Below are 288,358 nucleotides of genomic sequence, written 5' to 3'. Positions count from 1 at the left end.
CTTTAGCTCGGTAACGTTTAATCATTGGTTTTTGAACCGTGAACGCGAATCTTAGATATGGATCCATAGGGTTTGACATCCCCACTCGGGCTAGTAGCGCTAGCATTTAACGAGTGTTTAATACTTCGAGGTTATACGCACTTGCCAAGTGCACTTTAAGGGGGTACATTAAACGTTAAGTTAGTTACCGGGTGCCCACGGTTAAGCATATACTTTTACATACTTTTGAAACGCTCGTTGTAGCACTGAAATATCGTGGCCTACTTGCATTACTGTTATACTTAAACTATAGCTCACCAACCTTTGTGTTGACCTTTTTAAGCATGTATTTTCTCAGGTGCTTGAAGTCGCTTCCGCTATCTTACTAGTCGTGCTGTAGAACCCGCTGCCTAGAGTTGTTATCGCATGACTACTTATGTTGCATTCAAACTTTTTACTTATGAACTTATGTTATGTAACGACCATTATGGTCACGTACACTTATTTAATGCTTCTACTTAGCGAAGCATACTTTTGATTTGTAAAACAATTGACGTATGTTATGACGTCACTTTTATTTATAAATGTAAACTCTGTTTTGAAAACGCATATAGTACTTAACCTTGTAATGATCCTGTTGTTGATGGTCCGTACATGATGATTTAGTACGGGGCGTCACATACATACCAGATTATACATACTTACATCCATAAACAGCCATAATGCGAACATATATGCACATATACACACTAACATAAACATACTTATCCACAAACAACATTACATACATAAACATGCGTACCTACACACACATACATCCATACATACACCAAACATACCTACACACACCTACATACACATACTTAGAAGGGGTCCTGATAAAAAGCAAAGCGCGAACATACAAAATCACTCTACATGAAGATACATACATACATAAACATACATACATATAATACTATAAAAGAAGACACATATGTTGGTACGAGTTTTCGTATAGCGGCTGTAAGGTACTAGTACAAGACAATAACTGCTCAGCGTGTGGCGTATAATGTTGATTGTTGTTTGCCCTCGAGAAATAATCTCTGCAGACCCGGAACACGGATGGATGATCCGTGGGGTGGTCTCAATCAATCTGAGGATCAATCTGAAATTGATCCGTATAGCGTAATGCTGCTAAGCAGCTAATGTGCATTTAGAGTGAGAAAGAACTGTGTGAGAGAGAAAGTGTACTTCTCTCTGACTGAAGTTCAGATCAGAATGATTTGAAATGTGGTGACCCAGGGGGTCTATTTATAGGCATAGAATGTCCAAAATTCTCGGGATACACGTGTCAATTACTGACTGGTTCTGTTACACGAAATATCTGGAAGGTCGGTGGCGTGTGCTGAAGTGGCTGTGTGCCGTTCACGCACTGAGCTAAAGGGCTTATGCATAGAAGCTGCATGCAGGGCTTACGCTTGACGCTGGGCGGCCTGCTGAACACTGGGCGGAAAATAACGAAAATCGCCAAATTTTGTTATCTTTTGTGTTGTTTGATCCATTTTTCTGTATAAAAATGGTGTTTTTATGTGTGTATCCCCTAGGATACACCATTAAGTCCCCCCAGTTAATGTCTTTATTTTTGTAAAAAAAATAAATTCATTAAACTAAAAATAAAAGATGCCCTTTTCCTCGAAGACACAAAACTGCTGTAGCCGTCTGATTTTCTGTTCTGACGCACATTATCAATTATGAAGTTACCCCCAAAATATTTTTGATTTATTTTCAAAATTTAAATTGTTGTCCAATGAATCTGGTCCATACACGCGTCTTAATCTCATCCATTGACTATCCATTTGTTTGACTATAAATAATCCGTCCCCCTTTCCTTTTTTCCTTTCCGAAAACTGATTATTTGCTGTGAAGATAACTGCAATTATTCATTTTAACAATCTGTTAAGTGCAAGGTCAGTGATTGTTCATCTTTCTTTGCTGCTTGAATTGTTATTTTTCATACTACCATGGCCGAATCCAGCAGCACTTCTTCCCAAAGATATAATCGTGATGTTAACACCATCCCTTCCACTATTACTGAAGCTGATATAGAACAATTATGTAGAAAGCACAGAAGTCTTAGATTGTTAAATCCTATTGTTCCTTCGCCTAGCGATAGAGCTAATAAACCTCTTAAGAAGATGATTACTCTCTATAAGCTTCAATTAACTGTAGGAAACCTCCGTATTCCTCTCTCTGCTTTTCTTTAACAGATTCTTGCCCATTATGGAATAGGTCTTAGTCAAATTTATCCATTAGGGTTACAAAAAATTATTCTTTTTGAAATGTACTGTAATGTTGTAGGTGAAGTCCCAAATGTAAATATTTTTCATGAATTGTTTAGGACTAGATTAGTTAGCAGATTCTGGTATACATTTGACTTTAAGCCAAATAAGGCTTTTACTGGAGTGAAGGAAACGTCCTTAAAAAATTAGAAAGATCCCTATTTCTTTATCAATGAAAGGGTTGTTCAGGATGCCTGGGCGTGTGTTCGTGGATGGAGAAAAACTACCATAGGAGTTAGCAAGTTCATCACTTTATCTGATGATGAAAATTTTATTCTTGACACTTTGAAGACATTCCAATTTCCACAAAAGGTCATATAATGATTATGAAGCCATATTAGTTCTCTGTAAATGAGTAATAATTGGCGTGCTGAATATATGCCGGTGCTGCACCGGGAAGGCCGTGGTAGGCACCTTTATTGATATATGTTGCCCATTGTTATGTTATCATGAGTTGTACATGCTCTTATATATGTTTCTGTTTGTTTGCATGTTATCTAATTACAGAAGAAGAGATGCAGGTTTACAGAACTTTTAAGAAAACCAATCTAGATCCCTTGATTGTTTCTGAACGGCCCAAAACCCCTGATGAAATTGAGGCCGATAAAGCCAAAGATGTTGAATTTGAACAACAACTGAAGAGCCCAGAGCGGACGGTTGATGGTGGAGATGGTGGTATTGTTCAGCCATCTCCTGATGTTGAAATTATCGAAACTACCCCTCAACCGTCTAGCGCCAAGAAGTCTGCAAGGCGCTCTAAATGTGAGGGGAAGCGGTCAGCTAGTGAAGCTGCTGAAAAACCGAAAAAGAGAAGTATGTATCTTATCAGTATCTCTGTAAGTAAATTGTCCATTTGTGTTGGTGTTCTGATGCATATTTATCTGTTTCTTCATTTTATAGGATTGCTTCTTCAAGATGATGTTGTTGACACTACTACTTGGAAAGATCCTGAGAGCAATAAGGCCGTTGATGTTGAAGATGACAGTGACGATGATGATGAAGAAACTCAAGATGATGAATCTTTTTAGACTCATCCATTCAATGCTCTGCGTTCTCCCAGAGGAACTGACACAACACAATCCTCTGCATCTACTAAACCACCACCCGTACCGTTAGGTGGTCTACAGGCTTTTCTTGATGATCCCAACAATAAATCTGATAGTTTTGCTAAATTTCTGAAGGTAATCCTTATAAGTTTTATGATCTAATAACACCATTTCACTGGTAATTGTTTTCTTATTATAACTAGTGTATTCAATGAAGGCAAATACACTTGTTAATCTGTCTTCTTCCCTATCTACTATGACACACAAACAAAGTTGCCAATCCACTGTTGCAGCTTTGGTACTTCTAAATCAGCATGTGATCCACGATCTTAAGATGCAAGAGGCTCAAAAGGCCATTATTTCAAATGCTGCACATAATGTCACCAAAATAAAGAAATTGGAAGGTGATTTAGAAGATGTGAGTTCAAAACTGAGAACTGCAGTGGATGCAGCAAAGAAGAAGGTTGAGCTGTTGCAGGTAGTAGAAACAAAATGTGTTTCAGAGAGAGTAGAGAAAGAAAAATTTATGGAGGAGAATGATAAACTCCTAAAGGAAAATGAGGGATTAAAGAAGATGTTAGAGGACAAGAATCAGATGATTGAAGAAAACATTGCTGCTGCTGCTGATGCTAAGAAGAATTTTCTAGATTTAAAGGCTGGTCTCACTCTTGTGGAAAGGGTATTAAGCTCTCCTCTTGTTGGTCAAACATTTCATAGATATCTGGTGGCATCTACAGAGAGTGACCTTGCAGACGCTATGAAGGAAATTTTGGATGCTCTTCCTGTAAAACCTGACCCCCTACCAGCTGCAATTTCGAAACATATGAAACCAGATGCAGATACCAAGTTGCAGGTGGCCATAAAGGAGGTGTCTTCTCTAAAGATTGCCACACTGGAAGACATTTGTGGCAGGGAGAATGTGTCTGTGAAGGATATTTTAGATGTACCTATTTCCAATGAATCTGTAATCAACATGTAACTTCTATAATCAACATGTAACTTCTGTTTCTGTATACTGTTCATGTGTATCTATATTTTGCTGTTATAGTTGATTTTGCCATGATTGTTGCTTTTCATGACAAACATACATCTGTCATATGTGTTTAAGCATTGCCAGCTATAGAAAGCTTGGATTTCATATTATCATATGAAATGATTTTTGCCTTAAACTAATTTTTGACATGATACATGTATTGATCTTTATCCGTCATCCGTTTTTCGTAATGCATCATTACATGATATCTCTTTAGGAATCAGAGTTGCACTGCTACTTAAATGGTGTGATGTATACAGGTTAAAATTGTATATCTGTTTTTTATCTTCGTTCATCAAAACGCATATAATTTTGTTATTGTATAGAATATAGCAAACAATTTATCCGTTCTCTGTTCTCATTAGAGCATTTGTTTTGTAAAGAAAAATTGAGAATTCTCAAATAATTGCTGAAGTACAATATGAATCAATGATAATTTTTTAAGCTTTTTATATGTCATAAAAAAGTTATAAATCTGTTGGAAAAAATTCTGTTTATAGAATGAGTCATGTTCCGTTTAGCGTGTTGCGCTCAGGTATTTTGCGGCTTATAAAATATACTTGTATTTAATTTTTCTGCTTTCAAAAATATAAATGGATCTATGCCGTTGTGATAAACCATTCTGTATGTCATGACATTATGAGATCTTTATTTTTGCCTCAGTGCCCTCTAGCGAAGTAAACACTTTACGCTACCCGATCCCTTGTGTCTATAATGTTGACACAGGAGCTTCTACCATCGGGGGCATAAAAATGCCTTGCCTTATGTGGGTAGGTATGAATGATATGCTTTACATTCGTAATGCGTAACGCTTTGCGTGAGAAAAATTAAAATTTTGTTGATATTCTATTGCCGCACATACAACATTTTGTGCAACATCTTCATATGGGGTGATCAATCCCAATTAGAAAACTACAAAAAGTGTACTGTGCTTTGTCTGAACTGATGGAAAATAAAAAACATGTTATACAAACTGCTCTGCACAGTTAATGCTAGCATGCTATTTTTCGTGCAACGTGTTGCGTCTTGCTTTTAAAGTTCCCACTTTTTGGGCGGTTTGAAATACCCATTCACATCATTTCTGTTAAACAACTGTCTCGATGGTCCTCCTTGAACAAAATTCCCTTGATCTTCATAAACAACAGATCTTTCTCTTGCTGGTCCAACGTATTCAGAGTGTACTACTGCCACACCATTTGGTGTTGGGAACCGCAATTCTGCATGCGGTGTAGAAGTAATTGCTCCAAATTTGCGAAGAGTTCGCCTACCAAACAATGCATTAAATCTTGATCTGCCATCAAGAACTGTAAAGTCCACAATTTATGTTCAGACTAAAGGGAGTGTTCCCAATGTGACATCCAGTTTCACTTTACCAACTACTCTCATTGATTCGCCCGTGATGCCAGCAATCTTCAAGTTCTTGTTGCGAAGCCTATCCTTCACGCTGAACGGATAATCTTTAAAACAATAAAAATATAAAATATCTGCTTCACTACCCGTGTCAGTATAGATTTGAGTGATATTTTTGTTTGCAATTACAGCTGAGATGACCACAGGCTCCTCTGACAGACGCCAATTTGGAATGGTGTGAAATATGATTGGAGCATACATCCAGTTCTCCGTCCTTCGTTCTCCATCGGTTTCATTTTCCTCCACCTCATTCCATATAACCTTGATGTGCATTTCAGTGGTTGGATCCCTTTCATCATTTCTTTCTTCTCTCCTGTTCCAATCATGCCGTCCGCTGTGACTCACTTTTCCTTGCCAAGCAAAACGTTTGTTTGGATCATTTCTCCGATACTTTTTTCCTGGTAAAAGATGATTTAACTCTCCAGCTTTAAACTTTGCGATGATTTCCCTCATCAACCACTTAAAGTTATCAGTATTGTGTCCATATGCTTCATGGAAATCACGCCACTTGTCACTCTGTGGTCCCTGACGTTCTTCCATTGGTGGTGGAGGGTGAAAGGTTTCCTTAACAGGTTCTGTGAACAAGATTTCTTTTGGAGTTTTGGTTAAAGCCATGATGAGTGGGTGTCTGTCTAATGGTTTTTGCTGGTGATAATTATCATTTGGATGATTATTTCCCTTCCAACCGTGTTGCTGCTTCTGATAATTGTTTTCATACCCATGCTGTCTCTGATAATTGTCATTCCTGTTCCATTCTCTGCCTTGCTGCCTGAAGTTTCTTTGATAATTATCCATTCTTGGATATCCCATTTCTCCTGCTCGCAAGTGCTTCTGAGCAATGACCAATGCCTAATGCAATGTTTTTGGTACATCATAACGTAACGCGCGAACTAATATGGTAAAACATCGCTGATCAAGACAAAATATAAACCCTGAAACAAGCTGAGATTCTAGTATGTCTGGTATCTTTTGACATTCAATGGTATAACGCTTCATGAAATCACTCAGTGATTCATTCTGGTGCATTGTTATCTCATGTACATCAAGGTGTGACAACGTACAGCTTCGTAGGCTTTGATATTGCATCACAAATTTTGCCCTTAAATCAAGAAAACTGGTAATACTCCTTGGTGGCAAACTAGCAAACCACTCTCTCGCCATTTTCTATAGTACCATTGGAAACATATGGCATGCAGTTTCGTCTTCCCAATGCTGTAATCTCATAACACCTTCAAACATGGTGAGAAAATCCTCTGGATCTGTTGTGCCATCATAAACACCGATAGATGGAATTTCCAAATTTCTTGGTAATGGATATACTGCAATTCGAGGGATAAAACACTGTGTTGACTCTGCCATTGCTGGCGGTTTGATAGCTTCATCTCCAGCAATCAAAGAAAAAAATTATCCACAGCCGTTGCACGGATGGTGGGCTGTGCTAATTTCTGCTTATATTCTGATGGTGCCGTCTTGGTCAAAATTCCGTCTAGTAACTTTCCTGCCATCTCCTCAGTCATAAAGAACTGCTCATCTTCTTCTCCAAAATTTCAATCATCTTTCACAAAACCTTCATCATTGTGTTGATTCTCAGTATCATCAACCAAAGTATTCAACTAATTGAATAACTTGAATAATTGTGATTTTGAAATTGACTTTCCTTTGCTGTTGTGCTTAACATTCATATCAGATGTTTTCTTAAAAGAAACATTGTGTGTTCCTCGCCTGGCTTTCCACATTCCTCCACTAGAACTTCCCATCAATGGTTTTCTCAATCGTGGTATGGTTTCGCGCACTTGGTTATCTGTGGTACCAGTGTTCAATTGGTCCTCTTCCTCCATTGAAGTTTCTTCCAGAGTTAGCTGATCCACTGGTATATTCTCAATGATGTTTTCATCGACTGGTTCGAGTGCTGTTTTTGTTGAGGTTGTTTCAGTTGCCTTCATGCTCTTGGTATTTTTGCTGGTCTTTGAGACGGATGGTGCCATTTGTTGGTACGATTTTTCGTATAGCGGCTGTAAGGTACCAGTACAAGACAATAGCTGCTCAGCGTGTGGCGTATAATGTTGATTGTTGTTTGCCCTCGAGAAATAATCTCTGTAGACCCGAAACACGGATGGATGATCCATGGGGTGGCCTCAATCAATCTGAGGATCAATCTGAAATTGATCCGTATAGCGTAATGCTGCTAAGCAGCTAATGTGCATTTAGAGTGAGAAAGAACTGTGTGAGAGAGAAAGTGTACTTCTCTCTGACTGAAGTTCAGATCAGAATGATGTGAAATGTGGTGACCCAGGGGGTCTATTTATAGGTGTAGAATGTTTAAAATTCTCGAGATACACGTTTCAATTACTGAGTGGTTCTATCACACGAAATATCTGGAAGGTCGGTGGTGTGTGCTGACGTGGTTGCGTTCCGTTCACGCGCTGAGCTAAAGGGCTTATGCATAGAAGCTGCCTGTAGGGCTTACGCTTGACGCTGGGCGGCCTGCTGAACACTGGGCAGAAAATAACGAAAATCGCTAAATTTTGTTACCTTTTGTGTTGTTTGATCCATTTTTCTGTATAAAAATGGTGTTTTTATGCGTGTATCCCCTAGGATACACCATTAACATACATACACACATAACCACATACCAACATACACACAAACACACTTACATACCCATACCTACTCTTCTATTCTAATTCTTATCCTTCACGCATTCCTATCAGAAGTTATGTCCTCGGTCAATAAAAGCTCCTTCAAGTCGAGCTTTAACCTATCCTCCCACTTACGAGTAGGTCTACCCCTTCTCCTTACACTGTCAACCGTAAGTGCCTCGACCCTCCTAATAGGGGCATTAAGAGGTCGCCTCCTCACGTGCCCAAACCATCAAAGCTGTTCTTCTTTTAGCTTTTTGATGATGCTTCTAACTTTCAGGTTCTCCATGAAAACCCTATTTGTAACGACCCATCAAAATCGCTATTGACGCCGTACGTTATTCATTAATTCCATAGTGAGGTTTTGACCTCTACATGATACGTTTTAATAAAAAATATTGCATTCATTAAAATAAGTGACTTTTTAAACATAGAAAGTTATAAACATGTGGGCGATTACTTAAGTATAAGTAAATCCCCGGAAATACATAAGTCTTTATCTTACAGGTTGACATCACAGTCAAATTATTTATTACACAACGTAGTTTTGTTTCGAATGCAATAAACTTTATACAAAGCATGAGAGACTCCATGCAGGCAACAAGCACAACACAGCGGAAGCAGTCTAAGGACCTGAGAATAAAATATGCTAAAAAGTTCAACACGAATGTTAGTGAGTTATAGGTTTAATTGCTCGAGTCATAAGTATATAAAGATGGACCACAAGATTTCATCAAAAGTTTATCAATAGATTCTACATAACAGAGCATCCTGGTAACTAAACTTAACGCTATAATAATAATTACCCCTGTTATTTTAATACACGCTGATAAGTCAGATCATGTTGAGATTAGAAGAAAAGACAAGTTAAAATGAGATTCGGTAAATGTGAAGGAGACTCGGTATGAGAGAGAATCAATAAGATTTATATTCCACAGCTTCTAAAACTCAATTACAATGCAATGGCTATCTAATTAGGACTACTTAGGTTCCTTATATAGCCCTCTTCTAAGGAACCATCATTTAAGCTTATTTCACATTAACACTATACAACTTCGGGGTCCTAACAATCTCCCCCTTAGTGTTAAATGTGAACTTTACAATATAATCCTATTTAAAACATCTAAAGGAACTTTGTTCCTCTGAAGTGAACTTTGGATTTGAATCCCTTGAGATTCTCATATCTTCGTATGTTCACTCTTCTCTTTAGATGACTTTTCAATCTCGTGAGTATGTATTTGACAATCTCATTATCTTTAGTTGAATAGCAGTTATTGATCAATCTCCATCTCAAGTATTTGAAAGCATACATCAACGTTCCGTCTGAGTATCTTCTGAAATCTGAGACTCTGATGAAGATATTTGTATAGTGAGAATTGATAAACGTAAACCCATATGGACAATCACTCACTTCAGATAAGGACATATATCTTAGCTCTTCGATTACTTGATTTGGCAGTTTGATTCCGAGCTTTTTGTGTCCAGATTCTAACCCCATCTGAAAATCGTGAACAGACAACCATCTCATCGAGTCAAGAATAAATCTGTAGACTGCCTTCATCGTAGTAGCATGATAAATTGTTGCAGATTCATTCAAGTTAATCAAGTAGTTGTAAATGAAAATAATGTCGTCCATCTTCAGTTTATCAAAATCTGCTTCAGAGAACTGATAATCCTCATCATCCATTCTTGTTACCAAAAACACTGACATCTTTACTCCATCCTTATTAATCATCAAAACCTTATTTATGCTTTTGATCTCTGAATTCCGCTGCTCTTGAAGTTTCTCTTCATTCTTCAATTTAAATTTGTCGCGAACACTCAGATAAGCTTTGAGATATTTCGGATTCTTATGATATTTCCATGTACCCAGAACACTCATTGATGCAGAAAGGACGAGATCAGAATCACCATAGATTCTATACGCTTGTTGTTCAATGAATGGTGAACGAAGAATCATCTTCTCTTCTTCCTCACTCAGTTGGAAATCAGCATCACGCTCAAGAACAATCTCTGCAATTTGAAATGGAACATTCAGATCAGGAGGAGTCATAGTATCTTCCTTGCCGTTAGAGAAAATCTCATTTTCAAAGTGTATCCCAAATTCATCAGTTGGAGATGACAAGTTAATAAATTGATGATCATTGAATTCATTGGCGACACTCGACGACCCCTTCAAAATATCTTTAATATTATCAAAGTTTTGATTGTCCTCTTGAGCTGACTTATTCTCTAATTGATCAGCTGAATCCATAATCATAAGCATCCCTGAGTCACCCTCTCTCTGACCTTCCAATTCATCTAGAAAACTTTCACACTGGATTTCCTCAATTTCATCGCTTTCAGAATCAGATATATCAACAACATCTTGATCCTTATGTTGACTAGATGCACCAGCTTCATAAGTTGATCTTTGGAAACCACTGGACCGATAACCACCTTGTCTATTCTCCCCCTCATGAAGATTTTCGGGATCAAAATCATCATGATCAGGCATGTGAATTGGTCCAGGTGACTTGCATGGAGATAAAGGATATACTATCCTTGCTTGTTCAAGATAAATCATCATAGTCTCACGAACTTAATCAAGATCAATTCGTTTAGCAAACTCATCAAGATATAGTTCCTCCACCTCATTGTCAGAGAGATATCTTAATCCATATCTATTCGAAATCCGAGAAGGTGACCCAGTTGGTGAAACAACGGTGTAACCACGAACAACATCAGCATCAGCAGCAACTGTTGAAGGCGATGTCGGTGGAAGTGTTTGATTTTCCGTGAGGGCAGGTAAGGATATACGTGCAGTATTATTCTTATATGTAGGGCTGTACATACTACTAGTCAGATTTGTGATATCCCCTTCTGATGGAGGTTGGGCAACAATCGGAGTTGTCGTCGGCGAAGTTTCTTTCAAAGCATCAGCCTCCATGACTTTAGTCTCATGGGACTCTGAAAAAGTAGTAGAACTACCCGTCGGTTTAGATCTCGCAGAGATATTGCTATCTCTGACTCCTGAAATCATTGATATACCATGAGGTGGCACATCTCTTTCAGTTAATGACTCTTCCTCCAGACCCTGAGATTCAGAATCCGGAAGAGAAGTGGTTTGAACCAATGGATCACTTTCATGAACCAAGGGATCAGTCTTCTGAAAGTCTGATAAATATCCCAAAGGATTGTCATGTTGACTCATTTCCATGGGACGTGACAGATCTCCCTCATCAAGATAAGCCGGACCTCGAGACCCTGTTATACGTTGAGGAACAGGAGGATTTTCCAGCCAATACGCAGGGTGCCTTTTCAAGACTTTTCGGCTCCCCTTCGGCCGTTCTGGACTTCAATGATTGAGTTTCCTCAATCGATTGAGTCAACACAGACTTTATTGCATAGGAAGACTTTACTTCCTTAGATGCCAAAGCATCTTGCTGAGTAGGATTTATTATTAAGTCCTGTTTAGATTGGATGGTCTTATTGGTCTTTTTACCATCCGTGCATTTAGCTCTCTTGCCTACCGAAGCTTGCGCTTCATTTAGTGTAGGGCTTACTGTTATTATTGGATGTGATACGAAGATGGGTGAGGGTGACTTAATCGGCTCTAGGTCTTGGTCTGTATCACTAACGGTTGTAGTAACTGTTTGGTGGACAATAGGTATCGAAGTCCTAGATCTAGTTACTCGTTGGGTTGGCGGAGTCTGAATCATCTCATCAGGCATAAATCGAGTTCTCTTAGGAGAATCTTCAGGAGATGATTCAGTTACTGAAGAATCAGTGTCACTGCTCACTTCGAGTGTTGTTGAAAGGGTTGGTTCAATCCTAGGTGAACTAGGTTCCCTGATCCTCACGGGTTGAGCTTGGTGTGCTACCCTAGAATGTTTGAGGTTCACCCTAAGTGGAGGATTAGCTGGCCCGGGTGGTTGTACCAAAGGTTCCTCTACAACCTCTGGGGCTGAAACCGCGGCGGGTTCAACTTGTTCTTGTTGTACCGGGTTCGGAAGAGGTATTCCTACAGCCTCAAAATATGAACGTATTCGAGCGTCTTGGGGTGCAGCTAGCCCCACAAGACAATTTGGAATCGGCGCAGTGAATTAGTTGTCAGATACCATTGGGGTATTCATCTTCAGCTCCCCAAATCTTTTCATTTGTAATCCATGTGTACCTGGTACAAATAAATTTGCATTTCTGCAAGCATTTATAGCATCATGGATAAAGATACAGAAAACCCTTTCACAAGGGATGTATGAACCCCTTGGCTTATCAACTTGGGCCTGAACCAAATCCCATAGAAGCTCTGCATAGTCAGGAGTCTCTACTCTTGTGAATGAGTAGAACAGCCTCAACATTGGCACAGTCAAGCTGTCTGATCCACTCCTTGTCATCAGTAAGCATATGTTGATGATTGAGAAGATCACATACCACCTTGAGTGCAGGTATTTCTTCTGAAACTTAGCCAGTGGAACATTGATAGCTCCAACATAACCAAGATCAAAAATTGAAGACATGATCTGCTGAGTAGCAGGGAGAGCAGGAGCATTCTCTACAAGAGGATGTCTAAAGATCCTCCTGAAATCAGCCTTTGTGATACTCCTCATCCCTTGAACTCCTCTTAGCTCAAATTCAAAACGAGCTTGTGTTCCCTCTGGATTTACAGCAGTAGGTTATGTAGCTTCCACAAACCTAATAGTTCTGTTTAGTAGCTCCAGATCAGTCACAGCCACACTGGCAGTAGAGTTTAGAGCATGCCATAATGTATGCCTCTCCAGTATTGCAGTCCAGTAGTTGCAAGGAATGTTGGTTTCAGAGTTGATGAAGTGATTGTTCGCCATTTAGCTGTATAAATAAGAAATAGAAGACCACAAGATGTTTATAATAAAGCACATATCTCTATCCTTATTTGCCTTTGAAATCCTTTGTATTTTTCAAGCTTTATAATTTTTATGGTTTTTCTAAGTTATAAAAATCATTTATTCCAAATATGAACAAGTAATTGACAAATATGACATTCATATGATATTCATTATAGTACAAAATCATTATGTAAAGTCAATTATGAAACACAAAGTATATGAACAACACTTAGTCATTTTAAGCACAAATCAAGCAGATTCGGTAGTCATGAAAACTTGAGATTCTGTTAACCAAATAAGCTTGAGTTTTCATACCAAAGACTTAAATAAAGCATGTAAGATTTATCAAGTTGAAAATCACATTATTTTTTAAAGTACCAAATTACAGACTCGGCAAAATGCCAAGAACACATTCGGTATCTTCAAAAATCACACATAATCACCCAAACATGCATATTCAGTCTTATATCATGCAAAAACATAGTCATAATCAATTCACAACTCAAACAAATCAGGAAAACATGTTAATGACTTGAACAGACTCGATACTATAGCAAGAACACATTCGGTATGTACAGAATCTATCAAATACTCAATTAAACATGTAATCAGACTCGGTCAATTGATAGATCAACTATTCTAACATAGATTTGACAAGATTTCATGTTAATTAACCAAATCAGATGAGTTTAATATAAGATTTAAGAGACTCGACTCAGATTCGGTATAATCAACACTTTTTCAAAATTAAGCATCACAATCATGTTATTTGCATTATTTTCTGGTTTACAATTGTTCAATTATCTCAGATCTACAGTATGTGCATCTTAGATTTAATTAAAACAAAGAATTACCAAGAAATTGAAGTTACAGAAGACGGGATTCGGTAGTGATGTGTACAGAGGTGTATACGAAATAGTTATATTTTTATTGCGAAATACTATTAAATACGATACAATTTTACATAAGTTATTTATTTATTTATTTATTTATTTATAGAGTGGATACCTAAACCTTGCTACAACACTTATAGGCAGTGTACCTAATCGTACAGTAGTGAAGTTTTTAGTAAGTCTGGTTCGTGCATAGGGAACTAGCCAAGTTTAATGCTATATTTTTAAAACTATATTTGTATAAAAATATAAAAATATATAAGTAGTATTATTATTATTATTATAAAAGGGGGTTTTTATCATTTAATGACTGGTTTGTCGATTTTAAAACTTTAGTCGCAGTTAAAACCTAATGTAAAATATTAAAAATAAATATAACTTTAATTTAAAGCGTAAAGTAAATGACAATAATTAAAGTGCGATAAATTAAAGTGCGATAAATAAAATGACAGTAAATAAAATTACGATAATTAAAAAGTACGATAATTAAAAATGCGATAAATAAAAGTGAGATGAGATATAAAATAAAGGAATTATGCTTATTTAAACTTCCGTAATCATGATGTTCGACGTGTTGATTTTAATTTATTACCATGGGTTAATTGTCCTTTGTCCTGGATTATTAGATATGTCCATCTGGTTTTTGTCCATAACAGTCCATCAGTCATAAATATAAAGTGCGAGTGTCCTCGTCAAATTATCCTTATATCCGAAGTCAAATATTCCAACTAATTGGGGACTTAAACTGTAACAAGGTCTTAATACTTTGTTTAATAATTACACCAGGATATCAACTGCGTGTAACCCAAGGTTTAATACTTTGTTAACAATTACGCCAAGTGTCCTTGTACATAATCCACCCCTGTTTTAATGAGTCTATTGACTATTAATCCATTCCCGTGTCCGGTCAAATGAACGATTATTAGTACTTATAAATATTCCGCCCATCGTGTCCGATCGAGTGTATATAGTTATTTATAGGTACGTCCAATTGTAAATATTTATATTAAATTAACGAACTATCATTCAATTAAACAAATATAAAGCCCATTAATAGCCCATTGTCGAATTTTCACAAGTGTCGTTCTTTTGTCCAAACCCCAATTATGGTACAAAGCCCAATTACCCTGTCTTAATATTTTAGCCCAACATCATGATTACTTCGGCTTAAATAAGCATAATAATAACTTAGCTACGAGACATTAATTTAAAAAGGCTGAACATAACTTATAATGATTAATAATAGCGTAGCTTTACAAGGACAGAATTTCGACTTACATACTTACAGCATTCGCTAACATAACCTTATTATTATTAATCTTTAATTAAAATTAAAATTATATATTATATATATATATATATATATATATATATATATATATATATATATATATATATATATATATATATATCGTGTGAGAGAGTGGATAGAAAAAGGTGTGTTATTTTCGGCCAAAACACGCAAAATTTATAGGACCTGACCCAACTTTTTGGCTCATGCAATTGCATGAGATTTCTTCTTCTAGGCCATGCGATCACATGGCCAGCTGGATCAGGCCACATTCTCTTGTTTTCTAGTTTGCCGACGGTTTTAATATATAATATAATATATATATAATTTTAAGAATTAATTATATATTATATTATATTCATGTGCATAGTTGACTTGTAATTTTTGCTCCGTTGCGTCGCTCGTTAAGAGTTGACTCTGGTCCCGGTTTCGGATTTTCGAACGTCCTTTCGTACTATTTAATATCTTGTACTTTGCGTTTTGCGGCTCGTACTCTTGTAACTTTTAGACGTTTCTCATCAATAATTTGAACCACTTTGATTGTACTTTGTACTTTTTAGCTTTTTAGTCGTTTGCGTCTTCAAATCGTCGAATCTGTCTTTTGTCTTCACCTTTTATTATTTAAACGAATATCACTTGTAAATAGAACAATTGTAATTAAAAGTTTGTCTTTCTTGAGGGATAATGCTATGACATATATGTTTGTTTTTAGCATTATCAAATATTCCCACACTTGAGCGTTGCTTGTCCTCAAGCAATATAGTCTTGAAATAAAAATACTAGAATCACTTCTTTATTCTTCACACTTTGTACATTAGTGATTTCGATTTGGCGGTATGAACAATGATAGTAACGTTGTGGTTTACAGTCCCACATGACTATGAAAATTTAGATCCTTTAGGAAATTGGATCTTTATGAAAACATTTGATCTTTTGAAAATTCAATCTAGCTTTTACCCTAGATAAGTTTTCCGGAATAACCCTTCACCGGTGTTTGCAAAATGTTTGTAGGTTTTGTGGGTTTCAGATTTGAAAATTTTAGCTTAAAACTTGCGGTTTTGTGTCACCCACTTGCTAACCTTGTATTAGGAAAGCAACACGTCCAGTATACTTGCTCCGTATATTACCTTTCGGTAAACTACCGTCCGGTTGTAAAGGAAAGCGATGAACAAGCAACTGTTGAGGCAATGTCCCGTGACATGCTGATAATTATGGTCTATAAAGTGTCGGATGCAATTACTATCCTTTGTAGGAGCAATAGTAAAGATCACCCTATAGTTTTTTCGGTCTGGCACAAGGTCCTGTCTTTGACCATGCTATGCAACCACCGTTCTTACGGTTGACACCCGATTTAGTTCAGGTGACCTAATGAATTCCAGGTGAATTCCTAGGATTTTACATTAAATGGTAATGAACGCATTGAAAATGGGTCTTCAGAAAACAAATCGGTTTGTAATTTGATCAAAATATTTTCTCGTTCAAGCTCGAGTTTAGATATCATCGAATTCCATGAGTTTGTAATTCTCAATTTTTAAGGTCAATCTCAAGGATTGAGTAATATCAGGCTTAAAAGCTGATTTTGATCTTTAAGGAGATTATCCTTTCTGGGGATCTGATTCATTAGTCTTATAAGCTAATTTGCATGGTGTCCCCTATTGTACGAGACAGATCCTCTCATGGTTAGGATAAGTTTGACCACTTGGCGAGCCTGTTTGATGCTGAGGTCCATGGATTTCCAGCTGATTTTCGAGAAAACTTTTCAAGGTTTTTCGTAGACTCTACAACTGGTCTGGACGACAACTTCCTGACCTAAATCAAGAAGTGCGTGTCTTTTATCTCGGAAAAATTTTGAAAATTTTTACTAGAATTTGTAGTCAGTATATAAGACTAGGGCTGTTCTTTATTATCAGAGAGCACTAGATTCTAATACAACTACTGCGTTACTAGTATTTTTAATGGTAACCAAGTGTATAAGTCAAAAATTTTAAAAATCTGAAAGAATTTAACCCCTTCCCACACTTAAGATCTTGCAATGCCCTCATTTGTAAGAAATCAGTACAATTTAAATTATTGAGGGTGATTAGCGTAGAAAAATGATTAAATGTTACCAAAGTTTCCAAACATATTGGCGTTTGTTTGTTGAATGATAAATGGTGCACATCATTTGTTCATTCCTGCAGTTGTTATTTCACATATATTTTGCATCTTGTCGTCAAAATTAGTTGCTTTTGCTGAACTTAATGCCAGTCTTTGAAAATGCGCTGTTTTACCCTGTTGTGTACAATTGACAATATACATACATACAAATAATAACATGCATGGTAATTTGAAATGGGACTTAACATCCCACTTTCAAATCAAATATGAAATATTAGTACAACATAATAAAAATGTTAAAACTTACATTAAAGTATCATAATATTATATGTTTTAAACATAAGTAAATAAAAATAATAAAAGATAAAAATCACCAACGGGAACTGTATCAATCTGGATAGGGGTTCCAGTTCATGTCGTCGGTCGGGTTCCACGGTTAGTTATAGGTGTACTGATAGGCCTGGTTGGGGTCGTAGAGAGTAAATGGTGGTCGCATATCGGGCTGGTGTGGCGGATAGTAAGCAGGTCGGGTTGGTACGTAGTTATTTGGTACCTGAAGTGATAGCTGGCTAATGATCTGATGCTGATGATAGTGTCATCTATCATACTGTCATTGCCTGAAATGCTCGTACACATTCTCGACTTGCCACTGCTCGTACCGACTATGTCTAGCCTCGTTTGTCATTTCTACCTCATCTATACGCTGGTAAACGTCAGTAATAGCCTCCCTAATGACATGACATCCCTAATGTCATCCGCTTCCTCCATTTCCTCATCTGAACCTCTCTCTACCTGTGGATGATGACCATCATATGGTACTGCCTGATTGCGTCTGCTCTTTAATACCTTTGCACCCTGATAGACCCGCAATCCTAAAGTCTCAACCTGTTCCCTACACACCATCAGTGGACCCCCTTGATCCCTATCTACACCCAAATACTCTCCAATGAGAGTAACCAAAATACCTCCTCCTATTATTCCCCCGTCCTGTATTCCTGTCACCATTTTGGACAGATAAAAACCAACACAGTAGGGGATATTAACAAAGCTTCTAGTGTTTCGAATACACTTAAGGTAAAATAAATCGTGTAAGGTCATCTTCTCCTTGTTTTTACCTCTTTGTGTAATCGAATTAGCTAAATATCTATGTATAATACGAAGCTCAGCTTTGTTAATATCTAAATAGGAGTGTCTTCCTCCTAGTGTAAAAACATTATAATTTGACATACGCCTCCAGACGGCATCCGCGTCAAAATTCCTATCTACCATTTCACCATGATAAATCAAATTTGTAAAATCAGGTAGTAGTAATTCACCAGGAGTGTAAATCTGTAAAGCCCTGGCCATGTCCAGCATGGACATCCTATACATCCTACGGCCAAGTAAAAATCTAAGAAAATTCCTATCATCTAACCTAACTACATCTGTATTAAGTGAAATAGTACTCATAAGCTCAACACACCATTCCTTATATACAGGCCTACGAATGGTGAATAAACGTTCCCAATCGGGAAAAGAAGAGTTCCCATACCTTTGGATCAGATGCTGCCTAACTGAGTTAGCTAGTTGGACCCTTTCCAAAGTCTCCCAATCGATTACCTTCGGTACTTCTACATTTTTTGTTACCAGTTTAAATTTGTTACTTTGATACGTCGGGTAATCTCTCCAACTTCGATCAAATCTCAAATTGGGATGCAACTGTTCTTCATGAATCGTTGGGTGTTCTATTATCGGATGAATCAGAAATTGTACGTAGGCATTAACATATTCTTGTCGCGGATCATAGTATGGTATGTGTTGATAATTATGATATTGTTGTTCTTGTTGTTGTTCCTGTTCAGGTTCTGGTTCATATTGCATTTCTGGTTCAGGTTCATTTTTAGGTTGTCTGGATGATGATCCACCGCCAGAATCGGTATATTTCTGCAAAATACATTAAACACAAAATTTGTGCATCCAAATATGCATTAGTGTTAGGAAAATAACAAATTGAAACAATTACAATAACATGTTTAATCTATATTAAACTCATGCTCATTTTCACATTTTTATTAATTCTACACTTTTTCAAATAAGCATATATGAAAATGTTTGCAAAGTTCATAAGCATTCTATTCAAATAACATGTCAAAATAATCATTACTAGCAATTGAACATGTTTCAAATGGCATTTACATCAATTTAATCAAGTTCATGAATTTTAGACTTAAAAAGTCCACTTTAATTCTCAAAAATCATGTTTAGGATCAATGTTTGGATCATTTAGTGACCTAAACATGTTATACTACTTAATTTAGCAATAATTCATGACAAAAATCGGCCATAACCTGTTTATATCAAAAAGCCCCAAATTGCTCAAGAACACAAACCCTAGATTTCTAAAATTTTTGAAGTTTAAGGCTTCAAATCATGACAAATAGCATCAATCTAGGTTATACATGCATAATATACTAACAATTTAACTCTAATTATACTAGAAATTAACAAAATCAAATTAGGTAAAATTTAACTCAAGAACACTAAAATTCAATTTTAAGAGTTTTAGGGGTGAAATCTTTACCTTTTTGCCTCCCCATCTGAAGAAAGACATGATTAGAGCAAGAAATTTGATGAATTATGGTGAAAAATGGCGAAATTTTGAGAGTGTTTGAGAGTATTTTCGGGTATGTGTGTGTTTTTGTGAGGATACAGAGAAGCAGTTCGACTGACTTATGCTTCTGTCCAGGATTTTGCCTCCATGCGATCACATGGAGGTGTAGACTAAATCCCATGCGATCGCATAGAACCCAGGTTTTTTTTTAAAGGTTTACTAATAAAACATAATTTAATAAATTTTAAAAATTTGTTTCTTTTAAGAATGAGGGCGTTTCGGATCGTTGTCCTAGTCCGTCTCTCGACAAAATTTTAAAATTTGTCACTTTTTAAGCGTTGTTTTAAAAGCAAAGATTTTTGATTTTTTTGTTTTGTTTTTGACATACTTTATTTCAATAAGATTAAAAATAATGATAATAAAATTTCTCGTCCCTCCTTTGGGTAAAGCAATTTCGGTTCAACGACCTAGTTTTCAACTCACGACGAATTTTAAATATCAAATTTTTAACTTAATGAAATAAAGTAAATTTTTTATTTTTAAATTCACACCAAACTTAAATTTAAAATGCATAAAATTAAAAATTTATATAAATATCATTAATATTTTTATATATTAATTTTACAAACTTATATTAAAAATATTAAAAATATTTAAAAACTTAAACATTTTGATTTAAAAAGATTTACAATATTAATTTAATATTTATATATTAATTTTAAAAACAAGGTAAAAATTAAAATCAAAAATCTTTTTGGTCTTTTTTTCCCACTTTAATCAATCAAATATTGTCAAAAATATACGCCCCTCTTTTGGGTAAAGTAATTTCGGTTCCATAACCTAGTTTTACTCATGATGAATTTTTGAAATATTTTAGGTTGATTGATTAAAGATATTTATACCTTAAGAATAAACGGAAAATTTCGCAGTGATGTAATAAATTTTTGTATGATATCAATAATTTTGGTTTCGCATACCTAATTTTATTGAATATCAATTTAATACTTTATAGCGAACGATTCAGCGTTTATTATCAAAAGGTTAAAATCAATAAATAAAAACAAATAAAAACTGTACATACTTACCCGTGAGATAGAATTCTCAGAGACCTGCTTTAGCCGACTCATAGGAGAGTCATGTGATTTGGTTCTCCATAGCTACGTAAGCGTAACCTCGATTCTTCAATATCTTTTCTTCTAAATATATGAACGGTCCTTCTCTGCATAGAGTAACAAATTCGGTATTTGAATATGTTTGATTGTTTGAACATTTACCTTCGTGTGACCATTTTCCGCATTTATAACATCTTTCAAGGTGTCGTGATCTTCTTTTTGTTGCGGATTTTGATTTTCCTTTACCAAAATGTATTTTATGATGATCTTTCCTGAGTTCTCTCCTTACTTCGTCCATTTTGCCTCTTATGAATGATACCACTTCACTCGGGAGTGTGTCATTATTACGTTTAGTAATCAAAGCGTGTAGTAGTAGACCATGGTTCAGATAAAAGGAATTCTTCATCTCGTAAAACCTAAAAAAATAAAAATTCAGAATGGAGGGAGAAGACTAGTTCTTTGGGGTCTGCTAGGGAAAGACCATTCGGATTCCATTCTCGGAAACTACACGAAAACAGAATATCTAGCTCTAACAGAAATGTATATTACCCTTAAAAATTTGAAACATCCCACACTTAGTTAGCTGTGGTATCGAAATTGTGATTAACTTCATCTTCAACTTCCATTGGATTATCTATGTAATATTTAACTCTGTGACCATTAACCTTAAATTCAATCCCATTTGAATTTATTAACTCTACTGTTCCGTATGGGAAAACTCTTTTGACTATGAATGGTCCAGACCATCTTGATTTCAAATTTCCAGGAAATAGCTTGAATCGTGAATTGAAAAGAAGGACTCTGTCTCATTCTTTAAATTCTTTTGAACTTCTAATTCTTTTATCATGTCATTTCTTCGTTCTTTCTTTATAGATTAACGAATTTTCGTATGCTTCATGTCTTAATTCTTCTAATTCGTTTAATTGACTTAACCGTAGACGTCCGACTTCATGTAAATCAAGATTACATGTCTTCAAAGCCCAAAATACTTTGTGATCAATTTCTACTAGAAGGTGACATGCTTTTTCGTAAACAAGTTTAAAAGGTGTAGTTCCAATTGGAGTTTTGTAGGCGGTTCTAAAAGCCCAGAGTGCATCCTCCAATTTCATGGACCATTCCTTCAGATTTGATCCTACGGTTTTCTCTAGAATACGTTTTAATGCTCAGTTGGTATTTTCAACTTGTCCACTTATTTGTGGATGATAAGCAGTTGAGATTTTATGAGTTACTCCATATCTTTTAAGAACTTTCTCAAGTTGATTATTACAAAAATGAGTACCCCGATCACTTATTAAAGCTTTCGGTGTTCAAACCTAGCAAAAAGACGTTTTAAAAAAGTTGACTACAACTCGTGCATCGTTAGTCGGGAGAGCTTGTGCTTCTGCCCATTTAGATACATAATCAATGGCAACGAGAATGTAGAGATTATTATGAGATTTTGGAAATGGACCCATAAAGTCAATACCCCAAACGTCAAATACTTCACATACTTGAATGACATTTTGTGGCATTTCATCACGTTGACTTATTTTTCCAGCCCTTTGACAAGCATCGCAGGATTTACAAAGAAGGTGTGCGTCTTTGAAAATTGTAGGCCAATAGAATCCAGCATCGTAGACTTTTCTTGCTGTGAGTTGAGGCCCATAATGCCCTCCTGTTGGTCCTGTGTGACAATGATTTAAGATTTAAATGGCTTCATCCCCGAATACACATTGGCGTATTATTCCATCGGGACAACTTTTAAACAAATGTGGATCTTCCCAAAAATAGTGTTTTATATCACTAAAGAATTTCTTTCGTTTTTGGTACGACAACCCTTTTTCAAGGAATCCACATACTAAGTAGTTTGCATAGTCTGCAAACCATGGAATTTCATTATAATCTATCTTCAATAGATATTCATCAGGAAAGTTATCTTGTATGGCCGATTCATTTAGAACTTCTAATTCGGGATTTTCAAGACGAGAAAGATGATCAGCTGCGAGATTTTCTGCTCCCTTTTTGTCTCGGATTTCAATATCGAACTCTTGTAAGAGTAAAATCCAACGTATTAATCGTGGTTTAGCATCTTGTTTTGAAAATAGATATCTAAGAGCAGAATGGTCGGTATAGACCACCGTTTTAGCTAGAACGAGATATGAACAAAATTTATCAAAAGCAAAGACAATAGCAAGGAGTTCTTTTTCAGTAGTTTTGTAATTCGTTTGTGCTACTTGTAACGTCTTACTAGCGTAATAAATAGGTTAAAATCGTTTTTCAATCCTTTGTCCTAAAACGGATCCCATTGCAAAATCACTTGCATCACACATAAGTTCAAATGGTAGATTCCAATTTGGAGTTATCATGATCGGCGCATTAGTGAGTTTTTCTTTAAGAATATTAAAAGATTTGATGCATTCATCTAAAAAGATGAATGGAGAATCCTTTTCTAGGAGTTTATTCATAGGAGTGGCAATTTTGGAAAAATCTTTTATGAAACGTCGGTAAAAACCGGCATGCCCTAGAAAACTCCTAACTCCTCTAACATTGGTAGGATGTGGAAGTTTAGCAATTACATCTACTTTAGCTCTATCTACTTCAATTCCTTCCTTTGAAATTTTATGTCCAAGAACGATGCCTTCTTTAACCATGAAATGACATTTCTCCCAATTAAGTACTAGATTTGATTGTTCGCATCTAATAAGCATTCGTTTAAGATTAACTATACATGATTCAAAAGTATCACCGAAGACTGAAAAGTCATCCATGAAAACTTCCATGCATTCTTCTATCATGTCGTGAAAAATCGCCATCATGCACCTTTGAAAGGTTGCAGGGGCGTTGCAAAGTCCAAATGGCATGCATTTGTAAGCAAAAGTACCATAAGGGCACGTGAACGTGGTTTTCTCTTGGTCCTCGGGTGCGATTGGAATTTGAAAGTATCCAGAAAAACCATCAAGAAAATAATAGTAACTATTTCCGGCTAATCTTTCCAACATTTGATCAATGAAAGGTAAGGGAAAGTGATCTTTTCTGGTGGCGTAATTTAATTTTCTATAATCAACACAAACACGCCATCCTGTTACAGTCCTAGTAGGAATAAGCTCATTTTTTTCATTTATGATGACAGTCATGCCACCCTTCTTAGGTACGCATTGAACTGGGCTTACCCATGGACTATCAGAGATTGGATAAATTAAACCAGCATCTAGCAGTTTAATAATTTCTTTCTTAATAACATCTTGCATATTAGGATTTAGTCTTCGTTGGCGTTGCACATAGGTTTTATGACCTTCTTCCATAAGGATTTTATGTGTGCAATATGAAGGACTTATGCCTTTAATTTCATGAATCTTCCATGCAATAGCTGGTTTATGAGCTTTTAGCACAGAAATGAGTTGAGATTTTTCATTTTTCGTAAAAAAAGACGATATTATTACAGGTAATTCAGATTCACCATGTAAATAAGCATATTCCAAATGGTTTGGAAGTGGCTTTAACTCTAATGTCGGTGGTTCTTCTATCGATGATTTGTATCGATATCTGTCTTCCTCTTTTAGCATTTGAATTACTTCTATTGTTGGTTCGTATTCATTAGCCATGAGTGCAGCTAACATTTCAGCTTCATCAATTGGTTCAGTTCTTTCTCCTAAAGAACATTCTCATGTTCCTTGTAATTCTGGAAATTCTTCTAATAATTCTGCATGTGAATCTATAGTTTGAATATAATAACATGTATCATCTGCAGATTGCGGTTGTTGCATGGCTCTATCAACAGAAAAGGTAACAATCTCATCCTCTATACTTAGGGTCAGTTTCTTACCGAACACGTCTATTATTTCTTTAGCCGTGTTTAAGAATGGTCTTCCTAATATGAGAGGAACTCGAGAATCTTCTTCCATGTCCAGAATAACAAAATCTACTGGAAATACTAAAGTACCAACTTTAACTAGCATGTTCTCCAGTATCCCTCTAGGATATTTTACTGATCGATCGGCTAGTTGTATGCTTATTCGTGTTGGTTTCAATTCTCCAAGGTCTAGTTTAGCGTATAGTGAATACGACATTAAATTTATACTAGCACCTAAATCTGCCAATGCTTCTATTGAACTAAGACTACCCAGAAAATATGGAATTGTGAAACTTCCTGGATCTGATAATTTTTCTGGTATCTTATTCAACAGCACTACAGAAAAATTAGCATTCATTGTAACAGCCGAAAGTTCTTCCATTTTCTTTCTATTTGTGATTAGATCTTTCAAGAATTTAGCATATCTAGGCATTCCTGAAATCACATCAATGAAAGGAAGATTTACATTTATTTTTTTTACACATATCCAAGAATTTGGTTTGCTCGGCTTCAAGTTTTTCTTTTCTCATTTTACTCGGGTAAGGAAGTGGTGGTCGATATGGTTTAACATAAGGTTTAGCCTTAACTGTGTTATCTTCATTAACCTTTTCAACTACCGATTCTGTTTCCTTATCTTGTTCAGGTTGTGGTTCTTGTGTAGTAGGAATAGAGTCATCAGAAATTTCAGGTATTTCAGGTGGTTTAAGTGTAATACCACTTCTTGTGGTAATGGCTTTAGCTGTTTCATTCCGGGGGTTAGCATTTGTATCGCTAGGTAGACTTCCCGGTTTTCTTTCACCTATCAACCTTGCTAGGTTGCTCACTTCTTGTTCCAGATTTTGAATAGAAGCTTGTTGATTTCTAAATGCTTGAGCATTTTGTTCATTGGTTTGTTTATGAGATGTGAAAAATTGAGTTTGAGATTCAACTAGCTTCGACATTATATCTTCTAAATTTGAATTTTTATCATCGTTTTGTGGTGGTTTAATTGGAAAAATAGGTCTTTGCTGATTGTAAGTATTATTAGATACTTGTTGATTGCTAGAACCTTGTTGGTTGTTGTATGGAACATTTTGGTTATAATTATGGTTTTGATTGTAGATTGGTCTTGGCGGTTGATAATTATTATGACAATTATTTCCAGGCCTTTAGTTCATATATGAAACATTCTCTCTTTGTTCCATTGTTTGTCCAATACATAGACAATCTTTTGTCAAATGTGGTCCTCCACACTGCTCACAACTAATTTGTATTGAGTGAATATCCTTAGTCATCTTTTCCATTCGTCTCTCGACAGTATCTATCTTTGCGGAAATGGAATCAAAGTCATGGCTAGAATCGGCTCTAGCCGCTTTAGATGTAGTGACCCGAACTTTTCCATGTTTATATATATTATTGAGATTGATATTTACATGATTAAATGTTTCCAACATGTTAAGCAATCAAACTTGTTAAGACTTGATTAATTGAAATATGTTTCCTATAGACAATTGACCACCCAAGTTGACCGGTGATTCACGAACGTTAAAACTTGTAAAAACTATACAATGACATATATATGGTTATATATATAGTTAACATGTTTTTATTATAAGTATGTATCTTATTAGGTATTTTAACAATGAGTTATATACATAAAAATGAGACTATTAATTTAAGAAACTCGAAAACGATATATATAACGATTATCGTTATAACAACGTCTTACTAGGTAAATATGAATCATATTAAGATATTGATACACTTGGTTAATTATATTAAATGATAAGTAAATATATTATTAAGTGTATTAACAATGAAATACATATGTAAAAATAAGACTACTAACTTAATGATTTCGAAACGAGACATATATGTAACGATTATCGTTGTAACGACATTTAACTGTATATACATCATACTAAGATATATTATATATCATAATATCATGATAATATAATAATTTAGCATCTCATTTGTTATAATAAACAATGGGTTAACAACATTCAACAAGATCGTTAACCTAAAGGTTTCAAAACAACATTTACATCTAACGACTAACGATGACTTAACGACTCAGTTAAAATGTATATACATGTAGTGTTTTAATATGTATTCATACACTTTTGAAAGACTTCAAGACACTTATCAAAGTACTTCTACTTAACAAAAATGCTTACAATTACATCCTCGTTCAGTTTCATCAACAATTTTACTCGTATGCACCCGTATTCGTACTCGTACAATACACAGCTTTTAGATGTATGTACTATTGGTATATACACTCCAATGATCAGCTCTTAGCAGCCCATGTGAGTCACCTAACACATGTGGGAACCATCATTTGGCAACTAGCATGAAATATCTCATAAAATTACAAAAATATGAGTAATCATTCATGACTTATTTACATGAAAACAAAATTACATATCCTTTATATCTAATCCATACACCAACGACCAAAAACACCTACAAACACTTTCATTCTTCAATTTTCTTCATCTAATTGATCTCTCTCAAGTTCTATCTTCAAGTTCTAAGTGTTCTTCATATATTTTACAAGTTCTAGTTACATAAAATCAAGAATACTTTCAAGTTTGCTAGCTCACTTCCAATCTTGTAAGGTGATCATCCAACCTCAAGAAATCTTTATTTCTTACAGTAGGTTATCATTCTAATACAAGGTAATAATCATATTCAAACTTTGGTTCAATTCCTATAACTATAACAATCTTATTTCAAGTGATGATCTTACTTGAACTTGTTTTCGTGTCATGATTCTGCTTCAAGAACTTCGAGCCATCCAAGGATCCGTTGAAGCTAGATCTATTTTTTTCTTTTCCAGTAGGTTTATCCAAGGAACTTAAGGTAGTAATGATGTTCATAACATCATTCGATTCATACATATAAAGCTATCTTATTCGAAGGTTTAAACTTGTAATCACTAGAACATAGTTTAGTTAATTCTAAACTTGTTCGCAAACAAAAGTTAATCCTTCTAACTTGAATTTTAAAATCAACTAAACACATGTTCTATATCTATATGATATGCTAACTTAATGATTTAAAACCTGGAAACACGAAAAACACCGTAAAACCGGATTTACGCCGTCGTAGTAACACCGCGGGCTGTTTTGGGTTAGTTAATTAAAAACTATGATAAACTTTGAGTTAAAAGTTGTTATTCTGAGAAAATGATTTTTATTATGAACATGAAACTATATCCAAAAATTATGGTTAAACTCAAAGTGGAAGTATGTTTTCTAAAATGGTCATCTAGACGTCGTTCTTTCGACTGAAATGACTACCTTTACAAAAACGACTTGTAACTTATTTTTCCGACTATAAACCTATACTTTTTCTGTTTAGATTCATAAAATAGAGTTCAATATGAAACCATAGCAATTTGATTCACTCAAAACGGATTTAAAATGAAGAAGTTATGGGTAAAACAAGATTGGATAATTTTTCTCATTTTAGCTACGTGAAAATTGGTAACAAATCTATTCCAACCATAACTTAATCAACTTGTATTGTATATTATGTAATCTTGAGATACCATAGACACGTATACAATGTTTCGACCTATCATGTCGACACATCTATATATATTTCGGAACAACCATAGACACTCTATATGTGAATGTTGGAGTTAGCTATACAGGGTTGAGGTTGATTCCAAAATATATATAGTTTGAGTTGTGATCAATACTGAGATACGTATACACTGGGTCGTGGATTGATTCAAGATAATATTTATCGATTTATTTCTGTACATCTAATTGTGGATAACTAGTTGTAGGTTACTAACGAGGACAGCTGACTTAATAAACTTAAAACATCAAAATATATTAAAAGTGTTGTAAATATATTTTGAATATACTTTGATATATATGTATATATTGTTATAGGTTCGTGAATCAACCAGTGGCCAAGTCTTACTTCCCGACGAAGTAAAAATCTGTGAAAGTGAGTTATAGTCCCACTTTTAAAATCTAATATTTTTGGGATGAGAATACATGCAGGTTTTATAAATGATTTACAAAATAGACACAAGTACGTGAAACTACATTCTATGGTTGAATTATCGAAATCAAATATGCCCCTTTTTATTAAGTCTGGTAATCTAAGAATTAGGGAACAGACACCCTAATTGATGCGAATCCTAAAGATAGATCTATCGGGCCCAACAAGCCCCATCCAAAGTACCGGATGCTTTAGTACTTCGAAATTTATATCATATCCGAAGGGTGTCCCGGAATGATGGGGATATTCTTATATATGCATCTTGTTAATGTCGGTTACCAGGTGTTCACCATATGAATGACTTTTATCTCTATGTATGGGATGTGTATTGAAATATGAAATCTTGTGGTCTATTATTATGATTTGATATATATAGGTTAAACCTATAACTCACCAACATTTTTGTTGACGTTTTAAGCATGTTTATTCTCAGGTGATTATTAAGAGCTTCCGCTGTCGCATACTTAAATAAGGACGAGATTTGGAGTCCATGTTTGTATGATATTGTGTAAAAACTGCATTCAAGAAACTTATTTTGTTGTAACATATTTGTATTGTAAACCATTATGTAATGGTCGTGTGTAAACAGGATATTTTAGATTATCATTATTTGATAATCTACGTAAAGCTTTTTAAACCTTTATTGATGAAATAAAGGTTATGGTTTGTTTTAAAATAAATGCAGTCTTTGAAAAACGTCTCATATAGAGGTCAAAACCTCGCAACGAAATCAATTAATATGGAACGTTTTTAATCAATAAGAACGGGACATTTCAGTTGGTATCCGAGCGTTGGTCTTAGAGAACCAGAATTTTGCATTAGTGTGTATTATCGAGTTTGTTAGGATGCATTAGTGAGTCTGGACTTCGACCGTGTTTACTTGAAAAATGATTGCTTAACAAATTTTGTTGGAAACTATATATTTTTAACATGTGAATATTATGTGATATATTAATCTCTTAACGCGTTTGATATTATGTGATAGATGTCTACCTCTAGAACAAGTCCCATTGACTCACTTAATAATAATGAAGAGTCAAATGTAAATTGGAATGATTCATGGACTGATTCACAAGTTCCCGAAGAGGAACCGGAAGAAGAGTCGGAACCGGAAGAAGAATCGGAACCGGAAGAAGAATCGGAACCGGATGAAGAAGTAGAACCGGTGGGGGAAATAATAAAACGGTTAAGTAAAAGAAAATCCTCAACCAACCGACCAAGGTTAATTATGGTCAATGGTGTTTCCGCCAAGGAAGCAAAATATTGGGAGGATTACCAATTCTCCGATGAATCGGATTCCGACGAGAATTCCGATGATGTTATAGAAATTACCCCAACTGAATTTAAAAAGGCAAAAGAAAATAATAAGGGAAAGGGCATAAAAATAGAGAAATCTAATTCCAACCCCGATGAACTTTATATGTATCGTCAACCCCCGAAGTCCTTAAGTTGTAACAATGACCCGGGAACCTCTAAACCACCAGGTTTTTCTAAACCGTTGTGGAAAACGACAGTTAGTATTAGGGGAACATCATATATCCCTAAAAATTTGTCAAAACGAACCAAAACCGAAGAAGAAGAAACGAGCGAGTCGGAATAAGATAGTTGTATTCGTGTGGTGTAATATATGTAATATAGTGTTCTTATGCTTTATGATATATGTAAAAATTGCTTGTATTAATAAGTATTTTTTTTATGAATCTAACTCTTGTCTATTTTACAGTTTAAAAACACAAAATAGATAGACAACCCAATATTTTAAGAGACCTACCCGGAGACATGATTGATGAAATCTTGTCTAGAGTCGGCCAGAATTCCTCGGCACAACTATTTAAGGCGAGATCAGTTTGTAAGACATTCGAAGAACGTTCCAAGAATGTCTTGGTTTATAAGAGACTTTCGTTTGATAGATGGGGATATCACATTGGGAAATCCATAAGTTACGATGTGTTTACTTTGACGCATATATTGCGGGGAACCCAAATGCTATTTTACGCAACGGGTTAAGAAATTATTTTGACTCAATATATCCGAATATTGAACTTCGTGATTTAGAAAAAGCAGCTAACATGCAACATAAAGAAGCATGTTATGCTTACGGATTAGTAATGTTCGCTTCTCACCAAAGTGAGAACAAGAACATCGGGCTACAACTATTAAACAAAACGTTTCCACAAGTGACGGAGTCGGTAATTGGGGTAAGAAATGAGGTTTTTAGATTATTACGGGACTGTTGGACATTACGTAACCCTCGTCCCTTTGACGACGTTACAACACGCTGTCTTATCTACGGCCATTATGGTTATGTTCCACAAGACCAAGGATGGGAAGTAATCCTAGTAAAACCAGAATGCATGACTTGTTTCTGGACGTATGAATTACGTGTCTTTATTGCCTTTGCTGAACGACTTGTGTACTAGCTAGAATTATCTTCACAACTATCTTGTATCAAAGTTATTGTGTGCTATATTTCATGCTTTATGTAAAATAAGCGGTATTGTAAGTTTGTAAAATATTGTATAAAAGATTGAACGCGAAATATTATTATAATCAGTTTTTCATATAGAATTGTAGTAGTTGAATTGTATATTAGCTACTAAGTATGAACTTAACGGGTAGGTACTACCCGAATTTAAACTTATAAAACGCTAATATGAAGAAAAAGCTTTTATAAATGAGTTCATATTATGCTACGAAATACTATTAACTACTCTTAATATTCTGTATGATTAACTTGTTCCATTTGACTATTTTGAAGGAAATGGCACCGACTACTCGACACACCGTGAATATGAATGAAGAGGAATTCCGTACTTTTCTAGCTTCAAACATAGCCACAGTACAGGCTGCGCTACATACCAACAATAACCTTGGATCTAGCAGTACAGGAAATCGTGTAGGATGCACCTACAAAGAATTCACTGCCTGCAAACCTTTGGAATTTGATGGAACCGAAGGACCGATCGGATTGAAACGGTGGACCGAGAAGGTCGAATCGGTGTTTGCCATAAGTAAGTGTACTGAAGAGGACAAAGTGAAGTACGCTACGCATACCTTCACAGGTTCTGCGTTAACATGGTGGAATACCTATCTAGAGCAAGTGGGACAAGACGATGCGTACGCACTACCATGGTCAGCATTCAAGCACTTGATGAACGAGAAGTACCGTCCCAGAACTGAGGTCAATAAGCTCAAGACAGAACTTAGAGGGTTACGAACCCAAGGATTTGATATTACCACGTACGAAAGACGATTCACAGAATTGTGCCTATTGTGTCCTGGAGCATTCGAAGATGAGGAAGAGAAGATCGACGCGTTTGTGAAAGGATTACCGGAAAGAATCCAAGAAGATATAAGTTCACACGAGCCCGCCTCTATACAACAGGCATGTAGAATGGCTCACAAACTAGTGAACCAGATTGAAGAAAGAATTACAGAACAGACTGCTGAAGAGGCCAATGTGAAGCAAGTCAAAAGAAAGTGGGAGGAAAACGGTGATAAGAATCACCAATACAACAACAACAACAACAACAACAACAACAACAACAACAGCAACAACAGCAACTACAACAATCATCCCAACAACAATAATAACCGCAACAACAACAACAACAATCAGAAGCAGCTATGCCAAAGGTGTGAAAAGTATCACTCGGGGTTCTGAACCAAATTTTGCAACAAGTGTAAAAGAAATGGTCATAGCGCGGCGAAGTGTGAGGTCTATGGACCAGGGGTTAATAGAACAAAAGGAACAAATGGTGTCGGAACGAGTAATGGCGGAGCAAGTAGTGTCGGAGCAAGTTATGCCAATGTAGTTTGTTATAAATGTGGAAAACCGGGCCACATTATTAGAAATTTCCCGAACCAGGAGAACACGAATGGACAAGGCCGCGGAAGAGTTTTCAATATTAATGCGGCAGAGGCACAGGAAGACCCGGAGCTTGTTACGGGTACGTTTCTTATTGACAATAAATCTGCTTACGTTTTATTTGATTCGGGTGCGGATAGAAGCTATATGAGTAGAGATTTTTGTGCTAAATTAAGTTTTCCATTGACGCCTTTGGATAGTAAATTTTTACTCGAGTTAGCAAATGGTAAATTAATTTTAGCAGATAATATATGTCGGAATCGAGAAATTAAACTGGTTAGCGAAACGTTTAAGATTGATTTGATACCAGTAGAGTTAGGGAGTTTTGATGTGATAATCGGTATGGACTGGTTGAAAGAAGTGAAAGCAGAGATCGTCTGTTACAAAAATGCAATTCGCATTATACGAGAAAAAGGAAAACCCTTAATGGTGTACGGAGAAAAGGGCAACACGAAGCTACATCTTATTAGTAATTTGAAGGCACAAAAACTAATAAGAAAAGGTTGCTATGCTGTTCTAGCACACGTCGAGAAAGTACAAACTGAAGAAAAGAGCATCAATGATGTTCCCATTGCAAAAGAATTTCCTGATGTATTTCCGAAAGAATTACCGGGATTACCCCCACATCGATCCGTTGAATTTGAAATAGATCTTGTACCAGGAGCTGCACCAATAGCTCGTGCTCCTTACAGACTCGCACCCAGCGAGATGAAAGAACTGCAAAGCCAATTACAAGAACTTTTAGAGCGTGGTTTCATTCGACCAAGCACATCACCGTGGGGAGCTCCTGTTTTGTTTGTCAAGAAGAAAGATGGTACATTCAGGTTGTGTATCGACTACCGAGAGTTGAACAAACTTACCATCAAGAACCGCTACCCACTACCGAGAATTGACGACTTATTTGATCAACTACAAGGCTCGTCTGTTTATTCAAAGATTGACTTACGTTCCGGGTATCATCAAATGCGGGTGAAAGAAGATGATATTCCAAAGACTGCTTTCAGAACACGTTACGGTCATTACGAGTTTATGGTCATGCCGTTTGGTTTAACTAATGCACCAGCTGTGTTCATGGACCTTATGAACCGAGTGTGTGGACCATACCTTGACAAGTTTGTCATTGTTTTCATTGATGACATACTTATTTACTCAAAGAATGACCAAGAACACGGTGAACATTTGAGAAAGGTGTTAGAAGTATTGAGGAAGGAAGAATTGTACGCTAAGTTTTCAAAGTGTGCATTTTGGTTGGAAGAAGTTCAATTCCTCGGTCACATAGTGAACAAAGAAGGTATTAAGGTGGATCCAGCAAAGATAGAAACTGTTGAAAAGTGGGAAACCCCGAAAACTCCGAAACACATACGCCAGTTTTTAGGACTAGCTGGTTACTACAGAAGGTTCATCCAAGACTTTTCCAGAATAGCAAAACCCTTGACTGCATTAACGCATAAAGGGAAGAAATTTGAATGGAATGATGAACAAGAGAAAGCGTTTCAGTTATTGAAGAAAAAGCTAACTACGGCACCTATATTGTCATTGCCTGAAGGGAATGATGATTTTGTGATTTATTGTGATGCATCAAAGCAAGGTCTCGGTTGTGTATTAATGCAACGAACGAAGGTGATTGCTTATGCCTCTAGACAATTGAAGATTCACGAGCAAAATTATACGACGCATGATTTGGAATTAGGCGCGGTTGTTTTTGCATTAAAGACTTGGAGGCACTACTTATATGGGGTCAAAAGTATTATATATACCGACCACAAAAGTCTTCAACACATATTTAATCAGAAACAACTGAATATGAGGCAGCGTAGGTGGATTGAATTGTTGAATGATTATGACTTTGAGATTCGTTACCACCCGGGGAAGGCAAATGTGGTAGCCGATGCCTTGAGCAGGAAGGACAGAGAACCCATTCGAGTAAAATCTATGAATATAATGATTCATAATAACCTTACTACTCAAATAAAGGAGGCGCAACAAGGAGTTTTAAAAGAGGGAAATTTAAAGGATGAAATACCTAAAGGATCGGAGAAGCATCTTAATATTCGGGAAGACGGAACCCGGTATAGGGCTGAAAGGATTTGGGTACCAAAATTTGGAGATATGAGAGAAATGGTACTTAGAGAAGCTCATAAAACCAGATACTCAATACATCCTGGAACGGGGAAGATGTACAAGGATCTCAAGAAACATTTTTGGTGGCCAGGTATGAAAGCCGATGTTGCTAAATACGTAGGAGAATGTTTGACGTGTTCTAAGGTCAAAGCTGAGTATCAGAAACCATCAGGTCTACTTCAACAACCCGAAATCCCAGAATGGAAATGGGAAAACATTACCATGGATTTCATCACTAAATTGCCAAGGACTGTAAGTGGTTTTGATACTATTTGGGTAATAGTTGATCGTCTCACCAAATCAGCACACTTCCTGCCAATAAGAGAAGATGACAAGATGGAGAAGTTAGCACGACTGTATTTGAAGGAAGTCATCTCCAGACATGGAATACCAATCTCTATTATCTCTGATAGGGATGGCAGATTTATTTCAAGATTCTGGCAGACATTACAGCAAGCATTAGGAACTCGTCTAGACATGAGTACTGCCTATCATCCACAAACTGATGGGTAGAGCGAAAGGACGATACAAACGCTTGAAGACATGCTACGAGCATGTGTTATTGATTTCGGAAACAGTTGGGATCGGCATCTACCGTTAGCAGAATTTTCCTACAACAACAGCTACCATTCAAGCATTAAGATGGCGCCGTTTGAAGCACTTTATGGTAGAAAGTGCAGGTCTCCGATTTGTTGGAGTGAAGTGGGGGATAGACAGATTACGGGTCCGGAGATTATACAAGAAACTACCGAGAAGATCATCCAAATTCAACAACGGTTGAAAACCGCCCAAAGTCGACAAAAGAGCTACGCTGACATTAAAAGAAAAGATATAGAATTTGAAATTGGAGAGATGGTCATGCTTAAAGTTGCACCTTGGAAAGGCGTTGTTCGATTTGGTAAACGAGGGAAATTAAATCCAAGGTATATTGGACCATTCAAGATTATTGATCGTGTCGGACCAGTAGCTTACCGACTTGAGTTACCTCAACAACTCGCGGATGTACATAACACTTTCCACGTCTCGAATTTGAAGAAATGTTTTGCTAAAGAAGATCTCACTATTCCGTTAGATGAAATCCAAATCAACGAAAAACTTCAATTCATCGAAGAACCCGTCGAAATAATGGATCGTGAGGTTAAAAGACTTAAGAAAAACAAGATACCAATTGTTAAGGTTCAATGGAATGCTCGTAGAGGACCCGAGTTCACCTGGGAGCGGGAAGATCAGATGAAGAAGAAATACCCGCATCTATTTCCAGAAGATTCGTCAACACCTTCAACAGCTTAAAATTTCGGGACGAAATTCATTTAACGGGTAGGTACTGTAGTGACCCGAACTTTTCCATGTTTATATATATTATTGAGATTGATATTTACATGATTAAATGTTTCCAACATGTTAAGCAATCAAACTTGTTAAGACTTGATTAATTGAAATATGTTTCATATAGACAATTGACCACCCAAGTTGACCGGTGATTCACGAACGTTAAAACTTGTAAAAACTATACAATGACATATATATGGTTATATATATAGTTAACATGTTTTTATTATAAGTATGTATCTCATTAGGTATTTTAACAATGAGTTATATACATAAAAATGAGACTATTAATTTAAGAAACTCGAAAACGATATATATAACGATTATCGTTATAACAACGTCTTACTAGGTACATATGAATCATATTAAGATATTGATACACTTGGTTAATTATATTAAATGATAAGTAAATATATTATTAAGTGTATTAACAATGAAATACATATGTAAAAATAAGACTACTAACTTAATGATTTCGAAACGAGACATATATGTAACGATTATCGTTGTAACGACATTTAACTATATATACATCATACTAAGATATATTATATATCATAATATCATGATAATATAATAATTTAACATCTCATTTGTTATAATAAACAATGGGTTAACAACATTCAACAAGATCGTTAACCTAAAGGTTTCAAAACAACATTTACATGTAACGACTAACGATGACTTAACGACTCAGTTAAAATGTATATACATGTAGTGTTTTAAAATGTATTCATACACTTTTGAAAGACTTCAAGACACTTATCAAAATACTTCTACTTAACAAAAATGCTTACAATTACATCCTCGTTCAGTTTCATCAACAATTCTACTCGTATGCACCCGTATTCGTACTCGTACAATACACAGCTTTTAGATGTATGTACTATTGGTATATACACTCCAATGATCAGCTCTTAGCAGCCCATGTGAGTCACCTAACACATGTGAGAACCATCATTTGGCAACTAGCATGAAATATCTCATAAAATTACAAAAATATGAGTAATCATTCATGACTTATTTACATGAAAACAAAATTACATATCCTTTATATCTAATCCATACACCAACGACCAAAAACACCTACAAACACTTTCATTCTTCAATTTTCTTCATCTAATTGATCTCTCTCAAGTTCTATCTTCAAGTTCTAAGTGTTCTTCATATATTTTACAAGTTCTAGTTACATAAAATCAAGAATACTTTCAAGTTTGCTAGCTCACTTCCAATCTTGTAAGGTGATCATCCAACCTCAAGAAATCTTTGTTTCTTACAGTAGGTTATCATTCTAATACAAGGTAATAATCATATTCAAACTTTGTTTCAATTTCTATAACTATAACAATCTTATTTCAAGTGATGATCTTACTTGAACTTGTTTTCGTGTCATGATTCTGCTTCAAGAACTTCGAGCCATCCAAGGATTCGTTGAAGCTAGATCCATTTTTCTCTTTTCCAGTAGGTTTATCCAAGGAACTTAAGGTAGTAATTATGTTCATAACATCATTCGATTCATACATATAAAGCTATCTTATTCGAAGGTTTAAACTTGTAATCACTAGAACATAGTTTAGTTAATTCTAAACTTGTTCGCAAACAAAAGTTAATCCTTCTAACTTGAATTTTAAAATCAACTAAACACATGTTCTATATCTATATGATATGCTAACTTAATGATTTAAAACCTGGAAACACGAAAAACACCGTAAAACCGGATTTACGCCGTCGTAGTAACACCGCGGGCTGTTTTGGGTTAGTTAATTAAAAACTATGATAAACTTTGAGTTAAAAGTTGTTATTCTGAGAAAATGATTTTTATTATGAACATGAAACTATATCCAAAAATTATGGTTAAACTCAAAGTGGAAGTATGTTTTCTAAAATGGTCATCTAGACGTCGTTCTTTCGACTGAAATGACTACCTTTACAAAAACGACTTGTAACTTATTTTTCCGACTATAAACCTATACTTTTTCTGTTTAGATTCATAAAATAGAGTTCAATATGAAACCATAGCAATTTGATTCACTCAAAACGGATTTAAAATGAAGAAGTTATGGGTAAAACAAGATTGGATAATTTTTCTCATTTTAGCTACGTGAAAATTGGTAACAAATCTATTCCAACCATAACTTAATCAACTTGTATTGTATATTATGTAATCTTGAGATACCATAGACACGTATACAATGTTTCGACCTATCATGTCGACACATCTATATATATTTCGGAACAACCATAGACACTCTATATGTGAATGTTGGAGTTAGCTATACAGGATTGAGGTTGATTCCAAAATATATATAGTTTGAGTTATGATCAATACTGAGATACGTATACACTGGGTCGTGGATTGATTCAAGATAATATTTATCGATTTATTTCTGTACATCTAATTGTGGACAACTAGTTGTAGGTTACTAACGAGGACAGCTGACTTAATAAACTTAAAACATCAAAATATATTAAAAGTGTTGTAAATATATTTTGAACATACTTTGATATATATGTATATATTGTTATAGGTTCGTGAATCAACCAGTGGCCAAGTCTTACTTCCCGACGAAGTAAAAATCTGTGAAAGTGAGTTATAGTCCCACTTTTAAAATCTAATATTTTTGGGATGAGAATACATGCAGGTTTTATAAATGCTTTACAAAATAGACACAAGTACGTGAAACTACATTCTATGGTTGAATTATCGAAATCAAATATGCCCCTTTTTATTAAGTCTGGTAATCTAAGAATTAGGGAACAGACACCCTAATTGACGCGAATCCTAAAGATAGATCTATCGGGCCCAACAAGCCCCATCCAAAGTACCGGATGCTTTAGTACTTCGAAATTTATATCATATCCGAAGGGTGTCCCGGAATGATGGGGATATTCTTATATATGCATCTTGTTAATGTCGGTTACCAGGTGTTCACCATATGAATGACTTTTATCTCTATGTATGGGATGTGTATTGAAATATGAAATCTTGTGGTCTATTATTATGATTTGATATATATAGGTTAAACCTATAACTCACCAACATTTTTGTTGACGTTTTAAGCATGTTTATTCTCAGGTGATTATTAAGAGCTTCCGCTGTCGCATACTTAAATAAGGACGAGATTTGGAGTCCATGTTTGTATGATATTGTGTAAAAACTGCATTCAAGAAACTTATTTTGTTGTAACATATTTGTATTGTAAACCATTATGTAATGGTCGTGTGTAAACAGGATATTTTAGATTATCATTATTTGATAATCTACGTAAAGCTTTTTAAAACTTTATTGATGAAATAAAGGTTATGGTTTGTTTTAAAATAAATGCAGTCTTTGAAAAACGTCTCATATAGAGGTCAAAACCTCGCAACGAAATCAATTAATATGGAACGTTTTTAATCAATAAGAACGGGACATTTCATTAGATGATCTAACGATATCCTTTTCTTGATGCCACTCATGTGAGTGGGAAGCAGTGTTATCAATAATTTTGTAAGCTTCAGTTGCGGTTTTCTTCATAATAGAACCCCCAGCTGCTATATCTATGTCTTTTATTGTAGTGATGTCGCATTCTTGGTAGAATATTTGTACTATTTGATAAGTGTCTTATAAAGACCCTCATTTTTCATTTCTATTTTTACTATTTTACTCTTTGGACTTTTTGTGCTCGTAAATTTTGTTTAACAACACGTTGATTAAATAGTAACTTTTGATCAACATACTCCGTCAATTAAAGTTTATGCATTTTGTGATATTAAATATATATATAATCTATAAGTATAATTTAAAAGGTGACAATCATATAAATTAAATCTAATGGGAAGTAAGTAAAAATTTTTTTAACAAAAGTCATGGACTAAAATTTAAAAAAAAATAAATAAATAAAACTTATCTTAAATAAAAGGGACATTTAATAAAAAAAAATAATAATAATAACTTACTATGAAAAAAAAATAATACAAAATATACATATGTAGTATACTCAGCTGAAAAAAAAAATAATAATATAAAACAAATGCCATTAAGGGATAAATACTAAGTTGCACTCCTAATCCTAAACTAATCACAAATTCAAGTTCTAATCCTAATCCTAATCCTAATCCTAATCCTTTCATCATTCATGAGCAAGTTAAATTGGATCCCAACTCTAACAAAGTTCCTATAAAAATACCCACCTAGCTCATTATAATTTGCATCATACAAAAATCCCTCATCTCCCTATTGTAATTGTCGACACCCATCGGCTTTGTGGCCAATCACCACAAATAATTTAATTAAGTTGCTTTTGCTTCTTGCTCCTGGTGACTAGTTGTACCAAACACAATCAAATAAATTATTTTGTTGTTTTTTTCTTCTTCTTGGTACACGTGACAAACCCAACACAAATATGTACTTGTGAAGACCACTTTTGCCTCCCTCTTCTTGTTTGCTAGCGGACTAAAAAAAAAGTTTTTTTTTAATAAGTAAATAAATCCAAAAATTTAATTAAATTAAATAAATAAAGTTTTAACTTTGATCCTAAACTTATTTGATCCCTATCCTAACTTTATTTCAACTTCTAATTTCTATCCTAATCACTTCCATCCTAATCATTTAAGGAGTCCTAGTTGTATCCTAACTCCAACTCATGGCCTATAAAAAAAAAAGACTTCAAATCATGACTTTTCTCATTCACAAATCACCAAAAATCACAAACACCCTCACGACTACAATAACTTCCATTCATGTTCTATGGAGGTAAACACAAGTCCAAAAGCGATTAGATGAAATCGAGCACGAGAAGCTTTACATATTTTCGGTGATAACTTGGTCTTTTTCAAAGGTATTTTTTTCTTCCTAACTTTAATATTAATACGTTATTAAACTTTACTAATAATCTAGTGTTCATATATTTACTCGGGAACAATCGAAACCAACCGTTAAATCTATTGCTTGAATTATGACATTGTAAGGTGTTGGGTTTTCATATATACATGGTTACTAATGCAAAATTTAAAAAATTGAAATCAGATATATATGCCAAATATTAACTGGTATATTAATTAAATTTAAAATACAACTATAGATTAAATTAATTAAATAGAAAAAGAAAATTTGTTGGTCAGTAACCCGAACTCTCGTCCAAGAAGAAGCAATTTATGAAATTGTAATATTTTTCTATTAATCCCTGAATAATATTTATATGTTCATAATTAAACTATCTTTTATTATTACGAAAAAAATGAAAATAAATACGTACATGTCATTGAAGATGAATTGCAAGATTTTTGAAAGATTTCATTTTAAGTCCCTAAAGAATCAACATATTTACAATATTAAATATATAGAATCACCTATTTACGTGTCAAACCCTAAACTATACGTAGTTTTTCTACTAAGTAATTTGGTTTGCTGTAATTACTGATTAACCCCTAAAATTAATTTAAGTAATCATCCTATGTTTTTATAAGAAGTAACTGTACTAGTTAATTAAATGATAATGTATGAATGTGTATTATGTAAGTTATATAAGAATAGTAAACATAATAAGAAAAGTAAAGTGCATATATATATGTATCATTTTACACTTATATATATGTAACACATACACCTAATATGTATATACTATATAGTTATGAACATGTATGATCATTAATAAAGATTTATATATATGTATCATGTAGGTAACTATATTTATGTAACACATACAAAGATTATATTATGTATGTATATAAAACATGATAAGTCTTATAAGGATTGTGACAACCCGGAAATTTTTGACCAAATTTAAACTTAATCTTTGTAAGATTAACATTTCCGACACGATAAGCAAAGTCTGTAAAACTGAATCTCAAAATTTTTGAACTACTTTTATATATTTAAATACCCTTCGGTTGTTTTCGAAGATTCGCGAACAATTATATGTAAATAGATACATATATACTATAACTTGAAAATGTAACGATGTATTAATTGTTTGATACCGTACATTAAACTTATTGGTTTAAATATCTATTTGAATATATATGATAAGTTGAAATATTTATTATTAAAATTAATTATAAATAACTTCCAATGTGTATTTAAAAACTGATTTATGTATATTAAAAAGATATATACATATATATAATTTCAAGTTATTTAGTAAATGATAGTAACATTCATTTATTGATTCGATTGATATTTAGATAAGTTAACTAAAGCGTTTAAGATGAACCAGTAAAACACTAATTTGCTACAGTATTTTCAAATTGCTACAGTACCCAAAATGCTACATTGTCTTCGAAAATCACTATTTGCTACAGTGAAATTGACTTTGCTATAGTAACTGTGCTACAGTAAAATACTATTTCAAAATAAATAAAAATATATATATATGTATATGTATATACTACAAGACGATGATTTATAGAAGCAAATAACCAAAACACTTAATTGATTAAAGCTACACTTAGAGTGACATAGTTGCCAATGATTAAGTTTATATTTTGACAAAGGTACGAGTCATGAAATGAAAAGTACTAGTTTTCTCAGCGTACGAAAGGGCGTTCGAAAAATCGGAACCGAGACATAAGTCGAGTGACAACGTACGACTTATCGGAACAAAAATTACAAGTCAACTATGCATGTGAATTTAATATAATATATAATTAATTATATAAATTAAATATATTATATATAATTAAATAATATGTCGACAAGCAAGAAAACAAACGAAAGTGAGCAGTCCAGACGGGCCATCCGATCCCATGGCATTTGCACTGAAAGCCCATGTGATCGCATGGGCATCAGATTCAGCAAACATGTATAATTAGCTCGATCTATTCTGTTTCTTTCCTCATTCTTTTTACTCCGTATTATTTAAATTATTATTATTATTATTATTATTATTATTATTATTATTATTATTATTATTATTATTATTATTATTATTATTATTATTATTATTATTATTATTATTATTATTATTATTATTAATCCTAATATTATTATTTGTAATATTAGTGTTATTATTAGTATTATACATAAAATATTACGACGAGGTCATGAGCGTGTAACTTTCAAAATGAGTTCTCAAACGGGTTAAAGCTAAGGAAATTATGGGTTATTGCCAAGGAGGTTATGGGTAATGTTCGGGGGTATATTTTGAATCAAATCTAGTGTTTATCATCTCCGTTACGCCTACGTACTTTCCTACAATATTGAATCAGAATATTGATACGTAAGCATTTATATCTTATCTATTATATATTAATAGTGTATCCATGTCTAGTGCTCGAATATATATTTATACATGCTTGTATACTAAATTTCGTCGTTAAACAGTTTATAATGAATCACAAATTAAATACATATATTACTGGTAAAAGGTATATGATATACATGTTTTCGGAAAGCTGGCGAAAAATCAATAACTTTTCATTTAGATATCGAATAAATTCGATGAATGGATTAAAAGATATGATCAACTGAATTATGATTGACGTTAATTGAAATTGCTTTTGAATCTGCAATTAAGATTTAAACAACTTGTTTACGAGATTGATAAATTGGATTTTTGAATATTACCAACCGAGTAAATGAATCCTTATATAAGGTACGTCTCGTTTTGTTAAACAACTGTCAAAATTGACTTTTTGAAACGACTTTGGATAACTTTTGTATGTCGATCTCGAGCATTAGGATTGTGATACACTATGACCTGACCTAGCTTGATAGACATTTATTGACCAACATATGTTCTCTAGGTTGAGATCTACGGTTATTTGGTAATCCGTGTTTCGATCACATTTTGGTGAACGACTTTATATGCTGCTAAGATGAGTTTCATAAGATCCCTTTTACTCTCTACATTTTTAGGCTGAGAATACATGCAAATGCTTTATTAACCGATATACAATATTTATATGCGTGAGTTTCATATGATCCCTTTTACTCAATATATTTTTGGGCTGAGAATACATGCGACTGTTTATAAATACTGAAAATACTAGATTTATATGTGTGAGTTTCATTGCTCCCTTTTTAATTGCTTTTGCAATATATATTTTTGGGCTGAGAATACATGCACTTTATTTTAAAAACAATGGATACAAGTACATACTAAATTCTACACTGAGTTTGAACCGAAAATCTCTTAGCTTTGGTAACTAGTAACTGCCGGTTATAAGAACTGGTGGGCGCGAGTAGTAGTATATGGATCCATAGGGCTTGATATCCCCGTCCGAGCTAGAGCACTAGCCTTTTAACGGACGTATGCTATTTGAGAAGCGTACACGTTGGTTTGCGTGTATTATTAAGATGATTATACAAAGGGTACAAATTATATATACGTTAAGTTTAGTTACCAGGGTGCTCAATTTCGTAGAATATTTTGATAAACGTTTCTGGATTGAACAACTGAAATCTTGTGATCCACCTTTATATACAGATTATGCGCAACATTAAAACTATGAACTCGCCAACCTTTGTGTTGACACTTTTAAGCATGTTTATTCTCAGGTTTCTAGAAGTCTTCCGCTGTTTGCTTATATGTGATACAAGCTATGTGCATGGAGTCATACATGCTTTATTCAAGAAAACTTTGCATTCACAAAATCATCACCGTGTATCTTATTTTGACTTCATTGTCAACGGATGTATTATGGTAAACTATTATTTATGGTGATTGTCTATATGTAGAAATCATCAAACGTTGAAAACCTTATAAATTGATATTCATTTATTGTGTACCTTTTGAAAAGAATGCAATGTTTACAAAACGTATCATATAGAGGTCAAATACCTCGCAATGAAATCAATGAATGACGTGTTCGTCCATATGGATTTGGAGTGATCGTCACAGTTGGTATCAGAGCGTTGGTCCTAGTGAACCAGGTCTTGCATGAGTGTGTTTAACTGATAGTTGTTAGGATGCATCAGTAAGTCTGGACTTCGACCGTGTCTGCATGTCAAAAGTTTTACTTATCATTTCTTGTCGAAAATTACCTGCTTATCATTCCTAGTCTAGACACATTTTACTGCATTGATTGCATGAATAGTGTATAGACAAAATTCATATCTTAGCGTATCTGTTACTATAAACTTTTCCTGACATCTTCCAAAAATTTCTCCGTGATTTATGGAATTTGGTATTATATATACATATGTAAATTATGTATTGAAGAGTACCAAACTAAATTCTATAATCTAATTCATATCAAAAATCATCTCTCTAATTATACAAGATGGATCCCGTATCTAGTTCAAATTCCTTAAACTCTGACAACTATTCCGATATGGATATTCACCTGAATTCCGAAGACAGTGTAACCGGAATGGATCAACCAATTAGCCATCATCTATTCTGGATGAATTGGGGATGGGTTTGTAGTCTACTTAATTATTGGAGACAAGAAGAAGGCTATCCCTTCCATCCACCACATTGCCCTCTTGACGAAGAACCTGAAGCACTTACCGGCGAACCTGTTCGTAATACCATTTTCTCTCTCATCTCCAAAATATCTCGTCATGATCATATACTCTCTCAAATCCTGGATCTTATTCGTCCGCTCGTCCGAACCGCCAATCATCCCGGTGTAGTAGAAGAAGTCAACGAACTTCGCGCTCGGGTAGTGGCTTTGGAGAATATGGTGCAAAGGTTACAAGCACCAGCAGCATCACCGACATCAACAGTACCACCGAAAACAACACCAACAGTACCATTACCACCACCAACAACATCCGCATCGTAAACCTCAACTTCACAATCTGTTCCACGAACATCAACGTCATACGCACCGTAGTTACCAAGAAATACCAGCACAATAACCGATGAAGTAATAACTCATTTCCCCTGAAGAAATTTTATGTATATTTAATATATATGAATTTTGAAATCAAAATAAATCTTTTCGTACCAAGTTATTACGTGTGAATCTTAACTGGTAGGTACTACTCGGTTAATTCATATTACTAATATGCTATACATCCTTCGTTAATGATTTAACAATCGTTAACTACAATCTCTGTTTCAACTCAATGAATTCCATTTCGTAATAAACCAAGTGTATTATTCAATTACATAATTGATTTTACATTTTCATTTTCGATGTACTCGAAACTTTCCAGAAAACGTCATCTGTGCCTTGTAAGGTTCACAAAAATTCCACGAGCATCAACATCCTTCACCAAGGAATATCAATAAGAATAAATAATGAAGTATTGATTTCATTAGTGAAATACTCCGCGAAGATTAGGTAATCTCTAATATATTGGAGATTATTCATTTCTAATTCAAGCCAAAAATCAAATAAGCTTAATATGTTATTAACTCATTAAATCTGTATTACATCTGAAGAAAATATACATACAGATATTTTCATAAAGACTGTAACAAAAATTCTTTGTACAAAGTATTAATTGTGAATTTTTTTTTACGGGTAGGTAGTACCCGGGAAATATTTAAGTTTGCAATTAATATGTTACACTGTACATTCTTCAACTTTGATTCAAAAATTATTAACAATACTCACAACGATATACAATCATTTTTATACAAATTCAATTACATATTCTGATATTGATGGATCAGAATCCAAGTCAAGATTTAACAAGTGACATCATTCTTAGATCTCTACATCTTTCAAAGCTATACTTTGACTTCAAAACTATGCAAGATCCTTTAGCATTATTTTTAACGAAAATAACCTTGCAATTCCTTTTCAAAGTATCCAGTATTATCAACCATTCAACCAGTCAACGACGACCTTTCAGACTTGTAATTTTGGCTTATACGTTTTTGTTACCGGGGAACCTTTCATGTTGCACCACATTAATAGTAAAGGTACCAGCAAATTCATTAATCTGTGACGTAAAGTCTCTCCGAAAAACCATTATAATTGTTCATTGAAACCCTATCATGTACTCATCCACATCTTGTAACGGTAATTGCCATTACAACTTCCGGGAATTAACAATCAGTATTTTGAATCTCGCAGCATTTTCTACGACAACAGTTATATATAGATAACATCGATCTTCTAGACTAACAGATTTCGAATGTGAAGTTTCTGAAAAACACCTTAAACTACGAACTAGTTCTCGAAATCTTGAAAAAATGCTGATGAAGCAGTAAAAACTGTAAACGACCTTAACAGTAAAAAGTTTGATGATAAAGGATAGTGTGCTGGCAAAGCTCAGAAAAAGAGAAAGTTTGGAACTGGAAAACGGATTGAGCAAAGTATGAAAGAGGCTGTGGATAAATCACAAGGACGAAATCTGCCTTCAAAGAATCCAAATGATTCAGTATCTGCTGAAGCCATTAACGAATGCCTTGCTTCCGAATCTAAACTCTTGCGGACAATATTCTTCATCATCCTCTGATATTAGAAATTCTAAGATATCATCGTATCTTTCATTATAAATATCCTCCATATTTTTGGAGATAATTTCATAATCATTCGTATCGGAAATCAATTTTCTCCTTGTGATATCTGTGTTACATCATAAAAGAAACTATTTTAGTTTCTAAATTCTGAAACTTTCAAGTTTAAAATATGAATATTTTGGAAGTGGTGTTGGGAGCTGAAGCATGAGTTAGTATAATATAATGATACTTGATCAACGTGATTATATTACAGTAAGTCATGCTGAGTTTCTAATGGAACGTGATAAAGGTTCTCAGATCATACCCTCATCATGAACCATGTTACATAACTCTTTCATTCTATTTAACCTCTAAACATATCAAGAAAATATTTTTCTTGATGATTCGGTCTTTTCCAGATATTCTGGTAATTTGACAAATCAATATCGTGCCATTACAATTTCTTTCTTAGAACATTAACTATGTTCATTCCGAAATGAATAGCTACGAATTCTAGACCATTATTCGTTTGACTTAAAGTCGGGAAGAGAAAATGAAAGCATGAAGCTCCAAAATATAATGGAAAATATGAAGCCCGAAAACAACCCCGAAATTTACAAACCGTGTATATCAATGCGTATAGCAATATAAAGACACGGGAGAATGAAAAAAAATATAACCCCAAGGTAATAGTAGAAGAAGATAACCTCCTCTGGTGGTAGATGAAAAAGAAGAATGAAAGATATGAAAGTTAGGAGTATATCAAGAATCAGAACTGGATGAATCATTTCACAATCTTTTGAAAGTATGAAATGAGGAAGAAGATTTAGGAGTAGTGAAAATAATGAAACGGAAGAGGTCAATTTATAGCAAAATATCGGACGCAGCAATAGAGGCAGATTACGCATTTAAAAAAAAAAAAATCATAATTTCCGCAAATTTCAAAAAATCAAATCTTATTTAAATTATGAAGATTTTCTATTCCTTAAATTCTGGAAATCAATCGTCACTACATCAAGAGATAAGACGAATCTCTATTCTCCATTTCACTCTATTACGATAACTTCTCACATACGATTCGAGTAATCGGATTGTTTTATCCGTATTATTCAATGGTGATAAAATTCTATTTACCAACTCATATTCATCATGAAAACAATTTTATTGTCAGCCATGACGACCTCACTCAAATTTCGGGACGAAATTTCTTTAACGGGTAGGTACTGTGACAACCCTGAAATTTTTGACCAAATTTAAACTTAATCTTTGTATGATTAACATTTCCGACACGATAAGCAAAGTCTGTAAAACTGAATCTCAAAATTTTTGAACTACTTTTATATATTTAAATACCCTTCGGTTGTTTTCGACGATTCGCGAACAATTATATGTAAATAGATACATATATACTATAACTTGAAAATGTAACGATGTATTAATTGTTTGATACCGTACATTAAACTTATTGGTTTAAATATCTATTTGAATATATATGATAAGTTGAAATATTTATTATTAAAATTAATTATAAATAACTTCCAATGTGTATTCAAAAACTGATTTATGTATATTAAAAAGATATATACATATATATAATTTCAAGTTATTTAGTAAATGATAGTAACATTCATTTATTGATTCGATTGATATTTAGATAAGTTAACTAAAGCGTTTAAGATGAACCAGTAAAACACTAATTTGCTACAGTATTTTCAAATTGCTACAGTACCCAAAATGCTACATTGTCTTCGAAAATCACTATTTGCTACAGTGAAATTGACTTTGCTACAGTACTGTGCTACAGTAAAATACTATTTCAAAATAAATAAAAATATATATATATGTATATGTATATACTACGAGACGATGATTTATAGAAGCAAATAACCAAAACACTTAATTGATTAAAGCTACACTTAGAGTGACATAGTTATCAATGATTAAGTTTATATTTTGACAAAGGTACGAGTCACAAAATGAAAAGTACTAGTTTTCTCAGCGTACGAAAGGGCGTTCGAAAAATCGAAACCGAGACATAAGTTGAGTGACAACGTACGACTTATCGGAACAAAAATTACAAGTCAACTATGCATGTGAATTTAATATAATATATAATTAATTATATAAATTAAATATATTATATATATAATTAAATAATATGTTGACAAGCAAGAAAACAAACGAAAGTGAGCTGTTCAGACGGGCCATGTGATCGCATGGCATTTGCACTGAAAGCCCATGCGATCGCATGGGCATCAGATTCAGCAAACATGTATAAATAGCTCGATCTATTCTGTTTCTTTCCTCATTCTTTTTACTCCGTATTATTTAAATTATTATTATTATTATTATTATTATTATTATTATTATTATTATTATTATTATTATTATTATTATTATTATTATTATTTTTATTATTATTATTATTATTATTATTATTATTATTATTATTATTATTAATCCTAATATTATTATTTGTAATATTAGTGTTATTATTAGTATTATACATAAAATATTACGACGAGGTCATGAGCGTGTAACTTTCAAAACGAGTTCTCAAACGGGTTAAAGCTAAGGAAATTATGGGTTATTGCCAAGGAGGTTATGGGTAATGTTAGGGGGTATATTTTTGAATCAAATCTAGTGTTTATCATCTCCGTTACGTCTACGTACTTTCCAACAATATTGAATCACAATATTGATACGTAAGCATTTATATCTTATCTAGTATATATTAATAGTGTATCCATGTCTAGTGCTCGAATATATATTTATACATGCTTGTATACTAAATTTCGTCGTTAAACAGTTTATAATGAATCACGAATTAAATACATATATTACTGGTAAAAGGTATATGATATACATGTTTTCGGAAAGCTGGCAAAAAATCAATAACTTTTCATTTAGATATCGAATAAATTCGATGAATGGATTAAAAGATATGATCAACTGAATTATGATTGACGTTAATTGAAATTGCTTTTGAATCTGCAATTAAGATTTAAACAACTTGTTTACGAGATTGATAAATTGGATTTTTGAATATTACCAACCGGGCAAATGAATCCTTATATAAGGTACGTCTCGTTTTGTTAAACAACTGTCAAAATTGACTTTTTGAAACGACTTTGGATAACTTTTGTATGTCGATCTCGAGCATTAGGATTGTGATACACTATGACCTGATCTATCTTGATAGACATTTATTGACCAACATATGTTCTCTAGGTTGAGATCTACGGTTATTTGGTAATCCGAGTTTCGATCACATTTTGGTGAACGACTTTATATGCTGCTAAGGTGAGTTTCATAAGATCCCTTTTACTCTCTACATTTTTGGGCTGAGAATACATGAAAATGCTTTATTAACCGATATACAATATTTATATGCGTGAGTTTCATATGATCCCTTTTACTCAATATATTTTTGGGCTGAGAATACATGCGACTGTTTATAAATACTGAAAATACTAGATTTATATGCGTGAGTTTCATTGTTCCCTTTTTAATTGCTTTTGCAATATATATTTTTGGGCTGAGAATACATGCACTTTATTTTAAACACAATGGATACAAGTACATACTAAATTCTACACTGAGTTTGAACCGAAAATCCCTTAGCTTTGGTAACTAGTAACTGCCGGTTATAAGAACTGGTGGGCGCAAGTAGTAGTATATGGATCCATAGGGCTTGATATCCCCGTCCGAGCTAGAGCACTAGCCTTTTAACGGACGTATGCTATTTGAGAAGCGTACACATTGGTTTGCGTGTATTGTTAAGATGATTATACAAAGGGTACAAATTATATATACGTTAAGTTTAGTTACCAGGGTGCTCAATTTCGTAGAATATTTTGATAAACATTTATGGATTGAACAACTGAAATCTTGTGATCCACCTTTATATACAGATTATGCGCAACATTAAAACTATGAACTCGCCAACTTTTGTGTTGACACTTTTAAGCATGTTTATTCTTAGGTTTCTAGAAGTCTTCCGCTGTTTGCTTACATGTGATACAAGCTATGTGCATGGAGTCATACATGCTTTATTCAAGAAAACTTTGCATTCACAAAATCATCACCGTGTATCTTATTTTGACTTCATTGTCAACTGATGTATTATGGTAAACTATTATTTATGGTGATTGTCTATATGTAGAAATCATCAAACGTTGAAAACCTTAGAAATTGATATTCATTTATTGTGTACCTTTTGAAAAGAATGCAATTGTAAGATCCTGTTTTCTTTTGGGTTTGGACGCCGTCCAAACATTTGGCACGCCGTCCCAGTTTGAAGACCTGGACGCCGTCCAACAACTTGGGACGCCGTCCCAGATCGAAGACCTGGACGCCGTCCAACATTTTGGGACGCCGTCCAGAATGGCTGGCAGGCATGTCTTTTTGCTTTTAAATATCCTAGATGGGTAAATTGGTAATTTCACTTGGTGGACGAATTAAAGGCCCTAGATCAGTTTGGTTGAGCCTCATTACTCCATTCCTAACCACCAAACTTCATCCACTTAAATCCTAGTGAGAGAGTGTGATTCAAGTGTGAGAAAGCTCAAATCGGAGAAGAAGAAGCTTGTTTCAGGTTTTAGCTCGAGCATTAAAGTTGTTAATCTCCTTGTTGGCTTCGTTTTGATTGTTGTGGTAAGCCCTAAACTTGATTACCTTAGTTTAATGTGTTTAAGGGTTAGGGTTTGGGTTAGTATTGCACATAAAACCCATTTGTGAGTAATTTGGGGTTTTGGGTAAGTTTGGGTCATGAAGACCCAAATGGTGACTAACCTAGGGTTTTGAAAGGGTAAATGGTGTAAATGGGTCTTAAAGACCTAAGTAAATACTAATACACTTATAGTTAATGTTAGTGGGTGTGATTTGGGTTGTGGGTGACCCAAATGGGTGTGTTGACCTAGAAATGGGTCAAATGGGTCTTTGATGACCTAGGTTGTCTTGCATGTATGAAAACAAGTTAACTTTGTGGTTAAAAGTGTGTTAAGACCTTAATTGGCTAAAGTTAGGGTTTTTGGTAAAGTTAACCCATTATTAGGGTTAAAGGTGCAAAATGGGTCGGGATTGCACTTAGGGTTAAAAGACTCTAGATTGTTAAGTGAGTTGCTTGACCGACTTGAGTTGTGAATTGATTATGTGCTAAAATGTAATAGGTACGTTACATTGACGTTGCAAGTTCGGTTATCTTACACGAAGACTTTGAGGTGAGTGGAATAATTATATGCGTATGTATATAATGTATCTATTTGTTGTAGCGTGAAAGGTGTAGTGTCGAGGTGTTAAGACACCACGTTTCACGTGAAGAGTGTAGCATCGAGGTGTTAAGGTGCCACTCGGGTGTAGCATCGAGGTGTTAAGATGCCACCTAGGAGTGTAGTGTCGAGGTGTTAAGATACCACTCAGTAAAATAATGAGTGTTGCATCGAGGTGTTAAGATGCCACTCGGGGTGATGTGCCGAGGTGTTAAGGTGCCACCCTAGGGGTTAGTGGTGCGAGGTGTTAAGTGCCCTAACGGATGTTACGAACACCGATGGCGTTTTCGCGAGCGCCGTTCCCTTGTACTATTGGTTAACCATGGTTATTTGTGTTGTAAGCATATTATATTATTCGAGTTACATTTATATGCGGATGTTATGCTAGCTTGGGGGTATTGGTGAATTATAGCTTGTTATTGCGACGATAAGCTAATGTTTTTTGCTAGCATGTTTGCTGTTGTGTAAGTGTATGCAAGTAGGTATAATTATATATGTATTCGTATAATTATTGCATTCACTAAGCTTTGCTTACCCTCTCGTTGTTTACTTTTTTATAGGCTCGGGCGTTGACAAGGGTAAGAGCGTTCAATTGGATTAGTGATCTCCCGCTTGTTTTGTTAGGGGATGCTTTTGGGTGTTAGCTTTTGGAGTTCGACCGAGATTGGGTAGTTTAACCCCAAACACCATGCTCTAGTGTTGTTTGGAACTTAAACTTATATTGGGTCGAAACTTTTATTTTTGAACGAAACTCGTAAAATGGGCGATGTGGGCCCGTTGATGTAAAACTTGATTTGATGATGAAAATCTCTTAGTTTCACTTATTTTGACTTGTGGTAAAAAGGTTTCCGTTTGAAAGTGTCGGGAAGCGGGTTTTCCGCTCGTGTGAGTTGGACCCGTGATCAGTGGCTGGAAGGCCATTGGGACGCCGTCCCAATTGCTTGGACGACGTCCCAGTTGTTTGAGCTGGACGCCGTCCCAAAACTCTGGACGCCGTCCCACCTTTCTGAGCTGGACGCCGTCCAGGATTCTGGACGCCGTCCAGATGCACTGACATACGAAATTTTTTTTTTGGTACGCGTTTTGAGTTTATGAAGTCGGGTTGTTACAAGTGGTATCAGAGCATGGTCTAAGGGATTTAGGTGATTTGAGATAGGCGCCTAGACTTAGACTTTTTGTGTGCACGTTTATGCGGGACTTGTAGGAATTTGGGTCGGATCGGGATGGTTAGTGCATAGGTTTATGTGAACTAATCATGCGCTAATTGTTGTGTTGTGTTTAGCAATCATCAAGCGAGATGGACGTTGTACTAGCGAGTTAACGCGACGTGCTCGCGTAGTAATGACTAGCTACCATCACTACGAGTGCAAATCGTGTCAAACAAGTAATGTACGACGATTGTTGAGCGAGATGGAGTAGTGTGGCGTATATGTATGTATATATGTAATCTGTCCTTCCGTTTTGTGGTTTAACCTAATTCGTTTTATAGAATGAAGACGAGAAACGGTCCCGATCATGATAACGGAAGTACAAGCGAGGACGCCGAATTCTCAACCAAGGTCGAGGCCGTCTTTAAGAAGTTAAAAGCGGATTTTCTTGCGGACGTTCGAAAGGTTTTTCAAGATTCGGTTGATGAGCAAATAACCGATCTAATTAATGAACGAATGAAGGCCACTATCGAAGAGGCCCTTGACGCTAGGAATATCTACCCTCGCGGTGAAGGAGGTGAAGGAAGGCGGGACTTCCACTACAAGAACTTCAAGGATGCTCAACCCCCGATGTTTAATGGGGTGCGGGATCCTTTAAAAAGTACATGTTGGATCTCTGATATTGAGGGAGCTTTCCGTACCGCGGAATGCCCTCCCGAAAAGAAGACGAGGTATGGTTCTAGCATGTTACGCGAAGAAGCTAAGTTGTGGTGGGACGATAAAATCAACTTGTTTGGTGAAGAACAATGTATGGGTTTGACATGGGAGGAGTTCAAGAAAGAATTTTTCAGAGAATACCGAACTTCATCCGATCTCGATAGAATCCGGGACGAGTTGCACCATTTGCAACAAGGTTCCATGGATTTGGTTACCCTCAAGTCTACATTCTTGGACAAGACTCGTTTTTGCCCGGAATATGTTGGTGATGATCATAAGATCATGAAGGATTTCTACCGTACTTTGAATGATGAGTACAAGGGGAAGATTAGTCGGGGTATGGCTAAGACTTTTGATGAATTGTTTGAATTGGCTCGGGGTTTTGAGCCAGAGGTTCCAAGAAAGAGTGATTTCATGTTTTCCAAAAGAAAGTTTGAAGGTTTTAGTTACTCTAACGCCTCAAGCAAGAAGAGCAAGAGCAAGAGGGGGGCCGAAAGTGTCAATAGTGCAAAGAAGGGCACTACCGGCGGGTTTTCTTATACGTGCCACAATTGTGGGCAACCGGGTCATATGGCTCGTGAGTGTCCGAAACCACGTTCCGGAAACAAAATCACTTGTTTTAATTGCGGCAAAGAGGGGTATAAGAAGCCGGAGTGTCCCGATTTACGAAATGACAATGTGAAACGGTTAGAGAAGGCGGCGGGTACGGCTAGGGGTCGCAACTATTTGATGACCAATGATGAAGCCAAACAATCGCACGAAGTTGTCTCAGGTACTTACATGGTTAATTCTAATCCGGCAAGGATTCTTTTCGATAGCGGTGCAAATTTGTCGTTTGTGTCTCCTAAATTTGTGCCTAAACTTAATAGACCATTAGCTAAGTTAAGTCGTCCGATAGAAGTCAAAATAGTGGACGGCAAGACGGTGCTAGTGGTTGATGTGTGTGAAAATTGTGATGTTGTTTTTGGTGCCGAAACCTTTAAAATTGATCTTATTCCAATGACCTTGGGCGACTTTGATATTGTCGTTGGTATGGATTGGCTCGATCGTTATAGAGCCGATATTGCATGCCATGATAAGTTTATTCGTGTGAAGACCCTAAGTGGGGGAGAGTTAATTATTCATGGTGATAAGCGAAGGAGACCGATGCCGATATGCACTTTTGCACGGGAACGTCGTTTTGTTGTTACCGGTGGCATGGCTTTCCTTGCTCATGTTGTTGATACTCGCAATGAGCCACCACCTATTCGTGAAATTCCGGTTGTTAGTGAATTCGAAGACGTTTTTCCGGACGAATTACCGGGTGTTCCGGCGGAAAGACAAGTTGAATTTCGCATTGAGTTGGTTGCGGGGGCTACCCCCATTGCTAAAACTCCTTACCGTTTAGCACCAACGAAAATGCAAGAGTTGTTAAATCAAATTCAAGAATTGCTCGAGAAGGGTTTTATTCGACCGAGTGCTTCACCGTGGGGCGCTCCGGTGTTATTTGTGAAGAAGAAAGATGGTAGTATGCGTATGTGCATTGATTACCTTGAGTCGAATAAAGTGACGAGCAAGAATCGTTATCCATTACCTAGGATTGACGATTTATTTGATCAACTTCAAGGTGCAACATATTTCTCTAAGATCGACCTACGGTCCGGCTATCACCAAATGCGGGTCTGTGAGGAAGACATAGAGAAAACGGCTTTTCGAACGCGTTACGGGCATTATGAGTTTGTAGTTATGCCCTTTGGTCTTACGAATGCACCGGCGGCATTCATGGATCTTATGAACCGGGTGTGCCAACCTATGTTGGACAAGTCGGTAATAGTGTTCATTGATGACATACTAGTCTACTCGAAAAGTATGAACGAACATGAACATCATTTGCGTGAAGTATTGAAGACGCTACGAAAGGAGAAGTTGTATGCAAAGTTCTCTAAATGTGAATTTTGGCTAAGGGAAGTTCAATTCCTTGGTCATATTGTGAACGAAAACGGTATTCAAGTAGATCCGGGAAAGATCGAGACGGTGAAGAGTTGGGGACGACCGACTACGCCTACGGAAATCCGAATTTTTCTCGGATTGGCCGGTTATTATCGTCGGTTTATCCAAGATTTTTCTAAGATCGCTTCTTCGTTGACGAAATTGACAAGGAAGAATGCGAGATTTGTTTGGGAGAACGAGCAAGAAATTGCTTTTCAATTGTTAAAAGAAAAGTTGTGTCAAGCTCCGGTGTTAGTGTTACCGGAAGGTGTTGAAGACATGGTGGTTTATTGTGATGCTTCCTTAAATGGTCTCGGGTGTGTTCTAATGCAAAGAGGTAAAGTCATCGCTTATGCCTCTCGACAATTAAAGGAACATGAAACGAGGTATCCGACTCATGATCTTGAGTTGGCGGCGGTTGTGCATGCGTTGAAAATTTGGCGCCATTACTTGTATGGTGTCAAGTGTACGATTTATTCGGATCATAAGAGTTTGAAACATCTCTTTAATCAACGAGATTTGAATTATCGCCAACGTAGGTGGATGGATGTGGTGAAAGACTACGATTGTGAAATACTTTATCATCCGGGTAAGGCGAATGTGGTCGCGGATGCGTTGAGTCGAAAGAGTCAACATCCGGCGATAAAAGTGGGGTCGTTACGTTTGATTATTACCAACGATTTTCTTGAAAAGCTTGGTGAGATTCAAATAGAGGCTTATGTTCACAACAAGCATACGGAGCGAATCGTGGGCCAATCGGAGTTTATTACTATGGGTCCGCGTGGTTTGTTGTCTTTTCAAGGAAGGGTGTGGGTGCCTAAGATGGGTGATTACCGACGAGTGCTACTTGATGAAGCACATAAGTCAAAATACTCCATTCATCCGGGCGCGACGAAAATGTATCTTGACTTGAAGAAAGATTATTGGTGGCCGGGCATGAAGCGTGATGTTGTGAAGTATGTTGAGCAATGCGTCACGTGTTTGCAAGTAAAAGCCGAACACCAAAAGCCGTATGGTAAATTGCAACCGTTAGAAATTCCGAAATGGAAATGGGAGCACATTACCATGGATTTCATTACAAAGTTACCTAAAACGGCGAGAACCCAATTCGATTCGATTTGGGTTATAGTTGACCGATTGACAAAAAGCGCTTTGTTTCTTCCCATTAGAGAAGCAATATCGTCGGAGACTTTGGCTAAGTTGTTTATCAAGGAAGTGGTCTCGCGACATGGGGTTCCTATATCTATTATTTCGGATCGAGATACCCGTTTTACATCTCGGTTTTGGGAAAAGTTTCATGAAGATATGGGCACGCAATTGAAGTTGAGCACGGCGTATCATCCTCAAACGGACGGTCAAACCGAACGTACGAATCAAACTTTGGAAGATATGTTACGGGCGTGCATCATTGACTTTGGTGGTAGTTGGGATGAGCATTTGCCTTTGGTAGAATTCTCGTACAATAATAGTTATCATACTAGTATCGGGATGCCACCTTACGAAATACTTTATGGGCGTAGGTGTCGAACTCCCGTTTGTTGGGGAGAAGTGGATCAAAGAGAGATCGGGAGTACCGATTTGGTTTTAGAGACAAATAGCAAGATCGATTTGATTCGGGAACATTTGAAGAAGGCTCAAGATAGGTAAAAGTCGTATGCCGATAAACGTAGACGAACGATCGAATTTCAAGAAGGCGATATGGTGATGCTTAAGGTTTCGCCATGGAAGGGTATTATTCGATTTCGAAAACGGGGAAAGTTAGCTCCTCGGTTTATTGGGCCATTCAAAGTTTTAGCTCGTGTTGGTGAAGTTGCATATCGATTGGAATTACCCGAAGAGCTTGCGGGGATCCATAATACATTTCATGTTTCCCACCTCCGTAAGTGTCTTGCGGATGATTCCTCATGGATGCCTTTAGACGAGATCGAGCTAAACAACAAGTTAGAATATGTCGAGAAACCGATTGCTATCCTTGACGAGAAGGTGAAAATGTTGAGGAATAAAGAGGTGAGAACTTTCAAGGTTCAATGGCGGCGAAGTAAAGGTTCCGAGTTCACTTGGGAGCCCGAAGAGTTCGTGTTAGTTTATCTTCCCTCGTGTTATGCGGCTTGGATTGCGAGGTCGCAATCCGGTTCAAGTGGGGGAGAGTTGTAAGATCCTGTTTTCTTTTGGGTTTGGACGCCGTCCAAACATTTGGGACGCCGTCCCAGTTTGAAGACCTGGACGCCGTCCAACAATTTGGGACGCCGTCCCAGATTGAAGACCTGGACGCCGTCCAACATTTTGGGACGCCGTCCAGAATGGCTGGCAGGCATGTCTTTTTGCTTTTAAATATCCTAGATGGGTAAATTGGTAATTTCACTTGGTGGACGAATTAAAGGCCCTAGATCAGTTTGGTTGAGCCTCATTACTCCATTCCTAACCACCAAACTTCATCCACTTAAATCCTAGTGAGAGAGTGTGATTCAAGTGTGAGAAAGCTCAAATCGGAGAAGAAGAAGCTTGTTTCGGGTTTTAGCTAGAGCATTAAAGTTGTTCATCTCCTTGTTGGCTTCGTTTTGATTGTTGTGGTAAGCCCTAAACTTGATTACCTTAGTTTAATGTGTTTAAGGGTTAGGGTTTGGGTTAGTATTGCACATAAAACCCATTTGTGAGTAATTTGGGGTTTTGGGTAAGTTTGGGTCATGAAGACCCAAATGGTGACTAACCTAGGGTTTTGAAAGGGTAAATGGTGTAAATGGGTCTTAAAGACCTAAGTAAATACTAATACACTTATAGTTAATGTTAGTGGGTGTGATTTGGGTTGTGGGTGACCCAAATGGGTGTGTTGACCTAGAAATGGGTCAAATGGGTCTTTGATGACCTAGGTTGTCTTGCATGTATGAAAACAAGTTAACTTTGTGGTTAAAAGTGTGTTAAGACCTTAATTGGCTAAAGTTAGGGTTTTTGGTGAAGTTAACCCATTATTAGGGTTAAAGGTGCAAAATGGGTCGGGATTGCACTTAGGGTTAAAAGACTCTAGATTGTTAAGTGAGTTGCTTGACCGACTTGAGTTGTGAATTGATTATGTGCTAAAATGTAATAGGTACGTTACATTGACGTTGCAAGTTCGGTTATCTTACACGAAGACTTTGAGGTGAGTGGAATAATTATATGCGTATGTATATAATGTATCTATTTGTTGTAGCATGAAAGGTGTAGTGTCGAGGTGTTAAGACACCACGTTTCACGTGAAGAGTGTAGCATCGAGGTGTTAAGGTGCCACTCGGGTGTAGCATCGAGGTGTTAAGATGCCACCTAGGAGTGTAGTGTCGAGGTGTTAAGACACCACTCCGTAAAATAATGAGTGTTGCATCGAGGTGTTAAGATGCCACTCGGGGTGATGTGCCGAGGTGTTAAGGTGCCACCCTAGGGGTTAGTGGTGCGAGGTGTTAAGTGCCCTAACGGATGTTACGAACACCGATCGCGTTTTCGCGAGCGCCGTTCCCTTGTACTATTGGTTAACCATGGTTATTTGTGTTGTAAGCATATTATATTATTCGAGTTACATTTATATGCGGATGTTATGCTAGCTTGGGGGTATTGGTGAATTATAGCATGTTATTGCGACGATAAGCTAATGTTGTTTGCTAGCATGTTTGCGGTTGTGTAAGTGTATGCAAGTAGGTATAATTATATATGTATTCGTATAATTATTGCATTCACTAAGCTTTGCTTACCCTCTCGTTGTTTACTTTTTTTATAGGCTCGGGCGTTGACAAGGGTAAGAGCGTTCAATTGGATTAGTGATCTCCCGCTTGTTTTGTTAGGGGATGCTTTTGGGTGTTAGCTTTTGGAGTTCGACCGAGATTGGGTAGTTTAACCCCAAACACCATGCTCTAGTGTCGTTTGGAACTTAAACTTATATTGGGTCGAAACTTTTATTTTTGAACGAAACTCGTAAAATGGGCGATGTGGGCCCATTGATGTAAAACTTGATTTGATGATGAAAATCTCTTAGTTTCACTTATTTTGACTTGTGGTAAAAAGGTTTCCGTTTGAAAGTGTCGGGAAGCAGGTTTTCCGCTCGTGTGAGTTGGACCCGTGATCAGTGGCTGGAAGGCCATTGGGACGCCGTCCCAATTGCTTGGACGACGTCCCAGTTGTTTGAGCTGGACGCCGTCCCAAAACTCTGGACGCCGTCCCACCTTTCTGAGCTGGACGCCGTCCAGATGCACTGACATACAATTTTTTTTTTTGGTACGCGTTTTGAGTTTATGAAGTCGGGTTGTTACAGCAATGTTTACAAAACGTATCATATAGAGGTCAAATACCTCGCAATGAAATCAATGAATGACGTGTTCGTCCATATGAATTTGGAGCGATCGTCACAAGGATGGTTAATTAATAAAGGGATTATTATAGTAATTAATGAATAATACTATTATTATTATGACTTATACACTTAACTATATAGTAACACTTAATTACACTAAGTATATTATCACCTATATAAATCATTAATAAATACATTAATAACTTTTTATGTGTATACACTATTAACGTGAAGATTATAATTAAAGATAGCATACAAAGACTACAAACATCACCGCTACTTGTGGCCTAGGGTGATCCTTGTTGCCATTATGGGAATCGCTTGTGGATTTCGAATGCCATGACTTAGATTCTGGTCAAGAATCCTGGGCCGCTCGGTAACAATAGATCATTCGAGTGACTTGCATGTTAGCAACGAAGTTTGGGCGAGATTGTACAATATCTTTGTTAAGAATTGTAACCCGAACATTCTTAAACTTGGAGCTTACTATAAGTGGAAGCTTTCCATAAATAGTAGGTTTTCAAATATAGAAGCTTTTGAGAAATAGGAACTTTTCTCGAAAATGGTCACTGTTAATATAGTTTGCTATATTAATAAACAAACTTTATGTCTGTTAGACATTAACTAATTAAAGGTTATATCTCTAGGTTGAGATCTCCGATTACATACTCCGTTCATGCTACTTGCGTGGAATTTCTTACTTGCTACTAAGGTGAACTTCATAGCCCCTCTTTTTATTATTATTTAACTGTTTTATAACATTGGGGTGAGAAACATGCTTGCTTTAAACTGTTTTACGCTTAGACACGAGTACATGAAAACTTTACTTTGATTAGTTCAAACTGTGCTAACATGCTTTGATTCATGCTAAATCCCTACCATGATATCGTTAATTGCTACGTATAAAGGCAAGCTTAGTTATTGTGAATAGCGATATTGAGAGTGATGAAATGTCCCGTTCTTATTGATTAAAAACGTTCCATATTAATTGATTTCGTTGCGAGGTTTTGACCTCTATATGAGACGTTTTTCAAAGACTGCATTCATTTTAAAACAAACCATAACCTTTATTTCATCAATAAAGGTTTAAAAAGCTTTACGTAGATTATCAAATAATGATAATCTAAAATATCCTGTTTACACACGACCATTACATAATGGTTTACAATACAAATATGTTACAACAAAATAAGTTTCTTGAATGCAGTTTTTACACAATATCATACAAGCATGGACTCCAAATCTCGTCCTTATTTAAGTATGCGACAGCGGAAGCTCTTAATAATCACCTGAGAATAAACATGCTTAAAACGTCAACAAAAATGTTGGTGAGTTATAGGTTTAACCTATATATATCAAATCATAATAATAGACCACAAGATTTCATATTTCAATACACATCCCATACATAGAGATAAAAATCATTCATATGGTGAACACCTGGTAACCGACATTAACAAGATGCATATATAAGAATATCCCCATCATTCCGGGACACCCTTCGGATATGATATAAATTTCGAAGTACTAAAGCATCCGGTACTTTGGATGGGGTTTGTTAGGCCCAATAGATCTATCTTTAGGATTCGCGTCAATTAGGGTGTCTGTTCCCTAATTCTTAGATTACCAGACTTAATAAAAAGGGGCATATTCGATTTCGATAATTCAACCATAGAATGTAGTTTCACGTACTTGTGTCTATTTTGTAAATCATTTATAAAACCTGCATGTATTCTCATCCTAAAAATATTAGATTTTAAAAGTGGGACTATAACTCACTTTCACAGATTTTTACTTCGTCGGGAAGTAAGACTTGGCCACTGGTTGATTCACGAACCTATAACAATATATACATATATATCAAAGTATGTTCAAAATATATTTACAACACTTTTAATATATTTTGATGTTTTAAGTTTATTAAGTCAGCTGTCCTCGTTAGTAACCTACAACTAGTTGTCCACAGTTAGATGTACAGAAATAAATCGATAAATATTATCTTGAATCAATCCACGATCTAGTGTATACGTATCTCAGTATTGATCATAACTCAAACTATATATATTTTGGAATCAACCTCAACCCTGTATAGCTAACTCCAACATTCACATATAGAGTGTCTATGGTTGTTCCGAAATATATATAGATGTGTCGACATGATAGGTCGAAACATTGTATACGTGTCTATAGTATCTTAAGATTACATAATATACAATACAAGTTGATTAAGTTATGGTTGGAATAGATTTGTTACCAATTTTCACGTAGCTAAAATGAGAAAAATTATCCAATCTTGTTTTACCCATAACTTCTTCATTTTAAATCCGTTTTGAGTGAATCAAATTGCTATGGTTTCATATTGAACTCTATTTTATGAATCTAAACAGAAAAAGTATAGGTTTATAGTCAGATGAATAAGTTACACGTCATTTTTGTAAAGGTAGTCATTTTAGTCGAAAGAACGACGTCTAGATGAACATTTTAGAAAACATACTTCCACTTTGAGTTTAACCATAATTTTTGGATATAGTTTCATGTTCATAATAAAAATAATTTTCTCAGAATAACAACTTTTAAATCAAAGTTTATCATAGTTTTTAATTAACTAACCCAAAACAGCCCGCGGTGTTACTACGACGGCGTAAATCCGGTTTTACGGTGTTTTTCGTGTTTCCAGGGTTTAAATCATTAAGTTATCATATCATATAGATATAGAACATGTGTTTAGTTGATTTTAAAAGTCAAGTTAGAAGGATTAACTTTTGTTTGCGAACAAGTTTAGAATTAACTAAACTATGTTCTAGTGATTACAAGTTTAAACCTTCGAATAAGATAGCTTTATATGTATGAATTGAATGATGTTATGAACATCATTACTACCTTAAGTTGCTTGGAATAACCTACTAGAAAAGAGAAAAATGGATCTAGCTTCAATGGATCCTTGGATGGCTCGAAGTTCTTGAAGCAGAATCATGACACGAAAACAAGTTCAAGTAAGATCATCACTTGAAATAAGATTGTTATAGTTATAGAAATTGAACCAAAGTTTGAATATGATTATTACCTTGTATTAGAATGATAACCTACTGTAAGAAACAAAGATTTCTTAAGGTTGGATGATCACCTTACAAGATTGGAAGTGAGCAAGCAAATTTGAAAGTATTCTTGATTTTATGTAACTAGAACTTGTAGAATATATGAAGAACACTTAGAACTTGAAAATAGAACTTGAGAGAGATCAATTAGATGAAGAAAATTGAAGAATGAAAGTGTTTGTAGGTGTTTTTGGTCGTTGGTGTATGGATTAGATATAAAGGATATGTAATTTTGTTTTCATGTAAATAAGTCATGAATGATTACTCATATTTTTGTAATTTTATGAGATATTTCATGCTAGTTGCCAAATGATGGTTCCCACATGTGTTAGGTGACTCACATGGGCTGCTAAGAGCTGATCATTGGAGTGTATATACCAATAGTATATACATCTAAAAGCTGTGTATTGTACGAGTACGAATACGGGTGCATACGAGTAGAATTGTTGATGAAACTGAACGAGGATGTAATTGTAAGCATTTTTGTTAAGTAGAAGTATTTTGATAAGTGTATTGAAGTCTTTCAAAAGTGTATAAATACATATTAAAACACTACATGTATATACATTTTAACTGAGTCGTTAAGTCATCGTTAGTCGTTACATGTAAGTGTTGTTTTGAAACCTTTAGGTTAACGATCTTGTTAAATGTTGTTAACCTAATGTTTATAATATCAAATTAGATTTTAAATTATTATATTATTATGATATTATCATGTATGAATATCTCTTAATATGATATATATACATTAAATGTCTTTACAACGATAATAGTTACATATATGTCTCGTTTAAAAATCATTAAGTTAGTAGTCTTGTTTTTACATATGTAGTTCATTGTTAATATACTTAATGATATGTTTACTTATCATAGTATCATGTTAACTATATATATATATATATATATATATATATATATATATATATATATATATATATATATATATATATATATATATATCCATATATATGTCATCATATAGTTTTTACAAGTTTTAACGTTCGTGAATCACCGGTCAACTTGGGTGGTCAATTGTCTATATGAAACATATTTCAATTAATCAAGTCTTAACAAGTTTGATTGCTTAACATGTTGGAAACATTTAATCATGTAAATATCAATCTCAATTAATATATATAAACATGGAAAAGTTCGGGTCACTACAGTACCTACCCGTTAAATAAATTTCGTCCCGAAATTTTAAGCTGTTGAAGGTGTGGACGAATCTTCTGGAAATAGATGCGAGTATTTCTTCTTCATCTGATCTTCACGCTCCCAGGTGAACTCGGGTCCTCTATGAGCATTCCATCGAACCTTAACAATTGGTATCTTGTTTTGCTTAAGTCTTTTAACCTCACGATCCATTATTTCGACGAGTTCTTCGATGAATTGAAGTTTTTCGTTGATTTGGATTTCATCTAACGGAATAGTGAGATCTTCTTTAGCAAAACATTTCTTCAAATTTGAGACGTGGAAAGTGTTATGTACAGCCGCGAGTTGTTGAGGTAACTCAAGTCGGTAAGCTACTGGTCCGACACGATCAATAATATTGAATGGTCCAATATACCTTGGATTTAATTTCCCTCGTTTACCAAATCGAACAACGCCTTTCCAAGGTGCAACTTTAAGCATGACCATCTCTCCAATTTCAAATTCTATATCTTTTCTTTTAATGTCAGCGTAGCTCTTTTGTCGACTTTGGGCGGTTTTCAACCGTTGTTGAATTTGGATGATCTTTTCGGTAGTTTCTTGTATAATCTCTGGATCCATAATCTGTCTATCCCCCACTTCACTCCAAAAAATTGGAGACTTGCACTTTCTACCATAAAGTGCTTCAAACGGTGCCATCTCAATGCTTGAATGGTAGCTGTTGTTGTAGGAAAATTCTGCTAACGGTAGATGTCGATCCCAACTGTTTCCGAAATCAATAAAACATGCTCGTAGCATGTATTCAAGCGTTCGTATCATCCTTTCGCTCTGCCCATCAGTTTGTGGATGATAGGCAGTACTCATGTCTAGGCGAGTTCCTAATGCTTGCTGTAATGTCTGCCAGAATCTTGAAATAAATCTGCCATCCCTATCAGAGATAATAGAGATTGGTATTCCATGTCTGGAGACGACTTTCTTCAAATACAGTCGTGCTAACTTCTCCATCTTGTCATCTTCTCTTATTGGCAGGAAGTGTGCTGATTTGGTGAGACGATCAACTATTACCCAAATAGTATCAAAACCACTTGCAGTCCTTGGCAATTTAGTGATGAAATCCATGGTAATGTTTTCCCATTTCCATTCCGGGATTTTGGGTTGTTGAAGTAGACCTGATGGTTTCTGATGCTCAGCTTTGACCTTAGAACACGTCAAAAATTCTCCTACGTATTTAGCAACATCGGCTTTCATACCCGGTCACCAAAAATGTTTCTTGAGATCCTTGTACATCTTCCCCGTTCCAGGATGTATTGAGTATCTGGTTTTATAAGCTTCTCTAAGTACCATTTCTCTCATATCTCCAAATTTTGGTACCCAAATCCTTTCAGCCCTATACCGGGTTCCGTCTTCCCGAATATTAAGATGCTTCTCCGATCCTTTGGGTATTTCATCCTTTAAATTTCCCTCTTTTAAAACTCCTTGTTGGGCCTCCTTTATTTGAGTAGTAAGGTTATTATGAATCATTATATTCATAGATTTTACTCGAATGAGTTCTTTGTCCTTCTTGCTCAAGGCATCGGCTACCACATTTGCCTTCCCTGGGTGGTAACGAATCTCAAAGTCGTAATCATTCAATAATTCAATCCACCTACGCTGCCTCATATTCAGTTGTTTCTGATTAAATATGTGTTGAATACTTTTGTGGTTGGTATATATAATACTTTTGACCCCATATAAGTAGTGCCTCCAAGTCTTTAATGCAAAAACAACCGCGCCTAATTCCAAATCATGCGTCGTATAATTTTGTTCGTGAATCTTCAATTGTCTAGACGCATAAGCAATCATCTTCGTTCGTTGCATTAATACACAACCGAGACCTTGCTTTGATGCGTCACAATAAATCACAAAATCATCATTCCCTTCAGGCAATGACAATATAGGTGCCGTAGTTAGCTTTTTCTTCAATAACTGAAACGCTTTCTCTTGTTCATCATTCCATTCAAATTTCTTCCCTTTATGCGTTAATGCAGTCAAGGGTTTTGCTATTCTGGAAAAGTCTTGGATGAACCTTCTGTAGTAACCAGCTAGTCCTAAAAACTGGTGTATGTGTTTCGGAGTTTTCGGGGTTTCCCACTTTTCAACAGTTTCTATCTTTGCCGGATCCACCTTAATACCTTCTTTGTTCACTATGTGACCGAGGAATTGAAATTCTTCCAACCAAAATGCACACTTTGAAAACTTAGCGTACAATTCTTCCTTCCTCAATACTTCTAACACCTTTCTCAAATGTTCACCGTGTTCTTGGTCATTCTTTGAGTAAATAAGTATGTCATATATGAAAACAATGACAAACTTGTCAAGGTATGGTCCACACACTCGGTTCATAAGGTCCATGAACACAGCTGGTGCATTAGTTAAACCAAACGGCATGACCATAAACTCGTAATGACCGTAACGTGTTCTGAAAGCAGTCTTTGGAATATCATCTTCTTTCACCCGCATTTGATGATACCCGGAACGTAAGTCAATCTTTGAATAAACAGACGAGCCTTGTAGTTGATCAAATAAGCCATCGATTCTCGGTAGCGGGTAGCGGTTCTTGATGGTAAGTTTGTTCAACTCTCGGTAGTCGATACACAACCTGAATGTACCATCTTTCTTCTTGACAAACAAAACAGGAGCTCCCCACGGTGATGTGCTTGGTCGAATGAAACCACGCTCTAAAAGTTCTTGTAATTGGCTTTGCAATTCTTTCATCTCGCTGGGTGCGAGTCTGTAAGGAGCACGAGCTATTGGTGCAGCTCCTGATACAAGATCTATTTGAAATTCAACGGATCGATGTGGGGGTAATCCCGGTAATTCTTTCGGAAATACATCGGGAAATTCTTTTGCAATGGGAACATCATTGATGCTCTTTTCTTCAGTTTGTACTTTCTCGACGTGTGCTAGAACAGCATAGCAACCTTTTCTTATTAGTTTTTGTGCCTTCAAATTACTAATAAGATGTAGCTTCGTGTTACCCTTTTCTCCGTACACCATTAAGGGTTTTCCTTTTTCTCGTATAATGCGAATTGCATTTTTGTAACAAACGATCTCTGCTTTCACTTCTTTCAACCAGTCCATACCGATTATCACATCAAAACTCCCTAACTCTACTGGTATCAAATCAATCCTAAATGTTTCGCTAACCAGTTTAATTTCTCGATTCCGACATATATTATCTGCTGAAATTAATTTACCATTTGCTAATTCGAGTAAAAATTTACTATCCAAAGGCGTCAATGGACAACTTAATTTAGCACAAAAATCTCTACTCATATAGCTTCTATCCACACCCGAATCAAATAAAACGTAATAAGATTTATTGTCAATAAGAAACGTACCCGTAACAAGCTCCGGGTCTTCCTGTGCCTCTGCCGTATTAATATTGAAAACTCTTCCGCGGCCTTGTCCATTCGTGTTCTCCTGGTTCGGGAAATTTCTAATAATGTGGCCCGGTTTTCCACATTTATAACAAACTACATTGGCATAACTTGCTCCGACACTACTTGCTCCGCCATTACTCGTTCCGACACCATTTGTTCCTTTCGTTCTATTAACCCCTGGTCCGTAGACCTCACACTTCGCCGCGCTATGACCATTTCTTTTACACTTGTTGCAAAATTTGGTGCAGAACCCCGAGTGATACTTTTCACACCTTTGGCATAGCTGCTTCTGATTGTTGTTGTTGTTGCAGTTATTATTGTTGTTGGGATGATTGTTGTAGTTGCTGCTGTTGTTGTTGTTGTTGTTGTTGTTGTTGTTGTTGTTGTTGTTGTTGTTGTTGTTGTTGTTGTTGTTGTTGTTGTTGTTGTTGTTGTTGTTGTTGTTGGGCCGTTTGTTGTAGTTGCGATTGATGTTGCGATTGTTGGGATAATTGTTGCGATTATTGTTGTAATTGCTGTTGTTGTTGTATTGGTGATTCTTATCACCATTTTCCTCCCACTTTCTTTTGACTTGCTTCACATTGGCCTCTTCAGCAGTCTGTTCTTTAATTCTTTCTTCAATCTGGTTCACTAGTTTATGAGCCATTCTACATGCCTGTTGTATGGAGGCGGGCTCGTGTGAACTTATATCTTCTTGGATTCTTTCCAGTAATCCTTTCACAAATGCGTCGATCTTCTCTTCCTCATCTTCGAATGCTCCCGGACACAATAGGCACAATTCTGTGAATCGTCTTTCGTACGTGGTAATATCAAATCCTTGGGTTCGTAACCCTCTAAGTTCTGTCTTGAGCTTATCGACCTCGGTTCTGGGACGGTACTTCTCGTTCATCAAGTGCTTGAATGCTGACCACGGTAGTGCATAAGCATCGTCTTGTCCTACTTGCTCTAGATAGGTATTCCACCATGTTAACGCAGAACCTGTGAAGGTATGCGTAGAATACTTCACTTTGTCCTCTTCAGTACACTTACTTATGGCAAACACCGATTCTACCTTCTCGGTCCACCGTTTCAATCCGATCGGTCCTTCGGTTCCATCAAATTCCAAAGGTTTGCAGGCAGTGAATTCTTTGTAGGTGCATCCTACACGATTTCCTGTAATGCTAGATCTAAGGTTATTGTTGGTATGTAGCGCAGCCTGTACTGCGGCTATGTTTGAAGCTAGAAAAGTACGGAATTCCTCTTCATTCATATTCACGGTGTGTCGAGTAGTCGGTGCCATTTTCCTTCAAAATAGTCAAATGGAACAAGTTAATCATACAGAATATTAAGAGTAGTTAATAGTATTTCGTAGCTTAATATGAACTCATTTATAAAAGCTTTTTCTTCATATTAGCGTTTATAAGTTTAAATTCGGGTAGTACCTACCCGTTAAGTTCATACTTAGTAGCTAATATACAATTCAACTACTACAATTCTATATGAAAAACTGATTATAATAATATTTCGCGTTCAAACTTTTACACAATATTTTACAAACTTACAATACCGCTTATTTTACATATAGCATGAAATATAGCACACAATAAATTTGATACAAGATGGTTGTGAAGATAATTCTAGCTAGTACACAAGTCGTTCAGCAAAGGCAATAAAGACACGTAATTCATACATCCAGAAACAAGTCATGCATTCTAGTTTTACTAGGATTACTTCCCATCCTTGGTCTTGTGGAACATAACCGTTATGGTCGTTGATAAGACAGCGTGTTGTAACGTCGTCAAAGGGACGAGGGTTACGTAATGTCCAACAGTCCCGTAACAATCTAAAAACCTCATTTCTTACCCCAATTACCGACTCCGTCACTTGTGGGAACGTTTTGTTTAATAGTTGTAGCCCGATGTTCTTGTTCTCACTTTGGTGAGAAGCGAACATTACTAATCCGTAAGCATAACATGCTTCTTTATGTTGCATGTTAGCCACTTTTTCTAAATCACGAAGTCCAATATTCGGATATATTGAGTCAAAATAATTTCTTAACTCATTGCGTAAAATAGCATTTGGGTTCCCCGCAATATATGCGTCAAAGTAAACACATCGTAACTTATGGATTTCCCAATGTGATATCCCTCATCTTTCGAACGAAAGCCTTTTATAAACCAAGGAATTCTTGGAACATTCTTCGAATGTCTTACAAACTGATCTCGCCTTAAATAGTTGTGCCGAAGAATTCTGACCGACTCTAGACAAGATTTCATCAATCATGTCTCCGGGTAGGTCTCTTAAAATATTGGGTTGTCTATCCATTTTGTATTTTTATACTGTAAAATAGACAAGAGTTAGATTCATAAAAAAAAATACTTATTAATACAAGCAATTTTTACATATATCATAAAGTATAAGCACACTATATTACATATATTACACCACACGAATACAACTATCTTATTCCGACTCGCTTGTTTCTTCTTCTTTGGTTTTGGTTCGTTTTGCCAAGTTTCTAGGGATATATGATGTTCCCCTAATACGAGCCGTCGTTTTCCACATTGGTTTAGAAAAACCTGGTGGTTTAGAGGTTCCCGGGTCATTGTTACAACTTAAGGACTTCGGGGGTTGACGATACATATAAAGTTCATCGGGGTTGGAATTAGATTTCTCTATTTTTATGCCCTTTCCCTTATTATTTTCTTTTGCCTTTTTAAATTCAGTTGGGGTAATTTCTATAACATCATCGGAATTCTCGTCGGAATCCGATTCATCGGAGAATTGGTAATCCTCCCAATATTTTGCTTCCTTGGCGGAAACACCATTGACCATAATTAACCTTGGTCGGTTGGTTGAGGATTTTCTTTTACTTAACCGTTTTATTATTTCCCCCACCGGTTCTATTTCTTCATCCGGTTCCGATTCTTCTTCCGGTTCCGATTCTTCTTCCGGTTCCGACTCTTCTTCCGGTTCCTCTTCGGGAACTTGTGAATCAGTCCACGAATCATTCCAATTTACATTTGACTCTTCATTATTATTAGGTGAGTCAATGGGACTTGTTCTAGAGGTAGACATCTATCACATAATATCAAACGCGTTAAGAGATTAATATATCACATAATATTCACATGTTAAAAATATATAGTTTCCAACAAAATTTGTTAAGCAATCATTTTTCAAGTAAACACGGTCGAAGTCCAGACTCACTAATGCATCCTAACAAACTCGATAAGACACACTAATGCAAAATTCTAGTTCTCTAAGACCAACGCTCGGATACCAACTGAAATGTCCCGTTCTTATTGATTAAAAACGTTCCATATTAATTGATTTCGTTGCGAGGTTTTGACCTCTATATGAGACGTTTTTCAAAGACTGCATTCATTTTAAAACAAACCATAACCTTTATTTCATCAATAAAGGTTTAAAAAGCTTTACGTAGATTATCAAATAATGATAATCTAAAATATCCTATTTACACACGACCATTACATAATGGTTTACAATACAAATATGTTACAACAAAATAAGTTTATTGAATGCAGTTTTTACACAATATCATACAAGCATGGACTCCAAATCTCGTCCTTATTTAAGTATGCGACAGCGGAAGCTCTTAATAATCACCTGAGAATAAACATGCTTAAAACGTCAACAAAAATGTTGGTGAGTTATAGGTTTAACCTATATATATCAAATCATAATAATAGACCACAAGATTTCATATTTCAATACACATCCCATACATAGAGATAAAAATCATTCATATGGTGAACACCTGGTAAGCGACATTAACAAGATGGATATATAAGAATATCTCCATCATTCCGGGACACCCTTCGGATATGATATAAATTTCGAAGTACTAAAGCATCCGGTACTTTGGATGGGGTTTGTTAGGCCCAATAGATCTATCTTTAGGATTCGCGTCAATTAGGGTGTCTGTTCCCTAATTCTTAGATTACCAGACTTAATAAAAAGGGGCATATTCGATTTCGATAATTTAACCATAGAATGTAGTTTCACGTACGTGTGTCTATTTTGTAAATCATTTATAAAACCTGCATGTATTCTCATCCCAAAAATATTAGATTTTAAAAGTGGGACTATAACTCACTTTCACAGATTTTTACTTCGTCGGGAAGTAAGACTTGGCCACTGGTTGATTCACGAACCTATAACAATATATACATATATATCAAAGTATGTTCAAAATATATTTACAACACTTTTAATATATTTTGATGTTTTAAGTTTATTAAGTCAGCTGTCCTCGTTAGTAACCTATAACTAGTTGTCCACAGTTAGATTTATAGAAATAAATCGATAAATATTATCTTGAATCAATCCATGACCCAGTGTATACGTATCTCAGTATTGATCACAACTCAAACTATATATATTTTGGAATCAACCTCAACCCTGTATAGCTAACTCCAACATTCACATATAGAGTGTCTATGGTTGTTCTGAAATATACATAGATGTGTCGACATGATAGGTCGAAACATTGTATACGTGTCTATGGTATCTCAAGATTACATAATATACAATACAAGTTGATTAAGTTATGGTTGGAATAGATTTGTTACCAATTTTCACGTAGCTAAAATGAGAAAAATTATCCAATCTTGTTTTACCCATAACTTCTTCATTTTAAATCCGTTTTGAGTGAATCAAATTGCTATGGTTTCATATTGAACTATATTTTATGAATCTAAACAGAAAAAGTATAGGTTTATTGTCGGAAAAATAAGTTACAAGTCGTTTTTGTAAAGGTAGTCATTTCAGTCGAAAGAACGACGTCTAGATGACCATTTTAGAAAACATACTTCCACTTTGAGTTTAACCATAATTTTTGGATATAGTTTCATGTTCATAATAAAAATTATTTTCTCAGAATAACAACTTTTAAATCAAAGTTTATAATAGTTTTTAATTAACTAACCCAAAATAGCCCGCGGTGTTACTACGACGGCGTAAATCCGGTTTTACGGTGTTTTTCGTGTTTCCAGGTTTTAAATCATTAAGTTAGCATATCATATAGATATAGAACATGTGTTTAGTTGATTTTAAAAGTCAAGTTAGAAGGATTAACTTTTGTTTGCGAACAAGTTAAGAATTAACTAAACTATGTTCTAGTGATTACAAGTTTAAACCTTCGAATAAGATAGCTTTATATGTATGAATCGAATGATGTTATGAACATCATTACTACCTTAAGTTCCTTGGATAAACCTACTGGAAAAGTGAAAAATGGATCTAGCTTCAACGGATCCTTGGATGGCTCGAAGTTCTTGAAGCAGAATCATGACACGAAAACAAGTTCAAGTAAGATCATCACTTGAAATAAGATTGTTATAGTTATAGAAATTGAACCAAAGTTTGAATATGATTATTACCTTGTATTAGAATGATAACCTACTGTAAGAAACAAAGATTTCTTGAGGTTGGATGACCACCTTACAAGATTGGAAGTGAGCTAGAAAACTTGAAAGTATTCTTGATTTTATGTAACTAGAACTTGTAGAATATATGAAGAACACTTAGAAATTGAAGATAGAACTTGAGAGAGATCAATTAGATGAAAAAAATTGAAGAATGAAAGTGTTTGTAGGTGTTTTTGGTCGTTGGTGTATGGATTAGATATAAAGGATATGTAATTTTGTTTTCATGTAAATAAGTCATGAATGATTACTCATATTTTTGTAATTTTATGAGATATTTCATGCTAGTTGCCAAATGATGGTTCCCACATGTGTTAGGTGACTCACATGGGCTGCTAAGAGCTGATCATTGGAGTGTATATACCAATAGTACATACATCTAAAAGCTATGTATTGTACGAGTACGAATACGGGTGCATACGAGTAGAATTGTTGATGAAACTGAACGAGGATGTAATTGTAAGCATTTTTGTTAAGTAGAAGTATTTTGATAAGTGTATTGAAGTCTTTCAAAAGTGTATAAATACATATTAAAACACTACATGTATATGCAGTTTAACTGAGTCGTTAAGTCATCGTTAGTCGTTACATGTAAGTGTTGTTTTGAAACCTTTAGATTAACGATCTTGTTAAATATTGTTAAACCAATATTTATAATATCAAATGAGATTTTAAATTATTATATTATCATGATATTATCATATATGAATATCTCTTAATATGATATATATACATTAAATGTCTTTACAACGATAATCGTTACATATATGTCTCGTTTAAAAATCATTAAGTTAGTAGTCTTGTTTTTACATATGTAGTTCATTGTTAATATACTTAATGATATTGTTTAATTATCATAGTATCATGTTAACTATATATATATATATATATATATATATATATATATATATATATATATATATATATATATATATATATATCCATATATATGTCATCATATAGTTTTTACAAGTTTTAACGTTCGTGAATCACCGGTCAACTTGGGTGGTCAATTCTCTATATGAAACATATTTCAATTAATCAAGTCTTAACAAGTTTGATTGCTTAACATGTTGGAAACATTTAATCATGTAAATATCAATCTCAATTAATATATATAAACATGGAAAAGTTCGGGTCACTACAAGTGACGTCTCTATCCGGATGACCGTTGGTCAATGGATACATAATAATGATTCACGACACGAACGAGATGTGTTCGGGGTAACTTATTGTTAGTATCGATATCATATACACCAGCACTACTATCGAACTGATTAAACTTTATAATTAAATCTTGTGGTCTAAAAACTTGGTTATTATTGATAAACCTATGTTGTTCACTCAACCATTTTTGGTTGACACTTTAAGCATGTTTTGTCTCAGGTGAAGATTGCTAAAGATTATTTGCTATTTAGACTTTGCTGCTTTTGGAGTCCGCATTTTATACATTCATCATTGCATTAAAACAAATTAGTTTACATTTACTTTTGTTAAGGATTCAATTGTAATGACTTATACTTTCCGCTGCGTTAATACATTAGTTTTTAATTAAAACGTCTCATATAGAGTCGTTCTCGTTTATACATACTTGTGTTGTGATATTGCGAAGTCATATTTCCTAGGCCCTATTTGGGGGTATGACAGAGTGGTATCAGAGCCAGGTTGTTATAGAGAACCAGGATTGCATTTTATGTGTGCCTTATGTGTTCGTTAGGTGCCTTAGCAATCTTTAGGACTATAACCTTTCCTGCTTTAGTTTCAAGAGCTTTCTCTATACTGCTATTTCATCTTACTTCCTACTTTTACCTCTGTTGATATTATGTATCCTTTCCTAAGGATATCAAGCCAAAACCCTATCATCTTGCCTGATCCCGATTCTAAAGGATCGGTTAGTATGTGATTTTTATAATATCCATACATATCTTATGACCTGACTTCGCCATTGTAATTCAAAGTATTCTTTGACTCACGCGAAGGGATGTCACTCATGACTCAACATTCCCACGTCAACTATCTAAGTTTGATCACATATCCTGACCTTATGGAGTGACCTTGGAATGGAAATATGAATTAGTGAAATATAATGACGCACAGCCAACGTGATTATATTATGGTAATTCATATAGAAATTCCAATATCATGACATATGGAATAGAAAGTGAATCAAAGAAAAATTCCCAAGCCATTCATTCGAAAATCTCACTGTTATTACATGAAGGGTAATCATCATCTGATTTGTAGATACGAAGAGATCGTCTCAACCAAACTATCTACCTGATACCCATTAGTAGATTAACAATCCCTCCTATACCATAAAGGTTGTAAAACCTTACATTCTTTCTTTCTTACTCAACCTATCTCTATATCCTTGACGCTTAATCATCACCTGTTGTGTCCGACTTCACTCTATTGCACTATGACAAATAGAATATTAGTAGTCACCACCATATCCTCGCTAGAAGGCAGGATACATATTCTTAAGTGACCTGTAGTGACACCCCCGAAATTTCCTTGAAGTATGCCTCCCGTTATCCGTAATTACTGATAATGCTAAAAACGAACATATATTTCATCGCATTATCTCTCAAGAAAGACAAGATTTTAGTTGCAGTTGTCCTATTTACAAGTAATATTCGTTTAAATAATAAAAGGTGAAGACAAAAGACAGATTCGACGAATTGAAGACGCAAACGACCAAAAAGCTCAAAAGTACAAAGTACAATCAAAATGGTTCTAATTATTGATGAGAAACGTCTCAAAATTACAAGAGTACAAGCCGCAAAATGTAAAGTACAAGATATTAAATTATACGAAAGGACGTTCGAAAATCGAAACCGAGACATGAACCAGCTTTCAACGTACGACGCAACGGACCGAAAGTTACAAATTAATCATGTATATAAATATAATATAATATATAATTAATTATATAAATTATATATTTATATTATATTTATATAATAAAATCCGTCGGCAAGCTAGGAGCCAAACTTATGTTAGCTGGAATCAGGGGCTCTGCACTCGCGGAGCTTTGAAGACAAAAACCTCCGCACTCGCGGAGGTCAAACAGTATTACGTGGGCCTATAAAAGGCCGAGCATTCGGCCGATTTTTACATCATCTTTTTCTAATCTATCTCTTACGTATATATATATATATATATATATATATATATATATATATATATATATATATATATATATATATATATATATTTATAATTTTAATTTTAATTTTAATTTTAATTCTAATAGTAAGGGTATGTTAGCGAATGTTGTAAGGGTGTAAGTCGAAATTCTGTCCGTGTAACGCTACGCTAATTTTAATCATTGTAAGTTATGTTCATCCTTTTTAATTTAATGTCTCGTAGCTAAGTTATTATTATGTTTATTTAAGCCAAAGTAATCATGATGTTGGGCTAAAAATATTAAAATTGGGTAATTGGGCTTTGTACCATAATTGGGGTTTGGACAAAAGAATGACACTTGTGGAAATTAGACTATAGGCTATTAATGGGCTTTATATTTGTTTAACTAAATGATAGTTTGTTAATTTTAATATAATGATTTACAATTGGACATACCTATAAATAACCATATACACTCAATCGGACACGATGGGCGGGATATTTATATGTACGAATAATCGTTCATTTAACCGGACACGGGAATGGATTAATAGTCTATGGAATTATTAAAACAGGGGTGAAATTATGTACAAGGACACTTGGCATAATTGATAACAAAGTATTAAAACCTTGAATTACACGCAGTTGATATCCTGGTGTAATTATTAAACAAAGTATTAAAACCTTATTACAGTTTAAGTCCCCAATTAGTTGGAATATTTGACCTCGGGTATAAGGATAATTTGACGAGGATACTCGCACTTTATATTTATGACTGATTTACTGTTATGGACAAAAACTAGACGGACATATTAAATAATCCAGGACAAAGGACAATTAACCCATGGGAATAAACTAAAATCAACACGTCAAACATCATGATTACGGAAGTTTAAATAAACATAATTCTTTTATTTCATATTTAATTTCCTTTATTTCGTATTTAATTGCACTTTTAATTATCGCACTTTTATTTATTGTCATTGTATTTAATTGCACTTTTAATTTTCGTAATCTTTAATTATCGTAATTTTATTTTATCGCACTTTTATTTAATTGCACTTTTATTTACTTTACGCTTTAAATTAAGTCTTTTATTTATTTAATATTTTACATTAGGTTTTAACTGCGACTAAAGTTTTAAAAATCGACAAACCGGTCATTAAACGGTAAAAACCCCCCTTTATAATAATAATATTACTTATATATATTTGTATTTTTATAAATTAAAACTAATATAGCGTTAAGCTTTGTTTAAAAGATTCTCTGTGGAACGAACCGGACTTACTAAAAACTACACTACTGTACGATTAGGTACACTGCCTATAAGTGTTGTAGCAAGGTTTAGGTATATCCATTCTATAAATAAATAAATATCTTGTGTAAAATTGTATCGTATTTAATAGTATTTCCTAGTAAAAATAAAACTATTTCATATACACCTCGCATAACATCAAGTATTTTTGGCGCCGCTGCCGGGGAACTTAAACGCCGAAAGTGCAACGCTAATGATATAAAAAAATAATAATATAATTTTGTAAAAGTTTTTATTAAGTCCTTCGTATAAAAATATAAGTTTTTTTTAAATATAAAAGTATAAAAATACAAAAAGAGTTTGTTAAAAAATATATAAAGTAAAAAAAAAATATTTTTACTTTTGAGTTTAAAAATAAGTATTTTATTGTTTTATAAAAATATTTAGTTATATTTATATTTTATATATATTTGATAAAACAGAAAAACATAAAAAAAATAAAAAGAAAAAAACTGAACCTGTGCAAAAACGAACCCCTTTTCAGCCTAAATTTGACCCTCCGCGACTCGCGGAGCTTTTGAACTGGACCTAACCGCACTCGCGGAGGTCAATCTGACAGGTCAACCTAGGACTGCAATTAATACGAAATTAGGGTTTAATTAATTTAATTATTTAGTTTTTAGGGTTTTATTTAATTAATTAGTTTAGTTATTTATTTAATTTGTATTATTAAGTTATAATTAGTTTAATTAATTTATATAATTAATAGTTTTATTAAATAAATAATATAAAAATAATATTTTTATAAAAATTGTACTTTTTACAACTTTAAGTATATTTTTATATTTTTCTTTTTTATTCGTTTTAGCGTAATATTTGTATTTTTCGCTCGTATTTAGTTTTAAATCATAGTATTTGCCATAATTATTTTTATTTCTAGATTTTTAGACTTTGCAGTAAAATCCCTTAAGTGCTTTTTCTTAAGACTAAGATTTAGGTGCTTTAGAATTTTGCGACGCTGTTCTAAGTTTTTAGTACCTTTTTAAGATATTGCCATTTGGGATATAGAATTCGTTGTAAGCTTTAATATTTTTAGACGCAACTTTTAATTCTTAGTTTTTAGTTCCTTTTTAAGTTTCGACGCGCTACTTTCTTATTTTTATTTTTCGACACCTATTATTTTTCAATTTTTTTTATTTTTCGACCTTTTTCGACGCGCTCTTTTTCTTTCTTATTTCTCGCCATTCTAGTTTTTAGGACTTAGAATTTTCTCTATTTCTTATCTAAATTTCTTAAATTTCAACGAAAAATTATTTTAAGCGGTTAAATTGATAGACATCAAAATTTTCTGGTTCGTAGTAATAGTTGGATTTGTACGTAGACCGGGTTATTGGAGCCAAACAGTACTCAATTATATTGAGACTAAACGAATCCTGCCCCTCTGTTTCATCTTTTGGCTATTCGAAACGTGGGCAAAATCAAAAAAGTCTATTAATTGGATAACTTATATAATTTTTCTTTCTTTTTAAAAACTAATAGGATATTCAGTGAATGCACCGAGCAAAACGTTCACCACCTTTTGTACGTTCACCACCTTTAACTCGATCAATACATCTAGCTAATATTGTCACCTTTGATTTTTCTTTAGAATCGTCATCCAGTCGACCAAGTACTCCAATTCAAATTTTCGATAATCCATTTTTTAAACCCGACCTCACAATTGAGAATCCGGAGAATATTCAGGGACGATTTCAAAATCCTGAACCATTAATTTTTCCTCCGGAACCACCAATCATTCAAACAGAGATTGTTGAAGAATGAACCATTAAATCAGAATCCTCTAGTGATTCAGATTCAACAAATTCAATCAATGAAAATCTGGAACCTTTAAGTATGGAAGACAGAATGAGAGCTAAAGGCACTGGCCAAGGTCACGCAATTACTCATCCAGATATTAATGCGCCAGATTATGAAATCAAAGGACAAATTCTACACATGGTAACTAATCAATTCCAATTTAGTGGTGCACCGAAGGAAGATCCAAATGAACATCTTCGTACCTTTAATAGGATCTGCACTCTATTTAAAATAAGAGAAGTGGATGATGAACAGATATATCTCATGTTATTTCCCTGGACTTTAAAGGGAGAAGCCAAAGATTGATTAGAATCGTTACCTAAAGGGGCGATTGATACATGGGACGTTTTAGTTGAAAATTTTCTTAAACAATTCTTTCCGGCATCTAAAGCCGTAAGACTTCAAGGAGAAATTGTTACGTTCACACAAAAGCCAAATGAAACTCTATATGAGGCATGGACAAGATTTGGAAAGTTATTGAGAGGATGTCCGCAACATGGTTTAGACACTTGTCAAATAGTACAAATATTCTACCAAGGATGCGACATCACTACAAGGAAAGACATTGATATAGCAGCTGGTGGTTCCAATATGAAGAAAATAGAAACTGATGCTTACAAAATTATTGATAACACTGCTTCCCACTCATATGAGTGGCACCAAGAAAAAGATATCGTTAGATCATCTAAAGCAGCTAGAGTTGATTCTAGCCATGACTTAGATTCCATTTCCGCAAAGATAGATGCTGTCGAGAGACGAATGGAAAAGATGACTAAGGATATACACTCAATACGAATTAGTTGTGAGCAGTGTGGAGGACCACATTTGACAAAAGATTATCTCAGTATTGAACTAACAATGGAACAAAGAGAGAATGTTTCATACATGAACCAAAGGCCTGAAAATAATTATCAGAATAATTATCAACCGCCAAGACCGATTTACAATCAAAACCAGAATTATAACCGAAATGTTCCATACAACAACCAACAAGGTCCTAGCAATCAACAAGTATCCAATAATACTTACAATCAGCAAAGACCTAATTTTCAAAACAAACCACCACAAACCGATGATAAAAAGCCGAATTTAGAAGATATGATGACAAAGCTAGTTGAATCTCAAACACAGTTTTTCACATCTCAGAAACAAACCAATGAACAAAATGCTCAAGCATTTAGAAATCAACAAGCTTCTATTCAAAATCTGGAACAAGAAGTAAGTAACCTAGCAAGGTTAATAGGTGAAAGAAAACCGGGAAGTTTACCTAGTGATACAAATGCTAACCCCCGGAATGAAACAGCTAAAGCCATTACCACAAGAAGTGGTATTACACTTAAACCACCTGAAATACCTGTAATTTCTGATGAAGCTATTCCTACTCCACAAGAACCACAACCTGATCAAGATAAGGAAAAAGAACCGGTAGTTGAAAAGGTTAATGAAGATAACACAGTTAAGGAAAAACCTTATGTTAAACCATACCAACCACCACTTCCTTACCCGAGTAAAATGAAAAAAAGAGACTTGAAGCCGAGCAATCTAAATTCTTGGATATGTTTAAACAGATAAATGTAAATCTTCCTTTCATCGATGTGATTTCAGGAATGCCTAGATATGCTAAATTTCTGAAAGATCTAATCTCAAATAGAAAGAAAATGGAAGAACTCTCGGCTGTTACTATGAATGCTAATTGTTCAGCAGTGCTGTTGAATAAGATACCAGAAAAACTATCTGATCCAGGAAGTTTCACAATTCCATGTTTTCTGGGTAGTCTTAGTTCAATAGAAGCATTGGCAGACTTAGGTGCTAGTATAAATTTAATGCCGTATTCACTATACACTAAACTAGACCTTGGAGAATTGAAACCAAAAAGAATAAGCATACAACTAGCCGATAGATCAGTAAAATATCCTAGAGGGATAATGGAGAACATGCTAGTTAAAGTTGGTACTTTAGTATTTCCAGTAGATTTTGTTGTTCTGGATATGGAAGAAGATTCTCAAGTTCCTCTCATATTAGGAAGACCATTCTTAAAAACGGCTAAAGCAATGATAGACGTGTTTGGTAAGAAACTGACCCTAAGTATAGAGGATGAGAGTGTTACCTTTTCTGTTGATAGAGCAATGCAACAACCGCAATCTGCAGATGACACATGTTATTATATTCAAACTATAGAATCACATGCAGAATTGTTAGAAGAATTTCCAGAATTACAAGGAATAGGAGAATGTTCTTTAGGAGAAGGAACTGAACTAATTGATGAAACTGAAATGTTAGCTACACTTATGGCTAATGGATATGAACCAACAACAGAAGAAATTCAAATGCTAAAAGAAGAAGACAGATATCGATATAAATCATCGATAGAAGAACCACCAAAATTAGAGTTAAAGCCACTTCCTAACCATTTGGAATATGCTTATTTACATGGTGAATCTGAATTACCTGTAATAATATCGTCTTCTCTTACTGAAAATGAAAAATCTCAACTCATTTCTGTGCTAAAAGCTCATAAACCATCTATTGCATGGAAGATTCATGATATTAAAGGAATAAGTCCTTCGTATTGCACACATAAAATCCTTATGGAAGATGGTCATAAAACGTATGTGCAACGCCAACGAAGACTAAATCCTAATATGCAAGATGTTGTTAAGAAAGAAATTATTAAACTGCTAGATGCAGGTTTAATTTATCCAATTTCTGATAGTCCATGGGTAAGCCCAGTTCAATGCGTGCCTAAGAAGGGTGGCATGACTGTCATCACAAATGAGAAAAATGAGCTTATTCCAACTAGGACTGTAACAGGATGGCGTGTATGTATTGATTATAGAAAATTAAATGACGCCACCAGAAAAGATCACTTTCCCTTACCTTTCATTGATCAAATGTTGAAAAGATTAGCCGGAAATAGTTACTATTGTTTTCTTGATGGTTTTTCCGAATATTTTCAAATTCCAATAGCACCCGAGGATCAAGAGAAAACCACATTCACGTGCCCTTATGGTACTTTTGCTTATAAACGCATGCCATTTGGACTTTGCAACGCCCCTGCAACCTTTCAAAGGTGCATGATGGCGATTTTTCACGACATGATAGAAGAATGCATGGAAGTTTTCATGGATGACTTTTCAGTCTTCGGTGATACATTTGAATCATGTCTAGTTAATCTTGAACGAATGCTTATTAGATGCGAACAATCAAATCTAGTACTTAATTGAGAGAAATGCCATTTCATGGTTAAAGAAGGCATCGTTCTTGGACATAAAATTTCAAAGGAAGGAATTGAAGTGGATAGACTTAAAGTAGATGTAATTGCAAAACTTCCACATCCCACCAATGTTAGAGGAGTTAGGAGTTTTCTAGGGCATGCCGGTTTTTACCGACATTTCATAAAAGATTTTTCTAAAATTGCCACTCCTATGAATAAACTCCTAGAAAAGGATGCTCCATTCATCTTTTCAGATGAATGTATCAAATCTTTTAATATTCTTAAAGAAAAACTCACTAATGCGCCGATTATGATAACTCCAAATTGGAATCTACCATTTGAACTAATGTGCGATGCAAGTGATTTTGCAATGGGAGCCGTTTTAGGACAAAGGATTGAAAAACGATTTCAACCTACATATTATGCTAGTAAGATGTTACAAGGAGCACAAACAAATTACACAACTACTGAAAAAGAACTCCTTGCTATTGTCTTTGCTTTTGACAAATTTCGTTCATATCTCGTTCTAGCTAAAACGGTGGTCTATACTGTAGTGACCCGAACTTTTTCATGTTTATATATATTAATTGAGATTGATATTTACATCATTAAATGTTTCCAACATGTTAAGCAATCAAACTTGTTAAGACTTGATTAATTGAAATATGTTTCATATAGACAATTGACCACCCAAGTTGACCGGTGATTCACGAACGTTAAAACTTATAAAAATTATATGATGACATATATATGGATATATATATATATATATATATATATATATATATATATATATATATATATATATATATATATATATATATATATATATATATATATATATATATATAGTTAACATGATACTATGATAAGTAAACATATCATTAAGTATATTAACAATGAACTACATATGTAAAAACAAGACTACTAACTTAATGATTTTTAAACGAGACATATATGTAACGATTATCGTTGTAAAGACATTTAATGTATATATATCATATTAAGAGATATTCATACATGATAATATCATGATAATATAATAATTTAAAATCTCATCTGATATTATAAACATTGGGTTAACAACATTTAACAAGATCGTTAACCTAAAGGTTTCAAAACAACACTTACATGTAACGACTAACGATGACTTAACGACTCAGTTAAAATGTATATACATGTAGTGTTTTAATATATATTTATACACTTTTGAAAGACTTCAATACACTTATCAAAATACTTCTACTTAACAAAAATGCTTACAATTACATCCTCGTTCAGTTTCATCAACAATTCTACTCGTATGCACCCGTATTCGTACTCGTACAATACACAGCTTTTAGATGTATGTACTATTGGTATATACACTCCAATGATCAGCTCTTAGCAGCCCATGTGAGTCACCTAACACATGTGGGAACCATCATTTGGCAACTAGCATAAAATATCTCATAAAATTACAAAAATATGAGTAATCATTCATGACTTATTTACATGAAAAAAAAATTACATATCCTTTATATCTAATCCATACACCAACGACCAAAAACACCTACAAACACTTTCATTCTTCAATTTTCTTCATCTAATTGATCTCTCTCAAGTTCTATCTTCAAGTTCTAAGTGTTCTTCATAAATTCCAAAAGTTCTAGTTTCATAAAATCAAGAATACTTTCAAGTTTGCTAGCTCACTTCCAATCTTGTAAGGTGATCATCCAACCTCAAGAAATCTTTGTTTCTTACAGTAGGTTATCATTCTAATACAAGGTAATAATCATATTCAAACTTTGGTTCAATTTCTATAACTATAACAATCTTATTTCAAGTGATGATCTTACTTGAACTTGTTTTCGTGTCATGATTCTGCTCAAGAACTTCGAGCCATCCAAGGATCCATTGAAGCTAGATCCATTTTTATCTTTTCCAGTAGGTTTATCCAAGGAACTTAAGGTAGTAATGATGTTCATAACATCATTCGATTCATACATATAAAGCTATCTTATTCGAAGGTTTAAACTTGTAATCACTAGAACATAGTTTAGTTAATTCTAAACTTGTTCGCAAACAAAAGTTAATCCTTCTAACTTGACTTTTAAAATCAACTAAACACATGTTCTATATCTATATGATATGCTAACTTAATGATTTAAAACCTGGAAACACGAAAAACACCGTAAAACCGGATTTACGCCGTCGTAGTAACACCGCGGGCTGTTTTGGGTTAGTTAATTAAAAACTATGATAAACTTTGATTTAAAAGTTTTTATTCTGAGAAAATGATTTTTATTATGAACATGAAACTATATCCAAAAATTATGGTTAAACTCAAAGTGGAAGTATGTTTTCTAAAATGGTCATCTAGACGTCGTTTTTTCGACTGAAATGACTACCTTTACAAAAATGACTTCTAACTTATTTTTCCGACTAGAAACCTATACTTTTTTTGTTTAGATTCATAAAATAGAGTTCAATATGAAACCATAGCAATTTGATTCACTCAAAACGGATTTAAAATGAAGAAGTTATGGGTAAAACAAGATTGGATAATTTTTCTCATTTTAGCTACGTGAAAATTGGTAACAAATCTATTCCAACCATAACTTAATCAACTTGTATTATATATTATGTAATCTTGAGATACCATAGACACGTATACAATGTTTCGACCTATCATGTCGACACATCTATATATATTTCGGAACAACCATAGACACTCTATATGTGAATGTTGGAGTTAGCTATACAGGGTTGAGGTTGATTCCAAAATATATATAGTTTGAGTTGTGATCAATACTGAGATACGTATACACTGGGTCGTGGATTGATTCAAGATAATATTTATCGATTTATTTCTGTACATCTAACTGTGGACAACTAGTTGTAGGTTACTAACGAGGACAGCTGACTTAATAAACTTAAAACATCAAAATATATTAAAAGTGTTGTAAATATATTTTGAACATACTTTGATATATATGTATATATTGTTATAGGTTCGTGAATCAACCAGTGGCCAAGTCTTACTTCCCGAAGAAGTAAAAAAATCTGTGAAAGTGAGTTATAGTCCCACTTTTAAAATCTAATATTTTTGGGATGAGAATTCATGCAGGTTTTATAAATGATTTACAAAATAGACACAAGTACGTGAAACTACATTCTATGGTTGAATTATCGAAATCGAATATGCCCCTTTATATTAAGTCTGGTAATCTAAGAATTAGGGAACAGACACCCTAATTGACGCGAATCCTAAAGATAGATCTATCGGGCCCAACAAGCCCCATCCAAAGTACCGGATGCTTTAGTACTTCGAAATTTATATCATATCCGAAGGGTGTCCTAGAATGATGGGGATATTCTTATATATGCATCTTGTTAATGTCGGTTACCAGGTGTTCACCATATGAATGATTTTTATCTCTATGTATGGGATGTGTATTGAAATATGAAATCTTGTGGTCTATTGTTACGATTTGATATATATAGGTTAAACCTATAACTCACCAACATTTTTGTTGACGTTTTAAGCATGTTTATTCTCAGGTGATTATTAAGAGCTTCCGCTGTCGCATACTTAAATAAGGACGAGATTTGGAGTCCATGCTTGTATGATATTGTGTAAAAACTGCATTCAAGAAACTTATTTTATTGTAACATATTTGTATTGTAAACCATTATGTAATGGTCGTGTGTAAACAGGATATTTTAGATTATCATTATTTGATAATCTACGTAAAGCTTTTTAAACCTTTATTGATGAAATAAAGGTTATGGTTTGTTTTAAAATGAATGCAGTCTTTGAAAAACGTCTCATATAGAGGTCAAAACCTCGCAACGAAATCAATTAATATGGAACGTTTTTAATCAATAAGAACGGGACATTTCAGTTGGTATCCGAGCGTTGGTCTTAGAGAACCAGAAAATTTGCATTAGTGTGTCTTATCGAGTTTGTTAGGATGCATTAGTGAGTCTGGACTTCGACCGTGTTTTCTTTAAAAATGATTGCTTAACATTTTTGTTGGAAACTATATATTTTTAACATATGAATATTATGTGATATATTAATCACTTAACGTGTTTGACATTATGTGATAGATGTCTACCTCTAGAACAAGCCCCATTGACTCACCTAATAATAATGAAGAGTCAAATGTAAATTGGAATGATTCGTGGACTGATTCACAAGTTCCCGAAGAGGAACCGGAAGAAGAGTCGGAACCGGAAGAAGAATCGGAACCGGAAGAAGAATCGGAACCGGATGAAGAAATAGAACCGGTGGGGGAAATAATAAAACGGTTAAGTAAAAGAAAATCCTCAACCAACCGACCAAGGTTAATTATGGTCAATGGTGTTTCCGCCAAGGAAGCAAAATATTGGGAGGATTACCAATTCTCTGATAAATCGGATTCCGACGAGAATTCCGATGATGTTATAGAAATTACCCCAACTGAATTTAAAAAGGCAAAAGAAAATAATAAGGGAAAGGGCATAAAAATAGAGAAATCTAATTCCAACCCCGATGAACTTTATATGTATCGTCAACCCCCGAAGTCCTTAAGTTGTAACAATGACCCGGGAACCTCTAAACCACCAGGTTTTTCTAAACCAATGTGGATCACGACGGCTCGTATTAGGGGAACATCATATATCCCTAGAAACTTGGCAAAACGAACCAAAACTGAAGAAGAAGAAACAAGCGAGTCGGAATAAGATAGTTGTATTCGTGTGGTGTAATATATGTAATATAGTGTGCTTATGCTTTATGATATATGTAAAAATTGCTTGTATTAATAAGTATATTTTTTTTTATGAATCTAACTCTTGTCTATTTTACAGTATAGAAACACAAAATGGATAGACAACCCAATATTTTAAGAGACCTACCCGGAGACATGATTGATGAAATCTTGTCTAGAGTCGGCCAGAATTCCTCGGCACAACTATTTAAGGCGAGATCAGTTTTAAGACATTCGAAGAACGTTCCAAGAATGTCTTGGTTTATAAGAGACTTTCGTTTGAAAGATGGGGGATATCACATTGGGAAACCCATAAGTTACGATGTGTTTACTTTGACGCATATATTGCGGGGAACCCAAATGCTATTTTACGCAACGGGTTAAGAAATTATTTTGACTCAATATATCCGAATATTGGACTTCGTGATTTAGAAAAAGCGGCTAACATGCAACATAAAGAAGCATGTTATGCTTACGGATTAGTAATGTTCGCTTCTCACCAAAGTGAGAACAAGAACATCGGGCTACAACTATTAAACAAAACGTTTCCACAAGTGACGGAGTCGGTAATTGGGGTAAGAAATGAGGTTTTTAGATTGTTACGGGACTGTTGGACATTACGTAACCCTCGTCCTTTTGACGACGTTACAACACGCTGTCTTATCAACGGCCATAACGGTTATGTTGCATAAGACCAAGGATGGGAAGTGGTCCTAGTAAAACCAGAATGCATGACTTGTTTCTGGACGTATGAATTACGTGTCTTTATTGCCTTTGCTGAACGACTTGTGTACTAGCTAGAATTATCTTCACAACTATCTTGTATCAAAGTTATTGTGTGCTATATTTCATGCTTTATGTAAAATAAGCGGTATTGTAAGTTTGTAAAATATTGTGTAAAAGTTTGAACGCGAAATATTATTATAATCAGTTTTTCATATAGAATTGAAGTAGTTGAATTGTATATTAGCTACTAAGTATGAACTTAACGGGTAGGTACTACCCGAATTTAAACTTATAAAACGCTAATATGAAGAAAAAGCTTTTATAAATGAGTTCATATTATGCTACGAAATACTATTAACTACTCTTAATATTCTGTATGATTAACTTGTTCCATTTGAATATTTTGAAGGAAATGGCACCGACTACTCGACACACCGTGAATATGAATGAAGAGGAATTCCGTACTTTTCTAGCTTCAAACATAGCCGCAGTACAGGCTGCGCTACATACCAACAATAACCTTGGATCTGGCAGTACAGGAAATCGTGTAGGATGCACCTACAAAGAATTCACTGCCTGCAAACCTTTGGAATTTGATGGAACCGAAGGATCGATCGGATTGAAACGGTGGACCGAGAAGGTCGAATCGGTGTTTGCCATAAGTAAGTGTACTGAAGAGGACAAAGTGAAGTACGCTACGCATACCTTCACAGGTTCTGCGTTAACATGGTGGAATACCTATCTAGAGCAAGTGGGACAAGATGATGCGTACGCACTACCGTGGTCAGCATTCAAGCACTTGATGAACGAGAAGTACCGTCCCAGAACCGAGGTCAATAAGCTCAAGACAGAACTTAGAGGGTTACGAACCCAAGGATTTGATATTACCACGTACGAAAGACGATTCACAGAATTGTGCCTATTGTGTCCGGGAGCATTCGAAGATGAGGAAGAGAAGATTGACGCGTTTGTGAAAGGATTACCGGAAAGAATCCAAGAAGATATAAGTTCACACGAGCCCGCCTCTATACAACAGGCATGTAGAATGGCTCACAAACTCGTGAACCAGATTGAAGAAAGAATTAAAGAACAGACTGCTGAAGAGGCCAATGTGAAGCAAGTCAAAAGAAAGTGGGAGGAAAACGGTGATAAGAATCACCAATACAACAACAACAACAATTACAACAATAATCGCAACAATTATCCCAACAATCGCAACATCAATCGCAACTACAACAAACGGCCCAACAACAACAACAATAATAACAACAGCAACTATAACAATCATCCCAACAACAATAATAACCGCAACAACAACAACAATCAGAAGCAGCTATGCCAAAGGTGTGAAAAGAATCACTCGGGGTTCTGCACCAAATTTTGCAACAAGTGTAAAAGAAATGGTCATAGCGCGGCGAAGTGTGAGGTCTACGGACCAGGGGTTAATAGAACGAAAGGAACAAATGGTGTCGGAACGAGTAATGGCGGAGCAAGTAGTGTCGGAGCAAGTTATGCCAATGTAGTTTGTTATAAATGTGGAAAACCGGGCCACATTATTAGAAATTGCCCGAACCAGGAGAACACGAATGGACAAGGCCGTGGAAGAGTTTTCAATATTAATGCGGCAGAGGCACAGGAAGACCCGGAGCTTGTTACGGGTACGTTTCTTATTGACAATAAATCTGCTTACGTTTTATTTGATTCGGGTGCGGATAGAAGCTATATGAGTAGAGATTTTTGTGCTAAATTAAGTTGTCCATTGACGCCTTTGGATAGTAAATTTTTACTCGAATTAGCAAATGGTAAATTAATTTCAGCAGATAATATATGTCGGAATCGAGAAATTAAACTGGTTAGCGAAACATTTAAGATTGATTTGATACCAGTAGAGTTAGGGAGTTTTGATGTGATAATCGGTATGGACTGGTTGAAAGAAGTGAAAGCGGAGATCGTTTGTTACAAAAATGCAATTCGCATTATACGAGAAAAAGGAAAACCCTTAATGGTGTACGGAGAAAAGGGCAACACGAAGCTACATCTTATTAGTAATTTGAAGGCACAAAAACTAATAAGAAAAGGTTGCTATGCTGTTCTAGCACACGTCGAGAAAGTACAAACTGAAGAAAAGAGCATCAATGATGTTCCCGTCGCAAAAGAATTTCCTGATGTATTTCCGAAAGAATTACCGGGATTACCCCCACATCGATCCGTTGAATTTCAAATAGATCTTGTACCAGGAGCTGCACCAATAGCTCGTGCTCCTTACAGACTCGCACCCAGCGAGATGAAAGAACTACAAAGCCAATTACAAGAACTTTTAGAGCGTGGTTTCATTCGACCAAGCATATCACCGTGGGGAGCTCCTATTTTGTTTGTCAAGAAGAAAGATGGTACATTCAGGTTGTCTATCGACTACCGAGAGTTGAACAAACTTACCATCAAGAACCGCTACCCACTACCGAGAATCGATGACTTATTTGATCAACTACAAGGATCGTCTGTTTATTCAAAGATTGACTTACGTTCCGGGTATCATCAAATGCGGGTGAAAGAAGATGATATTCCAAAGACTGCTTTCAGAACACGTTACGGTCATTACGAGTTTATGGTCATGCCGTTTGGTTTAACTAATGCACCAGCTGTGTTCATGGACCTTATGAACCGAGTGTGTGGACCATACCTTGACAAGTTTGTCATTGTTTTCATTGATGACATACTTATTTACTCAAAGAATGACCAAGAACACGGTGAACATTTGAGAAAGGTGTTAGAAGTATTGAGGAAGGAAGAATTGTACGCTAAGTTTTCAAAGTGTGCATTTTGGTTGGAAGAAGTTCAATTCCTCGGTCACATAGTGAACAAAGAAGGTATTAAGGTGGATCCAGCAAAGATAGAAACTGTTGAAAAGTGGGAAACCCCGAAAACTCCGAAACACATACGCCAGTTTTTAGGACTAGCTGGTTACTACAGAAGGTTCATCCAAGACTTTTCCAGAATAGCAAAACCCTTGACTGCATTAATGCATAAAGGGAAGAAATTTGAATGGAATGATGAACAAGAGAAAGCGTTTCAGTTATTGAAGAAAAAGCTAACTCTGGCACCTATATTGTCATTGCCTGAAGGGAATGATGATTTTGTGATTTATTGTGATGCATCAAAGCAAGGTCTCGGTTGTGTATTAATGCAACGAACGAAGGTGATTGCTTATGTGTCTAGACAATTGAAGATTCACGAACAAAATTATACGACGCATGATTTGGAATTAGGCGCGGTTGTTTTTGCATTAAAGACTTGGAGGCACTACTTATATGGGGTCAAAAGTATTATATATACCGACCACAAAAGTCTTCAACACATATTTAATCAGAAACAACTGAATATGAGGCAGCGTAGGTGGATTGAATTATTGAATGATTACGACTTTGAGATTCGTTACCACCCGGGGAAGGCAAATGTGGTAGCCGATGCCTTGAGCAGGAAGGACAGAGAACCCATTCGAGTAAAATCTATGAATATAATGATTCATAATAACATTACTACTCAAATAAAGGAGGCGCAACAAGGAGTTTTAAAAGAGGGAAATTTAAAGGATGAAATACCCAAAGGATCGGAGAAGCATCTTAATATTCGGGAAGACGGAACCCGGTATAGGGCTGAAAGGATTTGGGTACCAAAATTTGGAGATATGAGAGAAATGGTACTTAGAGAAGCTCATAAAACCAGATACTCAATACATCCTGGAACGGGGAAGATGTACAAGGATCTCAAGAAACATTTTTGGTGGCCGGGTATGAAAGCCGATGTTGCTAAATACGTAGGAGAATGTTTGACGTGTTCTAAGGTCAAAGCTGAGCATCAGAAACCATCAGGTCTACTTCAACAACCCGAAATCCCGGAATGGAAATGGGAAAACATTACCATGGATTTCATCACTAAATTGCCAAGGACTGCAAGTGGTTTTGATACTATTTGGGTAATAGTTGATCGTCTCACCAAATCAGCACACTTCCTGCCAATAAGAGAAGATGACAAGATGGAGAAGTTAGCACGACTGTATTTGAAGGAAGTCGTCTCCAGACATGGAATACCAATCTCTATTATCTCTGATAGGGATGGTAGATTTATTTCAAGATTCTGGCAGACATTACAGCAAGCATTAGGAACTCGTCTAGACATGAGTACTGCCTATCATCCACAAACTGATGGGCAGAGCGAAAGGACGATACAAACGCTTGAAGACATGCTACGAGCATGTGTTATTGATTTCGGAAACAGTTGGGATCGACATCTACCGTTAGCAGAATTTTCCTACAACAACAGCTACCATTCAAGCATTGAGATAGTGCTGTTTGAAGCACTTTATGGTAGAAAGTGCAGGTCTCCGATTTGTTGGAGTGAAGTGGGGGATAGACAGATTACGGGTCCGGAGATTATACAAGAAACTACCGAGAAGATCATCCAAATTCAACAACGGTTGAAAACCGCCCAAAGTCGACAAAAGAGCTACGCTGACATTAAAAGAAAAGATATAGAATTTGAAATTGGAGAGACGGTCATGCTTAAAGTTGCACCATGGAAAGGCGTTGTTCGATTTGGTAAACGAGGAAAATTAAATCCAAGGTATATTGGACCATTCAAGATTATTGATCGTGTCGGACCAGTAGCTTACCGACTAGAGTTACCTCAACAACTCGCGGCTGTACATAACACTTTCCACGTCTCGAATTTGAAGAAATGTTTAGCTAAAGAAGATCTCACTATTCCGTTAGATGAAATCCAAATCAATGAAAAACTTCAATTCATCGAAGAACCCGTCGAAATAATGGATCGTGAGGTTAAAAGACTTAAGCAAAACAAGATACCAATTGTTAAGGTTCGATGGAATGCTCGTAGAGGACCCGAGTTCACCTGGGAGCGTGAAGATCAGATGAAGAAGAAATACCCGCATCTATTTCCAGAAGATTCGTCAACACCTTCAACAACTTAAAATTTCGGGACGAAATTTATTTAACGGGTAGGTACTGTAGTGACCCGAACTTTTCCATGTTTATATATATTAATTGAGATTGATATTTACATCATTAAATGTTTCCAACATGTTAAGCAATCAAACTTGTTAAGACTTGATTAATTGAAATATGTTTCATATAGACAATTGACCACCCAAGTTGACCGGTGATTCACGAACGTTAAAACTTGTAAAAACTATATGATGACATATATATGGATATATATATATATATATATATATATATATATATATATATATATATATATATATATATATATATATATATATATATATATATATATATAGTTAACATGATACTATGATAAGTAAACATATCATTAAGTATATTAACAATGAACTACATATGTAAAAACAAGACTACTAACTTAATGATTTTTAAACGAGACATATATGTAACGATTATCGTTGTAAAGACATTTAATGTATATATATCATATTAAGAGATATTCATACATGATAATATCATGATAATATAATAATTTAAAATCTCATTTGACATTATAAACATTGGGTTAACAACATTTAACAAGATCGTTAACCTAAAGGTTTCAAAACAACACTTACATGTAACGACTAACGATGACTTAACGACTCAGTTAAAATGTATATACATGTAGTGTTTTAATATATATTTATACACTTTTGAAAGACTTCAATACACTTATCAAAATACTTCTACTTAACAAAAATGCTTACAATTACATCCTCGTTCAGTTTCATCAACAATTCTACTCGTATGCACCCGTATTCGTACTCGTACAATACACAGCTTTTAGATGTATGTACTATTGGTATATACACTCCAATGATCAGCTCTTAGCAGCCCATGTGAGTCACCTAACACATGTGGGAACCATCATTTGGCAACTAGCATAAAATATCTCATAAAATTACAAAAATATGAGTAATCATTCATGACTTATTTACATGAAAACAAAATTACATATCCTTTATATCTAATCCATACACCAACGACCAAAAACACCTACAAACACTTTCATTCTTCAATTTTCTTCATCTAATTGATCTCTCTCAAGTTCTATCTTCAAGTTCTAAGTGTTCTTCATAAATTCCAAAAGTTCTAGTTTCATAAAATCAAGAATACTTTCAAGTTTGCTAGCTCACTTCCAATCTTGTAAGGTGATCATCCAACCTCAAGAAATCTTTGTTTCTTACAGTAGGTTATCATTCTAATACAAGGTAATAATCATATTCAAACTTTGGTTCAATTTCTATAACTATAACAATCTTATTTCAAGTGATGATCTTACTTGAACTTGTTTTCGTGTCATGATTCTGCTCAAGAACTTCGAGCCATCCAAGGATCCATTGAAGCTAGATCCATTTTTATCTTTTCCAGTAGGTTTATCCAAGGAACTTAAGGTAGTAATTATGTTCATAACATCATTCAATTCATACATATAAAGCTATCTTATTCGAAGGTTTAAACTTGTAATCACTAGAACATAGTTTAGTTAATTCTAAACTTGTTCGCAAACAAAAGTTAATCCTTCTAACTTGACTTTTAAAATCAACTAAACACATGTTCTATATCTATATGATATGCTAACTTAATGATTTAAAACCTGGAAACACGAAAAACACCGTAAAACCGGATTTACGCCGTCGTAGTAACACCGCGGGCTGTTTTGGGTTAGTTAATTAAAAACTATGATAAACTTTGATTTAAAAGTTGTTATTATGAGAAAATGATTTTTATTATGAACATGAAACTATATCCAAAAATTATGGTTAAACTCAAAGTGGAAGTATTTTTCTAAAATGGTCATCTAGACGTCGTTCTTTCGACTGAAATGACTACCTTTACAAAAACAACTTGTAACTTATTTTTCCGACTAGAAACCTATACTTTTTTTGTTTAGATTCATAAAATAGAGTTCAATATGAAACCATAGCAATTTGATTCACTCAAAACGGATTTAAAATGAAGAAGTTATGGGTAAAACAAGATTGGATAATTTTTCTCATTTTAGCTACGTGAAAATTGGTAACAAATCTATTCCAACCATAACTTAATCAACTTGTATTATATATTATGTAATCTTGAGATACCATAGACACGTATACAATGTTTCGACCTATCATGTCGACACATCTATATATATTTCGGAACAACCATAGACACTCTATATGTGAATGTTGGAGTTAGCTATACAGGGTTGAGGTTGATTCCAAAATATATATAGTTTGAGTTGTGATCAATACTGAGATACGTATACACTGGGTCGTGGATTGATTCAAGATAATATTTATCGATTTATTTCTGTACATCTAACTGTGGACAACTAGTTGTAGGTTACTAACGAGGACAGCTGACTTAATAAACTTAAAACATCAAAATATATTAAAAGTGTTGTAAATATATTTTGAACATACTTTGATATATATGTATATATTGTTATAGGTTCGTGAATCAACCAGTGGCCAAGTCTTACTTCCCGAAGAAGTAAAAAAATCTGTGAAAGTGAGTTATAGTCCCACTTTTAAAATCTAATATTTTTGGGATGAGAATTCATGCAGGTTTTATAAATGATTTACAAAATAGACACAAGTACGTGAAACTACATTCTATGGTTGAATTATCGAAATCGAATATGCCCCTTTATATTAAGTCTGGTAATCTAAGAATTAGGGAACAGACACCCTAATTGACGCGAATCCTAAAGATAGATCTATCGGGCCCAACAAGCCCCATCCAAAGTACCGGATGCTTTAGTACTTCGAAATTTATATCATATCCGAAGGGTGTCCCGGAATGATGGGGATATTCTTATATATGCATCTTGTTAATGTCGGTTACCAGGTGTTCACCATATGAATGATTTTTATCTCTATGTATGGGATGTGTATTGAAATATGAAATCTTGTGGTCTATTGTTACGATTTGATATATATAGGTTAAACCTATAACTCACCAACATTTTTGTTGACGTTTTAAGCATGTTTATTCTCAGGTGATTATTAAGAGCTTCCGCTGTCGCATACTTAAATAAGGACGAGATTTGGAGTCCATGCTTGTATGATATTGTGTAAAAACTGCATTCAAGAAACTTATTTTATTGTAACATATTTGTATTGTAAACCATTATGTAATGGTCGTGTGTAAACAGGATATTTTAGATTATCATTATTTGATAATCTACGTAAAGCTTTTTAAACCTTTATTGATGAAATAAAGGTTATGGTTTGTTTTAAAATGAATGCAGTCTTTGAAAAACGTCTCATATAGAGGTCAAAACCTCGCAACGAAATCAATTAATATGGAACGTTTTTAATCAATAAGAACGGGACATTTCATATACCGACCATTCTGCTCTTAGATACCTATTTTCGAAACAAGATGCTAAACCACGATTAATCCGTTGGATCTTACTCTTACAAGAGTTTGATATTGAAATCCGAGATAAATAGGGAGCAGAAAATCTCGCCGCTGATCATCTTTCTCGTCTAGAAAATCCCGAATTAGAAGTTCTAAATGAATCAGCCATACAAGACAACTTTCTTGATGAATATCTATTGAAGATAGATTATAATAAAATTCCATGGTTTGCAGACTATGCAAACTACTTAGTATGTGGATTCCTTGAAAAAGGATTGTCGTACCAAAAACGAAAGAAATTCTTTAGTGATATAAAACACTATTTCTGGGAAGATTCACATTTGTTTAAAAGTTGTCCAGATGGAATAATACGCCGATTTGTATTTGGAGATGAAGCTAGTAAAATCTTAAACCATTGTCACACAGGACCAACAGGAGGGCATTATGGGCCTCAACTAATAGCAAGAAAAGTTTACGATGCTGGATTCTATTGGCCTACAATTTACAAAGACGCACACCTTCTTTGCAAATCCTGTGATGCATGTCAAAGGACCGGAAAAACAAGTCAACATGATGAAATGCCACAAAATGTTATTCAAGTACGTGAAGTATTTGACATTTGGGGTATTGACTTTATGGGTCCATTTCCAAAATCTCATAATAATCTCTATATTCTCGTAGCCATTGATTATGTATCTAAATGGGCGGAAACACAAGCTCTCCCAACTAACGATGCACGAGTTATAGTCAACTTTTTAAAACGTCTTTTTGCAAGGTTTGAAATACCGAAAGCTTTAATAAGTGATCGGGGTACTCATTTCTGTAATAATCAACTTGAGAAAGTTCTCAAAAGATATGGAGTAACTCATAAAATCTCCACTGCTTATCATCCACAGACAAGTGGACAAGTTGAAAATACCAACTGAGCTTTAAAACGTATTCTAGAGAAAACCGTAGGATCAAATTCGAAGGAATAGTCCATTAAATTGGAGGATGCACTCTGGGCTTTTAGAACAGCCTACAAAACTCCAATTGGAACCACACCTTTTAAACTCGTTTACGAAAAAGCATGCCATCTTCCAGTAGAAATTGAACACTAAGCATTTTGGGCTTTGAAGACATGTAATCTTGATTTACATGAAGCTGGACGTCTACGATTAAGTCAACTAAACGAATTAGAAGAATTAAGACAAGAAGCATACGAAAGTTCGCTAATCTATAAGGAAAGAACGAAGAAATGGCATGATAAAAGAATCAGAAGTTCAAAAGAATTTAAGGAAGGAGACAAAGTTCTTCTTTTCAATTCACGATTCAAGCTATTTCCTGGAAAATTGAAATCAAGATGGTCTGGACCATTCATAGTCAAAAGAGTTTTCCCATTCGGAACAGTAGAATTAATAAATTCAAATGGGATTGAATTTAATGTTAATGGTCACAGAGTTAAACATTACATAGATAGTCCGATGGAAGTTGACAACGAAGTTAATCACAATTTCGACACCACAGCTAACTAAGTGTGGGGAGAATCAAGTCTTTTAAGGATAATATGTATTTCTGTTAGAGTTAGATTTTCTGTTTTCGTGTAGTTCTCAAAAATGGAACCCGAATGGTCTTTCCCTAGCAGACCCTAAAGAACTAGTCTTCTCCCCCCATTCTAAATTTTTAATTTTTTTAGTTTTACGAAATGAAGACTTCCTGTGAATTAAACCATGGTCTAATGCTACACGCTTTGATTACTAAACGTAATAATGACACCCTTCCAAGTGAAATAGTATCATTAATCAGAGGCAAATTGGATGAAGTAAGAAAAGAATCCAGATGCGAAAATAATAAGTTAAAATTTGGTAAAGGAAAATCAAAATCTGCAGCGAAAAGAAGAGCACGACACCTTGAAATATGTCACAAATGCGGAAAATGGTCACATGAAGGTAAATGTTCAAATAATCAAGCCTATTCAAACACCGAATTTGTTACACTATGCAGAGACGGACCGTTCATATGTTTAGAAGAAAAATCGATAAATGCTCGAGGTTACGCCTATGTAGCTATGAAAAACCAATTAGTCCGACTATCTTATGAGTGGGCTAGAGCATATCACTAAGAAATCTCTTTCACAGGTAAGTTTGTACAGTTTTTATTTTTATTTTTATTTTTATTTTTAACCTTTTGATAATAAACGCTAATTTGTTCGCTATAAAGTATTAAATTGTTATTCGATAAAATTAGGTCTTGCGACCGAAATTATTGATATCATACAAAAATTTATTACATCACTGCGAAATTTACCGTTTATTCTTAAGGTATAAATATCTTTAATCAATCAACAAAAAATATTTCAAAAATTCGTCATGAGTTAAATTAGGTCATGGAACCAAAATTACTTTAGCGAAAAGAGGGGCGTATATTTTTGATAATATTTGATTGATTAAAGTGGGATAAAAGCCAAAAAGTTTTTTAATTTTATTTTTACCAAGTTTTTAAAATTAATATATAAATATTAAATTAATATTGTGAATCTTTTTTTAAAATTAATATATATATTTAAAATTGTAAATATTTGAAAAATTAATATTATTAATATAAATTTGTATGAAAACAAAAATATAATTTAAGTTTGGTGTGAATTTTTAAATTTTAATAATATGAATTTTTAATTTTATGAATCTTAAATTTAAGTTTGGTGTAAATATAAAAACAAAAATTTACTTTATTTCGTTAAGTTAAAAATATGATTTTTAAAATTCGTTCGTGAGTTGAAGACTAGATCGTTGAACCGAAATTGCTTTACCCGAGAGAGGGACGAGAACTTTTATTATCATTATTTTTAATCGTATTAAATTAAAGTATGCCAAAAACATTTAAAAAACCCAAAAATCTTTGCTTTTAAAACCGCGCTTAAAAATGACAAATTTTAAAATTTTTGTCGAGGGACAGACTAGGACATAGTTCCGAAACGCCCTCATCCTAAAAAGAAACAAATTTTTTAAAATTTAATTTAATTTATGTTTTATTAGTATAAGGTTTTAATTTAAAAAAAAAAAAACCACCGCGACTCGCGGAGGTTTAAATGGCCCTACCACCGTACTCGCGGAGGTCTAAAAACCCAGAAACATATCTGGTCGAACAGACCAGTCCCCTTCACCACCACACCCATTTTTCACGAAAAACACACACAAAAACCTCTCAAAATCGAAATTTTTCACCATAAATCGTCAAATTTGTTGCTAAAATCACAATGAGGAGACTATTATCAAGGAATTACTCAAGGAAATAGGTAAATTTCTACACCTAAATACCATTTAATCCGAATTTTTAGTGTTCTTGAACAATTTTATGCCTAATTCAATTTTGATGTTTTCTAGTGTAATAATGCTTCAATTTTTTGTGTATTATGCTTGTATAACCTAGATTGATGCTATTTACCATGATTAGAAGCTTTGAACTTCAATTTTTGAATAATCTAGGGTTTGTGTTCTTGAGCAAAATTAGGGCTTTTTGATATAAACAGGTTATGGCTGAATTTTGTTGTTAGTTTATGCTAAATTGAGTAGTGTAACATGTTTAGGTTGCTAAATGATCAAAACTTTGATCCTAAACATGATTTATGAAGATTAAAGTGGACTTTTTGAACCAAAATTGCATGAACTTGATTTAATTGATATGAATGCCATGAGGAACTTATTTAATTGTTATAATGATTGTTTTTGACATGTTTTAAAAGATAAATGCGAAGGAATTTTGTATACATTTTTGTAAAAGAATATTTGTAAAAGTGTAGAATTGTTAATATTTTGAAAATGTGTATAGAGTTTAATATGGATTAAACATGTCATTGTAATTGTTTAGATTTATGATTTTGCTAAAATTAATGCATATTTGGATGCACACAAAAATTGTGTTTGATATATTTTGCAGACTGAAAGGGGTGAATCTTCATCCCAGGCTCGCAATGCTCCTCCGAAAGATTCAGATCAACAGAAAATTAATAACCAATACCGACAAGATATGCCTCACCCAATTGTTTCATATTCAAACATTCATGAGGCAGATTTACATCCGAATTTGAGATTTGATAGATATTGGATAGACTATCCAAAATATCAAAAGAACCTGCACAACCTTGTGTCTAATAATGTTGAGGTACCCAGAGTTATAGATTGGGAGCCATTAGAGGTAGTGGAATTGGCCGAGCCAATCAGGGAATTACTTACTCAAAGGTATGGTAATTCTACTTTTAGTGATTGGGTACATTTATTCAACATGCGTAGACCTGTATATAGAGAATGGTGTATAGAGTTATTGTGTACTATTGAAATAAATGATCGGGTAGATACTTTAACTGATCGTAGTTTTATTAGATTTTTATTAGGAGGGGAGATGCGCAATATGTCCTTACTAGACATGGCTTGAGCTTTAGGTATATATACGCCCGAGGAGCTAGCATCTTATGATTGCCAGAGGTTAATAGTTTATGGTAGGAGGGTGGATGAGAATTTTGATACAAATGACGTATGGAGTAGGATGACTAGCCATCGCCGATTCCAGGGGGGATTATACTCTTATCTTGATATTGATAGAGCTGAATTAAGAGTAATCCATAGGTTTTTAGCCAATTCGATTACACAACGAGGTAAGAATAAGGAAAAGGTAAATGAACAGGATTTGTTTTACCACATGTGTATTCGAGACCCACAAAGCACCGTAAGTATACCTTTTTGTGTGGGTTATTATTTATTGACTATGGTTAGGGGTATGAGGTGTGGTAGCATAATAGGAGGTGGCATATTTATTACTTTAATTGGTGAATATCTCGGTGTGGATAGAAGTCGGGGGGATTATTAATGGCAGAACCAGAACCCCGCGATAGAATAGATTTGCGTGTTTATCATGGTGCTAAGGTCTTAAAGAAACGAAACAACGCGACAGCACGTTATGATGGCAGGCATCCACAGGTTGAGAGAGATCAACAGCAAGGTCAACCGGGAGGGGGTAATCCAATGACGGAAATGCAAATTTTTATGGCTCGACACGAGTATGAAATGGCTAGACAAAAAGCATTTCAAGATTGGCAGTATCATCAAAGCCAAATCATAAGTCATTGTACACACGTAGGTAGAGACTACATTCCTACCGTTATGCCCGAATTTGCTCCTTGGACTTTAGAGAGCCGACCACCATATCCTACATATGACCCGGCCCAAGCATTTTACAACATCTATGGATACGCTTGGGACCCATATTGGAACCATCCTCCTCATCCGTAATTTTCTATTTTTGTTTATTTTATTGTAATGTTACTAATTCTTAATTTTCTTATTTCTTATTTCTTATTTTATTATTATAATAGCTTTTATAATTTTCTAATTTTATTAGATTTTAATAATTTTTGAATGTGGTGTGAAAACCCAACTTCAAAAATATGTATATATGTGTTTGTATTTTATCTCATGTACAAAACAGGGAAAAACAGCGCATTTTTAAAGACTGGCATTAAGTTCAGCAAAAGCTAGTACTTTTGACGAAAAAAATGAAAAACAAATGTGATGTAACAACAAGACAGAATGAACAAATGATGTGCACCATTTATCATTCAGCAAACAAACGCCAATATGTTTGAAAACTTTGGTAAAATTTAATTATTTTTCTACGCTAATCACCCTCAATAATTTAAATTGTTACTGATTTCTTGCAAATGAGGGCATTGCAAGATCTTTAGTGCGGGAAGGGGTTAAATTCTTTCGGATTTTTAAAAATTTTTAACTTAAACACTTGGTTACCATTAAAAATACTAGTAACGTAGTAGTTGTATTAGAATCTAGTGCTCTCTGATAACAAAGAACAGCCCTAGTCTTATATACTGACTACCCACTTCTAGTAAAATTTTTCAAAATTTTCAATTAAATGAATTCAAAATCATGTTTATACATATTTATGAACGATAAAACTAGGTGTTAACACCGAAATTATTGTTACCTCGGAAAGGACATAAATTGAGAAACAAACCAAAATGTTAGAATTCATTTAAAATGGAATAGAGGACAATAAAAAGGCAAATAAAATAAAATAAAAGCCAAGTGTGGGAAAATTTACCAAGTTATTTAAAACATAAGTCACATATTTTTGTAACAAATAATTGAAGATACTTTTGCTTTGGACTAAACTAAACAGTTTTACCCGATTTACTGTAAGAAAGATGGATCTACACGATGAATCAATTCCATCATTTAAAGGAAGTAAAGTCTTCCGAAAAAGAAACGCGCTTCTTGATTTAGGTCATGAAGTTGTCGTCCAGACCAGCTGTAGGTTGACGAAAAATCTAGAAAAGTCATCTCTAAAATCAGCAGGAAATTCACGGACCTCAGCATCAAACAGGTTCGCCAAGTGGTCAGACTTATCCTAACCATGAGAGGATATGTCTTGTAAAATAGGGAGGACGCCGTGCAAATTAGCTGGATAAGACTAATAAATCAGATCCCCAGAAAGGATAATCTCCTTAAAGATCAAAAATCAGCTTTTAAGACTGATATTACTCAATCCTAGAGATTGACCTTAAAGATTGAGAATTCAAACTCATGGAATTCAATGATATCTAAACTCGAGCTGAACGAGAAAATATTTTGATCAAAATTACAAACCGATTTGTTTTCTGAAAACCCATTTTCAATGCGTTCATTACCATTGAACGTAAAATCCTGAGAATTCACCTGAAATTCATTAGGTCACCTGAACCAAATCGGGTGTCAACCATAAGAACGGTGGTTGCATAGCATGGTCAAAGACAGGACCTTGTGCCAGACCGAAAAATTATAAGGGTGAGCTTTACTATTGCTCCTACAAAGGATAGTAATTGCATCCGATACGTTATAGACCATAATTAAAAGCATGTCAGGGGACATTGCCTTAACAGTTGCTTGTTCAACGCTTTCCTTTACAACCGGATGGTAGTTTATCGAAAGGTAATATACGGAACAAGTATACTGGATGTGTTGCTTTCCCAATACAAGGTTAGCAAGTGGGTGACACAAAACCGCAAGTGTTGAGCTAAAATTTTCAAATCTGAAACCCACCAAACCCACAAAAACAATTTGCAAACACCGGTGAAGGGTTATTCCGGAAAACTTATCTAGGGTAAAAACTAGATTGAATTTTCAAAAAGATCAAATGTTTTCATAAAGATCCAATTTTCTTAAAGGATCTAAATTTTTATAGTCATGTGGGACTGTAAACCATAACGTTACTATCATTGTTCATACCGCCGTAATGAAATCACTGATGTACAAAGTGTGAAGAATAAAGAAGTGATTCTTGTATGTTTTTATTCAAGACTATATTGCTTGAGGACAAGCAAAGCTCAAGTGTGTGAATATTTGATAATGCTAAAAACGAACATATATTTCATCGCATTATCCCTCAAGAAAGACAAGCTTTTAGTTGCAGTTGTCCAATTTACAAGTAATATTCGTTTAAATAATAAAAGGTGAAGACAAAAGACAGATTCGACGAATTGAATACGCAAACAAACAAAAAGCTCAAAAGTACAAAGTACAATCAAAGTGGTTCTAATTATTGATGAGAAACGTCTCAAAATTACAAGAGTACAAGCCGCAAAACGCAAAGTACAAGATATTAAATTATACGAAAGGACGTTCGAAAATCCGAAACCGAGACATGAACCAGCTTTCAACGTACGACGCAACGGACCGAAAGTTACAAATTAATTATGTATATAAATATAATATAATATATAATTAATTATATAAATTATATATTTATATTATATTTATATAATAAAATCCGTCGGCAAGCTAGGAGCCAAACTTATGTTAGCTGGAATCAGGGGCTCCGCACTCGCAGAGCATTGAAGACAAAAACCTTCACACTCGCGGAGGTTAAACAGTATTACGTGGGCCTATAAAAGGCCAAGCATTCGGCCGATTTTTACATCATCTTTTTCTAATCTATCTCTTACGTATATATATATATATATATATATTTATAATTTTAATTTTAATTTTAATTCTAATAATAAGGGTATGTTAGCGAATGTTGTAAGGGTGTAAGTCGAAATTCTGTCCGTGTAACGCTACGCTATTTTTAATCATTGTAAGTTATGTTCAACCTTTTTAATTTAATGTCTCGTAGCTAAGTTATTATTATGCTTATTTAAGCCGAAGTAATCATGATGTTGGGCTAAAAATATTAAAATTGGGTAATTGGGCTCTGTACCATAATTGGGGTTTGGACAAAAGAATGACACTTGTGGAAATTAGACTATGGGCTATTAATGGGCTTTATATTTGTTTAACTAAATGATAGTTTGTTAATTTTAATATAAAGATTTACAATTGGACATACCTATAAATAACCATATACACTCAATCGGACACGATGGGCTGGATATTTATATGTACGAATAATCGTTCATTTAACCGGACACGGGAATGGATTAATAGTCTATGGAATTATTAAAACAGGGGTGAAATTATGTACAAGGACACTTGGCATAATTGATAACAAAGTATTAAAACCTTGGATTACACGCAGTTGATATCCTGGTGTAATTATTAAACAAAGTATTAAAACCTTGTTACAGTTTAAGTCCCCAATTAGTTGGAATATTTAACTTCGGGTATAAGGATAATTTGACGAGGATACTTGCACTTTATATTTATGACTGATGGACTGTTATGGATAAAAATCAGACGGACATATTAAATAATCCAGGACAAAGGACAATTAACCCATGGGAATAAACTAAAATCAACACGTCAAACATCATGATTACGGAAGTTTAAATAAGCATAATTCTTTTATTTCATATTTAATTTCCTTTATTTCGTATTTAATTGCACTTTTAATTATCGCACTTTTATTTATTGTCATTGTATTTAATTGCACTTTTAATTTTCGTACTCTTTAATTATCGTAATTTTATTTTATCGCACTTTTATTTATTCACAATTTCATTATCGTTATTTACTTTACGCTTTAAATTAAGTCTTTTATTTATTTAATATTTTACATTAGGTTTTAACTGCGACTAAAGTTTTAAAAATTGACAAACCGGTCATTAAACGGTAAAAATCCCCCTTTATAATAATAATATTACTTATATATATTTGTATTTTTATAAATTAAAACTAATATAGCGTTAAGCTTTGTTTAAAAGATTCCCTGTGAAACGAACCGGACTTACTAAAAACTACACTTCTGTACGATTAGGTACACTGCTTATAAGTGTTGTAGCAAGGTTTAGGTATATCCATTCTATAAATAAATAAATATCTTGTGTAAAATTGTACCGTATTTAATAGTATTTTCTAGTAAAAATAAAGCTATTTCATATACACCTCGCATAACATCAATTACGCTCATGGTGTAGATTTTCATAAACCTATTAGGAAACTCGACGAAGATAAGCAACAACCACTCGCAAGATTTTCATTTGAATATTCAAACGAAGATATTATAAACACCACATTCACTATCACGTTCTCATACCCTACCATTCATATCTCACTTGTCAGCAACAGCTTCACACATGAACACTTTGAATTCCAAGAACATATGTCATAATAATAGTCAACAACCGTATTTAAATACAATAGATTTCATTATATCGCAACATTTTTGCTTAAAAATAACTCGAAATTTTCAAAATTCCTTCACCCGATCTTTTTCTAACTCGTAACCTCCGAAATATGAAAATTCTGTTACCAAAATTTTACACACACTATTTTATTGTGCGATCCTCTCGAAATTTTATAAAATAAATTTATTTACTACCATTCGTGCAAATTTTATAAATCGTATATGTTTATATAATAAAGTAAATAAAATTTACCTTTACTAGTAATATAAGATTATACTTTGACTTTTATAAATCAATTCTTTTATTCAAAAGATATTTTACTTAAAATAGTACATGTTGTACATAACTCTAGTTTTACTAAGAACTCCGTTCCTTTTTAAATTGTCACCTTAAACGACTCAAACTTCTATAAAATTTTCATTGCTTGTTTATATAAAAATTTTCGTGTTATTCTACACCACATATTAATCACAATTCCTCTCGTCCTCTGAAACTTACCATTGAGTTCATCATTCAAAACTCTATGTTGTCAGTAACTTTTCCCTTGTAAGGTTGACCATTGAGAAGATTTTACTTCTGATATCTCACGGCTAAACCACAGCAACCTCGTAAAAAGTCAATTCTATGATTTAATATCTTTTTGGTACAAGAAAGCATTTCTCAGATATTTCCTCACCCGGTGTAAACTATTCTTTGTATCCAATGATTCATATTTCTTTTCATACGCACTTAAACTCATAAGTGAATGATAGATCGACTCGCCATAGGTGCGAGGACGTCTTTCTCATCAAGAGATCACACCTTTCGTGTGGTTTTCTGTCAAAAATATAATTTATGATCCTCGCTATCCTCTCTAAAGGAGTTACCTTAAACGATTATGGTGTTTATGTGTTTACACTAAACATTTTTTTCTTACTAGTTACAACTAGATGTTATCCTAGTCAAGTTTTGACATCTGTTTCAACATATAGCTATAGATACATTCTGCAGATGTGCTTTCAAAAACTCTTTCCAAGGATAAGTTCGCATGTATTATAATCTTTCATTAATCTTTCATACCATTCTAAGGGCATCTTAGTAATTATGGCTTGCTTTGCATATAAGCCTGATTAGTGACTTCTCAGCTGGAATCTTGTTTCTTTTATTCACATTAGACATTTCTTGAAACCCAAAGGTATCATGTCTATGGTTACCTTCCGGAATTTGAAGTTGGTACCATCTCCAACAAACATAAGTCATGCATCAAACTACGTGGTTGTGATCTCCAAGTACTTCTCTTTGATTGTCGTCTGCCCTAATGGTGACATAAACGCTCAAGGTTTCAAATAAACTTAGTAATGTTCATTGCACATCTCAGGTGTCCAACTTACTGAAATGCTTGTAAGACTAAAATATCACAATCCCTTCCAAGGAAACCTAGTCAGATGACACTCATGTTATCCCTTTGAATTACCTCCGCATTGATAATAAAATGCACTTCATAGAAGAACCTGTAGAAGTATGGATCGTGAGATCAAACGTTTGAAACAGGACAACAGTTCCTATTGTCAAAATCCGTTGGAATTCACGTAGAGGCCCCGAGTATACCTGGGAACGTGAAGACCAAATGAAACGAAAATATCCTCGTCTCTTCTCAACCGCAGATGCACCCGAGAAGTCTACCTAAAACTTCGGGATGAAGTTTTCATTAACGGGGAGGTAGTATAACGACCCTCATTTTCCATTTCTATTTTTACTATTTTACTCTTAGGACTTTTTGTGCTCGTAAATTTTGTTTAACAACACATTGATTAGATAGTAACTTTTGATCAACACTCTCCGTCAATTAAAGTTTATGCATTTTGTGATATTAAATATATATATATATATATATATATATATATATATATATATATATATATATATATATATATATATATATATATATATATATATATATATAAAATCTATAAGTATAATTTAAAAGGTGATAATCATATAAATTAAATCTAATGGGAAGTAAATAAAAAAAAGTTTAACAAAAGTCATGGACTAAAATTTTAAAAAAATAAATAAATAAAACTTATCTTAAATAAAAGGGACATTTAATAAAAATAATAATAATAATAATAACTTACAATGAAAAAAAAATACAAAATATACATATGTAGTATACACAGCTGGGAAAAAATAATAATAATATAAAACAAATGCCATTAAGGGATAAATACTAAGTTGCACTCCTAATCCTAAACTAATCACAAATTCAAGTTCTAATCCTAATCCTTTCATCATTCATGAGCAAGTTAAATTTGATCCCAACTCTAACAAAGTGCCTATAAAAATACCCACCTAGCTCATTATAATTTGCATCACACAAAAATCCCTCATCTCCCTATTGTAATTGTCGACACCCATCGCCTTTGTGGCCAATCACCACAAATAATTTAATTAAGTTGCTTTTGCTTCTTGCTCCTGGTGACTAGTTGTACCAAACACAATCAAATAAATTGTTTTGTTGTTTTTTCTTCTTCTTGGTACACGTGACAAACCCAACACAAATATGTACTTGTGAGGACCACTTTTGCCTCCCTCTTCTTGTTTGCTAGCGGACTAAAAAAAAAAAGTTTTTTTTTTAATAAGTAAATAAATCCGAAAATTTAATTAAATTAAATAAATAAAGTTTTAACTTTGATCCTAAACTTATTTGATCCCTATCCTAACTTTATTTCAACTTCTAATTTCTATCCTAATCACTTCCATCCTAATCATTTAAGGAGTCCTAGTTGTATCCTAACTCCAACTCATGGCCTATAAAAAAAAGACTTCAACTCATGACTTTTTTCATTCACAAATCACCAAAAATCACAAACACCCTCACGACTACAATAACTTCCATTCATGTTCTATGGAGGTAAACACAAGTCCAAAAGCGATTAGATGAAATCGAGCACGAGAAGCTTTACACATTTTCGGTGATAACTTGGTCTTTTTCAAAGGTATTTTTTTCCTAACTTTAATATTAATATGTTATTAAAATTTACTAATAATCTAGTGTTCATTTATTTACTCGGGAACAATCGAAACCAACCGTTAAATCTATTGCTTGAATTATGACATTGTAAGGTGTTGGGTTTTCATATATACATGGTTACTAATGCAAAATTAAAAAAATTGAAATCAGATATATATGCCAAATATTAAGTGGTATATTAATTAAATTTAAAATACAACTATAGATTAAATTAATTAAATAGAAAAAGAAAAGTTGTTGGTCAGTAACCCGAACTCTCATCCAAGAAGAAGCAATTTATGAAATTGTAATATTTTTCTATTAATCCCTGAATAATATTTATATGTTCATAATTAAACTATCTTTTATTATTACGAAAAAAATGAAAATAAATACGTACATGTCATTGAAGATGAATTGCAAGATTTTTGAAAGATTTCGTTTTAATTCCCTAAAGAATCAACATATTTACAATATTAAATATATCGAATCACCTATTTACGTGTCAAACCCTAAACTATACATAGTTTTTCTACTAAGTAATTTGGTTTGCTGTAATTACTGATTAACCCCTAAAATTAATTTAAGTAATCATCTTATGTTTTTATAAGAAGTAACTGTACTAGTTAATTAAATGATAATGTATGAATGTGTATTATGTAAGTTATATAAGGATAGTGAACATAATAAGAAAAGTAAAGTGCATATATATATATATATATATATATATATATATATATATATATATATATATATATATATATATATATATATATATATATATATATATATATATATATATATATATATATATATATGTATGTATTATCTTACATTTATATATATGTAACACATACACCTAATATGTATATACTATATAGTTATGAACATGTATGATCATTAATAAAGATTTATATATATGTATCATGTAGATAACTATATTTATGTAACACATACAAAGATTATATTATGTATGTATATAAAACATGATAAGTCTTATAAGGATGGTTAATTAATAAAGGGATTATTAAAGTAATTAATGAATAATACTATTATTATGACTTATACACTTAACTATATAGTAACACTTAATTACACTAAGTATATTATCACCTATATAAATCATTAATAAATACATTAATAACTTTTTATGTGTATACACTATTAACGTGAAGATTATAATTAAAGATAGCGTACAAACACTACAAACATCACCACTACTTGTGGCCTAGGGTGATCCTTGTTGCCATTATGGGAATCGCTTGTGGATTTCGAATACCATGACTTAGATTCTGGTCAAGAATCCTGGGCCGCTCGGTAACAATAGATCATTCGAGTGACTTACATGTTAGCAACGAAGTTTGGGCGAGATTGTACAACATCTTGGTTAAGAATTGTAACCCGAACATTCTTAAACTAGGAGCTTACTATAAGTGGAAGCTTTCCATAAATAGTAGGTTTTCAAATATAGAAGCTTTTGAGAAATAGGAACTTTTCTCGAAAATGGTCACTGTTAATATAGTTTGCTATATTAATAAACAAACTTTATGTCTGTTAGACATTAACTAATTAAAGGTTATATCTCTAGGTTGAGATCTCCGATTACATACTCCGTTCATACTACTTGCGTGAAATTTCTTACTTGCTACTAAGGTGAACTTCATAGCCCCTCGTTTTACTATTTCTTAACTATTTTATAACTTTGGGGTGAGAAACATGCTTGCTTTTAAACTGTTTTACGCTTAGACACGAGTATATGAAAACTTTACTTTGATTAGTTCAAACTGTGCTAACATGCTTTGATTCATGCTAAATTCCTACCATGATATCTGTAATTGCTACGTATAAAGGCAAGCTTAGTTATTGTGAATAGCGCTATTGAGAGTGACGTCTCTATCCGGATGACCGTTGGTCAATGGATACATAATAATGATTCACGACATGAACGAGATGTGTTTGGGGTAACTTATGGTTAGTATCGATATCATATACACCAGCACTACTACCGAACTGATTAAACTTTATAATTAAATCTTGTGGTCTAAAAACTTGGTTATTATTGATAAACCTATGTTGTTCACTCAACCATTTTTGGTTAACACTTTAAGCATGTTTTGTCTCAGGTGAAGATTGCTAAATATTATTTGCTATTTATACTTTGCTGCTTTTGGAGTCCGCATTTTATACATTCATCATTGCATTAAAACAAATTAGTTTACATTTACTTTTGTTAAGGATTCAATTGTAATGACTTATACTTTCCGCTGCGTTAATACATTAGTTTTTAATTAAAACGTCTCATATAGAGTCGTTCTCGTTTATACATACTTGTGTTGTGATATTGTGAAGTCATATTTCCCAGGCCCTATTTGGGGGTATGACATGTCTAAACCATGTTGCAGACATCCTCTCAATAACTTTCCAAATATTGTCCACGCTTCATATAGAGTTTCATTTGGCTTTTGTGTGAACGTAACGATTTCTCTTTGAAGTCTCACGACTTTAGATGCCGGAAAGAATTATTTAAGAAAATTTTCAACTAAAACGTTCCATGTATCAATCGCCCATTCAGGTAACGATTCGAGCCAATATTTGGTTTCTCCCTTTAAATTCCAGGGAAATAACATGAGATATATCTGTTCATCCTCCACTTCTCGGATTTTAAATAGAGTACATATCCTATTAAAGGTACGAAGATGTTCGTTTGGATCTTCCTTCGGCGCACCACTAAATTGGCACTGATTAGTTACCATGTGTAGGATTTGTCCTTTGATTTCATAATCTCGCGCATTAATGTCTGGTTGAGTAATTGCGTGACCTTGGCCAGTGCGTTTAGCTCTCATTCGGTCTTCTATACTTAGAGGTTCCAGATTTTTCATGATTGAGTTTGTTGAATCTGAATCACTAAGGGATTCTGATTTAATGGTTTCTTCCTCAAAAATCTCTGGATGAGTGATTTGTGGTTCAGGATCTCTGAATTATCCCTAAATATCCTCCGGATTCTCAATTGTGAGGTCGGGTTCAAAAAATGGATTATCGGAAATTTGAATTGGAGTACTTGGTCGACTGGATGACGATTCTAAAGAAAAATCAACGGCGACAATATTGGCTAGATGTCTTGATCGAGTTACAGGTGGTGAACATATGAAAGGTAGTGAACGTTTTGCTCGGTGCATTCACTGAATATCCTATTAGTTATAAAAATAAAAATTATATAAGTTATCAAATTAATAGACTTTTCTGATTTTGCCCACGTTTTGAATAGCCAATAGATGCAGCAGGTAGCCAGGACCCTTTAAATCGGAAGCCCACAACTCGCCAGTAACAAATCCAACTATTACTACGAACCGGAAAATTTTAGATGTCTATCAATTTAACCGCTTAAAATAATTTTTCGTTTTGAAATTGTAGAGAAGAAATAGAAAATTCTATGTCCTAAAAACTAGAGCGTCGAGAAATAAGAAAGAAAAAGAGCGCGTCGGAAAACATCAAAAAATAAAAGGTCGAAAAATAATAAAAAGAACGTAGCGTGTCGAAACTTAAAAGTCTAAAAACTAAGAATTAAAAGTTGCGTCTAAAAGTATTAAAGCTTAAAAGGAATACTATATTCAAAACGGCAATTACTTAAAAAGTACTAAAATCTTAAAACGGCGTCGCAAAATTCTAAAGCACCTAAATCTTAGTCTAAAGAAAAAGCACTTTAAGGGATTTTACGGCAAAGCCTAAAAATCTAGAAATATAAAATAACTACGGCAAAATACTAAGTTTAAAATTAAATACGAACGAAAAATTACAAATTACGAATAAACGATTAAAATATACAAAATATAAAAATACAATTTTTTTATAAAAATAGTACTTTAATATTATTATTTTATAAAAGTATTAATTTATTATATTAATAAAACTAAATATAACTTAAAAATACAAAATAAATAAAACTAAAATTAATTAATATAATAAATAACCCTAATTAGGGTTTAATAATAATAATAATTAATAATACTCCGTAATTAATGCAGTACCAGGTCAAACCTAGCGTGTCAGAATGAACCATGCGGTCGCATGGATTTTAGCCTACGGGTTCATGTGATCGCATGGGCCTGAATTTCAGATCACAAATTGGGCTGCTACAGTACCATGCCCGATTCAGTTTTAATTTTTTTTTCTGTTTTTAATTTATTTATATAAAATGAATAAAAACTTAATTTTTAAAAACTAAAATAGACATAGAAAAACTTTATATTTTAAACAAACTCTTAAAAATATATATATTTCGTTTTTCTTTTTATATTTTTGTATTTTTAATATTTAAAATGTATTTTTACAAAAAGAAATTAAAACTTAATAAATTTTTTTTTTTTTGAAAAATAGCGTTTCACTTCGGCGTTAAGTGATTCCCCGGCAGCGGCTCCAAAAATACTTGATGTGTGCAGAGGTGTATACGAAATAGTTATATTTTTATTGTGAAATACTATTAAATAGGATACAATTTTACACAAGTTATTTATTTATTTATAGAGTGAATATACCTAAACCTTTCTACAACACTTATAGGCAGTGTACCTAATCGTACAGTAGTGTAGTTTTTAGTAAGTCCGGTTCGTCCACAGGGAACTAGCCAAGTTTAACACTATATTTTTAAAACTATATTTGTATAAAAATATAAAAATATATAAGTAGTAGTATTATTATAAAAGGGGGTTTTTATCGTTTAATGAACGGTTTGTCGTTTTTAAAACTTTAGTTACAGTTAAAACATAATGTAAAATATTAAAAATAAATATAACTTTAATTTAAAGCGTAAAGTAAATGACAATAATTAAAGTGCGATACATAAAATGACAGTAAATAAAATTGCGATAATTAAAAAGTACGATAATTAAAAATGCTATAAATAAAAGTGCGATGAGATATAAAATAAAGGAATTATGCTTATTTAAACTTTCGTAATCATGATGTTCGACGTGTTGATTTTAATTTATTACCATGTGTTAATTGTCCTTTGTCCTGGATTATTCGATATGTCCATCTGGTTTTTGTCCATAACAGTCCATCAGTCATAAATATAAAGTGCGAGTGTCCTCGTCAAATTATCCTTATATCCGAAGTCAAATATTCTAACTAATTGGGGACTTAAACTGTAACAAGGTCTTAATACTTTGTTTAATAATTACACCAGGATATCAACTGCGTGTAACCCAAGGTTTTAATACTTTGTTAACAATTACGTCAAGTGTCCTTGTACATAATCCACCCCTGTTTTAATGAGTCTATTGACTATTAATCCATTCCCGTGTCCGGTCAAATATGAAATGTCCCGTTCATATTGATTATAAACGTTCCATATTAATTGATTTCGTTGCGAGGTTTTGACCTCTATATGAGACGTTTTTCAAAGACTGCATTCATTTTTAAAACAACCATAACCTTTATTTTATCAATAAAGGTTTTAAAAGCATTACGTAGATTATCAAATAATGATAATCTAAAATATACTGTTTACACATGACCATTACATAATGGTTTACAATAGAAATATATTACATCGACATATGTTTCTTGAATGCATTTTTTACACAATATCATACAAACATGGACTCCAAATCTTGTCCTTATTTTAGTATGCAATAGCGGAAGCTCTTAGTATTCACCTGAGAATAAACATGCTTTAAACGTCAACAAAAATGTTGGTGAGTTATAGGTTAAACCTATATATATCAAATCGTAACAATAGACCACAAGATTTCATATTTCAATACACATCCCATACATAGAGATAAAAATCATTCATATGGTGAACACCTGGTAACCGACATTAACAAGATGCATATATAAGAATATCCCCATCATTCCGGGACACCCTTCGAATATGATATAAATTTCGAAGTACTAAAGCATCTAGTACTTTGGATGGGGTTTATTAGGCCCAATAGATCTATCTTTAGGATTCGCGTCAATTAGGGTGTCTGTTCCTTAATTCTTAGATTACCAGACTTAATAAAAAGGGGCATATTCGATTTCGATAATTCAACCATAGAATGTAGTTTCACGTACTTGTGTCTATTTTGTAAATCATTTATAAAACCTGCATGTATTCTCATCCCAAAAATATTAGATTTTAAAAGTGGGACTATAACTCACTTTTACAGATATTTCCTTCCTCGGAAATAAGACTTGACCACGGATCGATTCACGAACCTATACAAATATGTACATATATATCAAAGTATGATCAAAATATAATTACAACCATTTTTATTATTTTTTAAAGATTTGAGTGTATTAAGTCAGCTGTCCTCGTTAATAACCTACAACTAGTTGTCCACAGTTAGATGTACATAAATAAATCGATATATATTATCTTGAATCAATCCACGACCCAGTGTATACACGTCTCAAGCTAGATCACAACTCAAAGTATATATATTTTTGGAATCAACCTCAACCCTGTATAGCTAACTCCAACATTACTGCATATAGAGTGTCTATGGTTGTTCCAAATAATATATATACATGGGTCGATATGATAGGTCAAAACATTTGCATACGTGTCTATGGTATCCCAAGATTACATAATATATTAGAATACATGTATAATACAATATAAGTTAGCTAGGATATGATTTATATAGATTTGTTAAACATTTCCCGTAGCTAAAAAGATCAAAAATATCCAATCTTGTTTTACTCATAACTTCTTCATTTTAAATCCGTTTTGAGTGAATCAAATTGCTATGGTTTCATATTGAACTCTAATTTAAGAATCCAAACAGCAAAAGTATAGGTTTATAGTCAGAAATTTAAGTTACATGTCAATTACTAAAGAGGTAGTCATTTTCGTCGAAAGAACGACATCCTGATGACCATTTTGAAAAACATACTTTCACTTTGAGTTTAACCAAGATTGTTGGATATAGATTCATGTTCATATGAAAAATTATTTTCCCAGAAGAACAACTTTTAAATCAAAGTTTATCATAGTTTTTAATTATCCAAACCAAAACAGCCCCCGGTTTCACTACGACGGCGTATATCCGATTTTATGGTGTTCATCGTGTTTCCAGGTTTTAAATCATTAAGTTAGCATATCATATAGATATAGAACATGTATTTACTTGATTTTAAAAGTCAAGTTAGAAGGATTAATTTTTGTTTGCGAATAAGTTTAGAATTAACTAAACTATGTTCTAGTGATTACAAGTTTAAACCTTCGAATAAGATAGCTTTATATGTATGAATCGAATGACGTTATGAACATCATTACTACCTCAAGTTTTCTGGAAAAAACTACTGGAAATGAGAAAAATGGATCTAGCTTCAAAGGATCCTTGGATGGCTTGAGAGTTCTTGAAGCAGAATCATGACACGAAAACAGTTCAAGTAAGATTTTCACTCGAAATAAGATTGTTATAGTTGTAGAAATTGAATCAAAGTTTGAATATGAATATTAACTTAAAATAGAAAGATAACCTACTGTAAATAACAAAGGTTCATTGATCTTAGATGATTACTTGGAATGGATTAGAAAACTTGGAAGTAGACTTGCAAACTTTTAAGTATTCTTGATTTTTATGAAACTATACTTATGGAATTTATGAAGAACACTTAGAACTTGAAGATGGAACTTGAGAGAGATCAATTAGATGAAGAAAACTAAAGAATGAAAGTGTTTGTATGTATTTTTGGTCGTTGGTATATGGATTAGATATAAAGGATATGAAATTTTGTTTTCATGTAAATAAGTCATGAATGATTACTAATATTTTTGTAATTTTATGAGATATTTCATTCTAGTTGCCAAATGATGGTTTCCACATGTGTTAGGTGACTCACATGGGCTACTAAGAGCTGATCATTGGAGTGTATATACCAATAGTACATACATCTAAAAGCTGTGTATTGTACGAGTACGAATACGGGTGCATACGAGTAGAATTGTTGATGAAACTGAACGAGGATGTAATTGTAAGTATTTTTGTTAAGTAGAAGTACTTTGATATGTGTCTTGAAGTCTTTCAAAAGTGTAAGAATACATATCAAAACACAAAATGTATATACATTCTAATGGAGTCGTTAAGTCTTCGTTAGTCGTTACATGCAAGTGTTGTTTTGAAACCTTTAAGTTAACGATCTCAATTAATGTTGTTAACCCAATGTTTATTATATCAAATGAGATGTTAAATTATTATGTTATCATGATATTAATATGTATGAATATCTCTTAATATGATATATACATTAAAATATCGTTACAACGATAATCGTTACATATAAGTCTCGTTTCGTAATTCTTGAGTTAGTAGTCTTGTTTTTACATATATAGTTCATTATTAACACACTTAATGATATATTTAAATATCATTTTATCATGTTAAATATAGTGTATCAATATCTTAATATGATACATATGTATTTAGTAGACGTTATCATAACGATAATCGTTATATATATCATTTCAAGTTTCTTAACTTAGTAATCTCATTTCTTATGTATATCACACATTGTTAATATACTTTGTGAGATACTTACTCATCATAATCTAATGTCAACCATATATATGTGTCTATATATACCACAACATGTAGTTTTTACAAATTTGTAACGTTCGTGAATCGCCGGTCAACTTGGGTGATCAATTGTCTATATGAAACTTATTTCATTTAATCAAGTCTTAACAAGTTTGATTGCTTAACACATTGGAAAAATTTAGTCATGTAAATATCAATATCAATTATTATAAATAAACATGGAAAATTTCGGGTCACTACAGTGCCTACCCGTTAAATAAATTTCGTCCCGAAATTTTAAGCTGTTGAAGGTGTTGACGAATCTTCTGGAAATAGATGCGGGTATTTCTTCTTAATCTGATCTTCATGCTCCCAGGTGAACTCGGGTCCTCTACGAGCATTCCATTGAACCTTAACAATCGGTATCTTGTTTTGCTTATGTCTGTTAACCTCACGATCCATTATTTCGACGGGTTCTTCAATGAATTGAAGTTTTTTATTGATTTGGATTTCGTTCAACGGAATAGTGAGATCTTCTTTAGCAAAATATTTCTTCAAATTTGAGACGTGAAAAGTGTTATGTACAGCCGCGATCTATAATTTCGGTAAGCTACTGGTCCGACACGATCTATAATCTTGAATGGTCCAATGTACCTTGGATTTAATTTCCCCCGTTTACCAAATCGAACAACGCCTTTCCAAGGTGAAACCTTAAGCATGACCATTTCTCTAATTTCAAACTCTATATCTTTTCTTTTACTGTCCGCGTAGCTCTTTTGTCGACTCTCGGCGGTTTTCAATCGTTGTTGAATTTGGATGATTTTCTCGGTATTTTCTTGTATTATCTCCGGACCCGTAATCTGTCTATCCCCCACTTCATTCCAACAAATCGGAGACCTGCACTTTCTACCATAAAGTGCCTCAAACGGCGCCATATCAATACTAGAATGATAACTATTGTTGTAGAAAAATTCTGCTAACGGTAGGTGTCGATCCCAACTGTTTCCAAAATTAATAACACATGCTCGTAGCATGTCTTCAAGCATTTGTATCGTCCTTTCGCTCTGCCCATCAGTTTGTGGATGATAGGCAGTACTCATATCTAGACGAGTCCCCAAAGCTTGTTGCAACGTCTGCCAGAACCTTGAAACAAATCTACCATCCCTATCAGAGATAATAGAGACGGGTATTCCATGTCTGGAGACAACCTCCTTCAAATACAATCGCGCTAACTTCTCCATTTTGTCATCTTCTCTCATTGGCAGGAAGTGTGTGACTTGGTGAGACGATCAACTATTACCCAAATAGTATCATAACCACTTGCAGTCCTTGGCAATTTAGTAATGAAATCCATGGTAATGTTTTCCCATTTCCATTCCAGGATTTCAGGTTGTTGTAGTAGACCTGATGGTTTCTGATGTTCAGCTTTGACCTTAGAACACGTCAAACATTCTCTTACATATTTAGCAATATCGGCTTTTATACCTGGCCACCAAAAGTGTTTCTTGAGATCTTTATACATCTTCCCCACTCCGGGATGTATTGAATATCTGGTTTTATGTGCTTCCTTAAGTACCATTTCTCTCACATCTCCAAACCTTGGTACCCAAATTCTATCAGCCCTATATTGTAGTGACCCGAACTTTTCCATGTTTATATATATTAATTGAGATTGATATTTACATGATTAAATGTTTCCAACATGTTAAGCAATCAAACTTGTTAAGACTTGATTAATTGAAATATGTTTCATATAGACAATTGACCACCCAAGTTGACCGGTGATTCACGAACGTTAAAACTTGTAAAAACTATATGATGACATATATATGGATATATATATAGTTAACATGATACTATGATAAGTAAACATATCATTAAGTATATTAACAATGAGCTACATATGTAAAAACAAGACTACTAACTTAATGATATTTAAACGAGACATATATGTAACGATTATCGTTGTAAAGACATTTAATGTATATATATCATATTAAGAGATATTCATACATGATAATATCATGATAATATAATAATTTAAAATCTCATTTGATATTATAAACATTGGGTTAACAACATTTAACAAGATCGTTAACCTAAAGGTTTCAAAACAACACTTACATGTAACAACTAACGATGACTTAACGACTCAGTTAAAATGTATATACATGTAGTGTTTTAATATGTATTTATACACTTTTGAAAGACTTCAATACACTTATAAAAATACTTCTACTTAACAAAGATGCTTACAATTACATCCTCGTTCAGTTTCATCAACAATTCTACTCGTATGCACCCGTATTCGTACTCGTACAATACACAGCTTTTAGATGTATGTACTATTGGTATATACACTCCAATGATCAGCTCTTAGCAGCCCTTGTGAGTCACCTAACACATGTGGGAACCATCATTTGGCAACTAGCATGAAATATCTCATAAAATTACAAAAATATGAGTAATCATTCATGACTTATTTACATGAAAACAAAATTACATATCCTTTATATCTAATCCATACACCAACGACCAAAAACACCTACAAACACTTTCATTCTTTAATTTTCTTCATCTAATTGATCTCTCTCAAGTTCTATCTTCAAGTTCTAAGTGTTCTTCATATATTCTACAAGTTCTAGTTACATAAAATCAAGAATACTTTCAAGTTTGCTAGCTCACTTCCAATCTTGTAAAGTGATCATCCAACCTCAAGAAATCTTTGTTTCTTACAGTAGGTTATTATTCTAATACAAGGTAATAATCATATTCAAACTTTGGTTCAATTTCTATAACTATAACAATCTTATTTCAAGTGATGATCTTACTTGAACTTGTTTTCGTGTCATGATTCTGCTTCAAGAACTTCGAGCCATCCAAGGATCCGTTGAAGCTAGATCCATTTTTCTCTTTTCCAGTAGGTTTATCCAAGGAACTTAAGGTAGTAATGATGTTCATAACATCATTCGATTCATATATATAAAGCTATCTTATTCGAAGGTTTAAACTTGTAATCACTAGAACATAGTTTAGTTAATTCTAAACTTGTTCGCAAACAAAAGTTTATCCTTCTAACTTGACTTTTAAAATCAACTAAACACATGTTCTATATCTATACGATATGCTAACTTAATGATTTAAAACCTGGAAACACGAAAAACACCGTAAAACCGGATTTACGCCGTCGTAGTAAAACCGCGGGCTGTTTTGGGTTAGTTAATTAAAAACTATGATAAACTTTGATTTAAAAGTTGTTATTCTGAGAAAATGATTTTTATTATGAACATGAAACTATATCCAAAAATTATGGTTAAACTCAAAGTGGAAGTATGTTTTCTAAAATGGTCATCTAGACGTCGTTCTTTCGATTGAAATGACTACCTTTACAAAAACGACTTGTAACTTATTTTTCCGACTATAAACCTATACTTTTTCTGTTTAGATTCATAAAATAGAGTTCAATATGAAACCATAGCAATGTGATTCACTCAAAACGGATTTAAAATGAAGAAGTTTTGGGTAAAACAAGATTGGATAATTTTTCTCATTTTAGCTGCGTGAAAATTAGTAACAAATCTATTCCAACCATAACTTAATCAACTTGTATTGTATATTATGTAATCTTGAGATACCATAGACACGTATACAATGTTTCGACCTATCATGTTGACACATCTATATATATTTCGGAACAACCATAGACACTCTATATCTGAATGTTGGAGTTAACTATACAGGGTTGAGGTTGATTCCAAAATATATATAGTTTGAGTTGTGATCAATACTGAGATACGTATACACTGGGTCGTGGATTGATTCAAGATAATATTTATCGATTTATTTCTGTACATCTAACTGTGGACAACTAGTTGTAAGTTACTAACGAGGACAGCTGACTTAATAAACTTAAAACATCAAAATATATTAAAAGTGTTGTAAATATATTTTGAACATACTTTGATATATATGTATATATTGTTATAGGTTCGTGAATCAACCATTGGCCAAGTCTTACTTCCCGACGAAGTAAAAATCTGTGAAAGTGAGTTATAGTCCCACTTTTAAAATCTAATATTTTTGGGATGAGAATACATGTAGGTTTTATAAATGATTTACAAAATAGACACAAGTACGTGAAACTACATTCTATGGTTGAATTATCGAAATCGAATATGCCCCTTTTTATTAAGTCTGGTAATCTAAGAATTAGGGAACATACACTCTAATTGACGCGAATCCTAAAGATAGATCTATTGGGCCTAACAAACCCCATCCAAAGTACCGGATGCTTTAGTACTTCGAAATTTATATCATATCCGAAGGGTGTCCCGGAATGATAGGGATATTCTTATATATGCATCTTGTTAATGTCGGTTACCAGGTGTTCACCATATGAATGATTTTTATCTCTATGTATGGGATGTGTATTGAAATATGAAATCTTGTGGTCTATTATTATGATTTGATATATATAGGTTAAACCTATAACTCACCAACATTTTTGTTGACGTTTTAAGCATGTTTATTCTCAGGTGATTATTAAGAGCTTCCGCTGTCGCATACTTAAATAAGGACGAGATTTGGAGTCCATGCTTGTATGATATTGTGTAAAAACTGCATTCAAGAAACTTATTTTGTTGTAACATATTTGTATTGTAAACCATTATGTAATGGTCGTGTGTAAACAGGATATTTTAGATTATCATTATTTGATAATCTACGTAAAGCTTTTTAAACCTTTTTTGATGAAATAAAGGTTATGGTTTGTTTTAAAATGAATGCAGTCTTTGATAAACGTCTCATATAGAGGTCAAAACCTCGCAATGAAATCAATTAATATGGAACGTTTTTAATCAATAAGAACGGGACATTTCAGTTGGTATCCGAGCGTTGGTCTTAGAGAACCAGAATTTTGCATTAGTGTGTCTTATCGAGTTTGTTAGGATGCATTAGTGAGTCTGGACTTCGACCGTGTTTACTTGAAAAATGATTGCTTAACAAATTTTGTTGGAAACTATATATTTTTAACATGTGAATATTATGTGATATATTAATCTCTTAACGCGTTTGATATTATGTGATAGATGTCTACCTCTAGAACAAGTCCCATTGACTCACCTAATAATAATGAAGAGTCAAATGTAAATTGGAATGATTCGTGGACTGATTCACAAGTTCCCGAAGAGGAACCGGAAGAAGAGTCGGAACCGGAAGAAGAATCGGAACCGGAAGAAGAATCGGAACCGGATGAAGAAATAGAACCGGTGGGGGAAATAATAAAACGGTTAAGTAAAAGAAAATCCTCAACCAACCGACCAAGGTTAATTATGGTCAATGGTGTTTCCGCCAAGGAAGCAAAATATTGGGAGGATTACCAATTCTCCGATGAATCGGATTCCGACGAGAATTCCGATGATGTTATAGAAATTACCCCAACTGAATTTAAAAAGGCAAAAGAAAATAATAAGGGAAAGGGCATAAAAATAGAGAAATCTAATTCCAACCCCGATGAACTTTATATGTATCGTCAACCCCCGAAACCCTTAAGTTGTAACAATGACCCGGGAACCTCTAAACCACCAGGTTTTTCTAAACCAATGTGGATAACGACGGCTCGTATTAGGGGAACATCATATATCCCTAGAAACTTGGAAAAACGAACCAAAACTGAAGAAGAAGAAACAAGCGAGTCGGAATAAGATAGTTGTATTCGTGTGGTGTAATATATGTAATATAGTGTGCTTATGCTTTATGATATATGTAAAAATTGCTTGTATTAATAAGTATTTTTTTTATGAATCTAACTCTTGTCTATTTTACAGTATAAAAACACAAAATGGATAGACAACCCAATATTTTAAGAGACCTACCCGGAGACATGATTGATGAAATCTTGTCTAGAGTCGGTCAGAATTCTTCGGCACAACTATTTAAGGCGAGATCAGTTTGTAAGACATTCGAAGAACGTTCCAAGAATGCCTTGGTTTATAAAAGGCTTTCGTTCGAAAGATGGGGGATATCACATTGGGAAATCCATAAGTTACGATGTGTTTACTTTGACGCATATATTGCGGGGAACCCAAATGCTATTTTACGCAATGGGTTAAGAAATTATTTTGACTCAATATATCCGAATATTGGACTTCGTGATTTAGAAAAAGCGGCTAACATGCAACATAAAGAAGCATGTTATGCTTACGTAACCCTCGTCCCTTTGACGATGTTACAACACGCTGTCTTATCAACGGCTATAACGGTTATGTTTCACAAGACCAAGGATGGGAAGTAGTCCTAGTAAAACCAGAATGCATGACTTGTTTCTGGACGTATGAATTACGTGTCTTTATTGCCTTTGCTGAACGACTTGTGTACTAGCTAGAATTATCTTCACAACTATCTTGTATCAAAGTTATTGTGTGCTATATTTCATGCTTTATGTAAAATAAGCGGTATTGTAAGTTTGTAAAATATTGTATAAAAGTTTGAACGTGAAATATTATTATAATCAGTTTTTCATATAGAATTGTAGTAGTTGAATTGTATATTAGCTACTAAGTATGAACTTAACGGGTAGGTACTACCCGAATTTAAACTTATAAAACGCTAATATGAAGAAAAAGCTTTTATAAATGAGTTCATAATATGCTACGAAATACTATTAACTACTCTTGATATTCTGTATGATTAACTTGTTCCATTTGACTATTTTGAAGGAAATGGCACCGACTACTCGACACACCGTGAATATGAATGAAGAGGAATTCTGTACTTTTCTAGCTTCAAACAAAGCTGCAGTACAGGCTGCGCTACATACCAACAATAACCTTGGATCTAGCAATACAGGAAATCGTGTAGGATGCACCTACAAAGAATTCACTGCCTGCAAACCTTTGGAATTTGATGGAACAGAAGGACCGATCGGATTGAAACGGTGGACCGAGAAGGTCGAATCGGTGTTTCCCATAAGTAAGTGTACTGAAGAGGACAAAGTAAAGTACGCTACGCATACCTTCACAGGTTCTGCGTTAACATGGTGGAATACCTATCTAGAGCAAGTGGGACAAGACGATGCATACGCACTACCGTGGTCAGCATTCAAGCACTTGATGAACGAGAAGTACCGTCCCAGAACCGAGATCAATAAGCTCAAGACAGAACTTAGAGGGTTACGAACCCAAGGATTTGATATTACCACGTACGAAAGACGATTCACAGAATTGTGCCTATTGTGTCCGGGAGCATTCGGAGATGAGGAAGAGAAGATCGACGCGTTTGTGAAAGGATTACCGGAAAGAATCCAAGAAGATATAAGTTCACACGAGCCCGCCTCCATACAACAGGCATGTAGAATGGCTCACAAACTAGTGAACCAGATTGAAGAAAGAATTAACGAACAGACTGCTGAAGAGGCCAATGTGAAGCAAGTCAAAAGAAAGTGGGAGGAAAACGGTGATAAGAATCACCAATACAACAACAACAGCAATTACAACAATAATCGCAACAATTATCCCAACAATCGCAACATCAATCGCAACTACAACAAACGACCCAACAACAACAACAACAACAGCAAAAACAACAACAGCAACTACAACAATCATCCCAACAACAATAATAACCGCAACAACAACAACAACAATCAGAAGCAGCTATGCCAAAGGTGTGAAAAGTATCACTCGGGGTTCTGCACCAAATTTTGCAACAAGTGTAAAAGAAATGGTCATAGCGCGGCGAAGTGTGAGGTCTACGGACCAGGGGTTAATAGAACGAAAGGAACAAATGGTGTCGGAACGAGTAATGGCGGAGCAAGTAGTGTCGGAGCAAGTTATGCCAATGTAGTTTGTTATAAATGTGGAAAACCGGGCCACATTATTAGAAATTGCCCGAACCAGGAGAACACGAATGGACAAGGCCGCGGAAGAGTTTTCAATATTAATGCGGCAGAGGCACAGAAAGACCCGGAGCTTGTTACGGGTATGTTTCTTATTGACAATAAATCTGCTTACGTTTTATTTGATTCGGGTGTGGATAGAAGCTATATGAGTAGAGATTTTTGTGCTAAATTAAGTTGTCCATTGACGCCTTTGGATAGTAAATTTTTACTCGAATTAGCAAATGGTAAATTAATTTCAGCAGATAATATATGTCGGAATCGAGAAATTAAACTGATTAGCGAAACATTTAAGATTGATTTGATACCAGTAGAGTTAGGGAGTTTTGATGTGATAATCGGTATGGACTGGTTGAAAGAAGTGAAAGCAGAGATCGTTTGTTACAAAAATGCAATTCGCATTATACGAGAAAAAGGAAAACCCTTAATGGTGTACGGAGAAAAGGGCAACACGAAGCTACATCTTATTAGTAATTTGAAGGCATAAAAACTAATAAGAAAAGGTTTCTATGCTGTTCTAGCACACGTCGAGAAAGTACAAACTGAAGAAAAGAGCATCAATGATGTTCCCGTCGCAAAAGAATTTCCCGATGTATTTCCGAAAGAATTACCAGGATTACCCCCACATCGATCCGTTGAATTTCAAATAGATCTTGTACCAGGAGCTGCACCAATAGCTCGTGCTCCTTACAGACTCGCACCCAGCGAGATGAAAGAACTGCAAAGCCAATTACAAGAACTTTTAGAGCATGGTTTCATTCGACCAAGCACATCACCGTGGGGAGCTCCTGTTTTGTTTGTCAAGAAGAAAGATGGTACATTCAGGTTGTGTATCGACTACCGAGAGTTGAACAAACTTACCATCAAGAACCGCTACCCACTACCGAGAATCGAGACTTATTTGATCAACTACAAGGCTCGTCTGTTTATTCAAAGATTGACTTACGTTTCGGGTATCATCAAATGCGGGTGAAAGAAGATGATATTCCAAAGACTGCTTTCAGAACACGTTACGGTCATTACGAGTTTATGGTCATGCCGTTTGGTTTAACTAATGCACCAGCTGTGTTCATGGACCTTATGAACCGAGTGTGTGGACCATACCTTGACAAGTTTGTCATTGTTTTCATTGATGACATACTTATTTACTCAAAGAATGACCAAGAACACGGTGAACATTTAAGAAAGGTGTTAGAAGTATTGAGGAAGGAAGAATTGTACGCTAAGTTTTCAAAGTGTGCATTTTGGTTGGAAGAAGTTCAATTCCTCGGTCACATAGTGAACAAAGAAGGTATTAAGGTGGATCCGGCAAAGATAGAAACTGTTGAAAAGTGGGAAACCCCGAAAACTCCGAAACACATACGCCAGTTTTTAGGACTAGCTGGTTACTACAGAAGGTTCATCCAAGACTTTTCCAAAATAGCAAAACCCTTGACTGCATTAACGCATAAAGGGAAGAAATTTGAATGGAATGATGAACAAGAGAAAGCGTTTCAGTTATTGAAGAAAAAGCTAACTACGGCACCTATATTGTCATTGCCTGAAGGGAATGATGATTTTGTGATTTATTGTGACGCATCAAAGCAAGGTCTCAGTTGTGTATTAATGCAACGAACGAAGGTGATTGCTTATGTGCCTAGACAATTGAAGATTCACGAACAAAATTATACGACGCATGATTTGAAATTAGACGCGGTTGTTTTTGCATTAAAGACTTGGAGGCACTACTTATATGGGGTCAAAAGTATTATATATACCGACCACAAAATTCTTCAACACATATTTAATCAGAAACAACTGAATATGAGGCAGCGTAGGTGGATTGAATTATTGAATGATTACGACTTTGAGATTCGTTACCACCCGGGGAAGGCAAATGTGGTAGCTGCTGCCTTGAGCAGGAAGAACAGAGAACCCATTCGAGTAAAATCTATGAATATAATGATTCATAATAACCTTACTACTCAAATAAAGGAGGCGCAACAAGGAGTTTTAAATGGGGGAAATTTAAAGGATGAAATACCCAAAGGATCGGAAAAGCATCTTAATATTCGGGAAGACGGAACCCGGTATAGGGCTGAAAGGATTTGGGTACCAAAATTTGGAGATATGAGAGAAATGGTACTTAGAGAAGCTCATAAAACCAGATACTCAATACATCCTGGAACGGGGAAGATGTACAAGGATCTCAAGAAACATTTTTGGTGGCCGGGTGTGAAAGCCGATGTTGCTAAATACGTAGGAGAATGTTTAACGTGTTCTAAGGTCAAAGCTGAGCATCAGAAACCATCAGGTCTACTTCAACAACCCAAAATCCCGGAATGGAAATGGGAAAACATTACCATGGATTTCATTACTAAATTGCCAAGGACTGCAAGTGGTTTTGATACTATTTGGGTAATAGTTGATCGTCTCACCAAATCAGCACACTTCCTGCCAATAAGAGAAGATGACAAGATGGAGAAGTTAGCACGACTGTATTTGAAGGAAGTCGTCTCCAGACATGGAATACCAATATCTATTATCTCTGATAGGGATGGCAGATTTATTTCAAGATTCTGGCAGACATTACAGCAAGCATTAGGAACTCGTCTAGACATGAGTACTGCCTATCATCCATAAACTGATGGGCAGAGCGAAAGGACGATACAAACGCTTGAAGACATGCTACGAGCATGTGTTATTGATTTCGGAAACAGTTGGGATCGACATCTACCGTTAGCAGAATTTTCCTACAACAATAGCTACCATTCAAGCATTGAGATGGCGCCGTTTAAAGCACTTTATGGTAGAAAGTGCAGGTCTCCGATTTGTTGGAATGAAGTGGGGGATAGACAGATTACGGGTCCGGAGATTATACAAGAAACTACCGAGAAGATCATCCAAATTCAACAACGGTTGAAAACCGCCCAAAGTCGACAAAAGAGCTACGCTGACATTAAAAGAAAAGATATAGAATTTGAAATTGGAGAGATGGTCATGCTTAAATTTGCACCTTGGAAAGGCGTTGTTCGATTTGGTAAACGAGGGAAATTAAATCCAAGGTATATTGGACCATTCAAGATTATTGATCGTGTCGGACCAGTAGCTTACCGACTTGAGTTACCTCAACAACTCGCGACTGTACATAACACTTTCCACGTCTCGAATTTGAAGAAATGTTTTGCTAAAGAAGATCTCACTATTCCGTTAGATGAAATCCAAATCAATGAAAAACTCCAATTCATCGAAGAACCCGTCGAAATAATGGATCGTGAGGTTAAAAGACTTAAGCAAAACAAGATACCAATTGTTAAGGTTCGATGGGATGCTCGTAGAGGACCCGAGTTCACTTGGGAGCATGAAGATCAGATGAAGAAGAAATACCCGCATCTATTTCCAGAAGATTCGTCAACACCTTCAACAGCTTAAAATTTCGGGATGAAATTTATTTAACGGGTAGGTACTGTAGTGACCCGAACTTTTCCATGTTTATATATATTAATTGAGATTGATATTTACATGATTAATTGTTTCTAACATGTTAAGCAATCAAACTTGTTAAGACTTGATTAATCGAAATATGTTTCATATAGACAATTGACCACCCAAGTTGACCGGTGATTCACGAACGTTAAAATTTGTAAAAACTATATGATGACATATATATGGATATATATATATAGTTAACATGATACTATGATAAGTAAACATCTCATTAAGTATATTAACAATGAACTACATATGTAAAAACAAGACTACTAACTTAATGATATTTAAACGAGACATATATGTAACGATTATCGTTGTAAAGACATTTAATGTATATATATCATATTAAGAGATATTCATACATGATAATATCATGATAATATAATAATTTAAAATCTCATTTGATATTATAAACATTAGGTTAACAACATTTAACAAGATCGTTAACCTAAAGGTTTCAAAACAACACTTACATGTAACAACTAACGATGACTTAACGACTCAGTTAAAATGTATATACATGTAGTGTTTTAATATGTATTTATACACTTTTGAAAGACTTCAATACACTTATCAAAATACTTCTACTTAACAAAGATGCTTACAATTACATCCTCGTTCAGTTTCATCAACAATTCTACTCGTATGCACCCGTATTCGTACTCATACAATACACAGCTTTTAGATGTATGTACTATTGGTATATACACTCCAATGATCAGATCTTAGCAGCCCATGTGAGTCACCTAACACATGTGGGAACCATCATTTGGCAACTAGCATGAAATATCTCATAAAATTACAAAAATATGAGTAATCATTCATGACTTATTTACATGAAAACAAAATTACATATCCTTTATATCTAATCCATACACCAACGACCAAAAACACCTACAAACACTTTCATTCTTTAATTTTCTTCATCTAATTGATCTCTCTCAAGTTCTATCTTCAAGTTCTAAGTGTTCTTCATATATTCTACAAGTTCTAGTTACATAAAATCAAGAATACTTTCAAGTTTGGTAGCTCACTTCCAATCTTGTAAAGTGATCATCCAACCTCAAGAAATCTTTGTTTCTTACAGTAGGTTACCATTCTAATACAAGGTAATAATCATATTCAAACTTTGGTTCAATTTATATAACTATAACAATCTTATTTCAAGTGATGATCTTACTTGAACTTGTTTTCGTGTCATGATTCTGCTTCAAGAACTTCGAGCCATCCAAGGATCCGTTGAAGCTAGATCCATTTTTCTCTTTTCCAGTAGGTTTATCCAAGGAACTTAAGGTAGTAATGATGTTCCTAACATCATTCGATTCATATATATAAAGCTATCTTATTCGAAGGTTTAAACTTGTAATCACTAGAACATAGTTTAGTTAATTCTAAACTTGTTCGCAAACAAAAGTTAATCCTTCTAACTTGACTTTTAAAATCAACTAAACACATGTTTTATATCTATATTATATGCTAACTTAATGATTTAAAACCTGGAAACACGAAAAATACCGTAAAACCGGATTTACGCCGCGTAGTAACACCGCTGGCTGTTTTGGGTTAGTTAATTAAAAACTATGATAAACTTTGATTTAAAAGTTGTTATTCTGAGAAAATGATTTTTATTATGAACATGAAACTATATCCAAAAATTATGGTTAAACTCAAAGTGGAAGTATGTTTTCTAAAATGGTCATCTAGACGTCGTTCTTTCGACTGAAATGACTACCTTTACAAAAACGACTTGTAACTTATTTTTCCGACTATAAACCTATACTTTTTCTATTTAGATTCATAAAATAGAGTTCAATATGAAACCATAGCAATGTGATTCACTCAAAACGGATTTAAAATGAAGAAGTTATGGGTAAAACAAGATTGGATAATTTTTCTCATTTTAGCTACGTGAAAATTAGTAACAAATCTATTCCAACCATAACTTAATCAACTTGTATTGTATATTATGTAATCTTGAGATACCATAGACACATATACAATGTTTCGACCTATCATGTTGACACATCTATATATATTTCGGAACAACCATAGACACTCTATATGTGAATGTTGGAGTTAGCTATACAGGGTTGAGGTTGATTCCAAAATATATATAGTTTGAGTTGTGATCAATACTGAGATACGTATACACTGGGTCGTGGATTGATTCAAGATAATATTTATCGATTTATTTCTGTACATCTAACTGTGGACAACTAGTTGTAAGTTACTAACGAGGACAGCTGACTTAATAAACTTAAAACATCAAAATATATTAAAAGTGTTGTAAATATATTTTGAACATACTTTGATATATATGTATATATTGTTATAGGTTCGTGAATCAACCATTGGCCAAGTCTTACTTCCCGACGAAGTAAAAATCTGTGAAAGTGAGTTATAGTCCCACTTTTAAAATCTAATATTTTTGGGATGAGAATACATGCAGGTTTTATAAATGATTTACAAAATAGACACAAGTACGTGAAACTACATTCTATGGTTGAATTATCGAAATCGAATATGCCCCTTTTTATTAAGTCTGGTAATCTAAGAATTAGGGAACAGACAACCTAATTGACGCGAATCCTAAAGATAGATCTATTGGGCGTAACAAACCCCATCCAAAGTACCGGATGCTTTAGTACTTCGAAATTTATATCATATCCGAAGGGTGTCCCGGAATGATGGGGATATTCTTATATATGCATCTTGTCAATGTCGGTTACCAGGTGTTCACCATATGAATGATTTTTATCTCTATGTATGGGATGTGTATTGAAATATGAAATCTTGTGGTCTATTATTATGATTTGATATATATAGGTTAAACCTATAACTCACCAACATTTTTGTTGACGTTTTAAGCATGTTTATTCTCAGGTGATTATTAAGAGCTTCCGCTGTCGCATACTTAAATAAGGACGAGATTTGGAGTCCATGCTTGTATAATATTGTGTAAAAACTGCATTCAAGAAACTTATTTTGTTGTAACATATTTGTATTGTAAACCATTATGTAATGGTCGTGTGTAAACAGGATATTTTAGATTATCATTATTTAATAATCTACGTAAATCTTTTTAAACCTTTATTGATGAAATAAAGGTTATGGTTTGTTTTAAAATGAATGCAGTCTTTGAAATACGTCTCATATAGAGGTCAAAACCTCGCAATGAAATCAATTAATATGGAACGTTTTTAATCAATAAGAACGGGACATTTCAGTTGGTATCCGAGCGTTGGTCTTAGAGAACCAGAATTTTGCATTAGTGTGTCTTATCGAGTTTGTTAGGATGCATTAGTGAGTCTGGACTTCGACCGTGTTTACTTGAAAAATGATTGCTTAACAAATTTTGTTGGAAACTATATATTTTTAACACGTGAATATTATGTGATATATTAATCTCTTAACGCGTTTGATATTATGTGATAGATGTCTACCTCTAGAACAAGTCCCATTGACTCACCTAATAATAATGAAGAGTCAAATGTAAATTGGAATGATTCGTGGACTGATTCACAAGTTCCCGAAGAGGAACCGGAAGAAGAGTCGGAACCGGAAGAAGAATCAGAACCGGAAGAAGAATCGGAACCGGATGAAGAAATAGAACCGGTGGGGGAAATAATAAAACGGTTAAGTAAAAGAAAATCCTCAACCAACCGACCAAGGTTAATTATGGTCAATGGTGTTTCCGCCAAGGAAGCAAAATATTGGGAGGATTACCAATTCTCCGATGAATCGGATTCCGACGAGAATTCCGATGATGTTATAGAAATTACCCCAACTGAATTTAAAAAGGCAAAAGAAAATAATAAGGGAAAGGGCATAAAAATAGAGAAATCTAATTCCAACCCCGATGAACTTTATATGTATCGTCAACCCCCGAAGCCCTTAAGTTGTAACAATGACCCGGGAACCTCTAAACCACCAGGTTTTTCTAAACCAATGTGGATAACGACGTCTCGTATTAGGGGAACATCATATATCCCTAGAAACTTGGAAAAACGAACCAAAACTGAAGAAGAAGAAACAAGCGAGTCGGAATAAGATAGTTGTATTCGTGTGGTGTAATATATGTAATATAGTGTGCTTATGCTTTATGATATATGTAAAAATTGCTTGTATTAATAAGTATTTTTTTTATGAATCTAACTCTTGTCTATTTTACAGTATAAAAACACAAAATGGATAGACAACCCAATATTTTAAGAGACCTACCCGGAGACATGATTGATGAAATCTTGTCTAGAGTCGGTCAGAATTCTTCGGCACAACTATTTAAGGCGAGATCAGTTTGTAAGACATTCGAAGAACGTTCCAAGAATGCCTTGGTTTATAAAAGGCTTTCGTTCGAAAGATGGGGGATATCACATTGGGAAATCCATAAGTTACGATGTGTTTACTTTGACGCATATATTGCGGGGAACCCAAATGCTATTTTACGCAATGGGTTAAGAAATTATTTTGACTCAATATATCCGAATATTGGACTTCGTGATTTAGAAAAAGCGGCTAACATGCAACATAAAGAAGCATGTTATGCTTACGGATTAGTAATGTTCGCTTCTCACCAAAGTGAGAACAAGAACATCGGGCTACAACTATTAAACAAAACGTTCCCACAAGTGACAGAGTCGGTAATTGGGGTAAGAAATGAGGTTTTTATGATTTGATATATATAGGTTAAACCTATAACTCACCAACATTTTTGTTGACGTTTTAAGCATGTTTATTCTCAGGTGATTATTAAGAGCTTCCGCTGTCGCACACTTAAATAAGGACGAGATTTGGAGTCCATGCTTGTATGATATTGTGTAAAAACTGCATTCAAGAAACTTATTTTGTTGTAACATATTTGTATTGTAAACCATTATGTAATGGTCGTGTGTAAACAGGATATTTTAGATTATCATTATTTGATAATCTACGTAAAGCTTTTTAAACCTTTATTGATGAAATAAAGGTTATGGTTTGTTTTAAAATGAATGCAGTCTTTGAAAAACGTCTCATATAGAGGTCAAAACCTCGCAACGAAATCAATTAATATGGAACGTTTTTAATCAATAAGAACGGGACATTTCATATATCGGGTTCCGTCTTCCCGAATATTAAGATGTTTCTCTGATCCTTTGGGTATCTCATTCTTTAACTTTCATTCTTTTACAACCCCCTGTTGCGCCTCCTTTATTTGAGTAGTAAGGTTAGTATGAATAATTATATTTATAGCTTTTACCCGTATAGGTTCTCTGTCCTTTCTACTCAAAGCGTCAGCTACCACATTCGCCTTCCCCTGGTGGTATCGAATCTCAAAATCATAATCATTCAACAGTTCAATCCACCTGCGTTGTCCCATATTCAGTTGCTTCTGATTAAGTATATGTTGGAGACTTTTGTGGTCGGTATATATAATACTTTTGACTCCATATAAATAATGCCTCCAAGTCTTTAATGCAAAAACAGCAGCACCCAATTCCAAATCGTGAGTTGTATAATTTTGCTCGTGAATCTTCAATTGGCTAGACGCATGAGCAATCACCTTCGTTCGTTGCATTAATACACAACCGAGACCTTGCTTTGATGCGTCACAATAAATCACAAAATCATCATTCCCTTCAGGCAATGACAATATAGGTGCCGTAGTTAGTTTTTTCTTCAATAACTGAAACGCCTTCTCTTGTTCATCCTTCCATTCAAATTTCTTCCCTTTATGCGTTAATGTAGTCAAGGGTTTTGCTATTTTGGAGAAATCTTGGATGAATCTTCTGTAGTAACCAGCCAATCCTAAAAATTGACGTATATGCTTCGGAGTTTTTGGGGTTTCCCAGTTTTCAACGGTTTCGATCTTTGCTGGGTCCACCTGGATACCTTCTTTGTTCACTATGTGACCGAGAAATTGAACTTCTTCCAACCAAAATGCACACTTTGAAAACTTAGCGTACAATTTTTCTTTCCTCAATACTTCTAGCACTTTTCTCAAATGTTCTTCGTGCTCTTGATCGTTCTTTGAGTAAATAAGTAGGTCATCGATGAAAACAATGACAAACTTGTCAAGATATGGTCCACACACTTGGTTCATAAGGTCCATGAACACAGCTGGTGCGTTAGTTAATCCAAACGACATAACCATAAACTCGTAATGACCATAACGCGTCTTAAAAGCAGTTTTTGGAATATCATCCTCCTTTACTCGCATTTGATGATATCCAGAACGTAAATCAATTTTCAAATAAACTGACGAGCCTTGTAGTTGATCAAATAAGTCATTAATTCTCGGCAGTGGATAACGGTTTTTGATGGTAAGTTTATTCAACTCTCTGTAGTCAATACACAACCTAAATGTACCATCCTTCTTCTTGACAAACAAAACAGGAGCTCCCCATGGTGATGTGCTTGGTCGAATGAAACCACGTTCTAATAGTTCTTGCAGTTGGCTTTGCAGTTCTTTCATCTCGCTGGGTGCGAGTCTGTAAGGAGCACGAGCTATTGGTGCAGCTCCTGGTACAAGATCTATTTGAAATTCAACAGATCGATGTGGAGGTAGTCCCGGTAATTCTTTCAAAAATATATCGGGAAATTATTTTGCGACGGGAACATCATTGATGCTCTTTTCTTCAGTTTGTACTTTCTCGACGTGTGCTAGAACAGCATAGCAACCTTTTCTTATTAGTTTTTATGCCTTCAAATTACTAATAAGATGTAGCTTTGTGTTGCCCTTTTCTCCGTACACCATTAAGGGTTCTCCTTCTTCTCGTACAATGCGAATTGCATTTTTGTAACATACGATCTCTGCTTTCATCTCCTTCAGCCAGTCCATGCCAACTATTACATCAAAACTCCCTAACTCTACTGGTATCAAATCAATCTTAAATATTTCACTACCCAGTTTAATTTCTCGATTTCGGCATATATAATCTGCTGAAATTAATTTACCGTTTGCTAATTTGAGTAAAAATTTACTATCCAACGGCGTCAATGGACAACTTAATTTAGCACAAAAATCTCTACTCATATAGCTTCTATCCACACCCGAATCAAATAAAACGTAAGCAGATTTATTGTCAATAAGAAACGTACCTGTAACAAGCTCCGGGTCTTCCTGTGCCTCTGCCGCATTAATATTAAAAACTCTTCCGCGACCTTGTCCATTCGTGTTCTCCTGGTTCGGGCAATTTTTAATAATGTGGCCCGGTTTTCCACATTTATAACAAACTACATTGACATAACTTGCTCCGACACTACTTGCTCCGCCATTACTCATTCTGACACCATTTGTTCCTTTCGTTCTGTTAACCCCTGGTCCGTAGACCTCACACTTCGCCGCGCTATGACCATTTCTTTCACACTTGTTGCAAAATTTGGTGCAGAACCCCGAGTGATACTTTTCACACCTTTGGCATAGCTGCTTCTGATTGTTGTTGTTGTTGCGGTTGTTATTGTTGTTGGGATGATTGTTGTAGTTGTAGTTGTTGTTGTTGTTGTGCCGTTTGTTGTAGTTGCAATTGATGTTGCGATTGTTGGGATAGTTGTTGTTGTTTTGGTGACTCTTATCACCGTTTTCCTCCCACTTTCTTTTGACTAGCTTCACGTTGGCCACTTCGGCCGCTTGTTCTTTAATTCTTCCCTCAATCTGGTTCACTAGTTTATGAGCCATTCTACATGACTTTTGTATGGAGGCAGGCTCGTGTGAACTTATATCTTCTTGGATTCTCTTCGGTAACCCTTTCACAAACGCGCCGATCTTCTCTTCCTCATCTTCGAACGCTCACGGACACAATAGGCACAATTCTGTGAATCATCTTTTGTATGAATTAATATCAAATCCCTGTGTTCGTAACCCTCTAAGTTCTGACTTGAGCTTATTGACCTCGGTTCTGGGACAGTACTTCTCGTTCATCAAGTGCTTGAATGCTGACCACGGTAGCGCGTAAGCAACATCTTGTCCCACTTGCTCTAGATAGGTATTCCACCATGTTAACGCAATACCTGTGAAGGTATACGTAGCGTACTTCACTTTGTCTTCTTCAGCACACTTACTTATGGCAAACACCGATTCAACTTTCTCGGTCCACCGTTTCAATCCGATTGGTCCTTCGGTACCATCAAATTTTGAAGGTTTGCAGGCAGTGAATTCCTTGTAGGAGCATCCTACATGATTTCTTGCACCGTTAGCTGTATTGCTAGATTCAGAGTTATTGTTGGTATGTAGCGCGGCCTGTACTGCGGCTATGTTTGAAGAAAGAAAGGCACAAAATTCCTCTTCGCTCATATTCAAGGTGTGTCGAGTAGTCGGTGCCATTTCCTTCAAAATAGTCAAATGAAACAAGTTAATCATACAGAATATTAAGAGTACTCAATAGTATCTCGTAGCATAATATAAACTCATTTATAAAAGCTTTTTCTTCATATTAGCGTTTTATAAGTTTAAATTCGGGTACTACCTACCCGTTAAGTTCATACTTAGTAGCTAATATACAATTCAACTACTACAATTCCATATGAAAAACTGATTATAATAATATATCACATACAAATATTCTTCAAACTTAAAACTTCGCTATATTACATATAACATGAAGTATAGTACACTATGATACAGGACAGTTTTGAAGATAAATCTAGTTAATACGCAAGCTGTTCAGCAAAGGAAATAAAGACACGTAATTCATAAGTCCAGAAACAAGTCATGCATTCTGGTTTTACTAAGACGACTTCCCATCCTTGGTCTTGTGGAAAATAACCGTTTTGACCATTGGCTAGGCAAGATGTTGTAATGATGTCAAAAGGACGAGAGTTTCCTAATGTCCAACAGCCCCGTAATAATCTAAAAACCTTGTTTCTCACCCCAACTACTGAATCCGTCACTTGTGGGAAAGTTTTATTTAAAAGCTGCAATCCGATGTTCTTTTTCTCACTTTGGTAAGAAGCGAACATCACTAACCCGTAAGCATAACATGCTTCTTTATGTTGCATGTTAGAAGGTCTTTCTAATTCACGAAATCCTATGTTGGGATATGTTGAGTCAAAATAGGTTCTTAACCCGTAGCGTAAAATTGCATTTGGGTTCCCCGCATTTAACGCTTAAAAGAAAACATGGCGTAACTTAAAGTCTCCCCAATGTGATATACCCCACATATCAAAGGAAAGCCTTTTATAAACTAAGGCATTTCTGGAAAGTCTTTCAAATGTTTGACAAGTTAATTTCGCCATAACTAAATGTGCTGATGAATTCTGACCGACTCTAGACAAGATTTCCTCAATCATATCCTCTGGTAGGTCTTATAAAATATTCGGTTGTCTACCCTTAACGACCATTTTGTTTTTATACTGTAAAATAGACAAGGATTAGATTCGTAATAACAAACAATACAAGCAATTTTTACATAGAAAATAAAAGTACAAGCACACTACAAATCATATAATACACAACATGATTACAACCCTCTAATCTGAATTACAGGTTTGTTCTTCTTTGGACTTGGTTCGTTTTCCTAATTTTGTAGGAATATATGGTGTTCCTCTAATACGAGCCGTCGTTTTCCATAATGGTTTAGAAAAACCTGGTGGTTTAGAGGTTCCCGGGTCATTGTTACATTTTAGGAAATACGGATGTTGCCGATATATATAAAGTTCATCGGGGTTGGAATCGGGTTTCTCTATTTTTATACCTTTTCCCTTATTATTTTCTTTCGCTTTATTAAATTGGGTCGAGGTAATTTCTATAACATCATCGGAATCCTCATCGGGATCCGATTCATCGAAAAATTGGTAATCTTCCCAATATTTTGCTTCTTCGGCGGAAACACCTTTGACCATTATTAACTTTGGTCCGTTGGTTGAGGATTTTCTTTTATTTAATCGATTTACTATAGGTATCAATATTTCTTCCTCTGGAACCTCTTCTTCTGGTTCCTCCTCTTCCGATTCCTCCTCTTCTGGTTCCTCTTCTTCCGGTTGCTCCTCTTCCGGTTCCGTTTCCTCTTCTTCCAGTTCTTCGGGAACTTGTGAATCTTGCCAATATATATTCGACTCTTCGTTATTATTAGGTGAGTCAATGGTATTTGTGCTAGAGGTAGACATCTATCACACAATATCAAACATGTTAAGAGATTAATATATCACATAATATTTACATGTTAATAATATATAGTTTCCAACGAAAATGTTAAGCAATCATTTTTAAAGAAAACACAGTCGAAGTCCAGACTCACTAATGCATCCTAACAAACTCGATAAGACACACTAATGCAAATTTTCTGGTTCTCTAAGACCAATGCTCGGATACCAACTGAAATGTCCCGTTCATATTGACTATAAACATTCCATATTAATTGATTTCGTTGCGAGGTTTTGACCTCTATATGAGACGTTTTTCAAAGACTGCATTCATTTTTAAAACAACCATAACCTTTATTTTATCAATAAAGGTTTTAAAAGCATTACGTAGATTATCAAATAATGATAATCTAAAATATACTGTTTACACATGACCATTACATAATGGTTTACAATAGAAATATATTACATCGACATATGTTTCTTGAATACAGTTTTTACACAATATCATACAAACATGGACTCCAAATCTTGTCCTTATTTTAGTATGCAACAGCGGAAGCTCTTAGTATTCACCTGAGAATAAACATGCTTTAAACGTCAACAAAAATGTTGATGAGTTATAGGCTTAACCTATATATATTAAATCGTAACAATAGACCACAAGATTTCATATTTCAATACACATCCCATACATAGAGATAAAAATCATTCCAATGGTGAACACCTGGTAACCGACATTAACAAGATGCATATATAAGAATATCCCCATCATTCCAGGACACCCTTCGAATATGATATAAATTTCGAAGTACTAAAGCATCCGGTACTTTGAATGGGGTTTGTTAGGCCCAATAGATCTTTCTTTAGGATTCGCGTCAATTAGGGTGTCTGTTCCTTAATTCTTAGATTACCAGACTTAATAAAAAGGGGCATATTCGATTTCGATAATTCAACCATAGAATGTAGTTTCACGTACTTGTGTCTATTTTTTAAATCATTTATAAAACCTGCATGTATTCTCATCCCAAAAATATTAGATTTTAAAAGTGGGACTATAACTCACTTTCACAGATATTTCCTTCCTCGGAAATAAGACTTGGCCACGAATCGATTCACGAACCTATACAAATATGTACATATATATCAAAGTATGATCAAAATATAATTACAACCATTTTTATTATATTTTAAAGATTTGAGTGTATTAAGTCAGCTGTCCTCGTTAATAACCTACAACTAGTTGTCCACAGTTAGATGTACAGAAATAAATCGATATATATATTATCTTAAATCAATCCACGACCCAGTGTATACACATCTCAGGCTAGATCACAACTCAAAGTATATATATTTTTGGAATCAACCTCAACCATGTATAGCTAACTCCAACATTACTGCATATAGAGTGTCTATGGTTGTTCCAAATAATATATATACATGGGTCGATATGATATGTCAAAACATTTGCATACGTGTATATGGTATCCAAAGATTACATAATATATTATAATACATGTATAATACAATATAAGTTAGCTAGGATATGATTTGTATAGATTTGTTAAACATTTCCCGTAGCTAAAAAGATCAAAAATATCCAATCTAGTTTTACCCATAACTTCTTCATTTTAAATCCGTTTTGAGTGAATCAAATTGCTATGGTTTCATATTGAACTCTAATTTAAGAATCCAAACAGAAAAAAATAGGTGTATAGTCGGAAATTTAAGTTACATTTCAATTACTAAAGAGGTAGTCATTTTCGTCGAAAGAACGACATCCTGATGACCATTTTGAAAAACATACTTTCACTTTGAGTTTAACCAAGATTTTTGGATATAGATTCATGTTCATATGAAAAATAATTTTTTCCGAAGAACAACTTTTAAATCAAAGTTTATCATAGTTTTAATTATCCAAACCAAAACAGCCCCCGGTTTCACTACAACGGCGTATATCCGATTTTATGGTGTTCATCGTGTTTCCAGGTTTTAAATCATTAAGTTAGCATATCATATAGATATAGAAAATGTGTTTAGTTGATTTTAAAAGTCAAGTTAGAAGGATTAATTTTTTTTTGCGAATAAGTTTAGAATTAACTAAACTATGTTCTAGTGATTACAAGTTTAAACCTTCGAATAAGATAGCTTTATATGTATGAATCGAATGATGTTATGAACATCATTACTACCTCAAGTTTTCTGGATAAAACTACTGGAAATGAGAAAAATGGATCTAGCTTCAAAAGATCCTTGGATGGCTTGAAAGTTCTTGAAGCAGAATCATGACACGAAAACAGTTCAAGTAAGATTTTCACTCAAAATAAGATTGTTATAGTTGTAGAAATTGAATCAAAGTTTGAATATGAATATTAACTTAAAATAGAAAGATAACCTACTGTAAATAACAAAGGTTCATTGATCTTAGATGATTACTTGGAATGGATTAGAAAGCTTGGAAGTAGACTTGCAAACTTGGAAGTATTCTTGATTTTTATGAAACTATACTTATGGAATTTATGAAGAACACTTAGAACTTGAAGATGGAACTTGAGAGAGATCAATTAGATGAATAAAATTGAAGAATGAAAGTGTTTGTATGTGTTTTTGGTCGTTGGTATATGGATTAGATATAAAGGATATGAAATTTTGTTTTCATGTAAATAAGTCATGAATGATTACTAATATTTTTGTAATTTTATGAGATATTTCATTCTAGTTTCCAAATAATGGTTCCCACATGTGTTAGGTGACTCACATGGGCTGCTAAGAGCTTATCATTGGAGTGTATATACCAATAGTACATACATCTAAAAGCTGTGTATTGTACGAGTACGAATACGGGTGCATACGAGTAGAATTGTTGATGAAACTGAACGAGGATGTAATTTTAAGCATTTTTGTTAAGTAGAAGTACTTTGATATGTGTCTTGAAGTCTTTCAAAAGTGTAAGAATACATATCAAAACACAACATGTATATACATTCTAATGGAGTCGTTAAGTCTTCGTTAGTCGTTACATGTAAGTGTTGTTTTGAAACCTTTAAGTTAACGATCTCAATTAATGGTGTTAACCCAATGTTTATTATATCAAATGAGATGTTAAATTATTATGTTATCATAATATTATGATGTATGAATATCTCTTAATATGATATATACATTATAATATCGTTACAACGATAATCGTTACATATAAGTCTCGTTTCGTAATTCTTGAGTTAGTAGTCTTGTTTTTACATATGTAGTTCATTGTTAACACACTTAATGATATATTTAAATATCATTTTATCATGTTAAATATAGTGTAAAAATATCTTAATATGATACATATGTATTTAGTAGACGTTATCATAACGATAATCGTTATATATATCATTTCGAGTTTCTTAACTTAGTAATCTCATTTCTTATGCATATCACACATTGTTAATATACTTTGTGAGATACTTACTCATCATAATCTCATGTCAACAATATATATATGTCTATATATACCACAACATGTAGTTTTTACAAATTTGTAACGTTCGTGAATCGCCGGTCAACTTGGGTGATCAATTGTCTATATGAAACTTATGTCATTTAATCAAGTCTTAACAAGTTTGATTGCTTAACACGTTGGAAACATTTAGTCATGTAAATATCAATCTCAATTAATATATATAAACATGGAAAAGTTCGAGTCACTACAAAATGAAAGATTATTAGTACTTATAAATATCCCGCCCATCGTGTCCGATCGAGTGTATATGGTTATTTATAGGTACGTCCAATTGTAAATCTTTATATTAAATTAACGAACTATCATTCAATTAAACAAATATAAAGCCCATTAATAGCCCATAGTCCAATTTTCACAAGTGTCGTTCTTTTGTCCAAACCCCAATTATGGTACAAAGCCCAATTACCCCGTCTTAATATTTTAGTCCAACATCACGATTACTTCGGCTTAAATAAGCATATTAATAACTTAGCTATGAGACATTAATTTAAAAAGGTTGAACATAACTCACAATGATTAATAATAGCGTAGCTTTACACGGACAGAATTTCAACTTACATACTTACAACATTCGCTAACATCATAACCTTATTATTATTAATCTTTAATTAAAATTATATATATATATATATATATATATATATATATATATATATATATATATATATATATATATATATATCGTGAGAGAGAGTGGATAGAAAAAGGTGTGTTATTTTCGGCCAAAACACGCAAAATTTATAGGACCTGACCCAACTTTTTGGCTCATGCGATCGCATGAGATTTCTTCTTCCAGGCCATGCGATCGCATGTCCAGCTGGATCAGGCCACATTCTCTTATTTTCTAGTTTGCTGACGGTTTTAATATATAATATAATATATATAATTTTAAGAATTAATTATATATTATATTATATTCATGTGTATAGTTGACTTGTAATTTTCGCTCCGTTGCGTCGCGCGTTAAGAGTTGACTCTGGTCCCGGTTCTGGAATTTCGAACGTCCTTTCGTACTATTTAATATCTTGTACTTTGCGTTTTGTGGCTCGTACTCTTGTAACTTTTAGACGTTTCTCATCAATAATTTGAACCACTTTGATTGTACTTTGTACTTTTTAGCTTTTTGGTCGTTTGCGTCTTCAAATCATCGAATCTGTCTTTTGTCTTCACTTTTTATTATTTAAACGAATATCACTTGTAAATAGAACAATTGCAATTAAAAGCTTGTCTTTCTTGAGGGATAATGCTATGAAATATATGTTTGTTTTTAGCATTATCAGGTAGATTAGGTAGACTCGGTAGATTAGTTCAGATTCGGTATGCAATTAGAATAAAGTGAGAGAAAGTTTGACTTTGACCCTGCTATTTATAGATGCCGAATGTTTTGAAGACATGGGCTTTACCGAATGGGCCTTAATTACCGAATGCAGTCCAATTTTCAAATTCAAACATATTCATTTCAAATTTTGACAAATCTTTATCAAAAATCATTCAAGACTATTACATTTTTGATGAAAAATATTTCTGAGACAATATTTGAAACTTTTGAACTTACTGAATCTGTACTATTGGTTGTCAGATTCGGTATAATGCTAAAATTAGCATTTATTCATTTAAATTCACATCTTTTTGGATTTTATCTTTTCTAATTTTTATGAATTTTATAAAATAAGATTTGTACTTAGAAAATTTTGAATTATGTACAAAGTACAAATCTTCAGTGATATCAATTGTTAAAATGGATTGCATACTGAGATGTATACAAGCCTTAGTGAATTATTTTAGATATAAACAAAGAATTTATGAAATTCACTTTTGAAAAACAATTTTCTTTTCATTTTCTCCATTTTCTCCCCCTCAAAATGTCATATACAACAATGTAAATCACCATTTTGATATTTTTCCAAGAAAATGAATTAACTCCCCCTTGAAATATGATATCTGTGACGACCCGGAAATTTCCGAACAAATTTAAACTTTAATCTTTATATATTTCCGACACGATAAGCAAAGTCTGTTAAGTTAAATCTCAAGAATTTTAAACTGTGTTCATACATTCATTTAACCTCGACCAAATTCCAATAATTCATGAACCATTAAATGAACGTATATGATTATATATGTATATGTGTATATATATATTATAACTTGAAAACATTAACAAAGTATTAGATGTATAATACTTTACATGATTGTATCTGTTTCAAGATAATTATCGAAGGAATTAGAAGATAAGATCAAACGATTGAATTATCAGATACATTGAATTATGATTACGAATCTCTGTTGAGAGGTCCACTATGATTTGAGAAATCTATTCTTTTAACGATATTCGGAATAAATGGTAAAGTGATCTTCGAGTAAGGACAAAGTGTCAAGTAACAAGAACTAGCCAAATTGGTGGAAATTCCTGTTAAATTCCAATACATGCCCTACAATAATTGCTCCGTGACTTTTATAAGATAAAATTAATTAACCTACATATTATGTATTGTGAAAGTGAAATTAGGGAATATAGGTAAATTAGAAAATAGATATTGACTAGTTAAATAGATCGACATTTTACATTAAGATGATTCCTTACATTTGATTTTCCTTTAGATGTAATCCTACGAGTCATGATTAAACTGGAAGTTAAAATCTTGAAACCTGATATGATTCATATATGATTTTACTTTCATAAATGAAAACGTCTTTTCGATATAATAGACTTTTTAAGAACGACTTATGACATAACAACTTCAACTATTATAACTTTTGTAATAAAATGATTTGGAATATAAAGTAATTGGAATATTAAAATGTCTTTATAAACGTTTTTATATAAATAAAGTATATCAATTTTAAACTTTAAAAATACAAATGTTACGAAATAATATTTCTTATTATTTAAACGATTTCAAGATATATAAATTTGAATATTACTAGTTTTGAAAAAAAATTATATATATTATATATTATCCCAAATTTATATTTCAAAATGAAAATATAAATATATATATATATATATATATATATATATATATATATATATATATATATATATATATATATATATATATATATTTTAACTTAGTCATAAAACGTCCTGATTTAAAATAATATATTTTTTACGAACAACGAGCCAATGATTTATAGAAGCAAATGACCACAACGCTCAATTTTATAAGTTACATTTATTATAAGGTAATTTTTTGATAAGTAAGTCAAATTATTAATAAGGGTACACGTCGCATAACGTAAAAGGCTAGTTATCTAAACGTACGAACGAGCGCTCAAGAAACCGGAAGCGTGACATAAGTCGGGTGACAATGCCCATGCCAGTTTAGTAAAAATTACAAATTAACTAGGCACGTAAATATAATATAATATTTAAATAATTATAAAGATTAAATATATTATATATATATTAATTAAATTAACGTGTATCGGCAAGGGAAATTGATGGATACCAGCTGCCATCATTAGTCATGCAATCGCATGATATTGAACAACAAACCTCATGCAATCGTATGGGGTGTGGTTGGGAGTAAGATACTATAAAATGCACGAAATATGGTTCATTGTATTCATCTATCACTCGATCTTAATTTCTCTCAATAAATATATGTAATATAACAATTATAATTATTATTATTATTAATATTAATATTAAGATTAATATTATTATTAATATTATTATTATTATTATTATTATTAATATTATTATTATTAGTATTATACATAAAATATTACGACGAGGTCATGAGCGGGTCATTTCAAGACAAGTTTTTCGAGTAGGATAGGGCTAAGAAAATTATGGGTTATAGCTATGGAGGTGATGGGTAATGTTCATGGGTATGCTCGTGAGGTCAATCTAGTGTTTATCATCTCCGTTGCATCTACGTACCTTTCCTACAATATTGAATCTCAATATTGATACGTGAGCACTCATAATTTAACTTTTATATATTATTAGTGTATCCCTGACTAGTGCTCGAGTATATAGGATTATGCATGCTTGTACTTTTGATATTGCCATTAGATAGGTTATGTTGAATCCTAAATTAGTTACATATGCGGTTGAGATAAGGTATAAGATATGCATGTCGTTGAAAAGCTAGCAAAAAATTACGAACTTTTCATTTAGATATCGAATGGTTTCGATGAACGGATTAGAAGTTATAGTCAATTGAATTTTTGTATTATTATTAAAAATGATTATTATTATCGTCGTTATTATCGTCGTTATAGTTTTTATCTAATTATTATTATTATTATTATTATTATTATTATCATTATCAATAAAATGTATTATCATTAAAAATTTGTTATTTTATTATTATTATTATTGTTATTATCGTTAAAAGTTATAATTAGTATTATTATTATTATTATCGTTAATATTATTATAATTAAAAACTAATATTAGTAATAGCTAATTATTATGATTGCTATTATTATCATTAACATGAACGCGATATAAAAGACGATTAAAAGCTATTAAACGAATCGATTAGGAAATAATGAGTATGAGTATCATGATGAAATTAAAATATTGTAAGATATTGATTTAGATAAAATTATCGTTCTTATTTTTATTAATACTATTATTATTAAAAGTATCGTTAGTATTAAAACTATCATTTTAACAAAAATTATCATTTTAATAGAAATGTCATTGTTATTATAAAATATCATTATTATTATCATTTTAAAAAGAGTTATTATTTTAAAGTTAATATTAAAAAGTATCGTAAAAATTAAAGTTATCATAATCAGAATTATCATTTTATCATAATATCACTTTTAGTAAATATAAATATTGATACTTTTATTAATAGAATAATAATAATTATTGTTACAAAATAATACAACTTTTACTTATTATTATTATCAATGTTATTTTTATCAAATTAATATGTAATACAAAGATGTTTTACTACGTGTAATATAATTACGTTAATACTACCTATCATATTATTTTTATGATATTAAATGAACTTTATAAACTTTATTACTTAAGATATATAATAGTGTATTTTTATTATATAAATTTTAATAATAAATGAATTATATTATTTACTCTAATAAAATCTTTTAAAAATATTTAAAAATATAAAATGATGATATTTAAACTATATAATAATCATGTATAAATTTTGGGAATCATTTTGAGTCAAATTGACTTTTGTTGATTTTTTTGCATATTAGTCTCGAACATTAGGATTGTGATACACTACAGTTTAAACCTAAATTGTTAGACAAATATTGACCAACATATAAATATATATACTTAATTTAGTTCGTGAATCCGAGGCCAACTTTGCACTTGTTCATTGATGTTATATGTATTTTTACTACGAAATACAGTATGGTGAGTTTCATTTGCCTTTTACCCTTTATATTTTTGGGCTGAGAATACATGCGAATTTTTTATAAATGTTTTACGAAATAGACACAAGTAATCGAAACTACATTATATGGTTGAATGATCGAAGCCGAATATGCCCCTTTTGCTTGGTAGCCTAAGAATTAGTAAACCGATCTACTAATTGACGCGAATCCTAAAGATAGATCTACTGGGCCTAACAAACCCCATCCAAAGTACCAGATGCTTTAGTACTTCGAGTTTTTATATCATGTCCGATGGATGTCCCGGAATGATGGGGATATTCTTATATGCATCTTGTTAATGTCGGTTACCAGGTGTTCAATCCATATGAATGATTTTTGTCTCTATGCATGGGACGTATATTTATGAAAAATGGAAATGAAATTCTTGTGGTCTATTAAAATGATGGAAATGAATGATTATGATAAAGTAATGAACTCACCAACCTTTTGGTTGACACTTTAAAGCATTTTTATTCTCAGGTTTGAAAGAAATCTTCCGCTGTGCATTTGCTCATTATAAAGATATTACTTGGAGTCATTCATGGCATATTTCAAAAGATGTTGCATTCAGGTCGTTGAGTTCAATAGAGATTATTATTAAGTAAATGACATATTAGGTCATCTATAAGTTGGATATTATGAAATGGTATGCATCCTGTCAACTTTTTACTGTAATGAAAGGTTGTCTTTTAAAAATAAATGCAACGTTTGTTAAATGTATCATATAGAAGTCAAATACCTCGCGATGTAATCATATGTTATTGTATTCGTCCTTATGGATTAGGATGGGTCGTCTCATGTGGTATCAGAGCAGTGGTCTTAGCGAACCAGGTCTGCATTAGTGTGTCTAACTGATAAGTCGTTAGGATACATTAGTGAGTCTGGACTTCGACAGTGTCTGCGTGTCAAAAGTTTTCTTATCATTTTTGTCGGAAAATTACCTGTTTATTATTCTTAGTCTAGACACGTTTTTTTGCATTGATTGCATGAATAGTGTATAGAAAAAATTCATATCTTAGCGTATCTACTAAATCATATCTTATCGTATCTATTACTGTAAACTTTGCCTGACATATTCCGTAAATTCCTCCGTAATCTACGAAATCTTTTATTCTATATATATGGATATTCTATGTAATCAGAATACCATCCGATAGCCAGAAAATCATTACATATAGAAAAATCCTTTATCCAATCGTACGAAATGGAATTCGTCATCAATTCAAGTCCCTCGGATTCCGAAATGGAATCCCACTCAAGCTCCGAAAGCAGTGTGACTGGAATGGATCAACCAAATAGTCATCATCTATTCTGGATGAATTGGGGATGGGTTCGTAGCCTCCTCAATCATTGGAGACAAGAAGAAGTTGATCCCTTCCATCCACCACATTGCCCTCTTGATGAAGAACCTGAAGCACTTACCGGTGAACCTGTCCGAAATACCATTTTCTCTCTCATTTCCAGAGTATCTCGTCACGATTATATACTACATCAAATTCTAGATTTTATTTATCCGCTCGTCCGAACCGACAATCACCCCGGTGTAATAGAAGAAGTCAACGAGCTTCGCGCTCGGGTAGTGGCTTTGGAGAATATGGTGCAAAGGTTACAAACACCAGCAGCAGCACCAACAGCATAACCAGTACCACCATCATCAACGCCAAAAGTACCATTACCACCCTCAACTAAAACCGCGTCGTAAACCTCAACTTTACAATCTGTCCCACAAGCACCAATGTCATACGTTCTGTAGATACCAAGGAATACCAACAACAACAAACGATGAAGCATTGATTCATAACTTCATTGGAGAAACATTCTGCGACGATTATGTAGCCTCTAAAGTCTTAGAGATTATCTATTCTAGCCCTAACCATAAATCAGTTAAGTGAACCAAAATGATAGAAGGAAGAGTAGAAACCCTGAAAAAAATGGTGTGTGGTTAACAAGCTAAACTTGTTTTACCAACAGCATCAACAGTACCATCAGCGTCACCAGCATCGTCAGTGCAGTCAGTATCAGAATCAACAACACCTATAACATCACAAACTCCGTCAGTTCAAGAATCACTGTAGACATCATTACGAATCAATAACGCGTATATTGTATCAACGAGTTATGAAGTATTAACTCATTCCCTCTGAAGAAATTATATGTATATTTTATGTATATATATATATAAATTTTGAGATCAAAATAAATCTTTCCGTATTAAGATATTGTGTGTGAATCTTAACTACTCAGTTAATTCATATGACAAATATGCAATGATGTACGTCAACCATCGTTAGCTACAATTTCTGGTGCAATTCAATAAATTTCAACTCATAATAAACCAAGTGTATTATTCAAATATATGTTTGATTTTACAGTTTCATCATCAATGTACTCGAAACTTTTCAAAGAACATCGTTTGTACCTTGCGAAATTCACAAGAGTTCCACGAACCAAACATTATACATCAACAAATAACGAAGTATCGATTCATAATTTCAATTACATTGGAGAAATACTCCGTAAAAGTTATGTAATTTCTAATGTCCTTAGGAATTATTCAATTCTAGTTTCAACCGTAAATTAAATGAGTTTAATTTAATATTAACTCATTAAATCTAGGTTACATCTGAAGAAAATATACATATATATATTTTCATAAAGACTGTAATAAAAATTCTTTTGTACAAAATATTAATTGTAAAATTTTTTTAACTGGTAGGTAATACCCGAGAGATATATAAATTCACAATTAATATGTTACATTCTTCGGATCTGATTCAGCAATCATCAACTATACTCACTATTTTCTCAACAACATACATTCTTTTATAGAAATCAAAACAACCATATTCATTCAAATCCAATTACATAATTCTGATTCTGAAATCTCAAAATTCAATTCGAGATATAACCGGTATCATTACTTTTAGATTCTTACATCTTTCGAAGCTATACTTTGACTTCAAAACTGTGCTAGAACTGAAATGTCCCGTTCTTATTGATTAAAAACGTTCCATATTAATTGATTTCATTGCGAGGTTTTGACCTCTTTATGAGACGTTTTTCAAAGACTGCATTCATTTTTAAAACAAACCATAACCTTTATTTCATAGATAAAGGTTTTAAAAAAACTTTACGTAGATTATCAAATAATGATAATCTAAAATATCCTGTTTACACCCGACCATTACATAATAGTTTACAATACAAATATGTTACAACAAAATAAGTTTCTTGAATGCAGTTTTTACACAATATCATACAAGCATGGACTCCAAATCTCATCCTTATTTAAGTATGCGACAGCGGAAGCTCTTAATAATCACCTGAGAATAAACATGCTTAAAACGTCAACAAAAATGTTGGTGAGTTATAGGTTTAACCTATATATATCAAATCATAATAATAGACCACAAGATTTCATATTTCAATACACATCCCATACATAGAGATAAAAATCATTCATATGGTGAACACCTGGTAACCGACATTAACAAGATGCATATATAAGAATATCCCCATCATTCCGGGACACCCTTCGGATATGATATAAATTTCGAAGTACTAAAGCATCCGGTACTTTGGATGGGGTTTGTTAGGCCCAATAGATCTATCTTTAGGATTCGCGTCAATTAGGGTGTCTGTTCGCTAATTCTTAGATTACCAGACTTAATAAAAAGGGGCATATTCGATTTCGATAATTCAACCATAGAATGTAGTTTCACGTACTTGTGTCTATTTTGTAAATCATTTATAAAACCTGCATGTATTCTCATCCCAAAAATATTAGATTTTAAAAGTGGGACTATAACTCACTTTCACAGATTTTTACTTCATCGGGAAGTAAGACTTGGCCACTGGTTGATTCACGAACCTATAACAATATATACATATATATCAAAGTATGTTCAAAATATATTTACAACACTTTTAATATATTTTGATGTTTTAAGTTTATTAAGTCAGCTGTCCTCGTTAGTAACCTACAACTAGTTATCCATAGTTAGATATACAGAAATAAATCGATAAATAGTATCTCAGTATTGATCACAAATCAAACTATATATATTTTGGAATCAACCTCAACCCTGTATAGCTAACTCCAACATTCACATATAGAGTGTCTATGGTTGTTCCGAAATATATATAGATGTGTCGACATGATAGGTCGAAACATTGTATACGTGTCTATGGTATCTCAAGATTACATAATATACAATACAAGTTGATTAAGTTATGTTGGAATAGAATTTTTTACCAATTTTCACGTAGCTAAAATGAGAAAAATTATCCAATCTTGTTTTAACCATAACTTCTTCATTTTAAATCCGTTTTGAGTGAATTAAATTGCTATGGTTTCATATTGAACTCTATTTTATGAATCTAAACAGAAAAAGTATAGGTTTATAGTTAGAAAAATAAGTTACAAGTCGTTTTTGTAAAGGTAGTCATTTCAGTCGAAAGAACGACGTCTAGATGACCATTTTAGAAAACATACTTCCACTTTGAGTTTAACCATAATTTTTGGATATAGTTTCATGTTCATAATAAAAATCATTTTCTCAGAATAACAACTTTTAAATCAAAGTTTATCATAGTTTTTAATTAACTAACCCAAAACAGCCCGCAGTGTTACTACGACGGCGTAAATCCGGTTTTACGGTGTTTTTCGTGTTTCCAGGTTTTAAATCATTAAGTTAGCATATCATATAGATATAGAACATGTGTTTAGTTGATTTTAAAAGTCAAGTTAGAAGGATTAACTTTTGTTTACGAACAAGTTTAGAATTAACTAAACTATGTTCTAGTGATTACAAGTTTAAACCTTCGAATAAGATAGCTTTATATGTATGAATCGAATGATGTTATGAACATCATTACTACCTTAAGTTCCTTGGATAAACCTACTGGAAAAGATAAAAATGGATCTAGCTTCAACGGATCCTTGGATGGCTTGAAGTTCTTGAAGCAGAATCATGACACGAAAACAAGTTCAAGTAAGATCATCACTTGAAATAAGATTGTTATAGTTATAGAAATTTAACCAAAGTTTGAATATGATTATTACCTTGTATTAGAATGATAACCTACTATAAGAAACAAAGATTTCTTGAGGTTGGATGATCACCTTACAAGATTGGAAGTGAGCTAGCAAACTTGAAAGTATTCTTGATTTTATGTAACTAGAACTTGTAGAATATATGAAGAACACTTAGAACTTGAAGATAGAACTTGAGAGAGATCAATTAGATGAAGAAAATTGAAGAATGAAAGTGTTTGTAGGTGTTTTTGGTCGTTGGTGTATGGATTAGATATAAAGGATATGTAATTTTGTTTTCATGTAAATAAGTCATGAATGATTACTCATATTTTTGTAATTTTATGAGATATTTCATGCTAGTTGCCAAATGATGGTTCCCACATGTGTTAGGTGACTCACATGGGCTGCTAAGAGCTGATCATTGGAGTGTATATACCAATAGTACATACATCTAAAAGCTGTGTATTGTACGAGTACGAATACGGGTGCATACGAGTAGAATTATTGATGACACTGAACGAGGATGTAATTGTAAGCATTTTTGTTAAGTAGAAGTATTTTGATAAGTGTATTGAAGTCTTTCAAAAGTGTATAAATACATATTAAAACACTACATGTATATACATTTTAACTGAGTCGTTAAGTCATCGTTAGTCGTTACATGTAAGTGTTGTTTTGAAACCTTTAGGTTAACGATCTTGTTAAATGTTGTTAACCCAATGTTTATAATATCAAATGAGATTTTAAATTATTATATTATCATGATATTATCATGATATTATCATGTATGAATATCTCTTAATATGATATATATACATTAAATGTCTTTACAACGATAATCGTTACATATATGTCTCGTTTAAAAATCATTAAGTTAGTAGTCTTGTTTTTACATATGTAGTTCATTGTTAATATACTTAATGATATGTTTACTTATCATAGTATCATGTTAACTATATATATATCCATATATATGTCATCATATAGTTTTTACAAGTTTTAACGTTCGTGAATCACCGGTCAACTTGGGTGGTCAATTGTCTATATGAAACATATTTCAATTAATCAAGTCTTAACAATTTTGATTGCTTAACATGTTGGAAACATTTAATCATGTAAATATCAATCTCAATTAATATATATAAACATGGAAAAGTTCGGGTCACTACAGTACCTACCCGTTAAATAAATTTCGTCCCGAAATTTTAAGCTGTTGAAGGTGTTGACGAATCTTCTGGAAATAGATGCGGGTATTTCTTTTTCATCTGATCTTCATGCTCCCAGGTGAACTCGGGTCCTCTACGAGCATTCCATCGAACCTTAACAATTGGTATCTTGTTTTGCTTAAGTCTTTTAACCTCACGATCCATTATTTCGACGGGTTCTTCGATGAATTGAAGTTTTTCGTTGATTTGGATTTCATCTAACGGAATAGTGAGATCTTCTTTAGCAAAACATTTCTTCAAATTCAAGACGTGGAAAGTGTTATGTACAGCCGCAAGTTGTTGAGGTAACTCAAGTCGGTAAGCTACTAGTCCGACACGATCAATAATCTTGAATGGTCCAATATACCTTGGATTTAATTTCCCTCGTTTACCAAATCGAACAACGCCTTTCCAAGGTACAACTTTAAGCATAACCATCTCTCCAATTTCAAATTCTATATCTTTTCTTTTAATGTCAGCGTAGCTCTTTTTTCGACTTTGGGCGGTTTTCAACCGTTGTTGAATTTGGATGATCTTCTATGTAGTTTCTTTTGTAATCTCCGGACCCGTAATCTGTCTATCCCCCACTTCACTCCAACAAATCGGAGACCTGCACTTTCTACCATAAAGTGCTTCAAACGGCGCTATCTCAATGCTTGAATGGTAGCTGTTGTTGTAGGAAAATTCTTCTAACGGTAGATGTCGATCCCAACTGTTTCCGAAATCAATAACACATGCTTGTAGCATGTCTTCAAGCGTTTGTATCGTCCTTTCACTCTGCCCATCAGTTTGTGGATGATAGGCAGTACTCATGTCTAGACGAGTTCCTAATGCTTACTGTAATGTCTGCCAGAATCTTGAAATAAATCTGCCATCCCTATCAGAGATAATAGAGATTGGTATTCCATGTCTGGAGACGACTTCCTTCAAATACAGTCGTGCTAACTTCTCCATCTTGTCATCTTCTCTTATTGGCAGGAAGTGTGCTGATTTGGTGAGACGATCAACTATTACCCAAATAGTATCAAAACCACTTGCAGTCCTTGGCAATTTAGTGATGAAATCCATGGTAATGTTTTCCCATTTCCATTCCGGGATTTCGGGTTGTTGAAGTAGACCTGATGGTTTCTGATGCTCAGCTTTGACCTTAGAACACGTCAAACATTCTCCTACGTATTTAGCAACATCGGCTTTCATACCCGGCCACCAAAATGTTTCTTGAGATCCTTGTACATCTTCCCCATTCCAGGATGTATTGAGTATCTGGTTTTATGAGCTTCTCTAAGTACCATTTCTCTCATATCTCCAACTTTTGGTACCCAAATCCTTTCAGCCCTATACTGGGTTCCGTCTTCCCGAATATTAAGATGCTTTTCCGATCCTTTGGGTATTTCATCCTTTAAATTTCCCTTTTTTAAAACTCCTTGTTGCGCCTCCTTTATTTGAGTAGTAAGGTTATTATGAATCATTATATTCATAGATTTTACTCGAATGGGTTCTCTGTCCTTCCTGCTCAAGGCATCGGCTACCACATTTGCCTTTCCCGGGTGGTAATGAATCTCAAAGTCGTAATCATTCAATAATTCAATCCACCTACGCTGCCTCATATTCAGTTGTTTTTGATTAAATATGTGTTGAAGACTTTTGTGGTCGGTATATATAATATTTTTGACCCCATATAAGTAGTGCCTCCAAGTCTTTAATGCAAAAACAACCGCGCCTAATTCCAAATCATGCGTTGTATAATTTTGTTCGTGAATCTTCAATTGTCTAGACGCATAAGCAATCACCTTCGTTCGTTGCATTAATACACAACCGAGACCTTGCTTTGATGCGTCACAATAAATCACAAAATCATCATTCCCTTCAGGCAATGACAATATAGGTGCCGTAGTTAGCTTTTTCTTCAATAACTGAAACGCTTTCTCTTGTTCATCATTCCATTCAAATTTCTTCCCTTTATGCGTTAAAGCAGTCAAGGGTTTTGCTATTCTGGAAAAGTCTTGGATGAACCTTCTGTAGTAACCAGCTAGTCCTAAAAACTGGCGTATGTGTTTCGGAGTTTTCGGGGTTTCCCACTTTTCAACAGTTTCTATCTTTGCCAGATCCACCTTAATACCTTCTTTGTTCACTATGTGATCGAGGAATTGAACTTCTTCCAACCAAAATGCACACTTTGAAAACTTAGCGTACAATTCTTCCTTCCTCAATACTTCTAACACCTTTCTCAAATGTTCACCGTGTTCTTGGTCATTCTTTGAGTAAATAAGTATGTCATCAATGAAAACAATGACAAACTTGTCAAGGTATGGTCCACACACTCGGTTCATAAGGTCTATGAACACAGCTGGTGCATTAGTTAAACCAAACGGCATGACCATAAACTCGTAATGACCGTAACGTGTTCTGAAAGCAGTCTTTGGAATATCATCTTCTTTCACCCGCATTTGATGATACCCGGAATGTAAATCAATCTTTGAATAAACAGACGAGCCTTGTAGTTGATCAAATAAGTCGTCAATTCTCGGTAATGGGTAGCAGTTCTTGATGGTAAGTTTGTTCAACTCTCGGTAGTCGATACACAACCTGAATGTACCATCGTTCTTCTTGACAAACAAAACAGGAGCTCCCCACGGTGATGTGCTTGGTCGAATGAAACCACGCTCTAAAAGTTCTTGTAATTGGCTTTGCAGTTCTTTCATCTCGCTGGATGCGAGTCTGTAAGGAGCACGAGCTATTGGTGCAGCTCCTGTTACAAGATCTATTTGAAATTCAACGGATCTATGTGGGGGTAATCTCGGTAATTCTTTCGGAAATACATCGGGAAATTCTTTTGCAATGGGAACATCATTGATGCTCTTTTCTTCAGTTTGTACTTTCTCGACGTGTGCTAGAACAGCATAGCAACCTTTTCTTATTAGTTTTTGTGCCTTCAAATTACTAATAAGATGTAGCTTCATGTTGCCCTTTTCTCCGTACACCATTAAGGGTTTTCCTTTTTCTCGTATAATGCGAATTGCATTTTTGTAACAAACGATCTCTGCTTTCACTTCTTTCAACCAGTCCATACCGATTATCACATCAAAACTCCCTAACTCTACTGGTATCAAATCAATCTTAAATGTTTCGCTAACCAGTTTAATTTCTCGATTCCGACATATATTATCTGCTGAAATTAATTTACCATTTGCTAATTCGAGTAAAAATTTACTATCCAAAGGCATCAATGGACAACTTAATTTAGCACAAAAATCTCTACTCATATAGCTTCTATCCGCACCCGAATCAAATAAAACGTAAGCAGATTTATTGTCAATAAGAAACGTACCCGTAACAAGCTCCGGGTCTTCCTGTGCCTCTGCTGCATTAATATTGAAAACTCTTCCGCGGCCTTGTCCATTCGTGTTCTCCTGGTTCAGGCAATTTATAATAATGTGGCCCGGTTTTCCACATTTATAACAAACTACATTGGCATAACTTGCTCCGACACTACTTGCTCCGCCATTACTCGTTCCGACACCATTTGTTCCTTTCGTTCTATTAACCCCTGGTCCGTAGACCTCACACTTCGCCGCGCTATGACCATTTCTTTTACAGTTGTTGCAAAATTTGGTGCAGAACCCCGAGTGATACTTTTCACACCTTTGGCATAGCTGCTTCTGATTGTTGTTTTTGTTGCGGTTATTATTGTTGTTGGGATGATTGTTGTAGTTGCTGTTGTTGTTGTTGTTGTTGTTGTCATTGTTGGACCGTTTGTTGTAGTTGCGATTGATGTTGCGATTGTTGGGATAATTGTTGCGATTATTGTTGTAATTGTTGTTGTTGTTGTATTAGTGATTCTTATCACCGTTTTCCTCCCATTTTCTTTTGACTTGCTTCACATTGGCCTCTTCAGCAGTCTATTCTTTAATTCTTTCTTCAATCTGGTTCACTAGTTTGGGAGCCATTCTACATGCCTGTTGTATGGAGGCGGGCTCGTGTGAACTTATATCTTCTTGGATTCTTTCCGGTAATCCTTTCACAAATGCGTCGATCTTCTCTTCCTCATCTTCGAATGCTCCCAGACACAATTGGCACAATTCTGTGAATCGTCTTTCGTACGTGGTAATATCAAATCCTTGGGTTCGTAACCCTCTAAGTTCTATCTTGAGCTTATTGACCTCGGTTCTGGGACGGTACTTCTCGTTCATCAAGTGCTTAAATGCTGACCACGGTAGTGCGTACGCATCGTCTTGTCCCACTTGCTCTAGATAGGTATTCCACCATGTTAATTCAGAACCTGTGAAGGTATGCGTAGCGTACTTCACTTTGTCCTCTTCAGTACACTTACTTATCGCAAACACCGATTCGACCTTCTCGGTCCACCATTTCAATCCGATCGGTCCTTCGGTTCCATCAAATTCCAAAGGTTTGCAGGCAGTGAATTCTTTGTAGGTGCATCCTACACGATTTCCTGTACTGCTAGATCCAAGGTTATTGTTGGTATGTAGCGCAGCATGTACTGCGGCTATGTTTGAAGCTAGAAAAGTACGGAATTCCTCTTCATTCATATTCACGGTGTGTCGAGTAGTCGGTGCCATTTCCTTCAAAATAGTCAAATGGAACAAGTTAATCATACAGAATATTAAGAGTAGTTAATAGTATTTCGTAGCATAATATGAACTCATTTATAAAAGCTTTTTCTTCATATTAGCGTTTTATAAGTTTAAATTCGGGTAGTACCTACCCGTTAAGTTCATACTTAGTAGCTAATATACAATTCAACTACTACAATTCTATATGAAAAACTGATTATAATAATATTTCGCGTTCAAACTTTTACACAATATTTTACAAACTTACAATACCGCTTATTTTACATATAGCATGAAATATAGCACACAATAAATTTGATACAAGATGGTTGTGAAGATAATTCTAGCTAGTACACAAGTCGTTCAGCAAAGGCAATAAAGACACGTAATTCATACATCCAGAAACAAGTCATGCATTCTGGTTTTACTAGGATTAATTCCCATCCTTGGTCTTGTGGAACATAACCGTTATGGCCGTTGATAAGACAGCGTGTTGTAACGTCGTCAAAGGGACGAGGGTTACGTAATGTCCAACAGTCCCGTAACAATCTAAAAACCTCATTTCTTACCCCAATTACCGACTCCGTCACTTGTGGAAACGTTTTGTTTAATAGTTGTAGCCCGATGTTCTTGTTCTCACTTTGGTGAGAAGCGAACATTACTAATCCGTAAGCATAACATGCTTCTTTATGTTGCATGTTAGCCGCTTTTTCTAAATCACGAAGTCCAATATTCGGATATATTGAGTCAAAATAATTTCTTAACCCATTGCGTAAAATAGCATTTGGGTTCCCCGCAATATATGCGTCAAAGTAAACACATCGTAACTTATGGATTTCCCAATGTGATATCCCCCATCTTTCGAACGAAAGCCTTTTATAAACCAAGGAATTCTTGGAACGTTCTTCGAATGTCTTACAAACTGATCTCGCCTTAAATAGTTGTGCCGAAGAATTCTGACCGACTTTAGACAAGATTTCATCAATCATGTCTCTGGGTAGGTCTCTTAAAATATTCGGTTGTCTATCCATTTTGTGTTTTTATACTGTAAAATAGACAAGAGTTAGATTCATAAAAAAAATACTTATTAATACAAGCAATTTTTACATATATCATAAAGCATAAGCACACTATATTACATATATTACACTACACGAATACAACTATCTTATTCCGACTCGCTTGTTTCTTCTTCTTCTTCGGTTTTGGTTCGTTTTGCCAAGTTTCTAGGGATATATGATGTTCCCCTAATACGATCCATCGTTTTCCACATTGGTTTAGAAAAACCTGGTGGTTTAGAGGTTCCCGGGTCATTGTTACAACTTAAGGACTTCGGGGGTTGACGATACATATAAAGTTCACCGGGGTTGGAATTAGATTTCTCTATTTTTATGCCCTTTCCCTTATTATTTTCTTTTGCCTTTTTAAATTCAGTTGGGATAATTTCTATAACATCATCGGAATTCTCGTCGGAATCCGATTCATCGGAGAATTGGTAATCCTCCCAATATTTTGCTTCCTTGGCGGAAACACCATTGACCATAATTAACCTTGGTCGGTTGGTTGAGGATTTTATTTTACTTAACCATTTTATTATTTCCCCCACCGGTTCTATTTCTTCATCCGGTTCCGATTCTTCTTCCGGTTCCGATTCTTCTTCCGGTTCCGACTCTTCTTCCGGTTCCTCTTCGGGAAGTTGTGAATCAGTCCACGAATCATTTCAATTAACATTTGACTCTTCATTATTATTAGGTGAGTCAATGGGACTTGTTCTAGAGGTAGACATCTATCACATAATATCAAACGCGTTAAGAGATTAATATATCACATAATATTCACATGTTAAAAATATATAGTTTCCAACAAAATTTGTTAAGCAATCATTTTTCAAGTAAACACGGTCGAAGTCCAGACTCACTAATGCATCCTAACAAACTCGATAAGACACACTAATGCAAAATTCTGGTTCTCTAAGACCAACGCTCTGATACCAACTGAAATGTCCCGTTCTTATTGATTAAAAACGTTCCATATTAATTGATTTCGTTGCGAGGTTTTGACCTCTATATGAGACGTTTTTCAAAGACTGCATTCATTTTTAAAACAAACCATAACCTTTATTTCATAGATAAAGGTTTTAAAAAAACATTACGTAGATTATCAAATAATGATAATCTAAAATATCCTGTTTACACACGACCATTACATAATGGTTTACAATACAAATATGTTACAACAAAATAAGTTTCTTGAATACAGTTTTTACACAATATCATACAAGCATGGACTCCAAATCTCGTCCTTATTTAAGTATGCGACAGCGGAAGCTCTTAATAATCACCTGAGAATAAACATGCTTAAAACGTCAACAAAAATGTTGGTGAGTTATAGGTTTAACCTATATATATCAAATCATAATAATAGACCACAAGATTTCATATTTCAATACACATCCCATACATAGAGATAAAAATCATTCATATGGTGAACACCTGGTAACCGACATTAACAAGATGCATATATAAGAATATCCCCATCATTCCGGGACACCCTTCGGATATGATATAAATTTCGAAGTACTAAAGCATCCGGTACTTTGGATGGGGTTTGTTAGGCCCAATAGATCTATCTTTAGGATTCGCGTCAATTAGGGTGTCTATTCCCTAATTCTTAGATTACTAGACTTAATAAAAAGGGGCATATTCGATTTCGATAATTCAACCATAGAATGTAGTTTCACGTACTTGTGTCTATTTTGTAAATCATTTATAAAACCTGCATGTATTCTCATCCCAAAAATATTAGATTTTAAAAGTGGAACTATAACTCACTTTCACAGATTTTTACTTCGTCGGGAAGTAAGACTTGGCCACTGGTTGATTCACGAACCTATAACAATATATACATATATATCAAAGTATGTTCAAAATATATTTACAACACTTTTAATATATTTTGATGTTTTAAGTTTATTAAGTCAGTTGTCCTCGTTAGTAACCTACAACTAGTTGTCCACAGTTAGATGTACAGAACTAAATCGATAAATATTATCTTGAATCAATCCACGACCCAGTGTATACGTATCTCAGTATTGATCACAACTCAAACTATATATATTTTGGAATCAACCTCAACCCTGTATAGCTAACTCCAACATTCACATATAGAGTGTCTATGGTTGTTCCGAAATATATATAGATGTGTCGACATGATAGGTCGAAACATTGTATACGTGTCTATGGTATCTCAAGATTACATAATATACAATACAAGTTGATTAAGTTATGGTTGGAATAGATTTATTAGCAATTTTCACGTAGCTAAAATGAGAAAAATTATCCAATCTTGTTTTACCCATAACTTCTTCATTTTAAATCCGTTTTGAGTGAATCAAATTGCTATGGTTTCATATTGAACTCTATTTTATGAATATAAATAGAAAAAGTATAGGTTTATAGTCAGAAAAATAAGTTACAAGTCGTTTTTGTAAAGGTAGTCATTTCAGTCGAAAGAACGACGTCTAGATGACCATTTTAGAAAACATACTTCCACTTTGAGTTTAACCATAATTTTTGGATATAGTTTCATGTTCATAATAAAAATCATTTTCTCAGAATAACAACTTTTAAATCAAAGTTTATCATAGTTTTTAATTAACTAACCCAAAACAGCCCGCGGTGTTACTACGACGGCGTAAATTCGGTTTTACGGTGTTTTTCGTGTTTCCAGGTTTTAAATCATTAACTTAGCATATCATATAGATATAGAACATGTGTTTAGTTGATTTTAAAAGTCAAGTTAGAAGGATTAACTTTTGTTTGCGAACAAGTTTAGAATTAACTAAACTATGTTCTAGTGATTACAAGTTTAAACCTTCGAATAAGATAGCTTTATATGTATGAATCGAATGATGTTATGAACATCATTACTACCTTAAGTTCCTTGGATAAACCTACTGGAAAAGAGAAAAATGGATCTAGCTTCAACGGATCCTTGGATGGCTCGAAGTTCTTGAAGCAGAATCATGACACGAAAACAAGTTCAAGTAAGATCATCACTTGAAATAAGATTGTTATAGTTATAGAAATTGAACCAAAGTTTGAATATGATTATTACCTTGTATTAGAATGATAACCTACTATAAGAAACAAAGATTTCTTGAGGTTGGATGACCACCTTACAAGATTGGAAGTGAGCTAGCAAACTTGAAAGTATTCTTGATTTTATGTAACTAGAACTTGTAGAATATATGAAGAACACTTAGAACTTGATGATAGAACTTGAGAGAGATCAATTAGATGAAGAAAATTGAAGAATGAAAGTGTTTGTAGGTGTTTTTGGTCGTTGGTGTATGGATTAGATATAAAGGATATGTAATTTTGTTTTCATGTAAATAAGTCATGAATGATTACTCATATTTTTGTAATTTTATGAGATATTTCATGCTAGTTGCCAAATGATAGTTCCCACATGTGTTAGGTGACTCACATGGGCTGCTAAGAGCTGATCATTGGAGTGTATATACCAATAGTACATACATCTAAAAGCTGTGTATTGTACGAGTACGAATACGGGTGCATACGAGTAGAATTGTTGATGAAACTGAATGAGGATGTAATTGTAAGCATTTTTATTAAGTAGAAGTATTTTGATAAGTGTATTGAAGTCTTTCAAAAGTGTATAAATACATATTAAAACACTACATCTATATACATTTTAACTGAGTCGTTAAGTCATCGTTAGTCGTTACATGTAAGTGTTGTTTTGAAACCTTTAGGTTAACGATCTTGTTAAATGTTGTTAACCCAATGTTTATAATATCAAATGAGATTTTAAATTATTATATTATCATGATATTATCATGTATGAATATCTCTAAATTCGATATATATACATTAAATGTCTTTACAACGATAATCGTTACATATATGTCTCGTTTAAAAATCATTAAGTTAGTAGTCTTGTTTTTACATATGTAGTTCATTGTTAATATACTTAATGATATGTTTACTTATCATAGTATCATGTTAACTATATATATATCCATATATATGTCATCATATAGTTTTTACAAGTTTTAACGTTCGTGAATCACCGGTCAACTTGGGTGGTCAATTGTCTATATGAAACATATTTCAATTAATCAAGTCTTAACAAGTTTGATTGCTTAACATGTTGGAAACATTTAATCATGTAAATATCAATCTCAATTAATATATATAAACATGGAAAAGTTCGGGTCACTACAAGAACATCATATGTATATTAACGATTACAATCTGTGTTCAAACCCTTCGAAATTCCGAAAGACACTTCAAATAATGAACAATCGAGATGATGATCTAACAACATGTTACCCACAGTTATGTACCTGAAAGACTCTCAAAACCAAAGTCCTAGTTTAACACGTACCCGTAACAGATCCTTTGGCATTTATTAGCAAAAATAACCCTACGATTTCTTTTCAAAATAGCAAATTTTGTCACAGCTCCAACAAGTCAACTTCGAATTTTCAGTCAGACTAACCTTATTATAACCTTGAGATATACACCATCGTTACTGGGGAACCTTTCATATTCCACCATATTAGCAATAAACTTACCAACAACTTCACAGATCTTTGATTTTTTGAAAAATCATTATAATTATCAAAACCCCATCATTTACTCATCTGCATCTTGTAACGAGAATTTCCATACGAATCATCGGGAATTAGCAATCAGTATTTTGAAATCTCGCAGCATGTCTACGCCAACAGTTATATGTGTACATATAACGTTTACCTCCAAGACTTACAAGACTTCGAATGTGAGGTTTCTGAAAAACACCCTAAACTGCGAACTAATTTTGAAAAATGCTGATGAAGCAGCAAAAACTGTCAACGACCTTAACAGTAAAAAGTTTGATGATAAAGAATAGTGCGTTGGCAAAGCACAGAAAAAGAGAAGGTCTGGAACTGAAAAACGGATTGAACAAAGTATGAAGGAGGCTGTGGACAAATCACAAGGACGAAATCTACCTTCAAAGAATCCAAATGATTCAGTGTCTGCTAAAGTCTTTAGCAAGTATCTTACACCTTACTTTAAAACTCTTGCGGACAATATTCTTCATCATCCTCTGATCTTAGATATTATAAGATATCATCATATCTTTCATTATAAATATCCTCCATATTTCTGAAGATATTTCCATAACTATTCTTATCTAGAATCATTTATCTCTTTGCGCTATCTGTATTACATCAAAAAGGAAATGGTTTAGTTCCTATACTCTGTATACCTTTGAGTTTAAAATATGAATGTTTTTGAAGTAGTGTTGGGAACTGAAGCATGAGTTAATATAATATAATGAAACTTGATCAACGTGATTATATTACAGTAAGTCATGCTGAGTTCTAATGAAACATGATAATTCACAGACCATATCGTCATCATGTGCCATGTTACACGACTCTTGTATTCTATTTAACCTCTAAAATATCAAGAAAATATTTTCTTGATGATTCGATCTTTTCCAGGGTATTATGGTAATTTAATAAATCAAGATTGTGCCATTACCATTTCTTTCTTAAAACATTAACAATGTTTATTCCGAAATTTATGTCTGCGAATTTTGGACCATTACAAGCAGTGCTTAATCGCAAGAAGAAGAAACGAAAGGACAAATCTCCGAAATAGAAATTGGGGTATAAATCACAACAAATAGGAGAGAGCATTAACTGTGGATGACAATGATTATAGGAGACAGAAGTAGGGACATCAAAATGTAAGGGAAGATATAAAATCCAACAACAACCCAGAAACTATAAACCATAAAGACACGGGAGCACTAAAAACACTATAAAACCAAGAGTATAGTAAAAGTAAATAGATTCTTCCAGTGGCAGATGAAAGAGAAGAATGACAGAGATGAAAGTGAGGAGTATATTGAGAATCAGCACTGGATGAAGCATATTAACGAATACTTTAAAAATATGAGTTGAGGGAGAAAGAATAGGAGGTTTGAGTTGTAAGGAAACGAAGGAGGTAGATTTATAGTGAAATGTCCGATGGAGAAATCGAGATGGATTATCGCATTAAATCGAAGAGGATCATAATTTCCCTAATCACCGAAGAATCAAATCCAATATGGATTACAAAGATTTTCTTTAAATTCGGAAATCACTCGTGATGACGTCAAAAGATATGACGAATCACTATTATCGTATTTCATTCATAACATCACTCATACGCTTCGAGTAATCGAATTATTTTATTCATATTTCTTAATCATGATAAAACTCTATGTATCAGCTTACATTCGTCATAATAACATTCTCATTGTTAGCCATGACGACCTCTATCAAATTTCGGGGACGAAATTTCTTTAACGGGTAGGTACTGTGATGACCCGGAAATTTCCGAACAAATTTAAACTTTAATCTTTATATATTCCCGACACGATAAGCAAAGTCTGTTAAGTTGAATCTCAAGAATTTTAAACTGTGTTCATACATTCATTTAACCTCGACCAAATTCCAATGATTCACGAACCATTAAATGAACGTATATGATTATATATGTATATGTGTATATATATTATAACTTGAAAACATTAACAAAGTATTAGATGTATAATACTTTACATGATTGTATCTGTTTCAAGATAATTATCGAAGGAATTAGAAGATAAGATCAAACGATTGAATTATCAGATACATTGAATTATGATTACGAGTCTCTGTTGAGAGGTCCACTATGATTTGAGAAATCTATTCTTTTAATGATATTCGAAATAAATGGTAAAGTGATCTTCGAGTAAGGAGAAAGTGTCAAGTGACAAGAACTAGCCAAATTGGTGAAAATTCCTATTAAATTCCAATACATGCCCTACAATAATTGCTCCGTGACTTTTATAAGATAAAATTAATAAACCTACATATTATGTATTGTTAAAGTGAAATTAGGGAATATAGGTAAATTAGAAAATAGATATTGACCAGTTAAATAGATAGACATTTTACATTAAGATGATTCCTTACGTTTGATTTTCCTTTAGATTTAATCCTACGAGTCATGATTAAACTGGAAGTTAAAACCTTGAAACCTGATATGATTCATATATGATTTTACGTTCGTAAATGAAAACGTCTTTTCGATATAATTGACTTTTTAAGAACATCTTATGATATAACAACTTCAACTATTATAACCTTTGTAATAAAATGATTTGGAATATAAAGTAATTGGAATATTAAAATGTCTTTGTAAACGTTTTTATATAAATAAAGTATATCAATTTTAAACTTTAAAAATACAAATGTTACGAAATAATATTTCTTATTATTTAAATGATTTCAAGATATATAAATTTGAATATTACTAGTTTTGAAAAAAAATTATATATATTATATATTGTCCCAAATTTATATTTCGAAATGAAAATATATAAAATATATATATATATATATATATATATATATATATATATATATATATATATATATATATATATATATATATATATATATTTTAACTTAGTCATAAAACGTCCTGATTTAAAATAATATATTTTTTACGAACAACGAGCCACTGATTTATAGAAGCAAATGACCACAACGCTCAATTTTATAAGTTACTTTTATTATAAGGTAATTTTTTGATAAGTAAGTCAAATTATTAATAAGGGTACACGTCGAATAACGTAAAAGGCTAGTTATCTAAACGTACGAACGAGCGCTCAAGAAACCGGAAGCGAGACATAAGTCGGGTGACAACGCCCATGTCAGTTTAGTAAAAATTGCAAATTAACTAGGCACGTAAATATAATATAATATTTAAATAATTATAAAGATTAAATATATTATATATATTAATTAAATTAACGTGTATCGGCAAGGGAAATTGATGGATACCAGCTGCCATCATTAGTCATCCAATCGTATGATATTGAACCACACGATCGCATGGGGTGTGGTTGGGTGTAAGATACTATAAAATGCACGAAATATGGTTCAGTGTATTCATCTATCACTCGATCTCAATTTCTCTCAATAAATATATGTAATATAATAATAATAATAATAATAATAATTATTATTAATATTAATATTAAGATTAATATTATTATTAATATTGTTATTATTATTATTATTAGTATTATACATAAAATATTACGACGAGGTCATGAGCGGGTCATATCAAGACAAGTTTTTTGAGTAGGATAGGGCTAAGGAAATTATGGGTTATAGCTATGGAGGTGATGGGTAATGTTCATGGGTATGCTTGTGAGGTCAATCTAGTGTTTATCATCTCCGTTGCGTCTACGTACCTTTCCTGCAATATTGAATCTCAATATTGATACGTGAGCACTCATAATTTAACTTTTATATATTATTAGTATATCCCTGACTAGTGCTCGAGTATAAAGGATTATGCATGCTTGTACTTTTAATATTGTCATTAGATAGGTTATGTTGAAGCCTAAATTAGTTACATATGCGGTTGAGATAAGGTATAAGATATGCATGTCGTTGGAAAGCTAGCGAAAAATTAAGAACTTTTCATTTAGATATCGAATGGTTTCGATGAACGGATTAGAAGTTATAGTCAATTGAATTTTTGTATTATTATTAAAAATGATTATTATTAACTTCGTTATTATCGTCGTTATAGTTTTTATCTAATTATTATTATTATTATTATTATTATTATTATTATTATTATTATTATTATCATTATCAATAAAAGGTATTATCATTAAAAATTTGTTATTTTATTATTATTATTATTGTTATTATCGTTAAAAGTTATAATTAGTATTATTATTATTATCGTTAAAATAGTTATTAGTATTATCATCATAATATTTATTATCATTAATATTATTATAATTAAAAACTAATATTAGTAACACCTAATTATTATGATTGCTATTATTATCATTAACATGAACGCTATATAAAGTCGATTAAAAGCTATTAAACGAATCGATTAGGAAATAATGAGTATGAGTATCATGATGAAATTAAAATATTGTAAGATATTGATTTAGATAAAATTATCGTTCTTATTTTTATTAATACTATTATTATTAAAAGTATCGTTAGTATTAAAACTATCATTTTAACAAAAATTATCATTTTAATAGAAATGTCATTGTTATTATAAAATATCATTATTATTATCATTTTAAAAAGAGTTATTATTTTAAAGTTAATATTAAAAAGTATCGTAAATATTAAAGTTATCATAATCAGAATTATCGTTTTATCATAATATCACTTTTAGTAAATATAAATATTGATACTTTTATTAATAGAATAATAATAATTATTATTACAAAATAATACAACTTTTACTTATTATTATTATTATCAATGTTATTTTATCAAATAAATATGTAATACCAAGATGTTTTACTACGTGTAATATAATTACGTTAATACTACCTATCATATTATTTTTATGATATTAAATGAATTTTATAAACTTTATTACTTAAGATATATAATAGTATATTTTTATTATATAAATTTTAATAATAAATGAATTATATTATTTACTCCAATAAAATCTTTAAAAAATATTTAAAAATATAAAACGACGATATTTTGTGACGACCCGGAAATTTTCGACCAAATTTAAACTTAAACTATATATGTGATCCCGGCATGATAAGTAAAGCCTTTATGTTGAGTCTCGAAAACTTTGGAACCATGTTCATATATTCAATTGACCCTTTGGCTATTCCCGACGATTCACGAACAATTAATTGTAAATAGATATATGTGTATGTATATTTAAATAATAATTCGAAATATAATTTGAAATATTATATGTTGTTGTTATTAAAAATTAATAAAATAAAAATAGGATATTATAATAATTATTATTTAAAATATATCTCTTTATATAAATAAAGTATATTAAAAATAAATATTAAATGATTGTAATACTCATTTGATGTTTCGATTGATATTAAGCAAGTTAGATTCAAACTTATGTGATTTTAAAATAAAAGGTGATCCGAAGATGAGTTATATAAGTTATAGGCTTATTAAAAGTATATTTAGGATCTAATTAATCAATTTTAACACTTTTTATATTTCACCCATAAATGAGAGGGACAGTTGATGTAAATTTCATATAACCAATTTATGATCGAATTTTATACTATAATGACCAAAATAATTAAATATAGTTAATTTAAAAATATGGGATTTTTCCGTGTACTTTTATCCGCCACTAATTAACAACGGACTACGAAATACTATTCCAAATCAAAGTGTCGGCGGATATTATCACATATGAAAACTTGCACTTTTTCTTTTCTTCATTTAATATATATATGTATATATATATATATATTACTATTTGAATTTTGTATATATATGATTATAATTCAACAATTTACTGCTTTGATAACTTTAATTTTTGACTTGCATTCACCCAAATATAATATATATATATATATGGTACTCTATATGATAAAACTATCATCCTAACCCCACATCTAACTCAATTCCTCCAAACTCCCATATGTTATTTTTGTTCAACAAAACAATGATTTCTATCTCAAAAATCTTGATTATACTCCTTTCTCAAACATAAGTATATCTTCTCCATCAATAAGAGCATCAATATTATATTATCATTTTAGTATGTAACTCGTCATAATGAGTATTAACCATTTACATCAGTTGCTACAAGAAGATCAAGAGTCATTTCACATCATCGACTTCATCTCGAAATACCGTTATTAACTCAAATTCTCAACCACCTTCTCACACCACCTCAACCTAAACCACACACATGGATACAAACTACTACTTGCTACAGTGGATGTTTCTATTTATGTTCTTGTTAAAACACCCTAAACCACAGGTTCACCACCACCATCTACACCCTTATTATCTTACACTCTCGCCACCATAACTGACCCCAAGGACACCAACATCGAACCACCCAAGTCACCACAAGCCACCACCCTCACTAACTTGATTATATTTATATCGTTTCCTGTTTCTCCTTGAATCACAAAACTGCCACCTTTTAATCACCCTTATGTCGAGATATGAGCACACCCAAGAACAAGACTACTATATTCTTTTACACACTATAACGGTAACCAAGAGAAGAGGGAAACAAAGATGTATAGTGATACTTTTAGGGAGGAAGAAGAAGATCACGAATGGCAAATATATATTATTTCTGGGATTCTAAAATATAAAGCATTTTTTTCTTTAGGGTGAGAATATGGCTGACACCCTATGGGGAACACATTATAATTTTTTTGGGGACAAGGATAAAAGTAATAACAAACAATTTGAGTGGAGTAATTGTTGGCATGCTTGTTTCTAGCCGAAAATTTATATTACGGGATATATATTATTATGTTTTTAATGGGTTACTAGGTAACTTTGGCCATGAATGGGATAGTAGGCCGTATGGTAATTTTCATGTTGGGTCACTAAATTGTTTTAGTAATTGGGCCGAGATTAAGTAAACATTTTCGGTGGGATTGAAGATGATGAAAGAATAAAGAAGATGATTTCAAAGACAATGATGATGATTATGATGAACGTGATAGATGATGATTACGTAAAGATGATTCACGTATGAAGGTAACATCATAAAGAAGATGATGAGATACACTGAGATTAGGATGATGATGTGATGATAGTGATGCGGTGTTGATGATCAAACTGGAATCATGATCATAAGATGATGTTATTATGATAATGGGTCATGGTTATGATTATGAAAATGAGACGATGATGATGAAGTAGTAAAGATAGGATGACGATAGTTGATGTTATTTAAAGATCGTGATGATTATGAATCGATGATAATGAGTATATCATGATGATGATGATGATTCTTCGATCGTGATAACATGATGTTTATGATGATAGGTATAAATTTGATTATCACTAATATAATTTTTAACATTTATATTATTATTATTATTGTTAATTTTATCATTCTTATTACTAATATAAGTATAAGTATTATAAATGTAGGAATTAGAGATTTTAATATAATATTATTGTTATTATTGTTATTAAAGATATTAATATTATTATTATCCATATTAACATAAAACATTTTATTATTATTATTAATAGCATTATTACTATAACAAATAAACATTTTTTTTATGAAAATATATATTATATATAATAAAATAATTATGTATGAAAACATTAAGTCTAATAAATTATAGTATATGATCATATATATATATATATATATATATATATATATATATATATATATATATATATATATATATATATATATATATATATATATATATATATATATATATATATATATATATATATATAAACTTTAACACATTATATATTTTAATTAAAACACTTTAATATACATCTAAAATATAAATATTAAGTATTTATTTAAATTTCAAGTTTCGTACAACAGGTATGTTTACGTAAAAGTCATTCAAAGGATCAATTGTTGTGTCAAAGTCTATCAAGTATTCAATAGTTGGTTCATCTCGAGGTTCTACCCTGACATCTAAATCAGTTTGACCTAGGGATTTTGTCTCAAAGAAGACAATTAGTTCATGTGCTAGGTTTTCACAGAAAACATTATCAGAACATGCAGGTAAGGCCGGTAAAATTGGTTTCACATCAAAAGTTGGTTCATCAAACACCTCATCTATGGCAATAATGCTAGAACTAGGTTTGTTAAACAATTCATTTTCAAGTATTAAAATATATATCTCTAGCATGAGTGTTGGGATATAAACCAGTCTACGCTTAGGCACATAATTTTCACGTTGCATATCCTTTTTAGTTTCAACAAGTTCCTTCAAGAAATCAGGATTTGATTTACCTATTTTAGCATTGATTTTCTCATACATTAAGATAAATTGATGGTATTTCCTAGATTTGCGATTAACAATAATATCATCAAAATCAGCTTCAGAAGCATGCACAAAATGAGATGGTAAACCAGCTCGAAAGTAATCAGAATGATATAATCCTGGAATCTTTTTGGAAGCATTATCTAAGATCTTAGGATCTTCATAACCCAACCCCCACTTTTCACCATGAATCGTTTTTGGTCTATTCATGAAAATTGTTTGTTTTGAAAATTCTATATTCATGATAGCTTTGGATTGCTCTGTTCGATAGAGTTTTTCCTCATATCGAGCAAGTTGTGCTTTCATTTGAAAAGACTCTTTTGACAGTGAAGAAATTTCAGAGTTCTTTTCAATTATGGTGTTTTCCAATTGAATAATTTTCTTGTTTAGCTTTGAAAGTGTGGGTTCATGTTGAGTTTTCAAATTAGAAAGATCTTTTTCTAAAAATTGAACTTTTTCTACAAGTCGTTATGATTTTAGACGATAATCTGTCCTTTCGAGTTTAATTGGATGAATTGATTTTTTAAGATCTTCCAACTCAGTTTCCGTGGAGCTGAGTTGGACAGTCAATCTTTGCAATTCCGATTGTAATTTAAATGAAGATGGTTTGGTCTCAGAAAGTTTGATTTTATCTTTTAAAACCTTGTTTTCAGATTTTAAACCTTTGACTTCTTTTGACATTGAGACCAAATTCTTCATCATGTCATTTTGCACTTTTATAAAATCAGGTGGAATTTCAGATGATTGTACCTCATCATCATCAGATGCTGAGTCAGAATTCTCCATTGCTTCCTTAGCTTTGATGAGAACAATGATTTCATAAGGAAGCCAATCAACATTGAGCTTTTTGAGAAATTTCATGTTAACTTCAGCATTTACTTTTATGATCTTGCACCTTTCCAACTCATTGAGAACACCATTGAAACGACGGTAGGTATCCTTGAGTAGTTCATCGGGTTCCTGCTTAAAATACTCATAAAATCCCAGAGCCTTATTCAGTTTAGTAACATCTGACATGTCATAACCTTCTTGCTGTCGTTTGATCTCATCCCATATATCTTTTGCTGTGGTGATGCTATCAACATTTTCAAACAACTCATACGGGATAGCTTGCATAACAATTTTCTTTACCTCTATTTCACCCTGAGCTCTCTCACGTTTATCACCAGAAAATTCATAAACTGGAATTAGCATACCAGTATCTGGATGATAATCTACAACTGGACCATCTCTCAGAGAAGCCCATATGTACTTTGCTTTCTCACCCTTGAAGTCTATGTATTGAGTGATACGGTGAAGCCACTGAGTGTACTTGCCATCAAACAACACTAGAGGACGGGAATCTGATCCAATGATCAAAGTATCTTGAGTAGACATCTTGAAAATGAGGTAGATTCGGTAAAGATTCGGTATTACACAAATCTAGGATGAAAAATCACAACAATCTAACACAAATGTCAGATTTGGTATCTGATTCGGTACTGTAGCAGATTCAGTACAGATTCTGTACTGTAGCAGATTCGGTAAACCAGATTCTGTATCAGAAACTGATCACAAGTAACACACCCAGAGTCAGTATAGATTCGGTAACCCCAAGATTTGTAGCCTGAGAACACTTAAAACAAATGAATTAAGTGATACCAGATTCTGATTCAGTATCTGAATCGGTAGTCAGATTCTATATGAATTTGAATTCAAACACAATTCAATTCCTTTAAATTAGATTCTGTAACCTTGCTGCACAAGGAAACAAGTTAGTATCACATAAAATATCAAAGATACCGAATGTATAGGATACCGAATGTCAACTGTAGCAGTTGACAATACCGAGTCTAAGTATGAAAACTTAGAATTCAAACGAATCCTTTCTCAAATCACACTAATTGGCTGCGTACAACCAAACCGAATGTGATAGAATCACAAACACACCATAATCTGCAACACTGATTTAGAATTATTAACTTTGAAGCAGATTCGGTATGGCAGTTACGATACCGAATGTAGATCAAATCTTCAAAACTTGAAGAATTGATGAAATTAAACCTTCAGAAATGTGATTAAACACCTCACAATCACAACTGAAACCTCAAACCTTTACTAAACTACAGAATCAAGCTGGAATTGATGAATACCGAGAGTTTTAGCCACGAACTCTAAAAAACAACTTGATTCTTCATAATTGATGTTAAAAAGCTGTAATGATGAATGAAACTCTTTCTAATTAACCTAATACACCTTCACTGAACTTATCACAAGAATCTGAATGTCAGACTATCAGATTCGATTATACCGAATCTGATTCAATATACTGAGAGTGCTCAGATTATGTAATCTTCAATCTCTGGATTGATCTAGTGATGTAATATCACTCCCTAGAAGCTCTGATACCAAATGATAGGTCAGATTATGTTGAGATTAGAAGAAAAGACAAGTTAGAATGAGATTCGGTAAGCGTGAAGGAGACTCGGTATGAGAGAGAATCAACAAGATTTACATTCCACAGCTTCTAGAACTCAATTACAATGCAATGGCTATCTAATTAGGACTACTTAGGTTCCTTATATAGCCCTCTTCTAAGGAACCATCATTTAAGCTTATTTCACATTAACACTGAAAGGACCCGTTCATATACAATATAAATAATTCACAATAGTTGATTACATCGCGAGGTATTTGACCTCTATATGATACATTTACAAACATTGCATTCGTTTTTAAAAGACAAATTTTTTTTACATCAAAAATTGACAGGCATGCATACCATTTCATAATATCCGCTATCCAATTATAAATTGACTTAATAGTAATCTTTGATGAACTCAATGACTCAAATGCAACGTTCTTCAAAATATGCCATGAAAGACTCCAAGTAATATCTTTAAAACAAGCAAATGTACAGCGGAAGATTTCTTTTATACCTGAGAATATACATGCTTTAAAGTGTCATCCAAAAGGTTGGCGAGTTCATTAGTTTATCATAATCATTCACTTTCATCATTTAAATAGACCACAAGAATTTCATTTCCAGTTTTCATAAATATACGTCCCATGCATAGAGACAAAATCATTCATATGGTGAACACCTGGTAACCAACAATAACAAGATGCATATAAGAATATCCCCTATCATTTCGGGAAATCTTTCGGACATGATAAAACAACATCGAAGTACAAAAGCATCCGCAACCATGGATTTGGTTCGTTAGGCCCAATAGATCTATCTTTAGGATTCGCGTCAATTAGTAGATCGGTTTACTAATTCTTAGGTTACCAAGCAAAAGGGGCATATTCGGCTTCGATCATTCACCCATATAATGTAGTTTCAATTACTTGTGTCTATTTCGTAAAACATTTATAAAAATTGCGCATGTATTCTCAGCCCAAAAATATAAAGGGTAAAAAAGAAAATGAAACTCACCTATTGTATTTCGTAGTAAAAATACATATAACGTCATTGAATAAGTGCAAGGTTGGCCTCGGATTCACGAACCTAAATTAATTATATATATTTATATGTTGGTCAATATTTGTCTAACAATTAGGTCAGGTCATAGTGTACCACAATCCTAATGCTCGAGACTAATATGCAAAAGTGAACAAAAGTCAATCTGACTCAAAATGATTTCCAAAATTTATACATGATTATAATATATTTTAAATATCGTCGTTTTATATTTTTAAATATTTTTAAAATATTTATTAGAGTAAATAATATAATTCATTTATTAATAAATAAAATTTTATATTAAAATTTATAAAATAAAATATACTTTTATATATATTAAGTAATAAAATTTATAGAGTTCTTTTAATATCATAAAGATAATATAATAGGTATTATTAAAGTAATTTATTACACGTAGTAAAATATGTTTATATCACATATTTATTTGATAAAATAATATCTATAATAATAGTAAGTAAAAGTTGTATTATTTTTGTAATAATAATTATTATTATAAAAAAATCAATATTTATAATTACTAAGATGACATTATGACAAAACGATAATTCTAATTATGATAACTTTAATATTTATGATACTTTTTAATATTATTATTAAAATAATAATTCTATTTAAAATGATAATAATAATGATATTTGATAATGCTAAAAACGAACATATATTTCATAGCATTATTCCTCAAGAAAGACAAGCTTTTAGTTGCAATTGTTCTATTTACAAGTGATATTCGTTTAAATAATAAAAGGTGAAGACAAAAGACAGATTCGACGAATTGAAGACGCAAACGACCAAAAAGCTCAAAAGTACAAAAGACAATCAAAGAGGTTCCAATTATTGATAAGAAATGTCTCGAAATTACAAGAGTACAAGATTCAAAACGCAAAGTACAAGATATTAAATTGTACGCAAGGACGTTCGAAAATCCGGAACCGGGACCAGAGTCAACTCTCAATGCTCGACGCAACGGACTAAAAATTACAAGTCAACTATGCACATAAATATAATATAATATTTAAATAATTCTTATAATTATTTATATATTATATAAATAATAATAATCCGTCGGCAAGAAAGACTCCAAATTGGAGTGAGCTGTATTTACAAACTCCGCGACTCGCGGAGTTTGAAGGCAAAAAGGGCCACGAGTCGCAGAGCCCCAAATTCTGAAACTCCTTATAAAAGCAAACGAATTCTGATCGCAAAAACAAAATCTATATCCATCCTCTCTATATCTATACGTAAATATTTATATTTATATTTTAATTTTAATTTTAATTTTAATTTTAATTTTAATCCTAATAATAAGGGTATGTTAGCGAATATTGTAAGGGTGTAAGTCGAAATTCTGTCCGTGTAACGCTACGCTATTTTTAATCATTGTAAGTTATGTTCAACCTTTTTAATTTAATGTCTCGTAGCTAAGTTATTATTATGCTTATTTAAAACGAAGTAATCATGATGTTGGGCTAATTACTAAAATTGGGTAATTGGGCTTTGTACCATAATTGGGGTTTGGACAAAGGAACGACACTTGTGGAAATTAGACTATGGGCTATTAATGGGCTTTATATTTGTTTAACTAAATGATAGTTTGTTAATGTTAATATAAAGATTTACAATTGGGCGTCCCTATAAATTACCATATACACTCGATCGGACACGATGGGCGGGGTATTTATATGTACGAATAATCGTTCATTTAACCGGACACGGGAATGGATTAATAGCCACTAGAATAATTAAAACAGGGGTGAAATTATGTACAAGGACACTTGGTATAATTGATAACAAAATATTAAAACCTTGGGTTACACTCAGTCGACATCCTGGTGTAATTATTAAACAAAGTATTAAAATCTTGTTACAGTTTAAGTCCCCAATTAGTTGGAATATTTAACTTCGGGTATAAGGATAATTTGACGAGGACACTCGCACTTTATATTTATGACTGATGGACTGTTATGGACAAAAACCAGACGGACATATTAAATAATCCAGGACAAAGGACAATTTACCCATGGGCATAAAACTAAAATCAACACGTCAACCATCATGATTACGGAAGTTTAAATAAGCATAATTCTTTTATTTCATATTTAATTTCCTTTATTTTATATTTAATTGCACTTCTAATTATCGCATTTTTATTGTTATTGTATTTAATTGCACTTTTAATTATCGTACTTTTTTAATTATCGCAAGTTTATTTTATCGCATTTTTATTAATCGCAATTTCATTATCGTTATTTACTTTACACTTTAAATTAAGTCTTTTATTTATTATTTTACATTTAGTTTTAACTGCGACTAAAGTTTTAAAATCGACAAACCGGTCATTAAACGGTAAAAACCCTCCTTTATAATAATAATATTACTTATATATATATTTGTATTTTTATAAAAGTAAACTAATATAGCGTTAAGCTTTGTTTAAAGATTTTCCCTGTGGAACGAACCGGACTTACTAAAAACTACACTACTGTACGATTAGGTACACTGCCTATAAGTGTTGTAGCAAGGTTTAAGTATATCCATTCTCTAAATAAATAAATATCTTGTGTAAAATTGTATCATATTTAATAGTATTTTCTTGTAAAATTTAATAGTATTTCGTCCCCCTCTGCTCAAACATCAAGTATTTTTGGCGCCGCTGCCGGGGAATCGCTTAAAAGCAGGAAGCGCAATGCTAATATAAAAAAAAAAAAAAATTTTAGTTTACTTTTATTAAAATTCGTTTTTATAAAAATACGTTTTTAATTATTCAAAAATATAAAAAGAAAAAAACAAAAATATAAGTATTTTTAAGATTTTGTTAAATATTTAAGTTTTATAAAGTTTCTTTATTTTTATATAAGTTTTATTTAAGTATTTTGTTTTTATTTAAAACATAAAAAAAAAATTTAATATATATAAATCTATTTTTAAGATATTTTTAAAATTATAAAGTAGTTCTATTTTTATTTAAGTTTTTAAATATAAGTTTTTATTATACAAATATTTTGATAAAAACAGAAAATATAAAACAGAAAATATAAAATAAAAAAAAAACGCGTAAAATTTAAAACTGTACCAGAGTTGAATTTTGGAACCCCGTGACTCGCGGGGTTTGCTGCTTTAAATACCGCAACTCGCGGAGCTACCCTGACACCGACAGAAACCCTAATCTGCATTTAATTACGGGTAATTATTAATTATTATTATTATTAACCCTAGTTAATTATTATTATTATAATTAGTTTTACTTTTTATTTAATTTATATTTTAGTTAAATTAGTTTAATTAAATTGTAAAATTAATAGTTTTAATAAATAAATAATATAAATATAATATTTTTATAAAAACTGTATTTTTTACAACTTTTTGTATATTTTTATATTTTGTCCCTTTTTAATCGTTTTAGCGTAATATTTGTATTTTTAGCTCATATTTAGTTTTAAACTTAGTTTTTGCCATAGTTATTTTTACTTCTAGATTTTTAGGCTTTGCCGTAGAATTCCTTAAGTGCTTTTTCTTTAGACTAAGATTTAGGTGTTTTAGAATTTTGCGACGCCTTTTTAAGTTTTAGTTTCTTTTTAAGTTATTTCCATTTGGGATTTAGTTTTTCCTGTAAGCTTTAATATTTTTAGACGACTTTTACCTATGTATCAATTATCATTCCAATTAGTAATCTCAATTTGCGATTATAATTTTATGTTAGTTGTAGTAATAAGGTTAGGTTAGTCAAGTGTTTTTAAGTGTTATAAGTTTCTTTTATTTTTCCGTCACCTTTTATTTTTCAACCATTTTTCTTTTTCGACCTTTTTCCGACGCGCTCTTTTTCTTTCTTATTTCTTGCTATTCTAGTTTTAGGACATAGATTTTTATTCTACTTCTTATCTAAATTTCTTAAAATTACGAAAATTTATTTTAAGTGGTTAAATTGATAGACATCAAAATTTTCTGGTTCGTAGTAATAGTTGGATTTGTATGTGGACCGGGTTATTGGAGCCAAACAGTCCCCAATTATATTGAGACCAAACGAATCCTGCCCCCCTGCTGCATCTTTTGGCTATTCGAAACGTGGGCAAAATCAGAAAAGTCTATTGATTGGATAACTTATTATAATTTTTCTTTCCTTTTAAAAACTAATAGGATATTCAGTGAATGCACCGAGCAAGACGTTCACCACCTTTTGTACGTTCACCACCTGTAACTAGATCAAGACATTTAGCAAATATTACCACCGTTGATTTTTCTTTAGAATCGTCATCCAGTCGACCAAGTACTCCAGTTCAAATTTCCGATAATCCATTTTTTGAACCCGACCTCACAATTGAGAATCCGGAGAATATTCAGGAACGATTCATAGATCCTGAACCACTAAACTTTCCTCCGGAACCACCAATCATTCAAACAGAGATTGTTGAGGAACGAACCATTAAATCAGAATCCTCTAGTGATTCCGATTCAACAAATTCAATTATGGAGAATCTGGAACCATTAAGTATGGAAGACCGAATGAGAGCTAAACGCACTGGCCAAGGTCACGCAATTACTCATCCAGACATTAATGCGCCAGATTATGAAATCAAAGGACAAATTCTACACATGGTGACTAATCAATGCCAATTTAGTGGTGCACCGAAGGAAGATCCAAATTAACATCTACGTACCTTTAATAGGATCTGCACACTATTTAAAATAAAAGAAGTGGAGGATGAACAGATATATCTCATGTTATTTCCCTGGACTTTAAAGGGAGAAGCCAAAGATTGGTTGGAATCGTTACCTGAAGGGGCGATTGATACATGGGATGTTTTAGTTGAAAAATTTCTTAAACAATTCTTTCCTGCATCTAAAGCCGTAAGACTTCAAGCAGAAATTGTTACGTTTACACAGAAGCCGAATGAAACTCTATACGAGGCGTGGACTAGATTTGGAAAGTTATTAAGAGGATGTCCGCAACATGGTTTAGACACCTGTCAAATAGTACAAATATTCTACCAAGGATGCGACATCACTACAAGGAAAGACATAGATATAGCAGCTGGTGGTTCTATTATGAAGAAAACCGAAACTGATGCTTACAAAATTATTGATAACACTGCTTCCCACTCACATGAGTGGCACCAAGAAAAAGATATCGTTAGATCATCTAAAGCAGCTAGAGCCGATTCTAGCCATGACTTAGATTCCATTTCCGTAAAGATAGATGCTGTCGAGAGACGAATGGAAAAGATGACTAAAGATATTCACTCAATACGAATTAGTTGTGAGCAGTGTGGAGGACCACATTTGACAAAAGATTGTCTCAGTATTGAATTAACAATGGAACAAAGAGAGAATATTTCATACATAAACCAAAGGCCTGTAAATAATTATCAGAATAATTATCAACCGCCAAGACCTATTTACAATCAAAACCAGAATTATAACCGAAATATTTCATACAACAACCAACAAGGTCCTAACAATCAACAAGTATCCAATAATACTTACAATCAGCAAAAACCTAATTTTCAAAATAAACCACCACAACAAACCGATGATAAAAAGCCAAATTTAGAAGATATGATGACGAAGCTAGTTGAAACTCAAACGCAGTTTTTCACATCTCAGAAACAAACCAATGAACAAAATGCTCAAGCATTTAGAAATCAACAAGCTTCTATTCAAAATCTGGAACAAGAAGTAAGTAACCTAGCAAGGTTAATAGGTGAAAGAAAACCGGGAAGTCTACCTAGTGATACAAATGCTAACCCCCGGAATGAAACAGCTAAAGCTATTACCACAAGAAGTGGTACAACACTCAAACCACCTGAAATACCTGTAACTTCTTATGAAGCTATTCCTACTCCACAAGAACCACAACCTGATCAAGATAAGGAAAAAGAACCGGTAGGTGAAAAGGTTAATGAAGATAACACAGTTAAGGCTAAACCTTATGTTAAACCATACCAACCACCACTTCCTTACCCGAGTAAAATGAAGAAAGAGAAACTTGAAGCCGAGCAATCCAAATTCTTGGATATGTTTAAACAGATAAATGTAAATCTTCCTTTCATTGATGTGATTTCAGGAATGCCTAGATATGCTAAATTCTTGAAAGATCTAATCTCAAATAGAAAGAAAATGGAAGAACTCTCGGCTGTTACTATGAATGCTAATTGTTCAGCAGTGCTGTTGAATAAGATACCAGAAAAACTATCTGATCCAGGAAGTTTCACAATTCCATGTTTTCTGGGTAGTCTTAGTTCAATAGAAGCATTGGCAGACTTATGTGCTAGTATAAATTTAATGCCGTATTCACTATACGCTAAACTAGACCTTGGAGAATTGAAACCAACTAGAATAAGCATACAACTAGCCGATAGATCAATAAAATATCCTAGAGGGATAATGGAGAACATGCTAGTTAAAGTTGGTACTTTAGTATTTCCAGTAGATTTTTTTGTTTTGGACATGGAAGAAGATTCTCAAGTTCCTCTCATATTAGAAAGACCATTCTTAAACACGGCTAAAGCAATGATAGACGTGTTCGGTAAGAAATTGATCCTAAGTATAGAGGACGAGAGTGTTACCTTTTCAGTTGATAGAGCAATGCAACAACCACAATCTGCAGATGATACATGTTATTATATTCAAACTATAGATGCACATGCAGAATTATTAGAAGAATTTCCAGAATTACAAGGAACATGAGAATGTTCTTTAGGAGAAGGTAATGAACCAATTGATGAAGCTGAAATGTTAGCTACACTTATAGCTAATGGATATGAACCAACAATAGAAGAAATTCAAATGCTAAAAGAAGAAGACAGATATTGATACAAATCATCGATAGAAGAACCACCGAAATTAGAGTTAAAGCCACTTCCAAACCATTTGGAATACGCTTATTTACATGGTGAATCTGAATTACCTGTAATAAAATCGTCTTCTCTTACTGAAAATGAGAAATCACAACTCATTTCTGTGTTGAAAGCTCATAAACCAGCCATTGCATGGAAGATTCATGATATTAAAGGAATAAGTCCTTCGTATTGCACACATAAAATCCTTATGGAAGAAGGTCATAAAACGTATGTACAATGCCAACGAAGACTAAATCCTAATATGCAAGATGTAGTTAAGAAAGAGATTATTAAACTGCTAGATGCAGGTTTAATTTATCCAATTTCTGATAGTCCATGTGTAAGCCCAGTTCAATGCGTACCTAAGAAGGATGGCATGACTGTCATTACAAATGAGAAAAATGAGCTTATTCCTACTAGGACTGTAACAGGATGGCGTGTATGTATTGATTATATAAAATTAAATGACGCCACCAGAAAAGATCACTTTCCCTTACCTTTCATAGATCAAATGTTGGAAAGATTAGCCGGAAATAGTTACTATTGTTTTCTAGATGGATTTTCCGGATATTTTCAAATTCCAATAGCACCCGAAGATCAAGAGAAAACCACATTCACGTGCCCTTATGGTACTTTTGCTTACAAACGCATGCCATTTGGACTTTGCAACGCCCCTGCAACCTTTCAAAGGTGTATGATGGTGATTTTTCATGACATGATAGAAGAATGCATGGAAGTTTTCATGGATGACTTTTCGGTCTTCGGTGATACATTTGAAACATGTCTAGCTAATCTTGAACGAATGCTTATTAGATGCGAACAATCAAATCTAGTACTTAATTGGGAGAAATGCCATTTCATGGTTAAAGAAGGCATCGTTCTTGGACATAAAATTTCAAAAGAAGGAATTGAAGTGGATAGAGCTAAAGTAGATGTAATTGCTAAACTTCCAAATCCCACCAATGTTAGAGGAGTTAGGAGTTTTCTAGGGCATGCCGGTTTTTACCGACGTTTCATAAAAGATTTTTCTAAAATTGCCACTCCTATGAATAAACTCCTAGAAAAGGATGCTCCATTCATCTTTTCAGATGAGTGTATCAAATCTTTTAATATTCTTAAAGAGAAACTCACTAATGCGCCAATCATGATAACACCAAATTGGAATCTACCATTTGAACTAATGTGCGATGCAAGTGATTTTGCAATGGGAGCCGTTTTAGGACAAAGGATTGAAAAATGATTTCAACCTATATATTATGCTAGTAAGACGTTACAAGGAGCACAAACGAACTATACAACTACTGAAAAAGAACTCCTTGCTATTGTCTTTGCTTTTGACAAATTTCGATCATATCTCGTTCTAGCAAAAACGGTGGTCTATACCGACCATTCTGCTCTTAGATACCTATTTTCAAAACAAGATGCTAAACCAAGATTAATCCGTTGGATCTTACTCTTACAAGAGTTTGATATTGAAATCCGAGATAAAAGAGGAGCAGAAAATCTCGCCGCTGATCATCTTTCTCGTCTTGAAAATCCCGAATTAGAAGTTCTAAATGAATCGGCCATACAAGACAACTTTCGTGATGAATATCTATTGAAGATAGATCATAAAGAAATTCCATGGTTTGCAGACTATGCAAACTACTTAGTTTGTGGATTCCTTGAAAAAGGATTATCGTACCAAAGACGAAAGAAATTCTTCAGTGATATAAAACACTATTTTTGGGAAGATCCACATTTGTTTAAAAGTTGTCCCGATGGAATAATACGCCGATGTGTATTCGGAGATGAAGCCAGTAAAATATTAAACCATTGTCACACAGGACCAACAGGAGGGCATTATGGGCCTCAACTAACAGCAAGAAAAGTTTATGATGCTGGATTCTATTGGCCTACAATTTACAAAGACGCACACCTTCTTTGCAAATACTGTGATGCTTGTCAAAGGGCCGGAAAAATAACTCAACGTGATGAAATGCCACAAAATGTCATACAAGTATGTGAAGTATTTGACATTTGGGGTATTGACTTTATGGGTCCATTTCCAAAATCTCATAATAATCTATATATACTCGCAGCCATTGATTATGTATCTAAATGGGCGGAAGCACAAGCTCTCCCAACTAACGATGCACGAGTTGTAGTCAACTTTTTAAAACGTCTTTTTGCAAGGTTTGGAACACCGAAAGCTTTAATAAGTGATCGGGGTACTCATTTTTGTAATAATCAACTTGAGAAAGTTCTTAAAAGATATGGAGTAACTCATAAAATCTCCACCGCATATCATCCACAAACAAGTGGACAAGTTGAAAATACCAACCGAGCTTTAAAACGTATTCTAGAGAAAACCGTAGGATCAAATCCGAAGGAATGGTCCATTAAATTGGAGGATGCACTCTGGGCTTTTAGAACAGCCTACAAAACTCCAATTGGAACCACACCTTTTAGACTTGTTTATGGAAAAGCATGTCATCTTCCAGTAGAAATTGAACACAAAGCATTTTGGGCTTTGAAGACATGTAATCTTGATTTACATGAAGCCGGACATCTACGATTAAGTCAACTAAACGAATTAGAAGAATTAAGACATGAAGCATACGAAAATTCGTTAATCTATAAAGAAAGAACGAAGAAATGGCATGATAAAAGAATCAGAAGTTCAAAAGAATTTAAAGAAGGAGACAGAGTTCTTCTTTTCAATTCACGATTCAAGCTATTTCCTGGAAAATTGAAATCAAGATGGTCTGGACCATTCATAGTCAAAAGATTTTTCCCATACGGAACAGTAGAATTGATAAATTCAAATGGGATTGAATTTAAAGTTAATGGTCACAGAGTTAAACATTACATACATGGTCCAATGGAAGTCGACAACGAAGTTAATCACAATTTCGACACCACAGCTAACTAAGTGTGGGGAGAATCAAGTCTTTAAAGGATAATATGTATTTCTGTTAGAGTTAGATTGTCTGTTTTCGTGTAGTTCTCGAAAATGGAACCCGAATGGTCTTTCCCTAGCAGACCCTAAAGAACTAGTCTTCTCCCCCCATTCTGAATTTTTATTTTTTTAGGTTTTTACAAAATGAAGACTGCCTGTGAACTAAACCATGGTCTAATGCTACACGCTTTAATCACTAAACGTAATAATGACACACTTCCGAGTGAAATAGTATCAGTAATCAGAGAAAGAATGGACGGAGTTAGAAAAGAATCCAGATGCGAAGATAATAAGTTACAATTTGGTAAAGGAAAATCAAAATCCGCAGCGAAAAGAAGAGCATGACACCTAGAAAGATGTCACAAATGCGGAAAATGGTCACATGGAGGTAAATGTTCAAATAATCAAACCTATTCAAATACCGAATTTGTTACTTTATGCAGAGACGGACCGTTCGTATGTTTAGAAGAAAAAACACCGAATGCTCGTGGTTACGCCTATGTAGCCATGGAAAACCAATTAAACCGGCTATCTTATGAATGGGATAGATCGTATAACTAAGAAATCTATTTCAAAGGTATGTCTGTACAGTTTTTATTTTTTTTTATTTTTATTTTTAACCTTTTGATAATAAACGCTAATTTGTTCGCTATAAAGTATTAAATTGGTATTGAATAAAATTAGGTTTGGCGACCGAAATTATTGATATCATTCAAAATTTTATTACATCACTGCGAAATTTAACGTTTATTCTTAAGGTATAAATATCTTTAATCAATCAACCCAAAATATTTCAAAAATTCGTCATGAGTTAAATTAGGTCTTGGAACCGAAATTACTTTACCGAAAAGAGGGGCGCATATTTTTGATAATATTTGATTGATTAAAGTGGGATAAAAAGCCAAAAAGATTTTTAATTTTATTTTTACCATGTTTTTAAAATTAATATTTAAATCTTAAATTAATATTGTAAACTTTGTAAAAACAATATTTTTAAAATTGTAAATATTTGAAAAATTAATATAAGATTGGTGTGAATTTATAATATGAATTTTTAAATTAAGTTTGGTGTGAATTTTTAATTTTTAAAATATGAATTTTTAATTTTATGCATTTCAAATTTTAAGTTTGGTGTGAATTTTTAATATTAATTTTGAATTTTATATTTAAATTGTGTGAATTTAAAAACAAAAATTTAATTTATCTCATTAAGTTAAAAATATGATTTTTAAAATTCGTCGTAAGTTGAAGACTAGGTCGTTGAACCGAAATTGCTTTACCCGAGGGAGGGACGAGAACTTTTATTATCATTATTTTTAATCTTATTGAATTAAAGTATGCCAAAAACATTAAAAAACCCAAAAATCTTAGCTTTTAAAACAATCGCTACAGAATGACAAATTTTAAAATTTTGTCGAAGGACGGACTAGGACATCGATCCGAAACGACCTCGTCCTAAATAACAAGGGAAACAAAATTTTAAAATTAATTACTTAATTGTTTTAATTAGTATAAGATGTTATAAAAAAAAAAAAAAAAACTCCGTGACTTGCAGAGTTTGAAGGGTAAAAACCCCGCGACTCGCGGAGGGACCGAATTACAGAAAAAAATAAAAGGAGCTGGAACAGCTCAGTTGCACACCTCAAACAAGAAAAATACTACGAAAATACTCCGCAAAAATCTGAAAAAACACCCCCAAAATCACAATTTTTAACCGTTAATCATCAAATCTTTTACTAAAATCATGTTGAGAAGGATGCTATCAAGGAATTACTCAAGAAAAACGACTGAAAGGGGTGAATCTTCATCCCAAGCTCGCAATGCTCCTGCTGGGAATGCGGAACAACAGGAGGTGGATAACTACTACAAGCAAGATATATATCATCCAGTCATGACATTTTCTGATATGCACTTAGAAGATTTGCACCCGAACCTGAGATTTGACAGACTTTGGATAGATTATCCAAAATACCAAAGGGGTTTGCATACTCTTCATTCTAAAGTTGTTGAGGTACCTAGGGTCATAGAATGGGGACCATTAGAAGCTGTAGAATTGGCGGAGCCAATTAGGGAATTACTTGCACAGAGGTATGGTAATTCTACTTTTAACGACTGGGTACGTTTATTCACCATGCGTAGACCTGTATATAAAGTATGGTGTGAAGAATTGTTGTGTAGTATAGAATTAAATGATCGGGTAGCTAGTTTAACCGATCGATCTTTTATTAGATTTTTGTTAGGAGGTTCGATGCGCCACATGTCTTTACTAGACATGGCTCAGGATTTACGTATATATACGCCTGAGGAGTTAGCATCTGCCGATTGTAGAGGGTTGATACTAAATGGTAGAAAGATAGATGAAAATTTTGATACACATGGTGTATGGAGTTAAATGACAAGCCATCACCGATTCAAAGGGGGAAATTACTCTTATTTGGATATAGATAGAGCTGAATTAAGAGTAATTCATAGGTTTTTAGCAAATTCGATTACACAAAGAGGTAAGAACAAGGAAAAGGTAAATGAACAGGATTTGTTTTACCATATGTGTATTCGAGACCCACAAAGCGCTGTAAGTATACCTTATTGTGTGGGTTATTATTTATCAGCTATGGTTAGGGGGATGAGACCGCATAGCATAATAGGAGGTGGTATATTTATTACTTTGATTGCTGAATATCTCGGTGTGGATATAAGTCGGGGGGGATTATTAGTCGAAGAACCAGAAACCCGCGATACAATAGGTTTAAATGTATACCATGGTGCGAAAGTTTTGAAGAGGCGAAATAACGCCACAGTACGATACCATGGTAGACATCCACAGGTTGAGAGAAACCAACAGCAAGGTAATGTAGGAGGGGGAAATGAAATGCAAGAAATGCAAAGGTTTATAGCTTCACAGGAGTACGAAAATGCTAGACAGAGAGCATTTGAAGATTGGCAAGTTCATCAAAACCAAATCATAGCTCATTGCCAACATATAGGTAGAAACTATATTCCTACTCCAAAACCCATATTCCCTCCCTGGTCTATAGAGATGCAACCACCGTATCCTACATATAACCCAGCCGAAGCATTCTATAGCACCTATGGTTATGCTTGGAACCCCTATTGGTATCAGTATCATCCCTAGTCTACTTAGTTTTATTTATTTTGTAATTTGTAATGTTGATACGTTTAATACTTATTTAATATTGTAATAGTTTTTATAATTTTCTAACTTTTATTCTTAGATTTTAATAATTTTTGAATGTGGGGTAATATACCAAACTTCAAAAATATGTATATATGTTTGCAGTTTATCTTATGTACACAACAGGGTAAAACAACGCATTTTCAAAGACTGGCATTAAGTTCAGCAAAAGCAACTAATTTTGACGACAAGATGAAAAATATATGTGAAATAACAACAAGACGGAATGAACAAATGATGTGCACCATTTATCATTCAGCAAACAAACGCCAATATAATTAGAAACTTTGGTAAAATTTAATCATTTTCACACAAATCACCCTCAATAATTTAAATTGTTACTGATTTCTTGCAAATGAGGGCATTGCAAGATCTTAAGTGTGGGAAGGGGTTAAATTCTTTCGGAATCTAGTGCTCTCTGATAATAAAGAACAGCCCTAGTCTTATATACTGACTACCCAATTCTAGTAAAATTTTTCAAAATTTTCAATTAAATGAACTCAAAATCATGTTTATACATATTTATGAACGATAAAACTAGGTTTTAACACCGAAATTATTGTTACTCCAGAAAGGACATAAATTGAGAAACAAACCAAAATGTTAAAATTCATTTAAAATGGAATAGAGGACAATAAAAAGGAAAATAAAAGCCAAGTGTGGGAAAAATTACCAAGTTATTCAAAACATATGTCACATATTTTTGTACAAATAACTGAAAATACTTTTGCTTTGGACTAAACTAAACTGTTTTACCCGATGAAAGAAAAGAAGAGATGGATCTACACGATGAATCAATTCCATCATTAAAAGGAAGTAAAGTCTTCCGAAAAAGAAACGCGCTTCTTGATTTAGGTCATGAAGTTGTCGTCTAGACCAGCTGTAGGTTGACGAAAAATTTAGAAAAGTCATCATTAAAATCAGCAGGAAATCCACGGACCTCAGCATTAAACAGGGTCGCCAAGTGGTCAGATTTATCCTAACCATGAGAAGGATTTATCTCGTACAATGGGGGGGTACCATGCAAATTACCTGGATAAGACTAATGAATCAGATCCCCATAAAGGATAATCTCCTTAAAGATTAAAAATCAGCTTTTAAGACTGATATTACTCAATCCTTGAGATTGACCTTAAAGATTGAGAATTCAAACTCATGGAATTCAATAATATCTAAACTCAAGCTTGAACGAGAAAATATTTTGATCAAAATTACAAACCGATTTGTTTTCTGAAAATCCTATTTTCAATGCGTTCATTACCATTGAACGTAAAATCCTAGGAATTCACCTGGAATTCATTAGGTCACCTGAACTAAATCGGGTGTCAACCGTAAGAACGGTGGTTGCATAGTGGTCAAAGACAGGACCTTGTGCCAGACCGAAAAATCATAAGCGTGAGCTTTACTATTGCTTCTACCAAGGATAGTAATTGCATCCGACACGTTATAGACCATAATTAAAAGCATGTCAGGGGACATTGCCTTAACAGTTGCTTGTTCAACGCTTTCCTTTACAACCGGACGGTAGTTTACCGAAAGGTAATATACGGGACAAGTAAACTGGACGTGTTGCTTTCCAAATACAAGGTTAGCAAGTGGGTGACACAAAACCGCAAGTTTTGAGCTAAAATTTTCAAATCTGAAACCCACCAAACCCACAAAAATATTTTGCAAACACCAGTAAAGGGTTATTCCGGAAAACTTATCTAGGGTAAAAGCTAGATTTAATTTTCAAAAGATCAAATGTTTTCATAAAGATCCAATTTCCTTAATGGATCTAAATTTTTATAGTCATGTGGGACTGTAAACCATATCGTTACTACCATTGTTTATACCGCCGTATAGAAATCACTGATGTACAAAGTGTGAAGAATAAAGAAGTGATTCTAGTATTTCAAGACGATATTGCTTGAGGACAAGCAACGCTTAAGTGTGGGAATATTTGATAATGCTAAAAACGAACATATATTTCATAGCATTATTCCTCAAGAAAGACAAGCTTTTAGTTTCAATTGTTCTATTTACAAGTGATATTCATTTAAATAATAAAAGGTGAAGACAAAAGACAGATTCGACGAATTGAAGACGCAAACGACCAAAAAGCTCAAAAGTACAAAAGACAATCAAAGAGGCTCCAATTATTGATAAGAAACGTCTCGAAATTACAAGAGTACAAGATTCAAAATGCAAAGTACAAGATATTAAATTGTACGCAAGGACGTTCGAAAATCCGGAACCGGGACCAGAGTCAACTCTCAACGCTCGACGCAACGGACTAAAAATTACAAGTCAACTATGCACATAAATATAATATAATATTTAAATAATTCTTATAATTATTTATATATTATATAAATAATAATAATCCGTCGGCAAGAAAGACTCCAAATTGGAGTGAGCTGTATTTACAAACTCCGCGACTCGCGGAGTTTGAAGGCAAAAAGGGCCGCGAGTCGCGGAGGCCCAAATTCTGAAACTCCCTATAAAAGCAAACGAATTCTGATCGCAAAAACAAAATATATATCCATCCTCTCTATATCTATACGTAAATATTTATATTTATATTTTAATTTTAATTTTAATTTTAATTTTAATCCTAATAATAAGGGTATGTTAGCGAATATTGTAAGGGTGTAAGTCGAAATTCTGTCCGTGTAACGCTACGCTATTTTTAATCATTGTAAGTTATGTTCAACCTTTTTAATTTAATGTCTCGTAGCTAAGTTATTATTATGCTTATTTAAAACGAAGTAATCATGATGTTGGGCTAATTACTAAAATTGGGTAATTGGGCTTTGTACCATAATTGGGGTTTGGACAAAGGAACGACACTTGTGGAAATTAGACTATGGGCTATTAATGGGCTTTATATTTGTTTAACTAAATGATAGTTTGTTAATGTTAATATAAAGATTTACAATTGGGCGTCCCTATAAATTACCATATACACTCGATCGGACACGATAGGCGGGGTATTTATATGTACGAATAATCGTTCATTTAACCGGACACGGGAATGGATTAATAGCCACTAGAATAATTAAAACAGGGGTGAAATTATGTACAAGGACACTTGGTATAATTGATAACAAAATATTAAAACCTTGGGTTACACTCAGTCGACATCCTGGTGTAATTATTAAACAAAGTATTAAAATCTTGTTACAGTTTAAGTCCCCAATTAGTTGGAATATTTAACTTCGGGTATAAGGATAATTTGATGAGGACACTCGCACTTTATATTTATGACTGATGGACTGTTATGGACAAAAACCAGACGGACATATTAAATAATCCAGGACAAAGGACAATTTACCCATGGGCATAAAACTAAAATCAACACGTCAACCATCATGATTACGGAAGTTTAAATAAGCATAATTATTTTATTTCATATTTAATTTCCTTTATTTTATATTTAATTGCACTTCTAATTATCTCATTTTTATTGTTATTGTATTTAATTGCACTTTTAATTATCGTACTTTTTTAATTATCGCAAGTTTATTTTATCGCATTTTTATTAATCGTAATTTCATTATCATTATTTACTTTACGCTTTAAATTAAGTCTTTTATTTATTATTTTACATTTGGTTTTAACTGCGACTAAAGTTTTAAAATCGACAAACCGGTCATTAAACGGTAAAAACTCCCCTTTATAATAATAATATTACTTATATATATATATATATGTATTTTTATAAAAGTAAACTAATATAGCGTTAAGCTTTGCTTAAAGATTTTCCCTGTGGAACGAACCGGACTTACTAAAAACTACACTACTGTACGATTAGGTACACTGCCTATAAGTGTTGTAGCAAGGTTTAAGTGTATCCATTCTCTAAATAAATAAATATCTTGTGTAAAATTGTATCGTATTTAATAGTATTTTCTTGTAAAATTTAATAGTATTTCGTACCCCTCTGCTCAAACATCAATATTTTATAGTAACAATGACATTTCTATTAAAATGATAATTTTTGTTAAAATGAGAGTTTTAAAACTAACGATACTTTTAATAATAATAAAAATGATAATTTTATCTAAATCAATATCTTATAATATTTTAATTTCATCATATACTCTTACTCATTATTTCTTAATCATTTCGTTTAATAGTTTTTAACCGTCTTTTATATCGTGTTCATAATAATGATAATAATAGTAATCAAAATAATTAGGTGTTACTAATATTAGTTTTAATTACAATAATACTAATAATGATAATTACTATGACATTATTAACGATAATACAAATAATTATTTTAATAATAATATAATAATAATAATAACAATAACAATAACCATTTTTAAATAATGATATATATATATATATATATATATATATATATATATATATATATATATATATATATATATATATATATATATATATATTAATAATGATAATAATAATGAAAATAATAATAATAATAATAATAATATAATAATAATAATAATAATTAGATAATAATAATAATACTACTTATAACTTTAACGATAATAACGTAAAAATAATAATTTTTAATGATAAAACCTTTTATTGATAAAGATAATAATAATAATAATAATAATAATAATAATAATAATAATAATAATAATAATAATAATAATAATAATAATAAGATAAAACTAGAACGACGATAATAACGACGATAATAATAATCTTTTTTAATAATAATACAAAAATTCGATTGACTATAACTTCAAATCCGTTCATCGAAACCATTCGATATCTAATGGAAAAGTTCTTAATTTTTCGCTAGCTTTCCAACGACATGCATATCTTATACCTTATCTCAACCACATATATAACTAATTCAGGATTCAACATAACCTAACTAAAGGCAATATCAAAAGTACAAACATGCATAATTCTATATTCTCGAGCACTAGTCAGGGATGCACTATTAGTATGTAAAAGTTAAATTATGAGAACTCACGTATCAATATTAAGATTCAATATTGCAGGAAAGGTATGTAGATGCAACGGAGATGATAAACACTAGATTGACCTCACGAGCATACCCATGAACCATACCCTTCACCTCCATAGCTATAACCCATAATTTCCTTAGTCCTATCCCACTCGTAAAACCCATGTTGCAATAAATCGCGCGTACCCATTGTCGTAGTACTTTATGTATAAATACTAATAATAATAATAATACCTAATACTCCTAACAATAATAATAATAATAATAATAATAATAATAATAATAATAATAATAATAATAATAATAATATAATTTAAATATAAATATATACGGAGTAATATAGATAGATATGTGATATGTGTGTGTAAACTGACTCAAAACCGATCGAATTTAAAGACTTCTCCTGACATCTATCCTCATGCGATCGCATGGGATATGTATGGGGAAGCCATGCGATCGCATGAGCCCCCAAGACAGCTGACATCCATTGTTTTACTCTGTCGACACTCTTAATTATTATTATATATAATTAATTATTTAATTTATATAATTATTTATATACTATATTATATTTACGTATATGCTAAAAATTTAATTTTTACCCAAATTACATGGACGTTGTCACTCGACTCATGACTCAGTTCCGATTTCTCAAATGACTTTTCGTACACTTAGAAAACTAGCCTTTTACGTTACGCGACGTGTACCCTTATTAATAAATAGACTTAAGTTAATGAATAACTAACCCATTCCAAGTGTAACCTAATCATTCTAGTGTTGTGGTCATTTGATTTTATAAATCAGAGTCTCTTTTTTTACTAAAATACGTTTAATAATATCAAAACGTTTTTTATTTAATTTATACATTAACGCATTTGTAAAATATATATATATATATTCTTACTTAAGAATATAATTTTATATATCTTATACATAATTGCAATATCTATCTAGTTTTATTTCAAAGTTCAAAACGTTTAAGTAATAGAAAATATTATGTCGTATCACGTTTTACGTTTTTGAAATAATATATATATATATATATATATATATATATATATATATATATATATATATATATATATATATAATTTATGATATAAAGCTTTAATTAAGTTTCTTAAAACTTATGAACAATTTATCTTATAAAACGTTTCACTAATAAAGTTCTTTAAAAATTGTTTTTGTACGTTTGAAACAATATTAGATAAATATGAAAACTTTATTTTTCAAAGCAAAGTATTTTTAAGAATCATTTTACTAAAAAGTTATATTAGTAGAGGTTCTTATATCGTAAAACATTTTAGAGACATAAAATTAAATATATTTTTCATAGGTTTCAAGTTCTTAACGGTTGTTGGTGCAACGTGATATAAAGTCTAAAGATTAGATAAACGTACAAAATCACCTTAATGTAAAATGTCGATATCCAATGTCTAAGTTATTTATATTCCACATTCCAACTTTAAAATGATAATCATAATAATTATCTTATTAATATCACGAGGAAAAAATGTTGTAAAGTATGAATTTAGAATCAAATAAGAATCTTCACTAACCATTGTCTAGTTCTCGTTAGTTGACATTTTGTTCTTATTTGTAAAATCGCTTTACCATTTTCCGAATATGGTTAAAAAGGAAAGGTTTTCTAAATTAAAGTGGACCTCCTAATAGGGACTCGTAGCCATAATTCAATGTATTTTATAATTCAATCATTTGATATTATCTTTTAATTCCGTCGATAATTATTTTAAATATATTTTAAAACAATTAAGTTCATGTAAAGTATTATACGTCCAATACTTTGTTAATATTTTTAAGTTATAATATATATATATATATATATATATATATATATATATATATATATATATACATATACATATATAATCAAATCCATTCATATAATGGTTCGTGAATCATTGGAATTGGTAGAGGTTTAAATGAATGTATGGACACAGTTTAAAATTCTTGAGATTCAACTTAACAAACTTTACTTATCATGTCAGAAACATATAAAGATTAAAGTTTAAATTTGGTCAGAAATTCCCGGGTCGTCACAGTACCTACCCGTTAAAGAAATTTCGTCCCAAAATTTGATTGGGATGATCATGGCTGACAATAAGTATGTTTTCATGACGTATATAAGCTGAAAATTAGGGTTTTATCATCATTGAGTAATATGGATAAAACCTTTTGATTTTATGAAAAGTACGAGTGAAGCTATCACCAAAAGAGTGAAATGAGTAGGTATAGATTCGTCATATCTTTTGACGTAGATATGATTGATTTCCAAGTTCAAGAGATTTGAAAAAAAAAAATCTTCTTAATAGGATTTGATTTTTCGATAATCAAGGGAATTAGGACCTGCTTTAAATGCGATTATCTGTTTTGATTTCTTTGTCGGATATTTTACTATAAATCCACTTCCTTCGTTTCCTTTTAACTCACAACTTCCATTATTTCTAACTCATACTTTAAAGCATTCATCAATATGCTCCATCCAATTCTGCTTCTTGATATATTCCTAACCTTCATATCGGTCATTCTTCTTTTTCATCTACCGCCGGAAGAATCTATTTACTTCTATTATACACTTGGTTTTATAGTGTTTTTAGTTCTCCCGTGCCTTTATATTGCTATATGTATTGATATATATGGTTTATAATTTCTGGGTAGTTGTTGGGTTTTATATTTTCTCTTATATTTCAATGTCCCTGCTTCTATCTCCCATAATCATTGTCATCTCCAGTTAATGCTTTCTTTTATTTGCTGCGATTTATACCCCAATTTCTGTTTCGGAGATTTGTCCTTTCGTTTCTTCTTCTTGCGATTAAGTATCACTTGTACTGGTCCAGAATTCGCAGATATGAATTTCGGAATGAACATTGTTAATGTTCTAGGAAGGAAATTGTAATGGCACGATCTTGACTTGTCAAATTACCAGAATACCTCGGAAAAAGCCGAATCATCAAGAAATATTTTCTTGATATTTTAGAGGTTAAATATAATACAAGAGTCGTATAACATGGCACATGATGATGTTATGAACTGTGAATCATTACATTCCATTTAGAAACTCAGCATGACTTACTATAATATAATCACCTTGATCAAGTGTCATTATATTATACTAACTCATGCTTCAGCTCCCAACACTACTTCAAAAAATATTTCAATTTTAAACTCAAATGTTTCAGAATTTAGAAACTAAAATAGTTTCTCTTATGATGTAATACAGATAGCGCGAAGAGGTAAATGATTTCAGATAAGAATAATTAAGAAAATATCTTCAGAAATATAGAGGATATTTATGATGAAAGATACGATGATATCTTAGAATTTCTAATATCAGAGGATGATGAAGAATATTGTCCGCAGGGGTTTAGAGTTAGGAGCAAGGTATTCGTTAATGTCTTCAGCAGATACTGAATCATTTGGATTCTTTGAAGTCAGGTTCAGTCTTTGTGATTTGTCCACAGCCTCCTTCATACTTTGCTCAATCTGGTTTCCAGTTCCAAGACTTCTCTTTTTCTGCGCTTTGCTAGCACACTTATTCATTATCATCAAAATCTTACTGTTAAAGTCGTTTATAGTTTTTGCTGCTTTTTCAGCATTTTTCCATTTTCGGAGAACCAATTCGTAGTTCAGAGTGTTTTTCAGAAACTTCACATTCATATTAAGTCCAGAAGATAGATGTTATATATACACATATAACTGTTGGCGTAGACATGCTGCGAGATTTCAAAATACTGATTGCTAATTCCCGATGATTCGTATGGAAATTCTTGTTACAAGATGTGAATGAGTAAATGATGGGGTTTCAATGAATAAATATAATGACTTTTAGGAGAGGCTAAAGTCAAAGGGTAATGAAATTGTTGGTACATCTGCTGATACTGTGGTGGAATATAAAAGGTTCTCCGGTAACGATGGTGTATATCTCAAGGTTATAATAAGGTTAGTCTGATTGAAAAGTCGAAGTTGACTTGCTGGAGCTGTGACAAAATTGGCTACTTTGAAAAGGAATCGCAAAGTTATTTTTGCTAATAAATGTCAAAGGATCTGACACAGATCTGTGTTGAATTATGACTTTGGTTTCGAGAGCTTTTTAAGTACATAAATGTGGGTAATATGTGGTTGGATCATCATCTCGATTGCTCATTATTTGAAGTGTCTTCAGAAATTTTCGAAGGGTTTGAACACAAATTGTAATCGTTAATATACATTTAATGTTCTAACACAGTTTTGAAGTCAAAGTATAGCTTTGAAAGATGTAGGAATCTAAAAGTGATGGTACCGGTTATATCTCGAATTAAATTCTGAGGTTTCAAAATCAGAATATGTAATTGAGTTTGAATGAGTATGGTTGTTTTTGATTTCTATAAAAGAACGTATATTATTGTGAAAGTAGGAAGTATAGTTGATAAATTGCTTAATCAAATTCGAAGAATGTTATATATTAATTATGAATATATATATATCTCTCGGGTATTACCTACCCATCAAAAAAAAATTCACAATTAATATTTTGTACAAAAGAATTTTATTACAGTCTTTATGAAAATATATATGTATATATTCTCTTCAGATGTAACATAGATTTTAATGAGTTAATACTAAATTAAACTCATTCGATTTACGGTTGGAATTAGAATTGAATAATCCCTTGAAGGCATTTAGAGATTACATAAGTATTTCTTCAATAATATTGAAATTATGAATCAATACTTCGTTATTTGTTGAGGCGTGATGTTGGTTTTCGTTAAATTCTTGTGAACTTCGCAAACTACGAATGATGTTATCTGAAAAGTTTCGGGTACATCGATGATGAAAGAGAAAAATCAAATATATACTTGATTTATTATGAATTGGAATCTATTGAATTGAGACAGAGATTGTAGTTAACGATGGTTAAGTTGCGGGCGAAGGACGTACATTATTGCATATTTGTAATATGAATTAACCGAGTAGTTAAGATTCACACACAATGTAGTGACCCGAACTTTTCCATGTTTATATATATATTAATTGAGATTGATATTTACATGATTAAATGTTTCCAACATGTTAAGCAATCAAACTTGTTAAGACTTGATTAATTGAAATATGTTTCATATAGACAACTGACCACCCAAGTTGATCGGCGATTCACGAACGTTAAAACTTGTAAAAACGACATGACGATATATATATGGATATACATATGGTTAACATGAGATTATGATAAGTAAGTATCTCCATAAGTATATTAACAATGAGTTATATACATATAAACAAGACTACTAACTTAATGATTTCGAAACGAGACATATATGTAACGATTATCGTTGTAACGACATTTAAATGTATATATATCATATTAAGATATATTAATATATCATAATATCATGATAATATAATAATTTAACATCTCATTAGATATAATAAACAATGGGTTAACAACATTAATTGAGATCGTTAACTTAAAGGTTTCAAAACAACACTTACATGTAACGACTAACGATGACTGAACGACTCAGTTAAAATGTATATACATGTAGTGTATTTAGATGTATTAAAATACTTTTGGAAGACTTCAAGACATATATCAAAACACTCATACTTAACGAAAATGGTTACAGTTACTTTCCCATTCTTTTCTTTCATCAAGAATTCTAGTCGTATTTTTACCCGTATTATACACAGCTTCAAAACGTACTTACTATGGGTATATACCAATAGGAACTAGCATGGGATTCCACTCTTGATTATGTCATGTATGACTAATCAATTTTAACTTCTACCATGAGCTAGTCAACTAACTAGAACTCCTTTTAACCCCACTCACCACTCACCAATTACCACTCATCATTCACTCCATTTCACTTCCAATTCTCTTTCTAATTCTCTCTCAACACACACACACACACTATTATGAACGTATTTTTCCAGTAATTAATCATCATCTTCATCAAAAATCACTTCAAGAATCAAGCTATAATCATCATAGGAAGAACACTTCAAGAACACTTCAAAAATCCCTTCAAGTTTACTAATTTACTTCCAAGCTTTCTAATCCATTCCAAGTAATCATCTAAGATCAAGAAACCTTTGTTATATACAGTAGGTTATCTTTCTTATTCAAGGTAATATTCATATTCAAACTTTGATTCAATTTCTATAACTATAAACTATCTTAATTCGAGTAAAAATCTTACTTGAACTTGTTTTTGTGTCATGATCCTACTTCAAGAACTTTCAAGCCATCCAAGATCCTTTAAAGCTAGATCATTTCTTGTCACTTCCAGTAGGTTTACCTACTAAACTTGAGGTAGTAATGATGTTCATAACATCATTCGATTCATATATATAAAACTATCTTATTCGAAGGTTTAAACTCGTAATCACTAGAACATAGTTTAGTTAATTCTAAACTTGTTCGCAAACAAAAGTTAATCCTTCTAACTTGACTTTTAAAATTAACTACACACATGTTCTATATCTATATGATATGCTAACTTAATAATTTAAAACCTGGAAACACGAAAAACACCGTAAAACAGGATTTACGTCGTCGTAGTAACACCGCGGGCTGTTTTGGGTTAGTTAATTAAAAACTATGATAAACTTTGATTTAAAAGTTGTTATTCTGAGAAAATGATTTTTATTATGAACATGAAACTATATAAAAAAATTATGGTTAAACTCAAAGTGGAAGTATGTTTTCTAAAATGGTCATCTAGACGTCGTTCTTTCAACTAAAATGACTACCTTTACAAAAACAACTTGTAACTTATTTTTCCGAGTATAAACCTATACTTTTTCTGTTTAGATTCATAAAATAGAGTTCAATATGAAACCATAGCAATTTGATTCACTCAAAACGGATTTAAAATGAAGAAGTTATGGGTAAAACAAGATTGGATAATTTTTCTCATTTTAGCTACGTAAAAATTGGTAACAAATCTATTCCAACCATAACTTAATCAACTTGTATTGTATATATGTAATCTTAAGATACCATAGACACGTATACAATGTTTCGACCTATCATGTCGATACATCTATATATATTTCGGAACAACCATAGAAACTCTATATGTGAATGTTGGAGTTAGCTATACAGGGTTGAGGTTGATTCCAAAATATATATAGTTTGAGTTGTGATCAATACTGAGATACGTATACACTGGGTCGTTGATTGATTCAAGATAATATTTATCGATTTATTTCTGTACATCTAACTGTGGACAACTAGTTGTAGGTTACTAACGAGGACAGCTGACTTAATAAACTTAAAACATCAAAATATATTAAAAGTGTTGTAAATATATTTTAAACATACTTTGATATATATGTATATATTGTTATAGGTTCGTGAATCAACCAATGGCTAAGTCTTACTTCCCGACGAAGTAAAAATCTGTAAAAGTGAGTTATAGTCCCACTTTTAAAATCTAATATTTTTAGGATGAGAATACATGCAGGTTTTATAAATGATTTACAAAATAGACACAAGTACGTGAAACTACATTCTATGGTTGAATTATCGAAATCGAATATGCCCCTTTTTATTAAGTCTGGTAATCTAAGAATTAGGGAACAGACACCCTAATTGACGCGAATCCTAAAGATAGATCTATTGGGCCTAACAAACCCCATCCAAAGTACCGGATGCTTTAGTACTTCGAAATTTATATCATATCCGAAGGGTGTCCCGAAATGATGGGGATATTCTTATATTTATGCATCTTGTTAATGTCGGTTACCAGGTATTCACCATATGAATGATTTTTATCTCTATGTATGGGATGTGTATTGAAATATGAAATCTTGTGGTCTATTGTTACGATTTGATATATATAGGTTAAACCATATATATAGGTTAAACCTATAACTCACCAACATTTTTTGTTGACGTTTAAAGCATGTTTATTCTCAGGTGAATATTAAGAGCTTCCGCTGTTGCATACTAAAATAAGGACAAGATTTGGAGTCCATGTTTGTATGATATTGTGTAAAAACTGCATTCAAAAAACTGATTTCGATGTAACATATTTGTATTGTAAACCATTATGTAATGGTCGTGTGTAAACAGGATATTTTAGATTATCATTATTTGATAATCTATGTAAAGCTTTTTAAACCTTCATTTATAAAATAAAGGTTATGGTTTGTTTTAAAAATGAATGCAGTCTTTGAAAAACGTCTCATATAGAGGTCAAAACCTCGCAACGAAATCAATTAATATGGAACGTTTTTAATCAATAAGAACGGGACATTTCAGTTGGTATCCGAGCGTTGGTCTTAGAGAACCAGAATTTTGCATTAGTGTGTCTTATCGAGTTTGTTAGGATGCATTAGTGAGTCTGGACTTCGACCGTGTTTACTTGAAAAATGATTGCTTAACAAATTTTGTTGGAAACTATATATTTTTAACATGTGAATATTATGTGATATATTAATCTCTTAACGCGTTTGATATTATGTGATAGATGTCTACCTCTAGAACAAGTCCCATTGACTCACCTAATAATAATGAAGAGTCAAATGTAAATTGGAATGATTCGTGGACTGATTCACAAGTTCCCGAAGAGGAACCGGAAGAAGAGTCGGAACCGGAAGAAGAATCAGAACCGGAAGAGGAGGAACCTGATGAAGAAATAGAACCGGTGGGGAAAATAATAAAACGGTTAAGTAAAAGAAAATCCTCAACCAACCGACCAAGGTTAATTATGGTCAATGGTGTTTCCGCCAAGGAAGCAAAATATTGGGAGGATTACCAATTCTCCGATGAATCGAATTCCGACGAGAATTCCGATGATGTTATAGAAATTACCCCAACTGAATTTAAAAAGGCAAAAGAAAATAATAAGGGAAAGGGCATAAAAATAGAGAAATCTAATTCCAACCCCAATGAACTTTATATGTATCGTCAACCCCTGAAGTCCTTAAGTTGTAACAATGACCTGGGAACCTCTAAACCACCAGGTTTTTCTAAACCAATGTGGAAAATTACGGCTCGTATTAGGGGAACATCATATATCCCTAGAAACTTGGCAAAACGAACCAAAACCGAAGAAGAAGAAACAAGCGAGTCGGAATAAGATAGTTGTATTCGTGTGGTGTAATATATGTAATATAGTGTGCTTATGCTTTATGATATATGTAAAAATTGCTTGTATTAATAAGTATTTGTTTTTATGAATCTAACTCTTGTCTATTTTACAGTATAAAAACACAAAATGGATAGACAACCCAATATTTTAAGAGACCTACCCGGAGGCATGATTGATGAAATCTTGTCTAGAGTCGGTCAGCATTCTTCGGCACAACTATTTAAGGCGAGATCAGTTTGTAAGACATTCGAAGAACGTTCCAAGAATGCCTTGGTTTATAAAAGGCTTTCGTTCGAAAGATGGGGGATATCACATTGGGAAATCCATAAGTTACGATGTGTTTACTTTGACGCATATATTGCGGGGAACCCAAATGCTATTTTACGCAACGGGTTAAGAAATTATTTTGACTCAGTATATCCGAATATAGGACTTCGTGATTTAGAAAAAGCGGCTAACATGCAACATAAAGAAGCATGTTATGCTTACGGGTTAGTAATGTTCGCTTCTCACCAAAGTGAGAACAAGAACATCGGGCTACAACTATTAAACAAAACGTTCCCACAAGTGACAGAGTCGGTAATTAGGGTAAGAAATGAGGTTTTTAGGTTATTACGAGACTGTTGGTCATTATGTAACCCTCGTCCCTTTGACGACGTTACAACACGCTGTCTTATCAACGGCCATAACGGTTATGTTCCACAAGAACAAGGATGGGAAGTAGTCCTAGTAAAACCAGAATGCATGACTTGTTTCTGGACGTATGAATTACGTGTCTTTATTGCCTTTGCTGAACGACTTGTGTACTAGCTAGAATTATCTTCACAACTATCTTGTATCAAAGTTATTGTGTGCTATATTTCATGCTTTATGTAAAATAAGCGGTATTGTAAGTTTGTAAAATATTGTATAAAAGTTAGAACGCGAAATATTATTATAATCAGTTTTTCATATAGAATTGTAGTAGTTGAATTGTAGATTAACTACTAAGTATGAACTTAACGGGTAGGTACTACCCGAATTTAAACTTATAAAATGCTAATATGAAGAAAAAGCTTTTATAAATGAGTTCATATTATGCTACGAAATACTATTAACTACTCTTAATATTCTATATGATTAACTTGTTCCATTTGACTATTTTGAAGGAAATGGCACCGACTACTCGACACACCGTGAATATGAATGAAGAGGAATTCCGTACTTTTCTAGCTTCAAACATAGCCGCAGTACAGGCTGTGCTACATACCAACAATAACCTTGGATCTAGCAATACAGGAAATCGTGTAGGATGCACCTACAAAGAATTCACTGCCTGCAAACCTTTGGAATTTGATGGAACCGAAGGACCGATCGGATTGAAACGGTGGACCGAGAAGGTCGAATCGGTGTTTGCCATAAGTAAGTGTACTGAAGAGGACAAAGTAAAGTATGCTACGCATACCTTCACAGGTTCTGCGTTAACATGGTGGAATACCTATCTAGAGCAAGTGGGACAAGACGATGCGTACGCACTACCGTGGTCAGCATTCAAGCACTTGATGAACGAGAAGTACCGTCCCAGAACCGAGGTCAATAAGCTCAAGACAGAACTTAGAGGGTTACGAACCCAAGGATTTGATATTACCACGTACGAAAGACGATTCACAGAATTGTGCCTATTGTGTCCGGGAGCATTCGAAGATGAGGAAGAGAAGATCGACGCGTTTGTGAAAGGATTACCGGAAAGAATCCAAGAAGATATAAGTTCACACGAGCCCACCTCCATACAACAGGCATGTAGAATGGCTCACAAACTAGTGAACCAGATTGAAGAAAGAATTAAAGAACAGACTGCTGAAGAGGCCAATGTGAAGCAAGTCAAAATAAAGTGGGAGGAAAACGGTGATAAGAATCACCAATACAACAACAACAGCAATTACAACAATAATCGCAACAATTATCCCAGCAATCGCAACATCAATCGCAACTACAACAAACGGCCCAACAACAACAACAACAACAACAACAACAACAACAACAACAACAACAACAGCAACAACTACAACAATCATCCCAACAACAATAATAACCGCAACAACAACAACAATCAGAAGCAGCTATGCCAAAGGTGTGAAAAGTATCACTCGGGGTTCTGCACCAAATTTTGCATCAAGTGTAAAAGAAATGGTCATAGCGCGGTGAAGTGTGAGGTCTACGGACCAGGGGTTAATAGAACGAAAGGAACAAATGGTGTCGGAACGAGTAATGGCGGAGCAAGTAGTGTCAGAGCAAGTTATGCCAATGTAGTTTGTTATAAATGTGGAAAACCGGGCCACATCATTAGAAATTGCCCGAACCAGGAGAACACGAATGGACAAGGCCGCGGAAGAGTTTTCAATATTAATGCGGCAGAGGCACAAGAAGACCCGGAGCTTGTTACGGGTACGTTTCTTATTGACAATAAATCTGCTTACGTTTTATTTGATTCGGGTGCGGATAGAAGCTATATGAGTAGAGATTTTTGTGCTAAATTAAGTTGTCCATTGATGCCTTTGGATAGTAAATTTTTACTCGAATTAGCAAATGGTAAATTAATTTCAGCAGATAATATATGTCGGAATCGAGAAATTAAAATGGTTAGCGAAACATTTAAGATTGATTTGATACCAGTAGAGTTAGGGAGTTTTGATGTGATAATCGGTATGGACTGGTTGAAAGAAGTGAAAGCAGAGATCGTTTGTTACAAAAATGCAATTCGCATTATACGAGAAAAAGGAAAACCCTTAATGGTGTACGGAGAAAAGGGCAACACGAAGCTACATCTTATTAGTAATTTGAAGGCACAAAAACTAATAAGAAAAGGTTGCTATGCTGTTCTAGCACACGTCGAGAAAGTACAAACTGAAGAAAAGAGCATCAATGATGTTCCCGTCACAAAAGAATTTCCCGATGTATTTCCGAAAGAATTACCGGGATTACCCCCACATCGATCCGTTGAATTTCAAATAGATCTTGTACCAGGAGCTGCACCAATAGCTCGTGCTCCTTACAGACTCGCACCCAGCGAGATGAAAGAACTGCAAAGCCAATTACTAGAACTTTTAGAGCGTGGTTTCATTCGACCAAGCACATCACCGTGGGGAGCTCCTGTTTTGTTTGTCAAGAAGAAAGATGGTACATTCAGGTTGTGTATCGACTACCGAGAGTTGAACAAACTTACCATCAAGAACCGCTACCCACTACCGAGAATCGACGACTTATTTGATCAACTACAAGGCTCGTCTGTTTATTCAAAGATTGACTTACGTTCCGGGTATCATCAAATGCGGGTGAAAGAAGATGATATTCCAAAGACTGCTTTCAGAACACGTTACGGTCATTACGAGTTTATGGTCATGCCGTTTGGTTTAACTAATGCACCAGCTGTGTTCATGGACCTTATGAACCGAGTGTGTGGACCATACCTTGACAAGTTTGTCATTGTTTTCATTGATGACATACTTATTTACTCAAAGAATGACCAAGAACACGGTGAACATTTGAGAAAGGTGTTAGAAGTATTGAGGAAGGAAGAATTGTACGCTAAGTTTTCAAAGTGTGCATTTTGGTTGGAAGAAGTTCAATTCCTCGGTCACATAGTGAACAAAGAAGGTATTAAGGTGGATCCGGCAAAGATAGAAACTGTTGAAAAGTGGGAAACCCCGAAAACTCCGAAACACATACGCCAGTTTTTAGGACTAGCTGGTTACTACAGAAGGTTCATCCAAGACTTTTCCAGAATAGCAAAACCCTTGACTGCATTAACGCATAAAGGGAAGAAATTTGAATGGAAGGATGAACAAGAGAAAGCGTTCCAGTTATTGAAGAAAAAGCTGACTACGGCACCTATATTGTCATTGCCTGAAGGGAATGATGATTTTGTGATTTATTGTGACGCATCAAAGCAAGGTCTCGGTTGTGTATTAATGCAACGAACGAAGGTGATTGCTTATGCGTCTAGACAATTGAAGATTCACGAGCAAAATTATACGACGCATGATTTGGAATTAGGCGCGGTTGTTTTTGCATTAAAGACTTGGAGGCACTACTTATATGGGGTCAAAAGTATTATATATACCGACCATAAAAGTCTTCAACACATATTTAATCAGAAACAACTGAATATGAGGCAGCGTAGGTGGATTGAATTATTGAATGATTACGACTTTGAGATTTGTTACCACCTGGGGAAGGCAAATGTGGTAGCCGATGCCTTGAGCAGGAAGGACAGAGAACCCATTCGAGTAAAATCTATGAATATAATGATTCATAATAACCTTACTACTCAAATAAAGGAGGCACAACAAGGAGTTTTAAAAGAGGGAAATTTAAAGGATGAAATACCCAAAGGATCGGAGAAGCATCTTAATATTCGGGAAGACGGAACCCGGTATAGGGCTGAAAGGATTTGGGTACCAAAATTTGGAGATATGAGAGAAATGGTACTTAGAGAAGCTCATAAAACCAGATACTCAATACATCCTGGAACGAGGAAGATGTACAAGGATCTCAAGAAACATTTTTGGTGGCCGGGTATGAAAGCCGATGTTGCTAAATACGTAGGAGAATGTTTGACGTGTTCTAAGGTCAAAGCTGAGCATTAGAAACCATCAGGTCTACTTCAACAACCCAAAATCCCGGAATGGAAATGGGAAAACATTACCATGGATTTCATCACTAAATTGCCAAGGACTGCAAGTGGTTTTGATACTATTTGGGTAATAGTTGATCGTCTCACCAAATCAGCACATTTCCTGCCAATAAGAGAAGATGACAAGATGGAGAAGTTAGCACGACTGTATTTGAAGGAAGTCGTCTCTAGACATGGAATACCAATCTCTATTATCTCTGATAGGGATGGCAGATTTATTTCAAGATTCTGGCAGACATTACAGCAAGCATTAGGAACTCGTCTAGACATGAGTACTGCCTATCATCCACAAACTGATGGGTAGAGCGAAAGGATGATACAAATGCTTGAAGACATGCTACGAGCATGTGTTATTGATTTCGAAAACAGTTGGGATCGACATCTACCATTAGCAGAATTTTCCTACAACAACAGCTACCATTCAAGCATTGAGATGGCGCCGTTTGAAGCACTTTATGGTAGAAAGTGCAGGTCTCCGATTTGTTGGAGTGAAGTGGGGGATAGACGGATTACGGGTCCGGAGATTATACAAGAAACTACCGAGAAGATCATCCAAATTCAACAACGGTTGAAAACCGCCCAAAGTCGACAAAAGAGCTACGCTGACATTAAAAGAAAAGATATAGAATTTGAAATTGGAGAGATGGTCATGCTTAAAGTTGCACCTTGGAAAGGCGTTGTTCGATTTGGTAAACGAGGGAAATTAAATCCAAGGTATATTGGACCATTCAAGATTATTGATCGTGTCGAACCAGTAGCTTACCGACTTGATTTACCTCAACAACTCGCGGCTGTACATAACACTTTTCACGTCTCGAATTTGAAGAAATGTTTTGCTAAAGAAGATCTCACTATTCCATTAGATGAAATTCAAATCAACGAAAAACTCCAATTCATCGAAGAACCCGTCGAAATAATGGATCGTGCAGTTAAAAGACTTAAGCAAAACAAGATACCAATTGTTAAGGTTCGATGGAATGCTCGTAGAGGACCCGAGTTCACCTGGGAGCGTGAAGATCAGATGAAGAAGAAATACCCGCATCTATTTCCAGAAGATTCGTCAACACCTTCAACAGCTTAAAATTTCGGGACGAAATTTATTTAACGGGTGGGTACTGTAGTGACCCGAACTTTTCCATGTTTATATATATATTAATTGAGATTGATATTTACATGATTAAATGTTTCCAACATGTTAAGCAATCAAACTTGTTAAGACTTGATTAATTGAAATATGTTTCATATAGACAACTGACCACCCAAGTTGACCGGCGATTCACGAACGTTAAAACTTGTAAAAATGACATGACGATATATATATGTATATACATATGGTTAACATGAGATTATGATAATTAAGTATCTCCATAAGTATATTAACAATGAGTTATATACATATAAACAAGACTACTAACTTAAGGATTTCGAAACGAGACATATATGTAACGATTATCGTTGTAACGACATTTAAATGTATATATATCATATTAAGATATATTAATATATCATAATATCATGATAATATAATAATTTAACATCTCATTAGATATAATAAATAATGGGTTAACAACATTAATTGAGATCATTAACTTAAAGGTTTCAAAACAACACTTACATGTAACGACTAACGATGACTTAACAACTCAGTTAAAATGTATATACATGTAGTGTATTTAGATGTATTAAAATACTTTTGGAAGACTTCAAGACATATATCAAAACACTCATACTTAACGAAAATGGTTACAGTTACTTTCCCATTCTTTTCTTTCATCAAGAATTCTAGTCGTATTTTTACCCGTATTATACACAGCTTCAAAACGTACTTACTATGGGTATATACCAATAGGAACTAGCATGGGATTCCACTCTTGATTATGTCCTGTATGACTAATCAATTTTAACTTCTACCATGAGCTAGTCAACTAACTAGAACTCCTTTTAACCCCACTCACCACTCACCAATTACCACTCATCATTCACTCCATTTCACTTCCAATTCTCTTTCTAATTCTCTCTCAACACACACACACTATTATGAATGTATTTTTCCAGTAATTAATCATCATCTTCATCAAAAATCACTTCAAGAATCAAGCTATAATCATCATAGGAAGAACACTTCAAGAACACTTCAAAAATCCCTTCAAGTTTACTAATTTACTTCCAAGCTTTCTAATCCATTCCAAGTAATCATCTAAGATCAAGAAACCTTTGTTATATATAGTAGGTTATCTTTCTTATTCAAGGTAATATTCATATTCAAACTTTGATTCAATTTCTATAACTATAAACTATCTTAATTCGAGTAAAAATCTTACTTGAACTTGTTTTTGTGTCATGATCCTACTTCAAGAACTTTCAAGCCATCCAAGATCCTTTGAAGCTAGATCATTTCTTGTCACTTCCAGTAGGTTTACCTACTAAACTTGAGGTAGTAATGATGTTCATAACATCATTCGATTCATATATATAAAACTATCTTATTCGAAGGTTTAAACTCGTAATCACTAGAACATAGTTTAGTTAATTCTAAACTTGTTCGCAAACAAAAGTTAATCCTTCTAACTTTACTTTTAAAATTAACTACACACATGTTCTATATCTATATTATATGCTAACTTAATGATTTAAAACCTGGAAACACGAAAAATACCGTAAAACCGGATTTACGCCGTCGTAGTAACACCGCGGGCTGTTTTGGGTTAGTTAATTAAAAACTATGATAAACTTTGATTTAAAAGTTTTTATTCTGAGAAAATGATTTTTATTATGAACATGAAACTATATCCAAAAATTATGGTTAAACTCAAAGTGGAAATATGTTTTCTAAAATGGTCATCTAGACGTCGTTCTTTCGACTGGAATGACTACCTTTACAAAAACGACTTGTAACTTATTTTTCCGACTATAAACCTATACTTTTTCTGTTTATATTCATAAAATAGAGTTCAATATGAAACCATAGCAATTTGATTCACTCAAAACGGATTTAAAATGAAGAAGTTATGGGTAAAACAAGATTGGATAATTTTTCTCATTTTAGCTACGTGAAAATTGCTAATAAATCTATTCCAACCATAACTTAATCAACTTGTATTGTATATATGTAATCTTGAGATACCATAGACACGTATACAATGTTTCGACCTATCATGTCGACACATCTATATATATTTCGGAACAACCATAGAAACTCTATATGTGAATGTTGGAGTTAGCTATACAGGGTTGAGGTTGATTCCAAAATATATATAGTTTGAGTTGTGATCAATACTGAGATACGTATACACTGGGTCGTGGATTGATTCAAGATAATATTTATCGATTTATTTCTGTACATCTAACTGTGGACAACTAGTTGTAGGTTACTAACGAGGACAACTGACTTAATAAACTTAAAACATCAAAATATATTAAAAGTGTTGTAAATATATTTTAAACATACTTTGATATATATGTATATATTGTTATAGGTTCGTGAATCAACCAGTGGCCAAGTCTTACTTCCCGACGAAGTAAAAATCTGTGAAAGTGAGTTATAGTCCCACTTTTAAAATCTAATATTTTTGGGATGAGAATACATGCAGGTTTTATAAATGATTTACAAAATAGACACAAGTACATGAAACTACATTCTATGGTTTAATTATCGAAATCGAATATTCCCCTTTTTATTAAGTATGGTAATCTAAGAATTAGGGAACAGACACCCTAATTGACGCGAATCCTAAAGATAGATCTATTGGGCCTAACAAACCCCATCCAAAGTACCGGATGCTTTAGTACTTCGAAATTTATATCATATCCGAAGGGTGTCCCGGAATGATGGGGATATTCTTATATATATGCATCTTGTTAATGTCGGTTACCAGGTGTTCACCATATGAATGATTTTTATCTCTATGTATGGGATGTGTATTGAAATATGAAATCTTGTGGTCTATTGTTACGATTTGATATATATAGGTTAAACCTATAACTCACCAACATTTTTTATTGACGTTTAAAGCATGTTTATTCTCAGGTGAATATTAAGAGCTTCCGCTGTTGCATACTAAAATAAGGATAAGATTTGGAGTCCATGTTTGTATGATATTGTGTAAAAACTGCATTCAAGAAACTGATTTCGATGTAACATATTTGTATTGTAAACCATTATGTAATGGTCGTGTGTAAACAGGATATTTTAGATTATCATTATTTGATAATCTACGTAAAGCTTTTTAAACCTTCATTTATAAAATAAAGGTTATGGTTTGTTTTAAAAATGAATGCAGTCTTTGAAAAACGTCTCATATAGAGGTCAAAACCTCGCAACAAAATCAATTAATATGGAACGTTTTTAATCAATAAGAACGGGACATTTCACACAATAGTTTAGCACGGAAAGATTTATTTTTATTTAAAAATATACATATATAAAATATATATATAATTTCTTCAGAAGGAATGAGTTAATTCTTCATAACTCGTTGATATAATATATGCGTTATTGATTTGTAATGATGTCCACAATGATTCTTGAACTGACGGAGTTTGTGATGTTATAGGTGTTGTTGATTCTGATGTTGATTATACTGACGATGCTGGTGACGCTGACAGTACTGTTGATGCTATTGGTAAAACAAGTTTAGCTTGTTAATCACACACCATTTTTGTCAGGGTTTCTACTCTTCCTTCTATCATTTTAGTTCGCTTAACTGATTTATGGTTAGGGCTAGATTAGATAATCTCTAAGACTTTAGAGATTACATAATCGCTGCGGAATGTTTCTCCAATGAAGTTATGAATTAATACTTCATCAGTTATTGTTGTTGGTACTCCTTAGTATCTATGGTGCGTATGACGTTGATGCTCGTGGGACAGATTGTGAAGTTGAGGTTTACGACGCCGTTGTGGTTGGAGGTGGTAATGGTACTGTTGGCGTTGATGATGGTGGTACTGGTTATGCTGTTGGTGCTGCTGCTGGTGTTTGTAATCTCTGCACTATATTCTCCAAAGCCACTACCCGAGCGCGAAGCTCGTTGACTTCTTCTATTACACCGGGGTGGTTGTCGGTTCGGACGAGCGGATAAATAAAATCTAGAATTTGATGTAGTATATAATCGTGACGAGATACTCTGGAAATGAGAGAGAAAATGGTGTTTCAGATTGGTTCTCTGGTAAGTGCTTCAGGTTCTTCGTCAAGAGGGCAATGTGGTAGATGGAAAGGATCGCCTTCTTCTTGTCTCCAATGATTGAGGAGGCTACGAACCCACCCCCAATTCATCCAAAATAGATGATGGTTGATTGGTTGATCCATTCCAGTCACACTGCTTTCGGAGCTTGAGTGAGATTTCATTTCGGAATCCGAGTGACTTGAACTGATGACGAATTCCATTTCATACGATTGGATAAAGGATTTTTCAATATGAAATGATTTTCCGGTTATCGGATGGTATTCTAGTTACATAGAATATCTATATATATATATATATATATATATATATATATATATATATATATATATATATATATATATATATATATATATATATATATATATATATATATATATATATATATATATATATATATATATATATATATATATATATATATATATATATATATATATATATATAGCAAAAGATTTCGTAGCTTACGGAGGGATTTACGGAATATGTCAGGAAAAGTTTACAGTAACAGAAACGCTAAGATATGAATTTTGTCTATACAATATTCATGCAATCAATGCAGTAAGACGTGTCTAGACTAATAATGATAAGCAGGTAATTTCACAAGGATGATAAGTAGGTAATTTTCGACACAAAATGATAAGCAAAATTTTTGACATGCAGACACGGTCGAAGTCCAGACTTACTAATGCATCCTAACGACTTATCAGTTAGACATACTAATGCAGACCTGGTTCGCTAAGACCACCGCTCTGATACCAACTGAAATACAGTTGGGGACAACCACCATCCCACCCTGTGCCTTCCCAGCTAACTGCCTGGTGACCACTGAGTGTACCTCAGATACTGATTTTAGGGCCTCCCTCTCGACTACTGCCAACCCTCGTAAAGGATCACAAGGAGTAAGAGCCAATGCTTCACCACATGTTACACTGTGAGAACCTCCTTTACGACTAACCCGCCACACATGGACGCGGTTATACCAGCTCTGATACCAACTGAAAGGACCCGTTCATATACAATATAAACGATTCACAATAGTTGATTACATCGTGAGGTATTTGACCTCTATATGATATATTTACAAACATTGCATTCATTTTTAAAAGACAAACTTTCTTTACATCGAAAATTGACAGGCATGCATACCATTTCATAATATCCACTATCAAATTATAAATTAACTTAATAGTAATCTTTGATGAACTCAATGACTCGAATGCAACGTTCTTCGAAATATGCCATGAAAGACTCCAAGTAATATCTTTAAAACAAGCAAATGCACAGCGAAAGATTTCTTTTATACCTGAGAATATACATGCTTTAAAGTGTCAACTAAAAGGTTGGTGAGTTCATTAGTTTATCTTAATCATTCATTTTCATCATTTAAATAGACCACAAGAATTTCATTTCTAGTTCTCATAAATATACGTCCCATGCATAGAGACAAAATCATTCATATGGTGAACACCTAGTAACCGACATTAACAAGATGCATATAAGAATATCCCCTATCATTTCGGGAAATCCTTCGGACATGATAAAACAACATCGAAGTACTAAAGGATCCGCAACCATGGATGGGGTTCGTTAGGCCCAATTTATCTATCTTTAGGATTCGCGTCAATTAGTAGATCGGTTTACTAATTCTTAGGTTACCAAGCAAAAGGGGCATATTCGGCTTCGATCATTCACCCATATAATGTAGTTTCAATTACTTGTGTCTATTTTGTAAAACATTTATAAAAATTGCGCATGTATTCTCAGTCCAAAAATATAAAGGGTAAAAAAGCAAATGAAACTCACCTATTGTATTTCGTAGTAAAAATAAATATAACGTCATTGAACAAGTGCAAGGTTGGCCTCGGATTCACGAACCTAAATTAATTATATATATTTATATGTTGGTCAATATTTGTCTAACAATTAGGTTAGGTCATAGTGTACCACAATCCTAATGCTCGAGACTAATATGCAAAAGTCAACAAAAGTCAATCTGACACAAAATGATTTCCAAAATTTATACATGATTATAATATATTTTAAATATCGTCGTTTTATATTTTTAAATATTTTTAAAAGATTTATTAGAGTAAATAATATAATTCATTTATTAATAAATAAAATTTTATATTAAAATTTATATAATAAAATATACTTTTATATATATTATGTAATAAAATTTATAGAGTTCATTTAATATCATAAAGATAATATGATAGGTATTATTAAAGTAATTTATTACACGTAGTAAAATATGTTTGTATCACATATTTATTTGATAAAATAATATCTATAATAATAGTAAGTAAAAGTTGTATTATTTTTGTAATAATAATTATTATTATAAAAATATCAATATTTATAATTACTAAGATGACATTATGATAAAACGATAATTCTAATTATGATAACTTTAATATTTACGATACTTTTTAATATTATTTTTAAAATAATTATTCTATTTAAAAATGATAACAATAATGATATTTTATAGTAACAATGACATTTCTATTAAAATGATAATTTTTGTTAAAATGATAGTTTTACTACTAACGATACTTTTAATAATAATAGTAATAATAAAAATAATAAAAACGATAATTTTATCTAAATCAATATCTTATAATATTTTAATTTCATCATGATACTCTTACTCATTATTTCCTAATCGTTTCGTTTAATAGTTTTTAATCGTCTTTTATATCGTGTTCATAATAATGATAATAATAGTAATCAAAATAATTAGGTGTTACTAATATTAGTTTTAATTACAATAATACTAATAATGATAATTACTATGACATTATTAACGATAATACTAATAATTATTTTAATGATAATATAATAATAATAATAACAATAACAATAACCATTTTTAAATAATGATATATATATTAATAATGATAATAATAATAATAATAATAATAATAATAATAATAATAATAATAATAATAATAAGATAATAATAATAATACTAATTATAAATTTAACGATAATAACGTAAAAATAACTATTTTTAATGATAAAACCTTTTATTAATAAAGATAATAATAATAATAATAATAATAATAATAATAATAATAATAAAAATAATAATAATAATAGTAATAATAATAATAATAATAATAATAATAATAATAATAATAATAATAATAATAATAATAATAAGATAAAACTAGAACGATGATAATAACGACGATAATAATAATAATCATTTTTAATAATAATACAAAAATTCGATTGACTATAACTTCAAATCTGTTCATCGAAACCATTCGATATCTAAAGGAAAAGTTCTTAATTTTTCGCTAGCTTTCCAACGACATGCATATCTTATACCTTATCTCAACCACATATATAACTAATTCAAGATTCAACATAACCTAACTAAAGGCAATATCAAAAGTACAAACATGCATAATCCTATATTCTCGAGCACCAGTTAGGGATGCACCATTAGTATGTAAAAGTTAAATTATGAGTACTCACGTATCAATATTGAGATTCAATATTGCAGGAAAGGTACGTAGATGCAACGGAGACGATAAACACTAGATTGACCTCACGAGCATACCCATGAACCATACCCATCACCTCCATAGCTATAACCCATAATTTCCTTAGTCCTATCCCACTCGTAAAACCCATGTTGCAACAACTTGCACGTACCCATTATCGTAGTACTTTATGTATAAATACTAATAATAATAATACCTAATACTCCTAACAATAATAACAATAATAATAATAATAATAATAATAATAATAATAATAATAATAATAATAATAATAATAATAATAATAATAATAATAATAATAATAATAATAATAATAATAATAATAATAATAATAATAATAATAATAATAATAATAATAATAATAATAATAATAATAATAATTTAAATATAAATATATACGGAGTAATATAGATAGATATGTGATATGTGTTTGTAAACGGACTCAAAACCGATCGAATTTAAAGACTTCTCCTGACATCTATCCTCATGCGATCGCATGGGATATGTATGGGGAAGCCATGCGATCGCATGAGCCCCCAAGACAGCTGACATCCATTGTTTTACTCTGCCGACACTCTTAATTATTATTATATATAATTAATTATTTAATTTATATAATTATTTATATACTATATTATATTTACGTATATGGTAAAAATGTAATTTTTACCCAAATGACACGAACGTTGTCACTCAACTCATGTCTCGGTTCCGATTTCTCGAATGACTTTTCGTACACTTAGAAAACTAGCCTTTTACGTTACACGACGTGTACCCTTATTAATAAATAGACTTAAGTTAATGAATAACTAACCCATTCCAAGTGTAACCTAATCATTCGAGTGTTGTGGTCATTTGCTTTTATAAATCAGAGTCTTGTTGTTTACTAAAATACGTTTAATAATATCGAAACGTTTTTTATTTAATTTATACATTAACGCGTTTGTAAAATATATATATTTTCTTACTTAAGAATATAATTTTGTATATCTTATATATAATTGCAATATCTATCTAATTTTATTTCAAAGTTCAAAACGTTTAAGTAATAGAAAATATTATGTCGCATCACGTTTTACGTTTTTGAAACAATATATATATATATATATATATATATATATATATATATATATATATATATATATATATATATATATATATATATATATATATATATATATATAATTTATGATATAAAGCTTTAATTAAGTTTCTTAAAACTTATGAACAATTTATCTTATAAAACGTTTCACTAATAAAGTTCTTTAAAAATTGTTTTTGTACGTTTGAAACAATATTTGATAAATATGAAAACTTTATTTTTCAAAGCAAAGTATTTTTAAGAATCATTTTACTAAAAAGTTATATTAGTAGAGGTTGTTATATCGTAAAACATTTTAGAGACATAAAGTTAAATATACTTTTCATAGTTTTCAAGTTCTGAACGTTTGTTGGTGCAACGTGATATAAAGTCTAAAGATTAGATAAACGTATAAAATCACCTTAATGTAAAATGTCAATATTGAAAGGACCCGTTCATACTGATTATAAACGATTCACAATAGTTGATTTCATCGCGAGGTACTTGACCTATATATGATACATTTTACAAACATTGCATTCGTTTTTAAAAGACAATCTTTCTTTACATCGAAAGTAGACGGCATGAATACCATTTCAAATATATATCCAACTATAATTGACTTAATAATAATCTTGATGAACTCTATGACTCGAATGCAACGTCTTTTGAAATATGCCATGAATGACTCCAAGTAATATCTCTAAAATGAGCAATGCACAGCGGAAGATTTCTTTCGTACCTGAGAATAAACATGCTTTCAAGTGTCAACCAAAAGGTTGGTGAGTTCATTAGTTTAACATAAATAATCATTTCCATCATTTTAATAGACCACAAGATTTTCATTTCTCATAAATATACGTCCCATGCATAAGACAAAAATAATCATTCATATGGATTGAACACCTGGTAACCGACATTAACAAGATGCATATAAGAATATCCCCTATCATTCCGGGAAATCCTTCGGACATGATAAAAAAAGTAATTCGAAGTACTAAAGCATCCGGTACTTTGGATGGGGTTCGTTAGGCCCAATAGATCTATCTTTAGGATTCGCGTCAATTAGTAAACTGGTTTACTAATTCTTAGGTTACCAAGTAAAAGGGGCATATTCGGCTTCGATCATTCAACCATATAATGTAGTTTCGATTACTTGTGTCTATTTCGTAAAACATTTATAAAAGCAGCGCATGTATTCTCAGTTCCAAAAATATATATTGCAAAAGCATTTAAATAGGGAGCAAATGATACTCACCGTACTGTATTTTGTAGTAAAAATACATATGACGACATAGGACAAGTGTAGGGTTTACCTTGGATTCACGAACCTATATCATTTGTGTATATATATTAATACACATAATCGTAGTCGAATAAGTGTTTATATATATAACCTATTTATGATATTATTTTTATATTAATAATATATTTATATTTCATATATTCCTTTTATATAATAAAATATTATGCAATGTTATATGTGTTAAATATATATATTTATGTATTTCATTCGTTTATCAAAACAGTAGTTCAAATTATACTAAGTTAATATTAGTAAAAATAATGATAATAACATTAATAATATATTTATGTTAATAATAACTCTATAAATGATAATAACAATGATATTAATAATAATACTTGTAAAAATATTAATTTTACTGTTAATGATATTTATGATATTGATTTTAGTAATTACATAATAATAATACTCGTGATAATAATAATAGTAATACATATGTTAATATTAACAATTCTATTATTTATAAAAAGGTACTAATACTAATATTTACTAAAATAATAATTATTTGTATTATTTTCATATTGATAATTATCATAATCATAATTTTGATAAAAATACTAAAATGGTAAAAATTATGTTTTTAGTAATACTTATAATAATACTAATGATAAAATTAATAATAATACTCTTAATTTGTTTGATGATAAAATTTGATTAATGATAATGATACTTCTAAATATTTGGAGTAATAACAATTATAATAAAAATTACAATGATAACAATAATAATAAAGATATGAATGCTACCTTAATGTAACAAGTTTCCAAAAAGAAATGCCCCAGCCCGGGTTCGAACCTGCGACCTCCCATTAAACACATATGTCCCTAACCACTGCTCAGCTCATGCTTTTTCTGATTAAATAATAAACCTAGTTACCATAACTCTTCTGGCTCAACTCATTTTGATCCAACAGTAGGTTCCCAAGCCCAATCCCATTTATGTTGTCATGAAACCCAAGTTACAAACCATTGAAGGTTTAAGTGACCCAATATCTTGTGCAGTTACTTGTTGATAAAAAAATATTTAAACCGTGGCCACCAAGATTCGAACTCAGGACCACTCATTTGTCAAACCACACACGCAACCATTGAACTATCAACTAGAATTTCTTATTTGATTAACACCTCAAATTATTTTAAACCCTGACTATCTGATGCCTTCATTAAAAATAAAACCCCATTTAATAATCATCACCGTGATTCATCTTAATACCACAATCATCATCGCCTAATCATGATTCATCTTTTCTTCATCTAATTTTAACATAAAATCACGATATATTAATCGTCACTAATCAATTGTTTTCTTCATAAAAACCCCACCATATTTAACATCTAATCATCATCAAGTATCGTGTTTATCTTAACAACTTACCACCATCACTACTTCGTGAAACATCATTATCATACATCAACAAAAACTAATATCGTGATGTCACCTAGTATTAATATCATTTTTTGTGACTAATCACAATAAAAAATCCACAAATCTGCGGGTCTCGTAGCAGTAAAAAAATGAATGCGTATACTTTTCCTTTCCATTGTGACAACATGATCATTCCACTCTCTCCTTGTTTTATTTAATCCATATGGGCCTCTCCTTGCACCTACTCTATATCTCACTATCTCAAATCTTAATTTTCGTTGGATACATGAATAAAGGAAAACAAACCGTTCCATTACTTGGTGTAGACAATTGCAAATGTTAGTCAATCAAGAAAAAGATGTACGTGAAGATTTGAGTGGTCCCTTGACCCACATTCTCCATTATATTTGTATGCATGCTTTCCATAACTTTGCATTATCATCAATCATTATCTAGTTCTTTAAACTAATCAAGTGTGTGAGTGGGTTGGTGATCGTAAATATATATATATATATATATATATATATATATATATATATATATATATATATATATATATATATATATATATATATATATATATATATATATATATGTATATGTATATATGTATATGTATATATATATATATGTATATATATATATATAGTAATACCAATCCCTCAAACGAGCAGCAGTTTTCGTTGGAGATAAAATACATGGGATGATGGTGGTGTCGTGTCTTGGTGGTTCTCCGGTAAGTGCTTCAGGTTCTTCGTCAAGAGGGCAATGTGGTAGATGGAAAGGATCGCCTTCTTCTTGTCTCCAATGATTGAGGAGGCTACGAACCCACCCCCAATTCATCTAAAATAGATGATGGTTGATTGGTTGATCCATTTCAGTCACACTGCTTTCGGAGCTTGAGTGAGATTCCATTTCGGAATCCGAGTGACTTAAACTGATGACGAATTCCATTTTGTACGATTGGATAAAGGATTTTTCGATATGAAATGATTTTCCGATTATCGGATGGTATTCTAGTTACATAGAATATCTCTCTCTCTCTCTCTCTCTCTATATATATATATATATATATATATATATATATATATATATATATATATATATATATATATATATATATATATATATATATATATATAGAGCAAAAGATTTCGTAGCTTACGGAGGAATTTACGGAATATGTCAGGAAAAGTTTACAGTAACAGATACGCTAAGATATGAATTTTGTCTATACAATATTCATGCAATTAATGCAGTAAGATGTGTCTAGACTAATAATGATAAGCAGGTAATTTCACAAGGATGATAAGTAGGTAATTTTCGACACAAAATGATAAGCAAAATTTTTGACATGCAGACACGGTCGAAGTCCAGACTTACTAATGCATCCTAACGACTTATCAGTTAGACATACTATTACAGACCTGGTTCGCTAAGACCACCGCTCTGATACCAACTGAAATACAGTTAGGGACAACCACCGTCCCACCCAGTGCCTTCCCAGCTAACTGCCTGGTGACCACTGAGTGTACCTCAGATACTGATTTTAGGGCATCCCTATCGGCTACTGCTAACCCTCGTAAGGGATCACAAGGAGTAAGAGCCAATGCTTCACCACATGTTACACAGTGAGAACCTCCTCTTCGACTAACCCGCCACACATGGACGCGGTTATACCAGCTCTGATACCAACTGAAAGGACCCGTTCATATACAATATAAACGATTCACAATAGTTGATTACATCGCGAGGTATTTGACCTCTATATGATACATTTACAAACATTGCATTCGTTTTTAAAAGACAAACTTTCTTTACATCGAAAATTGACAGGCATGCATACCATTTTATAATATCCACTATCCAATTATAAATTAACTTAATAGTAATCTTTGATGAACTCAATGACTCGAATGCAACGTTCTTTGAAATATGCCATGAAAGACTCCAAGTAATATCTTTAAAACAAGCAAATGCACAGCGGAAGATTTCTTTTATACCTGGGAATATACATGCTTTAAAGTGTCAACCAAAAGGTTGGTGAGTTCATTAGTTTATCTTAATCATTCATTTTCATCATTTAAATAGACCACAAGAATTTCATTTATAGTTCTCATAAATATACGTCCCATGCATAGAGACAAAATCATTCATATGGTGAACACCTGGTAACCGACATTAACAAGATGCATATAAGAATATCCCCTATCATTTCGGGAAATCCTTAGGACATGATAAAACAACATCGAAGTACTAAAGCATCCGCAACCATGGATGGGGTTCGTTAGGCCCAATTTGTCTATCTTTAGGATTCGCGTCAATTAGTAGATTGGTTTACTAATTCTTATGTTACCAAGCAAAAGGGGAATATTCGGCTTCGATCATTCACCCATATAATGTAGTTTCAATTACTTGTGTCTATTTCGTAAAACATTTATAAAAATTGCATATGTATTCTCAGTCCAAAAATATAAAGGGTAAAAAAGCAAATGAAACTCACCTATTGTATTTCGTAGTAAAAATACATATAATGTCATTGAACAAGTGCAAGGTTGGCCTCGGATTCACGAACCTAAATTAATTATATATATTTATATGTTGGTCAATATTTGTCTAACAATTAGGTTAGGTCATAGTGTACCACAATCCTAATGCTTGAGACTAATATGCAAAAGTCAACAAAAGTCAATCTGACTCAAAATGATTTCCAAAATTTATACATGATTATAATATATTTTAAATATCGTCATTTTATATTTTTAAATATTTTTAAAAGATTTATTAGAGTAAATAATATAATTCATTTATTAATAAATAAAATTTTATATTAAAATTTATATATAAAATATACTTTTATATATATTATGTAATAAAATTTATAGAGTTCATTTAATATCATAAAGATAATATGATAGGTATTATTAAAGTAATTTATTACACGTAGTAAAATATGTTTGTATCACATATTTATTTGATAAAATAATATCTATAATAATAGTAAGTAAAAGTTGTATTATTTTTGTAATTATAATTATTATTATAAAAATATCAATATTTATAATTACTAAGATGACATTATGATAAAACGATAATTCTAATTATGATAACTTTAATATTTACGATACTTTTAATTATTATTTTTAAAATAATTATTCTATTTAAAAATGATAACAATAATGATATTTTATAGTAACAATGACATTTCTATTAAAATGATAATTTTTGTTAAAATGATAGTTTTACTACTAACGATACTTTTAATAATAATAGTAATAATAAAAATAATAAAAACGATAATTTTATCTAAATCAATATCTTATAATATTTTAATTTCATCATGATACTCTTACTCATTATTTCCTAATCGTTTCGTTTAATAGTTTTTAATCGTCTTTTATATCGTGTTCATAATAATGATAATAATAGTAATAAAAATAATTATGTGTTACTAATATTAGCTTTAATTACAATAATACTAATAATGATAATTACTATGACATTATTAACGATAATACTAATAATTATTTTAATGATAATATAATAATAATAATAATAACAATAACAATAACCATTTTTAAATAATGATAATAATAATAATAATAATAATAATAATAATAATAATAATAATAATAATAATAATAATAATAATAATAATAATAATAATAATAAGATAATAATAATAATACTAATTATAAATTTAACGATAACAACGTAAAAATAACTATTTTTAATGATAGAACATTTTATTGATAAAGATAATAATAATAATAATAATAATAATAATAATAATAATAATAATAATAATAATATTAATAATAATAATAATAATAATAAAATTAGAACGACGATAATAACGACGATAATAATAATCATTTTTAATAATAATACAAAATTTAGATTGACTATAACTTCAAATCCGTTCATCGAAACCATTCGATATCTAAAGGAAAAGTTCTTAATTTTTCGCTAGCTTTCCAACGACATGCATATCTTATACCTTATCTCAACCACATATATAACTAATTCAAGATTCAACATAACCTAACTAAAGGCAATATCAAAAGTACAAACATGCATAATCCTATATTCTTGAGCACTAGTCAGGGATGCACCATTAGTATGTAAAAGTTAAATTATGAGTACTCACGTATCAATATTGAGATTCAATATTGCAGGAAAGGTACGTAGACGCAACGGAGATGATAAACACCAGATTGACCTCACGAGCATACCCATGAACCATACCCATCACCTCCATAGCTATAACCCATAATTTCCTTAGTCCTATCCCACTCGTAAAACCCATGTTGCAACAACTCGCGCGTACCCATTATCGTAGTACTTTATGTATAAATACTAATAATAATAATAATACCTAATACTCCTAAAAATAATAATAATAATAATAATAATAATAATAATAATAATAATAATAATAATAATAATAATAATAATAATAATAATAATTTAAATATAAATATATACGGAGTAATATAGATAGATATGTGATATGTGTGTGTAAACGGACTCAAAACCGATCGAATTTAAAGACTTCTCCTGACATCTATCCTCATGCGATCGCATGGGATATGTATGGGGAAGCCATGCGATCGCATGAGCCCCCAAGACAGCTGACATCCATTGTTTTACTCTGCCGACACTCGTAATTATTATTATATATAATTAATTATTTAATTTATATAATTATTTATATACTATATTATATTTACGTATATGGTAAAAATGTAATTTTTACCCAAATGACACGGACGTTGTCACTCGACTCATGTCTCGGTTCTGATTTCTCGAATGACTTTTCGTACACTTAGAAAACTAGCCTTTTACGTTACACTACGTGTACCCTTATTAATAAATAGACTTAAGTTAATGAATAACTAACTCATTCCAAGTGTAACCTAATCATTCGAGTGTTGTGGTCATTTGCTTTTATAAATCAGAGTCTTGTTATTTACTAAAATACGTTTAATAATATCGAAACGTTTTTTATTTAACTTATACATTAACGCGTTTGTAAAATATATATATATATTCTTACTTAAGAATATAATTTTGTATATCTTATATATAATTGCAATATCTATCCAATTTTATTTCAAAGTTCAAAACGTTTAAGTAATAGAAAATATTATGTCGTATCACGTTTTACGTTTTTGAAACAATATATATATATATATATATATATATATATATATATATATATATATATATATATATATATATATATATATATATATATATATATATATATATATATATATATATATATATACATGTAATTTATGATATAAAGCTTTAATTAAGTTTCTTAAAACTTATGAACAATTTATCTTATAAAACGTTTCACTAATAAAGTTCTTTAAAAATTGTTTTTGTACGTTTGAAACAATATTAGATAAATATGAAAACTTTATTTTTTAAAGCAAAGTATTTTTAAGAATCATTTTACTAAAAAGTTATATTAGTAGAGGTTGTTATATCGTAAAACATTTTAGAGACATAAAGTTAAATATACTTTTCATAGGTTTCAAGTTCTGAACGTTTGTTGGTGCAACGTGATATAAAGTCTAAAGATTAGATAAACGTACAAAATCACCTTAATGTAAAATGTCAATATTGAAAGGACCCGTTCATACTGATTATAAACGATTCACAATAGTTGATTTCATCGCGAGGTACTTGACCTCTATATGATACATTTTACAAACATTGTATTCATTTTTAAAAGACAATCTTTCTTTACATCAAAAGTCGACGGCATGAATACCATTTCAAATATATATCCAACTATAATTGACTTAATAATAATCTTGATGAACTCTATGACTCGAATGCAACGTCTTTTGAAATATGCCATGAATGACTCCAAGTAATATCTCTAAAATGAGCAATGCACAGCGAAAGATTTCTTTCGTACCTGAGAATAAACATGCTTTCAAGTGTCAACCAAAAGGTTGGTGAGTTCATTAGTTTAACATAAATAATCATTTCCATCATTTTAATAGACCAAAAATTTTCATTTGTCATAAATATACGTCCCATGCATAGAGACAAAAATAATCATTCATATGGATTAGACACCTGGTAACCGACATTAACAAGATGCATATAAGAATATCCCCTATCATTCCGGAAAATCCTTCGGACATGATAAAAATGAATTCGAAGTACTAAAGCATCCGGTACTTTGGATGGGGTTCGTTAGGCCCAATAGATCTATCTTTAGAATTCGCGTCAATTAGTAAACTGGTTTACTAATTCTTAGGTTACCAAGTAAAAGGGGCATATTCGGCTCCGATCATTCAACCATATAATGTAGTTTCGATTACTTGTGTCTATTTCGTAAAACATTTATAAAAGCAGCGCATGTATTCTCAGTCCAAAAAATATATATTGCAAAAGCATTTAAATAGGGAGCAAATGAAACTCACCGTACTGTATTTTGTAGTAAAAATACATATGACGACATAGAACAAGTGTAGGGTTGACCTTGGATTCACGAACCTATATCATTTGTGTATATATATTAATACACATAATCGTAGTCGAATAAGTGTATATATATAACCTATTTATGATATTATTTTTATATTAATAATATTTTTATATTTCATATATTCCTTTTATATAATAAAATATTATGTTATGTTATATGTGTTAAATATATATATTTATGTATTTCATTCGTTTATCAAAACAGTGGTTCAAATTATACTAAGTTAATATTAGTAAAAATAATGATAATAACATTAATAATATATTTATGTTAATAATAACTCTATAAATGATAATAACAATGATATTAATAATAATAGTTGTAAAAATATTAATTTTACTGTTAATGATATTTATGATATTGATTTTAGTAATTACATAATAATAATACTCGTGATAATAATAATAGTAATACTTATGTTAATATTAACAATTCTATTATTTATAAAAAGGTACTAATACTAATATTTACGAAAATAATAATTATTTGTATTATTTTCATATTGATAATTATCATAATCATAATTTTGATAAAAATACTAAAATGGTAAAAATTATGTTTTTAGTAATACTTATAATAATACTAATGATAAAATTAATAATAATACTCTTAATTTGTTTGATGATAAAATTTGATTAATGATAATGATACTTCTAAATATTTGGAGTAATAACAATTATAATAATAATAACAATGATAACAATAATAATAAAGATATTACCTTAATGTAACAAGTTTCCAAAAAGAAATGCCCCAGCCCGGGTTCAAACCTGCGACCTCCCATTAAACACATATGTCCCTAACCACTGCTCTACTCATGCTTTTTCTGATTAAATAATAAACCCTGTTACCATAACTCTTCTGGCTCAACTCATTTTGATCCAACAGTAGGTTCCCAAGCCCAATCCCATTTATGTTGTCATGAAACCCAAGTTACAAACCATTGAAGGTTTAAGTGACCCAATATCTTGTGCAGTTACTTGTTGATAAAAAAAAAAATTTAAACCGTGGCCACCAAGATTCGAACTCAGGACCACTCATTTGTCAAACCACACACGCAACCATTGAACTATCAACTAGAATTTCTTATTTGATTAACACCTCAAATTATTTTAAACCCTGACTATCTGATGCCTTCATTAAAAATAAAACCCCATTTAATAATCATCACCGTGATTTATCTTAATACCACAATCATCATCGCCTAATCATGATTCATCTTTTCTTCATCTAATTTTAACATAAAATCACGATATATTAATCGTCACTAATCAATCGTTTTCTTCATAAAGACCCCACCATATTTAACATTTAATCATCATCAAGTATCCTGTTTATCTTAACAACTTACCACCATCACTACTTCGTGAAACATCATTATCATACATCAACAAAAACTAATATCGTGATGTCACCTAGTATTAATATCATTTTTTGTGACTAATCACAATAAAAAATCCACAAATATGCGGGTCCCGTAGCAGTAAAAAAAATGAATGCGTATACTTTTCCTTTCCATCGTGACAACATGATCATTCTACTCTCTCCTTGTTTTATTTAATCCATATGGGCCTCTCCTTAGACCTACTCTATATCTCACTATCTCAAATCTTAATTTTCGTTGGATACATGAATAAAGGAAAATAAACCATTCCATTACTTGGTGTAGACAATTGCCAATGTTAGTCAATCAAGAAAAAGATGTACGTGAAGATTTGAGTGGTCCCTTGACCCACATTCTCCATTATATTTGTATGCATGCTTTCCATAACTTTACATTATCATTTATTATTATCTAGTTCTTTAAACTAATCAAGTGTGTGGGTGGGTTGGTGATCGTAAAATATATATATATATATATATATATATATATATATATATATATATATATATATATATATATATATATATATATATATATATATATATATATATATATATATATATATATATATATATATATATATATAGTAATACCAATCCCTCAAACGAGCAGCAGTTTTCGTTAGAGATAAAATACATGGGATGATGGTGGTGTCGTGTCTTGGTTAACAGAAGGAAAAGCCTTGCAGCTGTAGTAACGCAAAGTGGGTGGCTGTGGGGTAGATTTTGGGTGATCTCGGTTTGTATGATAAACATGTAAGCGATTATGTTCAATTGTGATTTTATGCAGGCTTGTTCGATGGCAATGGAATGAAGGATGATGTGATCAACGAAGAGAAAGGAACAAGAAAAGGGAGGTGGTCTCTTGTTGAAGAAAGAAACTGTATTAGCCAAGGTGATCGATGTCATTTATTTTGGGTGATGGTTTTATGGTGTCAATGAGTGGTTCTCGGACAATAAATAAAAGAAGCAGAGAATAATTTAAAAGGGTGCAAGGGTGGTGAGTCGTTTATGTGTTTTTCTGTTCTTAATTTCAATTGTATTGTGATTATAGAATTTTATGTACAGATAGTAATCGAATATTTGATACAGTAAACTTGATTATTTGCATTGTAAATTGATTTGGACGTGTAACAAAATAGAGACAAAATATATAAAGCTTGATTGGAACGTGAAACAGAATTGATCCTTTTTCTGATTCTTTTGGTTTTTCTTTCTTGAATTGCAGTGGTTAACTTATATAAAATGAGTATACAATGAATTCAGTTAACAAGGGTTGATTGATGCTGTCAGATTCAATTCAATCAAGAACAGGAAGAAATAGAAGGATGAAACTGATAGCTAACGGATTCTTGGATTGTTCTGTTTAATGCATTAGATGGAATCAGATACTAGCATATAGGAAGTGCATGCATTATGTATATAAAATATAAAACATATAGTTAGTGCAACTAATTTTGTTTACTTGTTGAATTACTTCTTGTTAGGTAAATCAAATTAGAGACATAATTAACAATTTAATATAGTTTGATTGATACTTGTAACAAGATCGTACGAATTTATTAATTTTATGGTTTATATATTTAATACTAATAATTATTAAATATATTAGTAATAATAATAATTATATTAATAATAATAAATAATAATGATACTATTAATAATAAAGATGATTATAATATTATTAATGTTTATATTAATAAAATGTATTATTTTCTAATAAATATTAATAATAATTAAATATGTTAATAATCATATAATATATTATATAATAATTTTTATTGAATGTTTATTATCTATACATTTTACTTTATATATATATTACAACATTCATTTAATAATAATTATACATAGAAATTATATCTATTAATATATAGATCACAACATAATTATTTTGTATTCTTGTTTTAAATATTTATTTTAAATTATATTTTATTATTTCCAATTATAATATATCTTTACGTTTACGTATATATATATATATATATACACACATATTTACAAATAATTGTTCGTGAATCGTTGGGAACAGTCGAATGGTAATTGCGTATGTGAAAATAGTTCAAAAATTTTAAGACTCGGTTTAACAGACTTTGCTTATCGGCCAAAAATATATTAAATCGTATCGAAAGTTTGGTTTAAAATTAGTCGAAAATTCCCGGATCGTCACAGTACCTACCCGTTAAAGAAATTTCGTCCCGAAATTTGAGTGAGGTCATCATGACTAACAATAAAAATATTTTCATGACGAATATGAGTTGATAACTAGAGTTTTATCATTATGGATTAATATAGATAAAACGATTCGATGATGTGACGCGTACGAGTGAAGCTGTCACAAAAGATTGAGATAGAGATTTAACTTTTGATGTAGTCACGGTGGGTTTCCGGAATTCAAGGAATTTAAAGAAAATCTTGGAAATCTATAAGATCTGATTCTATGGGATATATGGAAATTAAGATCTCTATAATTAAATGCGATTAACTATCTCGATTGCTTTGTCTGGTATTTTCACTATAAATGAATTTCTTCCGTTCCATTATTTTCACCACTCCAATACTTTCTTTCTCGATCCATACTTTCAATGATTGTGAATATGCTTAATCCAACTCTGGTTCTTGACCTTAAGTAAAGCGATCAGGACGTCTTGGTTTGTACGTATGAAGTTCGAAAGAACATAACTATGATTCTAAGCAGAAAGGAAAGGTAATAGCACGATTTGATTTTCAAATTACTAGAATCACGGAAGATAAAACTATCAGGAATATATTTTCTTGATATGTTCAGAGGTTAAGTAGAATGAAAGAATTATGTAACATGACACATGATGATGGTATGATCTACTGTGAATCATCATCACGTTTCATTAGACACTCAGCATGACTTACTGTAATATAATCACGTTGGCCAAGCGCATTATATTATACTAACTCATGCTTCAATTTCCGACACTTCTCCTCAAATCATTCATAATTTTAAAACTGGAATATTTTTTTTTTTTTTTTACAGAATAGAGAAACTAAAACAGTTTCTTTTATGATGTAATACGGATAGCACGAAGAGATAACTAATTTTGGACAAGAAGAGTTATGAAAATATCCTCAGAAATATCGAAGATATTTATGATGATATTTTGAAATTTCTAAGAACGAAAGTTGATGAAGAAAAAAAATTTCCGCAAGATTTTAACATGACTTCGGAGCAAGATATTTTCTAAAGATTTCATCGGATCCAGAATTACCTGGATTCGTTGAATATAGGGTTTGGTCCTTGTAGTTGTCCTTGATCTCCTTCAGGGTTAGCTCAATCCGTTTTTCAGTACTAAATTTTTCTATCGAGCGTTCCCAACATTCCATTCTTTATTATCAAACTTTTGGCCATTTAGACCATCTACAATTTTGTTGCTTCCTCTGTATTAAATGCTACTATATCTGAATCATCGATTATCAATCCGAGGTGGTTTCAGAAGAATTGTGTTTTTAGATGATTAACCGCTGATGGTAATTGGTATGGCAATTCTCGTTACAAGGTGCGGATGAGTTTATGATAAGACTTCAATAGATAAATATAGTGATTTGTCAGAGGGATTTAAGCCAAGGAACAACGAAGTTGCTGGTACGTCTGCTGGTGATGTGGTGGAATATAAAAGGTTCCCCGATAACAATAAAAGAGCATGCATATATATATCAAGGTTATAATAAGGTTGTTTCGAATGAAAAGTCGAAGTTGACTTGCTGGAGCTGTGACAAAATTGGCTAATTTGAAAAGGGATGGCAAAGTTATTTTTGGTAATAACAACTCCCAAAGGGTTAGTACAGATATGTTTTAAACATTTACTCAGGTTCCGAGTGTTTTCATGTGCATAACTATATGCATCAATCTTTTCTTCCGTAGATGAAGTGCGGTTGGTTCATCCTCTCGATTGAAGTGTTTTCAAGAATTATGAAATGTTTGAACGCAGAATGGAATCGTCAAGATACAAATGAGGTTTAAGATGAAATCAAGTTACAAAGGATGTTTAAGATAAAATCAAGGGGCAAACTTGAGGAAATATTTAACTGTAGTAGATGTAATTTATTAACAATATTTTAAGTCAAAAATGTTGTAATTAATATTTTCTACTCTTTTAATACTTTTTAATTGTCCATGATGGTAGTCCAATAGTCAAATAGTTCAACCAAAACTAGTATATTATAAGGACATAGTCATATAGGAACAGTTAGCTAGGATTTTGTTAGCGTGGATTCTTAACAAAATTTCTCATAGTTAATTTGTTTGTTTCTAACAAATTTTATTTTGTCCAATGTTTTCTTCATTATGCCACTTGTTGAATTCTGATCGGTCAAAATCCAAATATGAAATTGAATTGGGATGAAAATGGTTATTCTTTGGTGAGCGAATACGTATATCTGTGGTTGTATATAGGATAGTAAATGACTGTTGAATCGAATTTGAAGAATGTACAGGGTAACATGTTAATGTGAGATCTAAATTTTTCTAGGGTATTACCTACCCGTTAAAATATTTTCACCATTAACCGTTTGTACGAAAGATTTTTTTTTTAATTACAATCTTTATGAAAATATACTTACATATATATTTTCTTCAGATGTAATCATAGATTTAATGAGTTAATATAATATTAATCTCATTTGATTTACCGTTAGAACTTTCCTGACCCGTCCTAATCCATCCGGACGAAGTCCATTTCGATTACAAACGATTCACAATAGTTGATTACATCGCGAGGTACTTGACCTCTATATGATACATTTTACAAACATTGCATTCGTTTTTAAAAGACAAACTTTCATTACATCTACAGTTAACAGCATGCATACCATTTTATAATATATCAAACTATAATTGACTTAATAATAATCTTGGTGAACTCAACGACTCGAATGCAACGTCTTTTGAAATATGTCATGAATGACTCCAAGTAATATCTCTAAAATGAGCAAATGCACAGCGAAAGATTTCTTTCGTACCTGAGAATAAACATGCTTTCAAGTGTCAACCAAAACGTTGGTGAGTTCATTAGTTTGTCATAAATAATCATTTCATAATTTTAATAGACCACGAGATTTTCATTTCTCATAAATATATGTCCCATGCATAGAGACAAAAATAATCATTCATATGGATTGAACACCTGGTAACCAACATTAATAAGATGCATATAAGAATATCCCCTATCATTCCGGGAAATCCTTCGGAAATGATAAAAACAACATCGAAGTACTAAAGCATCCTGTACTTTGGTTGGGGTTCGTTAGGCCCAATAGATCTATCTTTAGGATTCGCGTCAATTAGTAGATCGGTTTACTAATTCTTAGGTTACCAAGCAAAAGGGGCATATTCGGCTTCGATCATTCAACCATATAATGTAGTTTTGATTACTTGTGTCTATTTCGTAAAACATTTATAAAAATTGCGCATATATTCTCAGCCCAAAAATATAAAAGGTAATAAAGGCAAATGAAACTCACCTAATGTATTTTTTAGTAAAAATACATATTACTATATTGAACAACTGAACAATGCAGGGTTGGCCTAGGATTCACGAACCTATATCATTTATATATATTAAAAAATAATAATCGATCAATTATATATATATTTTTGTTATTAATAATATACTTGTTATACTATATGTTATTTAGATAAATTTAATATATTTAGTTTATATGTTTTATATAACTATTACTTATCATTAATAATAAATACTATATATTAAGGTTTGGTATATATTTATATATTAATTGATATAGCTTAACTAATATCTTTTTAGTAATAAAAGTATAGAGTAATATATTTTTATATAAAAGTATCTATTTATGATAGTATTGATAGTTTTGGTGATAATAAAATAATAATTTTATAAGAATGATAAGAATGATAATAAGTTTAATATTAATAATACTAATGATTATATTAATAATAATAATGATAATATTTATAATACTACATATGTTACTAATAATAATAATAATAATATTCTTATTTATAACTATAATCCTAATAATAATAATAATGATAACTAGTACTTGCATGACAAAATTTATAATAACAAATACATTAGTAATGTTAATAATAATAATAATGGTTTTAATTCTTATAACTATGATAATAATAATAATTTGTGTTATAATACTAATAATAACAATAATATTAATAACAATAACAATAATCATAGTGATAACATTAATAATAATAATAATATAAATGATAATCAAAATAATAATAATAATAATAATAATAATAATAATAATCATAATCATAATCATAATCATAATGATAATAATAATATTAAAATGACAAGTTTACAACTAATAATAATAAACGATAATAATAATAATAAGTAATAATAATAATAATAATAATAATAATAATAATAATAATAATAATAATATAATATTAATAATAATAATAATAATAAAAACAATAATAAAAATAATAAAAGAGTTATACCTTACTAAAATAGGTTTTAAACAAAAAAGATGCCTCGAGCCGGGCTCGAACCCGCGACCTTTCGATTACACAAACATCACCCAGCCAGTACTCCATTTCATTATTTCTGTTTTAAGAGCCCAGACCAAATTATATAACTCGTATTATTCTTTTATCCTGTTTATTCTTCTTCTCAACAGAAGGAACCAAATTAACTCAACACCTTGCAGGTTTTAAATTGAACATGGATTTGGAACAGAAGTAAACTCAGTGGTGATTGGAGTAATTCAGAAAAAATAACAGAGAAAATAAAATAAAATAAAAAAAAGAAAAGCTGTTAAACAGCGTTCGAGCAGAAAAAAAATAACTTAAATCGCGTTCTTGATTTTGGATCTATTTTGTATTATGATCACAACATAAAATATGTTGTAAATCATTCATAAAAGCTTTAGGAATCATCTATTTAACTTCATTTGAAACAGACAACTTGAATTTGATCAAGAACGATTGTTGACTTTTTTTCAAATTATACTTTGACTTCAAAATTTACAATCGATAGGAAGAATTGAACCTTCAAACTTTGCAGATAGATTATTTGGATGATTCCTAACAACTCTGCTTTATTCAATTTGAGTAATTGTTTCAATTTTTAACTTTTAAAGAAAAAGAATGTCGCGAACAGCAGAACCCCATTTCTTTTCCTACTTTTCTGTTTAATTCTTCTACAATAGCTGTTAATTGATAATTGATGTGTATGATTGATACAAAATAAAAGGAGTATATCAATTGTTGAATGTATTGGTGAAAAGGATTCGACAGCTCTTCACGAGTGAGCAGAGAAGCAAAAAGAAAGAATAAAAAAAATTAAACTGATTGGGATGTATCTGCATATATGCGTATATATCTGTCTTCATATATATTTTTATATAAATATTTATTAATTATTAAATATCTTATTAATAATTATACATGTTAATATTACTAATGATAATTATCATAATAATAATAATAATAATAATAATAATAATAATAATAATAATAATAATAATAATAATCATATTAATAACTAAAATCATAATTATAATAATGATAATATTTGTAATAACAATATAAATGATAGTTTTTATAATATTACTTATAAAAATAATGATGATGTGTAAATAATATTAATAATAAGGATAATGATAATTATTAAAAAAAATGACATTTAAATTACAATTAAATTATACTTTTAATTATTCTTATAATAATATTTATGTATAAAATATTTATTTTGATAATCAAAATTTTACAAATAATAATAATATTATTATTAATATTAATAATGCAAGTAATAATAATAATACAACAACAACTACGTCTTAATTTGTAATTAAATTTAATATATTAATATCACATATTATTAATTATGTAATATATAATAATTATATAATGTATATATATAATAACATATATTGAATATTGAATATTTAATATTTAAAAAGTTTTCAAATAATTATTTATATACATATAATTATATATGCACATCAAGTTAAATATAATTGTTCGTGAATCGTTGGGAATAGTCGAAGGGTAATTGTATAAATGGAAACACTTCAAAATTTTGAGATTCAACATTATAGACTTTGCTTATCATGTCGAATTCATATAAAGATTAAGTTTAAATTTGGTCAAAAATTCCCGGGTCGTCACAGTACCTACCCGTTAAAGAAATTTCGTCCCGAAATTTGGTTGAGGTAGTCATGGCTAACAATAAAAATATTTTCATGACGAATATGAGTTGATAAATAGAGTTTTATCATCTTTGAGTAATATGGATAAAACAATTTGATTACGCGAAGAGTATAAATGAAGCTATCGCAAAAGATTGAAATAGGAAAAGTAAAGATTCGTCTTAACTTTTGACAGAGTTAGGGTTGAATTCTGGAATTCAAATGATTTAAAGAAAATCTTCGAAATCTAAAAGATTTGATTCTTCGGCGAGTAAAGAAATTAAGATCTCTATAATTAAATACGATGATCTGCCTCGATTACTCTGTCTGATATTTCCATTATAATTAAACTCTTCCGTTCTATTATTCTCACCATTCCTACATTTTCTTTCTTAGTTCATACATCCAAAAGATCGTAAAAATGCTTCATCCTATTCTAATCCTTGATATTTTTCTAATTATCATTTCTGTCATCCTTCTTTTCAATCTTCTACCAGAAAGATTTGGTTACTTCTACTATTACCTTGGGATGATACTATTCTTAATTCTACCGTGTCTTTATGTTGCTATTCTTATTAATATCCACGGTTTGTAACCTCCGTGTTGTTATTGGGCTTAATATTTTCTCTTATATTTTGGAGCTCTTTGCCTTTTTATTATCCTCCCGACTTCTAGTAAAGCGAGTAACGGTCCAGAATTCATAAGTATGGAATTTCGGATAAACATCATGTTCTAAATAAGAAAGAATGTATTAGCACGATTTGATTTGTCAAATTACCAGAATCACTGAGAATAGAACTATCAAGAATATATTTTCTTGATATGTTCAGAAGTTAATCAGAATGAAAAGTTATGTAACATGACACATGATGATGTTATAACCTGTGAATCATCATGTTCCATTTAGAAACTCATCATGACTTACTATAATATAATCACGTTGATCAAGTGTCATTATATTATACTAACTCATGCATCAGTTCCCAACATTACTTCAATAACATTCATATTTTAATGTCGAAAGTTTACAGAATATAAAAACTAACAGTTTCTATATGATGTAACACTGATAGCACGAAGAGATTAATGATTTCAGATAAAAATAGTTATAAAAATATCTTCAGAAATATGGAGGATATTTATAATGAAAGATACGGTGATATCTTGGAATTTCTAATATTGAAAGATGGTGAAGAAAATTTATCCACAAGAGTTTGGAGTCAGAAGCAAGGTATTCGCTAATGATTTCATCAGAAACAGAATCATCAGGATTCTTAATGTACAAGTTTAGTCCTTGTGATTTGTTCAGAGACTCGTTCGTAGTTTGCTCAATCAGTTTTTCAGTTTCAAACTTTTTCTGAGCTTTGCCAACATACAATTCTTTATCATCAACTTTTGGCTGTTGAGGTCGTTTACAGTTTTTGTTGCTTCATTCAACTTTTCAAAATTTAGAGTATTAATTCGCAGACTGTGTGCTTTTCAGAATTTCAGAATGGAAGATCATAGTTCTAAGAGATAAATGTTATATGGATACATATAACTGTTGATGTGGAAACGTTGCAAGACTCACAATACAGATTTGCTGATTTCCGGTAATTGGTATGGCAATTCTTGTTACAAGATGCGGATAAGTACATGATAGGGTTTTTATGAACAAATATAATGATTCTTCGGAGAACTTAAGTCGATGAGTAATGAAGTTGCTGATAAGTTTCTGTTAATGTGGTGAAATATAAACAGTTCTCCGGTAACGATGACGAAAGGCAGGCTTATAAATCAAGTTATAATAAGTTTAATCCGAACGAAAGTCAAAGTTGATTTGCTGGAGCTATGACAAAATTGGCTAATTATGAAAGGAATTGTAATGTTATTTTCGGTAGTAACTGATGTGCGCAGAGGTGTATATGAAATAGCTTATATTTTACAACGAAATACTATTAAATACGATACAATTTTACACAAGATATTTATTTATTTATAGAATGGATATACTTAAACCTTGCTACAACACTTATAGGCAGTGTACCTAATCGTACAGTAGTGTAGTTTTTAGTAAGTCCGGTTCGTTCCACAGGGAATCTTTAAAACAAAGCTTAATGCTATATTAGTTTAAAAAAAATACAAATATATATATAAGTAATATTATTATTATAAAGGGGGGTTTTTACCGTTTAATGACCGGTTTGTCGATTTTAAAACTTAGTCGCAGTTAAAACCTAATGTAAAATATTAAAAATAAATATAACTTAATTTAAAGCGTAAAGTAAATAACGATAATGAAATTGCGATAAATAAAAGTGCGATAAAATAAACTTGCGATAATTAAAAAGTACGATAGTTAAAAGTGCAATTAAATAACAATAAATAAAAGTGCAATAATTAGAAGTGCAATTAAATATAAAATAAAGGAAATTAAATATGAAATAAAAGAATTATGCTTATTTAAACTTTCGTAATCATGATGTTTGACGTGTTGACTTTAGGTTTATGCCCATGGGTTAATTGTCCTTTGTCCTGGATTATTTAATATGTCCGTCTGGTTTTTTTCCATAACAGTCCAACAGTCATAAATATAAAGTGCGAGTATCCTCGTCAAATTATCCTTATACTCGAAGTCAAATATTCCAATTAATTGGGGACTTAAACTTCAACAAGTTTTTAATACTTTGTTTAATAATTACACCAGGATATCGACTGTGTGTAACCCAAGATTTTAATACTTTGTTATCAATTATTTCAAGTGTCCTTGTACATAATTTCACCCCTGTTTTAATAATTTCATAGACTATTAATCCATTCCCGTGTCCGGTTAAATGAACGATTATTCGTACATATAAATACCCCGCCCATCGTGTCCGATCGAGTGTATATGGTTATTTATAGGACGTCCAATTGCAAATCTTTATATTAAAATTAACAAACTATCATTTAGTTAAACAAATATAAAGCCCATTAATAGCCCATAGTCTAATTTCTACAAGTGCCGTTCTTTTGTCCAAACCCCAATTATGGTACAAAGCCCAATTACCCAATTTTAGTATTTAGCCCAACATCATGATTACTTCGATTTAAACAAGCATAATAATAACTTAGCTACGAGACATTAAATTAAAAAGGTTGAACATAACTTACAATGATTAAAAATAGCGTAGCGTTACACGGACAGAATTTCGACTTACACCCTTACAACATTCGATAACATACCCTTATTATTAGGATTTAAAATTAAAATTAAAATTAAAATTAATATATATATATATATATATATATATATATATATATATATATATATATATATATATATATATATATATATATATATATATATATATATATATATATATATATATATATATACGTTTTTAAGAGATAGATAGAATTAGGATATATAAAACGTTCAGAATGCGCGAGCTTTTATAGGCATTTTTGTCCAGGACAGCTCCGCGAGTTGCGGCATTTTTGCACTACAAACTCCGTGAGTCGCGGAGTTCGTAAATCCAGCTCACACAAGTTTGGATCCTAGTCTGCCGACGGTTTTAATATATAAATATAATATATATATATATAATTTATATAATTAATTATATATTATATTATATTTATATACATAGTTAACTTGTAATATTTAGTCCGTTGCGTCGAGCGTTGAGAGTTGACTCTGGTCCCGATTTTGGATTTTCGAACGTCCTTGTGTACTAATTTATATCGTGTACTTTGCGTTTTAAATCTTGTACTTTTGTAATTCTGAGACGTTTTTCATCAATAATTGGAACATATTTGATTGTATTTTGTACTTTTGAGCTTTTTGGTCGTTTGCGTCTTCAATTCGTCGAATCTGTCTTTTGTCTTCACCTTTTATTATTTAAACGAATATCACTTGTAAATAGAACAATTGCAACTAAAATCTTGTCTTTCTTGAGGGATAATGCTATGAAATATATGTTCGTTTTTAGCATTATCAAATATTCCCACACTTGAGTGTTGCTTGTCCTCAAGCAATATAGTCTTGAAATAAAAATACTTGAATCACTTCTTTATTCTTCACACTTTGTACATCAGTGATTTCAATACGGCAGTATGAACAATGATAGTAACGATGTGGTTTACAGTCTCACATGACTATAAAAATTTAGATCCTTTAGGAAATTGGATCTTTATGAAAACATTTGATCTTTTGAAAATTAAATCTAGCTTTTACCCTAGATAAGTTTTCCGGAATAACCCTTCACCGGTGTTTGCAAATTATTTTTGTGGGTTTGGTGGGTTTCAGAATTGAAAATTTTAGCTCAAAACTTACGGTTTTGTGTCACCCACTTGCTAACCTTGTATTAGGAAAGCAACACGTCCAGTATACTTGCTCCGTATATTACCATTCGGTAAACTACCGTCCGGTTGTAAAGGAAAGCGTTGAACAAGCAATTGTTAAGGCAATATCCCCTGACATGCTTTTAATTATGGTCTATAACGTGTCGGATGCAATTACTATCCTTTGTAGGAGCAATAGTAAAGCTCACCCTTATAATTTTTCGGTCTGGCACAAGGTCCTGTCTTTGACCATGCTATGCAACCACCGTTCTTACGGTTGACACCCGATTTGGTTCAGGTGACCTAATGAATTCCAGTTAAATTCCTAGGATTTTACGTTCAATGGTAATGAACGCATTGAAAATGGGTTTTTAGAAAACAAATCGGTTTGTAATTTTGATCAAAATATTTTCTCGTTCAAGCTCGAGTTTAGATATCATTGAATTCCACGAGTTTGTAATTCTCAATCTTTAAGGTCAATCTCTAGGATTGAGTAATATCAGGCTTAAATGCTGAATTTTAATCTTTAAGGAGATTATCCTTTCTGGGGATCTGATTCATTAGTCTTATCCAGCTAATTTGCACGGCGTCCTCCCTATTTTACGAGACAGATCCTCTCATGGTTAGGATAAGTCTGACCACTTGGCAACCCTGTTTGATGCTGAGGTCCGTGGATTTCCTGCTGATTTTAGTGATGACTTTTCTAAGTTTTTCGTCAACCTACAGCTGGTCTGGACGACAACTTCATGACCTAAATCAAGAAGCGCGTTTCTTTTTCAGAAGACTTTACTTCCTTTTAATGATGGAATTGATTCATCGTGTAGCTCCATCTTTCTTACAGTAAATCGGGTAAAACTTTTTAGTTTAGTCCAAAGCAAAAGTATTTTCAGGTATTTGTTACAGAAATATGTGACATATGTTTAAAATAACTTGGTAAATTTTCCCACACTTGACTTTTATTTTCCTTTTTATTGTCCTCTATTCCATTTTTAATGAATTCTAACATTTTAGTTTGTTTCTCAATTTATGTCATTTCCGAGGTAACAATAATTTCGGTGTTAACACCTAGTTTTATCGTTCATAAATATGTATAAACAAGATTTTGAGTTCATTTAATTGAAAATTTTGAAAAATTTTACTAGAATTGGGTAGTCAGTATATAAGACTAGGGCTGTTCTTTATTATCAGAGAGCACTAGATTCTAATACAACTACTGCTTTACTAGTATTTCTAATGGTAACCAAGTGTATAAAGTAAAAATTTTAAAATCCGAAAGAATTTAACCCCTTCCCACACTTAAGATCTTGCAACGCCCTCATTTGTAAGAAATCAATAACAATTTAAATTATTGAGGGTGATTAGCGTAGAAAAATGATCAAATTTTACCAAAGTTTCCAAACATATTGGCGTTTGTTTGCTGAATGATAAATGGTGCATATCATTTGTTCATTCCGTCTTGTTGTTACATCACATTTATTTTTCATCTTGTCTTCAAAATTAGTTGCTTTTGCTAAACTTAATGCCAGTCTTTGAAAATGCGTTGTTTTACCCTGTTGTGTACATATGATAAACCGCAAACATATATACATATTTTTGAAGTTTGGTATATTACCCCACATTCAAAAATTATTAAAATCTAATAATAAAAGTTAGAAAATTATAAAAACTATTACAATATCAACATAGGTGTTAAATGTAGTAACATTACAAAAATAAAATAAATAAAACTAAATAAACTAGGGTTGATACTGATACCAGTAGGGGTTCCATGCATAACCGTATGTGTTATAGAATGCTTCAGCTGGGTTATAAGTAGGATACGGTGGTTGAATCTCTATAGACCAGGGAGGAAATACGGGCTTTGGAGTAGGAATATAGTTTCTACCTACATGTTGGCAATGAGCTATGCTGTGGTTTTGATGAACTTGCCAATCTTCAAATGCTCGATGTCTAGCATTTTCATATTCTTGTGAAGCTATAAACCTTTGCATTTCTGTCATTTCATTTCCCCCTCCCACATTACCTGGCTGTTGATTTCTCTCAACCTGTGGATGTCTTCCATTATATGGTACTGCGGCGTTATTTCGCCTCTTCAAAACCTTAGCACCATGATATACATTTAAACCAATTGTATCGTGGGGTTCTGGTTCTTCGATTAATAATCCCGCCGACTTATATCCACATCGAGATACTCAACAATTAATGTAATAAATATACCACCTCCTATTATACTGTGCTGTCTCATCCCCCTAACCATAGCCGATAAATAATAACCCACATAATAAGGTATACTTACAGCGCTTTGTGGTCTCGAATACACATGTGGTAAAATAAATCTTGCTCATTTACCTTTTCCTTATTTTTACCTCGCTGTGTAATCGAGTTCGCTAGAAACATGTGAATTACTCTTAGCTCAGCTCTATCTATATCCGTATAAGAGTAATTTCCCCTTTAAATCGGTGATGGCTAGTCATTTGACTCCATACACCATGCGTATCAAAATTTTCATCAATCTTCCTACCATTTAATATCAACCCTTGACAATCGGCAGATGCTAGCTCCTCAGGCGTATATATACGTAAGGCCTGAGCCATGTCTAGTAGAGACATGTGGCGCATCGAACCTCCTACCAAAAATTTAATAAAAGTTCGATCGGTTAAACTAGCTACCCGATCATTTATTTCTATATAACACAATAATTCTTCACACCATACTTTATATACAGGTCTACGCATGTTGAATAAACGTACCTAATCGTTAAAAGTAGAATTACCATACCTCTGTGTAAGTAATTCTCTAATTGGCTCGGCCAATTCCACTACCTCTAATGGTTCCCATTCTATTACCCTAAGTACTTCAACAGCTTTAGAATGAAGAGTGTGCAAGCCCCTTTGGTATTTTGGATAATCTATCCAACGTCTGTCTAATCTCAAGTTCGGGTGCAAACCTTCTACGTGCATATCTGAAAATGTCATAACTGGATGAGGTATATCTTGTTTGTAATAGTTATCAACATTGTAGTGACCCGAACTTTTCCATGTTTATATATATTAATTGAGATTGTCATTTACATGATTAAATGTTTCCAACATGTTAAGCAATCAAACTTGTTAAGACTTGATTAATTGAAATATGTTTCATATAGACAATTGACCACCCAAGTTGACCGGCGATTCACCAATGTTAAAACTTGTAAAAACGACATGACGATATATATATATGGATATACATATGGTTAACATGAGATTATGATAAGTAAGTATCTCCATAAGTATATTAACAATGAGTTATATACATATAAACAAGACTACTAACTTAAGGATTTCGAAACGAGACATATATGTAACGATTATCGTTGTAACGACATTTAAATGTATATATATCATATTAAGATATATTAATATATCATAATATCATTATAATATAATAATTTAACATCTCATTAGATATAATAAACAATGGGTTAACAACATTAATTGAGATCGTTAACTTAAAGGTTTCAAAACAACACTTACATGTAACGACTAACGATGACTTAACGACTCAGTTAAAATGTATATACATGTAGTGTATTTCGATGTATTAAAATACTTTTGGAAGACTTCAAGACATATATCAAAACACTCATACTTAACGAAAATGGTTACAGTTACTTTTCCATTCTTTTCTTTCATCAAGAATTCTAGTCGTATTCTTACCCGTATTATACACAGCTTCAAAACGTACTTACTATGAGTATATACCAATAGGAACTAGCATGGTATTCCACTCTTGATTATGTCATGTATGACTAATCAATTTTAACTTCTACCATGAGCTAGTCAACTAACTAGAACTCCTTTTAACCCCACTCACCACTCACCAATTACCACTCATCATTCACTCCATTTCACTTCCAATTCTCTTTCTAATTCTCTCTCAACACACACACACACTATTATGAACGTATTTTTCCAGTAGTTAATCATCATCTTCATCAAAAATCACTTCAAGAATCAAGCTATAATCATCATAGGAAGAACACTTCAAGAACACTTCAAAAATCCCTTCAAGTTTACTAATTTACTTCCAAGCTTTCTAATCCATTCCAAGTAATCATCTAAGATCAAGAAACCTTTGTTATATACAGTAGGTTATCTTTCTTATTCAAGGTAATATTCATATTCAAAATTTGATTCAATTTCTATAACTATAAACTATCTTAATTCGAGTAAAAATCTTACTTGAACTTGTTTTTGTGTCATGATCCTACTTCAAGAACTTTCAAGCCATCCAAGATCCTTTGAAGCTAGATCATTTCTTGTCACTTCCAGTAGGTTTACCTACTAAACTTTAGGTAGTAATGATGTTCATAACATCATTCGATTCATATATATATATATATAACTATCTTATTCGAAGGTTTAAACTCGTAATCACTAGAACATAGTTTAGTTAATTCTAAACTTGTTCGCAAACAAAAGTTAATCCTTCTAACTTGACTTTTAAAATTAACTACACACATGTTCTATATCTATATGATATGCTAACTTAATGATTTAAAACCCGGAAACACGAAAAATACCGTAAAACCGGATTTACGCCGTCGTAGTAACACCGCGGGCTGTTTTGGGTTAGTTAATTAAAAACTATGATAAACTTTGATTTAAAAGTTTTTATTCTGAGAAAATGATTTTTATTATGAACATGAAACTATAAACAAAAATTATGGTTAAACTCAAAGTGGAAGTATGTTTTCTAAAATGGTCTTCTAGACGTCGTTCTTTCGACTGAAATGACTACCTTTACAAAAATGACTTGTAACTTATTTTTCTGACTATAAACCTATACTTTTCTGTTTAGATTCATAAAATAGAGTTCAATATGAAACCATAGCAATTTGATTCACTCAAAACGAATTTAAAATGAAGAAGTTATGGGTAAAACAAGATTGGATAATTTTTCTCATTTTAGCTATGTGAAAATTGGTAACAAATCTATTCCAACCATAACTTAATCAACTTGTATTGTATATTATGTAATCTTGAGATACCATAGACATGTATACAATGTTTCGACCTATCATGTCGACATATCTATATATATTCCGGAACAACCATAGACACTCTATATGTGAATGTTGGAGTTAGCTATACAGGGTTGAGGTTGATTCCAAAATATATATAGTTTGAGTTGTGATCAATACTGAGATACGTATACACTGGGTCGTGGATTGATTCAAGATAATATTTATCGATTTATTTCTGTACATCTAACTGTGGACAACTAGTTGTAGGTTACTAACGAGGACAGCTGACTTAATAAACTTAAAACATCAAAATATATTAAAAGTGTTGTAAATATATTTTAAACATACTTTGATATATATATGTATATATTGTTATAGGTTCGTGAATCAACCAGTGGCCAAGTCTTACTTCCCGACGAAGTAAAAATCTGTGAAAGTGAGTTATAGTCCCACTTTTAAAATCTAATATTTTTGGGATGAGAATACATGCAGGTTTTATAAATGATTTACAAAATAGACACAAGTACGTGAAACTACATTCTATGGTTGAATTATCGAAATCGAATATGCCCCTTTTTATTAAGTATGGTAATCTAAGAATTAGGGAACATACACCCTAATTGACGCGAATCCTAAAGATAGATCTATTGGGCCTAACAAACCCCATCTAAAGTACCGGATGCTTTAGTACTTCGAAATTTATATCATATCCGAAGGGTGTCCCGGAATGATGGGGATATTCTTATATATATGCATCTTGTTAATGTTGGTTACCAGGTGTTCACCATATGAATGATTTTTATCTCTATGTATGGGATGTGTATTGAAATATGAAATCTTGTGGTCTATTGTTACGATTTGATATATATAGGTTAAACCTATAACTCACCAACATTTTTGTTGACGTTTAAAGCATGTTTATTCTCAGGTGAATACTAAGAGCTTCCGCTATTGCATACTAAAATAAGGACAAGATTTGGAGTCCATGTTTGTATGATATTGTGTAAAAACTGCATTCAAGAAACTGATTTCGATGTAACATATTTGTATTGTAAACCATTATGTAATGGTCGTGTGTAAACAGGATATTTTAGATTATCATTATTTGATAATCTACGTAAAGCTTTTTAAACCTTTATTTATGAAATAAAGGTTATGGTTTGTTTTAAAAATGAATGCAGTCATTGAAAAACGTCTCATATAGAGGTCAAAACCTCGCAACGAAATCAATTAATATGGAACATTTTTAATCAAAAAGAACGGGACATTTCAGTTGGTATTCGAGCGTTGGTATTAGAGAACCAGAAAATTTGCATTAGTGTGTCTTATCGAGTTTGTTAGGATGCATTAGTGAGTCTGGACTTCGACCGTGTTTTCTTTAAAAATGATTGCTTAACATTTTTGTTGGAAACTATATATTTTTAACATATGAATATTATGTGATATATTAATCTCTTAACGTGTTTGATATTATGTGATAGATGTCTACCTCTAGAACAAGTCCCATTGACTCACCTAATAATAATGAAGAGTCAAATGTAAATTGGAATGATTCGTGGACTGATTCACAAGTTCCCGAAGAGGAACCGGAAGAAGAGTCGGAACCGGAAGAAGAATCAGAACCGGAAGAAGAATCGGAACCGAAAGAAGAAATAGAACCGGTGGGGGGAAATAATAAAATGGTTAAGTAAAAGAGAATCCTCAACCAATCGACCAAGGTTAATTATGGTCAATGGTGTTTCCGCCAAGGAAGCAAAATATTGGGAGGATTACCAATTCTCCGATGAATCGGATTTCGACGAGAATTCCGATGATGTTATAGAAATTACCCCAACTGAATTTAAAAAGGCAAAAGAAAATAATAAGGGAAAGGGCATAAAAATAGAGAAATCTAATTCCAACCCCGATGAACTTTATATGTATCGGCAACCCCCGAAGTCCTTAAGTTTTAACAATGACCCGGGAACCTCTAAACCACCAGGTTTTTCTAAATCAATGTGGACAACGACGGCTCGTATTAGGGGAACATCATATATCCCTAGAAACTTGGCAAAACGAACCAAAACCGAACAAGAAGAAACGAGCGAGTCGGAATAAGATAGTTGTATTCGTGTGGTGTAATATATGTAATATAGTGTGCTTATGCTTTATGATATATGTAAAAATTGCTTGTATTAATAAGTATTTTTTTTATGAATCTAACTCTTGTCTATTTTACAGTATAAAAACACAAAATGGATAGACAACCCAATATTTTAAGAGACCTACCCAGAGACATGATTGATGAAATCTTGTCTAGAGTCGGTCAGAATTCCTCGGCACAACTATTTAAGGAGAGATCAGTTTGTAAGACATTCGAAGAACGTTCCAAGAATGCCTTGGTTTATAAAAGGCTTTCGTTCGAAAGATGGGGATATCACATTGGGAAATCCATAAGTTACGATGTGTTTACTTTGACGCATATATTGCGGGGAACCCAAATGCTATTTTACGCAACGGGTTAAGAAATTATTTTGACTCAGTATATCCGAATATAGGACTTCGTGATTTAGAAAAAGCGGCTAAAATGCAACATAAAGAAGCATGTTATGCTTACGGGTTAGTAATGTTCTCTTCTCACCAAAGTGAGAACAAGAACATCGGGCTACAACTATTAAACAAAACGTTCCCACAAGTGACGGAGTCGGTAATTGGGGTAAGAAATGAGGTTTTAAGGTTATTACGAGACTGTTGGTCATTACGTAACCCTCGTCCCTTTGACGACGTTACAACACGCTGTCTTATCAACGGCCATAACGGTTATGTTCCACAAGACCAAGGATGGGAAGTAGTCCTAGTAAAACCAGAATGCATGACTTGTTTCTGGACGTATGAATTACGTGTCTTTATTGCCTTTGCTGAACGACTTGTGTACTAGCTAGAATTATCTTCACAACTATCTTGTATCAAAGTTATTGTGTGCTATATTTCATGCTTTATGTAAAATAAGCGGTATTGTAAGTTTGTAAAATATTGTATAAAAGTTTGAACGCGAAATATTATTACAATCAGTTTTTCATATAGAATTGTAGTAGTTGAATTGTATATTAGCTACTAAGTATGAACTTAACGGGTAGGTACTACCCGAATTTAAACTTATAAAACGCTAATATGAAGAAAAAGCTTTTATAAATGAGTTCATATTATGCTACGAAATACTATTAACTACTCTTAATATTCTGTATGATTAACTTGTTCCATTTGACTATTTTGAAGGAAATGGCACCGACTACTCGACACGCCGTGAATATGAATGAAGAAGAATTCCGTACTTTTCTAGCTTCAAACATAGCCGCAGTACAGGTTGCGCTACATACCAACAATAACCTTGGATCTGGCAGTACAGGAAATCGTGTAGGATGCACCTACAAAGAATTCACTGCCTGCAAACCTTTGGAATTTGATGGAACCGAAGGACCGATCGGATTGAAACGGTGGACCGAGAAGGTCGAATCGGTGTTTGCCATAAGTAAGTGTACTGAAGAGGACAAAGTGAAGTACGCTACGCATACCTTCACAGGTTCTGCGTTAACATGGTGGAATACCTATCTAGAGCAAGTGGGACAAGATGATGCGTACGCACTACCGTGGTCAGCATTCAAGCACTTGATGAACGAGAAGTACCGTCCCAGAACCGAGGTCAATAAGCTCAAGACAGAACTTAGAGGGTTACGAACCCAAGGATTTGATATTACCACGTACGAAAGACGATTCACAGAATTGTGCCTATTATGTCCGGGAGCATTCGAAGATGAGGAAGAGAAGATCAACGCGTTTGTGAAAGGATTACCGGAAAGAATCTAAGAAGATATAAGTTCACATGAGCCCGCCTCCATACAACAGGCATGTAGAATGGCTCACAAACTAGTGAACCAGATTGAAGAAAGAATTAAAGAACAGACTGCTGAAGAGGCCAATGTGAAGCAAGTCAAAAGAAAGTGGGAGGAAAACGGTGATAAGAATCACCAATACAACAACAACAGCAATTACAACAATAATCGCAACAATTATCCCAACAATCGCAACATCAATCGCAACTACAACAAACGGCCCAACAACAACAACAACAACAACAGCAACTACAACAATCATCCCAACAACAATAATAACCGCAACAACAACAACAATCAGAAGCAGCTATGCCAAAGGTGTGAAAAGTATCACTCGGGGTTCTGCACCAAATTTTGCAACAAGTGTAAAAGAAATGGTCATAGCGCGGTGAAGTGTGAGGTCTACGGACCAGGGGTTAATAGAACGAAAGGAACAAATGGTGTCGGAACGAGTAATGGCGGAGCAAGTAGTGTCGGAGCAAGTTATGCCAATGTAGTTTGTTATAAATGTTGAAGACCGGGCCACATTATTAGAAATTGCCCGAACCAGGAGAACATGAATGGACAAGGCCGCGGAAGAGTTTTCAATATTAATGCGGCAGAGGCACAGGAAGACCCAGAGCTTGTTACAGGTACGTTTCTTATTGACAATAAATCTGCTTACGTTTTATTTGATTCGGGTGCGGATAGAAGCTATATGAGTAGAGATTTTTGTGCTAAATTAAGTTGTCCATTGACGCCTTTGGATAGTAAATTTTTACTCGAATTAGCAAATGGTAAATTAATTTCAGCAGATAATATATGTCGGAATCGAGAAATTAAACTGGTTAGCGAAACATTTAATATTGATTTGATACCAGTAGAGTTAGGGAGTTTTGATGTGATAATCGGTATGGACTGGTTGAAAGAAGTGAAAGCAGAGATCGTTTGCTACAAAAATGCAATTCGCATTATACGAGAAAAAGGAAAACCCTTAATGGTGTACGGAGAAAAGGGCAACACGAAGCTACATATTATTAGTAATTTGAAGGCACAAAAACTAATAAGAAAAGGTTGCTATGCTGTTCTAGCACACGTCGAGAAAGTACAAACTGAAGAAAAGAGCATCAATGATGTTCCCATTGCAAAAGAATTTCCCTATGTATTTCCGAAAGAATTACCGGGATTACCCCCACAGTGATCCGTTGAATTTCAAATAGATCTTGTACCAGGAGCTGCACCAATAGCTCGTGCTCCTTACAGACTCGCGCCCAGCGAGATGAAAGAACTGCAAAGCCAATTACAAGAAATTTTAGAGCGTGGTTTCATTCGACCAAGCACATCACCATGGGGAGCTCCTGTTTTGTTTGTCAAGAAGAAAGATGGTACATTCAGGTTGTGTATCGACTACCGAGAGTTGAACAAACTTACCATCAAGAACCGCTACCCACTACCGAGAATCGACGACTTATTTGATCAACTACAAGGCTCGTCTGTTTATTCAAAGATTGACTTACGTTCCGGGTATCATCAAATGCGGGTGAAAGAAGATGATATTCCAAAGACTGCTTTCAGAACACGTTACGGTCATTACGAGTTTATGGTCATGCCGTTTGGTTTAACTAATGCACCAGCTGTGTTCATGGACCTTATGAACCGAGTGTGTGGACCATACCTTGACAAGTTTGTCATTGTTTTCATTGATGACATACTTATTTACTCAAAGAATGACCAAGAACACGGTGAACATTTGAGAAAGGTGTTAGAAGTATTGAGGAAGGAAGAATTGTACGCTAAGTTTTTAAAGTGTGCATTTTGGTTGGAAGAAGTTCAATTCCTCGGTCACATAGTGAACAAAGAAGGTATTAAGGTGGATCCGGCAAAGATAGAAACTGTTGAAAAGTGGGAAACCCCAAAAACTCCAAAACACATACGCCAGTTTTTAGGACTAGCTGGTTACTACAGAAGGTTCATCCAAGACTTTTCCAGAATAGCAAAACCCTTGACTGCATTAACGCATAAAGGGAAGAAATTTGAATGGAATGATGAACAAGAGAAAGCGTTTCAGTTATTGAAGAAAAAGCTAACTACGGCACCTATATTGTCATTGCCTGAAGGGAATGATGATTTTGTGATTTATTGTGACGCATCAAAGCAAGGTCTCGGTTGTGTATTAATGCAACGAACGAAGGTGATTGCTTATGCGTCTAGACAATTGAAGATTCACGAACAAAATTATACGACGCACGATTTGGAATTAGGCGCGGTTGTTTTTGCATTAAAGACTTGGAGGCACTACTTATATGGGGTCAAAAGTATTATATATACCGACCACAAAAGTCTTCAACACATATTTAATCAGAAACAACTGAATATGAGGCAGCGTAGGTGGATTGAATTATTGAATGATTACGACTTTGAGATTCGTTACCACCCGGGGAAGGCAAATGTGGTAGCCGATGCCTTGAGCAGGAAGGACAGAGAACCCATTCGAGTAAAATCTATGAATATAATGATTCATAATAACCTTACTACTCAAATAAAGGAGGCGCAACAAGGTGTTTTAAAAGAGGGAAATTTAAAGGATGAAATACCCAAAGGATCGGAGAAGCATCTTAATATTCGGGAAGACGGAACCCGGTATAGGGCTGAAAGGATTTGGGTACCAAAATTTGGAGATATGAGAGAAATGGTACTTAGAGAAGCTCATAAAACCAGATACTCAATACATCCTGGAACGGGGAAGATGTACAAGGATCTCAGGAAACATTTTTGGTGGCCGGGTATGAAAGCCGATGTTGCTAAATACGTAGGAGAATGTTTGACATGTTCTAAGGTCAAAGCTGAGCATCAGAAACCATCAGGTATACTTCAACAACCCAAATCCCGAAATGGAAATGGGAAAACATTACCATGGATTTCATCACTAAATTGCCAAGGACTGCAAGTGGTTTTGATACTATTTGGGTAATAGTTGATCGTCTCACCAAATCAGCACATTTCCTACCAATAAGAGAAGATGACAAGATGGAGAAGTTAGCACGACTGTATTTGAAGGAAGTCGTCTCCAGACATGGAATACCAATCTCTATTATCTCTGATAGGGATGGCAGATTTATTTCAAGATTCTGGCAGACATTACAGCAAGCATTAGGAACTCGTCTAGACATGAGTACTGCCTATCATCCACAAACTGATGGGCAGAGCGAAAGGACGATACAAACGCTTGAAGACATGCTACGAGCATGTGTTATTGATTTCGGAAACAGTTGGGATCGACATCTACCATTAGCAGAATTTTCCTACAACAACAGCTACCATTCAAGCATTGAGATGGCGCCGTTTGAAGCACTTTATGGTAGAAAGTGCAGGTCTCCGATTTTTTGGAGTGAAGTGGGGGATAGACAGATTACGGGTCCGGAGATTATACAAGAAACTACCGAGAAGATCATCCAAATTCAACAACGGTTGAAAACCGCCCAAAGTCGACAAAAGAGCTACGCTGACATTAAAAGAAAAGATATAGAATTTGAAATTGGAGAGATGGTCATGCTTAAAGTTGCACCTTGGAAAGGCGTTGTTCGATTTGGTAAACGAGGGAAATTAAATCCAAGGTATATTGGACCATTCAAGATTATTGATCGTGTCGGACCAGTAGCTTACCGACTTGAGTTACCTCAACAACTCGTGGCTGTACATAACACTTTCCACGTCTCGAATTTGAAGAAATGTTTTGCTAAAGAAGATCTCACTATTCCGTTAGATGAAATCCAAATCAACGAAAAACTCCAATTCATCGAAGAACCCGTCGAAATAATGGATCGTGAGGTTAAAAGACTTAAGCAAAACAAGATACCAATTGTTAAGGTTCGATGGAATGCTCGTAGAGGACCCGAGTTCACCTGGGAGCGTGAAGATCAGATGAAGAAGAAATACCCGCATCTATTTCCAGAAGATTCGTCAACACCTTCAACAGCTTAAAATTTCGGGACGAAATTTATTTAACGGGTAGGTACTGTAGTGACCCGAACTTTTCCATGTTTATATATATTAATTGAGATTGTCATTTACATGATTAAATGTTTCCAACATGTTAAGCAATCAAACTTGTTAAGATTTGATTAATTGAAATATGTTTCATATAGACAATTGACCACCCAAGTTGACCGGCGATTCACGAACGTTAAAACTTGTAAAAACGACATGACGATATATATATGGATATACATATGGTTAACATGAGATTATGATAAGTAAGTATCTCCATAAGTATATTAACAATGAGTTATATACATATAAACAAGACTACTAACTTAAGGATTTCGAAACGAGACATATATGTAACGATTATCGTTGTAATGACATTTAAATGTATATATATCATATTAAGATATATTAATATATCATAATATCATGATAATATAATAATTTAACATCTCATTAGATATAATAAACAATGGGTTAACAACATTAATTGAGATCGTTAACTTAAAGGTTTCAAAACAACACTTACATGTAACGACTAACGATGACTTAACGACTCAGTTAAAATGTATATACATGTAGTGTATTTAGATGTATTAAAATACTTTTGGAAGACTTCAAGACATATATCAAAACACTCATACTTAACGAAAATGGTTACAGTTACTTTTCCATTTTTTTCTTTCATCAAGAATTCTAGTCGTATTCTTACCCGTATTATACACAGCTTCAAAACGTACTTACTATGAGTTTATACAAATAGGAACTAGCATGGGATTCCACTCTTGATTATGTCATGTATGACTAATCAATTTTAACTTCTACCATGAGCTAGTCAACTAACTAGAACTCCTTTTAACCCCACTCACCACTCACCAATTACCACTCATCATTCACTCCATTTCACTTCCAATTCTCTTTCTAATTCTCTCTCAACACACACACACTGTTATGAACGTATTTTTCCAGTAGTTAATCATCATCTTCATCAAAAATCACTTCAAGAATCAAGCTATAATCATCATAGGAAGAACACTTCAAGAACACTTCAAAAATCCCTTCAAGTTTACTAATTTACTTCCAAGCTTTCTAATCCATTCCAAGTAATCATCTAAGATCAAGAAACCTTTGTTATATACAGTAGGTTATCTTTCTTATTCAAGGTAATATTCATATTCAAACTTTGATTCAATTTCTATAACTATAAACTATCTTAATTCGAGTAAAAATCTTACTTGAACTTGTTTTTGTGTCATGCTCCTACTTCAAGAACTTTCAAGCCATCCAAGATCCTTTGAAGCTAGATCATTTCTTGTCACTTCCAGTAGGTTTACCTACTAAACTTGAGGTAGTAATGATGTTCATAACATCATTCGATTCATATATATAAAACTATCTTATTCGAAGGTTTAAACTCGTAATCACTAGAACATAGTTTAGTTAATTCTAAACTTGTTCGCAAACAAAAGTTAATCCTTCTAACTTGACTTTTAAAATTAACTACACACATGTTCTATATCTATATGATATGCTAACTTAATGATTTAAAACCTGGAAACACGAAAAACACCGTAAAACCGGATTTACGCCGTCGTAGTAACACCGCGGGCTGTTTTGGGTTAGTTAATTAAAAACTATGATAAACTTTGATTTAAAAGTTGTTATTCTGAGAAAATGATTTTTATTATGAACATGAAACTATATCCAAAAATTATGGTTAAACTCAAAGTGGAAGTATGTTTTCTAAAATGGTCATCTAGTCGTCGTTCTTTCGACTGAAATGACTACCTTTACAAAAACGACTTGTAACTTATTTTTCCGACTATAAACCTATACTTTTCTGTTTAGATTCATAAAGTAGAGTTCAATATGAAACCATAGCAATTTGATTCACTCAAAACGGATTTAAAATGAAGAAGTTATGGGTAAAACAAGATTGGATAATTTTTCTCATTTTAGCTACGTGAAAATTGGTAACAAATCTATTCCAACCATAACTTAATCAACTTGTATTGTATATTATGTAATCTTGAGATACCATAGACACGTATACAATGTTTCGACCTATCATGTCGACACATCTATATATATTCCGGAACAACCATAGACACTCTATATGTGAATGTTGGAGTTAGCTATACAGGGTTGAGGTTGATTCCAAAATATATATAGTTTGAGTTGTGATAAATACTGAGATACGTATACACTGGGTCGTGGATTGATTCAAGATAATATTTATCAATTTATTTCTGTACATCTAACTGTGGACAACTAGTTGTAGGTTACTAATGAGGACAGCTGACTTAATAAACTTAAAACATCAAAATATATTAAAAGTGTTGTAAATATATTTTAAACATACTTTGATATATATGTATATATTGTTATAGATTCGTGAATCAACCAGTGGCCAAGTCTTACTTCCCGACGAAGTAAAAATCTGTGAAAGTGAGTTATAGTCCCACTTTTAAAATCTAATATTTTTGGGATGAGAATACATGCAGGTTTTATAAATGATTTACAAAATAGACACAAGTACGTGAAACTACATTCTATGGTTGAATTATCGAAATCGAATATGCCCCTTTTTATTAACTCTGGTAATCTAAGAATTAGGGAACAGACACCCTAATTGACGCGAATCCTAAAGATAGATCTATTGGGCCTAACAAACCCCATTCAAAGTACCGGATGCTTTAGTACTTCGAAATTTATATCATATCCGAAGGGTGTCCCGGAATGATGGGGATATTCTTATATATATGCATCTTGTTAATGTTGGTTACCAGGTGTTCACCATATGAATGATTTTTATCTCTATATATGGGATGTGTATTGAAATATGAAATCTTGTGGTCTATTGTTACGATTTGATATATATAGGTTAAACCTATAACTCACCAACATTTTTGTTGACGTTTAAAGCATGTTTATTCTCAGGTGAATACTAAGAGCTTCCGCTGTTGCATACTAAAATAAGGACAAGATTTGGAGTCCATGTTTGTATGATATTGTGTAAAAACTGCATTCAAGAAACTGATTTCGATGTAACATATTTGTATTGTAAACCATTATGTAATGGTCGTGTGTAAACAGGATATTTAAGATTATCATTATTTGATAATCTACGTAAAGCTTTTTAAACCTTTATTGATGAAATAAAGGTTATGGTTTGTTTTAAAAATGAATGCAGTCTTTGAAAAACGTCTCATATAGAGGTCAAAACCTCGCAACGAAATCAATTAATATGGAACGTTTTTAATCAATAAGAACGGGACATTTCAAACATCCTGTTGTTCCGCATTCTCAGGAGGAGCAATGCGAGCTTGGGATGAAGATTCACCCCTTTCAGTCTGCAAAACACATCAAACACAATTTTTGTGCATCCAAATATGCATTAGTGTCAGCAAAATCATCAATCAAAATAATTACAATGACATGTTCAATTTATATCAAACTTATGCTCATTTTCATATTTTTATCAAATGTACACTTTTTCAAATAAGCATATACGAAAATGTTCGCCAAGTTCATAAGCATTCAACTCAAATAACATGTCAAAATAATCATTATTAGCAATTAAACAAGTTTTAAATGGCATTATCTCTCAAAAATCAAGTTCATGAATTTTAGACTTGAAAAAGTCCACTTTAATTCTCAAAAATCATGTTTAGGCTCAAAGTTTGGATCATTTAACTACCTAAACATGTTACACTACTTAATTTAGCAATAATTCATGACAAAAATCGGCCATAACCTGTTTATATCAAAAAGCCCCAAATTGCTCAAGAACACAAACCCTAGATTACTCAAAATTTGAAGTTTAAGGCTTCTAATCATGTTAAATAGCATCAATCTAGGTTATACAAGCATAATACATAAGCAATTTAAGCATAATTACACTAAAAAGCATTAAAATCGAATTGGGTATAAATTTGTTCAAGAACACTAATTTTCGGATTAAATGGGTGTTTTGATGAAGAAATTACCTTTTTTCCTTGAGTAATTCCTTGATAGCATCCTTCTCAACATGATTTTGTGAAAGATTTGATGAAAAATGGCCAAAAATTGCGAATTTGGGAGGCTTTTTTTCGGGTTTTTTCGCAGAAAAATGAAGAGTGTGTTTTGGGGACTGTCTGATCTTGCGTTTTATTATTTTTTTCTGGAATTTGCGTCCTCCGCGAGTCGCGGTGTATAACACCTTCAAACTCCGCGAGTCGCGGTGTCTTTCTTTTTTTTTTTTTTTAAACCTTAACTTATAAAACAATTAATTAATTAATTTTAAAATTTTGTTTCCCTTGTTATTTAGGACGAGGTCGTTTCGAAACGATGTCCTAGTCCGTCCCTCGACAAAATTTTAAAATGTGTCAATTTAAAGCGCGGTTTTAAAAGCAAAGATTTATGGGTTTTTTAATGTTTTTGGCATACTTTAATTCAATAAGATTAAAAATAATGATAATAAAAGTTCTCGTCCCTACCTCGGGTAAAGCAATTTCGGTTCAAAGACCTAGTCTTCAACTCACGACGAATTTTAAAAAACATATTTTTAACTTAGCGAAATAAAGTAAATTTTTGTTTTTAAATTCACACCAAACTTAAATTTAAAATGCATAAAATTAAAAATTCATATTTTTTAAAAAATTAAAAATTCACACCAAACTTATACTATATTTTTATTTTTATACATACAAACTTATATTAATTTTTCAAATATTTACAATTTTAAATAAGTTTACAATATTAAATTAATATTTATATATTAATTTTAAAAAAAACATGGTAAAAATAAAATTAAAAATCTTTTTGGTCTTTTATCCCACTTTAATCAATCAAATATTATCAAAAATATACGCCCCTCTTTTCGGTAAAGTAATTTCGGTTCCATAACCTAATTTAACTCATGACGAATTTTTGAAATATTTTGAGTTGATTGATTAAAGATATTTATACCTTAATAATAAACGTTAAATTTCGCAGTGATGTAATAAATTTTTGTATGATATCAATAATTTCGGTCGCAAGACCTAATTTTATCGAATACCAATTTAATACTTTATAGTGAACAAATTATTGTTTATTATCAAAAGCTTAAAAATAAAAATAAAAAATAAAAACTGTACAGACTTACCTGTGAGATAGTATTCTTAGTGATATGCTCTAGCCCACTCATAAGATAGTCGGACTAATTGGTTTTCCATGGCTACATAGGCATAACCTCGAGCATTTAACGTTTTTTCTTCTAAACATATGAACGGTCCATCTCTGCATAAAGTAACAAATTCGGTGTTTGAATAGGTTTGATTATTTGAACATTTACCTTCGTGTGACCATTTTCCGCATTTGTGACATCTTTCAAGGTGTCGTGCTCTTCTTTTCGCTGCGGATTTTGATTTTCCTTTACCAAATTGTAACTTATTATTTTCGCATCTGGATTCTTTTCTTACTCCGTACAATTTACCTCTGATTAATGATACTATTTCACTTGGAAGTGTGTCATTATTTCGTTTAGTGATCAAAGCGTGTAGCATTAGACCATGGTTTAGTTCACAGGAAGTCTTCATTTTGTAAAAACCTAAAAAAAATAAAAATTCAGAATGGGGGAAAGAAGACTAGTTCTTTAGGGTCTGCTAGGGAAAGACCATTCGGGTTCCATTTTCGAGAACTACACGAAAACAGAAAATCTAACTCTAACAGAAATACATATTATCCTTTAAAGACTTGATTCTCCCCACACTTAGTTAGCTGTGGTATCAAAATTGTGATTAACTTCGTTGTCAACTTCCATTGGACTATCTATGTAATGTTTAACTCTGTGACCATTAACCTTAAATTCAATCCCATTTGAATTTATTAATTCTATCGTTCCGTATGGGAAAACTCTTTTGACTATGAATGGTCCAGACCATCTTGATTTCAATTTTCCAGGAAATAGCTTGAATCGTGAATTAAAAAGAAGAACTCTATCTCCTTCTTTAAATTCTTTTGAACTTCTGATTCTTTTATCATGCCATTTCTTCGTTCTTTCCTTATAGATTAATGAATTTTCGTATGCTTCTTGTCTTAATTCTTCTAATTCGTTTAGTTGACTTAACCGTAGACGTCCAGCTTCATGTAAATCAAGATTACATGTCTTCAAAGCCCAAAATGCTTTGTGTTCAATTTCTACTGGAAGATGACATGCTTTTCCGTAAACGAGTCTGAAAGGTGTGGTTCCAATTGGAGTTTTGTAGGATGTTCTAAAAGCCCAGAGTGCATCCTCCAATTTTATGGACCATTCCTTCGGATTTGATCCTACGGTTTTCTCTAGAATACGTTTTAAAGCTCGGTTGGTATTTTCAACTTGTCCACTTATTTGTGGATGATATGCGGTGGAGATTTTATGAGTTACTCCATATCTTTTAAGAACTTTCTCAAGTTGATTATTACAGAAATGAGTTCCCCGATCACTTATTAAAGCTTTCGGTGTTCCAAACCTAGCAAAAAGGCGTTTTAAAAAGTTGACTACAACTCGTGCATCGTTAGTTGGGAGAGCTTGTGCTTCCGCCCATTTAGATACATAATCAATGGCAACAAGAATGTAGAGATTATTATGAGATTTTGGAAATGGACCCATAAAGTCAATACCCTAAATGTCAAATATTTCACATACTTGGATGACATTTTGTGGCATTTCATCACGTTGACTTATTTTTCCGGCCCTTTGACAAGCATCACAGGATTTGCAAAGAAGGTGTGCGTCTTTGTAAATTGTAGGCCAATAGAATCCAGCATCATAAACTTTTCTTGCTGTAAGTTGAGGCCCATAATGCCCTCCTGTTGGTCCTGTGTGACAATGGTTTAAAATTTTACTAGCTTCATCTCCGAATACACATCGGCGTATTATTCCATCGGGACAACTTTTAAACAGATGTGGATCTTCCCAGAAATAGTGTTTTATATCACTGAAGAATTTCTTTCGTTTTTGGTACGATAATCCTTTTTCAAGGAATCAACATACTAAGTAGTTTGCATAGTCTGCAAACCATGGAATTTCATTATAATCTATCTTTAATAGATATTCATCAGGAAAGTTGTCTTGTATGGCCGATTCATTTAGAACTTCTAATTTAGGATTTTCAAGACGAGAAAGATGATCGGCTGCGAGATTTTCTGCTCCTTTTTTATCTCGGATTTCAATATCAAACTCTTGTAAGAGTAAGATCCAACAGATTAATCGTGGTTTGGCATCTTGTTTCGAAAATAGGTATCTAAGAGCAGAATGGTCGGTATAGACCACCGTTTTAGCTAGAACGAGATATGATCAAAATTTGTCAAAAGCAAAGACAATAGCAAAGAGTTCTTTTTCAGTAGTTGTGTAATTTGTTTGTGCTCCTTGTAATGTCTTACTAGCATAATAAATAGGTTGAAATCATTTTTCAATCCTTTGTCCTAAAACGGCTCTCATTGCAAAATCACTTGCATCGCACATTAGTTCAAATGGTAGATTCCAATTTGGTGTTATCATGATCGGCACATTAGTGAGTTTCTCTTTAAGAATATTAAAAGATTTGATACATTCATCTGAAAAGATGAATGGAGCATCCTTTTCTAGGAGTTTATTCATAGGAGTGGCAATTTTAGAAAAATCTTTTATGAAAAGTCGTAAAAATTGGCATGCCCTAGAAAACTCCTAACTCCTCTAACATTGGTGGGATGTGGAAGTTTAGCAATTACATCTACTTTAGCTCTATCCACTTCAATTCCTTCCTTTGAAATTTTATGTCCAAGAACGATGCCTTCTTTAACCATGAAATGGCATTTCTCCCAATTAAGAACTAGATTTGATTGTTCGCATCTAATAAGCATTCGTTCAAGATTAACTAGACATGATTCAAATGTATCACCGAAGACTGAAAATTCATCCATGAAAACTTCCATGCATTCTTCTATCATGTCGTGAAAAATTGCCATCATGCACCTTTGAAAGGTTGCAGGGGCGTTGCAAAGTCCAAATGGCATGCGTTTGTAAGCAACAGTACCATAAGGGCAAGTGAATGTGGTTTTCTCTTGATCTTTGGGCGCTATTGGAATTTGAAAATATCCAGAAAAACCATCAAGAAAACAATCGTAACTATTTCCGGCTAATCTTTCCAACATTTGATCAATAAAAGGTAAGGGAAAGTGATCTTTTCTGGTGGCGTCATTTAATTTTCTATAATCAATACATACACGCCATCCTGTTACAGTCCTAGTCGGAATAAGCTCATTTTTCTCATTTGTGATGATAGTCATGCCACCCTTCTTAGGCACGCATTGAACTGGGCTTACCCGTTGACTATCAGAAATTGGATAAATTAAACCTGCATCTAGCAGTTTAATAATTTCTTTCTTAACTACATCTTGCATATTAGGATTTAGTCTTCGTTGGCGTTGCACATACGTTTTATGACCTTCTTCCATAAGGATTTTATGTGTGCAATACGAAGGACTTATTCCTTTAATATCATGAATTTTCCATGCAATGGCTGGTTTATGAGCTTTTAACACAGAAATGAGTTGAGATTTTTCATTTTCAGTAAGAGAAGACGATATTATTACAGGTAATTCAGATTCACCATGTAAATAAGCGTATTCCAAATGGTTTGGAAGTGGCTTTAACTCTAATGTCGGAGGTTCTTCTATCGATGATTTATATCGATATCTGTCTTCTTCTTTTAGCATTTGAATTTCTTCTGTTGTTGGTTCATATCCATTAGCTATTAGTGTAGCTAACATTTCAGTTTCATCAATTGGTTCAGTTCCTTCTCCTAAAGAACATTCTCCTGTTCCTTGTAATTCTGGAAATTCTTCTTACAATTCTGCATGTGAATCTATAGTTTGAATATAATAACATGTATCATCTGCAGATTGTGGTTGTTGCATTGCTCTATCAACTGAAAAGGTAACACTCTCGTCCTCTATACTTAGGGTCAGTTTCTTTCCGAACACGTCTATCATTGCTTTAGCCGTGTTTAAGAATGGTCTTCCTAATATTAGAGGAACTTGAGAATCTTCTTCCATGTCCAGAACAACAAAATCTACTGGAAATACCAAAGTACCAACTTTAACTAGCATGTTCTCCATTATCCCTCTAGGATATTTTATTGATCTATCGGCTAGTTGTATACTTATTCTTGTTGGTTTCAATTCTCCAAGGTCTAGTTTAGCGTATAGTGAATACGGCATTAGATTTATACTAGCACCTAAGTCTGCCAATGCTTCTATTGAACTAAGACTACCCAGAAAACATGGAATTGTGAAACTTCCTGGATCGGATAGTTTTTCTGGTATCTTATTCAACATCACTGCTGAACAATTAGCATTCATAGTAACAGCCGAGAGTTCTTCCATTTTCTTTCTATTTGTGATTAGATCTTTCAAGAATTTAGCATATCTAGGCATTCCTGAAATTACATCAATGAAAGGAAGATTTACATTTATCTGTTTAAACATATCTAAAAATTTAGATTGCTCAACTTCAAGTTTCTCTTTTTTCATTTTACTCGGGTAAGGAAGTGGTGGTTGGTATGGTTTAACATAAGGTTTAGCCTTAACTGTGTTATCTTCATTAACCTTTTCAACTACCAGTTCTTTTTCCTTATCTTGTTCAGGTTGTGGTTCTTGTGGAGTAGGAATATCTTCATCAGAAATTACAGGTATTTCAGGTGGTTTAAGTGTTGTACCACTTCTTGTGGTAATAGCTTTAGCTGTTTCATTCCGGGGGTTAGCATTTGTATCACTAGGTAAACTTCCCGGTTTTCTTTCACCTATTAACCTTGCTAGGTTACTTACTTCTTGTTCCAAATTTTGAATAGAAGCTTGTTGATTTCTAAATGCTTGAGCATTTTGTTCATTAGTTTGTTTCTGAGATGTGAAAAACTGTGTTTGAGATTCAACTAGCTTCGTCATCATATCTTCTAAATTTGGCTTTTTATCATCGGGTTGTGGTGGTTTGTTTTGAAAATTAGGTCTTTGCTGGTTGTAAGTATTATTGGATACTTGTTGATTGCTAGGACTTTGTTGGTTGTTGTATGGAACATTTCGGTTATAATTCTGGTTTTGATTGTAGATTGGTCTTGGCGGTTGATAATTATTCTGATAATTATTTCCAGGCCTTTGGTTTAGATATGAAATATTCTCTCTTTGTTCCATTGTTAGCTCAATACTAAGACAATCTTTTGTCAAATGTGGTCCTCCACACTGCTCACAACTAATTCGTATTGAGTGAATATCCTTAGTCATCTTTTCCATTCGTCTCTCGACAGCATCTATCTTTGCGGAAATGGAATCTAAGTCATTGCTAGAATCGGCTGTAGCTGCTTTAGATGATCTAACGATATCTTTTTCTTGGTGCCACTCATGTGAGTGGGAAGCAGTGTTATCAATAATTTTGTAAGCAGCAGTTTCTGTTTTCTTCATAATAGAACCACCAGCTGCTATATCTATGTCTTTTCTTGTAGTGATGTCGCATCCTTGGTAGAATATTTGTACTATTTGACAGGTGTCTAAACCATGTTGCGGACATCCTCTCAATAACTTTCCAAATCTGGTCCATGCCTCATATAGAGTTTCATTTGGTTTCTGTGTGAACGTAACAATTTCTCCTTGAAGTCTTACGGCTTTAGATGCCAGAAAGAATTGTTTAAGAAATTTTTCAACTAAAACGTCCCATGTATCAATCGCCCCTTCAGGTAACGATTCCAACCAATCTTTGGCTTCTCCCTTTAAAGTCCAGGGAAATAATATGAGATATATCTGTTCATCCTCAACTTTTCGGATTTTAAAAAGTGTGCAGATCCTATTATGAAATGTCCCGTTCTTATTGATTAAAAACGTTCCATATTAATTGATTTCGTTGCGAGGTTTTGACCTCTATATGAGACGTTTTTCAAAGACTGCATTCATTTTAAAACAAACCATAACCTTTATTTCATCAATAAAGGTTTAAAAAGCTTTACGTAGATTATTAAATAATGATAATCTAAAATATCCTGTTTACACACGACCATTACATAATGGTTTACAATACAAATATGTTACAACAAAATAAGTTTCTTGAATGCAGTTTTTACACAATATCATACAAGCATGGACTCCAAATCTCGTCCTTATTTAAGTATGCGACAGCGGAAGCTCTTAATAATCACCTGAGAATAAACATGCTTAAAACGTCAACAAAAATGTTGGTGAGTTATAGGTTTAACCTATATATATCAAATCATAATAATAGACCACAAGATTTCATATTTCAATACACATCCCATACATAGAGATAAAAATCATTCATATGGTGAACACCTGGTAATCAACATTAACAAGATGCATATATAAGAATATCCCCATCATTCCGGGACACCCTTCGGATATGATATAAATTTTGAAGTACTAAAGCATCCGGTACTTTGGATGGGGTTTGTTAGGCCCAATAGATCTATCTTTAGGATTCGCGTCAATTAGGGTGTCTGTTCCCTAATTCTTAGATTACCAGACTTAATAAAAAGGGGCATATTCGATTTCGATAATTCAACCATAGAATGTAGTTTCACGTACTTGTGTCTATTTTGTAAATCATTTATAAAACCTGCATATATTCTCATCCCAAAAATATTAGATTTTAAAAGTGAGACTATAACTCACTTTCACAGATTTTTACTTCGTCGGGAAGTAAGACTTGGTCACTGGTTGATTCACGAACCTATAACAATATATACATATATATCAAAGTATGTTCAAAATATATTTACAACACTTTTAATATATTTTGATGTTTTAAGTTTATTAAGTCAGCTGTCCTCGTTAGTAACCTACAACTAGTTGTCCACAGTTAGATGTACAGAAATAAATCGATAAATATTATCTTGAATCAATCCACGACCCAGTGTATACGTATCTCAGTATTGATCACAACTCAAACTATATATATTTTGGAATCAACCTCAACCCTGTATAGCTAACTCCAACATTCACACATAGAGTGTCTATGGTTGTTCCGAAATATATATAGATGTGGCGACATGATAGGTCGAAACATTGTATACGTGTCTATGGTATCTCAAGATTACATAATATACAATACAAGTTGATTAAGTTATGGTTGGAATAGATTTGTTACCAATTTTCACGTAGCTAAAATGAGAAAAATTATCCAATCTTGTTTTACCCATAACTTCTTCATTTTAAATCCGTTTTGAGTGAATCAAATTGCTATGGTTTCATATTGAACTCTATTCTATGAATCTAAACAGAAAAAGTATAGGTTTATAGTCGGAAAAATAAGTTACAAGTCATTTTTGTAAAGGTAGTCATTTCAGTCGAAAGAACGACGTCTAGATGACCATTTTAGAAAACATACTTCCACTTTGAGTTTAACCATAATTTTTGGATATAGTTTCATGTTCATAATAAAAATCATTTTCTCAGAATAACAACTTTTAAATCAAAGTTTATCATAGTTTTTAATTAACTAACCCAAAACAGCCCGCGGTGTTACTACGACGGCGTAAATCCGGTTTTACGGTGTTTTTCGTGTTTCCAGATTTTAAATCATTAAGTTAGCATATCATATAGATATAGAAAATGTGTTTAGTTGATTTTAAAAGTCAAGTTAGAAGGATTAACTTTTGTTTGCGAACAAGTTTAGAATTAACTAAACTATGTTCTAGTGATTACAAGTTTAAACCTTCGAATAAGATAGCTTTATATATATGAATCGAATGATGTTATGAACATCATTACTACCTTAAGTTCCTTGTATAAACCTACTGGAAAAGAGAAAAATGGATCTAGCTTCAACGGATCCTTGGATGGCTCGAAGTTCTTGAAGCAGAATCATGACACGAAAACAAGTTCAAGTAAGATAATCACTTGAAATAAGATTGTTATAGTTATAGAAATTGAACCAAAGTTTGAATATGATTATTACCTTGTATTAGAATGATAACATACTGTAAGAAACAAAGATTTCTTGAGGTTGGATGATCACCTTACAAGATTGGAAGTGAGCTAGCAAACTTGAAAGTATTCTTGATTTTATGTAACTAGAACTTGTAGAATATATGAAGAACACTTAGAACTTGAAGATAGAACTTGAGAGAGATCAATTAGATGAAGAAAATTGAAGAATGAAAGTGTTTGTAGGTGTTTTTGGTCGTTGGTGTATGGATTAGATATAAAGGATATGTAATTTTATTTTCATGTAAATAAGTCATGAATGATTACTCATATTTTTGTAATTTTATGAGATATTTCATGCTAGTTGCCAAATGATGGTTCCCACATGTGTTAGGTGACTCACATGGGCTGCTAAGAGCTGATCATTGGAGTGTATATACCAATAGTACATACATCTAAAAGCTGTGTATTGTACGAGTACGAATACGGGTGCATACGAGTAGAATTGTTGATGAAACTGAACGAGGATGTAATTGTAAGAATTTTTGTTAAGTAGAAGTATTTTGATAAGTGTATTGAAGTCTTTAAAAAGTGTATAAATACATATTAAAACACTACATGTATATACATTTTAACTGAGTCGTTAAGTCATCGTTAGTCGTTACATGTAAGTGTTGTTTTGAAACCTTTAGGTTAACGATATTGTTAAATATTGTTAACCCAATGTTTATAATATCAAATGAGATTTTAAATTATTATATTATCATGATATTATCATGTATGAATATCTCTTAATATGATATATATACATTAAATGTCTTTACAACGATAATCGTTACATATATGTCTCGTTTAAAAATCATTAAGTTAGTAGTCTTGTTTTTACATATGTAGTTCATTGTTAATATACTTAATGATATGTTTACTTATCATAGTATCATGTTAACTATATATATATCCATATATATGTCATCATATTGTTTTTACAAGTTTTAACGTTCGTGAATCACCGGTCAACTTGGGTGGTCAATTGTCTATATGAAACATATTTCAGTTAATCAAGTCTTAACAAGTTTGATTGCTTAACATGTTGGAAACATTTAATCATGTAAATATCAATCTCAATTAATATATATATACATGGAAAAGTTCGGGTCACTACAGTACCTACCCGTTAAATAAATTTCGTCCCGAAATTTATTTAAGCTGTTGAACGTGTTGACGAATCTTCTGGAAATAGATGCGGGTATTTCTTCTTCATCTGATCTTCACGCTCCCAGGTGAACTCGGGTCCTCTACGAGCATTCCATCGAACCTTAACAATTGGTATCTTGTTTTGCTTAAGTCTTTTAACCTCACGATCCATTATTTCGACGGGTTCTTCGATGAATTGAAGTTTTTCGTTGATTTGGATTTCATCTAACGGAATAGTGAGATCTTCTTTAGCAAAACATTTCTTCAAATTCGAGACGTGGAAAGTGTTATGTACAGCCGCGAGTTGTTGAGGTAACTTAAGTCGGTAAGCTACTGGTCTGACACGATCAATAATCTTGAATGGTCTAATATACCTTGGATTTAATTTCCCTCGTTTACCAAATAGAACAACGCCTTTCCAAGGTGCAACTTTAAGCATGACCATCTCTCCAATTTCAAATTCTATATCTTTTCTTTTAATGTCAGCGTAGCTCTTTTGTCGACTTTGGGCGGTTTTCAACCGTTGTTGAATTTGGATGATCTTCTCGGTAGTTTCTTGTATAATCTCCGGACCCGTAATCTGTCTATCCCCCACTTCACTCCAACAAATCGGAGACCTGCACTTTCTACCATAAAGTGCTTCAAACGGTGCCATCTCAATGCTTGAATGGTAGCTGTTGTTGTAGGAAAATTCTGCTAACGGTAGATGTCGATCCCAACTGTTTCCGAAATCAATAACACATGCTCGTAGCATGTCTTCAAGCGTTTGTATCATCCTTTCGCTCTATCTATCAGTTTGTGGATGATAGGCAGTACTCATGTCTAGACGATTTCCTAATGCTTGCTGTAATGTCTGCCAAAATCTTGAAATAAATCTGCCATCCCTATCAGAGATAATAGAGATTGGTATTCCATGTCTGGAGACGACTTCCTTCAAATACAGTCGTGCTAACTTCTCCATCTTGTCATCTTCTCTTATTGGCAGGAAGTGTGCTGATTTGGTGAGACGATCAACTATTACCCAAATAGTATCAAAACCACTTGCAGTCCTTGGCAATTTAGTGATGAAATCCATGGTAATGTTTTCCCATTTCCATTCCGGGATTTCGGGTTTTTGAAGTAGACCTGATGGTTTCTGATGCTCAACTTTGACCTTAGAACACGTCAAACATTCTCCTACGTATTTAGCAACATCGGCTTTCATACCCGGCCACCAAAAATATTTCTTGAGATCCTTGTACATCTTCCCCGTTCCAGGATGTATTGAGTATCTGGTTTTATGAGCTTCTCTAAGTACCATTTCTCTCATATCTCCAAATTTTGGTACCCAAATCCTTTCAGCACTATACCGGGTTCCGTCTTCCCGAATATTAAGATGCTTCTCCGATCCTTTGGGTATTTCATCCTATAAATTTCCCTCTTTTAAAACTCCTTGTTGCGATTCCTTTATTTGAGTAGTAAGGTTATTATGAATCATTATATTCATAGATTTTACTCGAATGGGTTCTCTGTCCTTCCTGCTCAAGGCATCGACTACCACATTTGCCTTCCCCGGGTGGTAACGAATCTCAAAGTCATAATCATTCAATAATTCAATCCACCTACGCTGCCTCATATTCAGTTATTTCTGATTAAATATGTGTTTAAGACTTTTGTGGTCAGTATATATAATACTTTTGACCCCATATAAGTAGTGCCTCCAAGTCTTTAATGCAAAAACAACTGCGCCTAATTCCAAATCATGCGTCGTATAATTTTGTTCGTGAATCTTCAATTGTCTAGACGCATAAGCAATCACCTTCGTTCGTTGCATTAATACACAACCGAGACCTTGCTTTGATGCGTCATAATAAATCACAAAATCATCATTCCCTTCAGGCAATGACAATATAGGTGCCGTAGTTAGCTTTTTCTTCAATAACTGAAACGCTTTCTCTTGTTCATCATTCCATTCAAATTTCTTCCCTTTATGCGTTAATGCAGTCAAGGGTTTTGCTATTCTGGAAAAGTCTTGGATGAACCTTCTGTAGTAACCAGCTAGTCCTAAAAACTGGCGTATGTGTTTCGGAGTTTTCGGGGTTTCCCACTTTTCAACAGTTTCTATCTTTGCCGGATCCACCTTAATACCTTCTTTGTTCACTATGTGACCGAGGAATTGAACTTCTTCTAACCAAAATGCACACTTTGAAAACTTAGCGTACAATTCTTCCTTCCTCAATACTTCTAACACCTTTCTCAAATGTTCACCGTGTTCTTGGTCATTCTTTGAGTAAATAAGTATGTCATCAATGAAAACAATGACAAACTTGTCAAGGTATGGTCCACACACTCGGTTCATAAGGTCCATGAACACAGCTGGTGCATTAGTTAAACCAAACGGCATGACCATAAACTCGTAATGACCGTAACGTGTTCTGAAAGCAGTCTTTGGAATATCATCTTCTTTCACCCGCATTTGATGATACCCAGAACGTAAGTCAATCTTTGAATAAACAGACGAGCCTTGTAGTTGATCAAATAAGTCGTCGATTCTCGGTAGTGGGTAGCGGTTCTTGATGGTAAGTTTGTTCAACTCTCGGTAGTCGATACACAACCTGAATGTACCATCTTTCTTCTTGACAAACAAAACAGGAGCTCCCCACGGTGATGTGCTTGTTCGAATGAAACCACGCTCTAAAAGTTCTTGTAATTGGCTTTGTAGTTCTTTCATCTCGCTGGGTGCGAGTCTGTAAGGAGCACGAGCTATTGGTGCAGCTCCTGGTACAAGATCTATTTGAAATTCAACGGATCGATGTGGGGGTAATACCGGTAATTCTTTCGAAAATACATCGGGAAATTCTTTTGCAATGGGAACATCATTGATGCTCTTTTCTTCTGTTTGTACTTTCTCGACGTGTGCTATAACAGCATAGCAACCTTTTCTTATTAGTTTTTGTGCCTTCAAATTACTAATAAGATGTAGCTTCGTGTTGCCCTTTTCTCCGTACACCATTAAGGGTTTTCCTTTTTCTCGTATAATGCGAATTGCATTTTTGTAACAAACGATCTCTGCTTTCACTTCTTTCAACCAGTCCATACCGATTATCACATCAAAACTCCCTAACTCTACTGATATCAAATCAATCTTAAATGTTTCGCTAACCAGTTTAATTTCTCGATTCCGACATATATTATCTGCTGAAATTAATTTACCATTTTCTAATTCGAGTAAAAATTTACTATCCAAAGGCGTCAATGGACAACTTAATTTAGCACAAAAATCTCTACTCATATAGCTTTTATCCGCACCCGAATCAAATAAAACGTAAGCAGATTTATTGTCAATAAGAAACGTACCCGTAACAAGCTCTGGGTCTTCCTGTGCCTCTGCCGCATTAATATTGAAAACTCTTCCGCGGCCTTGTCCATTCGTGTTCTCCTGGTTCGGGCAATTTCTAATAATGTGGCCCGGTTTTCCATATTTATAACAAACTACATTGGCATAACTTGCTCCGACACTACTTGCTCCGCCATTACTCGTTCCGACACCATTTGTTCCTTTCGTTCTATTAACCCCTGGTCCGTAGACCTCACACTTCACCGCGCTATGACCATTTCTTTTACACTTGTTGCAAAATTTGTTGCAGAACCCCGAGTGATACTTTTCACACCTTTGGCATAGCTGCTTCTGATTGTTGTTGTTGTTGCGGTTATTATTGTTGTTGCGATGATTGTTGTAGTTGCTGTTGTTGTTGTTGTTGTTGTTGTTGTTGGGCCGTTTGTTGTAGTTGCGATTAATGTTGCGATTGTTGGGATAATTGTTGCGATTATTGTTGTAATTGCTGTTGTTGTTGTATTGGGGATTCTTATCACCGTTTTCCTCCCACTTTCTTTTGACTTGCTTCACATTGGCCTCTTCAGCAGTCTGTTCTTTAATTCTTTCTTCAATCTGGTTCACTATTTGTGAGCCATTCTACATGCCTGTTGTATGGAGGTGGGCTCGTGTGAACTTATATCTTCTTGGATTCTTTCCGGTAATCCTTTCACAAACGCGTCGATCTTCTCTTCCTCATCTTCGAATGCTCCCGGACACAATAGGCACAATTCTGTGAATCGTCTTTCGTACGTGGTAATATCAAATCCTTGGGTTCGTAACCCTCTAAGTTCTGTCTTGAGCTTATTGACCTCGATTCTGGGACGGTACTTCTCGTTCATCAAGTGCTTGAATGCTGACCACGGTAGTGCGTACGCATCGTCTTGTTCCACTTGCTCTAGATAGGTATTCCACCATGTTAACGCAGAACCTGTGAAGGTATGCGTAGCGTACTTCACTTTGTCCTCTTCAGTACACTTACTTATGGCAAACACCGATTCGACCTTCTCGGTCCACCGTTTCAATCCGATCGGTCCTTCGGTTCCATCAAATTCCAAAGGTTTGCAGGCACTGAATTCTTTGTAGGTGCATCCTACACGATTTCCTGTACTGCTAGATCCAAGGTTATTGTTGGTATGTAGCGCAGCCTATACTGCGGCTATGTTTGAAGCTAGAAAAGTACGGAATTCCTCTTCATTCATATTCATGGTGTGTCGAGTAGTCGGTGCCATTTCCTTCAAAATAGTCAAATGGAACAAGTTAATCATACAGAATATTAAGAGTAGTTAATAGTATTTCGTAGCATAATATGAACTCATTTATAAAAGCTTTTTCTTCATATTAGCGTTTTATAAGTTTAAATTCGGGTAGTACCTACCCGTTAAGTTCATACTTAGTAGCTAATATACAATTCAACTACTACAATTCTATATGAAAAACTGATTATAATAATATTTTGTGTTCAAACTTTTACACAATATTTTACAAACTTACAATACCGCTTATTTTACATATAGCATGAAATATAGCACACAATAAATTTGATACAAGATGGTTGTGAAGATAATTCTAGCTAGTACACAAGTCGTTCAGCAAAGGCAATAAAGACACGTAATTCATACGTCCACAAACAAGTCATGCATTCTGGTTTTACTAGGACTACTTCCCATCCTTGGTCTTGTGGAACATAACCGTTATGGCCGTTGATAAGACAGCGTGTTGTAACGTCGTCAAAGGGACGAGGGTTACGTAATGTCCAACAGTCCCGTAACAATCTAAAAACCTCATTTCTTACCCCAATTACCGACTCCGTCACTTGTGGGAACGTTTTGTTTAATAGTTGTAGCCCGATGTTCTTGTTCTCACTTTGGTGAGAAGCGAACATTACTAATCCGTAAGCATAACATGCTTCTTTATGTTGCATGTTAGCCGCTTTTTCTAAATCACGAAGTCCAATATTCGGATATATTGAGTCAAAATAATTTCTTAACCCATTGCGTAAATTAGCATTTGGGTTCCCCGCAATATATGCGTCAAAGTAAACACATCGTAACTTATGGATTTCCCAATGTGATATCCCCCATCTTTCGAACGAAAGCCTTTTATAAACCAAGGCATTCTTGGAACGTTCTTCGAATGTCTTACAAACTGATCTCGCCTTAAATAGTTGTGCCGAAGAATTCTGACCGACTCTAGACAAGATTTCATCAATCATGTCTCTGGGTGGGTCTCTTAAAATATTGGGTTGTCTATCCATTTTGTGTTTTTATACTGTAAAATAGACAAAAGTTAGATTCATAAAAAAATACTTATTAATACAAGCAATTTTTACATATATCATAAAGCATAAGCACACTATATTACATATATTACACCACACGAATACAACTATCTTATTCCGACTCGCTTGTTTCTTCTTCTTCGGTTTTGGTTCGTTTTGCCAAGTTTCTAGGGATTTATGATGTTCCCCTAATATGAGCCGTAATTTTCCACATTGGTTTAGAAAAACCTGGTGGTTTAGAGGTTCCCGGGTCATTGTTACAACCTAAGGACTTCGGGGGTTGACGATACATATAAAGTTCATCGGGGTTGGAATTAGATTTCTCTATTTTTATGCCCTTTCCCTTATTATTTTCTTTTGCCTTTTTAAATTCAGTTGGGGTAATTTCTATAACATCATCGGAATTCTCGTCGGAATCCGATTCATCGGAGAATTGGTAATCCTCCCAATATTTTGCTTCCTTGGCGGAAACACCATTGACCATAATTAACCTTGGTCGGTTGGTTGAGGATTTTCTTTTACTTAACCGTTTTATTATTTCCCCCACCGGTTCTATTTCTTCATCCGGTTTCGATTCTTCTTCCGGTTCCGATTCTTCTTCTGGTTCCGACTCTTCTTCCGGTTCCTCTTCGGGAACTTGTGAATCAGTCCACGAATCATTCCAATTTACATTTGACTCTTCATTATTATTAGGGGAATCAATGGGACTTGTTCTAGAGGTAGACATCTATCACATAATATCAAACGCGTTAAGAGATTAATATATCACATAATATTCACATGTTAAAAATATATAGTTTCCAACAAAATTTGTTAAGCAATCATTTTTCAAGTAAACACGGTCGAAGTCCAGACTCACTAATGCATCCTAACAAACTCGATAAGACACACTAATGCAAAATTCTAGTTCTCTAAGACCAACGCTCGGATACCAACTGAAATGTCCCGTTCTTATTGATTAAAAACGTTCCATATTAATTGATTTCGTTGCGAGGTTTTGACCTCTATATGAGACGTTTTTCAAAGACTGCATTCATTTTAAAACAAACCATAACCTTTATTTCATCAATAAAGGTTTAAAAAGCTTTACGTAGATTATTAAATAATGATAATCTAAAATATCCTGTTTACACACGACCATTACATAATGGTTTACAATACAAATATGTTACAACAAAATAAGTTTCTTGAATGCAGTTTTTACACAATATCATACAAGCATGGACTCCAAATCTCGTCCTTATTTAAGTATGCGACAGCGGAAGCTCTTAATAATCACCTGAGAATAAACATGCTTAAAACGTCAACAAAAATGTTGGTGAGTTATAGGTTTAACCTATATATATCAAATCATAATAATAGACCACAAGATTTCATATTTCAATACACATCCCATACATAGAGATAAAAATCATTCATATGGTGAACACCTGGTAATCGACATTAACAAGATGCATATATAAGAATATCCCCATCATTCCGGGACACCCTTCGGATATGATATAAATTTCGAAGTACTAAAGCATCCGATACTTTGGATAGGGTTTGTTAGGCCCAATAGATCTATCTTTAGGATTCGCGTCAATTAGGGTGTCTGTTCCCTAATTCTTAGATTACCAGACTTAGTAAAAAGGGGCATATTCGATTTCGGTAATTCAACCAGAGAATGTAGTTTCACGTACTTGTGTCTATTTTGTAAATCATTTATAAAACCTGCATGTATTCTCATCCCAAAAATATTAGATTTTAAAGTGGGACTATAACTCACTTTCACAGATTTTTACCTCGTTTGGAAGTAAGACTTAGCCACTGGTTGATTCACGAACCTATAACAATATATACATATATATCAAAGTATGTTCAAAATATATTTACAACACTTTTAATATATTTTGATGTTTTAAGTTTATTAAGTTAGCTGTCCTCGTTAGTAACCTACAACTAGTTGTCCACAGTTAGATGTACAGAAATAAATCGATAAATATTATCTTGAATCAATCCACGACCCAGTGTATACGTATCTCAGTATTGATCACAACTCAAACTATATATATTTTGGTATCAACCTCAACCCTGTATAGCTAACTCCAACATTCACATATAGAGTGTCTATGGTTGTTCCTAAATATATATAGATGTGTCGACATGATAGGTCGAAACATTGTATACGTGTCTATGGTATCTCAAGATTACATAATATACAATACAAGTTGATTAAGTTATGGTTGGAATAGATTTGTTACCAATTTTCACGTAGCGAAAATGAGAAAAATTATCCAATCTTGTTTTACCCATAACTTCTTCATTTTAAATCCGTTTTGAGTGAATCAAATTGCTATGGTTTCATATTGAACTCTATTTTATGAATCTAAACAGAAAAAGTATAGGTTTATAGTCGGAAAAATAAGTTACAAGTCATTTTTGTAAAGGTAGTCATTTCAGTCGAAAGAACGACGTCTAGATGGCCATTTTAGAAAACATACTTCCACTTTGAGTTTAACCATAATTTTTGGATATAGTTTCATGTTCATAATAAAAATCATTTTCTCAGAATAACAACTTTTAAATCAAAGTTTATCATAGTTTTTAATTAACTAACCCAAAACAGCCCGCGGTGTTACTACGACGGCGTAAATCCGGTTTTACGGTGTTTTTCGTGTTTCCATGCTTTAAATCATTAAGTTAGCATATCATATAGATATAGAACATGTGTTTAGTTGATTTTAAAAGTCAAGTTATAAGGATTAACTTTTGTTTGCTAACAAGTTTAGAATTAACTAAACTATGTTCTAGTGATTTCAAGTTTAAACCTTCGAATAAGATAGCTTTATATATATGAATCGAATGATGTTATTAACATCATTACTAAATTAAGTTCCTTGGATAAACCTACTGGAAAAAAGAAAAATGGATCTAGCTTCAACGGATCCTTGGATGGCTCGAAGTTCTTGAAGCCGAATCATGACACGAAAACAAGTTCAAGTAAGATCATCACTTGAAATAAGATTGTTATAGTTATAGAAATTGAACCAAAGTTTGAATATGATTATTACCTTGTATTAGAATGATAACCTACTGTAAGAAACAAAGATTTCTTGAGGTTGGATGATCACCTTACAAGATTGGAAGTGAGCTAGAAAACTTGAAAGTATTCTTGATTTTATGTAACTAGAACTTGTAGAATATATGAAGAACACTTAGAACTTGAAGATAGAACTTGAGAGAGATCAATTAGATGAAGAAAATTGAAGAATGAAAGTGTTTGTAGGTGTTTTTGATCGTTGGTGTATGGATTAGATATAAAGGATATGTAATTTTGTTTTCATGTAAATAAGTCATGAATGATTACTCATATTTTTGTAATTTTATGAGATATTTCATGCTAGTTGCCAAATGATGGTTCCCACATGTATTAGGTGACTCACATGGGCTGCTAAGAGCTGATAATTGGAGTGTATATACCAATAGTACATACATCTAAAAGTTGTGTATTGTACGAGTACGAATACGGGTGCATACGAGTAGAATTGTTGATGAAACTGAATGAGGATGTAATTGTAAGCATTTTTGTTAAGTAGAAGTATTTTGATAAGTGTATTTAAGTCTTTCAAAAGTGTATAAATACATATTAAAACACTACATGTATATACATTTTAACTGAGTCGTTAAGTCATCGTTAGTCGTTACATGTTAGTGTTGTTTTGAAACCTTTAGGTTAACGATCTTGTTAAATGTTGTTAACCCAATGTTTATAATATCAAATGAGATTTTAAATTATTATATTATCATGATATTATCATGTATGAATATCTCTTAATATGATATATATACATTAAATGTCTTTACAACGATAATCGTTACATATATGTCTCGTTTAAAAATCATTAAGTTAGTAGTCTTGTTTTTACATGTGTAGTTCATTGTTAATATACTTAATGATATGTTTACTTATCATAGTATCATGTTAACTATATATATATCCATATATATGTCATCATATAGTTTTTACAAGTTTTAACGTTCGTGAATCACCGGTCAACTTGGGTGGTCAATTGTCTATATGAAACATATTTCAATTAATCAAGTCTTAACAAGTTTGATTGCTTAACATGTTGGAAACATTTAATCATGTAAATATCAATCTCAATTAATATATATATACATGGAAAAGTTCGGGTCACTACATATTAAAGGTACGAAGATGTTCATTTGGATCTTCCTTCGGCGCACCACTAAATTGGCATTGATTAGTCACCATGTGTAGAATTTGTCCTTTGATTTCATAATCTGGCGCATTAATGTCTGGATTAGTAATTGCGTGACCTTGGCCAGTGCGTTTAGCTCTCATTCGGTCTTCCATACTTAAAGGTTCCAGATTTTCCATGATTGAATTTGTTGAATCTGAATCACTAGAGGATTCTGATTTAATGGTTCGTTCCTCAACAATCTCTGTTTGAATGATTGGTTGTTCCGGAGGAAAAATTAATGGTTCGGGATCTATGAATTGTCCATGAATATTCTCCGGATTCTCAATTGTGAGGTCGGGTTCAAAAAATGGATTATCGGAAATTTGAATTGGAGTACTTGGTCGACTGGATGACGATTCTAAAGAAAAATCAACGGCGACAATATTTGCTAGATGTCTTGATCTGGTTACAGGTGGTGAACGTACAAAAGGTGGTGAACGTCTTGCTCGGTGCATTCACTGAATATCCTATTAGTTTTTAAAAGGAAAGAAAAATTATATAAGTTATCCAATTAATAGACTTTTCTGATTTTGCCCACGTTTCGAATAGCCAAAAGATGCAGCAGAGGGGCAGGATTCGTTTGGTCTCAATATAATTGAGTATTGTTTGGCTCCAATAACCCGGTCCACGTACAAATCCAACTATTACTACGAACCAGAAAATTTTGATGTCTATCAATTTAACCACTTAAAATAAATTTTCGTAATTTAAAGAAATTTAGATAAGAAATAGAATAAAAATCTATGTCCTAAAAACTAGAATGGCGAGAAATAAGAAAGAAAAAGAGAGCGTCGAAAAAGGTCGAAAAAGAAAAGGGTTGAAAAATAAAAGGCGTCGAAAAAGAAAAAAAATGACTATAAAACTTTAAAACACTCGAATAACCCAACCTTATTACTATCACTAACTTAAAATTAAAATTGCAAATTGAGATTACTAATTGGAGTGATAATTGATACATAGGTAAAAGGCGTCGAAAAATAAAAATAAGAAAGTAGTGCGTCGAAACTTAAGAAGGAACTAAAAACTAAAAATTAAAAGTTGCGTCTAAAAATATTAAAGCTTACAAGTAAAACTATATCCCAAATGGAAATATCTTAAAAAGTCACTAAAATATAAAAATGGCGTCGCAAAATTCTAAAGCACCTAAATCTTAGTCTAAAGAGAAAGCACTTAAGGGATTTTACGGCAAAGCCTAAAAATCTATAAATAAAAATAACTAAGGCAAAAACTATGACTTAGAACTAAAAAAAAGAGCGAAAAATATAAATATTACGCTAAAACAATTAAAAGGAACAAAATATAAAAATAAACTAAAAGTTGTAAAAATTACAATTTTTATAAAAATATTATTTTTATATTATTTATTTTATAAAACTATTAAGTTTATATAAATTAAATAACTAATTAAAACTAAATAATACAAAATAATAATAAAAACTAAATTAAAAATTAAATTAAAATACTAACCTAATTAGGGTTATAATTAAAAAATAATAATAATAATTACTCCGTATTTAATGCAGTTTAGGGTTTCTGTGTGACCTGTCTGGGCAGCTCCGTGAGTCGCGGTGAACCCAGTTCAAAACCCCCTCAAGTCGCGGAGATTGCAGGGTTCAACGTGTACCAGGTTCAAATTTGACAGGTTCAGTTTTTATTATATTTTTTTATATTTTTCTGTTTTATATTTTCTGTTTTAATAATTAAATAAAATATTTATATAAATTAAATAAAAACTTATGTTTTAAAAACTAAAATAAAAATAGAAATACTTTATAATTTTATAAAAATCTTAAAAATAGATTTATATATATACATTTTTTTCGGTTTTTAATTTTTTATATTTTTTTAATATTTAAAAAGTATATATTTTACAAAAACTAATTAAAACTTATTAAAAATTTTTTTTTATGTGTGTGGCGTTTCGCTTCGGCGTTCCCCGGCAGCGGCGCCAAAAATACTTGATGTGCACAGAGGTGTATATGAAATAGCTTATATTTTACAACAAAATACTATTAAATACGATACAATTTTACACAAGATATTTATTTATTTATAGAATGGATATACTTAAACCTTGCTACAACACTTATAGGCAGTGTACCTAATTGTACAGTAGTGTAGTTTTTAGTAAGTCCGGTTCGTTCCACAGGGAATCTTTAAAACAAAGCTTAACGCTATATTAGTTTTAAAAAAATACAAATATATATATATAAGTAATATTATTATTATAAAGGGGGGGTTTTTACCGTCTAATGACCGATTTGTCGATTTTAAAACTTAGTCGCAGTTAAAACCTAATGTAAAATATTAAAAATAAATATAACTTAATTTAAAGCGTAAAGTAAATAACGATAATGAAATTGCGATAAATAAAAGTGCCATAAAATAAACTTGCGATAATTAAAAAGTACGATAATTAAAAGTGCAATTAAATAACAATAAATAAAAGTGCGATAATTAGAAGTGCAATTAAATATAAAATAAAGGAAATTAAATATGAAATAAAAGAATTATGCTTATTTAAACTTTCGTAATCATGATGTTTGACGTGTTGACTTTAGTTTTATGCCCATGGGTTAATTGTCCTTTGTCCTGGATTATTTAATATGTCCGTCTGGTTTTTGTCCATAACAGTCCATCAGTCATAAATATAAAGTGCGAGTATCCTTGTCAAATTATCCTTATACCCGAAGTCAAATATTCCAATTAATTGGGGACTTAAACTGTAACAAGGTTTTAATACTTTGTTTAATAATTACACCAGGATATCGACTGTATGTAACCCAAGGTTTTAATACTTTGTTATCAATTATGCCAAGTATCCTTGTACATAATTTCACCCATGTTTTAATAATTTCATAGACTATTAATCCATTCCCGTGTCCGGTTAAATGAACGATTATTCGTACATATAAATACCCCGCCCATCGTGTCCGATCGAGTATATATGGTTATTTATAGGACGTCCAATTGCAAATCTTTATATTAAAATTAACAAACTATCATTTAGTTAAACAAATATAAAGCCCATTAATAGCCCATAGTCTAATTTCTACAAGTGTCGTTCTTTTGTCCAAACCCCAATTATGGTACAAAGCCCAATTACCCAATTTTAGTATTTAGCCCAACATCATGATTACTTCGATTTAAATAAGCATAATAATAACTTAGCTACGAGACATTAAATTAAAAAGGTTGAACATAACTTACAATGATTAAAAATAGCGTAGCGTTACACGGACAGAATTTCGACTTACACCCTTACAACATTCGCTAACATACCCTTATTATTAGGATTTAAAATTAAAATTATAATTATATATATATATATATATATATATATATATATATATATATATATATATATATATATATATATATATATATATATATATATATATATACGTTTTTGAGAGATAGATAGAATTAGGATATATAAAACGTTCAGAATGCGTTAGCTTTTATAGGCATTTTTGTCCAGGACAGCTCCGCGAGTTGCGGCATTTTTGCACTACAAACTCTGCGAGTCGCGGAGTTCGTAAATCCAGCTCACACAAGTTTGGATCCTAGTCTGCCGACGGTTTTAATATATAAATATAATATATATATAATTTATATAATTAATTATATATTATATTATATTTATATACATAGTTAACTTGTAATTTTTAGTCCGTTGCGTCGAGCGTTGAGAGTTGACTCTGGTCCCAGTTCCGAATTTTCGAACGTCCTTCTGTACTATTTTATATCGTGTACTTTACGTTTTAAATCATGTACTTTTGTAATTTTGAGACGTTTCTCATCAATAATTGAAACCTCTATGATTGTATTTTGTACTTTTGAGCTTTTTGGTCGCTTGCGTCTTCAATTCGTCGAATCTGTCTTTTGTCTTCACCTTTTATTATTTAAACAAATATCACTTGTAAATAGAACAATTGCAACTAAAATCCTGTCTTTCTTGAGGGATAATGCTATAAAATATATGTTCGTTTTTAGCATTATCAGTAACAACGCCAAAGGAGCTAGCACAGATACGTGTTAAACGTTTACTCATGTTCTGAGTGTTTTCAGGTGCATAACTATATGCATCAATCTTTTCTTTCGTTGATGAAGTGCGGTTGGTTCATCCTCTCGATTGAGGTGTTTTCAAGAATCAAGAAAGGTTTGAACGTAGATTGTAATCGTCAATATACAAATGAGGTTTAAAATGAAATCAAGTGGCAACTTGAAGAATTGTTTAGTTTCATATGTTATAATCGATATTTTAATTCATTTTAATTGTATAATGTTATTAGTCCTCAGTCGATAGTCCACAGTTGACAGTCCAATAATTCATTTATAGTTTAATATATAATATTCGAATTAATTAATACATATCGTGACCCGTGTACATGTCTCAGACTCGATCACAACTCAAACTATATATATTATTTGAGAATCAACCTCAACCCCGTATAGCGAACTCGATCATTACAGCATATAGAGTGTCTATGGTTATTCCAAATAATATATATAGATGCGTCGATATGATATGTCAAAACCTTGTATACGTGTCCCGATATTTAAATGCATAAAATAAATAACAGAAATTAAATGACGATAAATAAAGTGCGTAAAGTAAATAACAGAAATTAAATGACGATAAATAAAATTGCGAGGATTAAAATTGCGATAAAATAAATTGCGATAATTAAATTGCGATAAATAAATTGCGATAATTAAAATGTAATACGGAATTAACAGTTAGCTAGGAACAGTTAGCTAGGATTTTGTTAGCGTGAATTCTTAATAGAATTTCTCATAGTTAATTTGTTTGTTTCTAACAAATTTTATTTTGTCCAATGTTTTATTCATTATGCCACTTGTTGGATTCTGGTAAATCAAAATCCGAATATGAAATTGGATGAAAATGGTTATTCTGCAGTGAACAGATTTGTAAATCGGTGGATGTAAGTAGGATAGTAAATGACTGTTGAATCAGATTCGAAGAATGTACAGTGTACTTATTAATGTGGAATCTAAATATTCCTCGGGTGTTACCTACCCGTTAAAATATTTTCACCATTAACAGTTTGTACGAAAAAATTTTTAATTACAATCTTTATGAAAATATATATACATATATATTTTCTTCAGATATAATCATGGATTTAATGAGTCGATATGATATTAAACTCATTTGATTTACCGTTTGAACAAGAATATATAATCTCTAAAACATTAGAGATTACATAATCGCCATGTCGAACGAAGATAATTGATGTAGAACGATATGTAGTATGATGATTATAATCGAGGTACAGAATGAGATGTTGAAGCATGTGTTGTTGATGGTACGGGTGTTGTTACTGATGGTACTGTTGGTTCCGGTGATGTTGCTGAAGCTGGTATGTTTTGCACCATATTTTCCAAGGCTACAACTTGGGCGCGAAGTTCATTGACCTCTTCTATTATTCCGGAGTGATTGTCGGTCGGAACGAGTGGATGAATAAGATCTAGAATTGTGGATAGAATATAATCGTTGTGGGATATCCTGGCAATGAGGGTGAATATGGTGTTTCGAATAGATTCGCCGGTAAGTGCTTCAGGTTCTTCACTAAGAGGTGAATTTGGTTGATGAAAAGGATCACCTTCTTCTTGTCTCCAATGATTAAGTAGACTACGAACCCATCAGATGAATTGATGATGGCCGATTGGTTGATCCATTTCGGTTATACTGCTTTCGGAGCTCAAGTGTGTTTCCATATCGGAATAACTGTCGGAATAACTATCGGAATAGTTATCGGAATCTGAAGGACTCGAACTGGTTGAGGGATTCATCTCGTACGATCAGATGAAGATTTTCGATAATAAATAAATTATAGGATGTAGATTAGTACCCTGCAATACATAATTTATATATGCATATATAATACTAAAATCCCATAAGTTACGGAGGAATCTACGGAAACTATCAGACAAAATCTACAGTAACGGATATGCTAAGATATGAATTAGCAGATACGCTAAGATACGAATTTTGTCTATATACTATTCATGCAATCATTGCAATAAGATGTATTTAGACTAAGAATGATAAGCAGGTAATTTCCTAAGGATAATAAGTAGATGATTTTCGACACGAATGATAAGCAAAAGGTTTGACATGCAGACACGGTCGAAGTCCAGACTCACTAATGCATCCTAACGACTTATCAGTTAGACACACTAATGCAGACCTGGTTCGCTAAGACCACCGCTCTGATACCAACTTTCATGACCCGTCCTAATCCATCCGGACGAAGTCCATTTCGATTACAAACGATTCACAATAGTTGATTACATCGCGAGGTACTTGACCTCTATATGATACATTTACAAACATTGCATTCGTTTTTAAATGACAAACTTTCATTACATTGACAGTTAACAGCATGCATACCATTTTATAATATATCAAACTATAATTGACTTAATAATAATCTTGGTGAACTCAACGACTCGAATGCAACGTCTTTTAAAATATGTCATGAATGACTCCAAGTAATATCTCTAAAATGAGCAAATGCACAACAGAAGATTTCTTTCGTTCCTGAGAATAAACATGCTTTCAAGTGTCAACCAAATGGTTGGTGAGTTCATTAGTTTATCATAAATAATCATTTCATAATTTTAATAGACCACAAGATTTTCATTTCTCATAAATATACGTCGCATGCATAGAGACAAAAATAATCATTCATATGGATTAAACACCTGGTAACCGACATTAACAAGATGCATATAAGAATATCCCCTATCATTCCGGGAAATCCTTTGGACATGATAAAAACAACATCGAAGTACTAAAGCATCCGGTACTTTGGATGGGGTTCGTTAGGCCCAATAGATCTATCTTTAGGATTCGCGTCAATTAGTATATCGGTTTACTAATTCTTAGGTTACCAAGCAAAAGGGGCATATTCGGCTTCGATCATTCAACCATATAATGTAGTTTCGATTACTTGTGTCTATTTCGTAAAACATTTATAAAAATTACGCATGTATTCTCAGCCCAAAAATATAAAAGGTAATAAAGGCAAATGAAACTCACCTAATGTATTTTGTAGTAAAAATACATATTACTATATTGAACAACTGAACAAAGCAGGGTTGGCCTCGGATTCACGAACCTATATCATTTATATATATTAAAACATATAATAATAATCGATCAATTATATATATATATTTGTTATTAATAATATACTTGTTATACTATATGTTATTTAGATAAATTTAATATATTTAGTTTATATGTTTTATATAACTATTACTTATCATTAATAATAAATACTATATATTAAGGTTTGGTATATATTTATATATTAATTGATATAGCTTAACTAATATCTTTTTAGTAATAAAAGTATAGCGAAATATATTTTTATATAAAAGTATCTATTTATGATAGTATTGGTAGTTTTGGTGATAATAAAATAATAATTTTATAAGAATGATAAGAATGATAATAAGTTTAATATTAATAATACTAATGATTATATTAATAATAATAATGATAATATTTATAATACTACATATGTTACTAATAATAATAATAATAATATTCTTATTTATAATAATAATCCTAATAATAATAATAATAATGATAACTAGTACTTACATGACAAAATTTATAATAACAAATACATTAGTAATGTTAATAATAATAATAATGGTTTTAATGCTTATAACTATGATAATAATAATAATTTGTGTTATAATACTAATAATAACAATAATATTAATAACAATAACAATAATCATAGTGATAACATTAATAATAATAATAATATAAATGATAATAATAATAATAATAATAATAATAATAATAATAATAATAATAATAATAATAATAATAATAATCATAATAATAATAATAATAATCATAATCATAATCATAATGATAATAATAATACTAAAATGACAAGTTTACAACTAATAACAATAAACGATAATAATAATAATAATAATAATAATAATAATAATAATAATAATAATAATAATAATAATAATAATAATAATAATAATAATAATAATAATAATAATAATAATAATAATAATAATAAAAGAGTTATACCTTACTAAAATAGGTTTTAAACAAAAAGATGCCTCGAGCCGGGCTCGAACTCGCGACCTCTCGATTACACAAACATCACCCAGCCAGTACTCCATTTCATTACTTCTGTATTAAGAGCCCAGACCAAATTATATAAATCGTATTATTCTTTTATCCTGTTTATTCTTCTTCTCAACAGAACGAACCAAATTAACTCAACACCTTGCAGGTTTTAAATTGAACACGGATTTGGAACAGAAGTAAACTCAGTGGTGATTGGAGTAATTCAGAAAAAAATAACAGAGAAAATAAAATAAAATAAAATAAAAAAAAGAAAAGCTGTTAAACAGCGTTCGAGCAGAAAAAAATAACTTAAATCGCGTTCTTGATTTTAGATCTGTTTTGGATTATGATCACAACATAAAATATGTTGTAAATCATTCATAAAAGCTTTAGGAATCATCTATTTAACTTCATTTGAAACAGACAACTCGAATTTGATCAAGAACGATTGTTGATTTTTTTTCAAATTATACTTTGACTTCAAAATTTACAATCGATAGGAAGAATTGAACCTTCAAACTTTGCAGATAGATTATTTGGATGATTCCTAACAACTCTGCTTTATTCGATTTGAGTAATTGTTTCGATTTTTAACTTTTGAAGAAAAAGAATGTCGCGAACAGCAGAACCCCATTTCTTTTCCTACTTTTCTGTTTAATTCTTCTACAATAGCTGTTAATTGATAATTGATGTGTATGATTGATACAAAATAAAAGGAGTATATCAATTGTTGAATGTATTGGTGAAAAGGATTCGACAGCTCTTCACGAGTGAGCAGAGAAGCAAAAAGAAAGAATAAAAAAAATTAAACTGATTGGGATGTATCTGCATATATGCGTATATATCTGTCTTCATATATTTTTTTATATAAATATTTATTAATTATTAAATATCTTATTAATAATTATACATGTTAATATTACTAATGATAATTATCATAATAATACTAATAATAATAATAATCATATTAATAACTAAAATCATAATTATAATAATGATAATATTAGTAATAACAATATAAATGATAGTTTTTATAATATTACTTATAAAAATAATGATGATGAGTAAATAATATTAATAATAAGGATAATGATAATTATTAAAAATGACATTTAAATTATAATTAAATTATACTTTTAATTATTCTTATAATAATATTTATGTATAAAATCTTTATTTTGATAATCAAAATTTTACAAATAATAATAATATTATTAATATTAATAATGCAAGTAATAATAATATTACAACAACAACTACGTCTTAATTTGTAATTAAATTTAATATATTAATATCACATATTATTAATTATGTAATATATAATAATTATATAATGTATATATATATATATATATAATAACATATATTGAATATTTAATATTTAATATTTAAAAAGTTTTCAAATAATTATTTATATACATATAATTATATATGTACATCAAGTTAAATATAATTGTTCGTGAATCGTTGGGAATAGTCGAAGGGTAATTGCATAAATGGAAACACTTCAAAATTTTGAGATTCAACATTATAGACTTTGCTTATCGTGTCGAATTCAAATAAAGATTAAATTTAAATTTGGTCGGAAATTCCCGGGTCGTCACAAGAACTAGAATACATAATCTCTAAAACATTAGAGATTACATAATCACCATGAAGAACGAAGATAATTGATGAAGAACGATACGTAGAACGATGATTATACTCGAGGTACAGAATGAGATGTTGAGGTATGGATTGTTGATACTTGGGTTGTTGGTGGTACTGTTGATGCCGGTGGTGTTGTTGAAGCAGGTACGTTTTGCACC

This window comes from Rutidosis leptorrhynchoides, chromosome 7 (genome assembly GCF_046630445.1).
Source record: "Rutidosis leptorrhynchoides isolate AG116_Rl617_1_P2 chromosome 7, CSIRO_AGI_Rlap_v1, whole genome shotgun sequence".
Taxonomy (NCBI): Eukaryota; Viridiplantae; Streptophyta; class Magnoliopsida; order Asterales; family Asteraceae; genus Rutidosis; species Rutidosis leptorrhynchoides.
The sequence above is the reverse complement of the archived record's forward strand: the minus strand, read 5'-3'. Positions refer to the sequence as shown.